The 288,358-nt window shown below is 39.5% G+C and overlaps 5 protein-coding genes across 9 annotated transcripts in view; 1 reads left to right on the top strand and 4 right to left on the bottom strand.

The window, feature by feature from the left end:
* Positions 1–3,146, top strand: part of LOC109038218 (uncharacterized) — a 6,578-nt gene extending 3,432 nt beyond the window's left edge. Inside the window, exon 1 of the mRNA XM_072306273.1 lies at positions 1–3,146. This exon is cut by the window's left edge and continues 3,432 nt beyond it. The gene's annotated coding sequence lies outside the window, so the exon portion shown is untranslated.
* Positions 3,147–44,348: 41,202 nt separating this feature from the next.
* Positions 44,349–51,278, bottom strand: LOC109043764 (uncharacterized). Its single transcript, XM_019061077.2, has 3 exons — positions 50,599–51,278; positions 49,851–49,932; positions 44,349–45,946 (listed from the first exon to the last, which is right to left on the bottom strand). Exons 1-3 carry the CDS (start codon positions 50,665–50,667, stop codon positions 44,349–44,351), a joined length of 1,749 nt encoding a protein of 582 aa, XP_018916622.2. The 5' UTR covers positions 50,668–51,278.
* A 59,570-nt stretch (positions 51,279–110,848) lies between these two features.
* Positions 110,849–118,896, bottom strand: Ccm3 (programmed cell death protein 10 Ccm3). The gene is made up of 5 exons (XM_019061503.2): positions 118,411–118,896; positions 117,479–117,656; positions 116,170–116,302; positions 114,616–114,780; positions 110,849–113,927 (listed from the first exon to the last, which is right to left on the bottom strand). Exons 1-5 carry the CDS (start codon positions 118,480–118,482, stop codon positions 113,843–113,845), a joined length of 633 nt encoding a protein of 210 aa, XP_018917048.1. The 5' UTR covers positions 118,483–118,896; the 3' UTR covers positions 110,849–113,842.
* Positions 118,897–121,608: 2,712 nt separating this feature from the next.
* Positions 121,609–149,025, bottom strand: LOC109044044 (scoloptoxin SSD14). Of its 5 annotated transcripts, none has more exons than XM_019061519.2 (11): positions 148,558–149,021; positions 145,773–145,826; positions 141,603–141,806; positions 136,670–136,890; positions 134,399–134,591; positions 132,046–132,249; positions 130,425–130,674; positions 129,218–129,408; positions 125,977–126,217; positions 123,479–123,592; positions 121,609–122,864 (listed from the first exon to the last, which is right to left on the bottom strand). In XM_019061519.2, the coding sequence occupies exons 1-11, from the start codon at positions 148,569–148,571 to the stop codon at positions 122,718–122,720; spliced, it is 1,833 nt and encodes a 610-aa protein (XP_018917064.2). In that variant the 5' UTR covers positions 148,572–149,021; the 3' UTR covers positions 121,609–122,717. The 5 variants fall into 5 exon arrangements, with proteins under 5 accessions (XP_018917064.2, XP_018917066.2, XP_018917067.2 ...); XM_019061521.2 differs by having other exon boundaries at positions 141,603–141,723; positions 148,558–149,013; XM_019061522.2 differs by lacking the exon at positions 148,558–149,021 and adding an exon at positions 148,397–148,464 and having other exon boundaries at positions 141,603–141,723.
* Positions 149,026–159,866: 10,841 nt separating this feature from the next.
* On the bottom strand, positions 159,867–274,881 carry LOC109044025 (uncharacterized). The gene is made up of 7 exons (XM_019061486.2): positions 274,787–274,881; positions 219,302–219,347; positions 206,857–206,945; positions 191,617–191,738; positions 163,696–163,944; positions 162,142–162,354; positions 159,867–161,351 (listed from the first exon to the last, which is right to left on the bottom strand). The coding sequence occupies exons 4-7, from the start codon at positions 191,716–191,718 to the stop codon at positions 160,008–160,010; spliced, it is 1,908 nt and encodes a 635-aa protein (XP_018917031.2). The 5' UTR covers positions 191,719–191,738; positions 206,857–206,945; positions 219,302–219,347; positions 274,787–274,881; the 3' UTR covers positions 159,867–160,007.
* Positions 274,882–288,358: the final 13,477 nt, after the last annotated feature.

Raw genomic sequence — 288,358 nt, 5'->3', positions numbered from 1 at the left:
TTATTTTTTCTCTATCTGCAAAGCAACGTTTTATTTTACAGTTATGCACTGAGAAAAATTACCTGTTGGACCATCAGAATTAGGTACTATTAAATATGCCGCGGCAGGAATTCTTGCCCTAACAACCGGAATTCTCATTGTTTCAAAGAGCATTCCCCTAATTTCAAAAAGACGTCTGGTCGCATAAAAAAGATTTCCGGTTGATTCTACGAGAATTCCCGCCTTGGCATATTTATCTGTAAAATTTTTCTAAGTGTAGAACAAAATATTAATTTCCTCGTTGCAAACCTTTCAGTAAAATTTCATATTATTTTTTTCACGAAAACAGAAGCTCACAAAATGCTAGGAGAATATATAATTGAAGATGAAAAAATATTTTCCACAAATTATAACTCTACTATTTTGAAACTTGAGTTGCAAGTAAAATGCACCTGTATTCATATGAAAAATTTTATTTGACGAGTGAAAATACAATTTTCACGATAAAAACTGCTGACAATGCTCAGCAAAATATTTTCGAAAGAAAACATTCAAAACTATGTTTTAAGCACAGTATTCTGAAATAAAAAGTTCAGTATTGATTATGATCCAATCAGGAAGTTCAGTTTATCTCCAAATCGTATTGTCGTAAAAATTATTGTAAACATTTGAGATACTTCCGTAATTACAGAGGGCATCCGCACTACGTCTCAAGCATTTAATGGTTACATGTTTTACATTGTTACACTGATCTTTAAAAAAAAATGAAATAATGCATAATTTCATTCGATATATTTTTTACGTAAACATTTCATCATCCAGCTCATAATTTTGCGTATGATGCAAGAAATTCAGAAAGAAAAAGAAACAAAGGAGGAAAAAAAGGAGGGGCTGATTTGATTTCAACAACAATCGGAGAAAGTACACAATAAAGTTTTATTCAATATAGGCAACTCAGAATCAATTATGAAAATGCAACAATTAATGCCGCTAACTGCTAAGTTATGTCGTCAAGTAACAAGGATGTGGTAACACAGAACATTAGTGAACATGCTCTTTGAACGAACGGATAACGTATGAAAAAGACCGGTAAGTAACTTCACTTTAACTCTACTTCTTTGAATTCTCACTAAATGATGTTTCTGTACATCACCTTTTTTGCTGTTGTAACAAAGTACCACGTAATTAATGTGATTATTAATACTTGCTGTGTGCTATACATACGCGATACAGGTGAAAGAGACCGTTTAATCTTTTCAAGTAAAAATCACCTGAAAATAACGTTGAGTACCTAAAAGAGGTTTTAAATCCATTCCTCATCGCACAATTTGCGCAGCCCCACAACATTCATTAAGCCATTCTTCTCTGAGGTTTTTTTTTTTTTTTTTTTTTTTTTTTTTTTTTGTGAAAATATAATCTTAATAAACATGCAATCCCGCGAGCTACAGTTGGCATTTCTCACGAATGATATCCATTGGCGAAAATCATTGAAAATTGTACGGCGATAAATTTCAAGTTAGAAATATAGAAATTCCAATTAATAATTTCTGGGTGAAAATTCTCTTTGAGTGAACAGGAAATCTCCTTGTTTCAAGCGGTATTTCTGTTATTTCTCTGCCCTCTGTTAAGAGACGTCCTGTCACTTCAAAGATATTTCTGGTTGACTCAGCGAGACTTCTCGTCAGTGAAATATTAACTGGAAAATTTTTCTCAGTGTAAAGTCATAACGTAACAACGCAAAAAAATGACAGAAACAACGGCTTTAATAAAGGTTTGAAATCGTAGTAAGGTAAATTGATAACAGTTTACAAGACAGCGTGCTATAGTTTATTAGTGTTGATGCACCTCACGTCCTTCTCCCGGTGGCGATACTGACGGGACGTTATGATTTTCTAAACTTATAGCTTTAATGAAAAGCACTATTGAGGTAATTACTACAATAGAGATATATTCAATAATAATTAATCCATGGAAAACATGTATTTTGGAAACTAAATAAATTATCAATATTAATATAATGGGTGTAACTATTTCCTCTAGTATCATAATTTTAATAGTTTATCAAAAATATTGATTTTGTAATTCAATGAAATCTACCTAGGATTAAAATATCAATAAAAATATAATTATTTCTCATTTCCAAGATTAGTATTTTATTTTAAATTATTTACTGATTGAAGCTACTAACCTTTTGAATTTTGTTTATGATGTTTGATTCATTGGTTCAATTTTATTCTTCATTCTGTGTCTTATTTTTTCGAGAATTTTTCTTGTATTTTTCCTTTTTTGTATGTTTTTTTTGGAACTATTTTTCCTCCTTTTAAATGTATGTGAAACAATCGATTTTTGGTTGATGAGGTGGCTTGCCTAACTTTAAATCGTCTTTTTAATATATTTAAATGCAGGGAAAACAGTGCTGCCAACTTTCAGAATCGCCGTTGCTAGTCAGTCAATCATACGGCTCTTAAAATGAAGATATCGATACTAGCTTTCTTAAGTTAGGCCTCGAGAACAAAGAGGAAAGTTGTAAGCTACGCGGCAATGACCGAACATGCAACAAAACTGGTTAGGTCACGAAATATCGCAATCGCCGCGTCCATTTTCGAGCTTCTTTGCACTCGGCATGTAGTTAAACAATTAAAACAATCGAAAGTGCGTGTGCAGACGAGCAGTCATAAATCGGTTTAAAGACTACAGCATGTCAATTAGTTTGCATACTGATTTGGCCGGCTTTGCATCATCAATTTCAGCAGGAGTGCCGGTTACGAAGCCCTGAATGTGTACATCAATTTATCTGTATGCCATTTAGACATAACGCACCTGTAACGGGTGTAAGCACATATGTATACCGAGTTTGCTGCGTTAATTTCCAGGAAAATAGACGAAAACCTTACAAAAATTAGGGTTCTCTTTCGGTCGCAACGAACCCCTAGCTCCACTGGAACACCTTAATAATCGATTCTTTATCATAGCTTTAAATGGCATAGAATCGATATATCGCAAAGCACGCCACGCCACTGAGACGGACTATGCCGCCGTGCTAAGGAAGAGCGTCGTATGAACATTCGAGAGTTGCCAAATTTCCGTCAGTGAAAAATGTTTATTTTTTCGGAAAGTTATGAATCTTTTCCCTTGCACTTTTCAGGAACTTTAGAAGAAATTGCAAACAACATTATCTGAAAAAATGGAAGAAAAGTATTTATTAGTTTACCAGGAAATTTGTGTTTTAGAATTGGAAATTTGGCAACGCGTGGAGGTCCATACGGCGTTTTCCCTTAGCCCGGGAGACTGTCCCTTCTCACGGTGTTGAGCACTGAAAAAAAAATCTCGGTGTATTTACTAAGAAAAGGGTAAAATTACCAAGAATTCAGGGTTCTATTTGATCCCAGTTTTTTCTTGGTAAAATTACCATTTATGGAATTGGTAATTTTACTGGACCTTGGTAAAAACGCCAATATTTTTTATCGACTGTGGTAGAATTACCGAGGTAAAATGGCAAAGTTACCGGGAATTGATTACCAATAAAAGTGGTATTCTTACCTGGAAAAAACAGTAAAAATACCGGGTTTTAGGTAAGCTTACCGGTCTGTCTTGGTAAAATTACCAAAAATTGGTAAAAAATGTGAGATGGTAAAGGTACCAACGGACCTTGGTAAAAACGCCGAGAATTTTTCTTTCAGCGAGACTCGCCGCATTGCGCGTGGCTTTGTCTCTTGGCGACGCAACGTCCTGCATACGAAGTGCAAAAATAATTACGCAACCGATACTACGGATCCAAAACAAAATCGAAGCAGCTATACTGCCATGCTAAGGAAAAACGCCGTATGAACATTCGAGAGTTGCCAAATTTCTTCCAATAAAATGTTCATTTTTGAGGAGAGTTATCAATATTTTTCCTTGAAATTTGTATACTATTTGGATCAAATAACGAACGAAATTCTCTGAAAAATCGAAAGAAAAATGTTCATAAATATTCCCAGAATTTCGTGATTTATCGAAGGAAATTTGACAACGCCTAAAGGCTCATGCGGCGTTTTTACTTAGCACGGCAGTATACGGAGCGCTCCCAGGCGACTCCCAGCTCCCGGTTTCTGGAGCCGAGTTTCCCAACGAGGAGCTCTCGACGAAGATCAGAGTTGGGCTATTAGCATGAAAACAAACTAGGCTTGCGTTAATTAACCAAAACCCCGGTATTGTTCCCCGATTCTCACGTCAGTATGAGCCCACGGCCCGGGGCGGGGGGGGGGGAGGGGCACCCGAAACAATAGCCGCCAAGTGACTCCGGGCTATGAATGAAATCTTGAATGGTCCGGCGGAAGTTCACACACCACTCAAGGTCCAGCTTCATTCAGTAGCAACGAGAAAAATCAAGAGGTATACACCCGAGCGCCAGGCTAGGCTCCTTCCAACCTCCTCCGCCGGATATCTCCAGAATCGCCGCTTTCCTCCCATCAAAGTTATGGAGAGTGAATCAGTTTCTCAAAATTTGACAGCCCTGGGTCTCGTATGAGCCACGAGAGCGTCTTGTCGTAAACCAATTCCCTTTGTTCCTCGGTGCATCAAACCAGTTTCCCTCGGGATTGAAAACCTCTGGATCCGAGTTGGATCAACAATACCCCCTCCAATCCGTAATAAATCTCTCCATTTTATCTTAACCCTTTCCTGCCCTATAACGAAGACACTAGGCCCGGAAGTAGCACCGTTTTGAGCATCTTCATACGTCAAGCAGCAAAAATCAACTGAAAAAAGATCCTGCATCTTAGCCCAGGAGAAACTTGAGGTTTTCTATGATCTGGATTCATAGTGCAATGCATCAAGATCATTGCGGCGCTGGCAATCTTTTTTCGTTACTGTGAGAGCTTTTATATAAAATATTCTTAAAAAACGAAATTATGACATAAGAATAAGACTCCATTTTTAATTATATGTGCCCCTCCCTCCCACGCGCAGCTGTAAAGTATGGAGTCTCAATTTGCACTCAACTTTTTATTTTTCTCCTTTTATATCCGAGCGTTTAAGTCTCTTCAGTGGAAAAAGGATTTTCTTAAATGCTGTCAAGGAATAGACTTTTCTTGAACCAAGAATAATACTGCTTAATTCTAGCCATTCCTTTGTTAGACCTGAGCTTTTTTTCTTGCTCCTAGAGAAATTCAACTTGAATCAAGATGAAAATACTCTTGGCGGGAAATTCAAGAAACATCACGTTCAAGCTTTAACATTGACTTTATGCATGGGATACAGTGAGCCCAGGAACCCATAGTCTCAATTATTAATTAGTTGAAGATCTGATTTTTGCAGCAGTATCCGGCGCAACTCCTTATTTCGGGGGATGATGGTATAAATATAAGTTCAATGACGCAAACCCACACTTTGACTGGTATACTTAAATACACTTCAACGTTTTTCGAGCCTTGACAGGTCTCTGCCCCTAAGTGTTGGCTGCGGGTCCAGCACGGGTCAAAATAATCAGATTATCCTGATCGCCTCGTGTGTTACTAACCCCTACGCATTTACATAAACTCCTCTGAACGGAAGGGGTTAATGTTCGAGCGGCAGTATTTGTGTCTCTTGTTCACACTTTAAGAGTTTTTAATTATCACGCTTACTCTTGAAACACGATATTTGGTGGGTGTTAAATATCCGCCCTCACCCTACGATTGTTGTTTTCGGCTGATTCCTGTTCTGATCGAATCATTACTGGGTTCGTGAGTTAACTACAATTATATCCTCTTAGATGGGCACCTTTTGTCACCTTCACCACGTTCCGTTCTAGGCCCAGTAATTTTCTTATCAAAAGAAAAATGTATCATTTAAAAAGTTCCGTCATCACGCAGCTATGTGTAATTATATGTTATAGTACGATTTTTTTAACTCCTCGTGTTTAAAATCCTTACATGAGTTGTTTTACCTAACCAACACGTTCCCTGAAACGTCGAGTACATTTTTTAAATGGAAAGTCTCAGTGACCACACACATTGCGTCACCTTCCGGCTGAAGTATGACGAGCGCCAATATCCGTAAGCCTAATGTAAAACGGAAAGAGTTATCTTGGTTGTTAAGAACACAACAGAGACTTGGAATTCTGAGTGCATGTTCATTATCACTCTAAGAATCTGATTTGGATAAAATTTGAAGGGAAAAAGGAAGTTAAATGCCAATTTTGGCGCTTGTGACACTCTGATTTTAGGCCTGGTGGCGCTTGTGATTCCCTGTTTTTTATCTATTTAGATTTGAATGAATCAATAAATGATACATGTTTTTCGATAGTTTAAAAAGTATTATATTTGGACGTATTTCTGCCAAACGGAACTATGTGTATTATGACGTGAGCCCCGTTATGCGTGTATTCTTATGGGTCTCAGGGCTCATGTCTTAATGCACACAGTTCCGTTCGATAGAAATACGTCCATTTAACATCTGATAATTTTAAACAGGAAAAGTCCTGAACCCCAAAAAGACACTCTGTATTACAAATTGTCAACTATGCGCTTGTGATACTTTGGCTGGAAGGTGGCGACTGATGCTACGCGCATTATAGTCCAGTACCACATGTGCATCCGTGTGCAGTTTCGTGGGTAAAATTGTTGTGATATGTCATTCTCTTCTTTAGGATGTCTAGAATCAGAATTTCGATGGTGTCAAGTTCAAAAATTGAACCGACGCCCAGAATTCAAGATGGCGTCCAAGATGGCCGCCGCCATGGTGAAAGTTTTAAATTTTGCGGATAGCGTCGAGTCAGATGTCGATTCCTATGTAAAATGACACGAGGAATCCGAATATCACATTTAAAAACACCCCCGACCCAAAGGAGGGCTCCAAATCCAAGATGGCGGCCAAAAATACCACTCAGGGGTACTAGTTTGCCTATACGGGTCCAAGTGCATAGTGAGGTATCAATTATTAGGTTTTCGGGGTCGTAGAGTCCGAAAATGAGGTCCATTTTTCGCTGCGGCCCTCCAGAGACCCTAAAATCAAATATGGCGCCCAAAATGGCCACCGGTTTTACGGCTGAAACACCAATTTAGCGCAGCTATGATAAGCAATACGTTCAAAATTTAGTTTTGTGGGGCAAAGAGTTCGAATAGGAGATCAAATGTTTATTCCTACAAAAAATTAAGCCTCCGAATCGAAAATGGCTACCGACATGGTTGCCAGTTAGAGGCGCAGGCCGGTAAATGACTATTGATATTAAGGGGATTTGCCAAAGGAGCTAGGGGTTTCGATAAGGGCCGTTTTTCGGCCCATACCCTGAAATTCTTCAATTTTACGATTTTTTTTGCTTCTTGGGAGTCTAAATTTTACGGAATGTGTCATGCTTTTGTCATTTTCGGCCTATTTAGGGGTCTAATGCTGGCCTAAACATGAGTCTGAAGGCTAATTTTTGCGGAAAATTCGGGTCTCTTGGCATTCGACGCGCTGCGCCCGCTGTTTCATAACGATCAAATATCATCGGAGGAGCAAATTTTCCTTCAAGTATGTTCATTGAGGGTGTAAGATATAGTCACTCTGGCCAACTTTCGTCGATGGCAACCCTTGCGCTCAGTGTTCGAAACTCACAGGCGCCAACGCGCCAAATGCGCCTAAAACATCGGTCATTGCTCCTAAAAAAGAAGGCTCTGCGCCAACGTGGCCCTTAAAAATTGCCCCTTTAAAATCTGAATTTTCATATTAGGTGATCATTCGAAATTTTCAGCATTACAGTTAGTGAGAGCTTTTTCTATTCTTCACGATTTCATCCTTAGTGCTTTTGTCTTCACCAAGTCACAGCTACCTACTAGTTCTGTTACGAAAACATCTAAATTTGCGTCTAATTTTTCACTAAATATGCCGTAATATATAGGCAAAAAGTCAATCTGGCCCCTAAAAAATCTTAAATGGCGCCTAACATTCAGGCTTGATGCGCCCCATGGCTTCTAAAACTCAAAGGTGAGTTTGGAACACTGCTTGCGCTCATAGTGAAAACGAAATTTTTAGACTTTACTTGTTTTTCATCATTATTTAGATGGCGTCTGATTAGATCACAAATCTTAAAAATGTGTAATCTTATTAGGCGCAGTTCGAGGCTTTCATAGCGCAAATTTATCATAAAATGCAGAAAAATGACGCATTCGTACCTTTAACACAACATACTTTCGAATTGTTGCATTTAACAAATCTGAAATTTGTTTGAAATTTTAACTCTGTTTGGACGCATTTCGAGGCTACCGTAACACAGATCTTCATGAATTTCCGCAGAAAAACTTTTTTTTTACCTTAACACGAAATACTTTCGAATTGTTGCAATCAACAAATCTGGAAATTGTTTGAAATTTAAACTCTATTTAGACGCATTTTTTGACGAAAATTTTATAAAATACTAATCAAATGAACACTGTGGTTTCATTTAAGACTCTACATCAAAAGAGATAAATATCTTCGAAGGCCTCAAACTTTTTCTTTTCTCGTCTTTCCTCATCATCTTCTGTCTCCTCTTTCCTTCACTCTTTCCCCCTGTTTTTTGCTTTCGGCGGGGGGGGGGGGGGGGGGCTTGAGCCCCGTACCTGAAAGTGACATAGATTCCTGTGGGCATGTCCGGGTGGTATTACCAACGGCAGGTGGACGGTAGAGTCGTGGACTGCCCAGCGCATATTGCATCTGTCATCTAGTACCTCGCTCATTACAGATATGAGGCTGAACTAGAAAAACTAAGCGTTTGCTAGATGAATACGCGTCATTTCTCCAAAATTCTACAATGGTAGCTCCAAATGAGTTGTCTGATGGGAGGAACCTGATGAGGAGGCAACAGATGAGGAAGCGGTAAGGAGGCTAGGCAGGAGTGAACCGGGAAAACCAGAGTTTCCAATTATTTTTGGGAAGTAGAATTCTGATCGATCGCAGGCAATAAAAGTGACGGAGGGCAGGGCATGTCAGGGTGGGTAAAAAATCAGCATTGAGAACTCGTGATTCTGACACATGGCTTACTTTTTATTCGGATCCCAGATCACGGTCAATGTTTCAAAGTTGCATCTTCGTGCGTAAATATCACGTCAAAAATTCGTAAGATAATGGGTCGCCTGCAAGCCCAAGATCATAAAAAAAAACTTTACCTGCAAAAAATATGATCTATTTGCATCCCTGAATACAGTAATTTGAGTCCTACGTATTTATTTAATGCGCATAATGCGAAATAATGGCTCAAATCTTGGGCCAACTCGGAATAATTTTCTCGATTTTTACCGATGATATGTGGCAATGCCGCGCCGCGATGGGAGTCTCTTTAGATAAATACATGTAATGAACAAAATAATAATAGATAAATGCATGTGCATATTCACTAGTCATGTGATCGTTACGTATGAAAAATCAAGGGTTTTGAACTTTGCTGAATGAGCTCGACGAAGAACAGCCTCCAAATACTGAAATAATCACAAATAGTTTTCTGTGATTTTAGGCAACAAAATATGGCAACACCGGCTTTTTCTTTGGAGGAGGGGGGGGGGGCTTTTAATTCTATAAAGTTTTTTGGAGGGCTACGTACAATTTCCGCCAAGGAATCTATTTCTGGTTTAAGATGAGTAGCCCTTTTTTATGCCATTTTAATAATAATGATGAAAAACAGGAAAATTCTAAAAAGTTCGTTTGAACACTGAGCGCAAGGGTTGCCATCGACGAAAGTTGGCCAGAGTGACTATATCTTACACCCTCAATGAACATACTTGAAGGAAAATTTGCTCCTCCGATGATATTTGATCGTTATGAAACAGCGGGCGCAGCGCGTCGAATGCCAAGAGACCCGAATTTTCCGCAAAAATTAGCCTTCAGACTCATGTTTAGGCCAGCATTAGACCCCTAAATAGGCCGAAAATGACAAAAGCATGACACATTCCGTAAAATTTAGACTCCCAAGAAGCAAAAAAAATCGTAAAATTGAAGAATTTCAGGGTATGGGCCGAAAAACGGCCCTTATCGAAACCCCTAGCTCCTTTGGCAAATCCCCTTAATATCAATAGTCATTTACCGGCCTGCGCCTCTAACTGGCAACCATGTCGGTAGCCATTTTCGATTCGGAGGCTTAATTTTTTGTAGGAATAAACATTTGATCTCCTATTCGAACTCTTTGCCCCACAAAACTAAATTTTGAACGTATTGCTTATCATAGCTGCGCTAAATTGGTGTTTCAGCCGTAAAACCGGTGGCCATTTTGGGCGCCATATTTGATTTTAGGGTCTCTGGAGGGCCGCAGCGAAAAATGGACCTCATTTTCGGACTCTACGACCCCGAAAACCTAATAATTGATACCTCACTATGCACTTGGACCCGTATAGGCAAACTAGTACCCCTGAGTGGTATTTTTGGCCGCCATCTTGGATTTGGAGCCCTCCTTTGGGTCGGGGGTGTTTTTAAATGTGATATTCGGATTCCTCGTGTCATTTTACATAGGAATCGACATCTGACTCGACGCTATCCGCAAAATTTAAAACTTTCACCATGGCGGCGGCCATCTTGGACGCCATCTTGAATTCTGGGCGTCGGTTCAATTTTTGAACTTGACACCATCGAAATTCTGATTCTAGACATCCTAAAGAAGAGAATGACATATCACAACAATTTTACCCACGAAGCTGCACACGGGACCTCTTATTTGTACATGTGGTACTGGACTATTATATACGTACGTGCTTTTATAATCTTTCGGGAATAGATGGAATGATGTTTTTCCTTCGTCCTGTAAGCAAAATCAGTTCATGAGCCTATAGCATCCAACGCAATAAATAGAAAGGAAATATGACGGGAAAAAACCATACTGAAACAGATGGAGCGGAATCGGGTCAACACTGAAAAAAAATTCTCGGCGTTTTTACCAAGGTCCGTTGTTACCTTTACCATCTCACTTTTTTTTACCAGTTATTGGTAATTTTACCAAGACAGACTGGTAAAGTTACGTAAAAACCGGTATTTTTACTGTTTTTTTCAGGTAAGAATACCACTTTTATTAGTAATCAATTCCCGGTAACTTTGCCATTTTATTTCGGTAATTCTACCATAGTCGATAAAAAATATTGGCGTTTTTACCAAGGTCCAGTAAAATTACCGTGAAAGTTCAATAATTTTACCGAGATTTCTTGGTAAAATTACCAGTTCCATAAATGGTAATTTTACCAAGAAAAAACTGGGATCAAATAGAACCCTGAATTCTTGGTAATTTTACCCTTTTCTTAGTAAATACACCGAGATTTCTTTTTCAGTGAAGTTTGGAAACAAAGAAAAGAATCTTTACACATTAAAATTGAGACTTTACTTTTCTTCCATATAATGAATCCTCTGAATCAGAGTCTACCTGAAAACGCCTATAAATAATCTCTCGAAACCATTTCACAACCTGCTTCTGCATATCAGAGTCTTTGTGACCCACATGCTGTTTGAAGTTCGTTGTACCCAATTGAAGATGGATATACTAAATTGCCTCTGCATCTAGGCGATCTCAGTGTAAAAGCGAGACTTTTGAAACCATTCGAACAAAAACTGCTGTTATTCAGCGAGATTAGCGAAATGCGAGCCCGTTCGGAAACGGCAATGAAGACAAATTGCGGTTTGCTGGGGACTAATTTTTTAGAGAGCAGTACCGCCATCCAAGAGAATGAGTCGGTGGAAACTCAGGAAGAAATTCCACTGTCATTGAACCGGCTTTTACGGCGGAATAGCAACTTTGGGATGCAATTCAACCAAATACGCACAAACTTGACATTGAAAGTCGTTGTTTTCTCGAGCTGCCGTGGCGCTTGACCACAGCCTGTGCACAATTCACTCATTCGATTATTTCGGTATTAAGGAATCCAAGCCGTGCACTTTTACGCAGTCAAGATAACGTTCCCGGGCTATTACAAATGCAGTAAAATGCCACGAGTTTTGTTTCCAGTTGAAATATTTGAAAAGATGTACAGTTTTGATACGGTTCTCTCGTATGGTTTAGGTGCAGTTTTTTGTGCGGGTATTACAGTTGAGGGGCTCAGAGGATGAATGCAGTTTTCGCTATTTCAAGAAATACGCATTTAAAGTTTCAAAGTTACATGGAGCCTCATGTCGAAAAAGAATTTCAAACTGAGGAACAATGAGGCATTACATGGAAACGGTGCGTTGCCTCCGCAGACAGTTCAAGTGAAAAATGAAGAACTAATAACGGAAATTTTGTGCGAATGGAGATGACTCCTATGGGTTGTCATAAACTATTGTATTTGTCGAAGGCAAATAGTCAAATCAGGCATTGTGTCATTTACCTGAGCAAATTGTCAATTATTCTTGCTCAGATGGAAATTTTGAATTTTTACCCTAATTTTAGACGAAATAATTCGTTGCGCCTGTAAAAAAGGATTTTCTGTAAAAGTATGCAACATACAGTAGTTTTTTAATCGATTTTAAGATCCTGAATGCACATTATCATGAAATTTTCAGCACGTCATAAAACATAGCATTTTAAAATTTTAACATTTAGATGTATCGAAGGCATGTTATTAGGATGAATCAAGGAGGTAAAGGGATTCACCATTTAATAAAAGGAGTGACAAATTAATGACGTCCCCTGTTTGATCTCTTTTTCAAGAAGCTCACCTTAAAATTCCAAAGTTCAATTAGGGGTTGCTTGATACACATTTTTGTGATTGGCACCGTGTAGACTCTTATCAAGAGACAAATATGTACGGCAACAGTGGTCAGAGTCAACTGGAATCGGGATTCGTCTTCTTTTCCAGCGGATCGACGAAAACAAGGTTACCTGATATTTTTAATCGTTTGAGCCGATCAATTTAAGGCTAGACAGTGTGGCGAGTGTTTCGGGTTTAAAAGATCCAGTGAGGGGTAGAGAGAAGGGGTTCAGGTTGGGGTTTAAGGGACGTCCACAAAAGGCCTCAGGCACGCAGGGGGGAGGGGCGGAGGACAGCATGACAAAACCCCTGAAAGAGGGCGGGGGGAGGAAGGACCTGAAATAGGAGGTTCGAGTCAAAAGTCAGGAAAAGTGCCGAACGTCATTTGAGCAACATTTTACGATAGGGAACTACTATTCCTGGTTTAATTTAGAAACAGCGTCTATGCCATTAGCCTCTTTATGTTGATAGGTGTTTTATGGATGAGTCAGAAAAAATAGTGCGTATTGCAAGGTAAGATAGTTTGCCCTCGCAACGGATGAGAAAGAATTGGAAAATTGGTTCTCTATTTTGGCGGATGGCCTCTAGTCGACAAGAAAAAGTTTAAATGGCGGACGCAAATTTTCGGTGTGACTGAGAGGTCGGGTCAAAACTTCAGCGGGCTAATTATTGAAATTGCTAGACGAAGCTGTAGACAAGGAAGACAAAAGACATATGGAGGGATCCTATTTGTGGAAGCGGGTGGTTGCAATGGACAAAGAGGGTAGGTAATAGACAAACTAACGGCAACTCACGAGGGACTCTATAGTTAGTCCATCATCGGGCTGGTTGTTGAGAGTGGTAGACAAAGTGATAGACAAAGAGGACATAGGGTGTATGGGGTAATGTTATTGGTTGAAATCGGTGGTTTATAGGAACCTTCCACTTAGTCTTTAGGAACTGTAGGAGAAAATTATGAACAAACTAGCAGGTCTCTCGCGGGCTGCCGTTAGTTTTAATCAGCAGGGCCGGATTAAGGGGGTGGCCACATGGGTCGCGGCCCATGGCGGCAAATCTAGAGGGTGGCAAATTTTGCAATTTTTTTAAATATAGGTATAAAAAAATATCGTATTTAGAAAAAAAAATTACAAACGAGAAAAGGCGACAAAATTTCTCATTTCCTGCGAGTCTAGTAATTTTTAATTTTGTCGTCTTTCAGTGATACAAGAGACTGCACCCTCGAAAAATCGAGTTCAGAGAGAAACCAAACGCGCAATTCGGCCTGGAACGGCGCGACTTAGGGAGAAATGATGACGAGGACTTGAGATGAAAAGGAGAAGCGGCAATCGGCATTTAACATATATTAGCGCCTACAAGACTGCACGAATACTTCACGCATTGCATCAAACACAAAGCGGTTATTGGGTTATTGTGGTCAGCGTGAAATGGATAGCGCCTACAAGGATGCATGAATACTTCACGCATTGCGTCCAACACGGCGCGGTCTGCGCGGCGCGGCGGTGGAAGTTAAAACCATTGAACTACATTATGTTTGTTCTTTCATAATTTTTTCGTCAATTTCTTATGAATGGAAGGCCTTGTCCACACAGAGATAGGTTCACGGAGCTTAACTTTAAAGTTAGAGCGCAAAGTTTCGTGAACTTTTGCTAGTAGTGTTGACAGAGCTTTCCCAAAAAATGTGTTCAACACAAGTAAATGCGTCTTATGCACCCCTCCTCCGCTGGCACGTTCATTTGATGGTTTTTATCAAGTTTTAAAACGAATGAGAAGGGGGCGGCAAAATATAGGCGGCCCATGGGCGGCAAGTAGGTGAATTCGGCCCTGGTAATCAGTACATAAAGTTGAAAAATGATAGACAAACTATCTACCTACCGTCTATCTATCTACCAAACTATCTATCTACCTACCCTATCTACCTACTATCTAACTATCTACCATCGCAACCACCCGCTTCCATCAACAGGACTGGATCCCTGCCCTCCATATCCATTTTTTCCTCTTTGTCTATAGCTTTGTCTATCAATTTCAACAATCAGCTAGCAGGACTCAAGAGCTAGGATCCTTCTCACACATTCGTTTTTCTTACTTCCAAGATTTGGTCTATTAAAACAGTTTTCACAGATTCGCTCGAATTCTCATTCCTGGTGCTGAGGTCTTTTTGAGAATGTTCTATCCAGCGGACCACCAGACGAGGTATAAATTTCAACATTCTGATACGTGTTTCTTAACGAAAAGTTCCCATAAAACAAGATGCGCATTGGAAATTACTGAAATCAACCCCTAACTAAGATATTAACGTCTTTATTTTACATTAGCTACGGCAAATTTTAATTGCCCGGTCACAAGAAACGCAATCCTGTACGCGAGTCCAATCGCGCACCACAACGGTTTCGGCAGGCTTATCAATCGAGCCCTTTTCATTTCCCACCCTGTTTCGTTCAAACTGTTAACAACTTGCCATAGCTGAGCCAAAGTGTCAAGCTTGAGGCTGCCAGATTCTCATATCGCGGTGACTGTCATGGTAATGTTTAATGCGCGATTTGGCTCGCGTAGACCATTGCGTTTTCATTAGCGGGAGGTTTGAATTCGCGCGTCATGAAACATTGAATATCAGCGGGGTGGCGTGCTTTCCGATATATTGATTTTTATGCCATTTAAACCTATGGAAATGGATCGATAAATAGGGTGTTCGCAGCGAAAACCTTAATAATCGATTCTTTACCATAGGTTTAAATGGAAAATTCATTCTTGTTTTTTTGTTTTGAAAAATTCGACGCATTTGTAGAAGCCATGTGCAAGCCAAACGACAAATAAAGATATACTATTATTATTATTATTATTATTATAACAATCGATATATCGCAATTCACGCCACGCCACTGTTGAATATCTTGGTTAGGAGTTGATTTCAGTATTTTTTGTTGCCGAACCGTGTTCTACGAGAAATTTTGATCAAGAAACATGTATCAGAATGCTTAAGTAGTGCTTGTCTAGTGGCCTATCATAAGTGAACAGTCTATGTGATGCTCACACCTCAACACTGACGTGCTGAGGAAAAACGCCGTATGAGCGCCCGAGTGTTGCCACAATTCCTCCTACACGGAGAAAAAATCTTCGTGCGTGGGACCTGAAGTTGAGGTCATATGGATCTCTGCAGCTTCCGGATCACGTATCTAAAAACTTGAGGTCCAGCTGCCGAAGTTCGGGTCAGACATCTGAAGTACCCCAGTTCATACCGAAGTGGCTCGATATCTGACCCGACACTGGTAAAAAAAAACCTCTTGGACCAATGCCGCGGTGCATTGACTTAAGAGTGCAGTTTCTTGTCGCCGGATTTAAGAGTCTTGAACTCTTGTTTCAAGCAGATTTTGCATTGATTCAATTCACAATCCGCTTGAAACAAGAGTCCAGACTCTTGAATCCGTCGACAAGAAACTGCACTCTTGAACCAAGAGGTTTCTTTTACCAGTGGGACTTCGGCAGCTCAACCTCAAGTTTTTGGATGCGTGATCAGAAAACTTCAGAGATCCATATGACCTCAACTTCGGGTCCCATGCACGAAGTTATTTTTCTCCGTGTATAAAATTTGCAAAATTAAGAAGAATTGTGATTACTTCCTCCTGGCATTTTCAGATAATATAGATCTGATCGCGTGTAAAATTCTCTAAAAAGTCCGGAGAAAAATATTCGCTTATTTCCCTAGAATTTCACGATTCATCAAAAGTAATTTGGAAACGTCTTAAGGCTCATACGGCGTTTTTCCTCAGCAGCACAAGTTATCAATGAAATCACTCATTGCTGTCGATCACCCCCACCTTGAATGCAGCGCCATTCAGGCATAAACGTCGCCGTTACTTCAGCTTTCTACATGGACGTATTTCTATCAAATGGAACTATGTGCATCAAGACATGAGCCCTGAGACCCATAAGGATACGCGCATAACGGGGCTCACGTCATAATGCACATAGTTCCGTTTGATAGAAATACGTCCACATGATGGGAGTGTATTCGTAAAAAGGAGACACGGGCTGGCACCAACACCAAACTGTGCGGTAATGAATGAGCTTTCCCGCGGGATCGCGCGTGATAGGACGAGGATTTTGAAGAATCCGATTCGACAGCAGCGCAGATGCCGCTGCGCGCGGCGACTTCATTTACGATCTTACAGTGTAGTGTAGCCTTTATACTCTCTTGCCTTCAAGTCGCCGCCCCGCCGCACAGTAGATTGACTCTCCGGAAGAGCTCGGATATTTTAGAATAGAGTACCGATATGGGGAGAGTATGGACATGTCGAAAATGAGGTTAGGTGATGGAGCTCTTAGACCCCAAAAGGATAGGCAATCTATGAATTCAAATTAGCAGAGTGATTTAAAATCACAACGGAGATGTTGCATGTGTGAGGGATGTGCGATTTGACCATTGATTCTTATGTAAAAGTTTTGAAATCAGAAAAAAATAAGTTTTTGAAATTTTTGAAAGTTTAAGTCTATTCGGCCGAATTTTGAGGCTTCTGTGACGCAGATTTCCATCAATTTCTGGTGAAAAATTCTGTTTCTTTTTTTACTTTCAGCCTATGATACCTTCAAATTGTTGCATTCAACACATCTGGAAAATCGTTGAACTTTTAAATCTGTTTGGACGCATTTTGAAAGTTCAAACTTCCTCTTTTCTCTCCTTCTCTTATTTTCTGTCTCTTCTTTTTTCAATTTGTTTTCTCCCTTTTTTTGCTTACGGAGGGGGCTTGAGCCCCCCCAGCCCCCCCACTGGCTACGTGCCTGGTTCCCACTGTATGCCTGACCTATTCTATTGACGTGCTGCACTGTGCGCCACGTGAAAAAAGAGGAAACGGGCCGCGCTGAACTGACCGGCAAGGCGGTCAAAATGGGCGCTTCGAGTACCTACACGTTACACTGGCTACGTTCGCTTGCGCCTTAGATGATTTATTCCACACTCCCCATTCTCTCCTCTTTCTGCTGCCTATTAATCGGTCACATCGTAAACACCGCGCACGTCGTTGTTTTTCTATTACTTACGATTTTTTTCGGGTTGTCAAGTCGAAATAGATTGCATACCGATGCGCACCACGTATCTCTATTGCGGTGCTTTAACATTTCCGCTCCTCTTTTTCTTTTCCGAACGGGAACAAGCCAACATTAAAGCTTGAAATTTATACAGAAAACCTGTCGACCGAAAGAAAAAGCACAATAGTTTTTAAAAAAATTATATTGCTGGTTTTGCAAAGAAAAAATAAAACATGGTAGGAGGTCTGCGTCGACCAGCGTTCAAAACTCACCTTTGAGTTTTAGGAGTCATTCGGCGCATCAAGCCCGATTTTTAGGCGCCATTGAGGATTTTTTAGGGGCCAAATTGACTTTTTGCCTATATGTTACGGCACACGTAGTGACAAGTTAGACGCAAGATGTTTTCGTAACAGAACTAGTAAGTAGCTGTAACTTGGGGAAGACAAAAACACTATGAATGAAATCGTGAAGAATAGAAAAAACTTTCACTTGTAGTGCTGAAAATTCTGAGTTTTTTTTTTAATTCAAATAGATTTGTTTTTCTTTCTTTATGTGACTTCCTGTTAAAATCCAGATTTTTAGGGGGCAATTTTTAGGGGCCACGTTGGCGCAGAGCCTTCATTTTTTATAGGAGACTATGGCCGATTTTTTAGGCGCATTTGGCGCGTTGGCGCCTGTGAGTTTCGAAGACTGGCGACGACGTCGCAAATGGAGATACGTGGTTTTGCACTTTGGCCATCGATACATTGGAGCATCTTAGAAGCTATAATATTAAGAAACAAAGAAACAATGACATTGAAATACAGTTATATTTATTGGGAAGACAATAAAAAAACATTGAAAAATGTGGTCCGAACTAAATGTACCTAAGAAGGTGGTAAAATCGTGTTGGATCCACACCATTTTGCGAGGACAGCAAGGCCAAAAAGTTCAAAAATTTGAGCTCCGTGTGTTCTAGTGCTCTCTTCCCTCAGTCTCTTTAGAGAGCTCAACTTTTTGACTCTAATTAAAATGTTTGAACTTTTGGCCTAGCTTTCCGCGTATAACAGTGTTTACCCAGTGCTATTTTGCCACTGTGTAAACAGGAAAGCTCACGTCTAAATTTTATCTTTCTAAGGGAGAGCCTCCTAATTTTCAAGTACATGAAAATTAAAAAAATGGGAAAAATAAAAAAAATCATCAGGTCATTCAAGTTGGAATTGTAAATGCCTCAGCCTCCTTAGCTGCAGCTTCAAAGATATCACGCGAGGCTCATCACCCCGTAGTAGAACACATTTTGTTGAAAATTTAATTGAATTATCATAGTAAACTTATTGTACCAAGATATCATGACGCGTCCATGCCTAAATAATTCACTGTCACTGCGCATCCTGACAACATCCACGCTTAAGGTAAACAATTAGGATGATTGAGAATAAACTAAGAATGATTTTCGCTGAGTCACAGTCGAACGTATTTATGCCAAAAGGAACTATGTCTCACGCATTCCCTATGCACATAATTCCTTTTAGCATAAATACGTCCGAGTAGTTTATTCTCGGGATGGTCGGCAAAAATTCCACGCGAGGAATGTGGAAGGGCCGAAGTAAAGAGTCAAAGATGCGTTTTCACTTCGGCGCAGAGATGCAGGGAATTATGAGGGCGGGGCCTTTCAATACACACGGAACTCTCACTCAAGTCCAACTTTGAAGTGAATTATTATCAGAGAGATAGATCTCAAGCGTGCGATGCCGTTTATTTCCGTGATGGAACACTGACTGAGGCCATGACCTGCCTTAAATCGTTGCCCCTCTGGCGTAACGGCGTATCTCGATAGCCGCATTAGCCCCAGAAAGCATGGTTTTACGCGTAAAACAGGGCTCACGTGAAAATTGAGGTACGTTCTTATGTCAGGGGTACGACGAAATCTGTCGGTGCACTATTAGATAGGGTACACAATTGAGCACAGCAGTTTAAGTCTTCTGATTAAAATTTTGCATGGAATACGATCAACGCAGTAAAAATTTCCAAATTCAATTCATAAGGGAGAAAATAGCTTCTTCGAGTACGTCGAATCACACTTCTCACCCACCAAAAACCAAGGTTTATTTGAATCAAATTGATTACCAAACAGAGCAAGGCACATATAAGTGAAGTTTTTGAACAAAGTATGGGCAGATCCAACCTTTTCGAACGAGGGAGGCAGAATGGGAGTCCGGGGGGCACCCTGCGGTAAATTTTCGAAATTTTGAAGCATCTGATGTACAAATTGAGTAAATTTCGTCATGATTAACTACCAAATATACGCGTCCTTCCTTCCTCTTTCGTCCGTTCCTTCCCTCCTTTTTTCTTCCCTTTTTCTTCATCCTGCTTTTTTCGGGCAAAAAGGGGGATATCCGACCCCTATGCCACCCTTGATCCACCTACGGAAAAAATTTAGATATTAATGATTTCAACTGAAACTAGTCTTAAAATATATTCTATGAAGAACGCACAGTTAGAATCCAATTTTTAAGCATCAAAAAGTGAGTTTGAACTTTTTTTACGCCATAAGGATCCATGCAATTTCGAAACTTCAAACACGTAATTCTTGAAATAGCAAAAACTGCACTTATGCGCCTTGTGCTCCAAGCAACTTAGTTATTATACTAAAAGCCCAACGAAACTCGTCGTTTTCTCTTTAAAGATTTGAATAAAACAATACGCAGGTGTAATGAAAGTCATCGCTCTCCACACATAACCTCATTGAAAATTAACGTAGAAGTCGTTGTATGTATCAAAATGCCTTAAAAGCAACAATTATCGTGGTGTATTTTTTATTTATTAAAAAGCAGGAGAATAAAAACTGATGACGTCATTATTTTCACCCGTTCATTACTAGTATAAACGTATACCTGATGATCAGGTAACCTGATCAACTAAAAGCGTTGATGATTAAGCACTGTTTACGTATTAGTTTCTAAAATGTGCATGTAAAAACTTTCAAGTAGCGATGTTATTGAAAGTCCTCTATACTGATTCAATGAACACCTCTGCGAGAAGAATAAATACAAATTCGTGGTGCTTGTTGGCATCTCTGTTTCGCGGTCGGTGCTTTTTTTCATTGGAGAGCATGAAGCCGCTTTGTAACAAAATCAAACTTGTAATTATCGGCATAATAGTGGGTTTAAATATTGGCAATAAAAGAAAGCAGCACCACTTCACCTAAAACTGTGCGCTATTGATTCGTACAAAATTGACGCTTCGGACGCAGTCTTGGTGCACTTCTATTGTTCACCGAACGAATTTAATGGTCGCTCGTAAACTAGCCGCTTTCTTTGCCTTGTTATTAAACAGTAGTTAAAATCAATTTAACCTGCCTCCATCCGAGTTAAGCCCAATATAAAAAAGTTAAAAATTGATTTTGCGGCAAAGAAGAAAAGAGCGAGAGAACGATAGATTTATACTATTTACTGAAAGAGAGCTGCAATCACATACTACAGTGTAATCTTAATTTCCTTTTTCCAAGCCTTGATTAGATAGCTCTCTGGATATACAAACTAAGACAGGGAGAATTCAATCATTATGATAAAAACTCTTAATAGTCTGCCATCATAATGTACGTTAGAAACAACATGTTTTTGAAAATTTATAATTTTCAAAGTTTTGGGGAAAATCATAATTTTCAAATTACTGAGGAAATCAATCAACCAGCCGATCTTACTCTGTAAATCGTAGCGCGCAGGCTTCTAGTACATACGTAGATATTTAATATTATTTGCCACCGCAAGACTCCTACAGTCGAACATCAGAATCAATGCACATACTTGTGTTCGACGGTAACTTGTTTAGTGATAATTGAGGGGCTTGGAGCAAAAAGCGCATGAGTGCAGTTTTTGCTACTTCAAGAGATACCTGTTTGAAGTTTCGAAATCACATAGATCCTTGTGGCGGAAAAAAAGTTCAAACTGGCTTACTCTTCATGCGTAAAAATTAGGATTTGGATGCGAATTTTTCACAGAATATGCATTAAAACTAGTTTTACTTGCAATCATTAATACCTCAATTTTTTCAAAAAATGCACTTACGCGCCTTGTCCAGGGTAAAAACGTGTGTCCCGTTTGTAGTTGCAATCGTAGAAGTAAGAAAATTGCACCAATACTGTATTATTTGGGTCGCACATGCAGAAAATGACGCCTTTAAACCAAACTGAGCTTAATTCGAATCGCCCCAAGTTCTCATTCTCAATTGGACTATTCCAAAAAGAAACCACTATTGCTTACTCACTTTAAAAACAACGCATGTGCTATTGTTTTCATCATGGGGATAAGTGCTTCTATGGATGAACCAGAAAAAAAGTTCCCTTTGGCTAACTGCAGTCCCATTCATTGTTGGCTCCAGAGTGAATGAGTGAAACCCCCGATTCCGGCACAACTTGAGGTTGTTCGAGAGATCAAAAACCAAACCGTGTTTCCAGATGGAAACAGCGAATCATCCTCCAAAATCCAACTCAGAAGTGCAAATTTCCGTTGTATTCTGGCAATCGGTAATATGCAAATGTGTTTCAAAACCACATGAATGAAAAAATACCCGCCAAGGAGCGAGGGATTTGGATCGCGAGTAAAAATTAGCGAAATCCTGACCGCCAACCCGTTCGGTAAGTATTGGTTTCATTCAGAAAAAAGACACCGGAACCTCCTCTCCCCCACCCTTCACCCCCTCTCCCCGTCGTCCGACAAGAGCAACGCCCGCTCATGCAAATTGCCTCTGCGAAAATTCAGACGTAAAGTGACAACTCGCCGCCAGTTTGGTGGAAGGGACCGATCCGAGCTCTATTAATAATTACCGCCAAAATTAGCGTTCCGCGCGCACTCAGCCGCGCAGTATTGCCGCTTTTTATAGAAACCGACCACTAAAATAGAGGGATAGTACGGACAGGTCGAAAATTTTGAAGTTAGGTCATAGAGTTCTTAGGGCCCAAAAGGCAGCCAACCTAGTGATTTGAATTATCCAGAGTGATTTATTATTTCAATTGTTGCAACCCGTCGTTTTTAAAGCACGTCTTTGACTTATTTTTTGCATAAATTAATTCATCTTTGCAGGAAAACGCTCATATTTGAATATTCTTGGCCATTTCGGCTTGGCATCTGAAGATTGCATGATTATGACAATTTTTGTGTTACAAGGTTGGCTGCCCTTTTGGGCCCTATCAGCTCCATTTTCTGACATGTCGTGCTCTCCTCATATAGGTGTTTTACATTAAACAAGGTACGAATTTAAGCCCTCTAAAGTCTCCAGGTCAAAATTTCACCTAGAACACGGTTCGTGCTAGGGAAATAACTGAAATTGCCACCTTCGATATTTTGCACTTTGCGCAATTCGAACATTTAAAGAACTAAGGGAGTAGAGGACTCATAAAAATACTTTATTAGCGATCTTTTTAGTTGCCTTTTCTAATTCTCAAAGTTTGTCTGCATGTCCAATAGTCACGATTTTTACAGTGCATGACTGAAAAGCAAAAATTAAATGTATTTACTTTTTTTACACTGCGTTGAAGTCTCCAACCGTCGTCGCTATCTTAACCAATGGACCACCAGATACGGTTTACGCATTTAAGCACTCTGATACATGATCTTTTATCAAAATTTCACCTAGAACACGATTCGCGCAATGAAAATTACTGAAAGCAAAGCTTATATTCAACGTTTTTCGACGCGTGAATTCAAACCTCCTGCTCATGAAAAAGACAAAAAGTCTACGTGAGTTAAATCGCGTACCAGAGCGTCTGTTGAATGAAAATATGGCGACCTCAATATCTGCCCTTTGGCTCAGCTGTTGCACGTTTTTTACGCTTTAAGCTTTGAGAAGGAACATTGATCGATTAAGAAGTCTGCTAATACTCCATCGATATAGTACGAGATTGGATTCAAGTAGACTATTTTTTCTACTCGTGAGCGGGGAAATCAAAATTCCAGCGTCTAAAAACGTGAATATCCTAGTTAAAAGTTGATTGCGGTAATTTTCGTTCCGTAAATTGCGCTCTATGTGAAAGTTTGGAGAGGGAATATATATTGGAATGCTTAAGTTCAGACCTTGTCTGGTGATCTATTATTCAGAATTTGGATCTTCAGACGATATGGAGATTAAATTCCGTTATCAGAGCAAGTTCCAGAGGCAAGAAACTAGTTAAATGAACCGCAATTTCTGACCACGTGTTCAGATCATTTTTGATGGCGGTTTATTGGCCGCATCGCTAGTTATTCATTAAGATAAAGAAATTCATAAAAATTAAATTTCAAGAGTTAATCTCATTTTTTTTCATCGGTACTCTCATAGTTCTTAAGTTAAATCACTACATTTCCGTTTATATGATCAACTTTTGAATTAAATATTTCACCAATCAGTGACTTCCTGATTGGTAAAATATTGGAAAAATGGTGATCTTAGAGATGACCCTCGACATGGCATCAATGTTTTGCCCTCTTCACGAGAGATGTACCTACACCCAGCACAGGCTCAAAACAGACGATGTAACCATACCGTAAGAGGCAGTGGCGGGGCGTGAATGATCGATTATCGATATATTCCCATTTGAAGCTATGGCAAATAATCGATTATTAAGTTGTTCGTTGCGAACACCCTGTTCATCGATTCTTTTCCATGGGTTTAAATGGCAGATCAATCGATGTATCGCAAAATACGCCTCGCCACTGACCAAAAGAGGCCGATGAAATTGCCACAAAGTCTGTATAATCGAGGAGTCTTTCATCCGGGCAGACATTATGGATCGGGCTTGAGTGACTGCTAAATTACCAACGTTAGGTTGGATACAGTATAATTACTCGTGGGGTTGGGTGGATAATCGGTCGAGTCATAATCGGTCTGTAGTCTAGTAATTAAAATATTCAAGTGTCAGATCCTTCAACTGTCATTGGCTGCTACTGATCCTTAAAGGTTCTGGGAGGGTGAATGAGAGCCTTCGCCCTCTGTTCGATCGATTTTGGATTCAAGCTGAACCAGATTCTAGGAATCGATCCGAAATTTTATGACTTCTTTAAAAGTCGGCACTTTTCGTGATAATTAACATGTGGCTTGAGTTCAAGACCGGACTAGTAGAGGAGGCCCTGATGGCGTGGCTCGATGGGTATGGAATAACTTCATGAAAACAGAGCTCAGGAGTCCTCCTGACTAATAATTAAAAATTTTCAACCGTAAGACGTAATTTTTGTCCGAAAATTCGAGAAACTGCAGAAAAAATAGAATAATCGTCGCAACCAGACTACCAAAACATATACTTCACTTAAATATTACCAATTATATTCCTTTATGTATATATTATTCTACCTCTCCTTCTCTGTTGCTAATGATTGATAAATATCTTCTATACTATAAGCTCCGAGACCTCCTAATTTTGCGAAACTGGTGACGCTTAGTTCCAGCGTTCTACCGGGCCGATTTTCATGATTTTTGCGGCTATTGACGGGCAATTGTCTCTAGATAAGCCAACTCTTTTCAGATTTTCAAAATATGGCCCAGGTTTTTTTATATTACGTGGTAAAGTTGCGAATTCTCCCATATAAACAATGTAAATTTATGTGTTTTGTCATAGTTCGTTTGAGCATTCTACTGGGCCGATTTCCATGATTTTTGCGTAAATCGACAGGTAATAGGCTCTAGATGAGCCCGCTCTAATCAGATTTTGGAAAAAGGACCCAGGTTTTTTTAAAATCACGTTATTAAAGTGAGTGAATTTACAGAGTGCTCCGGGACTGCTACCGCTATGCGCGGGAGGATGCGCAGTGGTCGAGGAGGTTGCGCAGTAGGTGTGTAGCCTGCGCATCAGCTCTACACTGATATACACAAGATTTCCGCCGATTATGTCAAGACGAGCGGTGGCCGAGTCGTCTACGATGTCGGAAGTGTCCACACTGATCAAGGTATGGGTTCGATCCCCGCCTCCAGAGATACGTAACAATTATCCGATTTAAAACAGGTCGTTGTTTTACTGTAATATTTCATCAAGCAGTCATTCCAAAACGCGTCCTTTTGACTTCAAAAATTTTTTTTTTTCTTTATTCATCAAAACCAAAAATTATTTCATTCTATTAAGTATACCTCATATCGAATTTTTTTAGGGGAAAAATAAAACTAATACTAATAGGAGGGTAAAAATAGGGCCGCGAAGCGGCCCATTGATGGCGCGGAGCGCCTTCGGGGGGTTGGGCCGCGTAGCGGCCAGGGGGCGTAGCCCCCTAGTATTGTTCTAACTTTCCTTCTCTATTGCTTGTAACTGTTAAATATCTTCTTTTCATCGATTAATTTAATATATTTAAGTGCTCTTTTGCGACTACCTGTGTGTGACGGCTACCTATCCTATTTTTTCCATGTAAGAGGGATTTTTTTTACAGCGTCAGGTAAAACCTTGAAAAATGCCGTGGATCAATTTTCAGCTCATTGTCGGTTTTCCTTCGGTTTTCAGTGTAGGCAACATGAGCTTCTACGTGGCCGACAGTGGTATCACTCTCAGGTGTCACAATTGCTTGGGAATGAAAGTAGGGATAATCTACTCGTGGCGCGAAGTGGAAACTTTTTATTTTCTTATTTATTTCGATATATTCCGCTACTTATCACTTTAAAATCGCAGTCTGGGGAAAGTTTTGTTCCAAAATTGCTGTGTTCGTGTACCGAGGTATTCGTGTTACTCACAAACAAGTGATACGTAGAATGAATACATTTGTAAATACTTTAATTAAACAATAAATTGATCTTAGTTGGGCCTGGGCTCCCCGTGCCAGTGGTAATTGGACTACATTTTGTAACAGAGAACTGCAATTTCTGGCTCAGTTTAAAGACGAAGTATGTGTCATTAGTCTCTCTCTAAACATACGGTATGTTTTCTCACAGATGAGCCAGAAATTGTCGTTCTTAAGTGCAAATTATGATCCAACTCAGGAATAGTGCAACAGAAATTCCAATGCCTCTTTTTGTCACTATTTTCTCCTCTGTGTTTTTTTACATTTCTTTCAACAGGTCAGATTTTAGCAAGGGTGTTTTTTTCTGGAAACGGACTCTGAATATTCATCGTAAAAGTATAGGGTGGACAAAATATTTTCAAAATCATCTTGACACAACTGCCAGCTTTTGCATCTTTCATGCTGAGCAAACCTCAACCAGCAATGCGATTTACCTGCGTTAGATACGGAGAGAGCTCTAATTACTAAGCTGGTTTTTCAGGCAGCACTAAATGTGTCATAATTTCTCACAGCTTCTATTTAATTATTTTTTTATATAAAAAAGGTCAACAAAATGAAACGCTCCTTAATATAGCATCCGTGATTTAGGAGAAGAATCAAATCTCTAGCATCTATCTTGATGAGTCCCGACTGGGAACTAGATTAATTTCAGGTTAATAGGGCGGTACTTCTTAATTTGGTGCAATCAATATTTTACTTTTAACCTGGCCGATTTAGTGCCTTGATATCAACTTGAAACGCCAACAGGTAGCTCCATTTATAAATACTTATTTTCTTTTAAAACACCATAAAATGTTTTGATATTCGGGTCAGGACAAGACATTCTTGTAGGGTTGTTGTATACTTTGTTCTCATGTAAAATTTTGTGGAAAAACCAAAAAATCAATTAAAAAGTTCAGAACTCAGATAATCAGAAAACGTCATTTCCCGCGCCTGGCCACGCCATCAGAGCCCGCCAAAAATATTGTTTCAAATAGATTCCATATTTGCCCTTTTTAAAACGGAGTTTTGGAGGGCTTAAACATTTTTTAAAAAAAATCCAAGGAGATTGATAAATCCTTACTTCCAGAAGAGGAATTAAAAATAATGGGTGCCTCTGACCCAAACTCTCTTGTATCTCCTTCTTCACCTTTAATTCCAGTGATCTAGAACGTTCGGTAAAATTTTACTCTTCAAAATTGTATGCACTAACATTAAATTGTCCCTTTAAATACCTCTGCATGTTTTTAGGGATTATGAGGAGCCATGTGGAAGAAGGATTTTACGTCTCCAGGGCCTTCTTGGATGAAAATTGATTTTCTTATTTATCTTTTAAAAATGATTTTCTCCCTTTCTCCTCGAAGTGCCGACAGCATACTTGAGCTCCTCAAAACCAGCACTCTCCTTTATCTGCTTTTAAGCTCGTATTTGTTGGGAACGAGATTATTAAATTATTTGCTCACATTCCCTCTACTCGACATATTTTGAAGTGGCAAGAGGTCCATATGTGGTTGAATTTTTCGCAAATATATTTCTCCAACTCTTCACCAAGAATTACACACACATGAGTATTATGAGCGGTGGTGTTGGCGTTGTTTGCGATATATCGATTGTCTATGCATTTAAATAACGTCTTGGATAAAGGATCGTATAATAGGGTGTGTTTGCAGGAACACCGTAATACATCGGTTTCTTTAATCACAGGTTTAAATGGCATACACAATCGATACATTCGCAATTCACGCCAACGCACTGATCTGAGGATGCACGACTCCAGCGGGAATGATTTCATTAAATATTTCTTTTCACTGGAAAAAAACCTCTTGGATCAAGAGTCAAAACTCTTGAAAAATTCGAAAAAAATAAATACTCGTGATTCAATCGGAATTTTGCTCGTACGAAAAGGAAATCTCCTTAAATTAAGAGGCTTGGCGCTGGATTCAAGCAAAAATCCGATTGAATCAAGAATAGTTTCGCTCGTGAAATTTTTCAAGGGTCTAGACTCTGGATCCTATAGATCTTTTTTTCAGGGTTTCTCCGACGCGCACGCATAAAAAAATCACAGTTAAGTTAGTTGTTATTAACTTGGAAACCTGATTTGGAAATAAAGCGCAGCTTTCGTTCGTTGCTCTCGGAAACTCCTCATACAGAGATATTAGTATCGCTCCATCAAATTAATAACACGCTAATTTGTCTCAGACTCGGGACCCGCCCGACCTGTCTCTTGAAATTCGGGAAAAAATTAAAAATTAAATCCATTACAAGTGATATCACCCCAACCGCGTATTTATTTTCCGGTTAATTAAATTAGACCGAAGGGATTACTCCTCCACGAGGGTCGGCACTGACCCAGTCTTGGTTAGGTCGGATCCGTGACCAGACGCTGCCCGATTTCCCTGCAAAATCCCTCGATCGCGTGGGCCGGGGTGGCAAAATCCGGATTTTCGGGGACGACCCACCGGGTGGGCGCTGACCTTGTTCCTCTGCGGTTTCGTTGATCTCCGCATGCGCCGAGACCTCCCCGTGCGCGTGAACCCTGGCTCACGGCCTATTCAGTGGCCTGGCGTGCTTTGCGATAAATCGATCGATCTGCCATTTAAACCTATGGAAAAGGATCGATAGGGAGGGTGTTCACAACGGACATATTAATAATCGATTCTTTACGACAGCTTCAAACGGGGAAATATCGATTATCGATAATCCACGCCTTGCCACCGAGCCAATCGCCTAGGGTTTGGCCCTCCTCAGTCCTAATTTGCCATCAAAATGCGTGTTTCTGCCTCTTTTTTTGAAGTCCCGCTTTTGCAACAATGACACGGCTCAGGTTCGGCGATGTCTTCCTCCGATCCAAAATGCGTGTCGCCGACAAAATTATCTTGCTGCATGTTGCCAGGTTCCATCCTTAAAATTACAGAAGGAATGGCCAAATTCAAAGCATGAATCGGCATAATACCTATCATTTTCGGAGGTTCTCTCTCAACAGCTCGTCGTCTTCTTCACGGAAGTACGTAGCTACATTTCATATTGCCAAAATTTCACCTTGAAAATTGCATTTTCACGAGGAGATTCTTGGGCACTTCCGATTAGAAATTTCGCGGAACTTTCTTGTGATCTCATACAAAAATCGGAAAGAGTGCCAGTAAATTAATGACACGTGATTCGTGGGAAAATGACCATGAGTAATTGGTATTTGCACATTTATCAACTGCAAATCCTACTCCTAACTGCAACTGTTCGTAAAAAATCGGAGACAAATACTGCGAAGGATAACTTCAGAGACCTCCCGTTACGATTTAGCAATTTAATCGATTGAGGTTAAGTCGGAGGTCAGTTGAACGTACTTTCGCTAAAAGAACCTATGTGCATAGGATTTGTGGGAGACGTAGTTCCTTTGATGAATACGTTTAACTCTACTTATCGGTACTTTTCATGGTCATCGATGAGCAATTCGTCGAGCATAAACTCAAATTGGGCGATAGGCGAATCTCAGTGTTGACTTTCGAACGCTGAAAAGATGGTTGAAAAACCTTTTTTTTTTAAATTTGAAACAAATTGTATGTGATTTAAAGAAATTTCATTTTATGCAATGAGATTATTTTGGGGGCCAAAGAAATTTTCTTTAGTTTAAATGATTTTTTTTATCTAAAGAAACGTTACTTTATCATCGATGACAAACTTATTTTATTTGAATTTAAAAAAAAAAACTAATTTAAATTAAAGAACATTTTTGCGATAAGCATTCAAAAAACTATTCTTTAACTTAAATAAAAGAAATTCGATTGAAATAAGAAGTTTTCCAAAAAACGTTCTCATTGAATACAACTTTAACATTGAGGGAAGATAGTAGTGCCAGTGCGGGGTTTTTAAAATATATTGTCGCCTTCACTGAAAAAATAATACAGTAGATTTTACCAAATTCGGACACAGTGAAACCAGTATGGTAAAAAATACTGGGCTGTATGGTAGTATTTACTATACTATGGTAAGTATCAACAGAATTCTGATGAAAACTACCATGATTCTGGTTATTTTCACTAAATTGTATTACTGTGTAAAAAATCAAGTAGATTTATAGTAGATGTTACCACACTTTTTTTTCAGTGCTAAGCAACATTCCTGTAATAGTTGGATGTTGAATAAAGGCGGCAACGACGAGGAGCCGGGTCTCCTTTTCCTGTCTCTTAATTGATAGCGAAAAATTGCGAGTGCAACCCCTGATTCGCCACATCAACACCCTCGGAGACCTGACGAAAACTAATCCCGGCTAATTTATCGCGGGCGTATTAAATCATTTTTTTATTGGGTTCCTTTCATCCCTCCGACTTATTTCCGCTTGGCTTTTTACAAACGCCGCCAAGAATCTTGTCGGATCTGCGCGCCGCGCCTCGGCTCAACGCATGAATGAGACTTAGAATAGTGGAAGGAAAACTAGGCCACAAACTGAGATAATCTAATAATAGTGTTATTATAGGAGGCCTTTCCCCCCTCATTTGAAGAACGTGCCAAATTAAAGGTTTTTTCGTGGCCAAAAACTCACAAGAAGGTCCTCTTGCTGCTTTCTATGAAAAATTACTTTTTATCGGTTCTCTTAATGCTCTGCTTTCACGATGCCTAGATATCACACGAAACAAGTGTGCAATAGTACAAGATTATTATTAAAAAAAAACTCAGTCATGATATGTAAAATACTGTATTCTTGGGCCTGTGCGGTTTCCAAACGTAAGGGCAACACCCTAAAAAAAAGTAATAATTGGCGTTTGAATTGAAAGCAAAATCACCATTATCAATGTAAATTTTACGAGGAATCTAAAGGTGAAAAATGGCAGAAAAGGTACAAAAAGACAAGCAATCTATACGCAGAGACATATTGAAATACTTAACATACACGCGAGAACTAAACATTTTGAATAGAAAGAGAAAAAAAGGGAGCAAATAGATAGAAATCACAAACAATGCCTTTTGGATCAAGTGTAATTTAAGCACTTCAACGCAAACCTCTAAAGTTGCTGCATGATGCACTTCTAAACAATATGCATAGGGAAAATTTTTTAAAATCGCGATTTGATTATATCACGGCTATGAATGTATTATACTATACAATCCGGGTGGATTCATATTTGCAATTTACAAAATTCGAGCATTTAGAGAGCTGGGGGAGTATGGGACTAATAAAAATGCTTTAATATTGTTCTGAAACATCACATCCAAACATCAATTTCTGTTGCTTTTCCCAACTTTCAAAGTGTTTTCGAAAGTTCAATAGTCATGACGTTTAAAATAAATTACTGAAGAGCAAAGAATAACTTCGTTAACTTTGTTTACGCTGCGTTTAAGTCTCCACCCGTCGCCGTCGTATAAACTAATCGGAAAGTCAGTATTACCAGTTATGGCTCGAAAACGTAAGCATAGAAGGTATAAGGGAGCCTACAGTCCCCACGTTCCTAATGATGATTACATCCAATTCCTCGTCAAGGAAAGGCAGGAAAAATCGAAAGGTCTTATTAATGTTCAAATCCTTCTAATCAAAATCGGCGAACGTTCTCGGCACGAAAAGTGAAAGGTTAGTGATTAGGTTACAACCCACGCAGGTGCCAAGGTTCAAACGGTGCCAATTATGCGATCTAAAGCTTATTTTTTCCGTGAAATTAAGGGAGTGAGAGCATTTGTGAGTACAATTCGACAACTCGTCCACACCTAACCGGACATCTACTGTCCTAATATTTTGATCCTTTTCCTTTCTAGGAGCGGCGGGTGGATAGGTCCTGTTAATGACTGTCTTTGCCCCAGGTTTGACGGAAAATATCACGAAAGAGCCTATTTTGCAGTCAATTTGAGTTGAAATATCATAATCGGCACGATAGGTACAACAGTTCAACGTATCTATGCCAAAAGGAACTAAGTGCATAGGGTTTGCGAGCAACATAGTTCCTTTTAGCATAAATACGTCCAGTTGAAACGGACCACTCCTGCATATCGACGAGCCGCAATGATTTTATGCAAGTTTTCATGTTAATTATAGAGAAGTTGAACGGATCATTATCAAATCAAAATGTGAATTAAATATTAAATAACGAATGGAAAGAAGGTCTGTTAATTGTTAGCGTTTTTATGGTAAAATATTTTTTAATTGCCTCTATTCGACCAGATATCTCGATTGCCTTATGAAAATAAAGAATGATCCATGGTTAAACCGCCAGACTCCTAGGGACGTGTTCTGTTAGTGAAAATAAGACTTTCTCTTCTCTCAATTTGTCTTCCTAAAGTGCGTTTTAGGGGGGCTTCTACCCCTCCCTCCTTTTTCAAACTGGGAAATAAAATCGGTTTTCCTGCATGTTTACGATATGGCAATAAACTAAATCTTTCAAAAATTGGTTTGCACCAATTTTGATAGGCTGAATACGTTAGTGGCATTTGAAAAACCTAAATCGATTACGCTTACGATGAATTTCGCACCAGGCCGATTTTTATGATTTTAACGGCCATCGATAAGAGACAGGCACTAGACGAGCCCGCTCTTTTTATATTAACAAAAGGGGGCGGGGGCTTTAGAGGGAACAAAGTGCCCTCTGAGTTTGTTTTGCCAGTGCGGCACTAGTTTTTTTTGGGGTGTCCGGCTTCATGGGAGTTAACATAATCGGTACAGTGGCGTGGCGTAAATTGCGATATATCGATTGGTATGCCATTAAAACCTATGGCAAAGAATCGATTATTAAGGAGTTCGCTGCGAACACCCTGTTTATCGATCCTTTTCCATAGGTTTAAATGACATAACGATCGATATATCGCAAAGCACGCCACGCCACTGAATCGGTAGACTACTGCCTTGCTAGGGTAAAACAGCGTATAAACCTCGAGGCAGTGCCAAATTTCCTTGGACAAGACACGAATTCTCGGACAAATTTGTGAATAATTTCTTTCCAAATTTTCGGATACTTTAGTTCGTAATTTCATCTAAGTAACTCACTGAAAGGACAAATTTCTCGAGATATTACTTCGACTAAAAGCGCCGTTTCTCGTCAGCAAAATTTGGTTTTTCTCTTTTAGCTAAATCGGCGCGGATTTTTTCGAGTTACCTACCTCAGTTTTTTGAGTTAAAGAAACGTTCTTTTGCTATGGTTTTTTTTAAACTTAAACTCAACGATATATAGCAAAACAACGTCTCTGTAGTTTTAAAAAAACTGACATCAAATAAACAGGCACTCAAATTAACCAAATTTTGTCGGCAAAAAACGACGCTTTAGGTCAAAATAATATCTCAAGAGAAACAATTTTCAGTACTGAAAATTTCAATCAAAAATATTCATAACTCTCCTGAAAAATAAGTGTTTTCTAAGGGTAAATTTGAGCACTTTCGAATTTTCATACGGCGTTTTTTCCTCAGCACGGGAGATTAGGTCCAAAGTAGGTACACTACCGTTCTAAGGAAGAACGCCGTATGAACACTCGAGAGTTGCAAATCTCCTCCGATAAAATGGATATTTATGAGGAAAATTATCCATATTTTTCCTTGAAATTTTCAGACTTTTTGGATCAAATTGCAAACAAAATTACCTGAAAAATAGGAATGATAATATTCGCAAATTTTCTTGAAAATTAGTGATTTGTAAAGGGAAATTTGGCAACGCCTTAAGGCTCATACGGCGTTTTTCCTTAGCACTAGAGTCCCTTTATACTGAGAGTCAAGACAACGTGAATCCATTTCTGATTGGTTCCTGTATTTTTAGGCCTCCTCAGTGTCACAAACGGGAATAAAGATTACATTTTCACCGATTGCAAAGATTATAATCTGGAATGGGCCAGGGAATTACGGGTTCGGCAAGGAACAAACGGAATGAGAGAAGGAACGGAGAAAGGAATTTGAGAATGGGCCAATCAAAGATTACGAAAAACGTTCAATTTCTGTAATCTTTCTTCCCGTTTGTGACTCCATGAGGGGTGTTGTCTTGACTCTCAGTATAAAGGGACTCTACTTAGCACGGCAGTACAGTGTTGGAGCTCTACGACTGCGACGTGGGCGGTTTGAAGAGGTCGGTGAAAGGGGTAGGAGCCCCGACGCGACGCTTCCCCCGGTCGGGGTTCGATGAAAAAGCTCCGGTTGGGATCGGAGAAGACATATTTTTTTGACGGAGCCGCTTGGTGACAGTCATAATCGTGGATATCATGGAGACGAGCGACGACACAACATGGAACCCAACACCGGGCCCGGGGGCCTCTGCATCTCGTCACCTTTTTCCGCTCGAGTGACACAAAAATAGGTTACGTTCCACTTAACTTTTCACCCGAGTTACCTCACCGCTATCCCTTCCTAGTTCCTCCTCGTTTGCATCCCACCGAGTGGATCCTCATATGCATCGTATTCGACGGTGGTTCGATTTATAGTTTGGTTCAAAACATTAGAACATAACCTCAAAATATTTTTACTTTTGCAGTTTAGTTGGCTTTCATTCCAGTTCAGGAACCTACAGCCCATAGAGGAAAAAAGGAGGTATTTGCATCTTGAGGTTTGTTTACCCTATGACGTAGGTCGGTACAAACTGGTCAGCGGAATTCGGAACTCGAAGTATGAAAAACGGACCATAATGTCGCATTTTTTTGCTTAAATCAACTCATGATATAATTTCAAGCACTTTTTATAGAATGACTTTTTTCCATAAATAACACCATTTCCAAGAAAATCAATGATAAACGTCGTTGTACCGACCTACGTCATCAAAAAAATTCCGAGATGCCCGAAATGCAAACACCTCTTTTTTTTTCTCTATGTCTAAGGCCACCTATGGACAAGAGTTTAACGTAGAGATTATTTTTTATTGTCAGTAGACATCAGGGGAATTCTGGCACATCTATGCTCCGGCTTTCAAATTTTCAGGGATTAGGGCCGAGTAGAATCTGTTTCTGCGGATCTACTCGTCAGTTCCGTGAAAATTTGTCGCCACCATCGGGATTCGAACCCGGGACCTGTTGGTCTAGAGTCAGACGCGCTGACCGCTAGGCCAACCTGGCCGGCTTGACCTCAAAATAAAACTTTTGAAATCTACGTTGGAAAATAAAATTTTTAAAATCTACGTTGGAAAAGCTGAAAAGGAAGAAATTCCTCACAATTTCACTCTAAATTGCCATGGAGTTCTTATAAGAATAAAAAATCAGCCACGAAAACCGGACCCATGGATTACTCCATTGACTTTTGAGAATGGTTGATATTTTTCCTCGAAACTTGCAGATATTTTAGATACATTTCCGAACAAAGTGGTCTGAAGAATGAGAAAAAAAATAGTCAGGATTATTAGAATGAAAGTCGATAACGCTTCCAGTTGCAGAGCGCAAGTCACGAGCAGAATCTAAATGATCAAAAGTGCATGCCTTTATTTCCCTTTGTGGAAGTTGTGAGAAGATTACACATACTTTATCGTCAGTATTTTTTAGTAAAATTGTCCTTGATTATTTCACAAGGTCTTGTACATTTTTTTTTGTACTGCACTATAAATATCCTTGAAATAGTAGAAGAACCGGCTCAACTTCAGACCAAGCACCGCGGATAGTTTTCTGTCGTGGAATGGAAAAACACGGAATGAGCTATCTAAAATTGCCAAATTTCCTCTTAGAAAATATTAATTTTTGAAGGAAGTTATGAATGGTATTCCCTGAAATTTTCAGACACTTTAGAGTAAATTAAGATCTTTCTCCAAAAAATTGGAAGAAACACATTCCCAAATTCTCCCGAAAATTCGTTTTTATCAAGGGAAATTTGGCAACCTGCGGAGGCTCATGCGGCGTTCCTCTTTAACACGGCAGTATTCAACGCTAATACCGCAAACGGTGAAGGTAAAATTCAAACATAGTGCCATCAGAGGGTCGCATAATTTGACCACTTCGAGAGCTGTGGGATCACTTTTTTTGAATTTGTAAATTCACCAAACATCAAAGCCTTCATTATGAATTCCTCCCATTTAGCATCAAGCCGGGTTGTTAGAAACTCAATCGTTGGGTGATTGGTCGTCTATCGCAAATCTTATATTCCTAGTCGTTAAGAACTCTATTAACTGTCAGTTTTTCTGGTTTGACCGATGACCTCGTTCTGATAACCGATAACGCACCAAATTAATAAACTCGAAAAACGTGGACTGGGTGAACAATCGAGGCACACGCCCCACGTCGGCACCGATCGCCACGCAATTAATCAAAACGTTAACGATTTGGAGCATCTCTGCCAAACTGCTCCTCATTGTCCGAACATAGACCTGCCGTGACAGCCAAGAACGCCGTAAGAGTCCTCTGACGCTGTCGTATGTCCTTTCAGAAAAAACGAATTTACTAGGGAAATTTTATATAATTTTTTTTTTCAAATTTTTCAGACAATTTTGGTTGCTATTTAATCTGAAATATCTGAAAATTTCAAGGAAAAATATGCATATCTTTCTCAAAAAATGAATGTTTTATCTGGAGAAATTTGGCAACTCTGTAATGTTCTTACAATGTTCTTATTTGGTACGGCAGGATACTACCGTGCTGAGAAAAATCTCCAAATACAAGCATTTGAGTGTTATCAAATATCCTCTCAGAAAATATTCATTTTGAAGACAATTATGCATATTTTTCTTTGAAATTTTCGAATATTTGGAATAAAATTGCGACCAAAATTGTCTGAAAATTTGAAGAAAAATATTCAAAATTTTCCCAGTAAATCCGTTTTTCTTGAAGGAAAGAGAGCAGCGTCCGAAAGGCGTTTTTCCTTAGCCAAGCAGAACAGCCTGCGTCAGCAGTAAACCTAGGTTATTAAACCCTGGTTAGCCTGCAGTAAACCTCTCTCTACACTTTCAAACTTAATTTTCAAGTAAAATATCCCTTGATACAGTAGACAGATCGATAGAATTTTAAAAATTAGATGTTTATCAGAGTTGAGCTAACTATAAAATAAAAAACACAATGGACTTAATACAAAAATGGGCCCGTTGAGAAACTTAATATTTGTTTGATTTTTCTCAAGTGGCAACACCGAGCTCATAGGGTGATTTAAACGTTGGTCAATCTAGGGTTTAATATTTGGTGGTCTCCAAATTGTTCTCCATTAACATGAAATTGTTTGAAATAGCTTCTGTTACCTGTTTTTTTTTGCCGCTTTGCAAATATATTCCAGACCTTTTGAATAAAGAATCGTTCTGTTCGAATTATTTCATCAACCTTTGTTTTCCAAATTTATCACTAAATTATGTTACACCACAGATGCAGATATTTTAAGTCACCTCTATTTTCAAAATTAATTAGTAAATTTTGTTAACTAAATTCTTAAATCTGAACGGACCTGCATTGGTCAAATATTTTGATTGCTCATTTAATTTGTATATTATGGCCAGATTATCACGCTATGAAGATGCCTCGAAAAATTTCCAAAGATATTTACATATAAACGACTCGGTTGTCTCACCGCAGCCATTAAAATTCTTCCATGAACTTATACAAGACCTACGATAAAAGAAATTACTGCTTTATTTTTACACATTATTCTTCCATAAAACTTGAATTTACAAGGTTTATGGTAAATCAAATCAGTACTTTATTTTTACGAATTATTTATACGCGTAATTGTTTATATTGTTCACTGAAACGGCACAAGTCTTTGAAGATCTGTGTCGGTACCTCTTGTTGAGATGACAGATTCTGTTCAAACGATAATAATCCACTTATTAATGAAAGACAGACAGATATCAAAAAGGCGACTAGATAAAAAAAAGTTGCCCCCACTTTAAATTTCACCCATTTTTTTCCGTCCTGTTTTTCTTTGGATTTCCTCTCAGTATTCGAGCGAGAAGAGAGTAAGATCTTAAATCAACGGAGCTACGGTTATTACGATTATATTTGCTTTTCATAATTGGAGAGGCAACCAAAAGACAACCATGACCAAAGGTATCGGCGAATGATGGAGGCAGGATTTTTAAAACTGGGTCGGGATTGCGATGATTGGCCTTGCGGTATCGGTTTAAGTGCTCAGTGGTTCCGGCAGCGGGAGTACTCCGATGTTGAACGTAAAACATCCGCGTGAAAAATTCGCATGGATACCCGGATTATGCGCACAATAGAAAAGGTAGATGTGTTGATTTTTCATTGTTTACAAAGCAAAGCTACACAGGATTTTGCTCGACACAGGCGCACTTACCGGAAATGAGCGGCGGCTTTGAGGTTACGCGTGTGACGATTCTTGTCTAAAGCATGCAGAATTCTACGTTGCCATGTTTCTACGATGAATTAATACTTTTCAAAATAACAAAAAAAGAGAGAAAGGAATATGTGGCGAAATTATTTTCTCTTTATATTCTAAACTCCAAGAAAACTCAGAAAAAAAGGATACGAGTCTTTCAATTCCATCAAGATAGAACTGTATTATTTATAACCATTCTTATTTTAAAATTCCGTGATTTGGAGACCAGAATTTAGTTTGCATAACATCATTTGAATGTTTGTGTATTTTATTTGTCTCATAACGGATAGGAGCTATCAATACTTTAAATTAAACAAGATACGACTTGAGGCATTCTGATGAATGTATTCTCTTCAAAAGTTCACGTAGAACACGATTTTCGAAAGAAAAATATGTTATACTAGCCGTTCTGGGCGCGCTTCGCGCGCCCGTCACGTCTAGCCGGGGGGCTGTGCCCCCTGGACCCCCGGTCACTCGCTACGCGAGTGACATTCGGCTCGCTTCGCGAGCCGATTTTGTAGTGGTTGCGAATTTTTTATCACTTTATTAAGAAGATTTCATAAAAAACATTATTAAATTTTCACTCCACAATTAACTTGTAGAATAATAATGACGGGGCAAGAGATAGACTGTATCTTGAAATGGACGGTTCCCACTTAGCAGAAACAGCCAACACCACGAGTAAGTGAGGAACCATCTTTAGCCACTTTTTTTTTTACTTTTCTGAAAAATATTACTGAAATTTTAGTTGCGCTTCCTTAAATGATAAGTATTAATATAAATTTCCCTTTTTTACAGTGTTGTTAAAATAATAAAAAGTTACCCAGCGGGAAATTTCATTTATATTCCCGGTGGGCCTGCTACTCAAAATTTGATTTGCCGTTATTCAATTGAGCTGGGCCTAAGAAATCCCACAAAACCCATTAAATTTACATTGACAGGTCGAAAGTTCGTCTTATGACGCACAATGTTAAACAGCGAATTTATTGTGTCGCCAGACGACACGTCCTGCAATACGTCATCATTGAAGCTGGATTCATGCTTATTTTATCAAAAATATCCTCAGAGAACAAAGGATAGGAAAAGAAATATTAGAACAGAAAGGAAAAGAAAAGACAGAAAAACGCAGAAGAGATTCAAGAAAAGCACAGTATAACAGAGAAAAATATATAGAAAAATAACAAAGAAAATGACTCCACTAGGGTAATCTGAGCTCAGCTGCGTGTGAGCATGAGCAAGATAAAAAAACACCGAGGAGATTTAAGAAAAACACAGCAGAGAACCAAGGAAAACACAGTAAAGCAGAGAAAAAGTACAGTCAAATAAATAAAGAAAATTACTATCGAAGAAATTCTAATCATTCGGAAAATAATTTGCTGGCGTAATCTATGCGTTGCGTGGGAGCATGAGCGAGATTTGTCATCAACTGACCGCTGGCCGCTAGGTATGTACCCTGGTACCTGGGTGGGCGAGCGACAATGCGTAAGCGGTGGCATGGTTCGATTGACAGAGGAAAGGGGAACGGTCAGACATAGGGGAAAGGTTCAGGCTGAACCGTTCAGCACAGCGCAGCGTCAGTCACCGGGTGGGGAAGAGAGGCGGGGAGGGGACACTTCCCCTCGAGTGAAATAGAAAAAGGCAGAATCCTTCGAAGTTTATATTAATGATGATTAACTCCGAACCTAGAAAAACATTTTTATTTTGCATCGGTTATGACAAATTGGAATTTCCCGTTTACGAGAAAAACAAGGGTCTAGTTTAATCAACTCGCCCACTTCAACAGTTTTCATGTGTTTACTTTCTTATCGCTGCGTTGAAGTCTCCAACCGTTCCTGCCGTATAAACTAGTGGACTACAAAAAAAGGTGGCACTTTGAGCATTGTGATACAAGTTTTCTGACAAAAATGTCACGTAGAACGCGATTGCGCAAATAAATTAACTGACATTAACTTCTAACTTAGATATCAACGTCTTTAGTTTTCACTAACTACGCGGGATTTGAATCCCCCCAAACATGAAAAACAATGGTCTATTTGAATCAAACCGCCCACTACAACGATTTTAGCAGGAATATCAATCGAACAGTGTTCTCTGTATTGTTCAAACTGTAAACAACGTACAAGAGCTGAGCCGAAGCACCGAGTTTGAGGTTGTCATATTATCATACCGCAGAGACTGTCACAATATAACGTTTAGTGTACGATATACAGGGTGTCCCAAAAGTCCGTATCCCCCTTCGTAACTTTTGAACGGTTAGAGATAGAAAAACGAAACTTTGGGAATGTTTCTATCTTAAAGGGGTCCATCTTCCAGGGGGTCAAAATTTTTGTCCCCCCTCAGGGGGGGCGCGGGGGCCCCCAACTTTTTTTTTTCAAATGGTAACCCCTATCTTGTGATACATCATTAGAAAGATCATAAAAAACTAAGAATTTTGGCGCAAATTGCAAATCAATATCTTAATTTTTGACCGAGTTATGATAGATCAAAGGTCAAATTTGACCTATTTTCAAAAAATCATAACTCCGGTTCAAATTATCGTAAAGAAAAAAATAAAACGGGAAAATTTACCAAATTGTAAGCACTTTCAAGTACTAATCACAGAAATTACTTCAAACTAATTTTAAGGGGGGTTTCGGACCCCCAAAAACGTCATTTTAAAGGTCATACGATATTCCCGCGAAATGAGCCAATTTATCCTTACTTTTCCTCAACATTATCTTAGTCAATTCAAAATTAGTTCAAAATTGCGTTTTCAAGTCCCCAAATTCCGGGAAAAGTTAAAAAAACGAAATTTAAACGGTCAAATTTAATCACCTTAAATTTCGTTTTTTTAACTTTTCCCGAAATTTGGGGACTTGCCAACGTAATGTTGAACTGATTTTGACCTTACTGAGATAATGTGGAAGCAATTCCAGAGGAAATTGGCTTATTTCGTGGGAAAATTGAATGACCTTTGAATTGACGTATTTGGGGGTCCGAGCCCCCCTTAAAATTAAATCGAAGTGATTTCTGAAATTTTACGTAAAAGCGAACACAATTTGGTAAATTTTCCCGTTTTTATTTTTTCTTTACGATAATTTGAACCGGAGTTATGATTTTTTGAACTTAGGTCAAATTTGACCTTTGACCTATCATGACTCGGTCAAAAATTGAGATATTGATCTGCGGTTTGCGCCAAAATTCTTAGTTTTTTATGCTCTTTCGAATGAGGTATCACAAGATAGGGGTTGCTATTTGAAAAAAAAAAGTTGGGGGCCCCCGCGCCCCCCCTGAGGGGGGGACAAAAATTTTGACCCCCCTAGAAGATGGACCCCTTTAAGATAGAAACATTCCCAAAGTTTCGTTTTTCTATCTCTAACCGTTCAAAAGTTACGAGGGGGGGTACGGACTTTTGGGACACCCTGTATAGCTCAAGTAGATTATTGTTTTTCTATGGGTGGGAAGTTTCACTCATGTACGTAAAAACGTTACAACCTTACTTAAGAATTACTTTCAGTAATTTTTGTTGTAAAAATCGTAACAAATATGGAATTTTTATGGAAAATCGTGGATTCTAATACTTCAATTAGCGTCATGTCTACTGGTAAATTCAACGACCTTCAACCAGATCGCATTTAGCAGAATGGAATTACCGGGACCACGGTATTTTCAAAATGGTGCAACTTCCTCTCCCTGCAAAAACACCAAATATTTATACAGCGATGAAATTTACATGCATGGGCTTACATTTTTACACTTTTTTCTTTCAACTGCTTCAAGCAAATACCGACATCAGGGGCCAGATTCTAAACATCAACTTTTAGTCCTACTGACGCAGCAGCTTAAGCTCATGAGCATGAAGTACAAATCGACGGCGTAAGTCCGCAATCGCGTATTTCGTTTGCGGCGTCTGAAAATCTCCGCCTGTATGTTATCTTTTTAAAGGAGAACAAATTGACGTCATTCCTCGGTGTTTTTGCAGAATTTTCTACGCACAGAGAAAAAAATTCACGGCAGTTTTAAATAATCGACGTTAAGTAGTTTTCCGTTTAAAAAATAAAGTATGATAGAAAGTCTGTGACGTCGCAAACCGAGTTATGTGATTGCCGACTTACACAGTCGAAATAAATCATCTTTAACGTCAATAATCAGTAAAAAACAAACAAAATTAGGTGTGACATCAATAATTTTTAGTAGCATTGCTGCATCGCAAATAAATAGGGATAAAAAGACATTTTTGAATTTGTAGGGTTCCTCTGCGGAAGACCATAACTTGATTTTATAATCATGAGATTAAATTTAATCTTTTGACCTAAAAGGCGAGAGTCCCTCTTTTTTCTCTGACTCTATGATTATCTCACATGAGCTACAATGTATAAGACATTAAGTTAGCTTCGTCAGACAGCTTCTTAAGATATTTATCCACCTATATACTTAACTATTGACTTAATCATACACATTTCTCAAATATGTCACCCTAAATTTTCGCTTTCTTCGTCCCTCTTGATGGGAGCAGGAGCAACCAACCAGCGAAGAAAATTTAGCATTTCCGGTTTTAGCGTGTAACAGCCTTGTTTTCTTGAGGTCTCTTGAATCAGCCGGGTCAGCTCTCGCGTGATTGACATCATCATACCCTCGGCCTGCTTCTTCACTTCCCCCTCTCTCTGGTTATTCGGCACCGTGAGGTCCTCTAGACTTTCGTGCGAACTGAGCGAAACTTGCCCCAAGCCTAAATCACTGACCAATTTCCCGTTACCATTCACCTTCGCAAAAATCGAATTGACCATTTGATTTGGTAATTTGCCACCGATAATTCCCTCGAGTTTCATATCTACGTCACTTGCCTCTTCTCCGGGTCTGACAGAGCCAGTCGTAGAGGAAATATCGACACTTTTCACCACGGTATCGAACGAAGATGTTGATCTGTTGCCCACAAACGATTTTTCGAAAGGGTGAAGTGTAAATTCTTGTTCATTCTGGAGCGAGGATGATTGTAACCCCTTCTTTTTGGACTTTTCCACTATCATTCGACGTAACTCGCTGCTTATTGCTTGAGCATCTTTAGAATCAACAATTTTACTCGGAGTTGAGAGGGAATGGTTGTTCTTTTTCTGTTTTGAATCAATCCGGAAACGATTGAATTCATTGCTGTCCGTAGTGTGAGTACTTTCAGCGTTAATTTTGTCTTGCGAATCGTGTGTTTCGTGATCTTGATTAAACATTTGCTCGAAGCGGTCATCAAAGTTCATGTTCTCTGAGTTTCTACCAAAAGTAAATGGTTTTTTTGACTTGGAAGCTAAATTTTTAAAAGACTGATTGAATGTAGAATAATTGATTGGTCTGATATTGATTTCTCCAGTTGCATGCAAGATAGTTTTATAAGAACTATCTGCATCCTCTCGTTTGACTTTATGCAACCGTCTTTTAGCGCCGTCAGATGAACCAGACGCGTTGTCTAGGTCCGCAGAACGTAGGGATCTATTCTGAACAATGACATTTGTAAGAGAGGTAGATGATAGACTTCCATTACTAGATGACGAGGTAGATCGAGGAGTATTAGTCTCCGTTGAAGAATGATTACTTGTTACGTTCTTAGTTTTGTTCACGACTGCTTCTGTTAAGATTGTAACATTAGATTTTGCTGTTTTAATCTCAGGGAGGACTGCACTCACAGTGACGAATTCTGAGTCGGTATGTCTGCAGTCTGCGGCTTTCTCCGCGACCGTAGCTGCGGTGCTCATTTTGGATCCCAAACCTACCAGTGTTTCTCCACTTAATTTACTAATTTCTGTCTGATTCATATCGGCCTTTAAAAGTAAAGACACATCGGAAAGTTCTCGTGTTGAATTGACTGGAGAATCCTTGTCCTCAGTTATGGTTTCCGCCGTTCCTTCCTCTGGTTTCCGAAACCCTCTTTATCTCTTCAGATGCAGATTTACCAGACTTACTTGCCTTCGAAGATCGATTCCACATTAAAGAATCTGCACTTTTGATCTCTCCATTCGAGACAAGAATACGCAACGCTGTTTCGCCCTGACCTGTTTTATTTTTATCCAATTCATCTATCTTAGCTGAATTCCCTTTAGTTTTTTTAACCTCGCGGAAAGGATCTGTGGCTTGCATGGCTGGGTTCACCGTCAAACTTCTTGAATTCGTTTGTAATTCTCTAATATTTGCCTCCAATGATGGTGTTTTGGAACTCTCTACAGTTGTGTTATTGATGTCTGAAACGTCTGATCCGTTGTTACTCTTTTTCATTCTTACACCAGCAAAATATTCATTTGGAGCGAGACGTTGCGGTAATTTTTCATACTTCAATCTTGATTCATGATTTTTCGACGAATTTTTGTAAGAATATTCACGCGAATCATCATAAGGTAGGCTTTCACTTTTTTCATCGCCTTCAGAATCTGAATCAACCGAAAGGGCTTGTAAGGGATCCTTGGGATCAAAATCGTGTCTATCAACTCGTTTGAACCAATAATTTTTTTTCTTCGGGACGAATCTGAGATTGCTAAAAAGCGAGTTATTGCTAATTTTCACTGAACTCTCGTACACTTTCACCGTCACCGACTCATCATCCTCCTCGTCGTTGAAAGGCGTCGAGAGATCAATCGGACCCTCGTCGATTTCAGGAACCAATAAGCTTTTCCCATCAAGCAACGTTGACATCGAGCTTTTCGTCGCAGAGATATCCCTTTTGAATACTTCCTGTCCTCCGCAGCTTTCGCTGATTGGATGCTTTTGCTTCATTTTCCGGCTGGATTTTTTGCTATTTAAGACATTCGACGGTGCTTTCATTCCGTAAAGCATTTTTATGGCATCTTCGTTTTTTCGCGCCTCCTCATACAGTGCATCGATTACAGCCTCGTTGAATTTCTTGTGCTTCCTCCGTTTGTTTCGCCTCTTATGCAGGCGCGACTCCTCGAATTCGGGTAAACTAGCGCTCGGTAAATCGTATTGCACGGCAGGAAGGTTGTCATTCAACGCGACCGTGTTGGTGTTTTCGCTACGGTGCCCTGCGAAGTTGGAATCAGGACTTGTAGTCGTAAGTCGTCGGTTTGAACTTTCGATCAAACTGAAAGAATGATCAGTGCCATTTTGGTGCGATTTGCGATGGGTCCTGGTTTGAACGACTTGCGATTTCAAGTCACTGGTGAGAGTCTCGAGGTGGGCCGGGGTCTCGAGGCTGAGGTTGGGCCTGATGGGCAGGAGCTCATCGCACTGTTTGCACCGATCGAAGGAAGTTATCTCGTCATCGACGGAGCGGCGCCTGAGGTTGGAGCTTGCGAATTCCTCGAGGTCGTATGGGTCCTCCCGAAAACTGACCCAGTCCCGAGGTCGCTCCCAGTCGTCCCTGTGGCTCGTCTCCTGGCTCGGTGGGGCCATCCCGTCGCTGCCAAACCAAACCCGCGACTCCCGCCGCATTCGCCGGGGGTGACTCAAGTTCAGTTTGCCGCTTTCGCCTTTCAACAGATTTTGACAGATTCTCATCAAATTTCAGTGAGGCGTAAAGCCCAACTCACACTATCAAACTTCATATGACATAATTGAACGGAAAGCTGGATGGAAAGTTGGACGCAAAAAAGTTTGATTCAATTACCGTTGCAGTGTGATATCGTCGCATCAGCCTGCGGTTCGCGAAGATACAGCTTCGGCTCATGTCAGTCGGAAGATTTCGTTCCAACTTTTCGTTCAACTCTCCGTTAAATTTTTCATCAAAATGTCGTTATCTCTGGTCGGTATCGCACTATCAAGATGTTCATTCGACAAGTTGCATCCAAGAGTTAGATGAAAAGTTTGATAGTGTGAATTTGGTTCAATAGTGGAGAAAAAAGAACAAAACAGGGTGTCCCAGGCTACCCGTACCAGCATAGGCGGGTCCAGGGGTGGGCGTAAAGGGCGCGCGCCCTTCCCGTTCGCCGGTAAAAAGGCGGAAGAAAAAGGGAAGGAAGAAAGAAGGTAACAGTGGGAAGGAACGGAGGAAGGAAGACGGAAGAACGCTTGCTTTTGGCAAATTCCATGACAGAATTGACTCAAACTGCATATTAGATGCTTTTCAAATTTTGAAAATTTTCGGGAGAAGTCTCCCCACAGGATGAAGGGGAAGGAAGGAGAAGTCTCCCCTCAGTCTCCCCCTACCTTCCCGTCTATCCGCTGGATCAGCTTATGCGCACCAGACTTTTTTCTCGGCAATTCTAAGTCGGATGAAGTTGGAGACTGGGCAGAAGAATACGAAATCGTAAACGATGGCATCTAATGTCGTGGTCTCGAGGCGACCCCCCCCCCCCACTCAGGTTGAAGTTCCCTTCAAAATTTTGAAATTATTCTATCAAATTCAGAAAGCGCGGAACATTTTACTCCAAGTCGAAACGAAGAAATCCAAAATAGAGCCACTCCTGTTCGAATGATTGACCCCTGAAGTTGGGGAACAGCACCCCCTCCCCCTCTTTGAAAATTCAGCAGTGCTGAACTGACGGAGAGGCTCAAGGAAAACGTGTTTCCCTCGGTAATTGACCACCAGGAATCCGAATATGACAGTCCTAAAGCCAAAAGCCCCAAAAAAGTTTTCTGAGGTAGGGGCTGTAAACTTGTAAAACTCACTAAATTCCGGAAATATTCAAATTGAAAAATAATCAAGAATAATCCTGGTGCATGTGGTTTGGAACACTATATATACGAGGAGTACTATAAGAGAAGGATGTTACAAAGAAAAGACAATATTATCAAAAACTTTTTACGAATCCTTAGACTGTCTACTTCATGGCAAAAGATTCCCAATTATAGAAGCTATTGCACTACCAGTCTAGTTTAAAATATCTTCCGCCTCGAATGACTTTATGGAACAGAATTTATTTTAGAGTTTCTGTCTTACCTCACTTCTAACAACTAGTTCTACTTTTAGTGATCTGAATGACCATAAAAAAATTACAGAGTGCCAGAAGTTTGCTCTCTCTATAACCATTAGAATAAAAAGGACATGTATTCTAAAAAGTTCCAAGTATATTGAAATTCCTCTCGGCGGCAGTATTAACCTTTCATATCATTGCAGCATGCGATCTGCTGCACACATTCCGAGTCCCAAAGATGATAATCGTAAGTCAAATCTAGCTTTCAATATTGAACCTTCAATATTCGTTCTTAGTTTGATATACTTTTTGCCTATTTTACTCTCCCGGCGTTTAAGTCTCCTTGTTTGTCATTAATATAACTCAAACTATCTTCCTATACATGTATGGATTTTCATAATCATAAGTAATGTTGACTCTTGATGTTTCATCGCGGTAAATTCTACTAACTTTCCGCGTGAAAGATACGCATGCTGCATCCTTCCCGTCAACCTTAGGAAAATTCATCCGTCTAATTTATCTCATTTTGTTTTTAGAAGAGAATTTATAAGTGGACAGGTGTGAGCGTGAGCACCCTGGTTCTAGATCTGTCACGTGGTAGTGCAAAATTTTCCGGTTCCGACCTTTGTGCGCAGTGATGCGCTGAAGATTGTACACGATAACTGCACGACAAATGGACGTATTTCTGCCAAACGGAACTATGTGCATTCAGACATGAGCCCTGAGACCCATAATAATATATGCATAACAGGGCTCACGTTATAATGCACATAGTTCCGTTCGACAGAAAAACGTCCAAATGTACGACAAGGGCGTGCAGGTAGCGAATCGAAAAGATGGGGAATGCACGTGTCTAAATAAGATAGAAATAATGACGGCCACACTTTATCAATTACTACTATGCGTTTATTCTTCACGGCAGAGTAACTAGAGGTGCTCCTAATTCTTCATGCGTGCAAGGGCTAGGTATCACGTTGGCCTCAAGTGCCGCTGCAGGTCACTGAGCACAGCCCTTCAGCCCTTGCAACTCGCTTGACGACCATAATTGATTCTTACATTTCAATCCTCCCTGCTTCGACTCGGGCCGAATGGCACAGGCTATAATAATGAGCACGCACATGATAATACGGTTAAACCCTCAACGGGAATAATGGGTCAGTTGAGCTGATCACAAAATCGCGTTTCGATGATTTAAGCTTATAAAATATAGAAAAATAACAAAATCTGTCCAAAAGTCTAGTTTCTATACGTCCAACATTAATAGAGATTTTGCCCTTTAAAAAACACGATGTGTGACGGTATCCACTGAAGTGGTACATCCCTTGGTCTCTCACACTTTATATCCACCAATGGAGAAGGTGATTCGACGGTTGACGTTTTTTGTGTCAGAGCGGCGTGCGATACAGCTACTTTTCAGCAGCTACTTATCATTTTTTTCGAATTTTGAGATCGCACTTCTCTTGTCATGAGACTAGAGAATTCATGTACCAAATTTCAAAAAGAAATTCAACGTAATAAAGGCAGGGTTTCTTTAGAGGAAAAATATCGCATTCGATACTGATATCGAAAATGCTCTCGAATGCGATATTTTTCCTCTGAAAAAACCCTGCCTTCATTACGTTGAATTTCTTTGTCAAATTTGGTACATGAATTCTTTAGTCTCATGACAAGAGAAGTGCGATCTCAAAATTCGAAAAAAATGACAAGTAGCTGAAATTGTGGAACGAATCGATGAGATATATCGCACGTCGCTCTGACACAAAATATGGCGTCCGTCCAATCACCTTACTGCTTCATCCGAGAGTTTTTGATGATCTGAGTTCGCGGTATTTCTCATGTTTTTTCTTAAATGGGAAGTTTTAGAAATATACATTGAAAAGTGAGAAAATTTGCCGCCTTGTGACATTATCTGTCGGCATTTCCCATTTGAGCACATGTATTATCGCAGATTAGGTTATTTTATCATACTGCCTCCAATAATTTTTCAATTTAGGAACCAAAGATATTCTCGTGGTCAGTGCTCTTAGTACTTCAATTTTAAATATGAAATTTACACAATTCCAGACAGTAAATTCTCCTTTAGTGATACACTTATTGGCACTGGTTGTTCGACATTGAAAACGAATAAAATGGAAGTGAAAAAAAAACCATAATATGCACCACCACGGCATGATACGTTATTTGCCGTGTTTTTAAAGGTGCGGTATCCTCGTAAATATTGGACGTATAATCTTGTTGTTTGGCAAGATCATCATATTTTATCTTATATATAATCTAAAATCATCGGAACACGATTTTGTGACTAGCACAACTGGACCATTTGAGTAATCCACGAATGAAGCTGTTACACAGTACAGAGGGGAGGGGAGTACATTAGTGTAGATTTTGGCTAAAAACTGATAAATATTGATCAAGCAAATGTAAAATAGCATGAGGTATAGATTTTCAGATATGCATACCCTTTTTCCCTATTTGGTAATTTTTTAAATTTTAATTTAAACCAACAACAATAGCAACTTACGTAAGATACTCAAATCAGCCATCTCTGAAGGCTGATTGATGCTTAAGTCATCTTTTGAACTTCCTCCAGCTGGACCGTGGAGCTGCAAAAAAGTATAAGACTTCAATATTTTCAATTGATACTGAAAGTTTGATACATCTACATTTGTATGTATGTATGAGCCGCTTTTACGGCGCACTAGGGCGCTCTGCGACGCCTATTCTCCACAGGAATCTGTCATGGTAGAGATCCTCCGGAAGCTGGCATCTCTCCATCTCTTCACGGATGCCCTCTACCCACCGTTTGGCTGGACGCCCTCTCCGTCCACATCTACATTTACAATTTGAAATGAAGCGGCCATTTCACATTACCCTCATTAGAAAATCTCTGACCAGAACGGGAATTTTAGGACATTAAGTGGCATCTAAAAATGTGCGTTTATTGAATCAGGGATCGTCTGTAGGAGACCCTTCGTTTTCCATTTAATTCTGGCTGAGTCAACTTAAAGTACCAACGCGTCTTGCATTGCATTGCGTGACCTTCTTCTTTTTTTCTTGCTTTCTTTTTATTTTCTTCGGTGAGTGACGGGTAATTTTGAAGAAAACTTGCAAATTTGGACGAATTTGGCAGATATTAGTGAAAATAAAAGAAATATTCGATGACACGACTCTTTTTTTAGTGTATATTCTTTCACTAGATCAGCCTTGCAAACTTGCCCTCGCAAGATGCCGGAGAGCTTTAATAATATTAAAGTTTGCTATTTCCTTACCGAATTGTCGCTGCGGTGAATTTGTAACAATATGAATACAAATAAAGCGCGAGTATGTGCAGTTGCCATTCCAAGGTATTCCAAGGTTGCTACTACAGTTGGAGACGTGAAGCGCTTCAATTGGGAGGGGAGGCTCGACCGCTGGGCGGTCAGGGGGCGTACCCCCTAGTAACAGAGATTCTCGACGTGAAATCGAATCAAGCTTGCGTTTGTCAGTGCCTCGCACAGGAACGACCCACTCGGAGAGGTTGGAAATGAAATGGCATTGTTTACATTCGAAAAGTTAGGTTATGAGCTCAGAGTAAGTTAATACATGCAGAAGAATCGATGTCCGTGAGAAATGGACCACTGGTGAAACCATTCAGAGCATTTAATTCAATTGATTCATCAAAATATGCGATTCTTATTAAATGTTTCCGAATATATTAAATGAACGACCACAACACATTGTTTTGCAGACTTTAAAAAAGTTCACTGCACTCGATATGGCAGTGTTACTGCTTTTTTACTTATTTTTCATGCACAAGTATAAAAAACTATAAATTAGCTTTACTCAAGGAAGGACATAAAACACCGCTACTATACAGGAGATACAATTTAACGAAACTATTTCAGCTGCCGGTGATTTTTTGGGGTGAAATTCAATTAAATCTACAAAAAACTTAAACTCACACTGTTGCTCATGAAAAAAAAGAGAAAAAAAACAGTCAACGGTGGCCAACGAATGTCAGCAAAATCATTCATCATCGTTGTAAATTTGCAATTTTCGGCGGCAGCTATAGCAACCTGCGTAATCCGCAAGTCAATTTCTCCTAACCCGGTGTTGCCAAGATTCAGATGCGAATAGCTTTCCTTTATTTTTTGGTATAAATAAATTATTTCTCATTGCGGACGCAACATAACGCTCTCAAGCGAACATTCCATGCAGCTAATTTTTCGATCAATTGCCTCTCCATAATAATAATGAGTAAATAAAAGAAGGAATAACGGTAAAAATTTAAAGAACGTACCATGATTACCCGCCTTCCTTTGGGTCTCTCATCGTGTCGAGTTCGCCTTCAATCAACGTGATGGCAATAAGAGCGGCTTTGAAACACTAATAGTTGCCCGCAGTAGCTTCATTACTTTTGCTCCATTACCAACTCTTTTTACCATGGTCATTGCCATTATACTATAATTGCTGCTATTGATTGTGAGTATCAATACTGAGGCCATAACTCACTAATGTTGGATTCCATAGAAATGAATTAGTGAAGTGAATGAAATTTGATTATTACAATTGGATGTATTTATGCTAAAAGGAACTATGTGCGTAGGGTTTGCATGAGACATAGTTCCTTTTAGTATAAATACGTTCAATTCGTATACCATCGACGGTTAGCCACGAGAGGAGCAAAACCGAGATATCGATGGCAAAAATGCGACATCACGTATACTTAATGCAATTTTTCACAATTTCCGCTGCTACATTATTTTTCTGCATAGAGACAAACTAATTCTGAGTCCTAAACTTCATACAGAATATTTTGTCAACAGGCAGGAGAAATCAAGGAAGTTTTCAAGAAATTTTACGTTGATTAGTTTTATAAGGAAAAAAGTGAAGTGTGACAGGAAGTTTGCGATGCCACAAACGGAGATACATTTTTTCGCACTTTGGTCATCGATATCATCTCTCATATTTTTGAAGAAACGGACTCGGAAAATATTGAAAAGCCACGATTTAATGCCTATTTCGTCCAGCAGTCCACCTTAAACAATTGGTCGACTTCATTAACCAATGGAGGGTGGCCAGACTCTTTACCCAATTTTCATTGGTCCAAAGTTTTTATGGTCCATTTTTAAGTTTGTCCGATAGTTTTTTTGTGCAATGTTATTTGAACCAATAGTTGCTTAGTACTTGGTAATTGACTAAAATGACTTTACTTAGTCCAGTTACGAGGGACAACGTAAGTGCTGAGATTCCGCTAAAATGATGAAATTCAACCCTTAGATGCCCAAGCCGGGTTTTACTGATCCAAGGATCGCTGAAAACACATGCCCCGCAGGTTTTATAAGGCCGGTGCATCCGAACTTGCGATGTAGGTCTACAAATACAACTTGAAAAAAGAATAAGACATCAAATTGAAAAAAATCTTATATCAACACAGCCGTAGGTAGGTAATACGTTTTTGGGTCTGGTTTTTTTAAGATTTTTGCCCGAACCAGAGCGACAGTTCATTAGCAGCCTAGAGCATCGCGAGCTCAAGCCTCATGCCCTAGCGCCTTCAATTTTGCAGATACAACACGGTCATCCATTAAGCACGAATAGTTGTATCCCTGCGCCGTCATTAACGCGCGACCTTTCCGTTGCTCCATTTCCACGTTGTGTTGGTTCTGTCTGTCCTATTTGTAGTAGTGCTTCTAGAGCTACGTTAGCAAAACAGCCGAAGATATGAGAGATGTAGTCGGGCCTTTTTTCACCGTTTCTCTCGAATTCATGCGACACTCACTGACTGCATAGAGCGGAGCATTGCGAGTTCACGCATCGCGCCTTCAAGTTTGCAGATACAACACGGATATCCATCAAGTACGAATAGTTGTATCTTTGCGCCGTCACCAAAACGAGTCCTTTCTCTTACTCTATTTCCATGATATGCGTTGGCTCCGTTGGTCTTATATTTGTAGGGGTTTAAAAGACTACTTGAGCAACACAGTCAAAGTTTAACTTGGATTGCATTTGTCGGCCAAACTAGGTTTCGGGTAAAAATAATTGGGTAAAGTGTCTAGCTACCCAATGGAGAATTTGAGGGTGTCTGGAATTTGATGAATTTTTTGTTTAAGTGAAAACTACAGATCGAACTGAGCGTAGAAATATCCTTAGTTTCTAAATATAACAACAATCGAAGGAGCCATGACCAAATGAACTTATCAGCTAAAATTCATGTGTTTAACTGGAAAATGCCACCAGATGACGTCACAGACGTCAGAGACTTCTTAATCTATATCTCCACAATATCCCAAAGTAGAAAAAACTGCGAACTCAGCTGATTGAACACTCTCGGATGAAGTAAAACAATTTTTCGTGCAAAATCTCCGATTGTCCAATAACCGAAATGGCGCTTCCCAGGTTTTGAATTTCTACTCTTCATAGGTTTAATGAAAGTAGGGATTGGAGGGGTGGGGGTGGGGGGAGTGGGTGCGGGGGCGAGGGTGGCCGTGGATCGTCGGAAGGAGCACCTTGCGGCGCGCGGGCGTCAGACGTGGCAGTAAATCAAAAGCAATTCTCATCCTGGGAGAAAGATCCAGGGGGAGGGGGCCGACGGACGATGTGGAAACGGTGTGAAACGCGAGGATGCGAGGAAGAACACAAGAAGCCGCTGGCCAACTGTCGACCTAGTCGCGTGCCCCTTGCAGGTGAATTAACGTCTAGTACCCTTCTAATCAGAAAATCCAGTGTCTCGCGCTGTAGAATAACAATACCGGCCCATTTCGTCCCCTTGGCCTAGACGTTGCATCGCTTACGCCTCACAGTGCGGCATCCTTATGGACGATGCGGACAAAAGTCCGTGAAAGACACTTGACTTTAAATAATGACGATAGTAGCACTGAAATAGGAAACTCCTTTGGCTCCTATCAAAGTAAAACACTCGAGGAATGAGAAAATGCTACATCTCAGGATTTTTTGCGTATCTCTCGAGAAAAGTTCATTTGAAGTTGGCAACCTCGAGTTAGCCCTATGTTAACAATGTAAAAGCAACGTGAAACACCCAAACTTCAACTTCAAATATCTTTGATAGTCGCAAAAATTCGCAAGATCTTTTTGGTAGGACTGAAGTTGGATGTTTGAGGATTAAGAAAATGTCAACCACCCAGAGCATTTTGCGCTTCAAGCGAGCAATCTTCATTTGAAGTTGACGTCTTTTTTCCCGTGTATTTCAGTGATTCTCGACCCATTTCCCGCCAACTTTCTAGCCAAATTTGAAGGAGTTTTGAGCGAAAAATTTGAAAATGTACCATTCTAGTGAGTCTAAAATATCTTTAAAATGACGAATTCCAAAAAAAAATATTCAGATGTCGACTTGTGAATTTTGTATTTTTGTCCGCAGAGGGCCGCACTGTGCGCCTGCCTGGCCCCTCTCACTTGCTCCTCGCCACCTCTCTTCGTCGTCCTTCTGACGTAATGCCATATCTCAATTTTTCACGTGAGCCCTATTTTATATATAAATCCATGCTTTCTGGGGCTCATATCTAAATTGAGATACGCCCTCGCGTCGGAGGCGCGACGTCTTCACCTGCGGGTGCGCTGGCTCCTTCGACCTCGGCTCCCCTCCGAAAGACTTATGAAATTCATTTCCACGATTGGCTCCGTCATTAAGCGCCTCCGTTTTCGACCAATCCCGGAGAGGCTCCCTCCCCCCTCCCCCTTTCATGCGTTCTCAAAGCCGCCAAAAATCGACCCTACCGTTTTCCGGCCTTTTTTGACGATGTCGCTGTTTATAAGTTCCCTGGGGGTGGGAAGGGGCGTGTAGTCAGTAGAATTGAGGGCGCGGTAACTAATATTTAAAACATGCACTGCTCGATTGATACGAAATGGTGCAATTAAGTTAGTCTGAAAATTTACCTACCTTAACTTTAATAATGACATCAACAGGTTTTTTTTTTACAGGTAAAAAGGTAAAATGAAAAGTGGGAAATCACCTGAGTGGCGATAAGAATTTCGAATGGCATTATTGGTCAAATCGATTGGTTTATCAATTATTACAATGATGCTTTCATTAGCTTGACCGGTCGGGTATTAATGGCACGATCAACCTCGCAGATGCGTTTGCTTTAAATGTAAGAATTAGACCGAAAACATCATACCATCGTCATGAGGAGAAACGTTACAAAAAAGTGAAATGCACAATGTCGCTCTGCGTGGACAATTAGCTGAAGCGACATTGGAAAGTTGTGTACTTGAATTGCTTTAATTTTCCTTGCATGATGATCCTTCAGCAGATGTCAGCGTCGTTGGGTCATTGGCCGTTGATGTTGAAGTATCGACGGCTAAGGTTGTGGCAGAGGAAGAGCTTGCCATCGGCATAAGTTGAAGCGGTTGTTTGAGCTGATTCGATGACCATGGCGAATGACCCTCCGTATGAAGTTCGGATCATACCCCTCGATAGCACAAGTTAAAAATTTACGCTATTACTTCTCATTATTAGTGCTTCATCAAATTCACTCTGGACTATTCATTTTATATTTTTTATTACAAGCACGTTACAAACAGACATCGATGTTTCTATCATTAGCTTTGCAGATGTTTCGTGTGCCAGTGTTACCCTTTTTTGCTCACGTACAACATATCATGCACTATTTTATGCCTTTTTGTGCAAACATTTTTTAAGCCATGTCTGTTAAATATATATTTGGGAATTCGAATCTCATAGATCAAATGATGATATTCATACAGGGAATTTCTCTCATTCCCGGCCCCCATCATTTAATACGCGGTAAAATTAGTTTTGCTATTAAAGGAGTAAGACCGACTGGATCTCAAGACTAGGTGATTATAATTCGAGCACCAATCTTGTTTGTAGGCAATTGAGGATAACAAGGTTACTTCAAAATTTCAAGAATAGTGATATAAATAGAGAGATCAGTGACACATTGACAAGATAATGAACATCATCTCAACGAAACGAGAAAGGGGTGAGATAGGGACAATGAAAAACGGAACTCGAGGGAATGAAAAATTGATATAAAAGTACCTGCTGCTCATTCATTAGAAAATCACTGTATGTATAACGGGAGAAAAACATGGCTCCAGAATCGGCGGCTTTCCAGGTTGACGGATAATTATTGACGGGAATCTACGGGAAATTTCACGCTGCTCCCGTAAATGGCCCCTTCATAAAGGCCGTAAATAGCACCTCTATAAAGGTGAATCCTGATTTAGAAGCAGCTATACCCAAGACCTGACAATGGCACTCAGGTACGGCAATGGTTAGAGGCGGGACCGGCAGCCTAACTTTCAGATTTTGGGTATTTTCAAGTATAATTTTGAGTTAGATTAGGGCAACTTCATATCGATAAATACAACTGTGGCCTCTTGATCCTCATTTTCAATCGGTAAGGCAGAGAGAGTATCTGCTAAGCCCGTAAACGGTTATTTTCAAAAAGATAGCGAAAGCGCCGGGAATGAGAATACGAGGAAAACGGTAAGAGGGATTGAAAACGCAACTTACGATTAAACACGAGATTTAAAGAAAGTATTATCCGGGGGAAAAGACAAAGCCAGGCTCAAATTTATTTAAATCCCCCGTTTTATTTCAATTGAGAATATTTCGTATCAAACAACTATGAGACTTAAATCACTGAGTATAATTTGAAAACATATAGACGGTAGTGGCGTGAGAGTCCTGGACACTGGAAGGAAGAACGCCGTATGAACATACGAGAGGTGCCGAGTTTCCTTCAATAAAATGCTCATTTTTTAGGAAAGATACGAATATTTTTCCATTGAATGGTCAGGAACTCTAGGTGTAATTGCGGGCAACACCATCTGAAAAATTGGAAGAAAAATAATCATGAGTTTGCCTGGAAATTCGTGTTTTATCAGTCGAAATTTGGCAACGCCTGAAAGTTCATACGGCGTATTTCTTTTAGCACGGCGGTAGAGGTCTGGACCCCTAACCTCATAACTGACAATGAAACCAATCTTTCGTACTTGTCAGGAATTTTTCGCCTTTGAATTCACACATAAGAAATGTTTACCATTGAGGCATGAACATTTCTGACTAAAATACTCGTGAGAAACGAAGTCTCGCATGAAATGGAGAAAATCCAGGACGAGCAGCACGAAGTGGACCACTGCAGTGCTCCCGCCGTTTCCCGGGACTAGCTCCGAATTCCGGATTTTTTCAGATTTTCCTGAATTTTTCTCGGAACTTTTGAAATTTCCGAAATGTTCCGAATATTTTGCATTTCCCGCAACTTTCTCGGAACTTTTGAAAAATCTAAAAGGAATCCCGCAACTTTTAACTATGATGAAGTGGGAGAAATTGGAAGGCAATTTCCCGAATACCGGAACTTTTGACGGACATGGAATGGAAGCACTGGCTCGGTCCCTCAGTGTCAACGGAAGAGGGTAAACATCCAACCGTGGTCGGCACCCCGACACCCCCTCGACGGGTTATTAATTACGAAAACTCATCGACTCTTGATATATATCGGCTACCACCATCCCCTAAAAGCACGTTATCAGAATATCGGTTACGGAAAAAAATCTATTTGCCACAAAATGGCGAGGGTGATGAACACGGCTGCCCATTGAGAGGTGATAATTAATTCGGTAATTAAAATGAGCGGAGAGAAGGTAGAGCTCGTCAAAGCAGATCAAGCATCGTGCTGCCGTGCTGAGTAAAAACGCCATATGCGCTTTCAGACGTTGCCACATTTCCTTCGATAGAAACCAAATTTTTTGAGTGATTCTGGTTATACTTCCTCCAATTTTTCAGACAATGGACCACTAGATAAGGTACGAATTTCAGCATTCTGATACATGTTTCTTAACCAAAATTTTACGTAAAACACGATGCACACAACGAAAATTACCGAAATTAACTCCTTCCGAAGATATTTAATGATTCTTGATGCGTGAATTCAAACCACCCGCTCATGAAAACTCAATGCTCTACGTGATTCACATCGCGCGCTAAACGTTATCATGACAGTCTCTGCGATATAAAAATCTGGCAACCTCAATCTTGACGCTTTGGCTCAGTTATAGCAAATTGCTAATAGCTTGAACAACACATGGTGGGAAATGAACATTGCTCCATTGAGAAGCTTGCTGAAACCGTTGTAGTGGGCGATTTGACTCACGTAGAGCTTTGAGTTTCTTTTGAGCGGGCAGTTCAAATTCCTCGTAACCAATGTGAAATAAAAACGTCAATATCTTCGTTAGGAGTTGGTTTCAGTAATTTTCGTTGTGTGAATCGTGTTCTATGTGAAATTCTGGTTAAGAAACATGTATCAGATCGCTTAAATTCGTACCTTGTCTAGTGGTCCATTCTGTCCACAATTTAATACGTAATATCCGAAAATTCCAAGGATAAATATACTTAACTTCCTTCGAAAGTAGATATTTTAAAGGGAGAGATTTGGCAACGTCTAAAGGCTCATACGGGGTTTTTCCTGAGGACGGGAGCGTGCCCCATGTGCACAAGATAGCTCATCCGAGTGATGATTCCGACCATGCGCATCGATTACGAAAATCGAGCGGCTCCATCGCGCGCGTGACTAATACTGCAAGGGGTTGCGCACGCTCACAAAGAGCCCCGTGCTAACTACCGAGTGACATAATAATTACTTCTACAGCTGCCCAAGGCGCGGCTCGCGCTGCCCGCTGTGCTCGGATAACGGTCTTCCAGTAAACGTTTCACCCGAGTTCCCATTCTTAGTACATTTTCCGAAGACAAATACACTAGGGTACCTTTATAGGGATGAATATGGACAACTCGAAAATTTGGAGCTTAGGTTTGATCAGGTAGTGTAGCTCTTGAACCTATGAACTCGAATGGACCACTAGACAAGGTACGAATTTAAGCATTCTGATACATGTTTCCCAGTCAGAATTTCACGTAGAGCACGATTCGCACAACGAAAATTACTTAAACCAACTCCTAACGAAGATATTAACGTTTTTATTTCACATTGGGTACGTGGAATTTGAACTGCCCGCTCACAAGAAACTCAAAGCTCTACGTGAGTTAAATCGCGCACTACAACGGTTTCAGTAAGCTTCTCAATCGAGCAATGTACATTTTCCACCATGTGTTGTTCAAACTATAAGCAATTTGCTATAGCTGAGCCAAAGCATCAAGATTGGGGTTGCCAGATTTGTATATCGTAGAGACTGTCATGATAACGTTTAGCGCGCGATGTGAATCACGTAGATCATTGAGTTTTCATGAGTGGGTGATTTGAATTCACGCATCAAGAATCATTTAATATCTTTGTAAGGAGTTAATTTCAGTAATTTTCTTAATGTGCATTGTATTTTACGTGAGATTTTGGTTAAGAAACATGTATTAGAATGCTGAAATTCGTACCTTATCTAGCGGTCCATTATCCAGTGGTACACATTTTCACTTTTCAACTATTTGCACCGATTAAAAATTATGAAAGCACGTATAAAACTTTGATTTCGCTTACATTTTCTCAGTTTCAAAGTTTTAATCCTTACAGACGCTTGTTTGTAATGCGCTGTCGGCCATATTGAGTAATCTTCCAAATGCATAGGTTGGCAGTGGCCCTTTTCTAGTGATTTTCGTTTTTCACGATGTCGCCCTTTTGGACCCTAAGAGCTACATAAATCGAGTTTTCCATACTCTTCCTATTATATGGTACTCTAAAATACGTCATTGCAATCCCCACGGAAACCAAACCTGAGCTGGAGATCTTCGAAGAAGTGCTAGTCTGATGCTGTAGATCTTAAAGCAAGGTCGATCGACTCAGGTCATACCGTAAAGGAAAATCGAGTGTGATAATCTTTGGAAAACGACGGCGAAGGTTGTCCGCGTTTCCGAGAGATTCCCTGTTTTGTTTGTCCCACTCTGCTGTTCCCTCGACCCGAATACACCAAAAAGAAAACAAAAGCAGCAATTTGAATTGCGGGCCAAGTGGCATCCCTTACTTTTACAAGTCGTCTGTGATTGGTTGATCCGCCTGTTGCCCCTTTTCTGAGGCCCTCATAGAAAATAACACGGCGTTCATTTTTCATCGAAAACATTTCGGAAACAAAGAGAAACTTATCCGTCGGAGATTTCAGGAATTAATTTTCCAGATTTTCTGAAGAGATCGATGAGTAATACGTGCCAATTTTTTCTCCAAAACACTGAAAAGTTCAACCTGGAATTTTGTTTTTTCAACTTGTAACATAACACTTGGTGCCTAAAATTTTTCCTAGCAGTTTAATCTAGTAATTTTGAAAAATTTGAAATATTATATTCATAACTTTTCCTAAAATAATAGTTCATCGAGGAAATTTGGTAAGGTCCGAATGCTCTCATCGTGTTACGAGTACTATGGCAGAGTTGTGCTTGGAATGGTGGTTTCTGCAACGAGCCGGCAACGTGGAACAGTGGCGTGGCGTGAATGATCGATTTCTCGATATTCCCCGTTTGAAGCTATGGTAAAGAATCGATTATCAAGGTGTTCGCTGCGAACACCCCATTTATCGATTCATTTCTATGGGTTTAAATGGTAGATCAATCGATACAGCAAAGCACGCCACGCCACTGATGAGGAATCATCCCCATTGAATCATGACAAGGGCAAGGCGTGAAAACCTCCCAGATGAAGTCGTCGAGATCTATCATTTGGAGAGGAGGAAAAAGTTTGCCACTGTCGAAAGTGCTGCGTCACCCTCTGAGATGTCAAACAGCTCCGACAAGAGGTTTAGCGTTAAATTTACAATTACCCACCGGATTTCATGCTAGAAATCGGTGCCGCCTCGTAAGGAATAAGACTCAGTTAAGCGGTTAATTTAGAGCTTCGGCGATTAAATTGAGTTGTCTGTCACTGGAAATCGTGAAAACGGACTTGAATTGGGTTCGTAAGATCGAGCACCGCAAAGAATCACTCCTGATCGCTGGCGAATGAGTCATTAGAAATCTGATTTCTACGGCAAAGCCTCTTCCAGGTCATGAGAAATACGTATACAAGTCATTTTGCAGCTGCGTCTCTCTTGCTTGTTCGAATAAAGCGCGCGTTACTGCTCTTCGTTTAATGAGATTTTTTCCTAAAAAACTCAACTTTATGAGAAAATTATGATGCCTATTTCGCCTTCAATTTGTTGTATAGGCCTCTTGAGCTCCCACGTGGTCGAATAGTGGTATCATCGTGAAATGGGGCAAGTCCACTTGAGACACTGACACATAAGAGCTTTATACCAAACGGGTGGATCGATATTATAACAGGTCGATAAGAATCGACAGAAACAAATAAACGTGAACAGATCGACATCGAGTCGGGTGAAGAAATGATAGAAAAACTGGTTCGTTTTTACTTTTCAATTCAAACAATGCCAGTCTATTGCCCTGTTAAATTCCATTAAATAGCTCAGTTCACCAAATGATCATGTAGACCTGTACCTGCACTCATGGATTACGCGAGTTTTTAAATAAAGAGCAACTACTATTTGTACATTGCAATGATTCGCGTAATTACGCTACAGATGATGCAAAAGGAAGGAAAACATGCATCTCGATTGCAGTGGGTTTCAATATTTTTGATACGTGTAAATGGTTTATTAAGCTTTTAATATTATGTACAAGTCTCTTATTATGAATAAAATTTTTTTGAAACCGCTCTCTAGAATTTAAAATCTTACCAATTTAAAAATCATCCGATATTCGAGTTTTTTTCGAGTGAGAGAAATATTAGTTACTTAAATAAAAATCGCAAGCAACATCGCGTAAATTCAAGATGGTTGATTTTTATGCAATAAATCAAAATTTTCGAGCGAGCTTGCAATATCTCAAACGGTGCTTTCGCCGTGTCTTGGTTTTGCGATCGGTATGCGAGACATGGAAGATGGATGAATCTTAAAGCCAGGAAAATGCATAGTGGTATTCACTAATTTGACAATGTTTTAGATATTAATTCCATAAATGGACGTATTTACGCTACACTGAAAAAAAAAGTTCGGTAAATCCAAACTAGTAAGGATCATATGGAACCAGGTTTTGTTCGGTACACACAACCGAATTATTCGGTCTGTTCAACCGAATTGTTCGGTTTGTGCGACCGAACCATAATAAATTCTTACAGTTTGGTTCAGTGGACCGAACAGTTCGGCTGAGCAGACCGAATAATTCGGTCGTGTGTACCGAACAAAATCGTGGTTCCATATGATCCTAACTAGTTCGGATTTACCGAACTTTTTTTTTCAGTGTACAAGGAACTATGTGCATATGGTTTGCGTGTGACACAGTTCCTTTTAGCATAAACAAAAAAGAGGAGACCTACCCCATTTTTGAACAGGATGAAAAGTCTTGTAATTGAAAGGTTGCACAAGCTTGAAGGTGTCTGCGATGAGCAATTAATGGTTGAGTTAAATATGTAAGTTAAATCACAAAAGCCTAATTGAGACAGCCACGAATGGCCGGCACGTCAGGTTTAGGCGTTGTTGAATATTTCATGAGCCGATTTGATTCGGAATTGCACGCTCGCATAATACATCTTCACAAACGTGCCGCACATAATCGAAAGATTTCTCTCGCTCCGATCAGTGATTTCAGAATTAGCGTTTAAATCCTCCGAATCTAACACTAATAGGGCTCGTTATTTGGATTCAGGATGCTTCTCGAGAAACATTTTTTCTAGGGCGAGAGAGATGCATACATTTTTAGACAGTCTAGTTGAAGAAGGAAATATGTTACCGAAGGCGCAATAACTCGAAAAATTTCATCTCGACAATAATTAGGTATTTTCAGTTGCTCTGATCGGATTTCAGAGGCTTTCGAAAGACCATCAAAACATTCAGTTTATGCTCGAGTAAATATTCCTATTTATTTCAGCGGTTTCCACACTCATTTTGAGTAGAGTTCCATATTTGGACGCATTTCTGTCAAACGGAACTATGGGCATTATGGCGTGAGCCCTGTTATGCACGTATTCTTCTGGATCTCAGGGCTCATGCCTTAATGAACATAGTTCCGTTTTATAGAAATACGTCCATTTTTTAGGCAGGTAAAGGTGGTTCTAGGTCTGTGTTACCTCTCCACATAGGTCAATCTTCACCGTGAAGATAATAAAAAAAATTGACCGCTAAATTTATGAAAAATCTACATGGAAACGTCTAAGATTCAAAAACCAATAACATTAACTTTTCCAATGATCATCATTTTTCAAACAATTGTTTGACTCTTCTCCGTTATGCTCCGGAGTGCATCAAAACTTACAGGAATTAAAGTTCATCAAAAATTAAACTTTCAAACTACTTATTTATTCCTTCCCTATTTCAAATATTCACGAGAGAGTATTCCTGCGCTTACAATCCTAGAGCCTCCTTACCCGTCAACATTTCTGTCGTGCTAAGGAAAAACGCCGTATGAACCTTACAGGTTTGCCAAATTTCCTTTGATAAAACGCGACTTTCCTAGTAGATTTATGAATATTTCCCTCCCAATTTTTCAGATAATTTAGTTCGCAATTTTACCTAAAGATTCTGAAAATATAATGGAAAAATATTCAGAACGTTCCTAAAAAAAAGTAGCCTTTCCATCGAAGGAAATTTGGCAACTCTCGAATGTTCATACGGCGTTCTTCCTTAGCACGGCAGCAATCCGCAGGCAATCGTTGTTCGAGACTATCAAACTCGGGTCGTCTGGCCGGGAATCGAATCAAGGACCGTCTGATCGTGAAGTCCGCAGGGCTACACTCACACTGAAAAAAAAATTCTCGGCGTTTTTACCAAGGTCCATCGGTACCTTTACAATCTCACTTTTTTTTACCAATCATTGGTAATTTTACCAAGACCGACTGGTAAGCTTACCTAAAAACCGGTATTTTTACTGTTTTTTTCAGGTAAGAATACCACTTTTATTGGTAATCAATTCCCAGTAACTTTGTCATTTTATCTCGGTAATTCTACCACAGCCGATAAAAAATATTGGCGTTTTTACCAAGGTCCAGTAAAATTACTGAGAAAGTTCAATAATTTTACCGAGATGTCTCGGTAAAATTACCAATTCCATAAATGGTAATTTTACCAAGAAAAAACCGGGATCAAATAGAGCCCTGAATTCTTGGCAATTTTACCCTTTTCTTAGTAAATACACCGAGAGTTTTTTTTCAGTGCACTTCACCACAGACGGGCGAGCTAAAATAGTAATATGCGGATTAGAATTTATGAAATTCATATAATTTGTGTCAATTCAACAGTTTTTTAATACTGAGCCAATTATGAACAAAAGCAATGCGAAGGCGCCTGTTATCTTATCGCATACCTCTGTAACGCCACAGAGTGGCGCCTCAGCTTGTAGAAGAACAGAATGGCCATTCCATAAATCTCAATAAACACTAGAAAAAATCCGGAGAGTGTGAGCCAATTAATTTGGTAGCCGCGGCGCAAATGGAGTCATAAATAAGGCGTCGAACCCGAAAAAACCGGAGAGCATTGTTACAAAACAAATATGAGTCGCCTCGCGAAAGGGCTCGAATTAGGAGTGGTCGCAACTGAATGAGGGAGGGGTCCTCCTAAACGACGTGTTAATTTGACCTGTAATCAACCCCCCCATAAAATTTATATCTTCGGAAGTGGCCTGAGGTGAACGCGCGCGCGCGAATGCAAGGCCGAATTTCATTGGGTCTTGTTCCGTATCTTTTTATGAGTTTCTCGTCTGTAGGAGATCGCACCACTGCAAATCCATTCATTAATTGATCCGGAAAAATCAACCTCTTTAATGGCTTCTGTAGGACATAAATATTACCCTTGCTGACTCGGCCGGCAGTTTTAAGGTAATCTCGTTCATTATCATAAATACTCGATGCCTTATTGACACCCCTCAGAGGCGTGTCTGGTGGATCTCTGGATCGATCAAAGGGTCGTTTGTCGATACATGTATGTATCTTAGCAATGCTATCTATCGATCTGTCGATTTAACAATCGACTCCAGTAGTTGACGACGGCTTCTTTCCGGTAAAGTACGTTTCAGATGAACGTTTACACTACGATGAAGCGTAAACATTGTTGCCTAACTGCACGCTCTCCCCTTTTTCAATTTTTTGGAAATTACTGAAACAAGAACTGTTTAGATATACCTTTGAGCAGTGAACTTCATTAAGCTTTTTAGCCTACGAACGAAAAAAAAAATATAGTGGTAACTTTACGTCTAGTAAATCTACTAGACGTTACTACTAGTTAAGACTGTCTAGTCTACTAGTTAACCCTGCCAGAAATCTAGTAATGGCCAGATAAATTCATAAAATTCTAAATATAATAAATACATCGCCTTATGCTTCCTCTTTTAAACCCTCTGTTATCTTCTTACATTGAGAGGTTACTAATCATTAAAAGTGATGTATGATTTTGTATGTTTTGATGATTTTGATTTCAAGCAACGCCAAAAACATTGAATTGGCGAGAATTGCTCGAGGAGCGTTCAGAAACGTGACAGAATTCTTCGGCATTTCGGACCGCGCCCCTTCCCTCACTTTTAAAGCTTTTTAACGCAACCACTGAGCCCCGCTCACTAATTACGTCACACTTGACGGACCACCAGAGACCCAAAGACTGAAGACCTTTTTGGGACCCTAAGATCCCAAATTGTGGGAAACTGTTGAAAATGTAGCTGAATGAATTTTGAAGTATTTTCAATGACAGTGTGACATATAACGTCGAAGAAATGAGGATGATACATGCATCTCATTGATTGGTGTAGTTGAGAATGTATGGGGCAATGAATAACACTTTTAAAGGGTGGAAAAAACAACCCAAAAATGGATATTTAACCGCGCTCGTCTGGCGACCAACGGAAGATTGTGTGAAGTCTCTGACAATTTGTGAGTTTTTTACCGATTGAGTGAGTTACGTAACGCTGGCATTTACCCTCCCTCTCCCCTTTGTAATGCAGCGTAACGCAGGCCGATAACCAGGGTGGCATGAAACGTAAGAAAGAAATGAAAGATTGGGAATTTCAGTGAAAAATTTCATGAAATTTCACGAGACTGTGAAATATTTCATATTTTTCAGGGGCTGGAGTATGCAACCCGCACTCAAACACACAAGAATAGCAGAAAGTCGAAATTTTTACATTTTGCGAGACATGAAAGAAAACCGATATTTTTCAATATCTTTCATGAATTTCTAAAAATTTATGAAATATTTCACGAGAAATTTCAAGATTTTATTTTTCATGAAATTTTGCCACCCTGCTCAATGCTCATAGCCTCTCCCTCCTCCTCGAGTGAGGACGTTACATGCTCCAGTGGAAATCCAGTTCCTTTGATCCAGACGAGAAAATGACATGTTATGAAAAAGCGGCAACGATCAGGAAGTGTAGGGCTAAAAGAAGATGTCGAGCAGTTTTACGAAGGTGGAGGAGAAGGTGTTTTATCTGAGTCTCCGATCGACAGAAGTCGGTAGGTGTCGAGGTGTCGGCGGTCTAGGCTTGAGGTCGCCCGGACCCGGACCCCGGTGTGAAAAACATCTGAGCCTCTCAGCGCAGGCGCTTAGCAGCCGCAGCCGCAGGGGGCAGATTTCTACAAAGGCAGCGGCCGCCACCGCGTCGCGGTTCCCTCGGCGGCAGCGGCGGCGCCTTCCACCCCCGCACGCCGCTCCACCGGCCGGACCGATGGAACCCCGAATTTCGTGGCCCCTGTGCAACGAAAATCCTTAATTAATTGCCTCGGCTTGCTGGCTGAATCATTGTTGATTTTGGGACTTCGTCTGACGAGGGGCCCCCGGAAAACAATTTTCGAGGCGGCGAACTCGACGCCCAAAAATTACAACGCCCCGATGATTCAAATGATCGTTGACTGCAAACTCGAAATTTAATAGCACACCGACAAATATAATGTTAAAGGAAATCTTTAAGAAACAAATTTTTGGAAAATGATTAAAAAATATAGTTAGATATATCAACTTCCCGGGCATTTTTAGTTTTGTTAAACTATTTTTCAGTGTTGAATAATTTAAGTGTTAGGTTCGGTCCCAAAAATAAGAAAAGAGACATTCTATAATTTTTTTTTTTAAAAAAAAATAACAAAGTTCTTATCTCGGAATTCCTTTTTGCCGCAACAACTTTTCTGGGCGCATTTTTTATTCAATTAGCTTAGATATTAATCGAATACTTAAAGATCATGGTCACATCAATCTCCTGACAGTTTCAATTAAAACTATAAACGGAATTAAAACTAATGGAGTTCCCGTGGGATCTAAGTGCGTGGATGACTAAACTTCTTAATTTCAATCAAAAGAGAAATATTATAGCAAATCAAACTGGAAACCCCAGTCTGAGAGAAAACACAAAATGAGAAGAACAAGGAAATATATAAAAATTCATTTTCTCCGGAAAATTTTCCCTTTCTCGAACTATTTTTTTTTTTTTTTTTTTTTTTTTTCTTTTTTTTTTTTTTTACGAAAATTTTTCTCTTTGTTCTCTTCTCTCTCTTTTTACGTTCCATAGCTTACGCTCCGTGATTCGCGAGAATGGGTCAGTTCCGGTCGTTCTGGTCACAGAATCGTGTTTTGATGTTTGATTCTTGTAGATCAGTTAAAAATGATAAGATCCATCCAAACAGCAACTTTCTACGTTCAATAATAACCTAGATTTCGCGCCTTGAAAAACTCGATTTATGACGTCATCCACCGCGGTAATTCACACCATGTTATGCAGAAGTTCGGTCGATGACGTTATATAAATCGAGTTTTTCAAGGCGCGATATCTCAGTTAATATTGACCGTAGAAACTTACTGTTTGGGTGGATCTTATTATTTTTATCAAGCATCAAAACACAATTCTGTGACCAGCGCAACTGACCCATTGTAGAATCCTTACAATGTACTGCAACTTGGACATGAGCATTGATGAGGTGCGAGATGCTGAGCTGCCGTGATAGCGAAGAGAGCTGTAAGTGCAAAAATGAAGTTTTGAGAAAACGGGCTCCAGAAGCTTCTGACAAGAACATTTTATTGAAAGAAGCCTCCGTTCTTTGTCAAATTGCCACTAATCGCCCGGAAGACTCCTAGAAATCGTATGGATGATTAAAAATCGACTGATTTTATTTCCATTACATAAAAAGGGTATTTTTCGTTTTCATGCTAGGCTATTATCAGGCAAGACAGCCGTAAGTGCTATCTTCTGCATGCTTTCGTGGTTGCGTTTTGGACGCACAACCAACACATTTTCAGGTTAGAAATTGGCAGAAGCAGAGGGCGGCACTTTACTGGAAAGCACTGTTCTCATTGGCTCTCATGCATCTACGGCTGTCTCGAAAAAAAAAAACTGTGTCATTTTTTGTGCACTTACGGCTTTTACATACGTCTCGTTTTCATTAAATTAGGATGAATTTCGCTGTTTTAGCTGTCTCAGTAATTTCATCTAAAAGAGTTTAGACGAATTTTGAAGAAAACTCGATTTCGAAAATTTTGCACTTACGGCTCTCTTCGCTATCACGGCAGGAATCTGGATCTCGGTTAAGGCGGACGATGTTGTCTAGGTCCGGGACCGAGACGGGAGACGGGTCGGGGGGTGGGAGACGGGGGGGGGGGGGGGTGCCGGGAGTCGCGTCAATGAGACGGACAGGGAGCCACAACATGACTGGCCACTTTCGGGACCTCTCAATTGCCTGACCTAATTCTCTAATCACACTCCACTTTTCACACTTTCCGAGCGCTCGGGCGGTTTCGACAAACAGCGCGCCCCCAATTTCACCATCCCTCCCAGCGTCGCGTCTTCGGATTTACCTCGCCCATGCGATCATCGCCTTATTGATTATTGATTTTCATGAGGGAAAGCCGAGCCGCTCCTGATTGATCGAGGAGCCGCACGCAAGGCTTTGATGCCCTAAAACAATCGATCGGAAACAATAAAAACTGTCCAGATCTTTTTCATTCTAAATCGTTTCCCCGGAAATGAGTTTCAATAAAGTAACATGACTCAGCTGAACCCGCGCATGTAGGCTGAAGGCGCCGCCTTTGCACGCTGCCGCCGCGCCGGGCCGCTTCAGTTCGAAATTGCAACCCGTTGGTAGAGTCCCTTTATACTGAGAGTCAAGACAATTTGAATCCATTTCTGATTGGTTCCCGTATTTTAGGCCTCCACAGTGTCACAAACGGGAATAAAGATTACATTTTCACCAATTGCAAAGATTATAATCTGGAATGGACCAGGGAATTACGGGTTCGGCAAGGAACAAACGGAATGAAAGGAGGAACGGAGAAAGGCATTTGAGAATGGGCCGATCAAAGATTACGAAAAACGTTCAATTTCTGTAATCTTTATTCCCGTTTGTGACATCCATGAGCCGAATTGTCTTGACTCTCAGTATAAAGGGACTCTACCCGTTGGGTTGTCGCGTCGTCGCTGGAAAGCGGCGTCAACACAGCTGCCGTGATAGCGAGGAGAGCAGTGAGTGCAGAAATGGAGTTTTCAGAAAACGGATTCAGGAGCTTCTGACCGGAAAATTTTACTGAGAGAAACCTCCGTTCTTTGTCAAATTACCACTAATCGTTCGAAAGACTCCTAGAAATCGTTTGGATGATTGAAAACCGACTGATTTTATTTCAATTACACGAAAATGGTATTTTTCGTTTTCACGCTAGGCTATTATCAGGCAAGACAGCCGTAAGTGCTACCCTCTGCATGCTCTCGTGGTTGCGTTTTGGACACGGAACAAACGCATTTTCAAGGTAGAAATTGGCAGAGGAAGGCGGCACTTTACTTGAAAGCATTGTTTTTATTGGCTCTCCGGAAGAATAATGCCACTTACTGCTGTCTTGTTTGAAACTACGTCATTTTTTGCGCACTTGCAGCTTTCTCATGTGTCTCGTATTTATACAATTAAGATGTATTTTGCTGTTTTAGCTATTTAAGTGATTTCATCTAAAAGAGATCGGACGAATTTCGAGGGAAACTCGATTTCGAAAGTTTGACACTTACTGCTCTCTCCGCTATCACGGCAGACAGGGTTCATTTCTGAAACAAGGGAAATCCTCCATTGGTATCTTGGCGATGGCGGAGGCTTTTACTTTTGGGACCAGCCTACTAGATGGCTGGTTAACAACGTTTCAAATATTTGGGTTTGCGAGCAATCAAAGTTTAGTAGACTTGTTTATGGCTCATTACGTCACCCAAGGCTCATCATCTACCTAAGAAGGTCAACAGCCAAAAAAAGGGTAAAGACCGTTGCTGCCTTATACTTATCCATCAGGATTTGCTGAATCTCTGAAAGTAAAAGTTTCCAACTGTCGCCACGAGGTCAGTGGAGGGTCTCTGTCTCTGATGTACTGACTGAGGTAACAGAGTACCTAAAACCAGGATTAATTGCCGGTGAATTTTGTCCCCGAGATTTTGTCAAAAATCAGTCACTGCGGATCATGACATTTTTGCTTTTTTTCGAATCGACCGAAGACGTTTTTTGGCTTTTCTTTCTTTTTTTCGACAATGTGACTTGCTACAGAAACGGCACTGAAAAAAAATCTCGGTGTATTTACTAAGTAAAGGGTAAAATTACCAAGAATTCAGGGTTCTATTTGATCCCAGTTTTTTCTTGGTAAAATTACCATTTATGGAATTGATAATTTTACCGAGAAATCTCGGTAAAATTATCGACTTTCTCGGTAATTTTACTGGACCCCTGTAAAAATGCCGATATTTTTATCGACTGTGGTAGAATTACCGTGATAAAATGGCAAAGTTACCGGGAATTGATTACCGATAAAAGTGGTATTCTTACCTGAAAAAACCAGTAGAAATACCGGTTTTTAGGTAAGCTTACGAGTCAGTCTTGGTAAAGTTACCAATAATTGGTAAAAAAAGTGAGATGGTAAAGGTACCAACGGACCTTGGTAAAAACGCCGAGAATTTTTTTTCAGTGGGGCACCTGGAGCAGCGACATATTGATCGATTTTCGTGAGGTCAATAATTTCGACGTTGCAATTTTCGCACACTTATCGTGTTGGACTTTTTCCCAGACAAAATACACATCCCAGGCAGTAGAAAGGGCGTAATTTGCGATACATCGATTGATCTGCCACTTGAACCTTCGGAAAAGGGACGATAAACACATGCTTGCAACGAACATCTTAAGAAACGATTCTTTAGCACAGCTTCAAATGGGGAGATATCGATAATCAATAATTCACGCCTCGCCACTGACCCAGAGAAATTCTGTCAAAGAAGCCGAGATGCAGCAACGCCGCATTCAATCCTGTGCGGGATAAAAAGTATTTGTTTAATTTAAAGAGGTGCCTCAACAACTTGGACAATTCACACCTCTGCAATTAGAGTACATATTTTGTTACAAACTGAATTTTTTTTTTTTTTTTTTTTTTTTTTTTTTTTTTTTTTTTTTTTGCGAAAACTCGAACAAATGTGGAAGGAAGAACGTGAAATTTTGAGTTTAGGAAAAATATATTATCAAAGACAATTGCAAGAGAATACTTATGAGTACGGGGAAAAGTCCATCACTGGATCTTCCGTGATGACTGTTGCTCCTTTATAATTTTCCATAAGGAAGTGTTGAGCCCCTGAAAGTAAACGTTTCCACCTGTCATCAAGAGACCGGTGGAGGGTTTCTATATCTCGTCACCTTCCGGGCAAAGTATCACAAGCGCCATGCGACGTTTAAAAATTTCCGCCGCCATTTTATTTCTTTATAGAGAAATTGTTCAACGAAGCTGTCCGAAAATTTTACTGAATTTTCTTTGTGCTGCAGATGATATTCGGTGAAATTCTGAAACTGACTCAACTAAGAATTTCTCTGTAAAAAAATAAAATGCCGGCGGAAATTTTTAAACGTCGCATGGCGCTTGTGATACTTTGCCCGGAAGGTGACGATCTGTGCGCAAGGGTTGGACGGAACGACTCCTCGTGCGAAATGTTCATAGGAGCCGTAGTTTCCTATTTGAAGCGAAAAGCTTGAAAAACGCATATTTCTTACGCTGATTTTGAAATTCAAAGTGCACTAGGGGGTCCGCCACCTGGCCGCTACGCGCCCCAGCCCCAGGGGCGCTGCGCGTCCTCAAAGGTCCGATTTATAGGCCGCTTCTTACTTTTCTTACTCCCCTCCTCACCCTGTCCATCGAGCGTCTTAAAAATGATTTTATTAGAATTTTCCCACTTACGGACTTTGAACTCCAGCTTATCGACCGTCTCACTCTCCTTCCTCACCCTGTCAATCGAGCGTCTTCAAAATGATCTAGGAGAATAGAGAGCATTTAAGACTTTCCCTATTTGCTCATCGTGAGTTCTTAACCATTTTCTGTGAGAAATGACCCCTCTTTTTGCTCTAGTTGAAGTTTGCAACAGGTCTATTCAAGAAAAGATAGAGAGAGAATTTTACTTGAAAAAAAGAGGAGGAAGAAGGTCATAGATATTCAGATTTGACGATTTCTAGATCTTCTTTGAAAGGCGCGACGCAACATTCATGATCCACACTAACTTCAAAGAGAATGAAGGAAGTGAAGTTGAAGGATTTTCCACGGGCGCAGATAGAGGCACACGCCGACGCTGACGGCGCGGGGCGCGGGGTGGCGGACTTGGCGAAAACGAAACAAAAGATCCAGGCTGCTCAAGCGCGGAACATTACCGGGCGAGCAGATGTATCTTTTGATTTGTGTTGGTAAAAAACGAAAACGAAGAACGGAGGGAAACAAAAAAAGCTTTGTTATTGCGAGTGCTGACGACGGGAGGAGCCAGTGGCGGCCACGAAGAGGGACAGGGACAGGGAGGACGGGGAATGGGACTCCTGCAGGAGCACGAGCCGAAGGAATAAGTTTTTTCGTATTGTGTCAGTTTGTTTGCAAGTAGTAAAACTGTCAAGTCGGGAGTCAATTAGCTGATTGAATATAAACACATGGAAGTGATTAGAAGTTGATTATGTTGGGGTCTAATCGGGTATCGGCCGGGCTGGAGGGGGTGCCATTGCCGAAGCCATTTTCTGTTCCGGGCCGAGAAACTCCCGGCTCGGCCTCGCCGGCCAACTGTCTTCCGAAAAATGGTTCCACCAACTGTTGCCTCAAGGTGCGTAGTAGCCGCGTCACGCCGCCCCCAGCCCCCCTCGACCCCCGACCGCGGTGAAGTGTGCGCGGCTCGTGCTGCGTCGCGATCCGTTGCGCCCTTGAGTTCTTGACGTCTGCCGCCGCCGCCGCCGCCACCGCGCGCCGGCTCTCGCGCCACATCCACGTGGTCCAACATCCCCCATTGGGGTCGCCGGCCAAGCAGCCCCACCTATCATGACTCCAGGGCAAAATGAAGATTTGCAGGCAAACGAACGGGGCAAGAAGAGAGGAGGAAGAAAAGGAGACAGTACAGAAAAATCAAAAAGAAGGAAGTAAAACAAGGAAGGAAAAGGAGAAAAAAGGAGGTAGAGGAAGGGGTGGGAAAGGAAAAGAAGGAGAAGGAAGGAGGAAGGAAGAGAAATGTAAAGAAAGGAGAGGAAAAGAGGAAAACAGAAAAAAGAAAGAAGTGGAGGAAGGAGGAACGAGAGAAAACTAGAAGAAAAGGAGCAAGAAGAAGAAAAAGACAAGAGAAAGAGGAATAAGACAAGGGATAGAAGAAGGATAAGAGATCGATATGAATCGATTAATTTAGAAAAACGTGAACTGATCGACATTGATTCGATCGACACGGACAAATCTAAAAAAAAAAAAAAAAAAAATTGTTTCGTTTTTATTTTTTGAGGAGAATTTGCAGGTTTCTGAAATTTGACGAATATCGTGTTTGAGTGGAGACTAGTGAGTGAACTGAGATACCGTTGGTTTTTAAATCGAAGAATTATTGGAGGATATATGAAAAAATGATCTGATCTGCTAATATACATGTGTTTTAATAGGAAATGCCGCCAAATGACGTCAATAGGCGGTGCATGTATTCACTTTTAACTCTACTTTAATGCTATTTCCGTTGTCAGAATTTTTTTTTTATAAATCCTGCGAAATTAGCCCTTTAAGCTCTTGTAGATGAAGCAGTAAAAAAATTGCGTGCAGATTCTCCAGGTCGCATGCCGATCGAAACAATCTGAGTCTAACGCCCCGGTAAATCCCGGTAAATAATATTGGTGTTACCCATTGTTAAAATCATGATATATTGCGAGATATTTCGTGCTATGTGCTAGTGGATCAATGGCTAGAGTAAGAGAAATCAAACTTCTTAAAGACATGAGGAGTGGACATTCAAAACCTGGTAAAAGCGTCATCAGGTAAGTTCTTACGTGTTGCTGACATCATGCAACTGTTTCACTAATTTATCAGAAATCAAATGCCCTGAGAATAACGATAATGTCATGAAATCAGGCAAAGTTCAGAATAAATCTCTCCCATAAAAATTTCATGAAGCGATGGCAGTAAAGTTCTTTCACAGTGAAGAGAATCATGCACAATCTTTGCAGCACCCCCAACGGCACTATCAGACTTTGAATTCCCACGCTCCTCACACCGGGGTTCTTATCATAATTTCAAGCAAAACACATTTAACTTATCGAAGACTTCGAATATTCATTCATAACTATAAAATAAATGTTTACCGTTTGCATAAAAATCAGTGAATTTAAACTTTCCACTCGCTAATAAACTAATATTTACTCAGATCGATTTTGCCTCTAGATGCAATTTCATCCATTCATCATATAGAAAGTTAGTGTCCGGTTTAGGAAAAAATTTCCCCATTCCTAATTATCAGAACTTTTGACACGCGAAGATATAAGATTTGCATATGGACAAGATTATTACGTTATAAAACATGAGAAAGTTAATTTCAAGCTTGATTAATTTGTAAACTCAAATTTTCATGTAGGAACTTCAGAAGTCTGTAGAAAATCTTACCAATGAGAGTGGCATTTTGAAATTCGTTAATTTTGTATTTGCTGTATTCTTGTACGTTAAATTTTGATGAAACAACCAGTACCTTTTGTAATTTAAATTGTGTCCATTTTACCAGCTTTGCAGCACGCTTTAAATGGCTGAATTCGGCTCCGTAAGTGGCTTGAGAACAGTAAGAGCTGCTTGAGAGTACTTTGCCAAGTTCCGTTTTAACATAATGTCTACATTAATGACTGTAATTTAAGCATTATGCAATCACTATACCTGTTCGCCTTCAATGAACAAGTTAGGCAATGTGAGCGGCTTATGAGCAGTAATAGTTGCTTGCACCAGTTTATTCTCGTTAGCTTACTGGTTAGTATAGACAGCAGGTTACAAATCCTGGGAGACTTTAACGCTGGAATAAGAAAAATTGATAATTCTTTCGGCACCGACGGCATCAATTTTTTAGTAGATTCAGGCCTTTGAGCAGGGACGGACTGGCTCGCATCTGAGGGCGTAGACCCTTGACTGGTTAAAGGGGCGTAATGTGATATTTCCTGATGGGGCATCCCCTTCGTGGAGAGGGGTTCAGTAAATTTTGGCAAAGCAGCACAAGTTTGCGCTATTTTCAGGTTCAAAGTTTATTAATCGTACAGAGTAAAAATTGTAAAATTGAACGTATTGAAGTGACCGACAGACTTCTGAAATTAAAGAAAACAAAAAAAAATTAAAGCCACTGGACGCATCCAAGCACCATTATTTCCACAAGAACCGTGTCAGTGCTGCGGTTTACACGAGCTTAAGACGTGGGTCTAAAAATCCATCCTAAAAAAGAATCAGGCAAGAACCTGAAAAAAGAAGAAAGAACGAGTATCAACACAGCCGACGACAAGAAAGACGTATTCGGCCTCCCGAATCTGAGCGACACCTCATTGGCAGCAGGGCATTGAAAACTCAACCTTCGCGTCATCGCGCCTTCAATTTTTCAGATGCAGCACGGACGTCCATCAAGTACGAATAGTTGTATCTCTGCGCCGTCGTTAACGCGCATCCTTTCCCTCGCTCTATTTCCATGTTGTGTTTGTTTCCGTTTGTCTTATTTGTAATGTTGCTTTAAACTAGAGCAGAGCATTGCGACTTCACGACTCACGCCATCGCGTCTTACATTTTTCATATGCAATGTGGACATCCATCTTGCGAGAATAGTTGTATCGCGTTTACACTTTAGATGTCTCTTACTTTTGAATTTCGAAATAAATTAAGGTTAAGTTTGCCCGAGATATGCTATGATATGTCCAAATCAATAGTCATTTTGAAAAGAAAGAAATATGTTTAAAGGTCTCTCATGAGGTCTATAAAGTGTGCGTATGTCTAAAAATCGAACCGGCTATCGCTTCTACGGGAGTTACACATAGAGAATGAAGGAGGGGGATGATAAAGCGCCTGTATGTCAACAAAAAGGTGACAATTTCACAGAAAAAAGTTTACGCTTCAGAAAGTAGTTCTTGGACCTCTGTTCACCACTATGCGTAAAAGCACCTCTCTTCACTCCTAACTCTCTCTTCCCCCGTTCATTTAAGAAATTTTCCACATATATTCTCGGTCATAATTTTTTTCTCTTCTTATTTTGCTATCTGTCAGAGGGGCGCGTTTTTGGCGCGCCAAGGGGGCGTATCTGCCAATGGCAGATTGGCCTTATGGCCAGTCCGAGCCTGCCTTTGAGACTGTTAGAGAGGCGAGATCAGTGGTGGAACTTGATCCTTGATTAATCCTTGAACTTGATTAGTCCAAGGGGATCGACGAGACTATATGCTCCCGTGCCAAGGAAAAAGCCATATAAGCCCCCAGGCGTTGTCAAATTTCCTTTGATACAACACTATTTTGTTCGGAAAGCTGTGAATATTTTCCCGCCAATTTTCTCAGGCAGATTCAAGGGGGAGCGTAGGGGGCGTACGTTCCCCCTTACTCCTCCTCCCCCCCCCCGATCCAAAAAAGAAGGAATGAAAAGGAAACAAGAAGAAGGAAGAACGCTTTTTTGGTGCTAATTCACGACAAATTGACTCAAACTGCATATTAGATGCTTTAAAATTTCGAAAAGTTTTTGGGGAATCCCCTTGAACCCCTTTCCGCCCCCTCCCGTTTGAAGCGTTTGGATCCGCCAATGCCAATTTTGCAGACAATTTTGTTCGCAAGCTAATTTGAAATATCTGAAAATTTCAAGGAAAAACATGCAGAGCTTTCTTCCAAAATAAATGTGCTTCAATTGAGGGGAAATTTGGCAACATTTGAATATTCTCATGGCGTTTTTCCTCAGCACATCAGTATGGCTCCCTGCCGAAGCACACCGCCTCCGGCTGGCGGGGGTGGACCTCATTGTCAGATCGAAATACTGATACGGCCCGGCGCACAGTGGATCGAGTCGATGAGAGAAGTTGGACATGATTTGAAAACTTTAAAAGCTTATAACTCCGTTCATACAAAACTTTGAGATTTTAAACGTGATTCCATATCGGTTTCTTCGTGAAATTTTCATTTAGAAGCACTCCACTAAATTTAGAATCTGACTAATTAAAAATCAATATTTATAGTATTCGTCAAAAATTTTATGTCCGACCTCTCTGATTAACTCGATCCACTGTGCGGCGATCCACACCTCGAGCACGTAAATATTGAGAAAAGCATCAGCTTGATTCCTGATGTAAATCGTCGCCCCTCTGACAAAAGCCCTTACCTCAGTTTCCACGTGAGCCCTGTTTTACGTATAAATCCACGCTTTCTGGGGCCCATGCAAAAATCGAGGTACGCCCCTAGATCAGAGGAGCGACGAGATCTGATTCGCTGTGTTTACGATCCTGTCCATTTAGATAATCGCCGCGACTTACTGCGGCAGACGCTTGTGCTTCCAATCAACGCCTCTCCTCACCATCAGCCTCAATCAATATCAGATCTTCGCCGGTTTCTAATTGGACGTATTTATGCTAAAAGGAACTATGTGTGTAGGGTTTGCGTGCAATATAGTTCCTTTTAACATAAATACGTCCAATTGGTACTTGGAGCAACTAATTAAGACTTCCCTCGATTTGAATCGGCTGATAATATGGATCTGTCGAGTTTGAGAGTTTATTCGTCACCGCCGCTGAAATATAATGGGATCAGTACTAAATGATGTCATTCAAGACTAAGGGGAATCAGAAAGTCATGAAAAGATGTTGCATTTTCCCTAAACACATGCCAATTTGTTAGGGAAATCCAAGGCTGAAACTACAACAACCCTGCAAATGCATCTCGATGGCGGAGGTACGAAACCACGGATGCACACCGCAACGTTTTAAACCGCTCCTATTTTATTTTTTCGAGGAGAAACAAGGCAACTTTATAACTTGAAATGAATACAGAATATTCTGCTAACAGAGAGGAAAGTTCAAAGATGTTTTCAAAAAATTACTCCGTCTAGTTTTCCGAAGAAAGCATAACATGTGACTGAAAGTCTGCAACGTCGCAAGTGGACATACGTGCACTGAAAAAAATATGGTAGATTTTACCATATTCTGACACAGTGATACGAGTATAGTAATAAACACCAGACTCCATAGTAGCATTTACCATATGATGGGAAGAATCACCAGATTTCTGGTAAATACTACTATAATTCTAACTATTTTCACCAAATAGTATCACTGTGTAAAAATCAAGTAGACTAATAGTAAATGTTACCACTTTTTTTTTCAGTGGCATTGCACTTCGGCCATCGATTTTCTCCCCGTCTGCGCATGGAGAGTTTGACTAGAGAGGTTCTTTCTCAACTTTCAGAGGCTTTTTTGGGCTTCAGAATTCATTCAAGAGAAAATGAATGGCACCATCGTGTTTCTCGCGAAATTATACTCCGGAAGAGACTACATTAATTGCAAATGTCCGACGCATGTAGAAGTGCCACTGCACAAGAATATATATCGGTAGTGAGATTGAGAAACGGTCCGGTTGTCATGTTGACCCAAAAAATCAAGGGGAGAAGAAAATAATTAAATTACACTCTGGATGCGGAGTACGAACGTCATGCCAAGACGGCGCGGAAGGGATAAGAAGGGGTGGGGTGGAGGGTCGCGTGCCTTCCTGTGGTTGGTCGCACCACCGGATACACAGCGTAGAAACCGCGCCACTTGCCTCCAACTATCTCACGTTTCACCCATTTAATATAATTTCCGTTATCTGCGATGGACGCTCGGGGGTTTAGTATGGCGCACTCTCTTACCAAGAGCAAGTATCCAGTTAAGAGATATTTCCTTACTTGGCGTGCAATTATAGGCCAATGTTTTTGGACATTCTCGATGAGAAGAGTTGCATTCTGTCAGAATGGGTCAGTTGCGCTGGTCACAGAATCGTGTTTTGATGCTTTATTCTTGCAGATCAACTAAAAATAATAAGATTCGTCCAAACAGCAACTTTAATACGTTGAATATTAACCAAGACATCGCGCCTTGAAAAAGTAGATGTATGATGTTATCCGCCGCGGTAGTGCATACCATGTTATGCACTACCGCGGTGAATAACGTCTTAAGCCCGACTTTTCAAAGGACGATATCTCAGTTAATATTGAACGTAGAAAGTTGCTGTTTGGACGGATCTAATTATTTTTATCTAATCTACAAGATTTAAGCATCAAAACACGATTCTGTTACCAGCGCAACTGGCCCATTAACGCATCACAACCCACGAAAAACTCATATGCGGAGCAGCCCTTCCCCGTTTGCCCGGAAAAAGGAGGGGAAAATAGGGAAGAAAGAAAGTGGTAGTAGTAGTAATATAAGTTCATTTTAAAGCGGTGCTTTAGCATCTAAGAACGAAAGAAAGAAAGAAAGTAGTAGTAGTAGTAGTAATAATAATTTTATTTTAAAGCGGTGCTTTAGCATCTAAGGCCATTTACACCTCTAAAGAAGGCAGTAATAGTAATAAATTTACATGGAAATTAAGGTTACATCAGTAAAAATACAAAAGGGTTGAGGGGAAAGGTTAAATTTTGAGATTAGTGGAGCGCATAAATTCAAAATGTTTTACAGGATGAGTATTCAGAAGTAAATTTTTAAGAGAGGGCAAGGGTAGGGAAAAAAACGTTTTCGGATTTCTTTATAAGTGGGCAACTTAAAGAACGTGATCTACCGTTAAGGGGAATTTGGACAAGAAGTGCAAGCAGACGGTTTGATTGGGTCATCAAATAGCTATGGGAAAAATTTGTGTGACCAATTCTCAGTCTAGTTTGGAAAGAAAGAAAGAAAGAAAGTAGAAGAAAGAAAGAAAGAAAGAAAGAAGGGAGAACGCTTTAATTTGGCAATTATTCATGACAAAATTGACTCAAACTGAATGTTACATGCTTTAAAATATCGAAAAATTTCTGAAGGGAGCCCCCGGACCTCTGTCCCCCCAACACCCCCGTCCGAAGTGCCTGAATCCGCCTATGGACCAAAATATATGACCAATTGACATATGATTCTAAAATAAAATGCTATTTTTTGTATCTCGATCTCGGAAAAAATGGAATATGTTGATGCTTGTAAACACCAAAATGGAGGATAGTATCTGAATGAGTTGTTTCTGAAAGAATGCATGCTCATTTTCGGATGGACCTTGAGTTATAATATATTCTGTCGTTCCTATCATTCTTGTTCCTGCTTTCTGAAGTTACATAAACGCATCACGTAAGCTGCACATGAGTTATTGCTAAAATATGAACCGGAAATTTGTTTGTTACCCCACCTTCCTCTTCATCGTGACTGTAAAGAAATGAAAGAGAGCGAACGGAAGTTGAGGAAATTAATTTCAACAAGTGATTTGCGTCGCATGTATTCTCGTATAGATAGTCAACAAAAATACAGAGTATATCCAAGGAAAAGGTTTGAGACAGAGACAATTCAGAAAAGAATAGCACGGTTTAACACGACGTTTAAAAAGAGTATCGTTTCCTTTCATTAGTGGATCGACCGAGCCGAAAATATTGAGGTCTAAAGCTGAGGACGAGATGGGAAAAAACTGGCAGGTCACAACAAAACGACGCGATTGTATCCGTGGACCAGGTAAAGGATCAGGGTCTTCCCCTTGGTGGGCTGTGCTAATGTCATTTCTTGAGATGCGGTGAGAAAGTGCTTTATCACTAATTAGCGAAGGCTCGACCGAAAACGCTCGGTTGCCGAGATTTGTTCCAAAAAAAACCTAGTAAATATTTTTTCCGTTTAAGGTGATTCGATGGACGCCTTATTTTGACAACAAAATAAGTATCATTCAAATAGCCCCTAGAGAATGTCAGAACGGCATGCAATATATCGCATCGATTGGTTCCATTTTTTCAGTTACTCGTCATTTTTCTCCAATTTTGAGATCGCAATTCTGTTGTCAGGAGACTAAAGGACTCACTTACCAATTTCAACGAAGAAATTCAATGTAATAAAGGCGTGGTTTTTTTAGAGGGAAAATATCGCATTCGAGTACAGTTTCGATACCAGTATCGAATGCGATGTTTTCTCTCTAAAAAAAACCACGCCTTTATTACATTGAATTTCTTTGTTACAATTGGTAAGTGGGTGCTTTAGTCTCCTGACAACAGAATTGCGATCTCAAAATTGGAGAAAAATGACGAGTAGCTGAAAAAATGGAACCAATTGATGCGATATATCGCATGCCGTTTTGACACAAAATATAGCGTCCATCGAATCACCTTCAATATAAGTTCCGAATCCAAAATATTGTGAAGCAATAAGAACGAATAAAGTACACTTGGACGTATTTATGCTAAAAGGAACTATGTGCATAGGTTTTGCATGTGACATACTTCCTTTTAGCATAAATATTTCCAATTATGGATCGCTCAAGCTGGGGGTATCATTTTAATGAGCCTATGAATAATTACTTGCAGGTTAAGGTGATTCGACGGACGCCATTTTTTTGTCAGAGCGACGTGCGATATATCGCATCGATTCATTCCATAATTTCAGCTACTTTTCATTTTTTTCGGAATTTGTGATTGCACTTCGGTTGTCATGAGACTAGAGAATATCCTGACAACAGAAATGCGATCTAAAAATTCGAGAAAAATGACGAGTGGCTGAAAAAATGGAACCTATCGATGCGATATATCGCAAGTCGCTCTGACACAAAATATAGCTTCCATCGAATTACCTTAAGTATCGCAGGTGTCTTTAATTACACCGAAAGAAAGTGAGGTTGATTTAAAATTCTGGATGTAAAAAAAGGTGTGCGAGAACTTTAAAAATGCTGAATTACCCGCAACAGATCTTCAGCAATTCCGAGATGTAAAACGAACTAACTGTGGCGAATTCAGAATTTTTTAAGTTCTCACACGCTTTTTCTCCATCCAGAATGTTAAGTCAACTTCACATTTTTTTTCGGTGTATAAATATCTCATCGAAAGTATATGTATTAAAGAAGTATTTTGATAGGATTAAATTAGATTCAGCATCATTAAAGATTCAACTTTTAATTAAGCGTTTCGTCGTATGGAGGGATATTGTGATCGATTTGGGACATCCAGCGCTTTAATTCTGCTAAATGTTTTTTTACTGTAACTTACAGTAAAGAACAGAATGAACTTATGTAGCATAAATTCTTTGACAATTTCGCTTTGATTGAACTGTTCAGAATGACACTGCAGGACAAAGGAGAGAGGATGCTGACAAATCAGTAGAGTAACGAACGCACGGACACGGTTTTGAAAGATCGGCAGGGTTGTCTGCATCAAACTCCTGACCGAGGTTCCCTTTGCTTTCACCGACAACAATCAGAAAAACGCAAAGACCGCAGACAAAAAAATTTAGAGAAATGTAGAAAGCAGGGCGCGAATAAAATAAATAAAATATTATTAGAATACCGCAGGAGGTACTTGTTCCGTTAAGATAGCGGGTTCTAGGTGGTATTTATTTACCGCTACGGACGCGCTAACATCAAAAATGTCTAACCCTTCTTGAGCCCGAGAATATTTACATCACTCTCGCGCTACTTAGGAAATGACAAAGGTAAGCAAGCTAGAGTCGGTCCGACATAGAGGTAAAGACTTATCCGCCAGGTAGACCGCTGGAAATGGCTCAATCGAAGTCTCAGAGGTTCTTAAAAAATAATAGAGCAATTGAGGTCCCAAAAAATCGTTATAACTTACCATTCAGAGTCTTGGCGGTTGATTCAGGAAAATATTAAGGGTGTAAAATGAGTATTTTTAGGGCGGAATTCAGAGCCACGTCGGGGGCATTATTTACTCATGGTGCCGGGCTCGCATTATGCAAATGTCGAAACATCTTTTGACTCCTTTCTCTCACTACAGACCCTGTCCCTCAGCCCAGTGGTGCGGCCCAAGTGTCATCCTTTGTCCCTCGCTATTTCACCTGAGATAATTGCCTTCGTATATTGGCGTTTATCCTCCCTCTATTCTTTCCCACAGTTGCATCCTTTTCTTACCGCTTTGACTTGTCATCTGTCCTTTGCGGTTCAGTCACCCGTGCCGAATTATTGTATCAACAAATTATCAAGACAACTTGTATCTGACGTCACATCATCCTCTGTTGTGCAGGAATCAGGCACGCAAAATATATATATGTTATCTTGAAGCCTGCAAATTACTGCCACTATTAGGTAGTTGTTTTACATCATTTTATAAAAGCACCACGCCTGACTCCACCAAAAATTTGATGCCATCGATGTCGAAAAAATTATCACTTTTTTCTTGATCCAGCGTTAGAGTCTCCAAGGATTTGTCACCTACGGTTAATGCAGACCAAAAATTGTGTCTTTTTTCTCGACTTTGATTTTTTGACTAAAGTAATTTACGACATTATAAATTCAAACCCACTACTAACTCATCTGGTACTGCATCAATTTGGATATAATTAATGATCACATAACTCGTCCCAAATCTCTGAATTAATACGTGAAAAATAATGACCTTAAATAATCAAAGAAGCAGTATGAGAATTCTTGTCATGCCGTGATACAGTAATTTGCCGATCAAACAATTTTTTGGAGAGGTTGTAGTTTGATTTTTTTTCTCTCTTTTTCCTTAACCGAGGGGTTTAAATTCAATGCCTCTCACTCAAGCAAAACATGCCAACTTCTTATCTATGGGTTCATTCTGGAAATTTCCAATTTTTATATATCGATGGCTATAAGTGACCATACCGCCTATATACATACTGACGATTTTACAGGACGAAAAATTTTCATTTTTATAATTTTGGAGCTAGGTGTGTAATTTTTTTTCAATATTACAACATCATTACAGTGCTCCCATGCGGAATTAGAAACAATTAAAAACATCAGCCTGTGTATTTTATACCTTAGAACGCCTCAGACCTACCGACTCATTTTGGTCAAAATTGTCAATTAGGTGGTATTGTTTTTCAGCCCTGTCTGATATATCCTATATCCTGTCTGAAATTTAAAAAAGCGGAAATGTGTCTTGTGACGCTTTAAGGCTTCGCTTGCCCGGTGGACCATTTTGGCAACGGATGAGGTTGCCCATTAATCTACCCCAGAGAAAGAGGAAAGTGCGAAAAAGGGTGGAAAGGCTTACAATTGAGACGTAAACTGTTTTTAATCTTCAACTACACACTACCTAACATGTGATTTTTCCATTGCGGTCAAATCGCTCAGTCTTGGGCGCGACGCGCGTCGGTGGTCCCGGTCTCGGGCGTGATTTGCGATATTTCGATTTATCTGCCATTTAAACCTATGGGAAAGGATCGATTTACTGGATGTTCGCAACGAACATTTTTACAATCGATTCTTTACCATAGCTTTAAATGGGAAAATATCGATAATCGACCATTCGCGCCTCGCCACTGGTGGTCTCGGTCTCGGGCGAAAAAGGAAGGGTCGTTTAATCGAGGGAAGTGCACCAGCTTCGAAGAAATTATTTCCTCCAAGCTTCCTAATGACAAGGCAGCCTCTACCCGGATGTAAACCTACACCGGATCGCCATATCCTCACTCGCGCTTCGAGGACGGGCTCGCTGGAACCCGAGTTTTTGTTTTACAGCGCAAAAAGTGTAAATTGTAGATTAAATCCTCTCCCTCTTTCAAGGATTTCATCTTACCGAGCGGACGACGTAGAAAAAAAAAATAATGTTGAACTATAGATTTAACACCGACTAAGAAAAATAATAGAATTGTTGCACCAATAACCTATTTCAAGCAGTATAAGTCTCAGCCAAAAATTATTCCAAGACTGGACACATATATGATTAATTCCAGGTGTTATTTTTCGTAAAAATTGTAACGCTGCTCAGCGATGTTGAAAACCAAGGAGCCCATGGTATGAAAGTTCATTGATTGTTTTCCCACGAAGGATTAATACCTAAATAACGTAATTGCTGACAAAAATCTTTGGAGGAAAGCTAGCTTCTGGACTTAAAGGAATTTAAATAAATTAAAATTTAATTAATTTATTTTAAATCTATTTTAATCATTTTATTTAAGACCGATCTAACAAAAACGCACTATACCGTATTTTGACAAGAAATGAATTTAGTGTAATTTTGATTTCAAATAGGCTATAATTTTCTCTGTTCCAATTCGAAAATGTTGAACGTGAAAGGATCATCACACTTTCTTCTGAGCATTGAGGTTTGTGGAGGAATACAACTTTAAACCTCTTTTTCGCGCTTCAAGCTTATGGCGACTTAGCACGTTTCTCTCAAAATCACTCCATTTAGCGTTTTCAACGTTCAGTTGTAAAACCCTCCACAGCTTATTTTGTATCAGAGTAGGTGACCCTTACTCTGGGAGATCAAAGGGGTGAGATCCATCGAGATATGAATAAGCTCTTCACGGCATCAGTTAAGCATTAACCGTAGCTGTCATTCGCTCATTGTTTCAGCTCTTTGTGAAAACTCTCCGGCCTGTTCTGCCGTGCTGAGGAAAACTGCCGTATGAACATTCGAGAGTTGCCAAATTTCCTCCGAATAAATGTTTGCTTTTGAATAAGGAAGTTATGCATATTTCTCCTTAAAATTTTCAGACTTTTTAGATAAAATTACGAAGAAAATCCTCTTAAAAATTAGAGAAAAAATATTCAAAAATGTTCCTGAAAACTCGTGATTTGTTGAAGGAAATTTGGCGGTGCCTGAAGGTTCATACGGCGTTCTTCCTGAGCACGCTCTGAATAGGCGAGGCGCTTGTAAGAGGAATCTCGACGCATGAGTGGTCGCGTGGGACAATACGACACCGATACTTCCCGTGTAAGTACTTCGAGGTTCCAGGCAACAACTAAATTGGACGTATTTATGCTAAAAGGAACTATGTGCATAGGGTCTGCGTGTAAGATAGTCCCTTTTAGCGTAAATACGTCCTGATGAGGAATGAGCGTGTGTTCGGGCGCAAGAATGGTTTCACGCATCGACTGCAATGAGCGGTCCTTTTCGAGTCGCGTGCCTCGCCGACTCCGATTAGAATCCACTTGCCTCATACGATCTTGTATGTCGACGGTGAAACTACTAAACCACGTATCTCGTTTGCGGTGTTTGAAAATCTCCGCTCACATTTTATTTTTTTGGAGAAGACCAGATCAACATCATTCCTTGAAATTTTCACAGAGTTTTCTCTACACGAAGAGGAAAAATCATGGAAGTTTTCAAGAACTGACGTTGAATGGTTTTTCATTTAAGAAGTGAAGTATGACAGGAAGTCTACAACGTCGCAAACCTAGATACGTGGTCTGGTACTTTCACCGTCGATGTGTCGCCGGAAATCAGTCAAATCAGGCATTTTATCAATTGCCCAGACGGATAGTCAAATTCTGACAGTTCATGAAATTATGTAATTTGACACACATGCTCACGAGTTTTTAATATTTTTGAAAAAAGACTCATCGAATCTACAAACTCTCCTTGGTCGTTCCTCTTCAAATGCTCCTCATATATTTAAATATTAAATTTTTAAGATTTCTCTATTTTATGACATGCTAAAAATTGTAGGATTAATGTTCATTCAGGGACTAAAGATCGTTTAACATACTTTTGTATTTGAATGAAGTATATTTTCACGGAGAATTCTTTCATACAGGATCAATGGATTATTCTGTCTAAAATTGGAAAAAGAATCAGATTTCTAATCCATGCACGGAGAAAAAAACTCGTGCGTGGGACCCGAAATTTAGGTCATATGGATCTCTGAAGTTTTCAGATTGAGCATCTGAACACTTTAGGTCTAGCTGTCGAGGTTCGGATCACACATCTGAAACTTCAGTTCTTACATCTCAAGAACTTCGGTTCTCACATCCGGAGTACTTCGTTTCTCACATCCGAAGTACTTCGGTTCTATCGTATCTTCGAAGTAGTATTAGTAAGTATTAGGTTATACTCGATGAGTGATTCAGATTTCGTCGCGATTCGTGTTCTACGGAAATTCGGTTAGACATGATCGAACCTAACTGTACTGTCAGTGCTCAATTCTGAAAACTCAGGATCATATGACCTAAACTTCGGGTCACACGCACGAGGTTTTTTTCTCCGTGTAAGAATATTTATATGACTATTTGCTCAAGCATTTGACGAAATGCCTGATTTTAGTATTTGCTTGCAACCGCGCCTGCGATCTGTTATTGTAAGAGATTCACTGAATAATTTCTTCTTGAGATATTATTTTGACTTAAAGCGTCGTTCCTTGTCAATAAAATTTGGTTTTAAAATTTGAAGTTAAAGAAACGTTGTTTTGTAATCGTAGTGTTAATTTAAATTTCACGATAGCAAAACAACGCTCCTTTAACTCAAAAAAACTGATGTAAAGTTATTTAGCTCAAAAAACGAAATTTTGTCTTCAAGAAACGACGCTTTAAGTCAAAATAATATCGAAAGAAAAAAAAAATTCAATGAATTCGACTTCGAGTTTTTGTAGACCTTTGTCGTGCCTCTCATGGAGAGTCATTTCGAAAAATTTGAAGAATTTTTAACTTTATATTTTAAAGTCTATGAGTAACTAATAAACGTGTCAGCTATATTATTTCGCCTCAGAACACACTTAAATAAAAATACTTCCAATGAGAACATTTTTTCATCTTCAGTGACAAAAGTAATGATTTTTTAGTTTTTTGCTTCACAAGGGCAAATTATTTTAAAGCCTCAAAAGCACACCATGAGGCGTATCTCGATTTTCACATGAGCCCCAGAAATCACGGCTTTATATGCAGAACGGGGTTCACGCGAACATTTAGAAACGCCTTGCGTCAGAGGAATGACGATATGTATAATCCTATCATCCGGACCAGACCTGTAAAATCCAACACTGTTTATTGAATTGGCAGACTTCAGGAGCGATACAAAAGGGGATGTCAAACAAACTAAACAAAGGGCTATTGTACCTAGCGATAGTTCATGAAATTCAGCCTCTTCAAAGGGTTGCTACACTTGAAAGTCGATAAGTGTTTCCTATAGGCTCTACGGCCCATCTCGAGTAGAGGGATGTTGATGGATAGCCCTCGATCATGGACCGGCCCTGGGGATATTCTGTAGTGGCTTCGTCATTAATTTTGCGAGGTTCTGAAAACTATTTTCTGATGTTGGTCTGAGCTTGCACAAATGTTGTGCTCAAAACATCGATGGATTTCACAAAAGAGAATCGCAATTATTGCCTGTCCTCCGCCATATTGTCCGACAACATGATTTACATTCCGTCTCATTTCAATACCAGGGTCACAAATATAGAGGGAGAAAATAAACGTATTTATAAAACAAACATATTTCTGCATGTGCTCTGAATTTCATTTATAAATTTTATTACATCAATTCCGTCTTCCTTTTTTTATTTTATTTTTTAAAATCCGTTCCCGGCTGAATGGTTGTTTTATCATGAAAAGGTTTCATAATACATGATTAGCGCCACTGACTTGTATCATTTTGTGTTTTTGTATGATTTATTCCCATATTTTTTCTTCTGCTTCTTCTTTTTATGAAAATGTCCTTATTTGCTACAGAATTATCAGCTAAATTTCTCAATAAAACGAAGGAAATCTCAAGGATAAATATATAAATCAACAACGTGATATACTAATTAATTTCGAAATACTGGATACGCAGCCAACCAAAGCCGATCAATGATTCAACAAACACTCTCAAGTCGTGGGCATTCTTTATCTCAAACAATACCAAAAAACTGTCAAAAACTTGTTTTTTATTTGAAAAGAAAATTGTATTCAATTTAAACAAAATTTGATTTACTAAATGGTTTTTTTTTTAGTATAAGAAATGTTCTTTAATTTAAGTGAAGTTCTTTTAATGCCGAGGAAAGGAATTTGACTTCAATGAATAAGTAACATTTCTCTAAATTAAGACAAATCTTTTGAATCAAAGAATATTTCTGTGACTCAAAAATTATTTAAATCAAATACAATTCGTTTTAAAATTGAAAAAAAAAAACATTTTTAACAATTTTTCTCAGCGAATATGTTTCAGGCTGTCCGTAAAGCTACCGAGAAGATATTTGTCGCTACAGGAGGGCGTTTTGCCGCGCATGCTGAAGATTCGAAGAGTTTCAGGATGATTAAATATTCACGAAGTGTCGGTGAATTACTTGGAGGACCTGTTAATCGGTAGGATGGGACCATTTGATCGGAGGCTGAAATGTTCCCGGCAAAGGAATCTTCTCCAAGTCAGTGAAAGAGGACGAGGCTGGTCGCTGTAGCTGCCTTCCCGCGCCGCGCCACCTCCTTCATACATGGGGCTTCCTTATCCTAGATCAACTCATTTTCCGACCGTATCATTAAAAATCGGACCGATACCGAAATCCCCTTCGGTCCAGACGGATGTTGCCAGGTTCTGAATATATGTTCCCTCGCCTAAATCGCCTTTGTTCCTTTACATCTCATCTATATTAAGGGAAATAAAACTCCCAGAGGCGTATAATCGTGCAGAAAAAGGAAAGAGCTCCTAGAAATATCTGAAAACCCTCTCATATTTCCTCTTCTCCTTATATTATTCTTGCTGTATCCTCTTATCTCTTTGCTCTTGCCCTTCCTTATTCGTCTCCTTCTTTTTCTCTTTCATTCTCTAATTTCTATGCTTCACCTTCCTCCTCACTCCGGAACTTGCATCACGAAATAAATTTCATAATTAGAACTTTTTGTCAACAATTTTGTGTCCGACCTCCTCTATTGACTCATTGCACTCTGCGCCGCACAGTAGATCGAGTAAATTAGGGAGGTCGGACGTGACATTTTTGACTAAAACTGCAATTTTTTATGTTTATTTCGTCACATTTTAAACTTTAAGGGGTGCTTCTTGAAGAAAATTTCGCGAGAAAACCAACGGAGCCACTTTTAGAACTTCAAAGTCTTGTATGAACGGAGATATAAGCGTTTAAAGTTTCCAAATTTTGTCCGACCTCACCTATTGATTCGATCCATTGTGCGTCGTTAGTATCCTCTCTCACAGGCTATAATAAGGGAAATCTTGGGTTGCTCGTTGTCCACATAATCATGGCAACCCTGTTTTCCGACTTTCGATTATTTTTTTGGAAATAGAGCAGCATTTGGCCCGGAAATTGAGGCAATAGGCGGAAACTATCGACGCGTCCGTTGTGCGCAACCCTTCTGAAATTGAGTGATTAACAAAATTGAGTTGTTAGGATAAGGTAAGGCGATACAGTTTTATTCATTCAATACGCATCGCGCCTACTTCGGGTACTAGGTGCGCGTAACAACGCACGTTCCTTCTTTCAGAGTGCTCTAATCGACTTCCTTAAAAAAAAAGAAAAGAAAAAAAAAACCAGAATTATGTTAATATGAAATACCAAGCGAGAAAAGGGCGTAAGATTGAACTTATTCACTACTGATTGGAACTTAGGATTTTGTTTCAGAGTACGTCTTGCAGCCAATTTGAAATTTTTGATGTGGCAAGTTCTTCAGTTCCATTATATTTTCTACGGAAGATCACTGCGTAGCCTAAAAAATCGAATTATTGTAACATTCAGTAACATTATATGTTGCCGATTGGGATTTCGGACAATGCTATAAGAAATACTATAGCAATGCAATCAATATTTTTATACAGAAAGTTCTTCAGTTCCATACTACTTTATATTATTAAAGATCCTTTACGGGTATAGCCTAATTTTTTTAAGATTAATTTTTGGAGTACAGAGGGCGTAAGAAATAGGACGATGAAGCAAGATAAAGCAAGAAAATCAATCAAACACAAACCTCTTCAGATCAAGCACGCATTCAAGGTGACCGCGTCTTTCTCTATTTTCTCACTCCTGCGTTTAAGTCTCCAAGTAATCTTGCGCTGCATGACGCGGAAATGTCATTCCCAATACCGCGGCCGGTTGGCTTACGTCAAAACCTCTGAGCCATATTAGTTGAAACTCATACTTTCTGTATTCCCCACAGACAGAAAAATGCACAATTATTATTACTAATTGATATTTTTTTTTTTAAATCCCACTTCAAAAATGAGCTCCGAGCAATACATATTCACTGAAAAAAAAGGAATCTTAAATTTGCCGCCTAGAAGTATTTTTTCTTGAATCAAAATTTTGCTGCTTAATATAAACTACTTTTTTTCTGAACCCGAGCATTTTATCTTTTATCAAGAAAAATTCAGCTTGAATCAAGATAACAAAAAAAGTCTCGGCGGCAAATTTAAGAATCAGCATGCTTGGGCTAGGGACATTTTTTGGTCAGTGAGTATTTTTTAAGAGCCAAGAATAAATTGGACGATTTTGAAAACACTGTAATCGAGTTGATTCCCTTCTTAAATTAAAATAAATTATCATAATTAAATATTAAAATAATTAAATTTGGGTTTAAATCCATTCCTAATCTCTCAAGTTTTCCATAGCTACGAACCAAGAGGCGCCTTTGCCTCTTGCCGTCAAGCGAAATGCCGGGGCGCACAGCACCCCGTCGGGCATCCTGCTGGAGCTGTTTTTCAATTATTATAAGTAATTTTATTATTATTATTTTTCTTTTGCTCCGAAGATGTTCCTATCAACTTTTTTGGGGGGCTCTTACATTCTTGAAGATCTCTGAGAATTGGAGAGGTGCTGAAACTGGGATTTTGGGGGTATCATAGGGCCCTTAAAGTTTAGAGTTAGGGACCCGACTGACTTTTTGGGAATCTATAAGACCGAAATTTCGATGGACCTCCTGAATTATGACCTGTATTGGTCCTCAAAACTAAAGCTCTTTTTACAGGGACCTGAAGGCTTCTAAATCAGTATATTTCGATCTTTCATGATCCAAAAGAGGAATGGAGGGCCCCAGTTTCGAGCCGAGCTGAGTGATGCCACCCAGAGCCAATCAGAAGCGAGGACGGGTTTTCTACGAATTCCGTCCAATTTCTCTATATTCCTCGTACATGAAAATAAAAGGAAAGTTAAAACGGTAGCTTCAGAATCAAATAATCTAATCCCATTCATGTTATGTTTGGTTAACCGGCAACAATTCCACATATGGTTTATTTTAACGAACATCAGCGGAAAATGAGAGGAGATAGCTATTTGACTGCCATAGTACGTCACTTCCATCATTTTCCCGCCATTCCGGGCTGTTTCAAATTCACCCGAATCTGTGGACCTTTTACAAGCGGGCTTGTCCGGAATTTTAGGCTCCGAAAATACGCAATAAATCACCACGTGATGATCTCACCTGTTGGTACTTTCAGAATATAAAATAGAAAACAAAATAGGTTTAGTAACCCATTTCTTAACATTTGCATTCGATTTGTGTCAATCATGACACTGGTAGCCTGCTGTCGCAGACGAGGTTCAAAGTTTCAGTCAGATACATCGTATCCCAACGTCAGGGGCGTCACTTGAGTGGCCCTTCCCCTCTACGCAAATTTTGCCTCCTCTAGGCATTTTTCGACTCCTCCCTCTAGATTTGGATGGAACGATGCATATATCCCCCGTGCAAAATTTTGAGGAGGGCAAATATAATGAAATTACGTGGATAATTCAATCTTCTGCACTGACTCATTGAAAGGGAAAATTCTCGGAGGTCCAAAACTTCTCCTTCTCCCGTTTCCTTATTTTTTTCTGCAAGGTTATATTGCGTTCCTCGAAGGATTTTTTCCTGCAAGATCTCTTGACAGGTTTGCACACAAGAATGAGTCGATCCGCGGTGGCAAAACAGGAGCTACCTCCGCGTTACGTCAAGTCGTATCGAATATCACCAGAAAATGTAGCTCTTCCTACAAAAGAGCCTAACTACACTTTGACATATTAGCTCCATTGTCCATATGTCTCTGCGTGTCCCAGGGTGTTCAAAAATATGGAGTAACGCTCTTATGTGGCTGTATAAGCGACGAAAATGGGATGATATACAGTGCACACTCACTCAAGCCCGCACAGAAGCGATTCCCTTACGGAACATGGAGGTATAATGTTTGCCCTCTGAATTTGAGTGTGTGTGAACATCTATTATGAGGGATGTCAGTTGGTTGACTCTCTTAGAAATGAGAAAGAAATGAAAATTAATTGAAATAGCCGCCGGAACGCGTCCGAATAAAAGAAGTCCTAATGGAAGCGTGAGTTTTTAATGAAATGTTTAAAGTTTCAAAAAACATCAAGACTTTCTCTCGGGTTGGGGGGGGGGGGGGGTTGGCACTTCTCTGTGGAAGGAGAAGGCAGATGGATTCGATCGGGCCTTGAGAAATGAAAGTTACACGAGTAACCCTAAAATATTCTTCAAGTGTATCGTAAAAGTAAGACAATAGTGAAACTTTGGAAGCACGTGCCCCGCGTGCGTATGTTTGCCTCGTTCTTTTTCCTCTCTTTGCCCCTTTTCATCTTTTTCCTTTTCTATTTCTCCTTCCCCCTCTTTTTCTTCTCCCTTCTGGTCTTCCTTTTTTCTTTTTCCTGTCTTTCTCTTTATCTTTTTCTCCTCTTTCTAATGGGTTTCCTCCCCTTTTCGTCTTCTTCCCGCTCTTCTTTCTCCTCTTTTGATTCTCCCTACGCAGATAAGTGATTTTATAGATAGTTCCATACTGAAAAATCTAGTTCGATTTTTTAATAGGCCGAGTGGAGTAATTTTTGTCGGGAGACTCTTTAATGGAAATGTTGTTTGTAGAGACGCTAGACGTTGCGAAAATCTGCCGCAGGGAAGAACCCAAACCCGAGCGGAGCTGACGCTGAACTTTTCAGTCGGACCTCGGTCGAGCAGAGAGCAACTTCCCGTCTGTAATTTTCAGATTGAGAAGGTTGGTGATGTTTACTTAAGAGTTATGATTATACGTTCCAACCCCTAATTTGCGACGACTCTTCATCGAGAATGAGGCGGAGTCGATCGATTTTCTGCCTAATGAGGCGCCCACCTATACCTCCGACCAGAGGACCGACCACCTCCCCCCCCCCTTCCAGTATTCCTTCCTACTGCTTCAGCTTTGTCGACACTATCTCCCTCTCCAAGCGAGGAAATGACAACTGTATCGATCACTATCTAAGAAGACTTGAGCGCCGAAAAATCGAAAATTGAGTTTTTGGTGGTTCGTTATAGCTTAGGCATTTTGCTGCATAGTGACAAGCACTAAAACAGATTTTTAAGGCCTGAACAATATCTGAGTTGTCCAGTCATTTTCAAGACGACCTAAGCGCCGAAGCGCCATGTAGAGCTCGCTGATCTTAATTTGAATCCCTCACGCAGTCATCTCGAATTTTCAGGAATGAGGGATTATGTAGATCCGTTCTTTCATGTCAAACATATCTCTGCTTATGGGTTTTTCGTTAATTTTTGCAATGAACATGTCGTCCGAACCCAAGTGGACACACGTGCCTTTGTCATTTTCTGGGAAATAATTTATGACAAATCTTCCAACCCATCAGAACTGCATGTGACCCTTTACACCGGCGCAAAAATTATGAGGATAGGCAGTAAAATTAACAGGATGGTCTGAAAGGAGAGACTTGATGGAAAAAGAGAGAAACAGTGAGACGTTTAAGATAGATTTCTCAGACTCCTAACGACTGTCCTAAAATTTTTCGATTTTTCTAACCTGTAAAGATCTTGTTATCCTACTGATTGAAATGGTTCTACTATGATGTCTTGTGCCCCAAAATTATTTTGAAACCCTTCCACTTTCCAGTAGAAAGTTGCACACTCACCACGTTACAAGTCAAAAATATGCGTCGGAATTATGTTTTTTTTTTTTTTTTTTTTTTTTTTTTTTTTTTTTTTTTTTTTTTTTTGTGGCACCGGTAAACTATTTGAACATCTGAGGAAACTCATGCAAGACTGTTTGCATGGTTCCGAAATACCAAAGGATTGGAAGGAATCTTGGATTACTCCCAGTCATAAGAAAGGTAGTAAGCAAGATTGCGACAACTACAGAGGTATATCGGTCACAGGAACCTTGAGCAAGGTCTACGGTAAAATTCTCAAGGCAAAGGTCGAAGAGGTTTGGAGCGGCCAGGAAGCCGAAGAACAGGCTGGTTTTAGAGCCGGTAGGTCTACCGTCGACCATTTGTTCACCATTACCCAGGTCATCGAGAAGAAAAGGGCGGTCAGCCAGGAGCTGCACTTGGTGTTTGTGGATCTTCAGAAAGCTTATGACAGCGTGCCGTTAGTGAAGCTTTGGGAAGCCTTGGAAAAAAGGGGTTTTAGCAAAGGACTTGTGGGGGCAATTAAATCATTTTATAACGGGACGATAGCAAAAATTAAATGTCGTGGAGAGTTGTCCGGAGGTTTTTTCGTCACAAAAGGGCTAAAACAAGGCTGTTGTTTGTCACCAACACTATTTAAGGTTTACCTAGAGCACGTGTTAAAGGAATGGAAAAATAAGGTTGCGGGAATGGGCGTTCCACTCGTTGATGGGCAGACCCTTTATACTCTATGCTTTGCCGATGACCAGATCGTTGTAGCTCAAGATGAGGAAGATGCAGATTACATGACGCGGAAGTTGGTCGAAGAATATCGGAAATGGGGCATGGACGTTAGTGTGTCCAAGACAGAGAAGCTGGTCGTGGGAGCAGCGCATCAACGGCAAAGCATAGAGCTTGAGGATGGACGGCGCATCGAAGAGTGTGACGAGTATAAGTATCTCGGTGTTTGGCTCGATCAGGATGGAAGGATGGATAGAGCAATTAAGGACAGGATCATCCAGGGCAGGAGAGCCATCGCGATGCTGAACGGGGTGCTCTGGGATCAGAGCATCTCAAAGGCAAACAAGCACCGGATATATAACGCCATCGTTAGAAGTATCGTGCTCTATGGTAGTGAAGTGTGGCCTATGACGAAAAGAACGCAAGAAATGTTGAGGGCAACTGAAATGGATTTTTGGCGGCGATCTGCCGGCATTTCGAGACGGGACCGTGTCCGTAATGAGAGAATTCGTCAGGTGATGAAGGTTGAGAAAGATATCGTGCACGACGTCATGTCCAGGCAGTTATGCTGGTATGGACATGTGCAAAGAATGTCGGAGGAGAGGTTGCCCAAGCAAGTTTTGGATTGGGTACCACCTGGGAAGAGGCGACGGGGACGTCCCGTAAAGGGTTGGCGGCAGGGCGTTGACGAAGAGATGTTGCGGTGTCAGTTGCCCGATAACCTCTGGGAAGACAGGCATATGTGGCGTTTGGGTGTCGTAGAACGCCAGAGTGCGTTATAAAGCGACTCTATATATATTATGTTTTTTTTTCAATTTTGGGGGCACCGTGAGGCTATGGAAAAACGACTAAGAGTCATATCGCTCCAAAATTGGAAAATTGTGCTACACGTAGGGACACGAGCAATCGTTTTCGTGTTTTAGCCGAAAAATCGACTTTGGGGCACTTCCCCTGCCCCCAAATTAAAAAAACCCAAACCCGTCACGCTATCAATGAGGAATTTTTTGGGGCGGACTCAGGGGGTCATAAGAACTATGCCACTATGCCACAAATCGGCTTGTTATTAATATTTTCCATCAACTATCATATAATTCCTGGACTAGAGCGTTGCGCTAACTATTTTATACAGAGAAGATACGACGATGTTCATCCCCGTTTGGCACCTCCGGTGGCGATTCTTGAAAGCCAGCAACACTGATTTTCCTCCATTTAAATCGATTTTAGGTGAGGCAAGTTGCCTCACTAAGGATCGATTGTTTTATATACATTTAAATGGAGGGAAAACAATCTTGCCAACTTGCAGAATTGCCACTGGCTCAACCCCGCTTGGCACCGCTGGCGATGGACCGAGTTTAGTATGGGACGCGGATAACCCTATTCTGGCTCGAGTTGTAACATTACACCTTGCTCTGGCAAGGATCGTATTAGTATGTTACTTTTTTGTTTTGGAAAGTCTCAATTTTCATCCTCGATTCATTTTTTCCTACCTTCACTAAGAACAATCGCAGTACTTGCATAGTTGTGAGCATGCGTTGCGAACGCAGCCTAGCTTTCATAACGGTGCGCGTAACATTCAGCTAATTAAATGAAACTGGGGAAGCGCTCCCTAAACACTTCAAGGTCCAATCCCCTCCCCCCCCCCCCTTAGAAACGCTCCAAACCTCCGGCGTCGTGCGCTACACGCTTATCTTATGATTTCATATTAAAGATTTGTATTTGATTGGGTAAACAATTAAACAAATACGATTCAGGTCGAATGTTTTGAGGGATGATTTTAGTTTGTTCTTAGTCAATGAAAAGACTGAAGTGTATCGAAACTCTTGGAAAAATCATAGCGTTTTTGTAGTATTCGAGTGCGATTCATACGTTATTGCGTTTAGCGTTTGTTTCTCCATGTTTTATTCCAAAAAAGATGAGGTTATCTCCCCTCCAATCTCGTGCTAAGAACATGAGCTTTAGTGCAATAATACCATAAGAAATAATACAATTGACTTACAGAACACACGTAGTTTAATGACAGATACTGAAATGACAAATACTGAACATAAGAGACTGAAGATATCTTGACCTCAAAGGGATGATAACGTAGAAAATGTACGAAGCAAGGACAATCAAAATCCACTCAAGCTACCACTCTGATGCACACTGGAAAGATGGTCAAAAACTGCATTTCTATGGTAACGGTGACGCAACATGCCGCCCCCTTTGAATCCTCTACGGATTCAACCAGTTACGGAATCCTGGTCACGGCACCAAAATGTTTCTCCATATTTTATTCTACAAATATGAGGTTATCTTTAGCATCAACCCAAAGCAGCAAAGAATCAATCAATGATGAATAAAAAGAAATAATACAGTTCACTTACAATGAATTTCCAGTGTGTATTGGCAAATTTTAATTATATCAAAAATCAAAGTACAATAAGTCAATTAAAGTACACAGGACACATTAAAGACAAACAGTCATCTCGAACATACTACTCAACTGTTACTCAATCCAAAACTCACTGTAACCATGGCGAACAGCGTTCATTGCGGCTAATGTGTATTTGCATTTATTTCGTATAATAAGATTCATGCGGTTTGCATTTATTTCGTTTTAAACATTGTGCATTCTATGCGTCTTTGCGTTTAGATGCGTATTAGCTTATATCGCGTTTTATGCGTATTTGCGTTTATTGCATGTAAGGAGAATTTGCGTTTATTGCGTTTATACGAACCTGCGTTTATTGCGTTTTATGCGTATTTGCGTTTCATGTGTATTTGCGTTTTCTGCGTATTTGCGTTTATTGCGTTTTCTGCGTATTTGCGTTTATTGCGTTTTCTGCGTATTTGCGTTTTGTGCGTTTCCTGCGTATTTGCGTTTTGTGCGTTTCCTGCGTATTTGCGTTTTGTGCGTTTCCTGCGTATTTGCGTTTATTGCGTTTCCTGCGTATTTGCGTTTTTTGCGTTTCCTGCGTATTTGCGTTTATTGCGTTTCCTGCGTATTTGCGTTTATTGCGTTTCCTGCGTATTTGCGTTTTTTGCGTTTCCTGCGTATTTGCGTTTATTGCGTTTCCTGCGTATTTGCGTTTATTGCGTTTCCTGCGTATTTGCGTTTTTTGCGTTTCCTGCGTATTTGCGTTTACTGCGTTTCCTGCGTATTTGCGTTTATTGCGTTTCATGCTTATTTGCGTTTTTTGCGTATCCTGCGTATTTGCGTTTACTGCGTTTCCTGCGTATTTGCGTTTATTGCGTTTATTGCGTTTCCTGCGTATTTGCGTTTATTGCGTTTCATGCTTATTTTAATTTTTTGCGTATTTGCGTTTTTTGCGTTCCTGCGTATTTGCGCTTATTGCGTTTCCTGCGTATTTGCGTTTTTGCGTTTCCTGCATATTTGCGTTTATTGCGTTTTATGCGTATTTGCGTTCATTGCGTATTTGCGTTATTGCGTTTTATGCGGATTCGCGTTTATTGCGTTTATTGCGTTTCCTGCGTATTTGCGTTTTTTGCGTTTCCTGCGTATTTGCGTTTATTGCGTTTATTGCGTTTCCTGCGTATTTGCGTTTATTGCGTTTCCTGCGTATTTGCGTTTATTGCGTTTATTGCGTTTCCTGCGTATTTGCGTTTATTGCGTTTCCTGCGTATTTGCGTTTTTTGCGTTTCCTGCGTATTTGCGTTTATTGCGTTTATTGCGTTTATTGCGTATTTGCGTTTTTTGCGTTTCCTGCGTATTTGCGTTTATTGCGTTTCCTGCGTATTTGCGTTTATTGCGTTTATTGCGTTTCCTGCGTATTTGCGTTTATTGCGTTCATTGCATTTCCTGCGTATTTGCGTTTATTGCGTTTCATGCTTATTTTAATTTTTTGCGTATTTGCGTTTTTTGCGTTTCCTGCGTAATTTCGCTTATTGCGTTTCCTACGTGTATGTGTTTTTTTGCGTTTCCTGCATATTTGCGTTTATTGCGTTTTATACGTATTTGCGTTCATTGCGTATTTGTGGTTATTGCGTTTTATGCGGATTCGCGTTTATTGCGTTTATTGCATTTCATGCGTATTTGCGTGCATTGCGTATTTGTGGTTATTTCGTTTAATGTGTATTTGCTTCCAATGTATATTTGCGTTTATTTCGTTCCACGCGTATCTGCGTTTAGGAACTGTAATTTCTGGCTAATCCTTGAAAACGCTCACATCGACGGCGTGGGTTGGCAATACTACATATCTCGTTTGCGGTGTTTAAAAATCTCCCCCTCTATGTTACTTTTTTAAATGGAGAACAATAAAGTGTCATCATTGCTCGAAGTTTTTGCAAAATTTTCTCGGCACAGAGAAGAAAAATTACGGCAGTTTTAAAGAATTGCCGTTGAGTGGTTTTCCGTTTAAAATAGAAAGTTTGACAGGAAGTCTGTGACGTCGCAAACCGACTTATGTGATTGCCGACTTACACCGTCGATATGCGTAGAGGAGCCAATGGTACACACGCTGTTTCGAAACTGAGCAAACAAGTGGAGCTCTTTTATGCAAAATGCGGTTCAAGTATAGCTTCATTACCAAAGGTTATCTTTGATTCGGACTAAAGTTTGCAATTAAGAACTACAAAATCTGTCTCATCCGTAAAAACAACAATGTGCAGAGAAAACTAATGGTATATAAATGGTAGGTACTTACATACATTTGGTTGTACCTAAATTAGGCCACAATTTTTATTTCTAATTGCAAGATGTAGTCCATTTCTTATACCACTCATGGTTATACCTTCAAGAATGGCTGAGAGGCTTTGGTGTTACTTTTGTCTAAATGAGACGGATGAACTACATACGTTGCGTTGTATAAACTCCTCCAAGTTCTTTATTGGGAGTGTGGCCCATACCTATCAATGGCAAGGCGTGAATGATCGCTTATCGACATTTCCCCATTTGAAACTACGATAAATAATCGATTATTAAGGAGTCGATCCTTTCATTCCTTAATTCCCATAGGTTTAAAGACTATTCAATCGATTTATCGCGAAGTACGCCACGCCACTGGTTCGTATGAGTGGTTCTTGATGTATTTTTCCGAACGAGAGCGGATATCGGGTAGGACACTGGAGTGATAAACCTGGAGGGCAAACGGCTGCACTTGCCTCGTTTGCGGGTTCGGGCCCCGGATCCCCACTGGATGTCAACGGTTACCTGCGATTTATTCCACCTTCGCGTGACGATTTCAATTCCATTTTTGGGCCACCCAAAACCAACCTCGCTGATTCCGCAAACGGCGCAATTCATTTTTCACCCATTACTTTCTTCCCTCTGTCTCGGTCCAAGTGCCACGATATGTTTTGATCGTTTCCTAATCTCCCCGACGACAAGATCACGACCAAAAGACTCATATTTCCTCCCTGCCTCTGACCGGTCAACTAACGTTGCCAAATCAAATTTATATTATTCCAATAACCGTCGGCCTCCTATGCACGGTGCCCCTGAACTCACTTTAAATGCGACTTTGTTGTACATCAAAAATTCAAGTTGGAGGTTGTAGTGGGGTACTCCCTGATGGGTTTTTGGGCAATTTCGAAATAGGTTGTCGGAGCTCCTCGAAAAATAATCGCATTTTTGTGGTTTTTTAGGGGTAAAATAGCAAAATTGGCCTCCGGGCGACAAATTAAACCCCCTCTCCCTCATCCTTGCCTTGACCGATCTGAATTTTTAGTATGTTTTTACCTGGTATAAGATGGGACTTTTCTGAAATTTTCATGCCCATACAAATTTTTTTGCTCCCGCGGCAGCGTTGCCAAGTTGCGGACTCCAAAATATCGAATTTAATGATAAAATGAAGGTTTCGGAGTGTGATTTCCATTCAAAATCAAAAATTCAAATTGTAAGTTGTAGTAGGGTACTGCCTGATGGGGTTTTGGCCAATTTCGAAGTAGAGTGTTTGAGATTTTTGAAAAGTAATCGAATTTTTGCGGTTTTTTAAGGGTAAAATAGCACACTGAGCACGGGGCGGCAAGTTGAACCTTTTCTCTCTCATCCTTGCCGTGACCGATCTGAACTTTTAGTATGTATTAACCTGGTATAAGATGTGACTTTTCTGAAATTTTCATGCCCATACAAAATTTTTTGCCCCCCGCGGCAGCGTTGCCAATTTGCGGACTCAAAAATATCGAATTTGATGATAAAATGAAGGTTTCGAGGTGTGATTTCCTCCAAAATTTCACGAAAAATGTGCAATCTGAGAGTTTTCGATAAGAAAAGGCATATTTGAACAATTTAGAGTTGCAGTGTTGCCAGCTTTTGATTTAAAATTCGTCAAAATGACCCAAATCGCGTTGCAACCTCGAGCGCTGGATTTTTATTTCGTTCAGAATTGGTTATTACGGTTCTTCTGTACTCTATGCATTTAGGTACCATGAAAATTATGCCATTACTTACTTGATGGGTGCAGCTAACTCAAAAAGAGAGGCCGGATAAAGCGATGATTCGGGGGAAAACGAGCGGTTCGGGTTGACAGAAAGTTCTTAAATCTACTCCATCACCAGAAAGTAAAATTTGAGAACTTTCTCCCACCCCCCAAACCTTATCCCTGTTGCAGTCAATCCTTTGAACATCTGATCTGAAATTTTGCCCCCGAATTTTTACCAAAAACATGAAAAAAAAAAACAAGTTTTTGTGCAAAAACACATCATGTTTTTGGTAAAAATTCGGGGGCAAAATTTCAGATCAGATGTTCAAAGGATTGACTGCAACAGGGATAAGGTTTGGGGGGTGGGAGAAAGTTCTCAAATTTTACTTTCTGGTGATGGAGTAGATTTAAGAACTTTCTGTCAACCCGAACCGCTCGTTTTCCCCCGAATCATCGCTTTATCCGGCCTCTCTTTTTGAGTTAGCTGCACCCATCAAGTAAGTAATGGCATAATTTTCATGGTACCTAAATGCATAGAGTACAGAAGAACCGTAATAACCAATTCTGAACGAAATAAAAATCCAGCGCTCGAGGTTGCAACGCGATTTGGGTCATTTTGACGAATTTTAAATCAAAAGCTGGCAACACTGCAACTCTAAATTGTTCAAATATGCCTTTTCTTATCGAAAACTCTCAGATTGCACATTTTTCGTGAAATTTTGGAGGAAATCACACCTCGAAACCTTCATTTTATCATCAAATTCGATATTTTTGAGTCCGCAAATTGGCAACGCTGCCGCGGGGGGCAAAAAATTTTGTATGGGCATGAAAATTTCAGAAAAGTCACATCTTATACCAGGTTAATACATACTAAAAGTTCAGATCGGTCACGGCAAGGATGAGAGAGAAAAGGTTCAACTTGCCGCCCCGTGCTCAGTGTGCTATTTTACCCTTAAAAAACCGCAAAAATTCGATTACTTTTCAAAAATCTCAAACACTCTACTTCGAAATTGGCCAAAACCCCATCAGGCAGTACCCTACTACAACTTACAATTTGAATTTTTGATTTTGAATGGAAATCACACTCCGAAACCTTCATTTTATCATTAAATTCGATATTTTGGAGTCCGCAACTTGGCAACGCTGCCGCGGGAGCAAAAAAATTTGTATGGGCATGAAAATTTCAGAAAAGTCCCATCTTATACCAGGTAAAAACATACTAAAAATTCAGATCGGTCAAGGCAAGGATGAGGGAGAGGGGGTTTAATTTGTCGCCCGGAGGCCAATTTTGCTATTTTACCCCTAAAAAACCACAAAAATGCGATTATTTTTCGAGGAGCTCCGACAACCTATTTCGAAATTGCCCAAAAACCCATCAGGGAGTACCCCACTACAACCTCCAACTTGAATTTTTGATGTACAACAAAGTCGCATTTAAAGTGAGTTCAGGGGCACCGTGTATGGTATAGTGGTTGTAGCGCCAGCTCTATGATCGGATGGTCCCGGGTTCGATTCCCGGCCAGGCGACCCGAGTTTGATTGTCTAAAACAATGGGTGCCTGGGACTGGTTGTAAGGGACGGACGGAACTGAAGTGCAGGATTAGCCTTCGTGGGCTACTTGAAGTAGTAGTAAAGAAAAAGAAAAAAAAAGAAAAACAAATTATATTTAACGCGTAGATACAAATAATTACCTATGAAGTTCAATCCAATCCCGATTCCACAACAGAAAAGAAAAGAAACTTCTTTATTCGTTCGGCCTTTTCTTTAATTGTACTGAATGTATTTCCATCAGGTACAGGTACTGTTATCAAGAACTTCCATGTTACTCAACGTTTGAACGAACTTTTTTTTCCAGCATTAAGTTTGCATCCCGGTTTACAAAACTGTAGAGCTTCAGTCTACCAGGAAGACGCAGCTGTCATTTTGATAAAAAAAATCTAACCCTTCATCAAGGTTAATATTGCTATCCGGTGTGGAGGAGAGGATAATGACTTAAAACCCTGTATGGTAGGGATTAATTTTGGATCTTGGATCCTAAGGGGGCACAAATGTTTGCTGTAGCTTTCCTAAGATATCAAGTCCCGAATATTTTCCTCAAAATTTCAAATTTTTTGTAATCATTTTTCAAAAAAGAAAATAGGAATGAAAATATTTAAAAATTATGCCGAAGAGGAAAAGTTGAATTTTTTAAAAACCAAAAAATGCGTTTTTGCGAATAGGTAACACATACCATAGAGGGTTAAGAGGATGGGGTTGAAAGTTATTTAACCTTATTCAACTGCCTATAGAAATTGATTCTACATAATCTTGATGACCAATGATCGCAATGTATAGATATTTTCGAACTTCCCTATGTTCCATTGGTCGAATGATGCATATATGGTTGTAAGCTAAGGTAATGGATGGCAGATGCACTAAATTGATACCGATTACAATTATCACTTCTCTCCTTCAAGTCTTCTTTCCCTAAGTTTGTCTCAATTTTCACCTACTGAGACAATACATTTTAAACACCTCACGCTGCTATCTTTCTTATACTGCAGAGTTAACATTTAAGGGGTTCCTAATATCGTTCTCTATGATATAAGAGCACTCGCAAAATTGCAAGTCTCGATTTCAAAGTGTGCTTAAAAATTACAGGGATGACGCCTAGTACTGGTTGTACGGGACTTTTGAATCGCCCTATAGAGTAAAAGTTCACCTGACAGTCAACAGTAGATGTTTGGCGAATTTTATTCTCAACAAGTTGCTCCTCAATATTATTGGGCAAAAAGTAGCGTTGACATTTAAACTTCAGTTTTGCCCCACCGCATCTATATATTTACATTATTAATGCAAGGTTTCTAATATCAAGTGTCGCTGATTACTTAAAATCGGAGTTTGACTAGAGCTCCTCCTTTTTTAGGATCTGCTCCACCATGAAGATCTGAACAGTGGCAGAACGTGATTTGCGATACATCGATTGGTCTGTCATTCAAACCCATGGAAAAGGATCGATAAACAAGGTGTTTGGAACGGACCTCTTAATAATCGATTCATTACCATAGCTTCAAATAGGGAAATATCGATAATCGATCATTCACGCTTTGTCATTTGATCTCCAAGATTCCTGGAACTACGTTAAAAACAATCCGGCAGCAGGGCTCTCGCTCCAAGACATATATGGACGTATTTCTGCCAAACGGAACTATGTGCATTATGACGTGAGCCCTGTTATGCATGTATTCTTATGGGTATCGGGGCTCATGGCTTAATGCACATAGTTCCGTTTGGCAAAAATACGTCCATACAATATACGTCGGATCGCGTGTTGGTGTCATAGCCCCCAAATTTTATTATATGTGTCCGTGCCAGTTCAGGACTGGACCATCCGTTTGGAGACATATCTCTAGAAAACGAAAAGCAAAAAAATTAGATTAAAAAAAAATTGATATCAACAAACTAAAGTTACGACTGATGAAGGACAGAAATATTTAGGTTTAACGACCTGCGCGACGTCTGACTCAAACGCGAATTTTAAGTATCTCCTGCTCTCCGGTTTGTCGCAGTGGCAATTTTGCAAGTTGGCAACACTGTTTTTTCTCCATTTATACCCGTTTAAAATATCGACTTTTCAGCCGGTGAGCTGCCTCACCAAGAATCGATTTTTTACATGCATATTCATGGAGGGAACACAGTGTTGCCAACATTCAGGAATCGTCACTGGTTCGTCGCCTTCGAGAGTGAAATTCGCGTTTGAACAAGCTTTCGATAAATTAACGAAAAGTCAAATATTGACTTTCTCAAAGAAATCAATTATTATGGTATGGATTTGACCAAAATTTAAATTGAAAAGCGCATGTATATGCACAGCAAGAACAAACAATACAATAACCCAACGAGGGAATTTAAAGACCGACGGTGAAACTACCCAAGGTCGGACAGGCTCACATCTCAGGGCGTATACCCTTAGCCGGCTAAAGGAGCGTAAAGTGATATTTTGCCGCCCCATCCCTCCGCCAGGGGGGGGGGGTGGAAATTTCTAGCAAATCAGCACAATTTTACGCTATTTTCAGGTTCGAAGTTTATTAAGTAATCTCACAGAGCAAAAGTTGCAAAATTGAACACTTTTAAGTAACTGGGAGACTTGTGAAATGAAAAAAAAAAAGTATAAAATCATTACTTCCAGAAGAATCGAATCAGAGCTTGCAACCTATGATACTGCTTTTAAAAACTAGAAGTCGGAAAATGATGCATCATTTTCGGGTTCATGGACCCGAGAAATATGTACGCCGAAAGATCTTTTTATCCTCATCGAATAATGAAACATTCTATCTGGGAAGCACAATGTGAAATTTTGAAGCAGAGACAAGGTATTCAGGAAGAAAAGTAAAAATAAAGAGATAGGGTAACATGTATATTAAATCCACCAGAGATCAGCTATAGAGAGATAGCTTATATCAAATTTAGTTAAATAACTTGATTTTAACTTACTTCTAAATCCTTTTTAAAAACTTCACTTATTTAGTTTATTCTATTAAATTAATTTAAATGTAATCCACCTCATTTTCAAAAAATTATGTGTTGACTTGATTTTATGAGGTTGAGCAGATTTTAAATACTATTTTTAAATTTATATTTGACAGTGATATATAAATATTATTTGTTTGAAATATTATAGATTGTGGACTGTCAATTACAGGGCAGATTCCTCTCAGGCTGCAGAAAGTCCCATTCAATAATCATTTTGTTGGCAATGACAAAGTCACGGGACGTGATCGAACAATTGGAGCCTAATTTTGCAAGAATAAACAAAACTAAATTTTATTGAAATTTACTGACTATTTCGTCGTTTCTCCCACGAAAGAACGTAACTCCATTTCAATGTTGTCAAATTTCCCCGCGAAAATTGGACTTTGACCGGGAGAATTTTGAAAATTTCCAATCGAAAATTTCACCGATTTTTCCTCCAATCTCATGCAGTGATTAGACTAATTTCTGAAAAAAAAACTGTGTAGGTACATTCGTGTATGAAATTGAATTGTTTAAGTCAATTTTGCAACATTGTAATTGAGTTACGTTCCTTCGTGCGGGGAACGACGAATTGTGGATGGCAATGATGGCATGGCTTCTTTTGGCTCCCGTCTTAAATTCTGAGTTTTTGGCGAACAAGGTGCAGTCATATTTTAATGATATTTTCATTAACCCTTAGATGCTGAAGCCCGGTCAAATTGACAGGAGACTTGTTTAAAAAACATGTCACGCGAGTTGTAAGGGACCGCGCTACATACGAGCCGTAGATGTAGGTCTGTAAATATTTGTACATTAAAATAAGAATCAGACTTCAAATTGAAAAAAGAAGAAAAAATTGAGGAACAACAGAGTCGAGACGTAATCGGGCCTAGTTTTTTAAATTTTTCTCTCGAATCTGAGCGACACCTCACTGGCAGCATAGGACGGAGCACTGCGAGTTCACGTCGAGCGCCAGCGCGCCTTCAATTTTGCAGATGCAACACGGACATCCATCATGTACGAATAGTTGTATCTCTGCGCCGTCATCAACGCGCTTCCTTTAACTTTGCTCTATTTCCATACTGTGTTTGTTTCAGTTTGTCTTATTTGTATTTGTAGCGGTGCTTTAAAGACTGTATGAGCAACACAGCCGTAAATAGGAGAGCCGTATAAATCGAGCCTCGTTTCTTAATTTCCTCACGACACTTCATTGGCAGCACAAAGCGGAGCTGCAGAACATCGCGAATTCACAGCTCGCGCCATCGCGCCTTCAGTTTTGCGGACGCAACACAGACATCCATCAAGCACGAATAATTGTATCTCTGCGCCGTATTTCCTGTGTTAGTTTCGTTTGTCTCATTTGTAGTGGTGCTTCAGGGATACGTGAGCAACACAGCCGAAATAGGATGTGCGAAATAGGATCAATTCTCATTTTGAAAAGAAAAGAATGTTAGAGGTCTCTCAAGCGATCAAGAGAGCGCACGTCTAAAAATTGACTGTGCTACCTTTTCTGAGAGAGTGACACATGGCGGACGAGGACGGGGGGTGATAAAGCGTCTCTATGTTACCAAAAAGGTGAACATTTTGAAGAAAATAATTTTTCAAAGATCTTAGAAATTGTATGTGTAGGTATTTTGACACTTGACAAAAGTTCGAGAGCTATTTTGATTTCCTCACTTAATGACGCTCATCATCCCTTTTCGAAAACTATAATCGTCAAAAAATTTTAATGCCTCAAAGCTAATTCTACGACGGAGAGTGACCAAATTTTTTGCGTAATAGCGAAAGCTAAAAGCGTAATGCGTAATAGCGGAAGTTTGCACTTTATTTAATCGGATGTCTGTTAGTGAGTGAAATAATTGTCATTCATTACAGTTTGATTAAACCACGTCCCAATTTTTCACATTATCCTCTTCAAATTATTGAGCTACAGATACAAAATCTGAATTCAGCAAGTAAAAAAAAGAAAGAAAAAAACCACCATTTTCCCAGCATTTTTGTTGGCCCAGGCGCCTGTGGGGACTTAAATCCGGTTCATATTCCCAGAACCTCCATTCACCACTATCATGCGTACGAGGACCTTTCTTTACTCTTTCTCTCTCTTCTTTCGTTCATTTATGAATTTCCCGCATTTTATCTCTCATCTCTTTTTGCTATATGTGGCAGAGAGGTGCATCTTAGATGCATCAGGGGGCCGTAGCGGTCAATGACAGATTGGCCTTATGGTCAGTCCGACTTTGAAACTACCAGTCCACGCATCTCGGTTCGCGACGTTGTAGACTTCTTGTCATACTTTATTTTCAAAATGGAAAACTACTCAACGTCAATTCTTGAAAACTACCCTGTATTATCTTCGATTAGCGAAAAAAACTCTGTCAAAATTTCAAGAGGAGATGACGATTTGCTCTTCAAAAAAATAAAACGGGAGCAAACATTTTTAAACGCCGCAAACAAGAAACGCGGTCTGGTGGTTTCACCGTCGAAAAATCTCTTACATACGACGTCGCAGGCAATTAGGAATCACAACTAATTTATTGACTGGTGAAATTGTATACAGAATAACCCTGCTGCCCTGCTAAGGAAGAAGGCCGTGTGCGCATTCGAATGTTGCCAAATTTCCTCTCAGAAAAGATTTAATTTTCAAGAAAGTTTTGAATATTTTTCCTTGCAATTTTCAGACTTTTTAGATCAAATTACGAAGGAATCCTGTGAAAAATCGGAACAGAAATATTCACCAACTGCTTTGAAAATCCACGGTTTGTCGAAGGAAATTTGGCAACGCCTGAAGGTTCATGAGGCATTCTTCCTTAGCAAGGCAGCCTGGTTAGCCGCACGCAGTGGCGATTCCAGCGAGTCGACAACGCTTTTATTACCCTCCTTTAAATCCGTTGAATATGTCAATCTAGGCGAGACATGGTGTCTCCTCAATGAAAAAGACTTTCCACTCTTCTAATGTTTAGCAATTTCATAGGGGAAGTGAAAATTTTAGTTTTCACCAATTTTTAAAATATCTCTTCCGAAAAGCAGGGCATCGTCACTCACTGAGCTTCTGTTAACTTGAATTCTTGAAAATACGCCTTTATTTCTTCCTCACATACTTGAGCCTTCAATTGTGCCGGAGACAACAAGCTATACATCTTTCAACTGAGCGATGATAACGCGGCCCGGCGCGGCGCCCGCGCTGCCGCTGTGTAAGGCTAAGATTTTCCTTCAATTCCGCGTAATACCACATACCTACTCCATAGATCGAATACTTGCTCGCTTGATTTCCGCGTGTGAAAAAGTGAGAAATTACGCGAATTTCATCTCAATACCAAGAGACGTCTGAGATATTTCCAGAGGATTTGTAAAGTCAAAAGAAATTACGCGCTTTTCATCTTGGTATCGCAGAAAAATAGAAAATGCACTATTTTCCCCGCGATTTTCTTGAGAAAAAATGAGAACTTACACGATAATCACCACAATATCGCGACAAAATACGCGATTTTTCCAGTAGTTTCGTAAAATCATCAGAAATTACGCGGATACGTGCAAATTTTCCAGCGGTTGATTGAGATCACACAATTTTCACCTCAATATCGCGATATACTTTAGCGTCTACTTAAGTTTCATGCGTCTCATAAGTCTTATTAAGAGAAGCGTAAGCAAGACCAATCCACACAGGTCAGTCATTCTGGCAAACTGGTTTTGGGATCCTACTGCGCATCGGTAGCAAGAAGTTTAGATGCACTGTATTCCTAATGGAAGAAGTCAATTCTGCCTCCTACTGCCCAAAGCCGAATTATGGCCTGGCGAGGAAGTGGATTTCAAAAAGATGCAAAGTTACCTGCAGTTTACCTGCGTGGACTGATCTTGAGCATAGATATGATTCTACCAACTCTTGTAAATTTTTACCTTTAGAAACGAACACTTTTAAATACTCTTTCTATAGACTGGAGGCTTAAAAATATTTTTTGATGATGGAATGACATTTTGGATTCATAGGAACACAGAATTATAAATATCTTACTTTTCAGTTAAAATGCGGGTAACCAGAGGTTATCTCACAACAGGGGGTAATAGAGCCGGGACTGTATGAAGAAAATATTAAAATGAACAACTAATATTATTGCAACAGTTTCTTTTATTTTAAACAGATCTGAGCACAATAAGGCACAAAGACATATCAAATTTAGATTATCAACAGTGCTTCATCTCCTTCTTTTTCAAAACTGTCGATACAATTATGTAAGTAATATTTCAAAATTTGATGAATTTTTTGTTATCTGAATAGGTGTTCCAGTAAACCTTGCTTCAATAAATCATGCATCCTAAAAATAGGGCTTTGAAACCTAATAGACCACTATTCAGTGTCTGAATTTAAGCATGAAATTACATAACATGATTTCTCATTAAAATTGTGCATAGAAAACGATTTGTGACACTGAGTTTAACCAAAAATTACGGTACATTGCAGAAAAACATTTGGGAAGAGGAGTGCGACATAAAAGATACAAATGTTCTGCACTTAGTATTGTCATGCAGTATCGTTTATGGCTGTATCTTCTATTAATGAATGACATACTAAAGAAATCGTGGCCTGTAACCATAAACTGTGAAAAAATATAGTGATGAACAATACAACGTAGAAATTTACACCAATGTAAATTGAAACCCTAGTGAATGGTTCTGAATCCTCTGAACAACTTTTCAGGAACAATTATGAATGGAGACACGAATGGAAGAAGGATTCTGAACAAGAACAGAGATAGCTTGAGTATACAGAGTATGCAGCAGAGTTACAGCAACGCTGAACGATGGGCTGCACAATATGCTCTTCAACAATCTTCACAAAGGGTAGGAGAAGACCTGTCTTACAGAGGTTAAAGAGCAGATCGGAGGTTTGGATGGGGAGCTGTTGAGAAAAGTTGCAAACTTCGAGGGCATGGGGCCTTGTCTTCATTTGGAAGAAAAAAAGAAAAAAAAAACCATGTGAGCACTCGCAACAATGAGCAACATTTTCTGACTGGCAACAAAAGTATCAAGCGAGAGATACAACTAAAAATGATATCACATGGTGAAACTGAGGACGGAATATTTGCATCTTTTATAAGGGACTTTTTCCTTCAGCTCGAGTGGTGAAAGCCATGGAAATGCTAAAAATTTCTGGCTGAATTATTCGGCTCGTTTTTACTTAAGTATATCATTTTGTGATAAGAGGAATTAGGCAAGAGATTTTTCTTGTGAATGAATATATTTTTGGATAACATCAGCAAGGTGATCTACGCTTTTTTATGGGCATAATGAATGAATGAAAAAAGCATAAAATGCACACTTAGAAACTATCTTGCAATTACTGCTTCGCACCTAAAAACAACATCACATGGTGGAAAAAGAAAAGCAGCAAATTCCTAGACAAGGGTAAAATAGACCTAATAAATGAAGTTGCAGATGGGAGAATATGAAGTTCGGCTTGGAGATATCAGATTTCTGCTACAATAAAAGCGAACAATTGAGTATTTTGAAGGCTCAAGAAAGGAGAAATCCTACTTCATAATACTTGAAATACAAGGGCAAAAGAGAAAAATTTTAATCCTGCATCACTTCAGGTTAGGTGGAGCACCACAACTGGGTTGAAAACTTTTTTTAAGCATCATGAGTTGTACTAAAGCTATACATGCACTGTTACTATACTTCCTGTTTTTGAAAGGCCAACTCTAAGAACAATGTCTTTTATCACAAATTCTACCCATTCAATTCAAATAAGTATATATAAAATAGGTGGTAACATGGAAGCAGAGCTCAGATTCAGAAGAAATTAGAGCTCAGAAGAATATGACATTTTTCTCTGGCTGTTATTTCCATTCTTGCCCAAATGGCGTTCCATTCTAACCAAGGACATACATTCATCAGCACTGGTGACCTATGCTAGGTCAACAAACTTTGATGTGTGAGTTAACGAAATTGAAATTAATATATAGAACAATTTAAGTACATATCAAGCGATAACATCTGATTTGGGTAAAGGTTTCACAACAAACGCAAATGATTAGCCCCCACAGGTCTTCAGATAGCAACTTACAACTAAAAACATACGCTGCTCTAACAACTTTAGAGCTCCTAAACCAACCTTTTCCTAATAATAGGGGTTTGGATTCAAAATAATTTATGTACATACAGTTCTTTGTACCTAATTTGAAATTCTCGAAGAGTTATACTAGAGCCTCTCTTTTTTCACACTACATAAAGCAAAGGCGAACAAAAAAAATTACTTGATAAGCAACACTGTCAAGAAATGGAATGTGAATTTCCGAAAATATACTATGCAGGGTTGCCACAGAATTTAGAAAATGAATTTCCCTGACAATTGAAGATATGTCAGACGGTTAAAAGACGTACTTTAAAATAGTTTTCAGGCATTTTTTATGCAAAACGTCAAACCCTTTCTAGGGAGAAAAAAAGGTGACTTAACAATTTGTCCTTGTCACTTTCGTTATTTTCCCTAACTTTTCAAAATTACTAGAAATTTCCCAGCTTTCCCCAACTGTGGCAACCCTAATTATAGAGCACTTTTTTGTAAGGTTCCAGTACCTTCCCATTTTTTGATACTTGTGAAAACCTTCAGACTGTTAAAACTGAAAGGATGTTTTTTCTTAAATTAATACTGATTTTTAAAACAGTGCAAACTGCATTAAGACAGAAGATGGTAGGAAATCATACTATGAAAAGTTCTTTAGTTGATCTGAAAATAAAAGAGAGAACGATGATACATACATCTAATACCATAGGCAGGAAAGAAACTAGAGATAACTTCAAGGAATTGAAAACAAGATATGAGGCTAGAAAATTCTTTGGCAGAGAGAAATGATTTTAGAATCTCACGAATACAGATGTTAAAAAACTTTCTTCTAATAAGATAAAATAGAATTGCTCTTTTCATGGCCTCCAGTGAGAGATGGACATATTTAGAGGCAGCACTTGGAAGATTTTCAATACTGTATTCCTATGGGCTGAAAAGGGATTGAAGAGCGCACAGTATCTACATGATATCATCGCTCGACTGAACATGTCCTGATGGCGTTAAGAGAAGTTCTCAATATTTCCTTCCATACAATTTACTACTCACATTTGTTCTTGACTGTTATCATAATCAGATTGGTTTGGTGTATTAAGCAAAGTGCACTTACAAACACAGCATCTGGCCTGTAAAGAAAGAGAAATAGGGAAATTAACAAGAATTAAAACTAAAGGGTAAAACCTGTTGGCATTTCCTTTCCACTTCTTGTGACCAGCTGAGCTAATCTTTTGAAAGCAAAGGTCACAGTCTTTTCCTACCACTCAGTTGATTTCAGCTGAAGTCCCTAACTGACTGACCCAGTTGTAATGTGATAAGAAATTTAAAACATTTTCGATTACTCACTTGCGGTGACCTTCTTAATCAGTTGTAGCGGTCTAATGTACGTGTCATGTCTGGGGTTTGGTATGTTGCTGCCATTATCGTGAATATTGTTTTTTTTTTTGTTATACCTTGGTTCCGTTAGCTCTTTGCAAGCACAAAAACTTCCTCTGGTAAAATATTTTTCATGAGCTCGTTAAGTCTATCAAAAAATTGCTGAGAATCGCTAAAAATTCAATGTTTTAAGATGCCATTGTGAGAATTTATGGTCAAATACAATATGTTAAAATGCTTAGAAAGCACTCGGATGGCTAAAGAAAACAAACTGGGTCCAAAAAATTATTTCACAACAAATTTTGATAAGACTTGGGGAGAAAAATGTATTAAATTGTAATTTTCGTTCAGTATACATGCTGATTGATGTGTTTTTTGACGCACTGGAGCAAACTTGATGGAAGTCATTACAAGACATGCATTAATATTAATAATACTTACTGTCCTTCTTTGAAATAATCTTTCAGAGTGTTACTAAATTTTTTAGAGAATTTGACAAACTCTCTTTTTCTTTGCTCTAATACTTGTTTGTTATTCGAGCCAGGGATGAAACCAGCAACTTCATTTACAACATCTAATAGTTTCTTTATAGCACTGGCGATTTCTCTGGAAAATGGATTACAAAGAAAGATTATTAGGACAGGAGAAATTTTTCAGAAAAAAGCAAAAGATGAAAGATAAGAACAGGGCATGATGATTTTTTAAAGATAAATGTAGTTCCTAGTTCATGCACTGCAGAAAAGTTTGAAGAATTACTTTTGATTCTGCATAAGAGGTGTACTTTATTATCTTAGTAAACTTCAAGAAATGTTGAAACTCTACTAAATAAAAGGAAAGTGGGCCGCAACTAATTACATACATACATAATTGTCGCTGTTGTATCACTCTGCGATACCTTACCCCCACCAAACTCGGTCTTCCCACAACCCGTCAGGGAGTTGGTACTCCCTCATTGCACTTAAAACCCCCTTTTGCCACCTTTTCGTCTCCTCCCTGGAGGAACCCAATCAAGCATTTTTGTTAGCAGCCTCTCTTCGGTCATCCTGCTAACATGACCATACCAGACAGGCTGTTTGGTCATAAAGCACCAATAAATCTACTCATTCTGGTCAAATATAAATCAGCAACTGGTCAACTCGCCAGGCTCATCTAGCTTGGTGCCAGTTCTGTCCCCTTAATATAGATGACTGTATTTTTCACTTGTATACCGATGTGCTGAGGAAAAACGTCGTGAGAATCTTCAGACGTTGCCAAATTTCCTTGGATAAATTATGAATTTTCACAGAAATCTTGGAATACATTTCTTCAAATATTTCAGGGCATTTTATTTTCAATTAGATCTAAATTATCTGAAAAGATCAAGAGAAAATATTCATAGCTTTCCTTGAAAATAAACATTTTGAAGGAGGAAATTTGGTGAGTCTTGAATATTCATATGGTGCCTGGCATGGCAGTACAGATAGTTTTCAAACTTTTTGGTTGTTATTAATTATGCCCCTCGGAAAAACTGCATTGGCCAAACAAAGGGGAAAACTGAATCTCACCAAACATTAGAGCTGTGCTGTTTTAAAGTGGATTGCATATTGCAAAAAGGAGCCAAGAGCATTCCAATGTTGCAAAAATTGTGCGACTTTTTTACCTTGCAAATATATACTAGTCATCTGGACAAGTTTCTTCTTTTATCCCGATATTCAAGACAAAAATTACCTTTGTATCTTTGTAATTTTCTGCACGATTTCAGTAATTTTTTTGCAAAGGATGCAAATTGTACAACCCTGGCAACATTGAAATGCTCTTGGTTCCTTTTTGCAAAATGCAATCCAAGTGATATTGTCTTGTCCAATTTGGATGATTCCTTTAATGGAGCATCCAGTGCAAGGCTGGGAGTAGTTGCTTTGCGTTCATACAAAAAAAAAAAAAAAAAAAAAAAAAAACCAAGATTCTCTTGAAAGAAGTCAATTAATAAAGTTCAGATTATAAGTTACATCAACTTACTTGATTGTTTCTAAAAATGTTTTTCTGTCCATGATTTCATCCGGGATCCTGCTTAGGATTTTCTTTAAAGAGGAAGATTTTCTGTTCAGCTCTTGAAAAGCATCTTCCGATCTGTTCAGTCTGTATTCAGCAGCTGAAAGTAGGCAAAAAAAATTAAACTTCGAATAATCAACTGAATAAACAAACCGTTTATGAATTTTTTTTTCACCTCTCACCAATTTTTTTATGAACAAATTTTCAAAAGACACACGTTTTCAGGAGTTGAAAACCTCTAGAATTTGCACGTAGTATTTTGTTTGACGCAACAACTCGGGACATCTCGTAACAATCATATTTTGTTCGGATGTTCTTTCTGTTAAGGGTCATGGCCTATTTTTATTCGTTTATTTTTTTGTACAATTTGGCAAAGTTTTCGTAAAATTGTTTCAAAACAATTGGAACGTCCTCGGAGCTTCTTACGACTGTTGTGTGCATTTGTTAACAGGATTTCTAACCTCACTTCTAGCTGCTTTGCTCTCATTGGTTGTGAAAAAGTGATGCAAATAACACAAAATTGATAACAGGAAACAATTGTTACGTCGAACAAAATACGTCTAAAATAATTTTCCTGTCTTTCCAGCCGCCCCCCCCCCCCAAAAAAAAATCAGTTTAACATGAGAGTAAGTATAAGGTCGAATTAAGCCATTTTCGCTGAAAAACCTTTATTATAAGATAGGGTGAGGGAAACTTTTCAAGCATGTTATGGATGTTTTCCTGTGTATTTTTAATTGCAAAATCCAAGCTGAGTTTATTTATCATGCGCTAATTTCCTGAGAGAAACACTAGTTTATGATTTTCCAAGGATTTGGTGGATATTGGGAAAAACCTGAGGTCATTTTTGGACTTCAAGCTAATATGTACATGAGAGGTCCCACCACTTTTTTTTGGTACAGACTTGTGATATGGATCGTATTCTATAGTGGTTTGATGTATTGTTAAGAACAATAGAACATAGCCGCAAACAAAAATTTTAGGATCTAAGTTAGAAAAGCTGAAACAGAGGAAATTCCTAAAAACTTCACTTGTCACGTAGTGATCACAAGAATAAAAATAAATTACAAAAAATCCATTCCCACAGATTACTTGATTGACTTCTGAGGCTATTTTTACATGTTGAACCAATTGATATCTATACTACATATCTCCGTGATGGAATGCCTGTTTGATGAATCAAATACGATCCATTTATTCCAGCATCTTTTCTGTTTCTTGCTTCTCTTCTTTGTCATTAAGTTTTAAGAAATAAAAATAATAATTCAAGGAAACTCACCGTCAGAGTCTGGGACAGCACCTTGCAAGCGAAGAATACTTTCATTCATATTCACACTCAGTTCCGCCTGGTTCATTATTCCTACAACTAAATCATAAGCAAATCCAGGGTAGACAGCCTCTACTTTGGTTAGAGCTGCTTTTAGAGTTTGAGAGGCTGTTGTATCCACTTTTTCAAGCTGTAAAAAAAGATCAATACGTTGTAAGAATACTTTCACTATATCTGGGTAAATTGTAACAGAACCTTTGTGGAATGTGCGAGCTGAGAGGTACTTACCCTGTGATTTTCAATTCACACATTTTTGTGCGGAACATATTGTGGTATATAACCTGTATTGAGAGTTATTGCAAATAAAATCATGTTCCATCCTACCCATCGATTGAGAAAATGTAAACCTGAGTGAAATCTGTTAATTATAGCAAAAAATGCATACTTAAACTAGGAATGTCATGATGGTGATATCACACCGTCATTTACAAAAAGTACACAATCTGATGCAGATTCCATATCAGAAATACTTTAGCTACAAATGCTGATCAGTTAAAAACATTCTTACTTAGAAATATTTTCAGGGCCATACTGCTGGGTAAACAAGCAGGAAATTTCTTGATCTAGACAGTCCAGAGGGAGCTTCTCGTTTAAGGGCTAAACTATCTTCCGAGAGGAGTATTCTGATAGGTCTTATTTTTTCCTGATATTTCGACTTGACTCTTGAATAAGAATTGCACTGAGATGCCAAGACTTGAAAATGTGTAATGGTAAAGTGGGTACATCGCAGTCAAACATATCGACAAGTTGTTTGGCTGCTTTCAAATTACTCCATGCAAACTAGCTGCGATAAATTGTTGTTTCTGAGGACGAGTAGGGAAAAATTGTATTGGTAGACTGACTATTTGATAGACGAATAAAGATAAAGAAAAACTATGCATTACCTGGGATAGAATTGGTCTAACAAGAATTGGCAGGACAAGAGAAGAGACGGGTGTTTCTTCTCCCATTGTCATTGTCGATGATCAGTGAGTAAGGAGCTCGAGATTGACAGAAACAGAATGAAACTTAACTTTAGATCGCGGCACGGAGATGAAGTTGAAAAGTCAGGAGGAAACTCGCATGGTTACATTTACGTGATGGGACAATTATAGCTCAACTAGAGATTACATAGATCATCACGAAACTTTAAAACGAGCTAAGAAAGAGGAAAATTCAACAATATGCGGACTGCGGAGTAAAGTAGGTGTATCTACACGGCTTGAACTAGACTCTAGACAGATTTGCCGAATTTGCTCTGGATTCTCTGAACAGTAAATGCAGTAAGTACCAAAACAATCAAGATCAACCAAGGCGGATAAAGAAAGATCAACATGGAATTTTATCTATCACCCTGCTATCACCACACATACAGAGGTTAGCTTTCGCAGCCATTTTGATTCGTTGGTGGAATGCATTGACGTCATACCGAGTGCAGAAATACCACTCCAGATCGCGTGCGAGATAGGCGGGAAAATCTTCAGGCGTTTAAAAATTAGGAATCCTCCTTACCCGTTGCCCTTACCAATAAAATTGCACATTTTCACAAGAAATCGCAGGATTTAACAATCAAGGATAAAAAAAAATTGGGCTTATTTTGAAAAGACATAATTTTAGTGGACTACAATCGAGCCGAACATTGCTTCAAAGTTTACAGTTTATGCGGGAAATGATCGGTATTGTGATCCCAACTTTTTGAAAATGGCTGTTCGTCCCCAAGAGGAATTAGGCCAATGTCTACTCCGCTAGGCAAGTTTGGCTAACATAACGATGGTGAAAGTGCAGAAGTGCGTATCTCGATTTTTGACAGTTTTGAGTTAGCTGCATAAACGTGTAGTTGAAGATGTCGTCTATCAGCCAGCAAGAGATAATAATCGAAAAAAATCGGGAAGTCACCTAAAACCGTAGAACTTTTTTCGCGTATCTCTGGTTTAAGTGCAGGAATGCGTATCTCGTTCAGGCCTGTTCATTTTTCGGCGCCTTACGCACAACCAATCACAGCGCGCGCTCCTCAGCAGCGTTTCTCGACAACACCGCACATCAGCTGATCAGCTGTTCTGTGTTTGTTTTCAATGGTATTCATTTATCCATCTAAAAGAAGAAGTGATGTGGATAAATGTGGATAATCAGGCAGTCCAGCATGCATAATATCAGTGAATGCTGGTGATAGGCCGATAGACGAGGGAAGGGGGGATTAGGTACTGCTACTTGTCAGTAATGTTGCATACGCTCGCAATGGAAGGCGGATTATCACTCGAGGGCCCTCCAGTATCATTTCTTCATAGGTACTACCTACTAGCAGCGAGGGGCGTTCAAGTCCATTTTTACTCTCTGGGCCAATGCAATTATGAACTGATTGAACTGACGGTTCATCACAACGGTCAGTTTTATTAGAGTCAATCCGGTCAAGCAATGCTTCATTTAGTGTATTGGATCGACTAAAGCCTCTAAATAAGTTTTAAGGTTGAATAAATTATATTTTTGATCTTAATGATCAAGAGTAGCTTCAAAACGCTAATTGCAGAAATGCGTATCTCGTAATCTATTGTCAGTTTCCAATCATACAATGCTTGATCCGGCCGTATGAGGTCAAACTAAAGCTTCTGATAAAGAATTGTAAGCATGAAACCCTTTTTTCGGTTTTCGAATGATCAAAATCCGCCAACAATAGATTTAAAACACTAATTGCAGAAATGCGTATCTCATGATAAAGTGTCAATTCTTAGTGCCGGAAACGCGAATCTCGGCATTTCGGCCGTATTTTCTAACAGCGCGAGAAATTATTCAAAATATTGATGAAGTCTGAAAAAGCATCTTATTCTTGCTATCCTCAAGAATTATTACCCTTCTATGGACAATAAGGAGGAATGTAGACAGTTTTTTTTACTCTCCTGAAAAATCGTGTTTTCCGAGATACCTACGTATGCAATTGAAGGCATTATTACTGGCCTCTCTCAACTTATATTCGTCTGTGACGATAAACAATGAGACGCGTTCGCTACGGCGCCTTGATACAACTATACAACCTCGACGGATGTCCGTATTGCGTTCAAAAAATTGAAGGCGTTTTGACTCCCTGCTCATACTACCTGTAGTTGATTCGATCGACAAACGCGTTGGTCGGCGGTGACGGGGACTTGATGCAACTTTTTAAACTTGATGGCTGCCCGTATCGCACCGACTGAAGTGCGAAACCACGTATCTCCATTGCGGTGTTTCAAAATTTCCACTCTTAATTCATCTCTTTCATGAGAAACAATCCAAATCTACGACTTTAAATTTTGAACCAAATCTTCTGCTATCGAATACGAAAAATCATGGAGAATTTAAGTTTTATGTTGACCAGCTTCTCGAAAGAAAAATAAAATTTCTAAGGATGTCTGCAACGTCGCAAATGTAGAGAAGTCGTCTCTCTTTTTTCGCATTGATGTTTGAAAGGCTGAAGTATAATTTTGAGTCTCCTCCCTCTCTATCTTGTATACGTCTGTGCTGCAGTGCTAAGGAAGAACGCCGTATGAGCCTTCAGACGTTGCCATATTTTTTGGAATAAAAGCATAATTTACTGAGAAAATTTTGAATATTTTTCTTCAATTTTTCCATACAATTAAATACGCAATTTAATCTAAAATATCTGAAAATTCCAAGAAATATTATGCATCATTTTTCTCGAAAATACATGTTTTCTTTTGGGAAATTTGGCAACTCTTAAATTTTCATACGGTATCCGTCCTCAGCATGGCAGTGTAGGGATGTGCGGTATGGGACGCGTTGAGCACAGCGCCTTGATGCAACTATTCAATCTCGGTGAATGTCCGTATTGCGTTTAATAAATTGAAGGCGTTTTTATTCTTCTGGGCACTAGCTACAATACGGCCACGCCGCTTGGGGTGCAGCAACAACGAGACCGTAACGACAGTTTCGCGCGATTTTATTTTGTATTTGTGGCTGTACGCTTTAAGATACCAGCGAAAAAGATCGTGGATGTGTAAATTAATGCCATGAGGTTTAATGACAGATGGAGTGTCATATTAGGGAAATTCGTTCACCTCTAGCATGGGGTCTGCTTTTCATAGGGGAAACACATGACATAGTATAGTAGCAAATGAATTGTTCAAATTAGGTATGTATTTTGACGAAACATTACAAAACATATTTGTGAATGCCTAGCTAGGTATTCCAAAAGTGTAGTCTGGGGTGGAGAATCCATGACGAATAATTTCTTGGGGGAGGGGGAGGAGAGATATATGAGATATGATTTGTCTCCTGTATTAAGTTTTAAATACAGCTAATCAGACTCCTTTACATTTTTAGTATAATTTTTTTCCACATCATATGGGAAAATGTTTATGCCCAAAATTGTATTTATTTTGAATGATCTCAAATGAAAGAATGAACTTTGATATGAATTTGAAATTTTACAACATATCACGGATAATTTTTACGTATTTGATCATGTGATTTTGAGGTATAAAAGTAAGAAAACAATTTACCTATAATTAGAGTATACAAAATTAGCATAAAAGAAAAATTGAAATATACGAAAGAAAAAAATCACAGCCTTTCTCAGAATATATGACACACGAAGGTAATTTTATATTATCTCCTAAGTAACTTCTGTAAACGACACTCAAGATTTTTTTTCTCATTTCCTATATTATAGGTAACACGTCAGGTTTATCGGAAAATTGAGCTTTTTTCCCTTATGCATTCCAAAGAAGAATGATTTATAATAGTTTCCCCTCCTGCACTCCTTATCCGTAGATCATCAACATATTGAGGCTCTCCTATGTTAGAGCACAACAAACAAAATATTCATCGTTTCCCTCTTGTTTATCATTCAGTGGCGTGGCGTGAATTGCGATATATCGATTTTCATGTCATTTAAATGTATGGAAAAGGATCGATAAACAGGGTGCTCGCAGCGAACACCTTATTAATCGATTCTTTACCGTAGGTTTAAATGGCATAATAATCGATATATCGCAATTCACGCCACGCCGCTGTTATCATTAACTCGTGAATCGCCAATTCTGGTACACTTTTCTCTAATCGAGCTAATTGTAAAACAGAGGGTCGCGTGTTCGCCTGTCTTTTTCGATTCAGCTGGCAGAGACACATAACACTTTTGAGAATCAACTCAAAGGGAAGAACGTGATAGCTACATTCTTCGAGTTCACTTCTCTCTAGTCCGAGAGAAAATCTGCATCATTTTTCAAGCACCCGCGGCAATGCCTTTCTTTTTGTAATCAGCATTTGCAGCAATATCGTCACCCAAACGCACGATTGCACATACGACACTACCTCGATAAGGTCTTTTTTCCATCACATGGCCAAGCGCTTCCAATCCCTTGAGAATTTCCTGAAGGACAAAAAGATACTCAAGTTACAAGATTGCACTTTTCGAAATCGCTGAGTAAGATTTAGAGAGCTTTACACTCCAGGGATTTTATGACTCCCAATAGAACCTAGAGCTATGATTATCAATAAAAAGTGAAAATCGCTCCAAACTAACCAAATTGTCACTACAGCACATTAAATTATCATTAAAATTTCACGCAGAACACGTTGAACGTATGCGTGGTAATTCGACGCTTACATGGGAATACATTTTGACGTATTTACGCTAAAAGGAACTATGTCGCACACAAAACTTATGCATACAGTTCCTTTTATCATAAATACGTCCATATAAGCAAGCATATGTAGCCTGATTCTGTAACTTACTGTAAATAGAGCGATCCCTATCGGTGGGTCAGTGGGTCACAACTTTTATCTGGCGATCAACCTATAAACTTTGAGAAACGGTGATTGAGATGGTGGTGCTGGTACCCTCTGGGTGATTGTTTTGGTTTGAGAATGAAAAAGTTTTTGGGGTCGAATGCCTGACAAAACGAGTGACCAAGCAGACCTTTTATTTGCGATATCTTACAGAATGAAGCTGCTGCTCCGAAATCACCTGAAGTGGTAACTTACCGCTGAAATACCCTCTTCATAGGTGACATTCATGGGTATTAACTGGTGATGTAATCTAGGAGCATCAATTGCTGCTTTAATGCCTAAATCCATCCATAAGTGCCTCATTATGACCTAGAACAAAGATTTGCATTCACTAGAGTGAAAAATAATATCTACCGAGTGATTTTTCATCGATAAGGTACCAAAGATTATATTCGTCAGTACGGTATCGACGAATAACATTTTAAAAATACTAGACGCAGTCAAACTTTCAAGAGGTAATAAGCAGAACATACTGTAATTATCAATAGTATATTTATCAGACTTCATTGAGCTATAGAGTTTTGCGATTGTACCTTGGAAATCATATACGTGCGGATATTTCAGCTTGTAATATTACATATCTCCTGTCGCGTTTCATTTTTTCGAGAGACGGAGTGGGCATCGTTTTTGTTCCGGATTGGAACGTTGCAATACACCTAAATGATGCATTTCTCGGAAAATTGACAATGTCGCGATAAAACTCAGTATTGGTTTACTTTTTCGGCACAAGAGGCAACGCTGGAATTAGGTATGGGTGTATGTAAGAAAAACAATCAAAGCTTCAGTCGGTGTCACATGCGATGAATATACTAAACGAATTTCATTATATCGCCTGGACGCAACTATTCGGGCTTCATGGATGTTCGTGGTGCATACACACGACAGTGAAGGCGTTTTCACTTCAGACACTGACCGGACCGCCTCACAAGCGGCACAAAAGATACTCATACCCTACGCCTGTATGCAGCTATTCGCGTAGGAGATATACAGGGTTATCCAAAAGTCACCTACCACCCCTGTAACTTTTTTCCTAATTGAGATAGAAGTTTGAAACTTTGGGAATGTTCCTCGGTTTAAGGTGGCAACATTTTGGTCACCCCAAAATTTTGGGGGGCGGGGGCTAATTTTTTTTTTCTAATGGCAACCCCCCTTTATGTGATACTTCATTCGAAAGATAATAAAAAAAGAAAATTTTTGACGCAAACCGCAGGTAAAAATATTAATTTTTGACAAAATGGCGGCCGGTCAAAGTTTAAAATGGCGGAAATTTGGCATCTCCGTTTTTTATCGGCGGATTGATCTGAAACTCAGAATCCCAGGGTTTTTCGGGACGAGAAAAACGATTCTGGCATTAGTTTTCCAGAAATGTCAGTACTTTTCAAAATGGCGGCGTTAAAAATGGCGGCTTAGAGCGGGAAGTGGATATTTAGGCTGCTTATCGTCGGATTTGTATGAGACTTGGTACCCCGGGGTATTTCGGCACGAGAAGAACGAATCTTTCATTGGATTTTTGAAATTTTTAAAAACTTTAAAATGGCGGCGACAAAAATGACGGAAAATCCATATCATGGGCTGTTTACCGATGGATTTGCACAAAAGTCAATACTCTGGTGGTTTTTGGCTCGAAAAAAATTAATCTTTCACTAGATTTTTGAAACACTGAATATCGTCAGAATGGTGACGGAAAAATAACGGAAAATCAGCATCCACCATCGCCATTCGCATTTTTGCTGCCATTTTAAAGTTTTTAAAAATTTTAAAAATTATTTTCCAGTAAAATTACCGAGAAACTTCAATAATTTTACCGAGATTTCTCGGTAAAATTACCAATTCCATAAATGGTATTTTACCAAGAAAAAACTGGGTACAAATAGAACCCTGAATTCTTGGTAAGTTTACCATTTTCCTAGTAAATACACCGAGATTTTTTTTTCAGTGCGGTGTGGTAGGACCCAAATCAGCTTACAGAAAATATATTTCTCACTTCATTCATTGCTGTAGGATCATGTAATCAGAGCATTAGTGAACTGAGTTCATAAAACGACGAATTAATGATGAAGTATTCACAGTAAGTGGCTTAAAATTTTTGCATAAAATTCTGGGTAAGGCGTTGACAAAAATCATGGGGATGTTTCTTCTCAAAGCTAAGCTTGCGGAATTCCTCCCTGGAAAAGAAGATCGGTCGAAAATGTGAAACACTTTTTGAAGCCGCAAGTGAATTTCAACCTAAATTCTTACATAACATTTTATCATTTTGCTTTCATATCTACAGGAATGATTTCCTGCTGATGTAACTTGTGATAACACATTGCTCCATTCTCATATTTATCACGGCGACACAATCTCCGATCGACCAATAAGATGCCCTCTTTTAATCATGGGGTAAGGTGACGTCATGACAGCTGTGTAAGTAACATGTAGACAACCCTGCTGTCGGGTATTTTTTCATATCTTCCAATGGGCCCCGCGGTCGCGCAGTAATTTTTAACTGCATCTTCTTTTTCACAGTTAAAATAACCCGATTTTTCGTATATTATATTTCCTAACGTTCTCCTCTCCAGATCATTTCTGGTCTAAAATGTCATTGATAGTCAGTTTTAAACGTTGTGTGTTTTAAACAGATGTGAAGAAAACTTTGGTTACGGTGCTTCTTGTCGATACGAATACTCGAAAAGAATAGTATTAAATCTTACCTGCGCTAAAGCTGTCGGAATTTTGGTTCCACCTGACGCACCGATAACCATCCTGACGTCACCATTGTCACTGACAATAATACTAGGACTAGTGGAAGAAATAGAACGTTTCCCGGGTTCAATAAAGTTAGTTGGGACAGGAGGTAATTTGAAATAGTTAATCAGCCCAGGTGTGGAAAAATCATCCATTCCACTGTTAAGAAGTATTCCTGTCTGTGATGATGTGACTTGAGCACCAAAACTGAAATAAGTGAATAATTATTTAAACAAATAAAAAAATGAGAAAAAACAAATAGCAATAGTAAATCCGAAATTAAAACTATAAGTAAATTAAGACATTAATAAATGCCTAGTTGTAATCATGGTATACGTAAAGAATTTAATGAAATCCTACAACCTAAGTAACAAAGAATACGAAGCACACCTATGCTTTTCATAGGCCAAAAGAAAATACTAGGATGCAAAAGGAAGGATTGGCCAAAATTTAAGGTTTAAGACATCATGTGAATTTTTAATAAGTCGGTTGCAAAATTCAGCTAAAAATCGCCCTTTAAGTAAAGCCTGACTCCTGAATTTCAGGTAATGTCAACATTCCAAATCCATGTATTGGAAAAATCAAGCTTCGTGAGATTTTTGAGCGTAAAAGACTGATTTTTTTCAGGTCTTCATGATAAAATCTTGGAATATTGGGGGGGGGGGGGGCTGAACGGCAACTATGGATAATTTTAAACGTAAACGCAATCTAGCCATCCTCAATACCTTCTTATGGCTCCCATAATCGATATTTTTCTTCTCTTTTCTTCGCCATTTTAGAAACAAAATTGGTCAGTAATGTAGGTAATTAATTTTAAATTACGGTGTTTAGCACTTTCACTGATTTTTCTTTCTTCCTATCCGTCCTCTTCCTTGCTTTTTTTCTACTTCTTAAAGTGCTTGTAAAAAACTAATGTAAGTACATAGTGCATTATTGATGTTAAAGGTAAATAATCAGGACCCCTCAGGTCTATTTATGTTATGTATTTATAGTGCATTATTGATGTTAAAGGTAAATAGTCAGGACCCCTCAGGTCTATTTATGTTGTGTATTTTATCTATACTAAATAATGCAGACTTCACGTGATTGACTCCACTCACTGACTGACTCTCTCACTCACGTATCAGCGGATCTCGTGAACGGGAGGTCGTGTGACCTGAAATCCGCACTGGGATCCCTCTCTACAGCAAGGCGCCGGATAAGGGAGGATTTCGCGATCCGCGTGCCCGGTTCGCGGATATCGCGGTCAGCGTGTGTCGATTTCCCGTAGGTCAACGGGTGCGAGAGAGAGTGCGAGTGAGTTGGAGAAGTTCCGCGGCTCGCGCTGGAAGACAGCTGATAAATTTTACGTGTGTTCTTCTGGTGACCGCAACGGTTAGGCGTGGAAGTTGGATGGAGTGCGGCGTCCAACGAGTGCGAGGAAGATGGAACGAGTTCGGCGTATAGCGCTGTTGGAAGGAAAACGCGACGATGATGCCATGATTTTTGCGAGCTCCGACTCGTGCATCCACGTTGCGGAGCCTACTCTCTGGGGATGTGAAATTCTGGAAAATTGTCTGTGCATGATAGACTTTTTATTCATATGCATTGGTCTCTCTGCGAAAGTATGAGATATTTTGCTCGCGGGATCCTTTTGTTTTCTTCGGTTTTTTTTTGTTGTTTTGCAAAAGAGTGGTGAAAAATGTGCTTCGCGGTAGCCTTCCATTATCTTTTTTTTTTTTCTTTCTTTTTTTTTGCGAAAATTAACTGCTCAAGTCCGAATGTAAAATAAATTGTTGTGATTTAGTCTTCACATCGCCCTTGCGGTTATTTTTTGTTACTTTTTTTATCTTTGTTTGGAAATGATTGGGCTCAAATTCTCGGAATTTTTAAATGAAGCTGTTGTTTGGCTTCAAATTAAAATATAATAAAACCAAAATGGACCCATAAAGACGATGAGTGCAACCGTTGCATTCGAGGAGAAAGGGTTTTCGCGCGATTTTCATCATTATTTGACTCCGATCGTGGGAAGGCGTTTTGATAGAATATATCCACAGGGGATGCACATTGCGCTTGTAGATTGAAGGCGTTTGTACCTGTGATGACGGTCGTCACACTGCCGGAGCCTGCAGACGCGGGTGTTGTGACAGCGGAGCAAAACTAGGAACATAGTTTCGACATGCTTTTTTTTTTTTCTTCTTCTTTTTTTATTTCCAAAAACATTAAAATCTTATATAAGGAGGAAAACAATTCCACATGGTTACATTTCATAGTTCTAGTGTAATTGAATTTGGATTCTTCCAATTCGTCACTTTAAACGAGCAGGAAATAAGACGAGCAATATTTGCACTCCGGGAGGTGGGTATTGTGTTATCATCAAAAATGAAGGAAAATCATTGCGTTTTCGCCCATCCCACGTAACATATGTTACGAGTTTTAATGCGCACATGTATTCTTAATTGAGTCAAGAAATTCGCGCTTGTTATCCCCGATTATTGATGTGAATAACGTGCATTATAATATCTTAGAAATTCGCTAGGAGCACGACGTATTTGCAGTGATATCGTGGTGATTATCGTTGTAATTTCTAATTTGTTTTACAAAATCCCTGGGAAAAATCACGTTTTCTCCGCGATGTAGATGGACAAACCCGCCTATTTCTGAGAATTAGACGAAACCGCTGGTTAATCCCGTAATTTTCGCGGATGAAAACTCACCATGCTAACTTCAATTAAAACATTGAACTGACAAAGTAACAAATCCTGATGAAAATAACAACTTTTGATTTGGTATTATTGATTATTATAATTATCACATTTCGCTTACTGCAGAACAGACCAAAATAACAGCTTTACTACTAATCTCTGCATTTTTATCAAACCAGTGCGTCTCGCCAATTTTGAAATAGTAGATAATAATTCAGAAACACAATTAGTAACTGATCACTAATCACCTTGATTGCTGATGGTGGGGTTTTCTGAGCGTAGCACGGGTTTCCTGCTAGTATTATTATAAATAATATTTTTTTGAAAAATCTATTTCCTTCAATTTCTTTTTGACAAGCAAAGGAGGTGACCGACCGTGCACGCTCTCTTCTCTATCAACTGGTACTATGGAAACTCAGTGATGGAATGAAATTATGTTGTGTTTGGACGGTGTGAGAAGCAACCGGAGGATCCGTTCGGTGAAAAGCGGTAATCTTTTCCTGCGAGACGGTCAAAGACTTACTAAAGGTTGACGGTTGACGTGACAGAGACGGCATCTCCGTTGGGTGCAAGAATACTGATGTGCGCAGTCCCTGAGTCATCTTTGCTCGCAAGCGTGGCTCCATAATGCTGAGGATCATCGAACGTCTTATCATCCCGAATTTGATGGAATGTCTCATTAGCGTATTCATCGGATTGCAGATCCGTCAGAAGCTGCAGAAGGAGATTATTTAGTTAAAAATAATTTAATTTTAATGTTTTAGTTAGACAATCTTTGGCGATTCCTCGACGTATTGTTATCGACACTTTTGAGAACTCCATCTATTTAGATTAAACTGAAGGAGAATCCCCGCGAGTGGATTCGGTCGGGTTCGGCCCAATTCACACCATCAAACTTTTCATCCAACATAATCAGACGAAAAGTTGGATGGAAAGTTGGGTAGTGTGATACTGACGCGAGATAACGAAAATTTGATGAAAAATTGAACGAAAAGTTTAATGTGACGTCACGTTCAAGTTTCCGTTCAATTTTTCATCATATTGTCGTTTTCTCGCGTCAGTATCATACTATCCAACTTTCCATCCAACTTTTCGTCCGATTATGTTGGATGAAAAGTTTGATAGTGTGAATTGGGCTTTTATCAACCAGACCGGCAGGGTTGCAAACCGAAGGAGAAAAAGGCTCGTTTGAAGTCCATAACTAAATTCAGTTGCTTGATGGTCAACGCTTGGCATCCATCCACTTTTCAACCCACGTCAGGAGAGGGGTCGAGAATTTCGGATTTGGTCGTTATTGCTGCCAGCATGCACACCAAATGTTGTAGGTGCACCCTGCACCGTCGCCAGGAGGGAATTCAGTGTTTCTATAACGGAGGTCGGCAGTAAGTTAAAAACTTAAACCAAATCCACTCGCGAAAATTTGCATTCAAAGAGGGCGTGGTGTACTCGCTATATCCAAGCTGGTGTACGTATTTGCTCGTTGGACTGACGAAACAAGCACACCCTGAACCCCTGACGAAGGGTGTCAGGAAGTGAGTGGCACTCGAATGGTCTAGCCATGAAATTGAAGGCGCTTCAACACACGATAAATTGATCTGAAAGCGTGGGTGTTTTTTGTCACTAAGTTCACATTACAGTCACAAAGTAATGTATAACTGTTGTGTGTTTTTTGGGGGAAAAAAGGGATTTCAAAATAAAGTTCCAGAAAATCAACTGCAAATCTGGCTTACCTGCGTCACGTTTATGAATTTTGGATCGCCTAATTTGGTTCGTTTTGCAAAAGCGAACTTAAAAGCTTCTATTATCCTGTGAAACGTTTTGATCCTTGCATCTCTATTTTTTAAATCTGCCGCTGAAAGCCTGTACTTGTCCATTATCTTCAAAATATGAACGAGAAGTAAACCATTTCCCGGTGGCGGAGTGCTGAAAACCGTCTCATTGTTGTGCAGTGTGACTTTGACAGGATCTCTCCATTCTACACTGAGGCAAATACAAAAATGGACTAAAATAACTGCTTTTATAATGGCAAGAATGGACGTTTTTTGCCAAATTTAAAATATGCCGGGATGTCTGAGAGGACTACTTCCATCAAATATTGTCGCGGAGGCCGAACATGACTTCAGTTTTTCGCCAGCAACTATTCCCGTTTTCCTACACTGGAAAAAAAACACATTGGATCTAGAGTCCAGACTCTTAAAAACATCGACAAGAAAAAGAACTCTCGATTCAATCAGAATCTAGCTTAAATCAAGAACCAAGTCACTTAATTTAAGCGGATTTCCTTTTGATTCAAGCAAAAATCCGATTGAATCAAGAGTATTTTTTCTTGTTAATGTTTTCAAGAGTCTGGACTCTAGATCCGATGTGTTTTTTTCCAGTGTACATGAAGCCACAGAATAAGTATCAGTCCACTTTTGGCCAAAAATTAATGGGAGAATATAGCTCCGTTAGATAATCAGGAGAATACTTTTCCCTATCCTTTCGTATACAAAATAATCGATTGAGTTTTCCAGGGTAGTGTGTGGGCGAGAGAGGGCATCTGATTGGAAATCCCCTGTTATTAGGAAAAGAGGGAAATATTTGTTAAGCCTCTGATACGAATAATGCTTCATATTTTTTGCTGTTGAAATCTGAAACCACGTTTTTCCCCCTAACTGGCATGAATTAACCAGGAAATTGAACTTTATCCCAGAAAACATTCTATTAAAAACGTAAAAACGTAGAATCTGCCCGGAATGTGCGAGATGAATTAGGGTACTTAACGAAAGAAAAAAAATTCTATTAAAAAAAGTAAAAACGTAGGTTCTGCACGGACTGCGCGAAATAAATAGCTCAACAAGAGAAAAATACGTATGATTATTTACTTATTTACACATTAATTAAAAACAATTTTTCCGGGCCGGCTTCGAGCATGTAACCTATCTCCATGGGTTACGTCTACTTGGGCTCTCTACGTGGGCTAAGGGCTCCTTCCATTCAAGATGGGCCACGTGCCCCATATACGTGCCCCATACCGGTCGGAAATAATTGTTTTTAATGAATGTACAATTGAGTCGTTGATCGATAGTATTTTCCCTTCTCTAGAAAATTAAAATTCAAGTTTTTGGGAAAATTCAGATTTTTTCGAGCAGAAACAAACTATTACAGAGAAACAGAGGTCTGCTCTTGATCCAGCCAAAATCAGTTTTTGGACTTTTTGGCATATTGAAAAAAAAAGAAGAAAACAAATTATTTATTGACTAGCGTAAGGTGGCTGCAATTTGTAAAGGTCTACGTGTTCAATCATTTCCATGATTACATCCGCATGATTGAATATGACTCAGAATGAGAGATTAATATTTAGTAACTTACGAATATTTATTCAAGTCTTCCATAGTAATAATTCCTCCCATACTTTGAACATCCTCGACGAAGGCTTGACCCAAGCGGCCGTTGTAAAATACTTTCGGCGTCTCTTCCGCCACTATTTTGAGAGTTTCGCACAGCTTTTGATTGGGAGTCACAAGCGTTCCCACTGGCTTGAATTTGTTCGTTTCAGGATCTACAAATTGATCTCTGCAAGCAAACACAAGAGTATATGCGGTAAGTTTCCATCGAAGACTCTTGATTTTAACGAAACATAATTGTATATGCTGGAGCTACATGTTCAATGTCCACCTGATCGAATTCTTATTTGAAGAAGTCTCGTTTCTGAAAATTGCGCGGCTCATTGAAGATTCTTTTAAAATTGCGGTTAAAAACGAAAATACTTCCGAAGGCACGCGCCATACACGATCAAATGGACGTATTTCTGCCAAACGGAACTATGTGAATCATGACGTGAGCCGTGTCATGCGTCTATTCTTACGGGTCTCAGGGCTCATGTCTTAATGCACATAGTTCCGTTTGGCGGAAATACGTCCACATTTAAAAAAAACTGCACGTAGATTTGTAGGATTTGTCAAAGATTCTATCAAATTCGTACACTTCATCGTTCCTCTCAAGAGTGAGCGTAACAACATTTCAATGTTACCACATTTCCCCGCGCAAATTGCGTTTTTACCAGGAGAATCTTGTGGGATTTTCAACTAAAAATTTTACTAGTTTTTCATCTGATTCGTTTAAAAATCAGAAAAAACGCTTTAAAAAAATCGTGGTTTGCGATTTATTGATTGTTATGCCCAGGGCCGGATTTACCTACTTACCGCCCATGGGCCACCTGTATTTTGCCGCCCCCTTCTCATTCGCTTTGAAACATCTATGAAACCATCAAGTGAACGCGCCGGAGGGAAAGGGGTGTATAAGACGCGTTTACCTGTATTGGACACATTTTTTGCGAAAGCCCTGTCAACACTACCAGCAAAAATTCACGGAACTTGGCGCGAAAGTTAAGTTCCGTAAACTTATCTCTGAGTGGCCAGGCCTTCCATTCATAAGATATGAACGAACAAATTATGACGGAACAAACATAAATGTGGTTTAATAATTTCAACTTCCACCGCCGCGCAGCTCTGATCACACTATATTTGGGACAATGCGTGAAGTATTTCTGCAGTCTTGTAGGCGCTATGCGTTTCACGCCGACCGCACTGTTTTTGACGCTATGCGTGAAGTATTCACGCAGTCTTGTAGGCGCTAATATGTGTTACATGCCGAGACTGCCAAGCCGAGGGCTTCTCCTTTTCATCTCAAGTCCTCGTCATCATTGCTATTATGCGCCACGCCGCTCCAGGCCAAACTGCGTGTTTGGTTTCTCTAATAACTCGACTAATTAAAGGTGCTGTCTCTTGTACCACCGCTAAACGACAAAATTAGAAATTACTATACTCTTAGGAAATGAAAGATTTTGTCGCCTCTTCTCGTATGTAATTTTTTTTATACCTGCATTTAAAAAAAGTGCAAAATTTGCCGCCCCTTTTTGCCGCCATGGGCCGCGACCCATGTGGCCACCCCCTAAATCTGGCCCTGGTTATGCCATTTAAAACTATGGAAAAGGATTGATAATCAGGGTGTTCGCAACGAACATCTTAATAATCGATTCTTTGGCATTTCTCAATTTGGTTTAAATGGCAGAGCAATCGATTTATCGCAAAGCACGCCATGCCACTGGAGATAGAGTTACGTTCCATCGTCTCTGAGACGACGGACTCGGAGTAATATTACGGAAATTTACGGATCCAAGTCACCTTAGGCATGGAAACGTTGGACTCTTTCAATATTGACTCAATACTGAGTTAATATAGTGTCTCTCAATATATAGTGCTGTTGAGAGTCAGGTTACCCTTATCTTGCATCATTAGCAGTCGTATCGATGCGCCACTTAGAAAGCTTTACTTCGATCGTGTGATACAGATTCATGCTTGTGCGTGTTGTGTAGCATGAAAACGCGATGATCATTTTAAGGAGATGAAATTTTGATTGTAACACGATTGAAAATGAAAGAAAACTCCCGAGTGAAAGAAGGTTGAATTTTAAAGTTTAATCCTCCCCTGCCTCCATTTCCTTGGAACACTGATTTCGTCCCAGCCAAAATTGAATTTGATGTATCTTCACGCTAACAGGTCAAATAGAGTCAAAAGTAAGAACCAAGATGAAGAGAGATGACCGTGAGGAAAAATTTGGAACAATATGCGATCTCTCTTTCCTTATTCATTTAGGATCTGAATCTGGCTGCACTCTTTCTAGGTGATACCATTATTTGACGTAAGCTAGAATATCAACTTACACGAGGAAAACATTTCTTCTGAATGACGTTTCATTGAAAGTGAAGGCGTCGACTTGGCTTTGAGAGATCTTGTAACCTGTTTCACACATTTCCAAAGCCGGAGCAAACAATTCGGCCCATTTCAGTTTCCCGAAACTACTCCATGCTTCCCAATAGCCGGCCATCTCTCCGGGAACTCCACTCGCAAGAGCGCCTAAAGATGCAACAGAGAGTTGTTATCACCGGAGCAATGGGTCACTAAACCTTGTTTATTTTATTAAATATTCTGAAAGTACAATGTGAGTAGATAACGTGGTGATTTTTCCGCATTTTTATGGAGCCGAAATTGCGGAGAAACCCGCTTTTGAAAAATCTAAAAACTGCAAGACATTTCAAACGCACTCGAACGGTGGGAAACTGACGGTGTTGACGCACTGCGGTAGTCGTATTGCAATCTTCTCTCATTTTCCTCTGATGTTTGTTCAAATAAAACGTGTTTCAATATGGAATTGTTGCTCGTTTATTACAGCTAACATATGAATGAGATTCAAGTCTTGAATACAAAAGATATGATTTCGACTTTAGTATTGTTTTCATATACGAAGAGTAGATAGACATTTGACGGAAGTCGTGGAAACCCGTGCCCGCTTCTGATTGGTGCCGGATGACATCATTCGGCGCGGCGCGAAACCGGGGCGTTTTAAATTTGCGTATAAGTTGAGCGATTTGAACTGCGCATTTCTCGGTTATTGAGTTACTTGTTCGCATTTTTAATGTGCGCATCGTGTTCTACGCGTCATTTTCCTTCAGAAAACTATATTTGCAAGTCAAAATTTGTTCATGGTTTATTGACCCATTGTCGGAAATTGGACTGCAAAACTAACTGTTGTAAGTGTCTTAAAAATAAACGCAAATGTATTTCGACGTGTCACTTGAAAATTTCATGTACAAATACGTAATTACTCTAAGAGGCCATCCATAAATTACGTATAATGCACTTATCCCCATTTTTAGACCCCCTCCTCCTAAGACACTACAAGATATCCCGTACCTCCCCTCCTCTAAAAATTACGTAAGGCTCGATTGACCCCTCCCTTTTCCTTCAATTATCGCAGATCAAAGTATTACGTTTTCTTTTAGACAAACAATGACATTTTTAGGCCAAAACTTTTATTAGTGAAACTTTTGAAGTAATCTCATAGGAAATATTAATGATACAACTATTTTAATAAACAAAAATACGTAGAGCAAAATTGAAGATTTTTTATGTCCTTGGAATAGTTAAAAGTATAAAGTTGACATAAGGATGAAGTCACTACTCAACACCCCCACGGAATGGAGAAATGGGAATCAAGAAAAATGACAGGAGCATGGTCCGATCGGTCAGTAATCGGCGATGTGCTGAATTCTTCTATTTCATCTTGAATTTTACTATGAACCTGACGATAACTGGATTTTTGTATTTTCTTTAAATGTAGGCTGGAAAGCTTACGTAAGGCTCAGTCCCCCCTCCTCCTCGTAAGACACCGTCAAGCTGTTAGTGACACCCCCCCCCCCCCAAGTTTTACATCATTCATGGATGGCCCCCGGCCCCCAAGTAATTTATAAATTTTGACGGGCGTTTCGGCAATTATTGCCAGAATTTTGTATAAATTTGTTTCGGAAATCGATAAATTTAAATCAATTTTTACAAGTATATTGACAAATATTCAATAGGCATCTAGTGAAATTTAAGGAAAAACCGTACTTCAGCAGAATTTTTTACATTTACCATCATTCTATTTGTAAATTTTCTCATGCCTTTATTTTTCCTTGTGTCACAAAAATGGCTTGCCCCGTTCGCGAAGTCAGAACCTTTTTCGTTATGCCCATTTCACGGGATGGCCACATTTTTGGCCCAGTTCATGAGGAAGGGTGGTGCGGCGGGGTTTCGACTGGAGATGAAACCACGTTTGGGTCCGAAATGATCATCATCAAAACAATCCAAAATATCAGGACTACAGACTAAAATGTAAGTTTATACCTAAAATTGTGATGATGTTTAGCATTAGAGTGTAAAAATGTAGATATGCATGACATAATAATACATCATGTACACGCTAATACATTGTTTTAAATACTATTGAATTCAAATCATCATTATTTATCCTTGTGTCTATGCTGAGGTGCAAGAATTTGAAAAACTCCTCCGATTCCTAAACTATAAGTGTCGTTTAAAAATATTGACAAGACCTATCAAAAGAATGTGGTCGATGAATGCTACGATTTGTTAGAGAAAACTTGTTTACATACCACTTCTAGACTTCCCGGTTTGATTTTCAAACATAGTTTTATTAGAGAGAAGAGGAGCAACCTCTCTTGCGTCGAGAATAGAGATGTTTCGTGTTTCTCTGCTGTAAACGAGCATTTGGAAACCCCCTCCGATTCCAGTGCTATGCGCGTTGTAGATCCCGTTGCATAACATTGACGCAATCGCAGCATCTACAGCAGACCCGTTCTTCTCCAGGATATCCCTGAAAAAATTTGAAAAAAAAATAAACAAATTAATTAGTTAATTAATAATGAATCAATATCAATGCAGAGATGATATATTTGCGACTTTCGAAGAAAAAAAAAAGACAAGCAGGAAAGTTCTAATACTGTCGTATTAGAAAAGCGCTCAGGTGTTAGTCAATGTATTTAATGGAGAAAGGACGTATAAACTCCGTCGACTTGGCTGGGAAATGGAAATAAAACATCAGCTGATAGCAAACGAAGGTTACCAAGGAGACCGTAAGCGCGTATTTTTGTTTCCCGAAAATGAGCTCACCGTTGAGCTCATCAGGCGTGTTTTTTTTAGGCTTCATTGGAGTTCAACGATCAATTTCGATAAGAATTACTCTACCGCTGAGAAATTTTCTTATAGACAAACGATCGAAACTACCTGCGCATTACGTTAAAAACATAAAATACAGTTTTCACAGCTTTATTTATTTTAAAAATGGAACCCCCCCCCCCCCCAAAGCCTACACATCGATGAGCTGGTGCGCCATTTAAACGCATTAGCACTAGTATACTAGTATACTCAGAGGCAAGTCGAAATCAAAAAGCGCTGCCTATCGGCTGAGCGCTTAAATGAAAGACAAAAAAATCCATCTCATTCGTGGCAGACAAAGACGGACACCGCAAGGAGCAATAAAATTTTGTTCATCATTTCGAGTGCGCCAGGGTTTGAATCTGTTGCCAACCTTAACTCGTATGTGTCTATTTTGTACGTTCATTCGAAAAGAGCAAGTGCCAAAAGATGGGAACTAACTTATTCACAGCCATGCCGAAACTACAGGTAGACGTTCAGTTTTGCTAAATTCGCTTACTTACGTGGAACACTCGAGGCCCATTAAAAATCTCCAAAATAGACTCTTACGGGAAAAATTAACGTTCTAGTACGTATCAATTATTCAAATGTCCCTTGAGCCAGAGGCGCGGATCCAACAATTTGGCAACACCGGATTTTCTCCATTTAATCCTATGTTGTATAATCGATTCTTGTCGGAGCACCTGGTCCCTCCAAGAATCGATATATTTCCATAGGTTTAAATGGAGAATAACAATGTTGCCAATTTTCTGGATTCGCGAATGCCTTGAGCACAGAGATACCACATCTACAGATGAGCCGAAACCTCCCCGGGGCTACCAGTAAGAAAATGAGTCAGTCCACCTCTTGTCGCGTGATAGCGGGGAAAATGTTATCACTGTTCGAAACCTTTTGTTGTCACGACGAACTGATGACACTCGAAATAATCGATCGCTAGCCTCACGCAACGAATATTCTTTTGATTGCAACCTGAAACCGTCAAGAAATACCTGTTTTCTTGCGATAATGAACAATAAAAGTTTTCTCTGTACTCTTCACAAATTGAAACCATCTGGGAATCGAGAAAAGTCTCTAAAACGGATGATCTTCCATGCATTCGTCCACCGATTTTCGTCACAGAAAAACGTAGAGCATATAGAGTCGTAATGTAAGTGGGAGAGCCGGCGCCACCTTTAAGCGTTTTCCAGGTCCCGAATTCCGAGACTCCTAAGCCACGTCGGGGTCACTTTTTCGATACATAATCGATTGTTTTCGATACACGGAGACCCAGCCATCCGATGTAAATAAAGGAGATAGGAATTACTATGTATTCCACACCGCCATTTTGGGTCAAACATGTATTGAAGAAGTGACCAAAGCTCGACGCACACCGGGCTCGAAACTCGTTGACCGGAACATGGGGCCAGCTCTCCCATTTACATAACGACTCTATGTATTCTATGTTGAGAAATGACAGATGTTCTGACGTTCTAAGGAAAAATGCCGTATAAATATAGACATGTTGCCAAATTTCTCCTCATGAAAATGGTATTTTTGAAGAAAATTATGCGTATTTTTCGTTGAAAATTTCAGAAATTTTAGATTACATTACGAACAAAATTTCTGAGAAATTGAAAGAAAACATATTCGCAACTTTCCCGATCAATTCGTATTTTGTAAAAGTAAATTTGGCCAATTTCTGAAGGTTCATGCGGCGTTTTTCCCTTGCGCGGCAGCTTGAGAGAGTAATGAACTAACGCTCTCCTACCATTCTCACGATCTTCCATTCTTCCCCGCGCGCGCTGCCGACTGCAGTGCAACACAAGCGTCCGATGTTTCACGACACTGTGCTGCTGTGCTGCAGAAAAACGCCTTACGAACATACGAATGTTGCCAACTTTTCCTTCATAAAACATTCATTTTTGAGGAAATATATAAATATTTCTTCCTGTAATTTTTAGATACTGCGTAGATTGAATTGCGAACTAAATTATCTGAAAAATTTGGAGAAAATGATCCACAAGTGTGTTTGAAAACCTCGTATTTTCTCAGGAGGAATTTGGCAGCGACAAATGGCTCATACAAAGTTTTTACTTGGCCGCGGCGAAGTAGGAATCGACTCGTCGCACAGTGGAACGAAGCAACGGGAGAAGTCTGGCAAAAGTTGGAAACTCTGTAAGCTCATATCTTCGTAAATATGAATCGCAGAGGTTTAAATGTGGCTCCATTGGTATTCTCGCAAATTCTCCTCTCAGAAACACCCATTAAAATTGGAATCGTGACGAGATGAACAGCAAAATTTGCAATTATAGTAAAAAATTTCATGTTTGACCTGCTCCTAATACTGTTCCTTTGTGCGCCGACTCCTCCTCGACTTTCGGTGATGCAACACTTGTAAAATGCTCGCTGGAATGGACCAACCCGTAAGTGGCATCACGTTCAGCCGCCGCACAGTGGATTAAGTCAATGAGAGAGGTCGGACAAAATTTCGAAACTTTCATCCCTTATAATTCCGTTTATTCAAAACTTCGAGATTTTAAAAGTGGTTTCATTGGTTCGCTCGTGAAATTTTCTGCCGGGCGCACCCCTTAAAACTTAAAATATGACGAAATAAACATCAAAATTCGCAATTTTAGCCAAAAATTTTAAGTTCGACCTCTCCGATTGACTCGATCCACTGTGCGCCGGCCGATATTAGTCTGATCGTCTGACAGAAGTTAATTTTATAGTTACTTGGGAAGAAATTATCGATTCTTCTATTTGCAGGTGCATATTATATTTGTTGCGGTCCGTTATATCTGTACGTTACAGTAGCTTTTAGACCCTCTTTTGTTCGAATAATTTTCGACCGTAGCATTGGGAAATCATGGATGCCAATCAGACAATCGTTATACATGTGACGAAACAACTGATATGGTATGGTCATGTTCAAGGAATGGCAGGAGACAGGTTTGCCGGTGCAGGTCCTGGATTTGATTTCTCCTGGGAGCAGGCGTAGAGGGTGCCCAGTGAGGAGGTGGGGGGTGGAATCGAAGCAGAAATGGACTACATTTCGCAATGAGGAACTACAATTTCTGTTCTATCCGTAAGAACACTCATGTCTAAAGGAAAACCAATAAGTTGTTTCTGAACTTTGTAACCAGATTTTTTAACCCGTGAATTATAGTCCTTAATTGCAAAATGAAGTCCAAATGTTAAGGTGCTCGAAGCCCGAGGCGAGGGGTTGTGGTTCCGGCGGTTAGGAGTCGTAGCGCACCAGGTAGTACTATAAAGTCACATTCTATGTAAGGGCAACTCCCAATGTAAAATAAGCTACGACACTAAATTTTGTGTGCGAACGCAGGGCTTGCTGTGGCTGTGGGATAACAGACCATAAGATTTTCAGCACCGAGACAAAAGAGTGCCATAAGAATATTAGGCGAATTTTCGCCAGTGCGTTTGGTCGACTTTATCAATGGATCGACAGGGTAGTAAAACCAAAGAAGAAAAACGCTCAACCGAACGCTTTTCTTCGTGGCCATCGTGTGTGTGTGGATTCAGAGTTGGATTTAAGCGCAAAACATACAGACAGTCTGGCATCTACACACCTCAATAACACCCTTGGCTCAAAGAGCTATTTTGGGCTTCAGAATATTGAACTTTCAGACGAGACCAATGGCACCATATTGTTACTCATAACATTAGATTAGATTGAGGAAGTGAAACTTCTCAGCTTTTGAGAGCTAACTCTCTCTTCTCGTGCTTTAGGTTCATGACTATATGATTGAATCGAATTTTTTGCATGAAGGTACATTTTGTTTTTGATAGGATGGATTAACGGGCAAATATCCTGGCGGAAAAGTGGAGAATTTTCTTTTCGAGATCAACAAAATTCAGTCAAATTTCTAAGACAAATTTCCGAGTGTTATGTTCTTCTTAATATTTTTAGGAGTGAACTGTACAAGACCATTTTGAAACGCTATAAATGAACTTATACCCCTTTGAGAAAAATCGATTTGATCACCATGCGAATTTCTTATAAGCGTACTTTACGCGTCAAAAATGAGAGCCGAAAGTGAGGATACGTGGTCGTTGCTCAACAGTAGTTCTTTCAAGTAAATTTCAACATTTTTTATCCAAATTCGCACTCAAATTATTGGAACAGTTTATATGTATAAACTGACAGCTATTGAGCCTCAACTCATCGTCGGTTGCTGAAAATTGCACGGAACGCGCAAATTTCGCGGACGGAGTCTCGCGACAGCATCCATCGATGCGTTGATGACCTCCATTTTCAGTTCCTATTTTTGGCGTATGAGGTGCGCTTAACTCTGCCTCTTTGAAGTTCCGGGTGGATTTTACCATGACACGATGTCAGTCAAACGTAAGAAACGTAATTTACTCCCAACTTACTTGCCAACTGTCGAACAGGGCGGCGCGTCCGTGCAGACGGAGAATTTTTTGAAGTTTTGCTCTACCGATGCCGAGGGGGCGATGATCTCCTCTGAACTTCCATCTGACGATTTTATCCACGCTGAGATAGCATCGAAGTAGGCAACCCCGAGATAAACGAAGAGCAAAATTAGTATGACAAATATGACAACTGCTGTTTTGATTCTAAAAAATTGTTCGTAAATAAACAAAAATAAAAGCACTATGACAAAACCATGAATTATGTAAAATGAGATAGAATAAGCAAATTTTCATTAAAAGTCAAAATTTTAATCTTCCACCATATGCCTCCACCACTCCTTACCATAGTATGCTCTTGACGTGCCAATGTTCTCATGATGGTTGTAGAGAACTCAAACAGCGAAAAATTGTATTAGACCCCCCTTCCCTTATCCTTTTTTTTCGCTATATACCTTCAGAACTTTGAGAAAATATTCCCTCCAATCATTGAAGCGGATTCAACATGGTTCGATGGTTTGTCAGTGCGAGTTCAATCCAGCTGTTGTCTGAAGGAGAGAATAGGTTGATTGATAGACGGCTGAAAAAGTTCAATCTCATGTTCATAGAGAGGTATATCAGCTGACGGGGAATTTTATCTCTAGTTCTGCTTGTAACAAAATTTTCGTTCAAGGAAAAATAAAAAATAAAATAAACTTTTTAAACGCTAATTGAATTTTCAACTGTAATCTCAAGATATTCGGGACGTAGAAGTGTCTTAATAATCAATGGTCCTTTGATGGAAACATGACAGAACTCTCGATTTTAAGCAACTTCTTAGACTTAGGTGCTCTCCACATGAGCGTGTCTAACTCGATTGCGAGCAGTTGTATATTTTTGAACTGATACTGCTGCCTTGATTTCAAAATGTATCCTACTGTTAAACATAAACAGTTTATGTATAATTTAAGTTCATAAAAAGGTTCAATTTCGCTAGATTTTTCTGGGAGCTATCTATTTAGCATCAAAATTCAAAAGTGTTCAACTCGCGCCATGTCTTTCATGAATACGAAATTCATACGCGCATGCATACAAACATTGTAATCTGCAGTATGATATTCTGATAACTGTCATCCAAACTGCCACCAAAATGCAAGTTGAAAAAATTCAATACGTGACGTTAAAGATACGAGTGCCTACGTTAATGAAACTAAGGATTCGAGCAATAACTCGATTTTAATTTTTTTATTTGTTACGATACCTGTTCCTTTAGGACTGGTCCTATTGGAGCACGGGTTTAGATTGAGGGGAATGTCATCCACATCCTATAGATAAAAATAAACCATATAATGTAACCCCATTGCAGCAAACGAGGGTCATCCATTTAGTAAGTTTTCCTCCCTTGTATCTTCCGAACGAAAAGAGATAAATTAAATCGGTAAAAAGACACATATACATACTCTAAGCTTTAAAATTAATCCAAGTTTTTGAAAATCGGTTAAGGGGTTCGCGAGAAAAGTTAATTTTACTGAGACAACCTCCTGTCGCCGCGTGCCCACCTCCCGGGTCAGGATGCGCGGAGAGTCGATTACTTCCTCGGGTATTCGCCTCTAAACATCACATCAAAAAGGAATTTTGAAGTTTTCTTTGAGTAGGTCTTACCTTTCTTTTTGACGTAGGCCTCACATCTTTTTAATGATGCACAAATCCAGTTTTACCCCTCTGTTAATTTTCTCGGCGTGATTTTTGACCGAAAGTTGAATTGGTCCGAGCACATAGTTTCCCTTAAAAATAAATGTATGTCTAGATTAAGAATCCTACAATTTTTATCACACACCTCGTGGGGCGCTGATAAATTCACTATGCTCAATCTTTATCGATCTCTGATTAGATCAAAATTAGATTATGCCTGTTTTATATATGGGACTGCCAGCCCTTCTACCCTCAAAACTTTAGATGCCATTCATAATACAGGTATTCGAATTTCAACAGGTGCTTTTAAGTCAAGTCCATCATCTAGTCTATGTATAGAAGCTCGTGAGCCTCCCCTGTATTATAGAAGGCAATTACTGCTCGCAAAACACCTCGCTAAGATGAAATCGTTTAATACTTTTCCTGAAACCTTCAAAGAATTACTTACATTCAAAAACCAATTGTATCTTTCTGTTTTCAGGTTTACTAATTTTAATGATGTGTTAAAATTTAAAAAACCTATTTTCCCTTTTTGGCAGACATTACCTACGGAAAATGTTTTAAATGTTCCGGTTATTGCAAAAGCTAATTTATCTCAAGCTGAAATGAGACAGAACTTTTTCTCAGTCATTGATTCTCATGCTGAGCATAAGCCATTCTATACAGATGGATCTAAAACTGTTAATTCTACTGCATGCGCTTTCAGTTGCGATCTGAACGAAATATACTCTTTTAAATTATCACCAGTCACATCTATTTTTACAGCTGAGGCTCTAGCTATCTCCAAAGCCTTAAATTATGTCCATGATACAGATTGTAAACAATCAATTATTTGTTCAGATTCATATAGTGTATTAAGTGCTTTAGGTAACCCCAATAATCCTCACCCAATCCTTACCCAGATCCAGAATCTAGTCTTCACCCTTATATCTAAAAATTTCTCTATCCTGTTTTGTTGGTGCCCAGGACACGTTAATATTCCGGGTAATGTTCGAGTAGATTCTGCAGCTAGGGAGTCTAGCCTTTCAATTGGCCCCTTCTCGAAGGGATCGGTTACCTCTAAAGATCTGTTTCTAGATATAAAAGGAAAAATTCTCCACCATTGGGTTACTGAGTGGCAGCATTTCACCAATGCTAAATGCCCCCCTGCATTGCCTACTTCACCTTCATCCGAAAACTTTCATTTGACTCGACTTCAACAAGTAGTCCAAACTAGACTGAGAATTGGTCACACAAATTTTTCCCATAGCTATTTGATGACCCAATCAAACCGTCCTGCTTGCACTTCTTGTCCAAATTCCCCCTTAACGGTAGATCACGTTCTTATAAGTTGCCCACTTTATAAAGATATCCGAAAACGTTTTTTTCCCTACCCCTTACCCTCTCTTAAAAATTTACTTCTGAATACTCATCCTGTGAAACTTTTTGAATTTATGCGCTCCACTAATCTCAAAATTTAACCTTTCCCCTCAACCCTTTTGTATTTTTAGTGATATCTCCATGTAAATTTATTACTGTTACTGCCCTCTTTAGAGGTGTAAATGGCCTTAGATGCTAAAGCACCGCTTTAAAATAAAATTATTTTACTACTACTACTCACATCTTTTTTGACATTTTTTGTTTCATTACAGCAGCTTTTTGATGCATTCCGCGTAGAAGCTCTCGCCTTGGCTCCGAAACCATGTCATTGACAGCGATCTGCACTTCCAAATCAGTTGCTTTGCGTCGGGAAACTTTCCCCCGATCCTCCATACTCTCATAATTTAGCCATATGTGACTTTCATCTTTTCCCGAGCGGAAAAACTTCAACGATGAAAAGCGATTGCCAACCGATTCAAAGGTACAGATCACTGTCAATGACTGGTTTTGGAGCCAAGGCGAGAGCTTCTACGCGGAAGGCATCAAAAAGCTGCTGTAATGAAACAAAATATGTCAAAAAAGATGTGGGGCCTACGTCAAAAAGAAAGGTAAGACCTACTCAACGAAAACTTCTAAATTCCTTTTTGATGTGATGTTTAGAGGCGAATACCCGAGTCTGAAGTAATCGACTCTCCACGCATCCTGACTCGGGAGGTGGGCACGCGGCGACAGGAGGCTGTCTCAGTAAAATTAACTTTTCTCGTGCCCTCAACCCCTCAACCGATTTTCAAAAACTTGGATTAATTTTAAAGCTTAGAATATGTATATGTGTCTTTTTACCGATTTAATTTATCTCTTTTCGTTCGGAAGATACAAGGTAGGGAAACTTACTTTTTGGATGACCCTCGTAGATTTATTCAAAATTTCTTTTCCCATTCAGAGGAATGTTTCACGGTTTTTGGTGGGAATTTCACTGAATTTAAATGACAATACTTTGAGAAGTCTGTGGGAATGGCACTACGTATTATTGAAGCTAAGTGCCACTTTTTCTCACATCAGTTCAAAAAATTTGCTAATGGCAGCAAACGTTTCTAATATTTTACAGCATTTCATATTTGGGCCATATTATATCACTGAACTTACCGACACATCCTTTTAGCCCTCCGCTCTGCTCGCCCCGGATCCTCTATTTCCAATCTAGAGTCAACAAAAATTAGAAAGGATAAGAAACTAAAAATTGACTTGTCGTTTTTACAGAGTCAGGAATAAAAAATTGTATCATTCAGTGAGAGTGTTAATCAGATCGTGTAATCATTGATTTGCGCCTTTTAGTCTTATGGTGTTGACATGAGTTGTAATCTTGCGCCTATAACTTACTAAAATTAAGCTGGAGAGTTATTTTTGGGGTTTAAATTTAGGAGGGTATCTGCCTCTCTTTCTTTTCCATTTTTTCTTATTTTACGTATGGAATATGGACTTGCGTTTAACCGCTTTGTTTGGTAAGCAAGGGTTTGCCATAAAAAATTAGTAAATCGAAAATCAATGCATCAATTATAATTGATAATGGAAATTCGTGTACTAGACTTATAAAATAAGTAGAGACTTGTGCTTCGGGTGTGAGAATGCTTTAAAATATGAAGAAACATTTATCTGAAACCTTTGATGACCTCGGCTGACCTCACAAGCCTTGCTCTCAAACAGTTGTAGATTTGAAACTGAGCAGTTGAGTCTTATCTGTATTAGTTACTTTTTGAGAGCTTATTTAAAACTCGCACCCCGTTTCAATCAAGAGTAGCAGCTTTTTCCCTATTAAAATAATGATACTTCTAATAACAGCTAATGCGTGACCATGATTGCATGTAACTGCCGATTAATTTTCTGGCTACATCTCAAATTATTATTATTTAAATAGAGTGGTACTTATGGGATGCATGCAGATTCTGCGAGATATTATCATGCCAGACGACCAGTGGCGTGGCGTGCTTTGCGATACATCGATTTACCTGCCATTAAAATCGATTCTCTACTACAGCTTCAAATGGAGAAATATCGATAATCGATCATTCATGCCACGCCACTGCAGACGACCCCGAAAAACGATCCGGGACTACATTTGAGGACCCCCCCCCCCCGCAAACAGGGGGGCGCGAGGGTTACTTCCTCAACCGGAAAAGATTTGGATGGCCCTCTCCCTAAATTTTGATCAAAATTGACCATATTGCACGATTCACAAAAATTGCTCCTAATTTGCGTCCATAGTAATCAGTGCTAAAATAGCTGTAATATTTGCATTTCTGTCTTGTTCAGAAAAGAATTTAAAACACAAACGATATAAGAATGATGAAACTTTGAAATGCCGACGCATGCGTCCAATCTTCAGCAATTAGTCTTGGAAGATAAAGCGCTGTACATGACTTTTAAAGTAAAGAGAGGTGAGTGTGAAGAATGGGCGTCTTCTAACGACGAATTGAAGAAAAAAGTGAAAGCGCTTGGAGTAAGACATCTGAGCGGCGGCATGAACAATGAAGGCACCTGACTGGAATCCAATTGCATAAGGCGCGCAGGGCATGGGATTAACCTATTTATGGGATGGTATGCTCCCCCTGTACTTTCATGACTCAAGTACTTAGGCAGTATAATGTAGCAAACTATTTTTTTCAATTCCACCGCACCTATTGCAAAAATATAATGTTTTGTATTTTAAATTATTAATGATGAGCGAGAAAAGATAACACTCTACTGTAGCCCGTTTATTGAAAAAAGGAGAGTAAATGTTATAATCTTGAGACAGCAATCCAAACGTCTCAAGTTTCCTTTGAGAGAATCTCTGTGGACATGAAATAATAAAAATAACATCAATTTGTAAGAGGGTTCGCCGCCAACTTTTTCGAAAAAGGCGTATCGATCCAGTTACGGTTGATGTTACGTTTGCAAACACACGGGGCAAAGAGAGTTCGCCTTCATCCTGGCGGTTATGCAAGATACACTACCTCGAAGTCGGAATAATTGTATCATAAAGATGTTTCATCTTCCATCAGAAGAAAAACGAGCATAGTGCAGAAGGAACGAGGCACGAGTAAAATATCAATTGCAACATCTTCGGAGAGATGAGAATCCACTGAAGTTTTTTCAGCATTATACTTATTTCTTTGTGAGAAAATGCAGGAAACATGCAGAATATTTTAGCCGCATTTCTTGGCAAACATTTCTCAGATGATTTGGAAGGGAAATTTTCTTATTTCAAATGCGAGTGCATTTGAAATTATTACCCTTTATTATTATACCCTTTACAATTATTCAGTATTATTTCTACAATACCTTTTTAATTATTTTAACTACAATATGTAAGTAACTATAATAATTTTAATTTAGCCACCGATAACACAATTTTTGTCGAAGGAACTGATAAGTATTTTTTGCATGCAGTTCGTATTTATTATAATGGGAGCAATTGTTACTTTCTTATGAAGAGAGCCCCCGTTTTTCCTGATTTGAAATAGCGATATTGTGCGGTTGTATTAAACACTTGTTAAATGAAGGTATAACTGAATTTAACGCTAAACTGCCTCCTCGAATATGGTTACGTCCCAAAGTATGTACAAGGAATTATGCATTGCGGATTACATTTTGCAATAAAGAACCACTATCTCTGGCTCTCCCATGAAAGCACGGATCTGCAAAGAAAAATCAATAGCATGTATGTTCCTTCTAAAAAGGGCCAGGAATAGTGGTTCCTTATTACAAAATTTAATCCTTGTGTCACTTGCCATTAGTACTCTAGTGGTCCATCTTGCATACTGTCTATCATTCGACCAACAATTATTGCAATTTTTGTCCTCATTCCCTATCATCTAATTTTATAATGGGGGTGATAAGCAACAAAGACCCAGAAATACTGAGGAATGAAGCTTGAAAGTTAGAAACTCACCTTCGTCTGACCATTTTTCACTATACAGTAGTATTTCTCGAGAGCGGTATGCTGAAAAGAACCGGCAAGTTGAGCAGAAAGTTGGAGAAGAATTCAAAATATCCAGAACACTTCACTCCTGTTGGTAAAACGGGGATTGAAAGAAACAGTTTTTTTCTTCTTTTTTTCACCTGCAGGATCGGGCACCTTCTTGTTTACACTCGGAGCACACGGGGACTAGCACATGGCACGGTGCGCGGGCTGATTGCTGATCGCCGCCGCACTGATCGACGATTGGGGCACGGCTGGCGGCAGTGTTGTAAAGTCACCGGCGCGGTGTGTGGATCTGGTAAAGTTTCGTGGTGTCCGTCTCCGGTTCTTGCTACGTCTTCGCACATGCGCATTTGGTCGAAGCTTCGTCAATTCTATGCCAAGGTCGGCAGGCCTCCAGATTGGTGCCAAATCAGACCGTGAAAAATCCCGCGCAATATTACGATGGTGCCCCACCACTGCCATCCTGTGAAAAAGCACCGCATGAAAATGCTGGTGCTGTCTCATATCCCCCGGGTCAAGATTAATTTTTCATGGACTTAATAAATATTTCTCTTCGAAATTTTCTGACACCCACTTTGAACAAGATGCTCTGAAAAATTGGGGGAAAAACTGATCTCTAACTTTCCCTGGAGATTCGCTTTTTATAAGAGAGAATTTGGCGTCGGAAAGCTCTTACGGCGGTTCCACTTGGTGCAGTAAAATGTCACACCTAAAAACAAGTTTTTTTTTAATATTTAAGAGAACGTATTAAGGACATAATAATAGGCTGTTTACAAGTAATTTTAGATAGCAATTGGGATATTCTTACAATTAGTTTTGGTGAATTTTCCATAAATGTTAAAGTATTTGTCTTTAAAACTAGGAAAAAAATAGCTTAAATAAGTTTGAGACCTCCATTTTTAAAGGGTTACAAAAATGTCCTACAATTTATTCTTTTCAGAGAAGTATATCTCTTTCTCTTTTGAAGCTTTTTTTAAAAATTATTTTAGTTTTTCCTCTAAAAAAAAACATCTGAAAAAAATCTGAAAGAAACATCTCTGAAACATTTTACTGTTTTCAGAGGTATTTTTAAAACGTAGTTCTGAGCGTTATGATGTCATTAGGAATGGCAAATAAAGTAGAATCTCAATAATGCACCGCTTAAAAAAGAACCGTATTTTAGAATTGGGTCCTTCTTTCTTCTGACTCTCCTTCCTGTAGTAAAAGATAATCTATAAAAATCTCAGGCAGTAGTAATGTAGATTTGTATTTCTTATCAAAAATAAACTTGAAGCGCGCGCATTTTTAAAAATCAAAAGTAAGCTATACGTTTTTTTCATTTTTCATCAGCGATGAGTTTAATCGTATTTTTGCATGTTCATACACACTCATTCAAGGGCAAAATACTTTATCTTTAATGAGAGGAGAAGATAACTATATTGAAAACTGTCAAAATAAACCAAAAACTAATTAAGTCCTCAACTTGTGGTGGTCAAGGGCGGGCAAACGACACGGGCATGCTATCTTTTCTTCATTTCTTGAAAGAAGATAAAGGCGATAGGCCTTGAGCACATTTTAATCATAAACGAAGCTAAAGAAAAAAGGAGTGTTACAATTTTTAGAAAAACTTTATTGATAAAAAAACTCGAAAAAAAAAAAATGAACGGATAATCATATATTTCAATGATAAACCTTGCTACAGTGTCGTCACGGTTACATTGCATCCTCGAACTTTGAACATTTGAACTGTATAAACTTTATTCGACGGTTCACTGATTTAAAATTAAATGATGATAATAATTGCGTGGCATTTCTGAAGCCATTCTTTCACGAAAAAAGGTGACGTAAAACGTAACGTAAGGAAGCGTACCGAAACGTAGTTTTGCTAATTTTGCTTCATGTAGGACAAAAGACGAATAAATTTGATAGTATCTCTAATTTATCGTTTTCATCTATTCGTTTTACTTACTGGATGACACGAGGTTCAGCATACTAAGTACACTAAACGTTTCTGATCCGAGTCTAAATGCGCTCAACCACTCACGCTCAGCTTCACTTTCCAATTTTACTTCCGCACTCGGCAAGTGCATGTGCCCCCTTCCTTTGCGCCACGCGTCTCGTCAAGACCTCTCGCGAATGGCCATTGCACCGTTGCTACATTTGTTCTATTATTCCCCTTAACCTATGGCAAATGCGTTGGAAACGTTTGCGCCGAACACCTAGTATCGAGGCAAGGGCGGGGCTGAGGTGAGGGGAGGGTAGGGGGAGGAGGGGGGAGGAGGGGAGTGCGGCGAATTTCTTTACGAGTTTTTCTTTTTCTTCTTAATGGGATTTTGGAAAATCGACACTTAATAATATAGGAGCTAAGTTGCTTATTCGATCTGATATTTTTAGGTTAATGTCTTGAGTGCTGTAACTTTATCTCCCATCAAAGTTGCCCATAGATTACTTTTTTTAGAGTTTACGCCAAATAAATGTATGCACGGGTTCGATTCCCGGCCAGGCGACCTGAGTTTGATGGTCTCAAACAATGGTTCCTTGGGACTGGTTCAGTAGGGACGGAGGGGGGATGGGACTTAAAGCGTGGGGTTAGCCCTTGTGGGCTATTTGAAGAAGTAAAAAAAAAAAAAAAAAAAAAAAAAAAAAAAAAAACTTTCAGAATGCGACAGAAGATCCGCCATCTTGCTTCTTGCATTTACTAAACATGTGAAAGTGACGTCAGACGATCTTCTGTCGCAGTTCTAGAGGACGCAGACTTATTTGGCGTGGACTCTACTAAAAAGTGACCGAAAAGTCACCTTTCCCTGACGAACAGTCAAATATAGTTCCAAGACGTAGCACGCAAATTTCTTTTAGCACCTAATAGATACCACCATCGTCAATAATTGTTCGAGAAAAAATGTTAAAAAAAAAAGAACAAAAGAACAAAAAAGTTAGAGGATTTACGTGGGAAACTATGAGGAAGGGCCCGTTTTTCTATTTACACAAGCTTCCATTCTTAAAAGGTTAGTTTTGAGAGTCTTTAGGTGCCTAGAACCTAGCGTATACCGCTGAATTTTTTTCATTTTGAGACTGCAGGGCTCCTTTCTCCCTCTTTTGAGGCCTTGGGAGTGCTTTGATAAATTTGATTATTACAGCATGAACTCTCAGGGCCCCTCCACTCTTTCCCATGACCCATTTAAATCTTTGATTACTATAATATTGAGGTTTCGGAGCATCTATGTTGCTATTAATGCCTTTAGGACCCGCTAATACCACTGAATGATTTAATTGTGAGCCCTCAAAGATCCAATTTCAAATTAGCGAGCCATGCTTTAGGTACTAGCGGCAAAGTGGGTTAATACTCCACTGGCATTGTTTCTATCTCTAATCGTTCCAGTTCGCCTTCAGTATCTCTATACGCAATGTAAGCGGCTAGGGAACAGTGATAGTTGCTCGCCACATTTCGACCACGCTCACTCGGTTTGATCAAAGTTCTAGCGACTTGAAACTCCACCTTTATTGTTTCTAACTTGGCCCCACCAATTCGCCTTCAATATCTCGTTAGGCAATGTGAACGGTAAATGTTGCTTGCAGCAGTTTCCTTTAGCGTCAGCGGACTAGTGCCACCTCCTGCTTTCAATTTTCAACACTCATTCAACACTCATACCCAATGAAGTTGCCTTTGATGCTTTGTCTGGATAATATAAGAGGCAGAGTTGCTTGAAACATGTTAGCCGAGTTTATACCTGCTTTTAATGTTACTTTCCATCATTACCTAATCGCTTACTTGTTATACTAAAATTTTCCTATTTTACCTACTACCCAAGCACCTCAGACTGCACATTTGAAACCAGGGGATCCCGTTTAATGTCTCGCAGGCTAGAGTACCTGTATAGCGAGAGTATGGACATATGTGAAACTCCGAAAATCCATCAGGCCTTCACCGATGCCTCCGCGAATAAAGTTAGGGCCCAGAAATGCAGCCAACCTATGAATTTCGAATGTCCAGAGCCATTTACAAATACAATTGTTACGAACCGCCGTTTATAAAGCATGTATTTGGCTTACTTTTAGCATAAATTTACTTACTTTTGCAAAAGAACGCTCATTTATGTACATTCTTGGCCATCTTGGTTAGAATTTAACTCTGTAGGCTGGCAGTGAAATTTTGTGTGTTAGAAGTTGCTCAGAAGGGTGGCTGCACTTCTGGGCCCTAAGCCCTCCATCAAGCGATCTGTCCATACTCTCGCTATAAAGGTACTCTATCGCAGGCCCAATGAATACCTACAAACATATTAGTAATGGTAGTATGGTAGAATACGATTCCTACAGGCCCCTGGGCCCCTCCTTCACTTTTGAAGTTCTAGGAGCCCCGCTGAATATTATAAATTTGAATCTTCTTCCATCGATATATGTTACTTAAGGTAAGTGCTGATCGTATGGAAATAAAAGGAGGGGTCCTTAGCTCCCGGTTGATTAGTTGGACACTTGAAGGGATTGTGAGTCGCTGTTCAGTAACCGTGTGAGGATCGTGAACGAGCTTTCAAAGTGTCGGCTCATTCATCTCTGAATGTAAATTAAAGCATAAGCATTTCCACCTACCAGAGACGAGCGTATAGCTGTGCGGCTGCCGTACGTCACATTCTCAATCGACGTTGTCAAGAATACACCTCTGGACCACTAGACAAGGTACGAATTTAAGCAATTTGATACATGTTTCTTAACCAGAATTTCACGTAGAACACGATTAGTGCAATGGATATTACTGAAACTAACTCCTAACGAAGATATCAACGTTTTTATTTCACATTGGGTACGAGGAATTTGAACAGACCGCTCACAAGAAACTCAAAGCTCTACGTGAGTCAAATCGCGCACTAAAACGGTTTCAGCAAGCTTCTTAATTGAGCAATGTTCATTTCCCACCATGTGTTGTTCAAACTATGAGCAATTTGCTATAGGTGAGCCAAAGCGTCAAAATTGAGGTTGCCACATTTTTAAATCGCTGATACTGTCATGATAACGTTTAGCGCGCGATGTGAATCACGTAGAGTATTGAGTTTTCATGAGCGGGTGGTTTGAATTTACGCATCAGGAATCATTAAATATCTTCGTAAGGAGTTGATTTCGGTATTTTCGTTGTGCGTATCGTGTTTTACGTGAAATTTTGGTTAAGAAACATGAATCAGAATGCTGAAATTCGTACCTTGTCTAGTGCTCCATTGTAAATGGAGGGGTATCGATAGAGGCGGAAGGGCCGTTTTTGGACCCACCCTGTATTTCCTCAACTCTACGATTTTATGTTCATTGTAGGTCTATATTTCATGGAATGAGCGATAATTGTGTCATTTTTGGGTCTAATAGTGGCCTAAGCATGTGTCTGAACGCCGATTCAGCCAAAAATCGTAGGTTTTCCGGGTTTGCGGTCGAATGCCGAAAAATCCGCGTTTTTCGCCAAAATCGGCCTTAAGACCCATGTTAATGACACCTTTGAATCAGAAAAGAGGATTGGATCGCGTAAACAATTGAGAAAATTCGGCCAGGCTTAGCCCAAAAACGGCCCTTATCGCTACCCCGAACTTTGCTAAGAGGGTAAAGGTGATTATGAATTTTTAGAGTTTACATCTAACCGTCTGAATTGTTTAAAAGTATTACACTCGTATCAAATTGTACAAGTGTTGTTTGAGAATCCAAAGTGTCCTAGATTGTGAGGATAAGTGTACGTAACCTTTTCATTGGCTTAAAAGCATTCTGCAAGGAGACTTTCTCAGACCTTTCTCCATCAAATTAAAATTAAATCTGGTTACATATCTTTACTGCAAAAGAGACTCATTTGATAAATTTAAATAATGTATTGCCCTTATGCTTGTGATATGCACGCAGCTTGTGTTTTGAGAATACTGTTGCAAAATAAAATAAAAAAAATAAAAGTTTTTTTGAAAATGCAAAACACCAGAGAATGTAACTTAACTTTTGAATCAATGTACTTTTTTATATCAGCCTCGCAACAGAAGAGACTTTACCTATTGCAAAGGAATCACAAGGTCTCTGAGTCTCTTCTTTTGTCACACCTCGTTCCGTCACGGGTCAAAAGGTGGCGCACTGGCGCACACGACCAACACAATGCAAGGCGACTGCACTGCTGTAATGACAGGTTTTAGATCTTAAATGCCTGAAACACCTTCCGATAATGATGAACGATGATTGCGACATTAATACTAAGCGGAGTCTATTGCTTCTATTCGGAAACACAGGATGCGTCACATTAGGATCATTATAAAGATGAGATTCTTTGGCGGCCACGTAAAACGATTGATAAGATTTATGAACAACATTGCTCTCGCTGTGAAAGGTACAGCCAAGTACTACGTTCTTAGATTTTCACAATTTTTTTTACCGTTTTATCCAACTGAGGAAGGCGGAGTTTTCAGCCAAAACGTTTTGGTTATATTCGTGAAAATTAGCCTCGTCACCCGCTAAGAAAACTGCTTTTTATGTAAAACCATTTCGTGGCTGAACAATTTAAAAATTTGACCCCCTCCAAATCAACGTTTTCTCCGTCATTTTTCGTCGAAATCTTATGTTCCTCTTCTTATTCCTTTGAAGAAAGGGGCCGTCCATTTACTAAATGACGCTTCGGAGGGCGGGTGGGTCTGCATGATTTTTTGACCGAGCGTGACAAGGGGAGGAAGGATGTCGAGCTCATAACGTTAGGTAACAGCATGTACTATAGTGGATTTTTTTTTATCCTTTGTGTTTTAATCATTTTTTTTTTCTTTTTGACACTCGATTATACTCTTCATCTCTATTTTCTTCATTCTTCGAGATGTATTACATTTTCATTACCGTTCATTGTCCTTAGCTTCCACTTGGGTAATTGTATTTTTCACAAAATGTCTCTAAAGCGTGAAATTCACTTCTTCGCCCCAAGTAAGCGTGACATTTCACGATGATGCCACTATTCGACCATGTGAGACGTGTAGCCTACATCGAAAATTGTAGGCAAACTGCCAGTGCGTTCATAGCTAGTGAGACATAATGAGACCATGTCTAAGTCCCTCACCCTTATTGCCTAGGATCAAAATTTGATGGCCAAGGAACAATACTTATCTATAAACTAACGCTTTCATGGGACGGAGAAAAAACTTCGCCATTTTTGTAATTTTTATGGTAGATTTGCAATTTTTTTAATTATTACAGAGCCATTACAGCACTTCCGAGCGAAATTGTAAAGGAACTGAAAACACCCGCTTGCGTAATTTATAAGTATGCAACAAAGCCTCTGATTTGTTTTTACAAAAAGTGCCAGCTAGGCGTTACTGTTCCTTAGCTCTCGAAATGCTGATAAAATACGTTCCGTCATTAAAACCACGGTGCGATTTTCTATGAAGGTATGTTGTGCTATTTGGTTCATGCAGCCGTACTCTTTTTTCAACTCAGTTTAAAAGTTAGAGGTATAAAGGTTCGGTTGCATGCCATGGACCAAAAGTTCAGCTCTTCGAACCAAACAGTACATCCGACATAACGATAGCTGAAGTGTTAAACCATGTATCTACGTTTGCGAGGTTGCAGACTTCTTGCCATAGTGTATTTTTTTACGGCCAACGTAATTTCTTTTAAAAAAAAATGCCTTGATCATCCTTCTCTGTCGGGAGAATATTCCGTATAAATTTAAAGGTATACTTTCGGCTCGTTCTCTTCGAAAAATTAAAATAGGAGCGGAAATTTTAAAACGCCCCAATGAAGATACACGATTTCACACTTTAGCCATCGATAAATACACGATATCAAAGTCATATGACCGAACTTGCTTTCTCGGTTTTCAAAACCTTTGTAACGGCTGTATCAATTGTTGAACAATGAAATAGTACTTCGGACATTTAGGTAACTTTAATTTTCAGTGTACAAGTAACAGTAAATAGAGATCATAATGACAAAAAGAAAAAAAAAGGTACAAACTAAGCATAATATTGAATGAAATTAAAGAGCTTCATTTGCATTTAAAGTCGCCTCTGAGCTTAAGTCTGTATCCCCATCAACAGAAATAAAAGGAAACACATTAATCGGTTTAATTATCAATATCAGGAAGGAAACGGCCTCCATTTCAATGATAAGATCGATGACCCGTGTAACCTTCAAAAATTAGAATGGGTGGATCCGAGACCGATCTGTACTACCTGAAAAGTACCGTGCCCACATTGAAAGAGAAGACGCCGCGGAAGTACACAACTAGTGATGTGCTTTAAAACCCACCTTTAAGCCCGAGTTTTTCCGTGCCTGTTGGTCGTTTCTGTTTCTTAAAAATCTGGGTACCTACCCTCTGTGTAATAAAGTGAGAGAACGTGTGAGATTAAGAATTAAATCAGTTTTTATTCAAATTTTCATTTTATCATTTACCCAACAGAACAATTTGATTCTCAATTTGCGTAAGGTTTGCTAACATCTTGAAATTCAAAAATACCGCGAATGGGCTTGATTGCTCGAGAAGTTTTGGTTCTCACCATACAAAAAGAAAAGTCCCCGGTCAGATGACTACAGAGAAAAAACTGAACCGAAATGGATTAGAAATAGCTCTTACTCTTCCTGTTGACGTATTTTCTATGATCCGCATGTTAAATGTAGGAAAATTTATGTTCCGAGTCGGTCAAAGAGGTGTCATGCCCATCCACTTTTTCATGGGATAAAACTGATCGAATATTTTAGACTTGAAAATTTTTAACTCTTTTACCAATGCAGCCTGGACATATTGTGGGACTTGTAAGTGAAATTCATACAGAAATGAGCACGGCACGGTGGACACGGGAATTTGATCATCAATTTAATGACACAATTAACACACTCATTATTGTATTCAGACAAAATCCCGAGGCTCCTACTTGCAAAAATAAAAATAAGCATTAATAATTAAGAATGACCCTGTGTTCAGATTTACCTAACGGTCTGCCTAGGAAACAGGTTATAGGAGGCTCAAAAAAATATTTATGTACAGGAACAGCTCTTGTGAATATACCTACACGAATCAGACTATTTACATGATTTGATGGCTGTCAACAAATTTGGAACTAATACAAAAAGAAAAGCTACTTTTAACAGCAATAGTCATTGTTCAGTTTTGTACAGGAAAATATAATCTATTTAAATTTGATGTAACAATTCGTAAATATCTATTTGTCCTTAGGGCGGAAATCTTCCTTCAACAAATAAGGAGGGGTCGATTGTAATTCAAAGAATCCTCGAGAAGATACTATTTAATTCTATAGGGTATGTGCCTAAAGTTATAGTAACCAAAAATAATTGTTTGAACACTGTGAGATCCCTGATGAAAATGACCAGTTAGGCATGGCAGAAATGCCAACTAAACAATTATATTATTTACTGCTATCAATTGATGTCAGTAAAAGAGTTCACTGATATCAGTTGAGCTCAGTACCAAAAAAAAAAATTACTGGTATTTCTACACTGTTCTAAGTACAGGTCATTTTTATCACGGGAACTTGTGGGATTTCTTGGAATCTCTTGATTTGTTTTAAAGTTACTCTGAGAAAATACGCTTATAAAATGTAAGGAGACAAGTGCCGGAAATAGATTTTTGGCAACAAAAATAAAGAGCGCAATAATTAATGTTCTTTTTTCAGATGTGTACAATCATTAAAAAGAAAATAACCATGGATTTAACGAATATTTTCTGTGGGATTCTTTCATAAAACGAAAGAAACTTAAAACTAGAAATCGAGATCAAATTCTTACCTAAAACATTCAGTTACCTTCGATTTGAACGAAGAGGGCAGGAAAAGACAACATAGCAAAATGTTGCAGAAATTATGTCTAATCTAGTAAGTAGGATGGAAAGTATTCGATTTGATGTGGGGTTTATTGGGTACCTGTAGAACGAAAGTCCAAGTTCAGATGATAGAGATGAGTTACCAAGGTCTGTTTTCACAACTGCTTGTACCTCAGTTACATTTTCCCATCTGAAGCTAGGTATGTTACAGAATCGATAGTTAAGATGTTCGTTGCGATCATCATGTTTATCTATCCTTTTCCATAGGTTTAAATGACAGATCTATCGATACATCGCAAAGAACGCCACGCCATTGGTATGGCATTCCTGGTTGGAGAAGTCCCCGTCCAGCGTCCAGGTTTTTGCTCAATGGACCAGAATACAAGGTGCGAATTCCAGCATTCTAACACATGTTTTCGTATTGAAATACGCATAACGCAATTCAGGCAACAAAAATTACTGATTTTAATTTTTCACAAAGATTGTGGACGTTTCTTGATGCGTAAAATCAAACCTCCCTCTCATGAAAAAAACCCAGAGTTATACGTGAGTCAAATTGCGCATTAAACGTAACCCTAACTATCTCTGCGGTATTAAAATATGGCAACCTTCATCTCGATGCCTCGGCTCAGATTTTGCACGCGTTAACGCTGGTGAAGTGGGACAGTCAAAATTATTGTAACCAATGTAAAATAAAGACGTTGGTATCCGTCATAGGAGCTAATTTCAGTAATTTTCGTTGCGAAAATCGTGCTTTACGCGCCGTTTTGGTGAGGAGACATGTTTAAATGTGCTTAAATTCGCATCTGGTGCAGTTAGGGTTGCTACTGAATTTATAAGATGAAATACCCTGACATTTTTCTAATTTCTCTGACACATTCTGGTAAAATTCCCTGACAACTGAAAATTAGCCAGATGGTTAAAAGGACATAATTTGAAATAGTTTTCAGGCAAAAATGTTTACTCAAAACGTCGAAACCCATTCTAAGGAGCAAATGAAGGTGACTGGACAACTTTTTCTTGGCGTTTCCATCATTCCTCCTTGAAATTTCCAGGTTTTCCCTGACTTTTTCAAATTCCCTAAATTCCCCGAGATCCATTCGAACTGGGGCGTGAAGTTGTGGTGACCTGCCGTGCCAAGGAGGAACGCCATATGAACATTCGAGAGTTGCCAAATTTCCCTCGATAAAATGTTTATTTTTGAAAAAGCTATGAATACTTTTACTAAATACTACTTGAAATTTTCAGGAAATGTAGGTGAAACTGGTAACAAAATTATCTGCAAAATCGAAAGGCGAATATTCACAAGTTTACGAGAAACTGTGCGTTTCATTGAAGGAAACTTGGCAATGCCTGAAGGTTTATGCGGCGTTTTTCCTCAGCATGGCAGTGATGTTCTTTGACGAAAGTTTACTTGGAAAATTCCATGAAACTGCAGGAGTTTCTGAGAACCTTGGTTTTGAACTCGGGGTTCTTGGACTCATTCTCGCTGCTCTCGTCGCTCTCGTCGAAGATAACCGAGTCGTCGATGTGGTGGTACTGCCGCTTGGTGCACGGCCACGACTGGAGCACCAGCTTGGAGTCGGGGCTCGCGTAGCGTTTCGGGGGCCCAGCCCCGTCCTGCGACGCCGACCGGAAGCCGAGACTCAGACTCGGCGGAATCGCCTTCCTGTCTTCACTCGGCGGAATCGCCCTCCTGTCTTCGTGGCCCTTGTCCGGCTCGGTCATGGACAGCGACTCGTAGTCCGGCGAGGACCCCGACAGCTCCACCCGCCGCGTTTGGTCCGACTCGCAGTCGTCGTCGTCGAAATCCTCGTGGATCCGCAGGTGATCCATCTCGTCCTCCTCGCTCGAGCCTGGCACCGCCTTCTGCGCCTCCCGCCGGGACTTGTCCTCCAGGAACGAGGTCGACAGCGAGTACTTGCGGTTCGTGAAGTTGTTCTCGTTGCTCCCGAAGCCGTGCATCTCCGGCTTGTCGCTCTCCTCCGAGAGGGTCCGCGTGATCAGGATCCGCGGGGAGTTGCGCTTGAGCTCCGCTTTGGACCCGAGGTCGTTGCCCAGATGGAACTTGACGCCGATTATCCTCTGGATGAGCAAGCTGCTCCCGTTCCCGTGTTTCCGGGTCTCCGGGGGCGCCCGCGCCCGGGCTCGTCGAGTTCTCCGGGAATGTGTTGAGCGGGATTTGGAGGTTGTTGCAGCTGTGCGTTCGCAGCTTCTTCAGCTTCCCGCCGGAGGGATCCGTTCTTTCGTCGGTGACGGAAGTCGTGTCGGACACGGCCACCGGGGACCACGTCGCTTCCGTCGACGAGATCCGTGGGATCTTGGACTTCCTCGAGAGGTTCTTCTGCGAGTAGGCTAGTTGGTTGTTGTGTATCGTCACGGCCTTGCTGTTGTTGTTGTTGGCCGAGTTCAAGCATATTTCTGAGAGTCTTCGTTGTAGGAATGAGCTATTGTTGGCGACCAGTTGACTGGCCACGCTCGTGAAGGAGCTTTGGTTCGGCGGCCGACTCAGGACCCCGAGAGGAGTGAGGCTGGGTCTCCGCGAGCCGCACGCCGACGGTGTCCGGGCCTGGATCTCCTGATTCAGCTCGCACTTGGTCATTTTCTTCCTGATGTAGTTCTGGAAGGATTTCCGAAGTATTTTGTTCTTGATGCCGTACAATAGGCCATTCACCGTGGGTGAGCAGGTGAGTAGAGTCGATGCTATTGTCACTAACGTTGGGTATACTTCCATCTCTCTTTTTTGACTAGAATTTTTGGCCAGATAAAGGTTATTGACAGTGTTGGTGGTTGACTCCCATATGACGATACCGTAGAATGGGTAGTAGAGGAGCATGAAAGAGCCTATGAGTTGGAGAACAGTCGAGACGGCACTCTTTCCTTTGAATTTTCCGCCTGCTCCGATTTGAGGCGGGAAGAACGGATTTCTCTGATGGGTGATGGTTACCTGCGCTGAGATGGCCACCTCGAATATTGCCGACGCGATGCGATGTCGGTGGTTCCTTGCTATCATTAGGACCTGCATCAAAGAAAAAAGTATCGTTAAGTTTCGGATTTGGACTGAAGCTTTCTGAATGGGCGTGATAAGTGTTGCGCCGCGCCGGGCAGCACAACTCCAAGAGGGAAATCATCCTCTATTTGAGATCTTTTTCCCTCTGTGGTGAAAACACTCTTCCTAGTGAAAAGTCATGGCGTCACTTTCGCTCTCATCCTATGATTATCAGCTTATACATATCGATCGGTGCGTTTCTTTTCTTCTTAAGATCTTCTCTCTTAGGTTTGCCTTCAGCAAAATATGTTAAGAAAACTAGTGGAATTGGCAATATATTTATACTTGAACATCCTTATGCACCGATAGTTACTTATACTTATCTTACATTATTATATACAATTGGACTGCATTTTGCAATTTGGAACTATAAATTCTGGCTCTTCTGGGAAAACACTTATGTGCATAGGGAAACTAATGGCACATACACGTTTTTTTAAAGCGGGCTAGAATTTATAGTTCCAAATTGCAAAATTTAGTCCAATTGTAAGAGTAACGGGTAACGTATAACGCCTGAGCTGCGAAGCGACTCATAGGGTTGGGCCGAGAAGCGGTCAGGGGCGTTACCCCTTGAATCATTACACTCTACAATACTTGACTCCAACCAATACTAATTAAAAACTTATTCATTGAACTTAGTAAATCAATTCATATGCAAGAAACGGGAACGTCACTCGATAAAAGCTCAATTTTTCTGCAATTGCTTTCCATGAGATGAGAATTTAGTTCCGTAAGGGGCCAAGGAAAATAGATCACTTACTTTTAAATTACATCCTAAGATTAGAGCTGTTGGCAATATCAGAGTGAACGCAGTGTAAGCAGTCGAGTACCAGAAAGACAGCCCCTCCCCCAGGCTGAAATGAGGCATGCAAGCACCAAGCTCTGCCCTGAAGTAATATGGAGCGATACAAAAAAGGGGTGGAAGACAAAATGCAAGTGCCAAAACCCATGCGATGCCCAGTCCAACAGCCACCTGGAAAAAAACCATTCAAGCAGCACACATATAACTGTCGCTTATCAATATACAGAATATTTTAAGAGTTTAATATACATTTATTATTTTTTTCTAACTCCCTTGTATGCTTGAAATAATAGATAACATTAGCGCAAATCAGCTATTAGAGATTTTTCTTGTACACAATTAGGACAAAATCAATAAGCAATCTTTACAAAAAAATTAACGATTTCCGAACCCGGATTAATACTTAGAGGCGGATCCAGCAATTTGGCAACACCGGATTTTCTGCATTTAAACCTATGCTAAATAATCGATCCTTTTCGGGGCACCTGGCCCCTCCAAGAATTGATACATTTCCATAGTTTTAAATGGAGGAAAGACAATGTTGCCAACTTGCTGGATCCGCCAATGGAATTATTAAATGGGCTCATACCAGGGACCCAGTATCCCACCCTTGTGGCGGGCCTGCTAAAACGATTATTCCAATAACGGAACTTGGCTGTTTTGGAAACGCCTTCAAAGCGGCGTGATACCTCACGCATTCCGGAGAGTTCAAATAGTTGTATCATTGCGCCGTAAGAATGTGACGGAAGATTTAAATGGAAATAGCCTCCATGCACGCTGGGCTTGTCGATTTCCTCTGAAATTTTTGCAGTGGTGAATGCATAGCTGAAGTGCGCTTCTGCAAGAATTGTATTTACAAATCGGTGGTTTTTCTACGAGGATTAAATATAAACAAGTGGCACGGAATATAACAAAAGAATATGAACTATGCAAAACGATAATCCGGGTATCGGAACTTGACTGTTTTGAAAACGCCTTCAAATGCGGCGTGATACCTCACGCATTCCGGAGAGTTCAAATAGTTGTATCATTGCGCCGTAAGAATGTGACGGAAGATTTAAATGGAAATAGCCTCCATGCACGCTGGGCTTGTCGATTTCCTCTGACATTTTTGCAGTGGTGAATGCATAGCTGAAGTGCGCTTCTGCAAGAATTGTATTTACAAATCGGTGGTTTTTCTACGAGGATTAAAAATAAACAAGTGGTACGGAATATAACAAAAGAATATGAACTATGCAAAACGATAATCCGGGTATCGGAACTTGACTGTTTTGAAAACGCCTTCAAATGCGGCGTGATACCTCACGCATTCCGGAGAGTTCAAATAGTTGTATCATTGCGCCGTAAGAATGGGACGGAAGATTTAAATGGAAATAACCTTCATGACTATTTACTCCAGTCATTAAAAAAAAAAAAAAAAAAAAAAAAAAAAAATCAGAAAAATGATGAATTAAATTCGAGGGCAGATCCCTTTGGGTTGGCGGCATCATTTGAGGATGATTGGCGACTCACCTTCCGCGGATTGACGAGGGCGGCATAGTGAAGAGGGGATGAGATGGCATAGTAGCGATCACAGTTGAGGCCGCAGACGGTCCACAGGGCAATAGGGTGGAGGAGGGTGAAGAGAAATCCGTGGATGTTGCACGGCATCCAGTTCGAGTCCCGCCATAGAGTCGGCGCAGAAAATATCAGGAACATCGCGCACAAAAGCACATCTACGATTCCTAGGTGGAGGAGCAAAATGTGGTTGGCTGTCTGAGCCTGTAACAGAACACGCAGTCTCTTTAAGAAATTACTATTATGATGATGCAATGATATATTCATGTTCGAAATAGTTGGCCAAAGTGAGAAACCGCGTGTCTCTGTTTGCGACGTTGCGAACTACCTGTCATACTTTATCTCCTCTCTGAGAAACTGGTACCGTATTCTCCGTGATCTTTCCGCTCTGTTAGTAGAATATTCTGTGTTAACTTAAAGCTACCGGGTTGGCTACTTATTTTACGAAAAAATAAAATAGAAACGGAAATGTTGAAACATCGCAATTGAGATTCGTGGTTTTACACTTTGACCATCGAAACGTTTCTTTGATTAAATTTTAATCGGATAAAAAATAAGGTAAGAGGGAATGCTTGTAGCGTATCTCTTGCTCTTCCTTCAAAATGCGCGTGGAACCGCATTTCACGTTGTGAATTTGATAGAGGAAGCAAGAGACAAAGAGGACCCAGGAAAATTGAACGACTCTACTGCCGTGCAACGCAAAACCGCCGTAAACGCCATTTTAATTTTTTTTGGAAATAATGTATCATAGCAGAAAAAATTGTGTACCTTGGGACGATGTTTTTACTGAAATCTTTCGTAAATACTATCAAGAATTTAACCTGAAAATTTGAGGTGCATGGATAAAACGATTTTTATTTTATAAAGTGTTAAGTTCCAAAAAACGCGGGAAAATCTTGATGAATTTCCGGCGTTCTTGCTTAGCATGACAGTCTATTGGTTGAAACGGATAGGTGCTACAGACCAAGGGGAAAATGATGGACAAACTATAGGGTCCCTTATGGGTTGCCTGCAGTTAGTCTATTACTTACTACCTTTGTCCATTGGAACCACCCGCTTCCACCGACAGGATTACTAAATTTTCTCTATGTTTTCTTTGACTAATACGTATACAGCTTTGAATATCAAATTCAATAATCAGACCCCCTATCCTCCTTTATTTTGAAATAGGAGCTGCATAAAGTTGCAATCCTAACACAGTTAGTGTGCTCAATGTCCATCCAAAAAAAAAAAAAAAAAATCCGAAAGATGCTCTGCTTTTTGAAGGCCCTCACCTTTTTAAGTATTTGTTCTTTTTTTTTTAAAAAAAAAAAAAAAAAAAAAAAAACTATAGGAAACATGAATGCGTAAAGTTGCGTTGGCATTCTTTCCAACGTAATTCACAAAAAGTTCCCGAGTGTGCAAGTGGCGCTGCTCAGTATCCCGTTAAAGAAATGCTTTATAAAATGGAATTTTGCAACAAGAAACGCAGATAGGTTGACTCCGGATGAAGATGTGCATTTGGATCATATTTAAAGGAGGAAAACGAAACGCGGCAATTTCCGACTCGGAAAGCGGTCATCAAGCAAAATAATGTGTTCACCGCCGCAACCCGCATTACTCAAGGACTTTGCATGCAGTTGTTGCTGACAAGGACAATTCGTCGTCTTGAAAATGCGGGGCAAAGCTCTTCTTTTTCAAAGGGAAGAACGAAACTCTTAGAATTCCGAAAAAATACGACCATTCTTTGGGATTGGGTCTACCACCCAGTCCCGTCAGCAATCAATGAATGAGAACTCTTGGGTATCTAAAATTTGTATGTATCAGGTAATGAGAACATCATTTCACGGGCGGATCCGGGGGGGGGGGGGGGGAGCGAAGGGCTGTGCACCCCCCCTCCCGTTCGCTCGAAAAAAAAGGAGAAAGAAAAAAAGTAAAAAGTAAGAAGGAGGGAAACAAGGGAAGAGGAAGGAGGGACGTTTGGATTTGGTAATTATTATTTATGACGAAATTTACTCGAATTGCATAGCAGATGAATATTGATTAAAATTTTGAAAATTTTCTGGAGGGAGCCGTCGCACAATCGGTCGAGTTAATTGGAGAGGTCGGACAAAATTCGGAAACTTTAAACGCTTACAACCTCGTTTATACAACACTTTGAGGTTCTGAAAGTGGTTTCATTGAGTTTCTCGTGAAATTTTCATTGAAAAGCATCCCTTAAAATATGAAATTCAACGAATGAATCATCAAAATTTGCAGTTTCAGTTGAAAATTTCCCTTCCGACTTCTCTGATTGACTCGATCTACTGTGCGTCGGACCCTTTCACGCCCCCCCCCCCCCTCCCACGTTCGAAGTGTCTGGATCCGCCTCCGCCTATATGCATCAATTACCCCTTACTTCAAGGAGTGATAGTCCAAAATTTGCATAATTTTATTACAGGCGTTTGAATACTAGGCACTTGATATTTGGACGGCCGGTGGGAAAGCAACGCAAAACGCTCAGATCCGCAAAATTGTGGAATTTCTAGAGAGCCTCAAGTTTCGTCTTCAAAAAAAAAAAAAAATTAACCCATTTCACGAGTTCCCTTTTTCCTGATACACTAACCACACTTGCTGTTCTCTTGTTACATGTTTTTATTGCACGCAGGCTGCTAGAAAATCGGCAAATCTAATCAGTATCACTTTAACTGCATTTCAAGGATGCCTAATTTTCTCTCATGTTATATATCTTTTAGACCAAAACCTCGACTAATTCTAAAATAAAACTCTCTGTAAATTGCACCTAGATTCTAAAGTACGCTGGGTCGGTTTGCTGTAGTCGCTCCTTGCTAAGGAAGAATGCTGTATGAACCTCCAGCCGTTCCCAAATTTTCTTCAATAAAATGTAAATTTTCAAGGAAATTTGTGAAAACTATTCTTCGAATTTTTCAGAGATTTATTTCACGATCGGATCTAAATTATGTGAAAATTTCAAGAGAAAATACTCAGAATACTCCGTAAAAATAAACATTATATCGGAGGTTTGGCGATTCTCGAATGTTCATTTGGCGTTTTTCCTAGGCACGGCAGTCGTGAATATAGATCGTTTCAAACGCTTGTCGTTTTTAATCCATGCTTCTCACTCTCCGGAGGAGTCTCAATTTTTAATTTGATTCTTATTTTCAATCGCTCGCTTGGAGATATGAAAGGAGTTTTCGCACTTAGTTTAAAAGTAAAACTTATCACAGGAGGTATAGTGCAGGGTATTTAAATGAGATTAAGACCCGACGATGGAATGACCAGGGGCTTGACTAAACTTTACGAGGGGCAAATAATTCGTTCCCTCGGTTCAGACGAATAAGTATAATTCAACGAAACGTACAAAGTCAAAGCCAGGGTTGTCGTTCATGCTCAACCTCTCTTGATAAAAACTTAAGACGTACGTATTAAGAAAATCCGGGCAAGCGTATGAGTTGGATTACATTTTGCAATAAGGGACCACTATCTATTGCTCTTCCGTAAAAGCACATTACTGCATAGGGAAACTAATGGTATATATGTTGTTTCTAAAATGAGCCAGGAATGGTGGTTCCTTATTGCATAATGTAATCCAGTTAGAGTCGTATTCATAGTCGTTCTTCAGTATCCTCCTTTCTCCAGGGAGACCCCAAGTAGTTAACAATCCACCACATGTTTTTCAACTCCCCATACACATTCGAATATCTGAGACTCTGAGAGTCTGCATGAGGAGGCGAACAATTGCTGAACAACTTGCAATACTCATTGCAACATTTGAAATTTATTAGTTACTAACTCTCTATATGCTCAACATCTCTGTGGGGTAGAAAAACTACTACTACTTAATCATTATATTCAGAGGCCGTTTTAAACTTCGACAAGTGGACTTATTTACGGCTGAAATTGCAGAGGTGTATGAATGTCATGGTCAAGTTCACAATCTTACCCTCACATTCTTTTGTATTAAACGCATTTTCTAAAAAAAGGAATGATTATACATTAGAATAAAATTGAAGAAAAAAAATTACTATAATTTATATTTTTCCGGAAATTTGACACAAACGCTCTTTTATATTTTAATTGATGCGAATAAATGATTATTTCATAGAAATAGGAAAACAAAGTATTTCATAAGAAAATACTTCCTACACTTCCGGTCGGAATAACTGAGAGGGATAAATTATATATCATCCTACGCATAAGGATTAATTTTATAGCTTACATTTATTCAACGAAAAGGTAAACAATTATTTCGTAACAAGATGCATCACACTCTTCTCTTCTTGTTTTTTACGCCTACACTTGCATTGTTGGATCCAGAAAATCCTTGAATTTACTTATTCAAATAATATAATTTCCCACGCAATTCGTCATCAATTTTACTAAAAATAACTACTCCTACTTATTATTTTAACACCTACAAACTCCTATAAAACAAGTAACTTTTCTCGGGAGTATTCATTCAATTTTATTGAATCTAACAGTGCGAAAAAGTGTTAAGTGAGTAAAGATTTTTTCAACTAAAAAAATAAAAAAGTGTACACATACCTTTTGATCGAACAAGAATAAAGTGAGTATGCAACATGTTAATAATTGTTAGAAATAATTGTGATTTATTCTTCCACATTAGTTCAACGAAGTGATTTTTTTTTTTTTAAAAAAATAATGAATTCATTTTCTTAATCACCAGAGCTACTAACTACATTATTATTATTTCCCAATTCTAAAATTACAGTGCTCCTATCATCTATATCTAAAAACGTAGCGTGCTCCCCGAGGTCCCCATCAGTACTAGATATTTGCGGGTTTTGGATTTCTACACCTAATAGTTGAACTTCATTATATTCTAACGCGTGGATGAAATTATCTAATTCAATAAACTCGTTTAGAGGAATTTCATCATTTTGATGTGCTTGATTAAATTCAAATGGAATCTCTTCATTTGGAAATTGATCGTTTTGAAATTCATCATTTTGAACTTCAAAATTTTCAATTTCAAAATCCTCCACCTCTAAATTTTCAATTTGATCAACCACAATTGCTGCATTTTCTAGAAGATGAAACATATGTGGAAAATACGTGTTCCTAATCACATTTAATATGTGTTCTTCGAGATTATTGTTTTTTATTAAAATTATGTGAGACATATTAATAATTAAAAAAAAAAAAAAAAAAAAAAAAAAAAAAAATTCTTTTACAGTGTCGTCGTCTCGTAAATCACGCAGGAAATGTAAATCTCCACTTCATTTAAGCCGTAAAATACTACCTTTCGATAAAACGATTCACTTCACAGGAAAAATCCCTAAGGATTCTGATAGACTACCCAGTGGATTGAACACTGCATTGGACTATTTGCCCAACAATTTTGACTTACTATCACATAAGCCGGCGGATTTGAAAACACAAGCTCGAGAAAAATCTCCTGGCGGTACAAATTGGTGTACGAAGCTTTTATTTTTCCAGATCAATTCTTTATCAATTGGGGATTGCAGAAACCATTCACTGAAGCGGAGAAGATTCAACATTGGCTCAAATATTACGTAAATCACGATTGGAGCAATTTTCACGGTGTTAAACAAAAAAATTCGATTCAAAAATGATAAAACTAGTACAAACAGCGTTTGATTCAACATACGTGTTTCTAATTATTTTGGAAAATTCGGTCACCGATATAGGCGGGTTTTTAACGAAAGCTTCGAGTGAAATAATACGGTTTTTGGAGTCAACATTCGTACGCTATCCCTCTTTTAGTTTCAAGACGTATCTTGAACTTGAATGTTATTATTTTCATCTTGTTACGGAAGATGAGATGGCCAAAAGTCATATGAGTAAAACATATAACTTAATGAATCAAATTGATGTAGAAGATGTTTACAGAAATATGATGCGAGATATTTTACACGAAGAGACGGAGTTTTTTACTCATCGTTCTCAATGGGTTTTAAAGGATTGCAATAAAGCTTTTTTATACTTAATTAAATATCAACCAATGGGAGGTTCGGGTTACTGTGATTTGGATAAAATTAAAAAATGTCGTTATGTATTAAATTTCAAAAGTAAGGATAATAATTGTTTTCGATACGCGATTTTAGCTCCGCACGTGAAAAGACCTGATTTTTTAAAATCTTACACTCCGGAAATCATTAAAATGTATGATTGGCCAGATTCTCCAATGCTTTTGGATAACTTGAGTGATTTTGAAAACAAAAATAATATTTCTGTCAACATTTACACTTTTGATTCTGAGAAAGAAATAATACATCCTATGCGTATAGCAAAACAAGAGTTGGACCGACATAGAGATTTATTGTTTGTTTCCAATCATTTCATGTTGATCAAAGATTTTTCAAAAATGATGTGTTATTTCACAAAAAAGAGAGCTTACGATTTTTGTAAAAAATGTTTTTTAGGATTTAAAAGGAACGCTGAATTAAAATCACACTCAAAGTCTTGCTCAGGTATTCAAATAATTTCTCACACTGGGGTCACTACAATTCCTGTTGCGATAAGAAAACGAGGGGATGCTATCACCTTAACAAATTGCAACTCAGATTTTTCCTTCCAAACCGCAATTCTTAACGGGTTGGATGAACAAAATTTTAATTGGGATGGAATGATAAGTAAAAGCATTTTTATTGGCGATGTGAAGCGTTTTGAAAGAAAAAATTCACAAATCAGTGTTAACATTTTTACGTGCGATCAAAACGGAAAAATATTTCCTGTTAAAGCTAGTGATACGGTTAAGAAAATTCACAAAGACTTGCTCTTAATCCGGTCTAAAGAAGGGAATTTTTACTACGAAATTAACAACTTAAGAAAATTAGTTCAATCACAAATTTCAAAACAAAATCGCGGGGACAAAATGTTTTTCTGTAAACGATGTTTAAGTCACTTTTGGTCAGAGTCTGTCCTTAACAAACACATTGAGCTTTGTCGAAACAATGCGATAGGTAGAAATATTCTTCCAACATCTGCAAATAAATGGGTTGAATTCAAAAATTACAAAGCTAAGGAATTATTGCCTGTATGTTTATTTTTGGATTTAGAGTGTAGTCTTACACCTATTCAAAAAAAAATCAGCGATATTACAACGTACATTCAAGAACATCAGGTTACGTCTTGGTGTTTATATCCCGTCTCTATTTATGAGGAGAGAAAACCAATTCTTTACAGAGGGGAAAATGCGATCGAAAATCTTTTGGATCGAATCGAAGAGGAAGTCGAGTATACTGAACTTGTTTATGACGTTTTTGAGCCGTATCATTTAACAACAAGCGAACGTTACCGTTTATGTGCGGTGGCCAAGAGTTGTTGCATTTGTGAGGGAAACTTCGCGCTTTGTGACACGAAAGTAATTCATCATAATCATTATACAGGCGAAGTAATCGGTGTCGCACATTCAACATGTAACATTCTACTTTCGCGACCGAAAATTGTACGCGTTTACTCGCACAATATGATGAATTATGACATTCAACCTGTTATCAGAGGTATCTCTAAAAATAGACGAAGGCGTGTAAAAATAATACCTACGACAGAAGAGAAGTGTATAGCTCTGACGGTCCAAGTCGGCTCATTTCAATATCAATTTATAGATACGTATAAATTTTTGCAAACATCTTTGGATAAACTATCTCAGATGATGAATGATGCAGAACTTGTGCACACCAGGAAACATTTTCCAGAACATCTCTTCGAGTTTGTCAAACGAAAACAAAGTTTTCCGTACGATTGGGTTACGGACTCAAGCAAATATGATTTACCTTTTCCAGAGAGATCTGCTTTTTACAACAATCTCACCAAAGAAAACATTTCGGAGGAACGTTACTTACACGCTATGAATTTTTATAAAGCCGCCGGATGCAGTGATATGGGAACTTTCAGCGACAAGTATTTACTTTTGGACACACTCCTACTCACGGATTGCTTTTTAGCGTTCCGGAATAAGCTTTTTTCAGAGTATAAAATTGATCCATGCCACTACTTAACTCTCCCCCACTACGCGTGGGACAGTATGTTATTTTCAACTAAAGTTAAAATCGAATTGTTGACTGAAATCGATATGGTCCACTTTTTCTTGAAAGGTTGCAGAGGCGGCATCACCAACTCCGTGAAAAAATTTAGTAAAGCTTCGAATAAATATGTAGGAGAAGAAAATGTGAAAGATGAAATTTTTTTAGCTTTATTCGATGCGGTTTCTCTGTACTCGTGGGCATTAAAACAACCTTTGCCGGCGGGTGATTTCCGTTGGATGACACAGCAGGAAATCGACGATTTTGATCTTTCGAAAATCGATGTTTTTGGAGATGTCGGTTTTGTGCTCGAAGTGGATCTAAATTATTGTCGGAAAATTCATCACGCTCATCAACAATTTCCTTTTTGTCCAGAATACATGATTCCACCCAATTCGTTTTCAAAACATCCTAAATTGTTATGCACATTATATGATAAAAAAAAATATGTCATTCATTACCGCATGCTCAAATTGGCTTTGAAACATGGATTACTTCTTGAAAAAATTCATCGTGGAATCTCATTCCGACAAGCCAGAATACTAGAGCCTTATATTGATAAAACTATTGCTCTCCGACAAGCAGCCAAGAACGATTTTGAAAAGACTATTTTCAAATTTTGTTGCAACAGCATATACGGTCGTTGTTTGATGAATACGAGGAATCGTTTGGATCTGACGCTTTGCACTGACCCTGAGCAATATCAGAAATTAGTTTGCGATAATTTCTTCAAAGATCTGTGATTTATGATGATAATTTAGCCGCTGTCCATCGACTGAAAAAATATATCAAACATAGCAGTCCAGTACAAATTGCTCAATGCATTCTGGATGTATCCAAGTGTAAAATTTACGAATTTTTGCACATCGTGCTCGTTGCGATCCCCTACATGTTCGATATTTTTCAAAGGTTTAAACGGCATAGCAATCGATACATCGCAAAGCCTGCCACGACACTGGAAACCGTATGTATGTATAAGCCGCTTTCACGGTGCATAAGGCGCTCTGCGACGCTCACTCTCCACAGCAATCTGTCATGGAAGAGATCCTGCGGGAGCTGGCATCTCTCCATCTCTTCTCGGATGCCCTCTACCCACCGTTTGGGTGGACGCCCTCTCCGTCGCCTACCTGTCAATCGATATATCGCAAAGCCCATAACCGTCTTCATTCCGCAAACAAACAGCACCATGCAGCAACATCAGATTGCCTATTCGTTCAAATCAAGGCGGTATCATCTCGAAAATAGCCCCGGGCAAGGCTTTCACGTTATAAAACCACACTTTTCAGAGGGGAGAGGGTACCCAACGAGCTAGCTATCACCTCTATTTCGTCCATTCCATACCCTCAAATATGACGTCACTAGTGAGGTGAGGTGAGGTGAGGTGTAATAATCGACTATCGATTTTGCGGTGTTCGATCTCGTGTCTTAGGTTTGAATATGATATCAATCGATACATCGCAAAGGGAACTAGTCTTTTATCGCAAACGGTATCAGATTGCCTATGAAGCTGTGATAAAGAATCGATCATTGCAGTGTTCGATCTCGTGACGTAGGTTTGAATATCATATCAATCGATATATCGCAAAGGGAACTAGTCTTTTATCGCAAACGGTATCAGATCGCCTATGAAGCTGTGATAAAGAATCGATCATTGCAGTGTTCGATCTCGTGACATAGGTTTGAATATCATATCAATCGATATATCGCAAAGGGAACCAGACTTATAACACAATCGGTATCAGATTGCCTATCCACTCAAATGAAGGCTGTCTCGTCTCGAGGATACGCCGTAACAGTTTGGTCCAATCCCCCGTACCACGGGGATTCCCCCTCTTCCTATCCTCTCGGTGGAAGGGTTCGCACATGGTCCACGAAATCATTGGAAATCGAAGCAAAATCGATCGACTTCGAGCGGGTGAGATGTCATATTCTGCGCATTCAAATCGAAGAAAAGTGATGGAAATCGTTACTGATCGAACAACCGATTCGTGATGAGACAACACAAACAACGAGAAAAGAGCAGGCGCTCAAGCATATGATGATGAAAATTGGTCATAGTCGATACCAATCGAAGCTATATCGATAGGAATCGGTGAAAAATCTATGAGCCTCTCCACTAATCGGAGGCAAGAGAGCGAAGTTCTTCGCTTAAAATACACAATCAAGCTTGGTTCCCAGCATTCACCATCATCTCATCATCTACCTTCGCGTCGTCAGAACTCAATGAGCATTAGTGAAAATCGATACCGCCCACACAAGAAATCGATACCACCCACACAAGCAATCGATTGAATTCGATCCTGGTAAGCTGCTACCAAGAATCGATTTCCATCTTTCTCACCTCTCGCTGCGAGATCCGTGCATGGTTCACGAAGACAGCATCGAGATAAATGCATGAGTATCACCGTAAATCTAGTCCTAATCGATTGAAATCGATAGAAAATCGATAAAACGCTCCCGCAATTCGGGGTGAGAGAGCTATATTATTCGCATGCAAATCGAGTTTATTCGATGAAAAATAATGTGAATCAATACCGATCGAGCAAACATCTATCATGTTCATCGTTAAGACCGGGGTGATCGCACGATTGAACGTTCGATTCTATCGATAGGAGCCGATCAGATCGGGTCAGATCATTCGATTCGCTGATCCGATCACGAAGCGCCCGATCACCCGTCTTTCCCCTTCGTTTGAGCTTCGCTCAAGACGAAGGGGAAAGACTGATCGGGCGCTTCGTGATCGGATCAGCGAATCGAATGATCTGACCCTATCTGATCGGCTCCTATCGATAGAATCGAACGTTCAATCGTGCGATCACCCCGGTCTTAACGATGAACATGATAGATGTTTGCTCGATCGGTATTGATTCACATTATTTTTCATCGAATAAACTCGATTTGCATGCGAATAATATAGCTCTCTCACCCCGAATTGCGGGAGCGTTTTATCGATTTTCTATCGATTTCAATCGATTAGGACTAGATTTACGGTGATACTCATGCATTTATCTCGATGCTGTCTTCGTGAACCATGCACGGATCTCGCAGCGAGAGGTGAGAAAGATGGAAATCGATTCTTGGTAGCAGCTTACCAGGATCGAATTCAATCGATTGCTTGTGTGGGTGGTATCGATTTCTTGTGTGGGCGGTATCGATTTTCACTAATGCTCATTGAGTTCTGACGACGCGAAGGTAGATGATGAGATGATGGTGAATGCTGGGAACCAAGCTTGATTGTGTATTTTAAGCGAAGAACTTCGCTCTCTTGCCTCCGATTAGTGGAGAGGCTCATAGATTTTTCACCGATTCCTATCGATATAGCTTCGATTGGTATCGACTATGACCAATTTTCATCATCATATGCTTGAGCGCCTGCTCTTTTCTCGTTGTTTGTGTTGTCTCATCACGAATCGGTTGTTCGATCAGTAACGATTTCCATCACTTTTCTTCGATTTGAATGCGCAGAATATGACATCTCACCCGCTCGAAGTCGATCGATTTTGCTTCGATTTCCAATGATTTCGTGGACCATGTGCGAACCCTTCCACCGAGAGGATAGGAAGAGGGGGAATCCCCGTGGTACGGGGGATTGGACCAAACTGTTACGGCGTATCCTCGAGACGAGACAGCCTTCATTTGAGTGGATAGGCAATCTGATACCGATTGTGTTATAAGTCTGGTTCCCTTTGCGATATATCGATTGATATGATATTCAAACCTATGTCACGAGATCGAACACTGCAATGATCGATTCTTTATCACAGCTTCATAGGCGATCTGATACCGTTTGCGATAAAAGACTAGTTCCCTTTGCGATATATCGATTGATATGATATTCAAACCTACGTCACGAGATCGAACACTGCAATGATCGATTCTTTATCACAGCTTCATAGGCAATCTGATACCGTTTGCGATAAAAGACTAGTTCCCTTTGCGATGTATCGATTGATATCATATTCAAACCTAAGACACGAGATCGAACACCGCAAAATCGATAGTCGATTATTACACCTCACCTCACCTCACCTCACTAGTGACGTCATATTTGAGGGTATGGAATGGACGAAATAGAGGTGATAGCTAGCTCGTTGGGTACCCTCTCCCCTCTGAAAAGTGTGGTTTTATAACGTGAAAGCCTTGCCCGGGGCTATTCTCGAGATGATACCGCCTTGATTTGAACGAATAGGCAATCTGATGTTGCTGCATGGTGCTGTTTGTTTGCGGAATGAAGACGGCTATGGGCTTTGCGATATATCGATTGACAGGTAGGCGACGGAGAGGGCGTCCACCCAAACGGTGGGTAGAGGGCATCCGAGAAGAGATGGAGAGATGCCAGCTCCCGCAGGATCTCTTCCATGACAGATTGCTGTGGAGAGTGAGCGTCGCAGAGCGCCTTATGCACCGTGAAAGCGGCTTATACATACATACGGTTTCCAGTGTCGTGGCATGCTTTGCGATGTATCGATTGCTATGCCGTTTAAACCTTTGAAAAATATCGAACATGTAGGGGATCGCAACGAGCACGATGTGCAAAAATTCGTAAATTTTACACTTGGATACATCCAGAATGCATTGAGCAATTTGTACTGGACTGCTATGTTTGATATATTTTTTCAGTCGATGGACAGCGGCTAAATTATCATCATAAATCACAGATCTTTGAAGAAATTATCGCAAACTAATTTCTGATATTGCTCAGGGTCAGTGCAAAGCGTCAGATCCAAACGATTCCTCGTATTCATCAAACAACGACCGTATATGCTGTTGCAACAAAATTTGAAAATAGTCTTTTCAAAATCGTTCTTGGCTGCTTGTCGGAGAGCAATAGTTTTATCAATATAAGGCTCTAGTATTCTGGCTTGTCGGAATGAGATTCCACGATGAATTTTTTCAAGAAGTAATCCATGTTTCAAAGCCAATTTGAGCATGCGGTAATGAATGACATATTTTTTTTTATCATATAATGTGCATAACAATTTAGGATGTTTTGAAAACGAATTGGGTGGAATCATGTATTCTGGACAAAAAGGAAATTGTTGATGAGCGTGATGAATTTTCCGACAATAATTTAGATCCACTTCGAGCACAAAACCGACATCTCCAAAAACATCGATTTTCGAAAGATCAAAATCGTCGATTTCCTGCTGTGTCATCCAACGGAAATCACCCGCCGGCAAAGGTTGTTTTAATGCCCACGAGTACAGAGAAACCGCATCGAATAAAGCTAAAAAAATTTCATCTTTCACATTTTCTTCTCCTACATATTTATTCGAAGCTTTACTAAATTTTTTCACGGAGTTCGTGATGCCGCCTCTGCAACCTTTCAAGAAAAAGTGGACCATATCGATTTCAGTCAACAATTCGATTTTAACTTTAGTTGAAAATAACATACTGTCCCACGCGTAGTGGGGGAGAGTTAAGTAGTGGCATGGATCAATTTTATACTCTGAAAAAAGCTTATTCCGGAACGCTAAAAAGCAATCCGTGAGTAGGAGTGTGTCCAAAAGTAAATACTTGTCGCTGAAAGTTCCCATATCAGTGCATCCGGTGGCTTTATAAAAATTCAAAGCGTGTAAGTAACGTTCCTCCGAAATGTTTTCTTTGGTGAGATTGTTGTAAAAAGCAGATCTCTCTGGAAACGGTAAATCATATTTGCTTGAGTCCGTAACCCAATCGTACGGAAAACTTTGTTTTCGTTTGACAAACTCGAAGAGATGTTCTGGAAAATGTTTCCTGGTGTGCACAAGTTCTGCATCATTCATCACCTGAGATAGTTTATCCAAAGATGTTTGCAAAACTGTATACGTATCTATAAATTGATATTGAAATGAGCCGACTTGGACCGTCAGAGCTATACACTTCTCTTCTGTCGTAGGTATTATTTTTACACGCCTTCGTCTATTTTTAGAGATACCTCTGATAACAGGTTGAATGTCATAATTCATCATATTGTGCGAGTAAACGCGTACAATTTTCGGTCGCGAAAGTAGAATGTTACATGTTGAATGTGCGACACCGATTACTTCGCCTGTATAATGATTATGATGAATTACTTTCGTGTCACAAAGCGCGAAGTTTCCCTCACAAATGCAACAACTCTTGGCCACCGCACATAAACGGTAACGTTCGCTTGTTGTTAAATGATGCGGCTCAAAAACGTCATAAACAAGTTCAGTATACTCGACTTCCTCTTCGATTCGATCCAAAAGATTTTCGATCGCATTTTCCCCTCTGTAAAGAATTGGTTTTCTCTCCTCATAAATAGAGACGGGATATAAACACCAAGACGTAACCTGATGTTCTTGAATGTACGTTGTAATATCGCTGATTTTTTTTTAATAGGTGTAAGACTACACTCTAAATCCAAAAATAAACATACAGGCAATAATTCCTTAGCTTTGTAATTTTTGAATTCAACCCATTTATTTGCGGATGTTGGAAGAATATTTCTACCTATCGCATTGTTTCGACAAAGCTCAATGTGTTTGTTAAGGACAGACTCATACCAAAAGTGAGTTAAACATCGTTTACAAAAAAACATTTTGTCCCCGCGATTTTGTTTTGAAATTTGTGATTGAACTAATTTTCTTAAGTTGTTAATTTCGTAGTAAAAATTCCCTTCTTTAGACCGGATTAAGAGCAAGTCTTTGTGAATTTTCTTAACCGTATCACTAGCTTTAACAGGAAATATTTTTCCGTTTTGATCGCACGTAAAAATGTTAACACTGATTTGTGAATTTTTTCTTTCAAAACGCTTCACATCGCCAATAAAAATGCTTTTACTTATCATTCCATCCCAATTAAAATTTTGTTCATCCAACCCGTTAAGAATTGCGGTTTGGAAGGAAAAATCTGAGTTGCAATTTGTTAAGGTGATAGCATCCCCTCGTTTTCTTATCGCAACAGGAATTGTAGTGACCCCAGTGTGAGAAATTATTCGAATACCTGAGCAAGACTTTGAGTAAGATTTTAATTCAGCGTTCCTTTTAAATCCTAAAAAAACATTTTTTACAAAAATCGTAAGCTCTCTTTTTTGTGAAATAACACATCATTTTTGAAAAATCTTTGATCAACATGAAATGATTGGAAACAAACAATAAATCTCTATGTCGGTCCAACTCTTGTTTTGCTATACGCATAGGATGTATTATTTCTTTCTCAGAATCAAAAGTGTAAATGTTGACAGAAATATTATTTTTGTTTTCAAAATCACTCAAGTTATCCAAAAGCATTGGAAAATCTGGCCAATCATACATTTTAATGATTTCCGGAGTGTAAGATTTTAAAAAATCAGGTCTTTTCACGTGCGGAGCCAAAATCGCGTATCGAAAACAATTATTATCCTTACTTTTGAAATTTAATACATAACGACATTTTTTTATTTTATCCAAATCACAGTAACCCGAACCTCCCATTGGTTGATATTTAATTAAGTATAAAAAAGCTTTATTGCAATCCTTTAAAACCCATTGAGAACGATGAGTAAAAAACTCCGTCTCTTCGTGTAAAATATCTCGCATCATATTTCTGTAAACATCTTCTACATCAATTTGATTCATTAAGTTATATGTTTTACTCATATGACTTTTGGCCATCTCATCTTCCGTAACAAGATGAAAATAATAACATTCAAGTTCAAGATACGTCTTGAAACTAAAAGAGGGATAGCGTACGAATGTTGACTCCAAAAACCGTATTATTTCACTCGAAGCTTTCGTTAAAAACCCGCCTATATCGGTGACCGAATTTTCCAAAATAATTAGAAACACGTATGTTGAATCAAACGCTGTTTGTACTCGTTTTATCATTTTTGAATCGAATATTTTTGTTTAACACCGTGAAAATTGCTCCAATCGTGATTTACGTAATATTTGAGCCAATGTTGAATCTTCTCCGCGTCAGTGAATGGTTTCTGCAATCCCCAATTGATAAAGAATTGATCTGGAAAAATAAAAGCTTCGTACACAAATTTGTACCGCCAGGAGATTTTTCTCGAGCTTGTGTTTTCAAATCCGCCGGCTTATGTGATAGTAAGTAAAAATTGTTGGGCAAATAGTCCAATGCAGTGTTCAATCCACTGGGTAGTCTATCAGAATCCTTAGGGATTTTTCCTGTGAAGTGAATCGTTTTATCGAAAGGTAGTATTTTACGGCTTAAATGAAGCGGAGATTTACATTTCCTGCGTGATTTACGAGACGACGACACTGTAAAAGAATTTTTTTTTTTTTTTTTAATTATTAATATGTCTCACATAATTTTAATAAAAACAATAATCTCGAAGAACACATATTAAATGTGATTAGGAACACGTATTTTCCACATATGTTTCATCTTCTAGAAAATGCAGCATTTGTGGTTGATCAAATTGAAAATGTAGAGGTGGAGGATTTTGAAATTAAAAATTTTGAAGTTCAAAATGATGAATTTCAAAACGATCAATTTCCAAATAAAGAAATTCCATTTGAATTTAATCAAGCATATCAAAATGATGAAATTCCTCTAAACGAGTTTATTGAATTAGATAATTTCATCCACGCGTTAGAATATAATGAAGTTCAACTATTAGGTGTAGAAATCCAAAACCCGCAAATATCTAGTACTGATGGGGACCTCGGGGAGCACGCTACGTTTTTAGATATAGATGATAGGAGCACTGTAATTTTAGAATTGGGAAATAATAATAATGTAGTTAGTAGCTCTGGTGATTAAGAAAATGAATTCATTATTTTTTTAAAAAAAATCACTTCGTTGAACTAATGTGGAAGAATAAATCACAATTATTTCTAACAATTATTAAAATGTTGCATACTCACTTTATTCTTGTTCGATCAAAAGGTATGTGTACACTTTTTTATTTTTTTAGTTGAAAAAATCTTTACTCACTTAACACTTTTTCGCACTGTTAGATTCAATAAAATTGAATGAATACTCCCGAGAAAAGTTACTTGTTTTATAGGAGTTTGTAGGTGTTAAAATAATAAGTAGGAGTAGTTATTTTTAGTAAAATTGATGACGAATTGCGTGGGAAATTATATTATTTGAATAAGTAAATTCAAGGATTTTCCGGATCCAACAATGCAAGTGTAGGCGTAAAAAAACAAGAAGAGAAGAGTGTGATGCATCTTGTTACGAAATAATTGTTTACCTTTTCGTTGAATAAATGTAAGCTATAAAATTAATCCTTATGCGTAGGATGATATATAATTTATCCCTCTCAGTTATTCCGACCGGAAGTGTAGGAAATATTTTCTTATGAAATACTTCGTTTTCCTATTTCTATGAAATAATCATTTATGCGCATCAATTAAAATATAAAACAGCGTTTGTGTCAAATTTCCGGAAAAATATAAATTACAGTAATTTTTTTTCCTCAATTTTATTCTAATGTATAATCATTCCTTTTTTTAGAAAATGCGTTTAATACAAAAGAATGTGAGGGTAAGATTGTGAACTTGACCATGACATTCATACACCTCTGCAATTTCAGCCGTAAATAAGTCCACTTGTCGAAGTTTAAAACGGCCTCTGAATATAATGATTAAGTAGTAGTAGTTTTTCTACCCCACAGAGATGTTGAGCATATAGAGAGTTAGTAACTAATAAATTTCAAATGTTGCAATGAGTATTGCAAGTTGTTCAGCAATTGTTCGCCTCCTCATGCAGACTCTCAGAGTCTCAGATATTCGAATGTGTATGGGGAGTTGATAAAACATGTGGTGGATTGTTAACTACTACCCCGAATGAATTTTCTTTATGATAAAATAAGGTCCATGGCGGTCTTTAACTTGGCTAATATAAAAGCTTTTTGCGAATTTCAAGTAAATGCTGACAGGATCACTTCAGAAACGAATCCTCGCAAGAGATTACGATGATTTGCCACTATCCAATTATTAAAATACAAAAAGGAATATATTGTGGGTTTTGCAAATTTTGAGTTGGGCTTGGGTTTTTCAAAATAATATAAATTAGGAGCTACAATTTCTGGGTCATATTAAAAACAGCATAAATGCCATGAGGTTTCCTTTGCAGGTGGGTGCTTTGTTATCTCTTCAAATTTTACGAGGAAAACGAATCACACAACGGATAGTCTATCAAATCCTGAATAAGATATAAGTGTTTTCTATTAATATTGGTTAAACAGTGCACTGGAAAAAAACACATTGGATCTAGATTCCAGACTCTTGAAAACATTGACAAGAAAAAGGACTCTTGATTCAATCAGATTTAAGCTTAAATCAAAAGGAAATCCGTTCAAATTAAGAGGCTTGGTTCTTGATTTAAGCTTAAATCTGATTGAATCAAGAGTATTTTTTCATGTCGATGTTTTGTAGAGTCTGGACTCTAGATCCAGTGTGTTTCTTTTTTTCCAGTGTAAAAGTACAAATGACGTCATGTGTATAATTGAACTTCTATTTGATCGGTATTTAAAGGATTTGGTCAAATCTAGTTCAGGAGTTGATTTCAAAAATTCCCGTTGTGTGAATTGTTTTCTACGTAAGATTCTGAAAACTTGCGACGTTTTCCTCTGATTCGGACCTTGTCTAGTGCGGACCATTGTAAAATGTAGTCCAACTGTCGCTTAACTTCTTCTAGCATGCTGCCCTTCACTCAACACTAAATACAAAACATTGAAGATATAAAATCCTACGAGATCCAATGAAATGCTACGAATATTCACGGATTGCTATTAGAATCAAGTCAGATTCTACTATCAAAATATATCGGAGTAATTCTGCGTGAGTACACTGTTAATGTCCGTTATACATTCAATTTTAATTTTTGCCCAATCTGATAGCGGTGAATTTCCGAATGAGCTGAGGAGAGCAGATCACAAACCCGACGATAAGTTCATTACAGAATGACTCAAGTTGCGGGCAAGTTCGTAATGCGGTCAATAAGCGAAAAGGTACGCGCCAGAACCTCAGGCGAAAATTATGATGGATGTTTCCTTCGGGACCTTTGAGATCGGACTTCAGAGTCCTTCTGCAGAATCCGTTCAACATGTTTTGCATATATATGAAAACTTACTAGATATACAACTTCAATATCACACGTTATACAACTTACCTATTTGCTAAAAATAACGACTTACAAAAAATGGTTATGATGTGTTGATGTCAGTGACGTGATGGAAAAAGTTATAAGGAATTGAAATTTGCGATTAAATTGACTCTGAGGTGTATTAGTCTTAGTCTATAATATAACGCGTTACATCTAATCTACCGTGCTAATGAAGAACGCCATATGAGCTTCCAGACGTTGCCAAGTTTCCTCCGATAAAAACCGAATTTACTGGAAAAATTGTGAATCTTATTTTCCAAAATTTTCAGACAATTTTGTACGCAATTTAATCTAAAATATCTGCAAATTGCAGGAAAAATATGCATGAATGATGTCAATAATACATGTTTTATCAAGGGAAATTTGGCAACTCTCGAATGTTCATACAGCGTTTTTCCTCAGCATGGCAGTAATGTCTGAGCATTCCAATACCGCCTCCCCTCCATAGCCTATCGATGGTGAAACTACCAGACAAGTTATCTCGTTTGAGGTGTTTAAAAATCTCCGCTTTCATTTGACTTTTTAAGAAGAGTACAGATCAACATCATTCCTTGAAGTTTACGCAGAGTTTTCTTCACTTAGGGAAGAAAAGTCACAGAAGTTTCCAAGAATCGATGTCGAGTAATTTTTCATTTCAATAAAATATGACAGGAAGTCAGTGACTTCTCAAACCAAGATATGTGGTTAAGTAGTTTCACAGTCGGTACACATTTGAAGACAATGCTCAAAATTATGCATTCTTTGGCAAATTCCACGTGAACTTTCAGGTTCCAGCGTTCGAATCTCGAGGTAAGACCCGAGAGCGGTTAATATTGTGCAGTGCAACGATTGTGGTATTTTATCTTTTTGAAGGCGCTTCTGCGATGCGCTCTAACCAAGGGAACTTAATACTGATATGTAGATCGCACTTGGCAAAAAGGAACCCTCGCGATTACTGTGTTGTAAAATTATTGCTTCTTCACAAGTATCTAAAAAACCAAATAAAAAAAATTGTAGATGTAAAAAAGGAAATAATTATGTAAATTTTAATAGTGTGCATACATCGAGTATTTTTAAAGAAAAGAAAAAGTTGCACGATTTAGAAAAGAATATAATCACGCTGATTCATGTTTGCTAAATGCGATCCATGTAATCCTATTCCTAGTACCAGTATTTGACTTGAAACATGATATCGCTGTCGTTGTGTTTGCAGAATGATCTCTTTTATGAACTTTCAAATTGAATAGGCCAATTACCAATGTCATCCAGAAAATAAGTTTACCTATTCAATGTCTCATTAACTAAGATAGATAAAGAAAATATGAAATAAAACACGTTGAAAAGCCACTATACTCTTAGCTTTCTAGCGCAGTATAGATGTTTTTATTTGGTTCAATAGAACTCTAGGAATGGGGATTTTCTGAAGCCACCTCCTGTCTGCGCGGGTTCAAAATTTAACGGGGTCATGCGCAAGTGAGGTTCTACATCTATCGCTTATCGCAAAAAAAAGGCTTGGAGATGGTTAAAAATAATGTAAAACACAAAAAGAACATCAATCAGCGAGGAAATTGCTGAGTTGACCGTGTTTATTTAAAAATCAGTTGTATCCGAACAAAAGTTAACCGAATTTTCAGCGTTAACTCTCACTTACTGACTGTATTGTTCATAGGCCTTCACATTATTCCGCCCGGTCTCGAAAAGATTTTGTCAAAGATGCATTATTTTGAAAAATATGCAGCATTGGCAACATCATTACTGTAAATTATCCTAAATTTGAGCAGCTATGGTCACCTCTCTTGGTTAAAGAAGGAATTATAGAACGCAATTCCAGAACTGAAGTCAGCGTCACGACTCCACGAGTTAACCAATTGTAGCTTAACCTTTTCACGTACTGCACTCCAGACACACTAATAATCGAATAATCCTGCAATTTTCTGAAGAGGAAATGTGCTTCTTCATGTTTTACATGATATTCAACCACCCCTAAGCCACTTTTTTGCGATAAGCGATAGACGCAACGGCTCACTTGCTGATGGTGCACCGTAAAATTTTGGACCCGCGCGGAGAGGCGGTGGGTTCAGAAAAATCCACTTTTCTAGAATTTTACAAAATTGAATTTAAAAGTCTATAGCGTGTTGAAAAGCTAGAAGTAGTGGCTTTTGGAAGTTTTTTACAGATTCTCTTTATCTATCTTACTTTAGGAGGTATTGAATGGGTAAACTTACTTTCTGGACGACACTCGTACAAAGAATACTGAAATTCTCAATGGTTATGATGACGATTTTATATCGGCGCATAGTAATGTAGCTTGAAAACGTGAAACGTTAATTTCCATTAAATTATCTCCATTCACGCACTTTTCCTATGCTATTCCTTCCGTATTTTATGACATTCTTGTGAAATTACAACAGCCTTGGACGGGGATCTAGACAAGGTAAACTCAACAAGTTTAAACTCAACACAACATGTTTTCTTTTCAATATTTCACGAGGAATACAATTGCACGACAGAAAGTCTAAAAATCAACTCATAAACAAAACATCAATGTTTACAATTAATATTGATTAATGACAAGGATAAAAATGACATCATTGGTATAATCCAATTGTCATTCAGTCTGAGTTAAAAATACATGTAAATATCTCGTTAAGAAGTAGAAATCAAAACTTATTGTAAGAATGTAAATAAGCGAAGATGTTTTACTTCCTTCTAGTTCAAAACTTGTCTAGTGGCCTATGCCAAAATATTTCCTGTCATTAGTTATTTAAAATTTCACGTTTAACATGCATTCCGTAGATCTTTAAAACAGCGTTGTTTTCGTGAAATTCTCTCGATCAATGTGTTGATACAACAAATAATGATTCTAAATTTCAAGGTATAATACCTCTAAATTTTACGTATTTACTCTAAATTGAAAAATCAGGTAAGAAAGCTGATAATTTATCGGAAATGATAATCTAAAACTCAACTAAAAACTATGTGAACTTCCATGTTATTATCATTAAGAGCTCTGACCTCCTGAATTTTAATTTTTTTTGTTTTTTTGTCACAGTCCATTTTTCCTTTCTTCTGAGCCAATTTTCATAGTTTCAGAAACAATCAAGAGGAGATAGTCCCTAACCAAGCCCGCTTTATTCAGATTGACTTTAAAGAGCTGTACGAAACGCCATCTGGGGTAACAAATGGGGCGTACCCCCTCTTTTATACTAAAAGCTTCAAAAAATGTAACATTGTGGACATGGAATGAAATGAGCAATGAAACCAATTGAGGCTCTTTGAAATTTCATCGCCAATAAAAATGTTTACTTAAAGGCTTGAGAGCCTTTGTATGGTACAGAGAAAGACAGTTGAGCTATTACAGAGGGACGGAAAATCTGCGGGGAAGATCGAAATGAATTTTCAGGTACAACAAGGAATAAAGAATTCACTTAAAGGAAAAACACCGAGTTTAACCTACCCCTTTGTTCGTTTAATCGAATCATCTCCCGCTTTGCCTACTTAGAGAGACGGTAAAAAAAAGAGGGAAGAGGAGAAACTTCTATACCTCTGAAACATTTTTCTCGGGTTTTTCACTCTCTTCAATTGTTTAGCTATTCAAAGAGACTTGAAAGTCATATAATTACTTATCCTTGGATTACTTTAGCTTGAACATTCTTACATTTAAATAAAGTCTTCTGGTAATTCTCTCCCTGCCGCTGCCGTCATTCAAATCCTCTGATCCCTTGGGATAAATTCTGTATCGCCTTTCTTTGACTAAATTTGTTAATTAGGTGCTTGAGAAACTGAATTTTTTGTCATTTAACGCCTGCAAAATTCATCTCTTTATAATGTAAAATCATAGGGTACGCGTAATATAATTAATTTCTTCTACCTCTGTTGAAAGATGAAACTTGAAGACATCTTTGACTTGGGTGGATGAATTTCTGTCCGTGGCGGGCTTTGTAAATTGCGTTATAAAAACCTTTTAATGGCAATGAAAAATACCGATCGTCGAGTAATAAAAACGCTTCATTTCAATGGAAATGATTTTGGAGATTACCGGCCTTTAGCGGGACGGAGCCTGGCTGTAGCCGGTGTTCGGCCTTGTAGCACTCCCGCGTCTAATTCGCCTGGATCGCTTAATCTGGCCTATAAATCATAGCCAGCCGGCTTTGATTCTCCGTTCAGGACGACCGTAAAAATTATTCCCGTCGTTTATATAACAGCTTTCCCCAAGACGCGTATCATTCGCTCCCGGGACTTTCCTCAAAGCTTTCTACCGTACCCGCCTGGAAAAAGCTTTCCTTGGCTTCCTATCCACATTTTCATTCCAGCGTTTTTACACAAACAGCGAGAAGAGATATTATGCCTCGCAACAAAATTAAATGTGCCTGCTGCGTAAAAAATAATTGATGCAACATGAAAAATCTTGCAAACAGCTTAAAAGTAGAACGAAATCCATTACATTACAGAAAAAAGCAAGAGCTTTGGTTAGTCTATCGAGGTGTGTTAGAATCTGCATCCTTCCGGGAAAAAGTAAAGAGGGACTCTTTGATTGACAGATAATCATGTCACGACGAGATTTGTAGGGACTGGGGAAATGAATTTTTTTAACCTTTATTAGAAAGATAATCCTCATGCAGGAGAGATACTATAATGTTGACGAAACTAGATTGAAAAATTTGATCCTTAGTTTATATGAGTCTGTGATATGTAACACTTCACTTTGAAAACGCTGCAAACGCAGTTGGAACTATTCCGGTGCACTCTTTCTCTGACAAAAACTTCCGTAATCTATCAACTTATAACTGTGTTGAAACTTTCCATTAAGAGTTTCTGAGGATTATCCCAAAGTTTCCACGAAACTGTCTGGAAATTTATTAAAACTAGAAGCACTCCTGATATCAAGTTTTCTTCGCGCATGCATAGACGCTTGAACTGAAATTTGTGACTCCTCTGACAAAAGAGCTTATCACTATTTCCACATGAACCGCGGAAAGCATAGGGTTGTACGGAGAACAGGGCTCACGCTGAGATTGAGACACGTTCTTACGTCAGAGGAGCGACGGAGTGAGCGGAATAATCAGTGCAAAGATTTGACGAGTATTCCTACACACGCTTAATTTAATTTTTGCTTTCTTCATGACTAATTAATTTATTTTGGCGATACGCTAAAAGTTTATTTTGTAACGGTGCAAAATTGTAATTATACATGAGTTTTATTTGGGCCGCGCTAAACAGAAAGGAACCAAGCCACATCAGCTATTGCCAACTTTAACAGGGAGATTTCATTTTTTACGAGAGAACGTCTGCGCAGATTCCTTTGAAAATTTTAAGGAATTTGCTTTGTATTATGGAGAAATTCACTGAAATTTGCACAAAAATTCGCACAGCCGTTTTCATGTAAAAATTAAAATGCCCGATTAAATTTGGCAATAGCTGATGTGGCTTGGTTCCTTTCTGTTTAACGCGGTCCATTTCATGTCATTAGTTGTATAGTGATATGAATTTCTGGATATTTTTCCTTCCTTTTTCTTCTTTTTTTGTGATGAAGTGCAATTATGTTATGAAAAATTTTGAGATTTAAGTCCTCCCGCCCATTAAATTTTCCCCCAAAGTGCCCGTAGAAATCGTTATTTTCAAGGTTTACAATTTGCGAAATTCTACTTTCTCTTCTACTAGCTGGGGGGGGGGGGGGAGGAGGAACATGGCGGTTACGGATTTTGGAGAAGTTAAAATAATGGTGAGCCTCGGCTGCCAAAAAATTGATGAAGCGAGAACTATGAAGGCAGCAAAGGTTAACATTAAACGACAAAAAAGTTCGAACAAAAGCAGCTGATTCAATCTCCGCGAAACGCCTTCAAAATATAGATTATTAATGACACTAGAAGGAAAGATACAGTTATATTAACGTTGAGGAACGCGTATGGGCTATCCAACGAAATGAAGGCACTTTTTCTTCTGTCAAAACCTCCGTTACAGCAAGAAGTGGAAGCGATTAAAAAAAACCCCACGTGTGTGTTCTTTGGTCACTAAACCGATAACTTTAACGTATGGTGCGTGATGAATTCATGTCTTTGATTATTTCGTATTACTAACGACACCGTGTTAATTAAATAATTAAATTATAATTTTTCAATTCAGAATTTTGATGGTGTTTTGAATGGAAGTTATAAGAATTTCACATTAAATTCAATTTCATTTTTCAATTTGTATTATAAGATAGTGTTTGAATTGTCTTAAAATGATGAAAAAAATGCTGCAAACGAACGAATTTATAAATCCTCTCTATATTTTATTCATTTTTTATTTAGTATACTTGGAAAGTACGCACAAACGCAAAAAAGCTATGGATTTCAGACGTCTTTTAATTGTGATCATCGTTTTTTTCGTGTCATTTTAATCCCAGGACGCATATTCACGCGGCTGTATCTCGTGCGAGCTGACAGATTCACTCACTGCGAACATTTTTCTTATACTTACGTAATGAGCAGGCTAAAACACGCAAGTAAATAAAAAAGAGAAAACAAAGCTAAAACGCAGGAAAAATGTTATTTTCTTCTACGTATAAAAAATACTTAAAGCAAATGGAGCCTTCAGTTATTTGAGCAAATTTACTTTCTAGGTTCGTCAGTGATTTCAGTTCCTTCTTTATTTGGAGGGACCAGATTTTACAAGATTTAAAACTTAATGAAATATCGACGGCGTAAGTCCGCAATCACATATCTAGTTTGCGGTGTCTGGAAATCTCCGCCTCTATGTTATTTTTTTTAAAGGAGACAAAATTGACATCATTCTCGAAGTTTTTGCAGAATTTTCTTCGCACAGAGACGAAAATTCACGGCAGTTTTAATGAATTGCCGTTGAGTAATTTTCCGTTTAAAAAATAAAGTATGACAGGAAGTCTGCGACGTCGCAAATCGAGTTATGTGATTGCCGACTTACACCGTCGATACACCCTCTAATCATAAATAAGAGCAATGAGGGTTTCTAAAGTTTCGGGCTACAAAAACTGAAATTTGATCTTAGACATATAAGATAGAATAAGCTGAACTTTACTAGAATCAAGATTTCACAAAGTGGGAAAGGAAAATCTCTCTATCACTAGGGATGACCTACCGAAAATGAGGGAAGGTAGGGATGGAATCTGACAACACGGGATCAAGAACTAAAATGTGAGGAGCAAGCAGCTGATGAATTACTTTTCGCACTTAGCAAGGAGAGCATCAATCTGAAAGAGTGGCGCAAGTTGAACGTAAGAACATACGAGGTGAGGGTGAGGATGCACTTCACTGTTGATTTCAGCCCCGGCCGCCTTTCGACCCCCCTCCCACCCACACCCGGCCTGTGAGGTGCAGTGCCCCCCTTCTTCGTGAGATTTTCCCCCTTCCGAGGCTCCACAGGTGTGTCTCAGTCAGACTTGACGACTCTTCGCTGAATTGAGGGAACTTTATTCTACTTCGTTTCACCGGGGCTGGATTAAAAAAAAAAAGTCGGGCTGCTATTCTCAGTTGAGCATTAAAGTTGGCCGATTCCAAGCGAACGCTCAGCGACAACTCTGCGTCTTATGCCCAGGATAAATTATCAAAAACACAGGCATGTCATGACTACATATCTTCATATAGTCATATCGTCATGACTACATAACTGTTTATAATTGACTTACGGAGAAATCGTCAGCAATACGCGGTAAAGGATTTATTTTAAATACAAAAATAGTTGCATGAGACGGGCCTCTAAACAAGGGATGAACTAAAACACGCGCAGTGTCTCATTGCATTCCACCATGCTTCATTCATGTTTTTCTTCACAAGGAAAACGCACCACACAATGGGAAACCTGGCGCTCAACTCTTAAACTAGATGCAAGTATTTACAATCGACATTGGTTAAATGGCAACAATACAAGTGACATCTTTGGTATAATCTATTCTATTTGATCTACGTGAAAAACACTTGTTAATATCTCGTTCAGGAGTTGGTTTTCTACTTAATATTTTGAGAAGAATACATGTGATCCCCCCCCCCCCCCCCGTCTAGACCTTTTCTTCGGTAGCCCATTACATTGTTGAAATTTATCACGTTTTCATTTAATACAGATTTGATTTGCATCTAGATGAAAGGTATATCAGTATTATGGTGTTGTTAGCGATATGTTTAGAGTTCAGGAATCTCGCCATCAATATATGTGAAATTTCCTCGCAATCATTGACTAACCGATACAATTTTGGAAAGTCATATTTTTTAGAAAATTTTCGACGAAAGACTAAACCTTCAGGTTCCTTCTTCAAATTGATATTGAGACTGAGATGACTTCGAACGATGCTCTCTAAAGCTTTAGAAATCGAAGAGCAAAAAGAGGAAAAGTTAAGTAAAATGAGACCCTCACAGATACTGTAATTATATCACGAAGCTCAACTCTCGGTATTTGGAGCTTTGTCTCTTGGCGTTTTGGCTACTCCTCTCGCGCTCATCAAGCACCGTAACATCCAATCCTAAGCCTTCGCTAGGAATCTTTCGAATCTACTCTATTTATATGTAGTTGCCACCTCTGCAGCGCTTTCGAGCGCTCTGCGACTCCCAATCACCACTATCGCGATCTCGCCTCATTTCTTGCTGGGTATCATAGATCCAAGAATTGGCACATCTTCTACTGATGAGAAAATTGAAAATTCCTCAATCAAATCCTGGCAATGTAGCATTCTGGTTTCTCCCAGAACGAAAGCTGTAAAATAAGATTCAATTTAAGACAAAGCCCTGACTCATGTCTTAGATCAAAGCGCGACGCCAGAAGAGAGCAGCGGCAGCGTTAAGGAATGAGGAAATAAATATAAGGTGATTTATAGGAGCTATACATAGCCACATACCTGTTTGCTGAGAAGAACGACTAGAAGGATGTAGCAATTCAAAAAGGCGCCGATCAAAGTGAGTATTGTCAAGGAGACGTTCAACAAAGCTACAGTGACCATCACAGTCCTGAACTTTCAACCTGCCAGAAACAAACTGGTGTTAAGATGACACGAAAAAAAATTCATGGGGCACGCATTTATTTTCAGTGTGAATCGGGTTTGTTGATTTTAACACAACAATTTTCTCCACTTAACACGATACGACCTTTAGTCCGAGGGTATCTATCTCCATGGTCTCTTAATATGTCCTTCCATTGTTCCATTGTAAAAATACAAAAATATATTCCATTATCTTCAAAAAAAACGCAGGGGAAAACTGATTTACGTAAACCCTCCTGGAAAAAAGTAGACAAAACTTTTCGGGCAAAAACAATTGCATGCAATCATTGCACCCTCACATTATTCGTGAAACACTCTGTACAGGTTGGAAATTGTATACACCACCCAGTCAGACTCCAAGAAATTACAAATATTCACGGATTAAAGAACGCACCGTGTTGTGGGCGCAATACGTGAAGTATTCCTACAGACTTGTAAGTGCTAATATACGTTTCATGCCGACTGCACTGTTTGGTGCAATGCATGAAGTATTCTTCCAGTCTTGTAGGCGCTAGGATACGCGCGCGCCGACTGCACTGTTTGGCGCAATGCGTGAAGTATTTCTACGGTCTCGTAGGCGCTAATATGCGTTTCTTGCCAACCGCACTGTGTTTGGCGCAATGGGTGAAGAATTCCTGCACTCTTGTAAGCGCTAATACGCGTTTCATGTCGACGGCGCTGTGTTCGGCGAGACAATTCAAACTCTCGAAGTTGAGCATTTCTCAACTTGCAACTTTGCTGTTTTGTACCGACGCTTTGAGGCCAAAGCTCTACCACAGGGCAGAAAATAAAAAATGAATAACAAATCTTGTTACTAAAATGGAGTTGCACTGCAGTGGCGTGGCGTGCTTTGCGATATATCGATTGATCTGTCATTTAAACCTATGGAAAAGTATCGATGAACAGGGTGTTCGCAGCGAACACCTTGATAATCGATTATTTACCACGGCTTCCAATGGGGAAATATCGATAGATCGAAAAGCACGCCACGCCACTGGTTGCACCCTCTTAAGTATAGATCATTGTCATTTAAAAAGTGTACATAAAATCTAACTAATTGTCTTCTCTTTATTCACATATGATCGCATTTATCAAAAAGGAACCAGCGTGATTACAGTGTTGTAAAAATGTTGCTTCTTCATAAATATCAAAAATATCTCCCAGAATAGCAAATAGTTTTTGCTTCACCGAAAAATTGTTAATTTTAAAAGAAAATAGTAGTGTGAATTTTAATACTATGCATATTTTGAGTACTTTTAAAATAAAGGAAGAAGTTGCACTATTTCGAAAACACTGTAATCGCGCTGGTTCCGTTTTGTTAAATGCGATCTGTATATTGATAGCCTTAAATAGAGATCACTGGAAGTTCATTGTTTATGATACGCTTAAGCACTTTTGGTGTAACTTACTGCGATCGCGTTTAATGCTACTCAAAATTGCTGCGAAGGCTTGTATTTTCTTTTTTTTTTTGGGGGGGGGGGGAGGAGGAGGGGGGAGACCATAATAGTGCGTGCATTGAAACTTTGGATTGCAGATTCCGGCATACACCGAAGAAGAAAATGCACCCCTGTCATTTCTCGGGGACACATACAACTACAAATCCTGGAACTATAGATGCTTCATCTTTGAATTTTCTTCCATTTGTTGATAAATAGAGCACCGGTTGTGTATCCATTAAGACCTGTAGCGCTGCATTTCCGTAGAAGCGGATTTGCGTACTTAATGAAGAGACTCGTGCCTCATTGGTTTCGACACGTTTCCACTTACGAACCGTTTCGACCCCTTTTCGTTATTGGATTAAAGGCAACTTAATTCGCACCCTTGTCAACCTTGGATGCCTAAACCTGTTATGCTAGAATAAAAAGAGGTGCTTCTTGAAAAAAAAAGAAAAAAACAAAACACCATCGTGGCGATGTTCGACTGAAAGAGTCAAGAGCCAGATACACCTGCGCGCTACACGCGCGTCTTGACCCGAAGAGTAGGATCCGATCCTACTTTGAGCGAGTTACGAGTGGCGAGCTGCGACCTGATTGGCTACGAAGATTGCCGAACACGGCCGAAGGCCTACTCGCCGCTCAAGACGCGCGTCTAGCTCGCAGGTGTATCTGCCCCTTCAGAGATCCCAACAAGTATCACGCGGTGAATCCCCGACGTGCGCACCGAATTTCAAAGAAGCCGAAACGCCTTCAATTTTCGGTACATGCACCACGCATATCCCTAAAGCAGGAATAGTTACGTTTTCAGTCGCGAATATTGGTATCGCTTGCGTTGACTCAGCTTTTAGCTTGAGGTAGCTAGTTATATTGCGTCTTTTTTTTTTAAAAAAAAAAAAAAAGAGAGAACATTTTTCTGTTCTCCTCCACCATCCGCGTCGACATCGCGTTCGTTTTGGTTTCTTAGAATTCTTTCTTGCATTTTCATTCCCAAAGAGCAGAGCAATACTTCCTGTGTTTGTTTTTCATTTTCATATTCAGCTTCGCGCCCGCGTTGATTTCCTTTTCTTTGAAGAGTTCCTTTTAAGCTTATTCACATGGCCTTTACTTCTTTGGGTAACATCAACTGTGGGTTAATAGTTTAATAGAAGTGTCCTGCGTAAAAAACTTTCATCGGGCTGTTTCCCAAAATCGTATAAGAACAACACCGCTCAGATAGAAGATTTTCAAAATATTGCACATCCAAATCAAACATTCACAGTAAAGACTGGTCGATTGAAAAACCTCTAAAAAAGGAGATTGAATACTTGTAATTTATTCAAGAAAAAACTTAATATGATTAAGAGCCTCAGATAAAATTTTATTGATAGTGTAAAGAAACCAAGCCACATAAGCTATTACCAAATTTAACCGAAAGAATGTTTGTGCTGATTGCTTTGAAAATTCTAAGGACTTTGCTTCGTAATAAGCAGAAAATTCATTGAAATTTTCACAAAAATCCGCACAACCGCTTTCAGGTAAAAATTACATTGCCCACTTAAAGGCAATAACTGATGGTTGGCGTAGTTCCTCTCTGCTTAATGCGGTTCAAATGTACTTCTGTGTCAGCTTTTTCCGATAATTTTCTGCTGCTTAGTGTTGATGAGTTGAACGCGCTGTGTTGGATTTGCTATCAGGCAGTGGCGATTTTGCAAGTTGGCAACTCAGTTTTTCCTCCATTTAAATCCATTAATAATATCGATACTGGGTGAGGCAAGCTGCAGGTCGATTGTTGAGTCGTTATCAAATGACCTTGATCGATAGATAGCATTGCCAAGATATGGATTTGTCGATCAAGCTCATTCGATAACGACTCAACGATCGACTCGCTGCCTCGTCTAGAATCGATTGTTTTACATACAAATAGATGAAGGAAGAACAGTGTTGCCAACATTCAGGTGTCGCCACTGCTATCAGATGAGTCCATCGTGAAAAACCAAAGGTTACCAAAACTCTGAATCAACATAACCACGAGAAAAATAAGATCAAATCTCGACGGTTTGATAACCAAGCCGATGCCAGAAACTGTAGCGGGACGCGATTAAAATTTAAATTTTTAATTCAGTCTTATTCGGCGGGACTAAGTTGGGGCATGGACTCGCGGGCAAAATTACGTTCATTTATCACGGTTCCCGAGGACACCTAGAGTCCCTTTATACTGAGAGTCAAGACAACGTGAATCCATTTCTGATTGGTTCCCGTATTTTAGGCCTTCACAGTGTCACAAACGGGAATAAAGATTACATTTTTGCCGATTGGAAAGATTATAATCTGGAATGGACCAGGGAATTATGGGTTCGGCAAGGAACAAACGGAATGAGAGAGGGAACGGAGAGAGGAATTTGAGAAAGAGCCGATCAAAGATTACGAAAAACGTTCAATTTCTGTAATCTTTATTCCCGTTTGTGACTCCATGGGGGGTGTTGTCTTGACTCTCAGTATAAAGGGACTCTAAGGACATACCCTCTCCTTTTGCCTGGCTTTCAATAAACCAACAAAAATTTTGCGTTGGGATGCGAATCACATGACACGACGCAAAGAAAGAAAAAAGCGAATCAATCCTGGCCACTTCGGTTGCACTGAAAGAAAAACTCCGGCCGTGGAAACCGTACCTACGGGCTATATAGAATACAGTCCGAGATCCGGGCTCAGAAGCCGAGAGTTCTGGGCGTAGCACCTGAAGCAATCGAAGCTTCAGTTCCAGTACCCGGAACTTTCAGCCTCTGAGCTTGGAACGGCAGGTATATCTGTATAGCCCGTAACTTTTTTTCAGTGTGGAGTAAAACTTTAACGAGGTATTTGTGATCTTTTAAACCCAATTCTCAAGCATTCCAATCATTGGATAAAAATATCAATACATTTTCATGGAGAATGAAAAGAATTTAGGTTAGATGTTGACTGTCCGATATAATCCATACCTGTTTCGGTTCAACCTCGTTTTATTTGAGAAATTCTCGTGTCGAAACCACAAATCAATACCGGCAGCTGTCTCCAAAATGTTAACAAGCCTCCATAATTTTAACCATCCTATATACTTTTTCCCCTATGTGAGACTGGTAAAGTCGCATAAGTGAGTTGCCAGAAAAATGATGAATTTGGATGTCCCATGGCATGCGAATACCTCTATCCATTAAAGGTTATTTTGAGATGAATCAAGTATTCATCCTTAAAATTAAGTTGTTCAGTTTTCCATTTTTCAGCGCAAAAATCCTTTGATATTTTGCTTTCGCAGTATTGAGTTTCCAAAAGTTTGACTTGATCGAAAATCCCTATAAGTATCACTGACACTTCATTATAGAGCGAGGTGGGATATAGATACATACTTAAGCAGATTTATATCCTATGCGGAGACGGTTGACACTATTTAGGCTCATTTTTGGGGGATTGTGAACTACGTGATTTAGAATTTGAATTACTACCGTACAGCCAATTGTTCAATGCCCCCACAATTGAAATTCTGAAATGTAGGCTCGTGAAAGCTTGAGAGAAAATTAGGTGAATGGGCCATGAATTTTGCCACTTCAATGTTGTCTGCAGGAAATCGAATTAGTACCTCTGGCTCACAACAAGTCTGAAAGAAATAAAACCCACATGAAAAACAGTGGGGAAAGCGGCTTATTGTCATCCTCCAAATCTCGAACGAACGGACAGAATCCGAGAGCTTGAGTTCACGCAAAGTTACACTGAGCGCGGCGCTCCTAAACCGTTGACACGACGTGGATTGGGCGATTCAGTACAAACATTGGTGCGAACGTTGCGACGTCGGCGTTATAGCTTTTTAGAGCAACCTTTAGGCTTAGTCTACTCCCTCTAAAAGGGGAATAATTCGGTGTTATCGAACACACCTTCTTCGTTAAGCAAGTGGACCTGTAACCCAATGAATATAATGTGATGGAAACGCTGCACATGTTCTCTTTTTCTGCCTTTGAGGTTTATCTACAGCTGCGTGAAGTAAGAAATTTCTCCGCGCAGGGGGCGCCACCGCTGTGTTTTGATTTTTTGGTCCATGCTATTAGAGTCCGTACAGCTTCACATGAGTCCTTGAGCTTTTATAAAAGTTGAAGGAATTTGTGTTTAAATCGGAGAGTCATGAGTTCTAGCCATAACATTCTTCTTCCTATTGACCCTAAAAACGACGTGAAAAGTCATTTCTGAAGCTCTGCAATTTGATCCCAGAAAAAAGTAGGGTTAAGCATGATGACCTTGATGCAACCAATCGCGATTGATCGCTCTCAGCAGTTGCAGATATCTCTCTCCCACCGTGAGATGTCTCTCTCGCACTTACAGATATCCCGTAAGAGAAACTGGGATCAATTTATAGCTTTTATTATTAGACTTTCAAAGCTCGCGTTTGTTTCTAAGGATTCCAGACGTATGCTGCTAGAACTTATGAGTCTTAGAATTTAAGATACCTATTGTGATATTTAAATAATCACTGATTTCGGAGTCGGATTTTAGCAGCGCGACGTGGTGGATTTTTTCGGAACTACAGCTAAAGATTAACCTTAAGATCAATCTTTTTATACAGGTTCTTTCACGTTGATTTAAAATCACTGAAGTCTAATGAACATCTCACGATATTGGTCTCCACTTAAAGCATTCTTATATTCCAACTATTAATTTTCTGAGAACATCTTATTATTATTTTAGATTTTTTTTTCTTTCTTTTTTTTTGCAGAAAAAGAACGTAACAGTCGCGGCTAATCGTAGTCGTCATTAACTCATGAGCCCTGTCTAAAACGCTCTCGTGCTATGCCCGCGGCTCATATACCCCGCATTCGGTTGGCACATAGTTCTGTTTGCTGAATTTAAAATCCCGCTTTTCCAGTTCTTCAAAAGGAATCACGCCCACTTTTACATTGTTTCTTAAGCAGCTATCTAGAGTGCACCCCATATTTCTCACCTGTGCATAGCTCTGTTTGATAGAAATACGTCCAATTACGACAAAAATCGCTAACATTTAAAAAGCTCAGAACTTTCCTCACTTCATTTTTGTCCTAAAAGTTAAGTAAGGGACAAAAATCAATTAAGGAAAGTTCTGAGGGTTTTTTTTTTTTAATTTTAGCGATTTTATTCTTAAATGAGAAAATGTTCCTCTTTGTTGGAGTGCGGGCACATACGTGATTGATTCGATAGAGCCACTATTTGGTTAACACAAATTGTTTCTGGCTCCAAAATAAACATGGCATTTAGTTAACCTTAACATTATATATATTTTCTCGAACCCTTTTTGGGTAATATTAGCTGCCCATTTTGATCCCCAATCCGAATACACTGAAAAAAAATCTCGGTGTATTTACTAAGAAAAGGGTAAAATTACCAAGAATTCAGGGTTCTATTTGATCCCAGTTTTTTCTTGGTAAAATTACCATTTATGGAATTGGTAATTTTACCGAGAAATCTCGATAAAATTGTTGAACTTTCTCGGTAATTTTACTGGACCTTGGTAAAAACGCCAATATTTTTTATCGACTGTGGTAGAATTACCGAGATAAAATGGCAAAGTTACCGGGAATTGATTACCAATAAAAGTGGTATTCTTACCTGAAAAAAACAGTAAAAATACCGGTTTTTAGGTAAGCTTACCAGTCTGTCTTGGTAAAATTACCAATAATTAGTAAAAAAAGTGAGATGGTAAAGGTACCAACGGACCTTGGTAAAAACGCCGAGAATTTTTTTTCAGTGTAAAACTGTGAGTTCACGATCCGATATTGGCGACAGGGCAACGTTCATTTCATTTATTATTCTGAAGCGATGTTTTTTTGGTCGCCGTGCGGAGCGCACCGTATTCTGCAAGTCTTCAACACAAACAAAAGACCTCAGGAGGCTTACAACTTTGCGTTGGCGCCACGCGGGGCTAGTGGTGCGTCGAATTCCCTCTCCACGCGGAAAATGGGGCGGCACAACACTGCGGCTCTGTGCGAGGATTTGGCACTGTGGGGCTGGCGTTTGCTCCGTGTTCACGTGATGAACGCATTCATGGAGAGAGCAAGGACCAGAGTTCGGGGCAGTTCAGCCCAGGGTTAAGAGGAGCTTTCACCGAGTCCGAGTGAGAATCACGTGCGGCATTGCGGTCAGCGTCCACATCTCAAATCTCATGACTCTCGGATGCGGTTAGTGCATAGTGCATTCGCCGACGCATCAAAGGGTGCATTTTCATTGCGGTACGATTAAGCGCTCTCACACCGGGCACAGACGATTTTTTCCTAGTTACACTCTCCATAATACCGCCGGCCCCGGTCACTCAATTCCCGCGCGCGGAGGGAGAAGAAAAAAAAACTGGAGATTTTCAACTGGACGAAAATATTTACGAATTTTGAAACACACTGAGAAAAAAATAAACCCACAATTTGGCTAATATTGAACGAGAAAACCCAAGGTTTTGGTTTATTCTGGGGTTTCTCCGGCGTTTTTCTATTGCTTTCCGTGCAAAGTGCATATTCTATTGAAATCAACACAAAATTTAAGTTGATATGTGTTTCACCTGTATGAACCGAGAGTAGCACAAGATCACAAATACTGTGCTCGGTGCAGAAGATGTCTTACGACCTTCAAGAAAGCGTGTCACAGAAAAAAAAAAAAAAAAAAAAAAAAAAAAAAAAACTTCCGTGCAATTTTGTCCTTTGCGACGAAAATAAATGAAAGTACAGTGACAGTGGAAGACATGAGTCGTTTCAATTTCAATACAACCAATACAATGGCGTCACTCAATCAATTTTATTGGAAAAACTGAAAGTGACCTACATTCTCTTGGCTAATGAATATTTGGAGAAAATCTGGTGGTCCCTCTTTATCAAAAGCACTTAGAAAATGTCCAAAATCAAAAATATTTGTCGGAAGAAGAAAACTTTCAAGTTCGATAGGAAGATTGGCGGAAAATGTTCAATTCTGAATACAAACGGCCCTTTCATGATGATACACTATTCGACCACGTGGAAGTTTGTGTTGCTTTACTTATGATTGAAGGCAAACTGACATGATGCTGAAGTATTCTCTTCCCATTTGATAAGAAGCTATGAAGTAAGGTTCTCTAGAGAGAGCATGCCATTTTATGACAATACAAATATTTGACCGCGTAGGAACTCATGTTGCTCATGCTGAAATTGAAGGCAAACTGACAAGACGTTAATATGATCATCTCCCGTAAAAGTTGTTTTTTTGTACGTGCTCCGTGTAAGCGTGCAATTTCGCGATAGCACTACTTAACTCTTATTTCTCCTTTCTCATATCTCCTTTTTCTTCCACTTACTTTCTCTCCCTTCTCATTTCTGCTTTCTTTTTTCTTATTTTCTTTTCTCTTTCCTCTTGTTTCTTCTTTATCTTCCTCTTCATTCTCTTTCTATTTTTTTTATTATCTTCATCTTCTTCTCTCTATTTTTTTTTATATTTTTCTTATATTCTTCCCTTTTTCACCTTCTCCATTCACTTTCCTTTCTTCTTTTCATTTTCTTCATCTTCCTCTATTTCTTTCTCTTATTTTCTTCTTACCTTTTTTATCCATCATCTTTCTTCTTTCCTCTTTTCCTCATCTTCCTCTATTTCTTTCTCTTATTTTCTTCGTACCTTTTTTATCCTCCCTCTTTCTTCTTTCCTCTTTTCTTCATCTCATTATTCTTTTACATTCTCTAGTGTCCTCTCTCTTCGCTACTTCTCTTTTCTCCCTCTTCTTTCTCTTTCCTTCCCCTTTCTCTTTTCAACTTCCGTCTCCTTTCTTCTTTCTTCTCTTTTCTTCTTCATTCTCTTTCCTTGTGTTTCTTTTTTTTAACCAATCTCTCCTTTTTCTTCTTCATATTATTCATTTTTTCTTCCCTTCCTCTATTCTTCTTTTCCTTTCTTTTTTCTTCTTATTTTGATACGATATGTACAAATGTGTCGTCAGAAACCGCCTGACTATTATATGGGGACGATACAACTATTCGACCACGTGGGAGCTCGTGTTGCCCACACTAGACATTGAAGGAAAACTGACATCACTAAAAGATGAACTATTCTCGTTGGGTAAAAACCTTTTGTTTATTTAAGGATGTCATTTCAAGATACGACCACTCTTCGACCTCGTGAGCTTGTATTGCCTACACGAAACATTGAAGGCGAACAGACATGAATTCTTCCCGTTTAGTAAATAGTTATTATATTGTGTCGAGTGAGCGGGCCATTTTATGAGGATGCCACTATTCGACCACGTAGGAGCTCAGGTTCACCGCAATAAAAATTGAAGGCAAACTGAAATAAATTGAAGGCTTAAAGTAACCTCTTCCGGGTTGATGAAAAGCTATTTTATATTGTGTATGTGCTAATTCTGTCTAAAATTTAATAATGCTTGCATGTAATCAGGGGAAAAACGGTAATATTATGAGTTAGGAATTCCTCAAAGTTTCCTCTTAAGGATACAGTGAGCGGGTGGTAGTTTCGCAAAGCTCAAATACAGAAATTACGTTTTTTAGTCTTGAAAACGACAATACGCGCAGCTCCGGGTAGAATAAATCAAAACTTTCTTCCTTCCTATTTATTTATGTTAGTTTTTGACCTGGCAATGCCGCATAAAACGTTGACCCCGATTGAAAGGGTGTTTTAGCGATCCTCCGTGTTGGGCACAAATTGGCATCAAAATCTTTGCCATATCAACTCAAGGAATCCAATTTAGTTCTTACGGGTGACGCGGGCGGGCTGCAATACCTCTCGCATAAATTAGGCAGCGATGCGGGGATGCATGTGTGCACGCCTGTACATGGTACTAGTTCGGCAGTAACAAGAAAATGAAGACGAGACAAAATGGACTGGAAAAGAGCCGAGAAAAAACTGAGGAACGGAGCGAAGCAATTCCGTCGAGAGGAGGAGGGGGGACCTGGCGAAGTGGCAAACTGTTGCATAATTGGAAAATAGGGAGTGAAAAAGAAGGGAGGTTCGAGCGAGACTGAGAAATGTGACTGTTTAAAATTATTATCAGGAGCGACGACGGAAGAAATTAGATCTCTAATGAGAAAAGGGGAGCCCGAGGATTTTCGTGTTGGTTTTTTCCTTGCTTCCTCTTTTCTTTCTCCAACGATCCGATCCGCCGCGCCGCTCCGTGAGCCTCGTCTTGTTACGCGCGCAGCTTGGTGGTTCAGTAACATGAAAACATCGAGAGCTAATCTAAATCTACGGTTAAAGTGAGGATTCACTTCCTCATTTGAAAGAAATTATTTTTAAGTGACATTACACGATGACAATTGGATTACATTTTGCAATGAGGAACCACTACATCTGGCTCTCCCATAAAAGCACACATCTACATTGGGAAATTAATGGCATGTATGTTGTTTCTAAAATGGGCCAGAAATAGTGGTCCTTTATTGCAAAATGTAATCCAATTTTAGGAAACTAATTAACAGTAAAATAGATTCACTTCTTCAAAAATTTATTTTACGCTGAGTTATGGAAAAATGAGGCGAGGAACAAAAGAAGATTACGAGTCATTGCATACAAAGATAAAAAATTAAATTCAAGGGGGTGCGAAGAGTGACATTTTTTTTATTTCTCTCTAATAATATTCATCAAATCGAGTGAAATCAGTATAATTTGTCCCCGTCATTTATTCTGTTGAGCTTGAAAGAAACGTCAAAGATGCTTGAACGAATTACTGTGAATGAAATGATCGTTCCCAAAAGAAGATACAAATATTGAAATCAATTGATAGATTAAATTCAACTGTGAATGAAAGTCTATGGGGGAATTACGGTTCAAAAAATATGCGGAGAACATGGTTTTTATGGGGATAATTCTGACAACGGATGATCATTCACACGACGTTTTCCCTCGATATGGCAATTTTTGTTGCAAATTTCTTCCTACCGAAATTGCTCATCGGTCAATGAAAATGGAATCCAAAATATATTATTTCAGTTATAATTTAAAAATGTATGGCCTTTAAACTGGTGAGATGCACGTAAAAGTGTAATGTATGCGAGCTAACCTACCACCATCCGAGCTACAGCGCTTCGGGTGATACAGTTCATTTTAGCCAGTCATCACACTATCCTTTTAGATTATGCAAAATTAATCAACGTTCAGAGCAAAAAGTGCGGAATCGATTTCGACGGTGCCACTTTAAGAGGTTCTGGGGTAAGGAACGCTCCAAGTTACCACAGCAGATAAAAGGGAGAATATTCTCCTACACCACAAAAATCCACAAAATGAAGGGACAAAATCATGACTGTAAAGCTTTGTGACCCTCTACAACTTACTGTCACAGTTCGTTCTGTGATTCTACTGAGGTCATTTCCATGATTTTTGCGGCTACATACAGACGATAGTCCCTGGATGAGCCCGTTCTATTCAGATTTTGAGAATATGAACTAGTCTCGTTATACGTGGTAACATCGTTAATTCTTTCAGTTTTAAAAAAAAAACCGTAAATTTTCATTTTTCGTCACAGTCCGTTCTAAAGAACCATCGATCCGATTTCCGTGATTTATGTGGCTACCTATAGAAAATAGTCCCTATTGTATGTATAAGAATCCGCTCTACACAGATAAATTTACGAGGCCTCGCAAAGCGAATCTTAGAGGGCGGTTTGCGTCGTCCGGGCCGATTATTGAAATTGATAGACAAAGAAGACAAAAGGGATATTGCGAGAGATTCTATTGGTGGAGACTGGTGGTTGCAGTGAACAAAGGAGGGCGGTAATAGACTAACTAACGGCAACCCACGAGAGACCCTACAGTTAGTCCATAATTTTCTCCCTTCTCTATAGGAACCACCCATTTCAACCAATAGGATCGCTCCATACTCTCTATGTATTCTTTGTCTAACGCTTTGTCTATCAGTTTCAATAATCAGCCTGCAAGGTTTAGGCCACGTGGCGGCGGCAGGGGGGGCTGCCTCAAGTCAAACATGAAACAATAAATTACCTTGGAACAGATAAATTTGCCAAAAGAGGAGATGTTACGGAGAATATTGACATTGCGAGGAGTTATCAAACCTACTGAAGATTGAGAAGTTGAGGGGGCGAGGATCGGTTACTGCTCTATGACTCGGCGCGGAATATTGGAATTCACCTTTCATCCCGCTCCTCGCTACGCACGTACGAATCGAGAATAGAGATGACTTGACCCCGAGAAAATGTCTCACGAAACGTTGCCGAACATCCAAACGTCGTTCTCACGCGGGAAAAATTCGGGCTATAAATTAAACATCAATGGTTCTCCTATCCCGTAGACAGTATATTTCAAAAACACTGCACCGTTGACACCCCTTTCGTGGCAATTAGTTCAGTCTGGAGTCCCTTTATCCTAAGAGTAAAGACGATGCGAATCCATTTCTGATTGGTTCCCTTATTTTAGGCCTTTATAGTATCACAAACGGGAATAAAGATTACATTTTCACCAAATGCAAATATTATAAACTGGAATTGACCGGGGAATTGGGGTATGGCAAGGACAAATGGAATGAGAGAGGGAACGGAGGTAAAAATTCGGGAGTGGGTTGATCAAAGATTACACAAAACGTCCGATTTGTGTAATCTTTATTCCCGGTTGTGACGTCCGTAAGCAGCGTTGACTCAACTTGTATTACAGCTGACCGGGACGGCATTTTTCCAGGAGCCAAAACAAATTGATGCCACAAAAGTAACATTCGAACGACGACTACAAAAGCAGGTGGTTATACGACATTTCGTCAACGATTTTTTGTCCGCGCACCTGTTTTTTCCAGCAGTTCACGTCCACGCGTTTTTTCGGAAGGGGAGTTTTGGTCCACTTACCACTAAAGACATAAAGTTAACTGGTCCACATGTAAATTCAAACGACAATTGCTTACGACGTTTTTGGATGAAAATGTTTATTGTCTTGGAAGAATGAGGGTTCGCTTGTTTGTTTGTTTGTTTTTTTTCTTTTTTTTTTTGTTTTTTGTTTGTTTGTTTGATTGCTCAAACGGAGAAAAATATTTAATTGAGATTTTTGGTAAAAATGAGGGAGCGTCATTTCCATGAGAGAAAATTCACTAAAACTCTCTACACCTCTTTGGTGCAACAGGACTTAATTATCTTTCAAGAAAATCCCATATTTTTATACCTGAACTGGTAAACCTTTTGATTTGCCTCATGAAGGATCTCATATTTTGCATGTGCATGATAACTTCGCTTCAGCACTGGTTTGCCGCAGTGCTTCGAGCTACTATTTCGCCACGGAGGTGTTGCACAGTACCTATCATAAGAGATCGAAGGCACCCCAACGTATCATGATTGATGCCATCTTTAAGATCGAGTTAAAAAAGAAAATAAAGTTTTCTCAAAGGAGATAAGATGCTTTTATAAAAAGGAAGTCACTTACATCAAGCAGAAACCAGCTTTTGTTCACCTATTATATTCTTGATTCAAAATAAAATCTTCTTGACGGCATACTCAAGAATGTTCCTTCATCTATCTTATCTCGACTTATTTTGCAAGAAAAGTTCCGTACTCTTAAAGGATGCCTGTCATTCTTATTGATGGTATGTTGGAGTGCCTTCAATTTTGTATAATGCTGTACAACACCTCTTTTGTGGGATAGTGAAGCGCCGTGGCACGTGACACGCTGCGGCGCGCGGCGCGGCCAGCCAGCCAGCACGGAACGCGCATTGGCGCCTACAAACCTAAGCAGATACTTCACGCATTGCGCAATGCGTGAAGTATCTGCTTAGGTTTGTAGGCGCCAGTGCGCGTTTCGTGCTGGCAGCACGTCGCATCACTCCGCTTTATGCTGGGCCTATTATTTAAATTAGCGGAGTCAGCGTTTTTCAAATCATAATTTTTATATGTTTGCACACTCTGCATGGATTACTTTAATTTAAATTGATAAAAAAAACATATTTATGAAAGGAAGATTTAATGTGTGTTTTGTAAATATTAAGGCGTTTCCTTGTCGTATTTAATGATTTTCAAAGCACATTAATTTTTTCTTTTATATTTTGTACTTTTACTGTGCTGCAGCGTGGCGTGAGGGCAACCAAACGCTCAAAATAGGACATATTTGACTCTGAAAGATCGATGTACAGATGGGCTAAAACCGAAGATTGCGTGCTTCTCGGTTTTTCCCTCTTTTATTCATTTGTGCATAGTTTCTTTCGACACAGCTACTGCTCATTGACTTTAATATCGATGCCATCGCTTGGAAAAGGTTTTACAAATATTTGCCACGTTTTAAAAATGTAAATGTTTTTAAAATAAAGTAATATTTTCATTAAAAAAAGTATTTATAAGGTTTATTTTTCATCGAAAATTTTAAGGATGGAAATAAAACCAAATATTCGCCCATAACAATTTGAAAAGATTGATCAAAAGAAGGAAATAACATTTCATTTAAAAAATGAGTTACCACAACAACTCTTCCGTCTCTCTTAATTTTCTCATTTCATTATTGTCAATATAATTTTACACACGGACTAAAATATGACACTTGGACCAAGTCACTGTTGCTTATTTCACGCGTGGACGTAAACTACTGGACAAAACAGGTGCACGGACAAAAAATCGTTGACGAAATGCCCTGAAACCAAGTGGGTAAGACCTGGAATCCACTCTAAGTATTGTAAGAGCAATGATTCTCTTTTTTCCATTAAGAGAATCTCTCCTTTTTTCTGATGACAATGGAACCATCATTAAATAACTTACTTGTTGTTGACCTCATCTTTGTGCTCAAACGTGACAAGCTGCTGGCCAAGGCCCTGGTTGGAGTGCACGATATCTGGGTCGGCGGTCATCTGGAAAAAAAGGATACTCATCTTTAAAATAAGCTCGTTTTCTACCAAAATTTTATTTAGTCATTTTTGTAACCAGAGATTCACCGCGCTGCGCTGGTTTGGCAGACGGTAGTGATTATTTTACAGATGAGTCACTTACCTTTAAATATTCAATCGATCGCGTACCTGTTGGGAAGGATATTTTCAGACGCCAAGCTTAATCACAGTTTTTTCAGCAATGCACGTTCATGATTTGATCTTTCTTGGTCTCTTTTATGGTCTAATACTGGTCTAAAGATGCCATGGGAGATTTCGGCAAAAAATGCGGCTTTTCGGGTATTTGATCGTAATCCCCCACTTGTCACCAAAACTGGCCTTCAGATCCATGTTAAAGCCAATGTCGCCAAAGTCTTCAGCGTCTTAAAATCTTTGTGGAACCATTAGTTATATTTGATTATTTCATGTTAAAAACAAATTTGTAAAGACTAGAGCAGTCTAGAAATGTGTATGCAATTTGGTCAATTGTTAATTTACAATAAAAAAAAAATAATAAAAAAAATTCGTTTAGGCCTAAAGTAGACCTAAAAAGAGACAGAGAATGACCAAATCATGATGCATTCCGAAAAAAAGATACCCTCGATGAGCAAATATTTGTCGAGGGAGGAAATTTAGTTAGGGCGGGCCAAAAAACGGATCTCATCGACGTCCCTCCTTTAAAGTTGTTTTTCGGAAGTTAATATCTATTGAGAAAATCCGGAGAAATTCACGAAAACACAAAGACGGATCCAGACACTTGGATCGCGGGGGGCGAAAGGAGGGTGCACCCCCTACGCCCTCCCCCTCTTGGATACGCCTATGCAAAAACACTTCCTTCTTTTCAAAAACGAAAATATCAAAAATCATTGAATAATCTTGTTAAGGACAGCTAGTTAATCGGTATTCTACCAAACTGTTAATCTAGACTTCATGATAAGTCTTCATTCACTCGCACAATGCTTTCTATGAAAAGTGCTGACTTTTAGACAGTATCATTATACTCAAGATCTCAAATGTCAAGGCTGTCGGTGCATAAAGCTCCAAGCGTGATCGATTCGCAGGTCATCAAGGCTGGCGTTGACACGAATCTCATAACGCTCGACACTCTTATACAGAGGAGACGTTCAATACTGAAAAATGAGGGTTCTACGAGCTTTGACCTTGGCCTTCTCATTCACTATTTTATAATAATAAACTAACGTAAATTTTGATCACTTTATCCATGACCAATTAAGGACCATGCGTAATAAAAAAGTACATTACGCATACAGAGTTCATCTTGATGTCATGCACAACTTTCCGGATAATGAAAGACTGAGAGTTATGTTGTCGGAATTCGTATATATTCAACGGAGTGCGGGCAAGTGGGATGTTTTAAAGTGTCAAAAATCATCATTTTCAACCAACTTTTTTCTTCACTCGACGAAACGATTGGAATTTTCACCCATAGCAACGCAGCTTGTTGAATTTTTTGCGGATGAATCAGAAATTTTTCAGATTTTTCAGAAAACGCATACTTTAATAAATTCGCATCCCTGTAAGTCCCTGGAGCTTTACGTTAGAGGAATGTAGACAACTGAGATCAAATCTTTTCGTAACACATTTTTCCCTCGTTGTTTGCTTTTACGCAAAGGCGGGTCCAAAGGAATGGCACGCCCCCCCCCCCCCTCACCGGTTGGCCGGTGCGGAGAGAAGGAGGAAGGAAAAGAGAAAAAAGAAGAAGAGAAACAACGGATGAACACTTATATTTTGTGATTATTCATAGCGGAAACTCAAGCTGCATTTAAGATGCTTTGAAAATTTCGAAAATGTCCTCAAATACCGCCGACGAGACAATCCCATGCTAATGGTTGAAGCCCAATTGGACGTATTTCTATCAAACGGAACTATGTGCATTATGACATGAGCCCTGTTCTACACATATTCTTATGGGTTTCAGGGGTCATGCCTTTATGCACATAGTTCCGTTTGGCAGAAATACGTCCAATTATCTCGTTGTCCTCATGTAAGAAACAGCCCCGCGAGCCTCGGGTAGCTGGTGCTTGCGACTTTCCAGGTTGGCTAACCGGGAATCGAACCGGAAACATACTGATCATAGAGCCCGCGTTACAATCACCTAACCACAGAGGCTGGGGAGAGAGTATGGACATGTCAAAATATGGAGTTCTTGGGGCCCTACAGCGCAGCCAACCCTCTAACCACTAGGAAGATGCTGCTCCCAATCTTCAGAATCCAATAACAAACCAATATGGCCAAGTATGTTTATAAATAATCGTGCTTGTGTAAAAACGAGTAAATTTACGAATATTTAAGTCAAATACGTGCTTCACAAACGAAGGGTCATAATCGAGTCCCTTTATACTGAGAGTCAAGACAATTTGAATCCATTTCTGATTGGTTCCCGTATTTTAGGCCTCCACAGTGTCACAAACGGGAATAAAGATTACATTTTCACCAATTGCAAAGATGATAATCTGGAATGGACCAGGGAATTACGGGTTCGGCAAGGAACAAACGGAATGAGAGGAGGAACGGAGAAAGGCATTTGAGAATGGGCCGATCAAAGATTACGAAAAACGTTCAATTTCTGTAATCTTTATTCCCGTTTGTGACATCCATGAGCCGAATTGTCTTGACTCTCAGTATAAAGGGACTCTAGGTCATAACAGCTGTAATAATGAATAATTCTGGATGATTAGATTTTATACGTTGGCTGCTCTTGAGGGCTCTGAAAGCTAGCTAACCTCAAAATCACCGGCATGTCCGTATTCTACTCTCCCCGTATAGGCACTCTACAGGAGGCCGACAAGGTTGGGAAAACAGGGAGCTCTTGGGGGAGATAGGATGGATTGGTGAAAGAGGAGTTGTGAGAGAGGAGGAGTACAGAGCGAGGGAGGTATGATCGAGGAGGGATTGCCGCAATGATCCACCTTAGGGAGTGAAGCGTCTTTGAGGAGAGCGAGCGAGGCGGCATCATTTCGGGGTCTCAATACATCAAAAGATTACGCAAATCTCTCATTGTGAGGTGTCCAAAGGATGCGTCAGAATCGTGACGCTATCATAAATCCTGCGCCATTTATACGCTCGCGGATTTTTCCGCGAGCAGGGCAGGAAGTTCTTATCCTCTCGCTCTGCGACCTTCGGCTGGGAGCGGTGTATTCACTATTCGGGGCGTTGTCGCTCCCTCCCCAGACCCCCTTAAAAGCTTCAAACATCAAGCGGAGAGAGATACTTAACTTTATCTTTGAATGTTTCTCGGGATAATAACATATTGAGCACATTGATCTCGAGGCACATTGTGTCGAGTGTCGGTTCAAGGGGGGAGGGGGGAGGAAAGTGGGGGGGGGGGGGGCGGGAGAAAATCAAACTCCGTGGCTCGTCGGGTCGCAGTTTTGTCGACTCTTCGAATGATTTACTATCTGTGTCACCGCGCGGCGAGCCCTCAAACCTCCGGCCTAGATTTATTCCGCAGATCACGGCGGATGTTACACGCTGTGCCAATATCAACTGTCAAGCACTCGGGTCAATAACTTGCAAAGTTCACAGGTTACGTGTTCGCATGAACATCGCACAGTGGCGATCCTTCAAAAATGCACCACTGCGTTTCTTCCGTTTAAACACATGTAAAACAATCGATTCTAGGTGAGGCAGCCCGTCTCGCTTAGACTCGATATATTCAACGGCTTTAAAGGGCGTATTAACCGTGTTGCCAACTTGTTGGAAGCGCCACAAAGCAAGCGGAAATGCCAGGCCGAGAATGTTTATAAATGAGCGTCCTGCCGTAAAAATAAATGAATATATGCAAAAACTGAGTAAAATACACGCTTTACAAACGACGAGTCGTAACAATTCTGATGATAAATAATTCTGTATAATTTGATTTTACACGTTGGCTGTACTTTTTGGCTCCAAAATCTCCATGACCCAGCTTCAAAATACCGATTGATCCATAGTCTCTCCATATAGGCTCTCTATTCTGCCATGCTAAGGAAGTGCGCCGTATGAATATTCGAGAGTCGCCAAATTTCCCCGGATAAAACACGTATTCTTGAGGAGAGTTAAGCATATTTTTCCTTAAAATTTTCAGATGTTTTAGATGAAATTGCGGACAAAATTGTCAGAAAAATTAGGAGAAAAATATTAGCAACTTTTCCAATAAATTCGAATTTAATCGAAGCAACTTTGGCAACTCCTGACGGTTCACACGGCTTTCTTCCTTGGCACGGCAGTGTTTCCGTGTAAACATAGAAACTTTCCCTTGGCGGGTGCGCCGGGCGAAAAGCGCGGTGAATTTGGCAACACCGCCGCGGAGAGCGGTGGAGCAGACCGCAAACGCCGATATCTGGGAGTTGGAAGCTCCAACTTCCGGGCAGGGCTTTTGTCAATGGTGGGACAACTTAGAACAAGATCCCACGGCGATAAGTGCGATGAGCGCACTTCCTCGGTGCAGTCGAACAGCTGGCGAGAAAATTGCATCCGACGCCACGCCCGCGACGCCGGCATCTCCAAACACGTAACGACGCCACGTTAGGATGAGCATTAAATTCGGGTGGAACACGTCCTTAACAATGTGATCAAACTTCATCCCGTATCCTCGCAGCCATCCCTTTTACGTTCATGAAACGTACAGCTTCCTTTCCGGCACGTAAAAGGTGATTCAGTACCGAGAATGAGTCTAAAGATTCCAGGAGTTGTTTCTTAGGGTCGTGTTGTTAGCCGTCCGTTTAACAGCTCTTTTTCTTAGGGGCTCCATAAGGTTAATTTACATTGTGATTAAGGAGATCTTTAACATAACATTAATTAACGATCGCAATTCGGAAGAATCTTGAGTAATATCGTTCATACCCTTTAAGTTCCTGAAACATATCGACGGTAAAACTACCGGACCACGTATCACGGTGTACGACGTTGCTGACTTCCTGTCATAATTTACTTTTGAAATTGAAAACTGCTTAACGTCAACTTCTTGAAAACTTCGTGATATTTCTTCTCTGTACGAGGCGAACTCGATGAAGACTGCAAGGAATGATATTACTCGAGGATTTGTTTAGTTGTCAATTTTAGTCCTGACAGGTTTTTGTTTTTTGGGGAATCAGCCTGTGGTTATGCGGCAGGATTTTTTTTCACGATCGCATGGTAAAAAATCCATGCTGAAGAAACCACTGGCTGTATCCTTGAAAGAATAGACCTTCTGTGGTTGAAGTTTCACCGAATACCTGGTTGCTATGGATGGGTATTCACATGAAGATCAGCAGCCTGATTGTTGAAACTTTAACTAGCTATGTCAGCAAGTTAAGACAAGACATAGCCATATCTCCACCGTGCAATATATCGATTTTCGATTCTTGTCGTGCCGCCATAAATTTCAACAATCAGGCTGCTGAAGAGGTAACGTAAGACCGCACACTAGCGGTGCGACTGCGTTCCATGACGCAAAACTGCTCGATCAGATATCCAGGGTGATAAGCCTGTTTCACACTATCAAAGCTAGCCATCAAAATATCAAGGTCAGGTGTTGTGATTGGCTATTCGATGACTTGGCCCAATCACAGTGCTTGACCTTGACATTTTGATGGAGTGTTTTGATGGTGTGACACAGTCTATACTGCAAAAATGCGTATCTCGATTGCGGTGTTTCGGAATCTCTGCTCCTATTTAAGTTTTTAAAAGGAGACTGAACCAACATCGTGACTTGAAATTTTCACAGGATAATCTTCATGAAGAGAGGGAAAATCAGTGACATTTTAAAAAAAATTACGTTTAGTAGTTTTCCATGTAGAAAATAAAGTATGACAGGAAGTTTGCAACGCCGCAAACCGAGATACGCGTTTCTGCAGTTTCACCATCGATATGCGGTCCCGCTTGATTAAGAAACACGCGTTTTTTGGCAACTAAACATGCGCCTTTATGACAATTTCGTAGTATGGACGGCAGATGAAAACAAACTGAGATCAAATTTGGCTTCAGGAGCAAACATTAAGTAGATGTAGCCCCGTTAGACATTTGCATTATACAATTTTCCCTTCCTTGCAGATGCAACTCAGACGGACCAGTTTTACATGAAGCAGACTATTCCGTCGTTTCCAATGACAACCGCTCAAAAGTAGGATCTCAGAGCTGAACTTTCCTCGAAATGAGAGGCTTCTGCTTGGAGGCTTCTGCTTGGAGGCTTCTTGCGAGGTAACTTCGTGTCAGGTTTTCTAGTCGTCATGCTTGTCACGGAAACTACTTAGCGTAAATTAGGATTCTTCATGAATGTCAAATTAGCATCAGGGTGCCTTTGCTGGTGATGTAATTGGTCGAAAGTGAGTTAACTGTTGACTCAGTGGCTCAGCGCGGTGACACGTTCCTAGCTAAATGGTTTCGACTTTTAATTTCCAAGAAGTATCAGACCAAGAAGGTGGATTTGTCATCACTTATAAGCGGGGCTGATTTTCTTAGAAATCTGAGTTTAGGCAAAGAAAATAATATGGGAAAGTCATTATAAAAATTGGACTACATTTTTAATGGAGATGTTGCATGTGTGAGGAATTTGCGATTTGACACTGAAATCTTATGTAAAAGTTCGCGAGAAACACGATGGTGCCACTGATTTTCTCTGAAATCAACTCCCAAGCTCAAAAAAAAACTTTCAACTTGAGGCCAAAATGGAGGGGATATCCCACACTACCCTGAGAGTCTACCTATCTACATCAAGACAAACTCTCCGTGCAAAGATACGGAGCAAATACATTAGCAGTGATGCCGTGTTCTATGTTTTGGAGTCCCCAAATAAAGTGGCAGCCCTGTCAATGTATTTGCTCCCTATCTTTGCATGGAGAGTTCGTCTTGATGTAGAGGTGGGGATAGCTTGGGATATCCCCTCCATTTTGGCCTCAAGTTGAGAGCTTTTTTTCGGCTTGAGAATTGATTTCAAAGAAAACTCAGTGGCACCATCGTGTTTCTCGCGAACTTTTACGTAAGAATCAATAGTCAAATCGCAAATTCCTCACACATGCAACATCTCCATTGTGCTGTGATATATAATGAGTCAAAATTGGAATGCATCACTGCAAATGTGACGAGGAACATTCTTGGGAATGGGTCAGTTGACATGTTGTCAAAGAATCATGTTCTATTTAAGCTCATCTAGTGGCAAAAAGAATAAGACTTGTCTTACCGCTTTCAACATTCAGTATTAACCCTTTGTTGCACGGTGGTATACATGTTACCACTTCGGTTTTTAATTTTTACAGCGCTGCCAATGTGATAGCGGCTCAACTACTGAATCATTGGGTCCAATATACCTCTGGTTATCATTGCTAAATGGTATGACCATTCATTTTTACAAAATGACATGGCTACAGCGTATTGTATGTCATGAAAACCCGGTATTTTAGGTTATGTCGGATCCGCATTGTTTTTCTTCGAGTCGTGTGTGAAAAATAGGTGTTATTTTTTAGATAAATGTGATTCTCTAATCTAACTAGCCGTAATTTAGTAGGTGCATTGCAGTTTTTACTTGATTTTCCATTTTGGTCGATTTTCTGAGCTGAAATAAAGTGGTATGACAGTTATACCACCGCACACACAGCATTTTGTAGATAACTCATTTTTCTGTGCATTCTCGAGGAAATCTTTCTCCCCGTTTCAAGTTTTGATCCCAATGTCACTCGAGAACCGACATTTCCTTGTCCTAAGCGTATTTCTCGGGTGAAGGATGAAGCTACTACCTCTCAAATTCAGTCGCCATCTTGGATTTGGGGCACCCTCTTTGACCGGGTTTTTTTTATGACTGCATGCTTGAAATGTGCGACTAAAGTGATATAAGAATTGAAATCTAACTTGTCTAATCACATAAAATCCAAAAAATGCTCCCTCCTACCTTTCAAAATTGGCAGCCATCTTGGATTTAGGGTACCCCCTTTGAAAAGGAGGCCTTTATGACTTCATATATGAAATTCACAACAAAAATCTTATCAGAATTGATATCTGATATTGATATCAGATGCCTGATCACGTAAGAATTTAAAAAATACACCCTCCTGCCTTTTAAATTTGACCGCCATCTTGGCTTTTGGGACACCCTCTTTGACCGGGGGGGGGGGGGGTTGGTGGGGGTGTTATGACTTTATATATAATGTGGGTGACCAAAGTGACATTGGAATTGATACCTAACTTGCCTAATCACTTATAATTTCAAAAAATGCACCCTCCTGCCTTTTAGATTGGCCGCCATCTTGGATTTAGGGTACCCCCTTCGACCAGGAGGCATTTATGACTACATATAAAATTTACGAAAAATGGTACATCAGAATTGATATTTCAGGTGCTGATCAAGTAAAAATTTAAAAAATACACCTTGCTGTCTTTCAAATTCGGCCGCCATCTTGGATTTGGGGCACTGTTGTGGATTGGAGGGCTTTTATGACTTCCTATATGAAATCGACGACCAAATTTACATCAGAATTGATACCTCACTTGCCCAATAACGTAAAATTTTTAAAAAAAAATGCACCCTTCTGCCTTTCAAATTTAGTCGCCATCTTTGATTTGGGGCTTTTTCGTTGACCGGGGGGCTATTATGACTTCTTATATGAAATTCTGAATCCTTATATGGAATTTTGGACCAAAATTTCATAAGAATTGATATCTTACTTGCCTAATCACGTAAAAATTTACAAAATGCACCCTTCTGCCTTTCGAAGTCAGATATATTGAATTCGGGGCAGTATCTTTGACTGTGGAGGGGGGGGGGTGGCTGTTCTGACTTCATACATTAAATCTACTACCAAAATGACCCAGAAAATGATACCTCACATGCCACTCTTTATTGACCACAAATATTCTTTAGTTTTTTCCTGCCCCCCCCCCCCCCCTCCCACAAAGAAATAAGTTTCCCCTGGAACTTCAAGTATACACCCCTTTTTCTTTTTCTTCTTTTCCCCCATTCCTTCCACCCTAATTCTGTGTAGTCACAAAGTTTTTGGATTTTGACCTTTTTCATATTCATTTAAAAAAAATTTTGCTTATGTTTGAAATTTAAATTTTGACTTTTTTTTATTTATATTTATTTTCATCTTGACTGCCGTTCTCCACTCGCTGGAAACCCCCCCCCCCCTCCTAAACCTGACCCAAAAATGATATATGTGATAATCGATATTACTAAAATTAGAAAGTTGAAATCATACATACATACAAATGTACTCTATGTACTAAAATCCAATGTGGTCAGCAAAGTGGTATGACAGTTATACCACCGCACAATGACAAACCTGGAACGTCAGTGTGCGGTGGTATGACAGTTCTACCACTTTTCCTACCCCTACAGAATTTTTCAGAAGGGATGAAAAAAAATTTTGAAGCGTTTTTTGTGCTTATCTTTATCATTAAATTTGAACCATAACATTTTTTTTAAAAAAATGAAATTTTTTTTTTCCGTGCAACAAAGGGTTAACAGAGATTCATTCCACCAGACAAACACCACGGCATAAGACACCATCCACCGCGTGATAGTGTATACTGCGGTCTCTTTCTTCCTCTTTGTTTTCATTCAAAAGGTACAACTAACGAGGCTAAGCCCCCCCCCCCCCCCTTGTCAATAGTACCTTTTTTTACTTTCTGAGGGCAGATATAAAATATGATCAGGGACGTACACAAAATCATTTAAATTTACCGTCACGTTTTTTAATGGACCCTGCAAAGAATTCCCAGCTACGCCACTGAGCCGAGCCACCAGAGTAAATGTGTGTATCACTGATTGGTTAGACCTTGTTGTGAGATATCGCGGTACACGCGGAGCAAAAACTTCGTGCATAGGATTCGAAGTTGAGGTCATATGGATCTCTGAAGTTTTCGGATCTCGCATCCGAAAACTTGAGGTCCAACTGCCGAAGTTCGGGTCAGACATCTGAAGTACCTATGTACGTGCCGAAAGGTTCGAGTCACACATCTGAGTACTCCGGTACTTACCGAAGTAATTCGGATGGCTGACCCGAACTTCGGCAGCTAGACCTCAACTTTTTGGATGCGTGATCCGAAAACTTCAGAGATCCATATGACCTCAACTTCGAATCCTATGCACGAAGTTTTTTCTCCGTGTACGCATTACTATGATTGACGCCATACGCTGTGTTTCGCGATGAGCAATTTACCTGTCAATATTGGACGTTAAAACTTGTCAACTGAACAGCACTTATTTTTTTGCTAATCCTTTGGCTTAAATCATCAAAACACGATGCTGTGACCGGCGCGATTATTGTCGGTAACGAGGAATGAATAATCGACTTACGATATTCACCCATTTGAAACTATGATAAAGGATCGATTTTGAGCGCGTTCGTTAGGAACACCCTGTTCATTAAACCTTTCCCTTAGGTTTAAATGACAGATAAATCAACATATCGCAACGCACACTACGTCACTGATTCCTGTTCCGGGCGCTTAGCTTTCCTGGAGAATTGACATCGATTTTCTGATGCAAAAATGGATCCGCAATCGGGGATTATTAGGTTTGAGTCGGCTTTCAACGTGCCACACTGCGGCGGGCAAAACACGGGTAAACTTCCGTTGCCGGACCAAAGGGAGCATCTGTGAACGGACGATTCATGCAAGTTCCATGAATTTTCTACCGATAATTCGGCATCCATGCTAATAAGAGGTTTGCCTCCCTTTACAGAGCTTTTGAAGTGCATCCAGAAGTTTATAACAATATTAGATGTGTTATTAGCTCCAGGCTGATATCATTAATTGGAGCGAGTCACATCAAAAACCGCAGATTTTACCTACTTCCACACGAGATTTTCAGGTGAGTGAAATTTCGATATTGACGTTTCGGAAAGCAGGTCACGGGAGTAAACGATAGAGCATTCGATTAGGAACGTTCTTTCACTCATCGCGAAAACGAAAGCTGAGAAAAACCAGTGGAACCTAATCAAAACCAGAGCTCCTTCGAGTTCGGCTCATGCGTTACGCACATCCATCGAGCACGAATAGTCGCATCCTGGTACCCTGATCAACGGTGGTGAGGTGTGGATGATCGATAATCGCTATTTCCCCATTTGAAGCTATAGTAAGAATCGATTATTAAGGTGTTCATTGCGAACATCCTGTCTATCGATCCTTTTCCATAGGTTTGAATGGCAGATCAATCAATATATCATCACCAGTGGCGAGGCGTGAATGATCGATTCATCGCTGTTTCCCGATGTGAGGCTATAGTAAAGAATCGATTATTAAGGTGTTCGTCGTGAACACCCTGTATATCGATCCTTTTCCATAGGTTTAAATGACAGATCAATAGATCTGCAAAGCACGCCAGGCCGCGCCACTGGTGATCAATAACGACGTCGATTTCCGCTGAATCATATGCCTTGTTATTAATCTAGAAAAACAAATGCAGTGAGGTGCCTTGTTCTATTAGGCTTCATATACAGGGCCGAGCAAGCACGTAGCAGGCTTGGGAAAAACTTAAAATTTACGGATGAGACAGGAAATATGAGATAGATGGCGGTTGCCTTAAATCTTAGGCTTGTGCAAAAGCGCCCTGTCAGAGCGCAACGCACGGAGCAGCGCCGACTCGACACCACTTCTTTATTAGCCGTCGTGAGTAAACGGTTGGCATGAATCGCCTTCAAACCGTCGGTTATGCACTATGCACCACTCAAGAGTTAAAATAGTTATCTCACAAGCGCCGTGCTCCAAACACCGATTCTGCGTTGATTAAACGACTTAATCCATTTTCTTGACACGCATTATGTGTATTCTTATGCTATTTCCTTAAACCGTAATGTTTCTAGCAGATTTAACAGTGCATAATCACACTGATATCGAATAATCGTCAAGAGTAACCTGGAACAAGCTGTGCGCCTGAGTTTTCTTGTGTAATCGTCATGATCGAGTCCTTCTACACAACACACACATATCCTCACCCTCCCTGCTTCACACACTCTAAAGTCTTGAGGACTGACAAGATTTTCAAAATTTATTACCTTGTTTTTAAACTTTACTTCTCAAGAATTTGCAAGCACAAGTGTAATGCTGCTATCACAAAATACCCCGAAAATTTTAAAGCTTTGACTCCTAGCGAAGTTCATTTCAGGATAAGTTTCGAAAATCGGGAGGTAAGTTTTCAATGCAAGATTGAGACATAAAAGTGAGGTATACTTATTTTAAGACGTTAAATGATTCTTGGCTGAATAATTGCGTGAGAAACAACTGCGGGAAAAGTTTTTATTTTTAAATGATTAAATATTTACGAAGGAAACTCATAGAGTAAAATTGTTTTATTCTTTCATGTTAGATGAAGTAAGTTTGGGTCGAAATGTCTCTGAGAAGAAAGGGTAATAAGACATGGTACTTACTCATCGTAGGAAATAGTTTGCGTTGCTTGGCCAGCCACCACGGGGCCTGCAAGAAAACAAAACGAAAATTAGTCAGATATTATAGTGTAACATGATTTACAAGTTTTCAGCTCGTGAATGATTAACATACTTGTGATTTCCGAAATCATCACGTATCAAGTGCACTTAATTTGTGTCCTTTTCCCAGCTAATAGAATTTTCATTGCCCTGAAGACAATAACATAAAAAATGAGTCAAAGGATAAAAGAAGAAATAAACAGTGCCTACACCAGAATACGAATGTATAATAATGTTCCTTCCGAAAGGAATTCTGGATATTCTGGAATTCTAGATATTAAGTATTCTAATGAAAATTAATATTTTCTTTCCATAAAAAAGGTACCTCTTTCGTGATCCGTGCAGGGGCAATTACATCAAGATGTCCCAGGAATGCAGCGCAACTTCATATTTTCTTCACATGAATTTAGCGAGTTTTCAAAATAAATTATACGTCGAAACAAATAGTTACTTAGTTAATTCAGTACGACGATCTGTAACTATGGTTTTTACTTTGGGGCCCAGGAAGAAGAAACATTAAATTTTGACAGAGAAACAACTTAAAACGGGACTAAGGCCGCAAATAATAAAAAGAAACACGAAAAATAAAATAAGAAACCCGGGACGTTTTGCAGGGATCACACCCGCATTTTCAACCGGTAAAACAAGAAAAATTAAAAGAAAGGACACTATGAGCCTCACCGTTGTAATTGTGAGACAACGTCTCACAAAGTCAACAAAGTCAAAGTCAAAGTCTCACAATAACAACGGTGAGGCTCGTGGTGTCCTTTCTTTTAATTTTTCTTGTTTTGCCGGTTGAAAATGCGGTTGTGTGAAATGCGGTTCTTATTTTATTTTATGTGTTTCTTTTTATTATTTGCGGCCTTAGTCTCGTTTTAAGTTGTTTCTCTGTTAATGTTTCGGGCCGATTAAGTTGTTTTTTCTATTAAATTTTGAGAAAGTTGATTCAATATCTGTTTTAAAATATATTTCAAATTTCGAGTAATTACTGTCCTCTCTGCTTCTTGTGTTAAAGAAGATGTCTCACGTGATGTTAGCAGTATTTCAATGGACTATGTAGCCTCGTGAAAAATACCGTCGGAAATGCATTCTTGTGCAAGTGGCGTGGCAATCGTGGCATGCTTTGCGATATCGATTGGTCTATAATTTAAGCTTGCAAAAAGGGTGTTAGCAACGAACTTTTTAACAATCGATTCTTTAACACAGTTTTAAATGGGAGAAATATCAATAATCGATCATTAACGCCTCGCCACTGTACTTGTACCGCCAGGGCGCAATGCGCAGCGCAACACCAACGCAAACGATTTCTTCTCTATTCACCATGAATGCGATTGGCACAAGTTGCCTTCAAACCGTTAGGTATGCACTTTGCATCACACAGGAGTTAAAATAGTTATCTCACGAGCGCCGTGCTCTAAAAACCAAGTCTGCGTTAATTAAACGTCTCATTCTTCTTCTGCACCCACAATAACAACGCACATCATGCATTTTGTTATAGTTCAAATGAAATAGCCACCTTTTTCAATAATTTAAAATAATTTCCATTATCTGAGTTTTAAAATACATTTAACAACGACAAATGGATTACAAAATTTAAATTGTGCAATTCAATTATGATCTCATCTTCAGTGGTTTGATGGATGTTCTTATAAAGTTGTTTTAACCTTTACGTTTGAGAGTAGAGTAGGGACAAAAGGGACTCAATGAGCCGTTGATGCGATCATTTTTCCTCCGGAAAATTGAAGGCGGCTGCCTCGGTCACTTTTCAGTTTATAAACTTTGGACTTGGCGGCTGACTTTAACTAATGAAACTTGTGAACTAAGTTTGGTTCCGGCTCAATCACGGATCAGTGAAGAAGCGCTAGTCACATATGATCAATTTTCTTCATGCATTTTTAAGCCGTCATTGGGAGTAGAAAGTTTAAAAAACCCAAGAGAAGATACCTCCCGTATACAATATTATCGTGCCAAAAATAACTACAAAAGTTATTTCCCCTAAGTTCACGGGATGAAAAAGCGGGAAATTGCTCCGAAAAAGAATATTACGAACAGTATGTTTCAAGATTTCAGCTAATTTCAAATAATGAAGAGCCGTAGTCCGATAATCAGATAAGAGAGATTGATAATAGGTCATCTCGAAGAAAAATCAATACCTGTGATGTGAGAATGGGGTAGTGCTAATTAACGTGCTTGCATCGCAACCTCTACCCTTGTGATACATTCAAATATTTATTTGCAGAAAAAAACCTAGAGAAGAAAATTAATACATTAAAAAAATTAAGTTAAAATTTTGAGCCATCAGCGTCGAAATTATAGTATTTTTGAAATTTTACCACCAATAATCGATCTTACGCGTCGTAAAATTGATTTAATTTAAAAGTTAGAAACCATGAGATCAGCTTTCATCAAAGCACATCCTAATCTACGGAATGTTAATTTCCACCATTGAGTACTTCAAATGTATAAGAGACGTCAAATTGAAATCACTGGCATAGATATAGGTTTCTCTTCTTACGAAAGCAGAGTGTCTACTAAAATAGGCTGGCCAAAAAATCAGTACTTTTACAGTGCTTTCTCAGTATATTCCCAAGAAATTTAGTACCTCCTCAACAGAAAAATTCAGCACTTTTCCAATACCTCCATCTGAGAAAATTAGAAAAAGTTCGAAAATTTGAAATTCCCGCTCGAATTGCGACAAAAATAACGTGACCACAAAATTTCATTGTTGGCTTGACGATTAACTGCCTGCACAATCGCAATCTTGTACGCAAATACTACTCTAAGACTCTACGCGCAGGGGATGACACGCTTTCCAGGCTGTATTGAAAAATGAAGTCAATCAATGAAAAGGCCATTTCGAGCCCTTGTTCGCCGATAATGAAAAACCAAGTGTGAAGCGAACGGTCTATAGCGGCTGATGAAAGAATCGCAAGCTGCAAGTGGTTTTCGGAATTTATTAATTTAAATCTATAATTTTTTCGCAAATTTTGGCACGTTATGTTGACCGAAGACATAAAAATTAAAGCATGTGCGAATCTCCCGGTTTCTATGAAATGAATGGTATACCTGTATTTTCTGAGCGAAGCCTGGAGACAAAACAGCCTCAAAAATGACTGCATCGGCGCTTCAGTACATTGCGACTCTTGTACTCTATGAAAGGTTGTTAGGTGCAAAGACAAGAAATTGCAGAATTTCTGCTCTTTGTTAGTATTCTCAGACCGCCCATAAAAAATCACAACTACTTTAGGACTCTCCGAAAATTCCAGACCAGTAGACACCGCAACGTGGAGAGCAATCTATCCTAAAGTGAAAGTAGACACTTGTGCGGGGTGCCCGTATTTTAAGGGCGTTTTAAATCACCCATGCGTGATTGATCGCGCCAGGTACCAAAAACAATGTAATTATTTCCCTTAATAATTGGAAATCCGACACTGCGCACCCGAATACGTATTTAACCGTGGTTCGGGACAAAGTGCTTAAATGTCACAGGAGTGCGGAGTTTTTGGATATTGCGTCGGGCAAGTGGTCCCGTACTCCCGTAACTTGAGCGGTGAATCGCTGCGAAACAACCATGGTCAGTGCTACTTGAGAAGCTTGCAGTCGATGTACAGATATATATTTCCAAAGGTGAAATTAGAGGCACCACCGTGCCCTCTCATTAACACCTTCCAACCTGTAAATTTTGTGCAAATATTGAATTCAACGGATTTCAATCTAATTTGGCTGCGGACCATTTTCTTGCCGAGAGAAAAGTCCACGGGCCAGAGGCAAAATCTGAGCGAATTTTTTATTTATCTCCATCCCTCCTCTTCCTCCCCCGCCCCTTCCTCCTCTCTCTCCCTCCCTTATTTTTCATTTTCATTCTACAGCGTATTACAGTTTGAACAGATTTCAAAGATCAAATAAGAAACCCACTAACTGATCAGTGATTTGCCAGAACTGGTAAACGTTGTTTCTTTCCGCAAAGAATGGACGTCGCTTTTTGTTTCGGACCAAATTCGAGAAACGTTTGATAATTTCTTGCGGACTCGTTTAAATCGCTCGGTTATAGTAAAATCGGCGCGGTATTTGACGAAAAAAGGTCTCTGTAGAAGATTTTATTTCGATTTCTGGAATTCCCAGGTTCCGCTCACGTTTATAAAAAAATGTACCTACCATTTCAAGTGATGTCTGGGATTATCTTCAAGAATATTACTAGAAATTTGTGTAGGAAATTGATGGAAAATATCCTTGAAAAAAAAAAGATTGGATTTCCTTATAACGTCCCAATTCTTGAGCTTTCCCTGAAGAATCGCTGTTTTCGTAAGATGTCTTCATTTACGAAATCCTGAGATAACTGTATAAATAACGCCAAAATGAGCGGAATAATTGAAAATAAATAAAAAGAAGAAAAAAAACAAGCATGACAATACAGTATCTACGGAAATTTCCCGATCGATAGCCCGTCTACACACTATTAAATTGGTAAATGTGATTCAATAGCAAAAAGGTTGAATCGACGTTTTTTAAAATAATAAGTGGCTTTGGCTTTTGGGAGGGACCATGAATAGAATGTAATATTTTTAGGGGAAATCAGTAATTCGCCGCTTGGATTCCCAGATTGTGAGTTTTTCTAGTTTTCCAATAGGATGTTCATTCCCTGAGTTTCCAGGTTCTTCCAGAGGGAGGAAACTTGAAAGCAGGCAAAACTCACGCGAAATTAATTAGATGCGGTAAAGATGATGAGTCATTCTCGATCAAAGTAAAATGTGCCAAAAACCTAAAACGCGACGTCACGGGCCAAAATTCACGCTTTCACGGTATACTACCCTTGTGCATTGCCACAGTCAAACATTTTTTTTTAGAAACTAACGCTGCATGGTGATTATTGAAATCTCCTCATAGGCTTAGCGGCAACGCTTAAAAAGGTGTGGTCGATTGATCATGAACTCTGAGCATGACCCTTCTCGTCCTTGACGTTCGGTCTCTGGTCCCTACGGAACTTATTACTCCCCAATTTAATTTGTACTTTTTCTGTGTTACGAAGCTCATGAACGGCGGAGAAAATACGTCTATAACAGCTCGTTTTTTCCTCACACCGTTAGGATGATGAAAGAACGAGGAAGTGTCCGTTTTTATAAACTTCAAAAACTTTCATTCAAAAATCAAAAAAATTAGAACCTCAAATGAGCTGGTTCGTAGACTAAGTTCGAATCTTTTTCTAAAATGCCACGAGGGTAGAAAAATAGTCAAGAGAGTCTAGTCCTTCCCCTCCATGTTTTAGAATTCTTCCCTTGGAAATATTATTTTCATATTTCAACAACAATTTATTATTATTTTCATTTTTTTATTATTAGAAAATACTATATAGATGCTTGAGAGGGTGGCATTTATGTTGTAAGAAGGAATTGGTACGGTAGCTGAGAGCTCGGTGAAGAAAAATGCTGAGTTTCATGAAAACTTCATCAAATTCATGGCAGATTTTCATAAAACTTCATTTTTCCTTCCTTTGATCACTACGCGCACACCTATCACTTCGCGATCTCCTTCTACACTAACGCTTCTTGCTGATCTCTTATTTGTTAAACGTGTTGTTTAAGTGGACCTCCTTTCTTTGAGGAGGGGTTTTGGCTACATCTAAATCAATCAATGATCCCCCCCCCCCAAAAAAAAAAAAAAAAAAAAATCAACGGAACCAACTTTTGATGAAAACAGATGGAATTGGTTTTATAAAAAATATTGGCGAAAAAAGATATGCTCTGAAACTAAGGATTTAGATGATATCCCTCTAGTTTAAGTATTGGTGTGGACCTAGCACCATTTTCTCCACCTTGTTACATACAGTATTGATAAATATAGATGGCTTTTATCATAGAATTCAACAGCAGGAGCAGAGGCAATGCCTCCTTGACAGGGAATAATTGGTTATGTTTTTGAAGTCATCAAACATATTATGGTTGCAGGATTACACGGACTCAAATGAAAAAATGTTAAATCTATTACTTTTGACACTTAAAAGTGAAATTTGAAAGAGGAAAAAAAATTGTTAAGCCTTCCTAAATGCAAAAATTTCACTGTTAAACGTCAAAATTCACATTTTAACTTAATCTCATAAGAGCCTGAGAGAGAAATAATACCTGCACACCAGTTCGGCTTCCGTAAAAGACATTCTACAGTGGAACAAGTCCACAAAATTACAAATTTAATCGAGAACTGTTTCGAACATAAAATGATCTGTTCAGTCACTCTCCTCGATCTAGCACAAGCCTTCGATAGGGTTTGGCTGGCCGGGCTAGCACTTAAAATTTATAAATTACTTCCTACAAATTATTTCCTACTATTAAATTCGTATCTTCATGGCAGAACATTTCGTGTTCGACATGAAGACGCATTTTCAAAATTTATGCCTATACTCGCCTCAGTCCCCCAAGGATCATGTCTAGGCCCAGTTCTATTTCTAATCTACATGTATGATTTCCCTAAAACCAGAGGAACTCGTGTCTCGACCTTCGCCGATGATACGGGTATTTCATCCTTTGGCTCTAATGCTAGAACGGTCGGTCAAACCCTCCAGAGAGGACTGGACAGATCATCAAAATTCTGCAAACGCTGGAGAACTTTGGTAAACAGCACCAAGTCGCAGCATATTGCACCTTCAGCAAAATAAAACACCCCGAAATCAAAGTTAAGCTAAACGGCGAAACTATCCCTGCCGTCAAAACTGCCAACTATCTGGGTGTGAGGCTCGATACGAACCTAACGTTCGGCCCCCACATCCAGGCCAAGAGGAGGCAAATCTTAACAAAATATAAATCCATGTGGTGGCTTTTCAAACCAAACAGCGGATTATCTCTCAGAAATAAAATTTTATTGTATAACATGATTTTAAAGCCGATCTGGACCTATGGATGTCAACTGTGGGGGTGTGCCGCAAAGACAAACATTCAAAGGATCCAATCCGTACAAAGTAACATCCTCCGGGGGCTCACGGGGATCCACTGGGATGACTACGTCAGAAATGACGTAATTCACCGGATCCTCGGCGTTCCCTCGGTGGTTGAAACTATAAAAAAATTGTCTTTGCGGTACGCCCAAAGATTGTCTATGCACCCTAACAATGAAGCTAATCCGCAGATACAGCATTGGACTCAGACGCCTCAAACGGCGCAAACCGTTTGATTGCGTTGCGGACCAATTAGACTCATTCATAGACTAAAACCTTAAAGATAACCTCGCCTCCCGGACTTTCCAGGGAGATGCCTCAACTTTTCTCAAAAGACAAATTACTTTATTCGCGGTGTACATCTCTTTTCATTTTTTGTGTAACATGTGTCTCTGCGAAGCACTCGCGGGGCGGCGCCACGGAGGGTCAGGGACTCACACACGCATAACGTGGTGAGTTTCCTGTCCACCCGGGGCGCCGGGTCGCGGGGAGCGACGCAGAACGACTTTATTACAGCCGCCTTCCGCATCGCCGCCCGCATTCCGCCCGAACATCTGAGGTAATTTTGTCAAAATTGTGTTGATGCCAAATCTCTTATTGAGTATTTGTTACTTTGAAGAAAAGACATTAAGAATAATTTTAACCCTTATTTTGTGTACCTTCTGTATATTCACCCCCAAAAGACAGTCGTTATATCACCTTATTTTTACTTTCATCTAGTCACTTTCATAGAATTTTTTAGTAAAAGACTTTTGTAATTCCCCAAATAATTCCATCATTTGGCACACTTCGAATACCTTGCGCTCTAACACCGAGCACTTCTTATCTCAATGTCTTTTATTGCTATTGATTGTGTCTGACGACTGTCGCTCGTGCATTACCTATCTCTTATTTTCTTTTGTTTTTAGCGGGGTAGGGGGGCATAATAATTAAGATCCAAACACATTTGTAAATATATATATTTAATCAACTCTTTATACACATATTCAATACTTATACTAATCCTTATGCACAGTCACTGTACATAATGTAATCTAGTTAGGGCTGGTACTCCAGCCCACCCATTATTATAAAGTAGTCTTAGTTCTTAATTATAAGAAATATAGTTAATACTCTGTAGTCCTATATATATTGAATAAAGAAAAAAAAAAAAAAAAAAAATAAGAGCCTGTGGTATATGGCGAAAAACTTTAACACCCTCTCACAATATGAGTCGAGCAATAACCAGGTATTGTCTGTCAAAAAAGTATTGGCAAAGTCGGGAGCATTGGCGCCGAGCGAGTCGTGTGACTGGATGCATGCTCGACATGTGTTTGACTCCCATTAAACAATCTATGTCAGAGAACGAAAGTGCAGAATGAGCCGTGTCACGCATGAGAAACCGAGGTATATCGATTCAGTGAAGAAACACAACCTCGCGCGCTTCCCCAAAAGATCCCACGTCTGATAACAAACGGGGGAACAAGTTGGCAACACTGGTTTTCCTCGATTTAAATCCGTTAAAAATATCGATTTTAGGTGAGGCAAGCTGCCTCATAAAGAATCGATTGTTTCACATACATTTAAATGGAGGAAGAACGGTGTTTCCAACTTTCGGAATCGCCACTGATGAGGTATTTTTGTGCCTTGGTCTCAAGTTTGATACGGCGGTGACAGCGCGTGACACACTAACTCGCTTTTCTCGGCGGGGAATAGAAGGATAGCAAAATCTGACCTAACCTAACGTTCTTTTTTAATAGAAATGGATTTCACCTGTTCCGAGTGGGAAAGTAAAATGGTTAAAAAAGGGACCGTGACATCGTTATTTAGTGGCAAAAAACTGAAAAGAGTTGTAAACATTCACCAAAAGAGGCCATAATTTCTAAGAATCTAACGGACAAAAATACCAGAAATCCTGGTTCGTTATAGTACACAAATGGAACAATGGAGGTCTCCTTTAGTAAATGAAAGTATTTTTTCCAATATATTAAAACATAAATGCATTCTTAACTGTTAGCTGTAAACATCTTATCCTACAAATAATTTTCTTGTCATGATGCACTATCATACGATACTTTCCGCACTATTTTACGATAAGCTCATTGGTACTACGTAAGTACGTGAGTAATGGTATTGATCGTGATCAGACATAATATTCAGAGAAACACAGCGAAAAGAAATTCGTTGTTCCTCGATGAAATAGCAGTTTGGGTTTAATCTGTTGCATTTTGTGTTGCATTTTGACCGTTCCTGAGGGAACTTTGATAAAGCGGGCAAATACGTAGAATGAAATTATGGAATGGTCGAATGGATTTGCATTCGGTGCGCTGCTCTCAAGCGCATTTTAAACTTGACTCAGGGTTGAAGTAATTGCATTCTGAATATAAACATTCTTTATTTAGTTTGATTGATCGACGTTGATTAGGACGTTGTGGCCTGAGCAGCGTTCAGAAAACAAGTAAAAAATCACTTTAACCATTATCATTCTCCAAGTATACTGCACGTCGATAGTTGAATCGTTATCGAATGAGTCTGATCGATAAACCCTACCTTAGCAATGCTTTATATCGATCAAGGCCATTCGATATCGATTCAACAATCGATCGTTATTGAATGAGCCTGATCGATATATCCCTATCTTAGCAATGCTTTATATCGATCCAGGCCACATTCGATGTCAATTCAACAATCGAGCTGCTGGTGCTTTAACGAGTTGGACCGTGACGATGGCCTACCATTTCTTTCACTGTTCCACCAACTGTCTATTGAAAAATAACAAGATAAAATGTACTGCTTCTTGTTTCTACGTTGTATTTTTACATGTCGATAATGAAACTGCAAAAATGCGTACCTCGGTTTGCGGAGCAGACTCCCAATCATACGTTATTTCTATATAGATAACTACTGAACGTCTAAAAACAAAATGAAATGTACTTAATCTAATATCAAACAGTGCGAAATGCAAATTAAAAGATAATTAAAATATTCATACTTCTGACTGTATCATTCTATATTCTTGGCTTTGTGATCACATCACAGTTGTTCCGTCTTCTCTACGATTCAAATCGATACAAAGAAGATGCGATCAAGTCTTCACTGAGATATGAAGCATGAGCTTTATTTGCATACTTTAGCTTAAAATTAATTTACAATATTTAAATAGCGTGATTCAGGAGTTTCAATTGATCTATTATGGATTTGATTGAACTTAGATTTAAATGGGATTCAAGATTTATAAACCAGATTTATGATTCAGTACCTTTTAAATAAACTATGTTCAGGATCAAAATGGTTAAAAGATTTGTAGGACTTACGTAATATTTACCTTACAAGTTGGCGTGCAATTTTGCAGCTTCCTAGGTAAGGAGGGCTAATTTTAATGATGATTTTTTCTTCGAATGAGTATTAAAAATCCTCTCTAAATTAAGTAAATATTTAATTGTTGTTGCTTTTAGAATGTTCGGCATTTGGGTTCAAATTTACATTTTTCTCAGCGCGCTTGATACTTCAAGAAAACAGATTAAATACAATTGACGGAAGGAAATTATGTGAAAATGCAGGGTGGTTCGATTAAAAAAATCAGTAAGATTGAATTTTTCTTTGACAAAACTGAGACAATTTTTTTACGAAGCAAGCGGCCAAGCATCAAGACTTACAGGGAAGAAAATGACGATGTTAACATCTTAGACTTGCACTCGCAAATTGATCTCGATCTGTGCCGATTGGCATGAATCGCCTTCAAATCGTTAGTTATCCACATTGCATTACTCAAGAGTTAAAATAGTTATCTCACGAGCGCCGTGCTATGAAAACGGATTTTGCGTTGACTAAAGAAATCTTATCCTATTTCCTCAAAGTGAATCAAATATACATATTCTTTTACTATTTCTATGTACCTGCAAGTTTCAAGCGCAAGTTTAACGTTAGAAAATCACACTGATATAAAATGGACCGTGTTAAGCAGAAAGGAACCAAGCCACAACAGCTATTGCCAAATTTAATGGAGCCCATTAATGTATTACATGAAAACAGTTATGCGGATTTGTCTGCAAATTTGAATGAATTTTCTACATAGTGCGAAGCAATTTCCTTAAAATTTTCATAATTTTCCGCACAAACGTTCTATAGTAAAAAATTCAAATGCTTAGATTAAATTGATAGTCGACTTTTCCAAGCAGCGAGCGACCAAGCATTAACAACTCTTATACTGAGAAGAAAATGAAGATGGTAGCATCGCAGACTTGCATACGAGAATTAATTTTTAAACGCCTTTTATAATTTTTATTATATTTTATTTATATGCCTTTTATAGAAATTTAAATTCCTAAATTAAATTGATAGTCGACTTTTCCATACACTGCCGTGCTAAGGAAGAACGTATTATGAACATTCGAGAGTTGCAAAATTTTCTTCAATAAAATGTTTAATTTTGAGGAAAGTAATGGATATTTTCCCTTGAAATTGTCAGGAACTTCAGGTGAGATTGCGAACTAAATTGTTTAAAAATTGGATGAAAAATATTTACAAATTGTCGCAAAAGTTCGTGATTTACCAAAGGGAATTTGGCAACGCCTGAAGGTTCTTACGGCGTTTTTCCTTAGCACGATAGCACAGCATCAAGCGACCAAGCATTAGCAACTCTTATACTGAGCAGAGGAAACTCATAGAGAAAAAAAAAGGAGGTGTTTGCATTTCGGGCATCTTGGAATTTTTTTGATGACGTAGGTCTCGGTACAGCGACGTTTATCATCGATTTTTTGGAAATGGTATGTAATTTATGGAAAAAAGTCATTCTATAAAAAGTACTTGAAATTATATCATGAGTTGATTCAAGTAAAGAAAATGGGACATTGTGGTCCGTTTTTCTTACTTCGAATTCCGGATTCCGCTGGCCAGCTTGTACCGACCTACGTCATAGGGTAAACAAACCTCAAGATGCAAACACCTCATTTTTTTACTCTATGGAGGAAACTGAGGATGGTAACACCTCAGACTTGCATACGAGAATTAATCTCTGGCGAAAGTCTCCGCCGAGCGGTGGGGAGGGGCGGGGGGGGGGGGGGGTGGCGGCAGCAGGAGTGCTCCCAAGTTGGACGGCAAAGAAGTTGGTAAACAGGATCGGAACGCAGGCAAAAACAAATACGTGACGGACACGACGGCTGCGAGGGGCCGAAATGCGCCGACATGCCGACCGACTCGAAAATGTGATTCAAATTAATTAACGAGTTTAGCTGCGCCCAGGTTCCTTTGTCACGGCACACGTCCGCCGGGGAACCCCACGCCCCACTTCCTAAGACGCAAGGGCGTATCTCTATTTCCACGTCATCCATGTTTCCCGCACAACTTCACCAGTGGCGTGGCGTGCTTTTCGATCTATCGATATTTCCCCATTTGAAGCTATCGTGAAGAATCGATTATTAAGGTGTTCGCTGCGAACACCCTGTTTATCGATACTTTCCCATAGGTTTAAATGGCAGATCAATCGATACATCGCAAAGCACGCCACGCCAGTGAACTTCGCGCCTTCCGGGGCTCATGTGGGGATACAGATACGTCCTTGCGTCGGAGGAGCGACGACTTCAGCATTCAGACGTGACGCCTGTTTCAAGACAGCGGACCGATTATTGAAACTGATAGATAAAGCGATAGACAAAGACGACAAAAGGGGTTTGGAGGGATCCTATTGGTGGAAACGGGTTGTTGCAATGGACAAAGGAGGTAGGTAATCGACTAGGTAACGGCAACCCACGAGAAACCAAACAGTTAGTCTATCATTTTCCCCCTTAGTCGATGAGAACCACCCATTTCAACCAATAGAATTGCTTTATACCCCCTGTGTCATCTTTGTCTATCGCTTTGTCTATCAGTTTCAATAATCGCCCCGCAGGCGTAGAACGCTTAGCCCTTCGCGCCCCCCCCCCCCTACCCCTCCCCCCACAGAGATGGAACTTGAGGCAAAACTAACCTCTCTTCCGCGATACGTAGCACGCTTTTAGTGAGCCTCGCTCTAGAGCAAACATAAATTAGATTTTCTTGAATAGGTGTAACAGGAAATTAGGGATCTAACACCGAAACTGCGTTTTACTGCCGCTGGCTCATATGGACGTATTTCTACAAAACGGAACTATGTGCATTAAGACATGAGCCCTGAGACCCATAAGCGTATGTACATGACAGGGCTCACGTCATAATGCACATAGTTCCGCGTGTGATAGAAATGCGTCCATATACCGAGTGATCCAAAAGTCCTGCGTCACCCCGTTTAACCAGTGGCGTGGCGAGCTTCGCGATACATCGAGTGATATACCATTCAAACCTATGGGAAGGATCGATAAACACGGTGTTCGCAACGAACACTTTAATAATCGATTCTGTGCCACTGCCACAACTTTAAATGGGGAAATACCGATAATAGATTATTTACGCCTGGAAACATCATACTTGTGAATTCATATCTACTTAAATATCGCCATTGCCTATAACCCATAAGGTATCCTTACCTCTTTTTCAGGGTAGTCCCTTTAACATTTTGAGCGTTCCTAAAAGTCGTTACCTTTGACCTAGGACCACTCGAAAAATTTCGAGTCTCCGTCTCAATTAGTTCAGAAGTCACAGGATGATATCTGAGGCTTGTGGTGCGGGACCCTGTATGCTGCCATAGTATGCAGGAAAACAGTGCGAAACAAAAAATAGACTTTCCAAATTCTCCAGAGGAACGAGACAAATTTATGTTCATCGCATGGCTCACGATACGCAGGTCACAACTTAATCCCCTTTTACCCACGGGAATATGAAAAGGTCAATGGGCCTGTTGCAACCTTTTGCTGGAGCAAATATAAGACTTGTTCCTTGTAAATAATGTCTGAAGTTGTCAAAATCACGATGAGCGAACCGGCAAAATCTGAAATGCACTCCTAACTTCACAATCTGCATAAAAAATTTGCGTTTTTTCAAGATTCCCGCTTCTAAAAGGATACCATAGCACAGGTGAGCATTTCGTTAGATGAGTCGTTCCATTCAATCCCTGCTCAACATGGCCGACGCTTCGACGCACAAGTTGAGGAGAGCACGAAGTCAATCTAGGCGGATATCTATAAACACGAGAAAAATGTGTAAGTAAACACGCCGATTTTTATCAGGTGGTCAGAATCATCGTCCTGTCACATGTATATTTTGGCGGATTGGCGTCAATGGGACGCGTTCGCTACGGCGCCTTGATACAACTATACAACCTCGACGGATGTCCGTATTGCGTTCAAAAAATTGAAGGCGTTTTGACTCCCTGCACATACTACCTGTAGTTGATTCGATCGACAAACGCGTTGGTCGGCGGTGACGGGGACTTGATGCAACTTTTTAAACTTGATGGCTGTCCGTATCGCACCGACTGAAGTGGGAAACCACGTATCTCCATTGCGGTGTTTCAAAATTGCCGTTCTTAATTCATCTCTTCGATGAGAAACAATCCGAATTTACGACTTTAAATTTTGAACCAAATCTCCTGCTATCGAATACGAAAAATCATGGAGAATTTAAGTTTTACGTTGACCAGCTTCTCGAAAGAAAAATAAAATTTCCAAGGAAGTCTGCAACGTCGCAAATGGAGAAACGTCGTCTCTCATTTTGCCCAAAAATATGTATATATAAAATTGAAGGCATTATGACTTTCCTCTCTCAACTTATATTTTTCTGTAACGATTAACAATGGGACGCGTTCGCTACGACGCCTTGATACAACTATACAACCTCGACGGATGTCCGTATTGAGTTCAAAAAATTGAAGGCGTTTTGATTCCCTCGTCGGCTATGTAGAATATTGCGTAGTATCCTTGTAAGAAGGGGTTGGATGGAATGACTACTCTAACGAAATGTTCATCTGTGCCGTGGTATCGTTTTTGAAGCGGGAAGCTCGTAAAAACGCAGATTTCTTATACAAATTGTGAAGTAAGGAGTGCATTTGACACTTTGCCGATGCGCTCATCGTGATTTTTGAGACACTTTATAAGAGTAGCAACTCTTATTTTTGCTCCGGCAAAAGTTTTCAACAGGCCCATTTTTTTTTTTTTTTTTTTTTTTTTTTTTTTTTTTTTTTTTTACTCGTGGAAGTATCAAAAAAATCCCGGCATCAAATTTTACTTCTTTATAAGATAAAGAACAAACGTTATTTTAAAAAAAAGTCGTGTGCTCATTCTTGCTTTCTTAAGAATATTCTCTGAAAACGACGAGAGGAATGTACAGCAACTTTCTTTGCTAGAAATAATTTAGAATCTGAACTTTTGGAACACCATAATCGAGATTTGTATTTCGTGGGTTTACCGTTGATATGCATTTCATCTACCACTGTACAAAGATGTTTACTGCATAAAAGTGAACCTTTTTAACATTTGAACATATTGATACAAGATTTTCCTTAAAATCTATCAAGATTTCATCAAAGTAAGGTCGGCTTTTAAAGTGCATAATGGTGCACATGTTTTTTACCCGTTTTAAATAAAAAGAGCAAATATTTACTTTAAATTGGACGTATTTCTGTCAAATGGAACTAAGCGCTAATTTCAGTTCCTTTTGAGGAATTCAGAATGCCGGGTAGCGCGTTCTGTCAGACGGAACTAAGCGCCATGGAAAAGCATTGCGAGTATAGGACGGAATGAGTCCGACGCCCGATTCCGCCGCCAATCCAAGCCCCCCTCTACCTTCCTCTTCCTATGGCGCTTAGTTCCGTTCGACAGAAATACGTCCAATTATAACTTGGCTGAGTGTCCGTTCGCAATACATACTAGAGATGACAAAAAAAAACAAAAAATCTGGATTTATTATTTATGATTTGTTTACTTCGTTACGATCAAATTAGTTGGCAAGTTTCAAAACTGCAAATTAATATTTTTTATTCAGTTCACTACCATGTAAGCACATACCGTGTCATATGTTCCTCTAACAAGTCTATAGAATCTTGGCCTGCAACTGCTACAAGCATATTCCACTGTCCTAGTTTAGATGTTGTGATTGGACGGGAGAAAATGCTTTGGCTGAAGGCACGTCGTAGCATGCATTATTTCCAGATAGTGGTGGAAAATCAATACTTTCCTCATATAAACCCATGTAAAACAGTTCATCTCAAAATCTGGCAACCTTGCGCTGACAGCACCCCATGATAAGCTGTGTATGGCCGCGGTGTAAGGCGGGCGTATGGAGGCCAGGACGGGGGAGATTTCGGCCGAAGAACCCTGTGAGTGCCGATACGCGAAGCGCCCAGTTTGAACGAACAAATGATTTATTTACTCCAGCACGTGTCGTGTTTAGGAAAAGAGCAGAAAGATAGAGGAAGCAGCGGTGATAGAAAGGAAACTGTGGTATTTTTTAAGTCATGAAAAAGCAACTGGGATCATTTACACCGTCTGGAATTAAGAGTCTATAAGGATTATAACAAACATTTATACAAATCAAACAGGAGGAATTGGGCCGCGTTTCGTAGATAGGAACCAAGCCTCATCAGCTATTGCCAAATTTGATTCAGTAATTTAATTTTTTATATGAAAACATGTCGTGCGGATTTTTTTTGCAAATTTCAGTGAATTTTCTGTATGGCACGGAGAAATTTTTTTTAAATTTTCAAAGGAATCCGTACAACCATTCTCTTGTAAAAAGTTAAATTGTCCAGTTGAATTTGGCATTTTTGTTTATTGGTTGGTTAAAAGTTGACAGTATTAACGAGATGTGAACGATCGATTGTCAAATTTTCCTCTTTTGAAGCTTTCGTAAAGAATCGATTATGAAGACGTTCGTTGCTAACACCAAGTGTAAGGGGTTGTCCCCTAAAATTGTGCTACTACCCCGATTTGATGGATGATATGGACATTTCCAATTAATTTAGTAGTACCACAACTCAAGTTGAGGTTGTACCGCAACATTTGGGTTAGTAACCTAATTTATTGGGGTACTACCACAATCAATTGGGGTACTACCGCAAGTAATAGAGGCTCTACCATAATTAATTGGAAATGTCCATATCCTCTAACAACCTTGTGCTTTTTTTTAACCGCGCTTGTTTATCGATCATTTTCCATAGGTTTAAACGGCAGATAAATTGATACATCGCAAAGCATGCCACGCTACTCGTCATTACCATTGGCACAATAGAACATATTTATGCTAAAAGGAACTATGTCTCGCGCAAACCCTATGCACATAGTTCCTTTTAACATAAATACGTCCAATAGGCCTCTGGGTCCCTCCACGTTCTATGTTTTCCCTTCGAAATTTAACGCAGAAAAAGATAAGAGCGACGCAACAGAAAGTTTAGAAATCAAATCGCTAGCAAGACATTGACGATTTGACATGTATCTGATCACTGACCGAATGGAACATAGATCATACACATGAGGTCATTTAAACTTCTGCCATTTGACTAATGTTTACTAAAAAAACGATATTCTTCCGGAGTTCTGAAAGCTCCCCGCTTTCAGAACCATTTTCCACGTGTTTTGAGGTCAACACACAGAACGGAGTGCTGAAGTTCGTACCCAATCTAGTTCCTAATGGGATTTTTTTGTGATAATTTTAAAATTAGTGGTCGATTCTACTTAGGGTTGAATCGAAAAGCATCCGCGCTCGGTAAAACTCCTACAATTTTCACAACGAAAGTATTTGCCCATTTTTGGCGACACGGCAGCAATGAAAAGACGATCAATCAATGGTAATAGCGCAGTATCAATGTGGTCTCGCGAATATGATATCGCGTGCCTCCGACGATACAATGGGTCATGATGAGTATGGATAGACGTATTCTCTGCTTTGAGCCTCACTATGAACATTCATTGCACCCATCTTTCAAACCATGAACCGGTAGGCGAACTGGTGAGCCTTCACCTGAGTATGTTGGGATTTTTCCCACGAGAACTGCTCCTTCCTCCTATCAGTCCCAACGAGAAACGGAAAAAAATAATTTTCAAAAATCGAATAAAGTCATTCCTTCGCCATAACCGAAAATTTCTCGAGCAAAGCACATAAACATCATCATCACCACCATTACTATAATAATGGCGAGGCGTGAATGATCAATTATCGATATTTTCCCATTTGAAGCTGGAGTGAAGAATCGATTACTAAGGTGTTCGTTGTAAATCTTCTGTTCATCGCTCCATTTCTACAGGTTAAAATGGGAGATCAATCGATATATCGCAAAGCGCGCCACGCCACTGTACTGAGCCCCAAAATATTCATTTTTCTAACGCTCCGCTTGACCGATTTCCATGGTTTTTGCGGCTATATACATATGACAGTACCAACGTAATACCACTTTTTTTAGATTATGGAACTTTTTCCCAGGTTTTCTTGTGTTACGAGAAACAATTGTGAATTCTTCCAAATAAACAATACACATTTTTTATTTGTCACACTTTGTTCTAAAGATCTACCAAGCTGAATTTCATAATTTTTACGGATATCGACATGAGATGGTCCTTTAAATGACCCCGCTTTATTTAGATCAATGTATGCATGGGGGCTTGCGAAGCGCTCTCTGGAGCTTGGACTGCATACCATTCAGGGGGTGTAGTTTTGAACAAATTTCAAGCTATATATAGCTGGCTTGTTTCTCTTCGAAAGACAAAAGTAGACATTATGAAGCACCTCAATGGAGAAACGTGGTTTCGCACTTTTGACAACGTAATGTAAACTAATCCTGGCATACGTGGCCTAGTTTTGCATTTTTCAAAAACACTCAGAGAAAATAGAAGAATTTTGAGCCATACAGCGCTACGAGCCATGGCTGAATGAACAAATACCGTTGCGTATACTGTCATGCTAAGAATAAACGCCGTATGAGCATTAGAATGTTGCCAAATTTCCTCTCAGAAAATATCCAGTTTCAAGAAAACTATTAATATTTGTCCTTAAAATTTGCAGACTTTTTATATCAAATTTCGAAAAAAGTTCTTTTAAAAATCAGAAGAGAAATATTCACACATTTTCATGAAAATTAGTTTTTTTTCGAAGAAAATTGGCAACGCCTGATGGCTCATACGGCGTTCTTCCTTAGCACGGCAGTACAGTGCCAGTGCACAATTCGAAACTTTGTTCAACTTCAACAGTTTAACAGCTTCTCGGCGGTTCTAAAACTGTTGCGCGAATTTAAAAGCATTGTTGTAGCGAGGCTCATTTTCGCGCAATCTGATTTACTCGGGTGGAGAAATTTTGACTGAGCAAAACGCAGTTACTCGTCCTAATACACAGGGTTTTATCTGCTAAAGTAAACAAAGCGGGGAGCGGAACGTTGAAATTCCACAATTTTTGAGCTTAGCCGTGGCTGGCAGGATGTTGCGCAGAGGGCGATAACAGCGGTAAAAAGCTGAATTAAAATAGAGTCGACGATAAAAGGACGCCAAAGGATCCGCGCTCGTACAGCAGCTTTTCCACGACGGTGCCAAGTTGGGCAAATTATCATGCATAATTCCCACGGCCCCGACGGTGAATGGGTTTTAATTTCAAAATTATTGAGGTGTCGTTGGCGGCCGTTCCTATCATTAAATTACCATAAGCTCGCTCTGACTCCTTGAATTTTCATTTATTGTCACAGTTCGTTTTGCAGTTCTACGGGGCATATTTCCATGATATCTGCAGCTATCGTCAGGTGATGGTTCGTAAATGAGCTTGCTCTATTTAAATTTTAAAATATCACCCAATTTTTTTATATTACTTGATGAAAATGTTAATTCTCCCAATTAAACAAGGTGTCTGATCATTTTTTGTCACAGTTCACCCTAAAGATCTATCAGGCCAATATTGGGGATTTTTGCGGCTATCTATAAGAGATAGTATAGTAACTGGATTAGCCCACTCCTTTTAATTTATTTATTTCGGGAGTCCCGCGAAGATCCCTCTGGGGATCGGATCGCGTAGCGCCAAGGATGTGTGTGTACCCTGTGACCTCTAGTATTACATGACACTCATTTAAGGGTTTCATTTTCAAAGGGGTCAAAATTTCTCATGAAGGCATTTTTTTCATACATTTCAGTGGCTTTTTGCCTCTCTGTTTAGAAAAAATGAAATGAAAAAAGCGAATAAAAGAGTCACAAGTTCTCTCCCTTATTTGGTCATCGAAGATTATATCTACACATACTTACATTTCATTGATCGACATGAAAATAATTAATACTCCAATGCTTTTGAAATAATATTCATTGTACTTGCTCCCAACGATTAAACCAACTTGTTCATCAGAATAACTCTATGAAGGCAACAAATAAAATTCAAGTAAAAGCTACCGACTTAACTTTTCAAATCCGCAATTCACGTCAGCTGCGATTCTTTCAGACTGCGCAATTTTACTAGTTTGAGCGATAAAACATTATAGTAATCAGTTTGAAATGGAACTTCAAAGAGGATGCTTGATGCCACAGAAAAGGTGAGTAAGGCACGGTACTAAGAATATACTTTATCAATAATATCTTTCAAAAGGTTCACAGGGTCGTTTATCGTTTTCACCAAGCAGAGAGATATAATTATAAGTTTTTCGAATAGATAATTATTCGTGTTCCTTGGTATTTTTGTTCCCAGTAGCGTGGAGTCCTTTGCGATTTATCGGTTGATCTGACATTAAATCTATGAAAAAGGATCGATAAACAGGGTATTCGCAACGAACACCTTTAATCATCCATCTTGTGCCATGGCTTCAAATTGGGAAATACCGATAGTCGAGCATTGATACCTCGCCACCTTTTGTTCCATATGCGCTGAAACTGAAGGCGAAAATGGCGACGACTGATGTAGTTCGACTGATTTCGATTAGGACTACATTTTGAAATTGGGAACTAGAATGGAGATGATGCATGTGTGAGGAATTTGCGATTTGACTGTTGATTCTAATGTAAAAGTTCGCGAGAAACACGATGGTGCCCTCTGGTTTTCTCTGAAATCAACTAGCAAGCTCAAAAAAAGCTCTTAAGTTGAGGCAAAAATGGAGGGGATATCCCACCATGCCATTCTCCATGCAAAGATAAGGAGCAAATACATTGACAGGGCTGCCACTTTATTTGGGGACTCCAAAACTGAAAACACGGCAACCCTGCTAATGTATTTGCTCCCTATCTTTGCATAGAGAGTTATTGTCTTGATGTAGACGTGGACTCTCAGGTAGGGTGGGATATCCCCTCCATTTTGGCCTCAACTTGAGAGCTTCTTTTGAGCTCGGGAGTTGATTTCAGAGAAAACCAGTGGCACCATCGTGTTTCTCGCGAACTTTTATATGAGAATCAACAGTCAAATCGCAAATTCCTCACACATGCAACATCTCCATTCCTCGCTCTTCCATAAAAACACTCACGAGTATAAGGAAAAAAATGGTATACGTTGTTTCTGACCCGGACCGGAAATCGCAGTTCCTAATTGCAAAATGCAGTCTGACTGATAGTTATTTTTTTTTAAATTGGGCAGCATTGTTAGGAGTGGATGCTGACTGCAAAAGCAGAAATCCACAAATGCGATTAATACCGATAAGGATTACAGTAAAGGCTGCCGAGGGAAAAGCCAATTGTTCATAAGTCCCTTTTTAAGCGCTTGACGTTGAAACGTTGAACTCGAACGTAGGAAGGTCATCTCAAGTTGGAGGATCCTCTCGGAGGAGTATATCTCTTCCGCTTTGAAACAGTGCTGCCGCAGTGGACAGGGACAATGCATTTTAGAGAGCCTGCACTGACAACCTAAACAACGCAATCGAGTGAGGCACAAGTTAAGTTTGGTGGTCAACGCTGTTTTTCGTCTATCGGTGCTAGATAAAAAAGACATTTACCATCGATAATTTTCAAAATTGTTTATTAGATTCTAAAAATAGTTGGTTTAAAGTTTGTACATACATATAAGTCGCTTTACAGCACTCCCTAAAGTTTGTACATACATAAAAACAGTCCTTAGCAACAAAAAAGAAATGATAGACAAGCAAATCTATACCGATGCATGCCAACAGGCGGATTCCGGTGTCGCGAATCTAAACCCCCGCTGATTTTCCAGTAACTTTTCTTACTGTCTCCAATTTTCAGCTAAAATTAGTTCTTAAATTATATTATAGTCCTAAATTTTATTGTTCTCTAAATCCTTATTTATTCACTTTCATTGTAAGTGAAATTTGTAATTTTCTTTGTAACCATTCTCAAGCGACAAAAAAAAAAAAAAAAAAAAAAAAAAAAAAAAAAAAAAAAAAAAAAAAAATTGGTGCTAGATAAGCGACTGGTCAAACATAAAATCCGTTTGATGAGTGTACAAGGGTGAGCACTTTGGAAGGGAATTTTTTGCGAATGAAGTTAGGATTTCTGAACAAATTGTTAACGTTACTTGAAATTGGCATAGTTAAATAAAAAGGAACTATGTCCATTCTAGAGAGTCCTGAGATCCGTAAGATTACATGCATGACAAGGCTCATGTCACAATGGATATAGTTCATTCGGATTTAAATGCGTCCGAATTATGACCGAGCAGTTCAGAAACTGCCGAGGAGGAAATGACGATACCAAACGGAGCAGTGGAGAAGCGTGAATGATCGATTTATCGATCTCTCCTTTTGAGGCTAAGGTGAAGAATCGATTATGATGGTGTTCGTTGCGAACACCCTATGTATCGATCCTTTTTCAAAGATTTAAATGGTTGACCAATGGATAAATCGAAAAGTACGCCACGCCACTGAAACGATAATTTGATGAGATTTACAGTGGACTCTCGATAATTCGAAATTGAAGGGAATCGGCTTTTTCTTCGAATTAGCGAGGTTTCGAAATAAAGAGGGTTCCAATTAAAGAGATTCATGTGCGGAAATATGGAATTAGAGAGGTTCGAATGTAGAGAGGCAAATGGACGGATTTACGTCAAAAGGAACTAAAAATACGAGGGGCGTTCAATAAGTAAGTATCCCCCCTCTCTAAAATCGATTAGAATGGACCAATTTTAAAAAACTTGGGCTCAAAATCTTCCTTAGGATATTTTGAGTTCAACAAAACAAACCGCAACAAAATCGGACTATGTGCGGCCGAACGGGAGCCGTTTGAACGCGCCGAGGTGCTCGACGTTCCCGCCGAATCCGCGAGGATTTGAAGTCCGCTACGGGAGAAGAGCTTCTCTGCCAAAGCCTCAGTCGTTCATCACTGACGAAAAATCAAAGAAATTTTTGTAGAATAAGGGGCTTACCTCACTTCTCCACATAAGCAGCTCGATCCAAGCAAGTCTGATACTGAGACTAAGACTAAGAGAACAGCTTTTGGATGCCTCGTGCGTGGAAGTCTTTCAGCTGACCGCGGATGAAAGAGTGGACGGCTTGTTTTGACCTCTTCCACTGATTCAAAATTAACTCCTCCGAGTTCAGATTTCAGGAACGGGAATAAATGGTGGTCTGGTTTGCCATTTATTATTTGAGCCCAAGTTTTTTTAAAATTGGTCCATTCTAATCGATTTTAGAGAGGGGGGATACTTACTTATTGAACGCCCCTCGTATCAATTTATTTCTTCACTGAGGTAAAAAAAATTACACTAAGTTATTATTAAGTATTAATTATTTATATTTAATTTTGAAATTATTAATTACATGTTTATATTTTGACAATCCTATCAGCTCTTTCAGACACCCAGGAACATAAACAGTTGACTTCGAATTGTAGAGGGAATGTACCGTCTTATTTCGAATTATAGAGGAAGGACCATATTTACTTCCCACACTTCGAATTACAGAGAGAATTTTCGTCGCAATTTCGAATTATAGAGGGCCGCGCCAGCTTAAAAATTTCGAAATAACGAGGGGAGAGAAATAAATTGATTTTCTTCGAATTATCGAGAGATTTTCAAGGGAAACGGACTTTCCTTCGAATAAACGAGGTTTTCGAATTATCGAGGTTCGAATTATCGAGAGTCCACTGTAGTAGCGTTCAACTCATCTCCAGCCATGTTCTCATATCACATCGATTGATTTTTCAGCCCTCTCTTTGGCAGAGGGTACCATTTTGGACTCTTATGGACTATATGTCCAAATTCAATTCTGATCACGAAAAACGTGTTCTTACTGCATTTGCTGTTAGTTTGGATTGGATTTGGGTATGAAAATCGTGAAGCCATTTTGAGTATCGACAACGCGACTAGAGGAGGGGGTTCGTGGTCAGTCAAAATATTTGCTTTTACGTTTTCTGGCCAAAGCCCTCAAATTGGCGAATGCATATGATCACTCCTACCTCCGAGGCTCGTTAAATGCAAATTAGATGCACCGCCGTTAGCATGGATTTTCGGCTGTGTTCCTCAGTAACGGGCTTTGGAGAGAGGGAATGTTCCCAGGGAAGTGATTAAAGCAACGCAACGCAATGCTCTTCTGCTTTTCCAAATGGATACTCGGATTCTAAAATACTGGTATTTTGTGATGGAGGACAGATGAATCTGTTTCTTGTAGGAGTCTTCCAAAATGTTCAAATTATTTTCCCTCTCCCCCTTCCCTGAATCATTTTTGACCTACTAAAGAGTGCTTACACATTTTAAATTTTTTTTCCCCCAGATAAAAGAGAACAATGTCTCTAAATTCCTGTCTTTAACGGAAGGCAATACTTTCACGATTTACTTTAATGACAAAAATGAGTGATAAAACTTTCAAAACTGAGTTTAGACCTTCGTTTTCACAAAAAAAAAAGTCTCGTATTCCATAATTTTCTTGAGAGATGGCGATGTTCCTTTTCGAATTGATCTAAAAGAATGCTAAGCATTTTCCCATCCCAAACTTTGAGACATTAAGAAGATACAATAAAGTTACGTGTTTATCGACTTTAACCATTCATATGCTCCTTCAGGATACTGATTTCACTTCTTATTCCTAGTTACAACCTGTATTTTGGCAGTGTGTTCTAGTGTACGATATTTGTTCATTTCTGGTATAGATTTACCTCATATCATTCTTAAAGGAAAGGAAAATAAGCTTTGGCCCTCGCAGGCTGCCTTGGCTAATACACAGCCTGGCTGTGTTTCTAAAATGAGGTGAAGAACAAAATCCATTACTTCATTCAAAGTTTCCGGTTCGCGCAGTTGGATAGAATTTCTCACGCAATAATGTAAACAAATGTGTATATTCGGCATGAGCAAAACGTATTGCATTCTTATTTGAGAATATTTCCAAAATTATAGCAGACACAAAGATAAGACCGTGAGTTACAACCTAACCCTGCGGATCGATTATTGAAATTGATAAACAAAGCTATAGACAAAGAAGACAAAAGGGGTATGGAGGGATTTTCTTGGTGGAAGCGGGTGCTTGCAATGGACAAAGGAGCTAGGTAATAGACTAACTAACGGCAACCCACGAGACACCGTATTCTGAATCCATCATTTTCTCCCAAAGTCTATAGGAACTACCCATTTTAACCAATAGGATTGCTCTATACTCCCTAAGTCTTCTTTGTCTATAGCTTTGTCTATCCATTTCAATAATTAGCCCGCTGGTCGTTTCAATACGCACATTTCTCGGCTCTCGCCTCGCTCATCTAACCCTATTGTTGGCGAACTTCAGCTGCCTAATGAGACGGAGCTTTCAGAGAGGTCTGCCACTCCGAGCCCTCTTAAAGTTCTTAAAAAACAACAATGGCTCAAAATCCTCCACGTTAAGACTATTATTGCCCCATTTCAATTTGAGTTGATTTCGCAGCTTTTCAGGGTCCTCAGGTATAGGGTATTTTCTTAATGATTCCCTAATAAACCAAATTTGATCGTTGTTGATAAGAAACTTGTTTATAAGAGGATATTTTTATGTTGTCATTTTCTTTTCAACCCGTTATTGGATCATTATGAGCAGGATCATAAAGTTAAAAAGCGCTGCAAGAAACTTAAGGGTAGGAATCCACCATAAGGATTATCTATCTAAAGTAAAAAAGCAATTTTCATGCAGACACGTAAATAAGTTTAGAATATTTTACCATACAACTATTCATAATCCAATATTTCTCAAATTGAGTTGATTTACATTGAAAAAGCTCTGGATTCCGGCTAACACGAATCAATTAGCAGCACAAGCTATTTTCCTCTCTCAATGAGGTAGTATCCTGCAGTCTCAAAGTATAAATCCCTTCCCTTAAATAAATGCCTTTCATCATTCTCGTTAATTGGTTGGCAAGAGAAATTCAGTTTGAAGCTTTAAAACATTAATTTCATCAGAATTATCACAAACCTCAAACATACTTCGTTGCAATTCATGTTTGAGGTAATGATGGATTCATCGATTTAAAAATAATCGCAATGCCCTTAAACGATACTTTACCAATTAAATGTATTGAATCCGGCAGGTGTCATCTCCAGTGTTGACTATTCTATAAAATAACAAGAATGCACGGGCCAGTGGCGTGGCGTGCTTTGCGATGTATCGATTGTTATGCAATTTAAACCTATGGAGAAGGATCGATAAACAGGGTGTTCGTAGCGATCACCTTAATAATCGATCCTTTACCATAGGTTTAAATCACAGAACAATCGATACATCGCAATTCACCCTGATAAAAATTGGCGATAGGAGCTGCGTTTCAAAATACCATGGAAGTTCTTATAGCCGAATGAGGAAGGCGATAGAAAATCATATAGCTGGCTGTAGAAAGTGGAAAAAATCATACGGCCGGGCTACACGAAGCGATAAAAAATCATACAGCCGGGCTATAGTTCCTATCTCCGGGCTTTACACTTAAACGCCTGACTGTTGCTTTTTCGCCATCAGCCATAAAAGGCTGTAAGAAATTGTATAGAAATTCGTGTGCATTGTAAATCCTTAAGTTTGTACGGAATCACCTCAATATTCACAAAACGCACATTATATTTCCCTTTACTAGATATTTTTTTTCATCAATTAAAATGAGAATAATCCATACTGAGTGTGAAAACATTTCAAAGTCATGAGTTGAAAAACGCTGACTCCGCGAGATTAAATATTAGAGCCTAAAACAAAGCGGAGCGGCGGCGCACTAGCGCCTACAAACCTAACAGGGATACTTCACGCATTGCGCAATACGTGAAGTATCCCTGTTAGGTTTGCAGGCGCCAATGCACGCGCTGGCTGTCCGCCGCGCCGCAGCGTACCACGGCGCTTGAAGCAACTATTCCACACCAGAGGTATTGCACAGTATCATACGAAATTGAAGGCGCTCCAGCATATTAGGAATGGCAAGCATCTATCAAAAGTACGGAGCTTTTCTCGCAAAATAAATCAAGATACTACGGCCCAAAAAGAAAGAGGTAGTCCAAAAACTCACTAAGTCCTAGCATCCGTAATTAGTAACGTTTAGCATACACTTTATCGCCAGGCTGTTGCTTAATCGCCATCGGCTATAAAAGGCTGTAAGAAATTGTGTTGCCGGCTATAGAAGCTATTGGAAATCTTACAGCCGGCTGTAGGTCTGTGGTATTTTGGAACACAGATTCTACTGCTAATTTTTACCAGGGCACGCCACGCCACTAGTACGGGCGGGGCTAAGAACGTTTATGCAGTATGAGCATTCAAATTTTGCCTGATTTCCCCGACGAAATATTTGTTTCGAAGGAAAGTTATGAATATTTTTCCTAGATATTCTCAAATATTTTGTATTGAATTGCGAACAAAATTTTGGAAAAAATTGGAGGGAAAATGTTCAGAATTTTCTCGGTAAATTCGTTTCATATCAAAGGAGATGAAGGGTCATACGAGGATATTCTTTAGCACGGCAGAAGAGGTCATCAGCTCCGAAACGGAGAACAATGGAACGAGTCAATGGGAGAGGTCGGACAAAATTTTGAAACATTTTAAGCTCATAACTCCATCCATACAAAACTTTGAGGTCCTTAAAGTGGTTTCATTGGTTTCCTCGGGAAATTCTCTTCTGGGAGCACCCCTTACAGTTTAAAATGTGACGAAATAAACATCAAAATTTGCAGTTTTAGTCAAAAATGTCACGTCCTACCTTTCTGATTGGCCCAGGGGGCAAACGTTGGATAAAAATCAGTCGTCTCAAGAGCAATTCTGACCGGAGAATGATCAACGCTCACACGTTTTGCTGCTTGATGATTGAAATCGATAGACAAGAAAGAAACAAGGATAATGGAGCGATTTTATTCTTTGAGACGGACGTCTCCAATCAGCGGGCTGATTATTGAAAACTAGCGAAATGCCCGTGACTGGAATCACGGGTCTAGAGGAAGCTAAAATATCTATAACCCCGAAAAAATTATGGTAGGGGAGCAAGACATGGCATAAAAAAATGATAAAATCGATAGAAAAATGAGTTGAGGGGAGAGGGTGATGGAGCTAGAAAAATGAGCTGGAGGGGAGGTAGAATAAATGCTGGCAAAAAAATTAGAACTAACCTAGTAAGGATTTATTTAAAAAAAAAATGAAAAAAATGAAAAAAAAATAAAAAAGAAATTGAAATAAAACATCAGCTGATAGCAAACAAAGGTTACCAAGGAAACCAAGGAATGGAATTTTCATAAAAACAGATTAGTGGAAAACAGCGTAAGTGGGGCACTTACGTTAATTACCGTTTATAAGCAAACGGTAAGTGCGATTTAACAAAAAATCTATATAGTTCTTCATAAGACCAAAATGGACAAAATTACCAAATTTAAGTAGGGTAACGTAAATCTAACGATAGTTATCGTGAACGAAAGAATTGATGACATAGGTCGGGTAACTATTATAGGTGGGATGGGATGGGATGGGATGGGATGGGATAGGATGATAGACAAAGCTATGGACAAAGAAGACATAGGAGGTATGGAGCGCTCCTATATTGGTTGAGATGCCTGGTTCCTACGGACTAAGGGAAATATTATGGACTAACTATAGGGTCTCTAGTCAATTGCCGTTAGCTAGTCTGTTACTTACTTCCCTTTTCCATTGCAACCACCCGCTTCCACCAATTAGATCCCTCCATATCGACGTTGTAAGTCGGCAATCATATAACCCGGTTTGCGACGTCACAGACTTCCTGTCATACTTTATTTTTTAAACAGATAACTATTGAAAGGCAATTCTTTAAAACTGCCGTGATTTTTCTTCTCTGTGCGAAGAAAATCCTGCAAAAACTTCAATGAATGATGCGTCAATTTGTTCTCCTTTAAAAAAATAACACAGAGGCAGAGATTTTCAGACACCGCAAACGAGATATGTGATTGCGGTCTTACGCCGTCGATATGTAAATGAAATGAAGAGAATTAGTTGGGTTTTATGTAATGTTTTACCACTTAAAATGACAATAATTCCAACAAACTTTACAAAAACTTCAAAATCATAAGTTGAAAACCACTGACGCTAAAAATTTGGAAATTTCCAACACAATTTCAACAATGGGCGCGCACGGCGCGGCGCAAAACGCATAGTAGCGCCTTACAAGACCGCAGGATACTTCATGCATTGCGCGTATAGCACAGTGCAAGCTCAAATCGTTGAAAAGTCGTGTTTTCTTGGTGTCGAACCTATCCCGGTGTGCACAATTTCCAAACAGTGCACACCGCAAACTATTACTAAGCCCAATTAATACTATCAAACTTCTCATCCGACATTGCGAACTTACGCAGTCGATATCTTCTTTGTCTTCTTTGTCTATCAATTCCAACAATCAGCCCGCAGCAGGGGAGCTAAGTCGATTTCTGGGGGAGGGGGGCGGGCAGACCCTCCTTCCTACTTCCCTCGCTATTTATACAGTGATAAAACAGGAAAAAGTAAAGTGAATAAAATTCTCGCCCGAGCCTTTTTCTCGATAGTAAAATGAGGCACGAGTAAAATTAGCTCAAGTGGACAATGGCCTTGGATTCTTGGTGTGTGTACTCAGTGCAGTATTCGAGTCAAGGATCAAGGACAAGCATGAAGGACAGGAATCAAGAGCTCTTCACTCCATCCGGACGGCGTCGCGGGCGCGGCGGCCGCGGCTGGAAAAGCAAGTCCCCAATGCAACTACTCCATCAATTATGCATGTGTTCCGTCCCTGTTTACAAACCACTTAACGTGGAACATAATTAATGACCGATCGTTAAGCCTCGGTCACTATCCAGTTCCCGTATTGAAGATCCTTCCCCCGTCTTCGCCGAATAAGGTGGATTCCTTTTCTATATTTTGGGGAAATATCACCTCACACAACTTAGCTTCTTGATGGTGTAACCACAGGAAAAAAGGTCGCTTGGGTCTAGAATCCAGACTCTTAATGACATTGACAACAAAATATACTTTTGATTCAATTCGATTTTTCCTTGAATCGAAGAGCCGAACCTCTTGGTGTAGGCGGATTTCTTTTTGATTCAATCAGAAAATCCGATTGAATCAAGAGTATTTTTTCTGGTCAATGTTTTCAAGAGTCTGGACTCCAGATTCAAGCTGCTTTTTTCCAGTGGTACTGATGCAAAAATGCGAATCTTGTTTGCAATGTTTCAATATCTCCGCTCCCATTTTATATCAAGAGAGAACGAACCGACGCGACATTACGACGAGAAATTTTCACTGAAAAGTTTTCATACGGAGTATGAATAAAAATAAAAATAATTTTATGGGACCGTTGGAAACATCAGCTAAAGCAAATAGAAAAGTTGTCCTTTACAGAAAATTGCTCACAAATTACGATGAGCGCATCGGGAAGTTCAAAATTCGCGGAAGAAATATGCGTTTTTTTAAGCTTCCCGCTTCAAAAACTATAATACGGCACAGATGAATATTTTGTAGGAGGAGTTGCTTGGACCAACCCTTGCGCACTAAGATACTACACAATATTCAACATGACCCACGCTTCCGCGCGCAAGTCGTGATGGACTACCATGGTCCTTAACGCAAGGAAAATGCAAATATAAACACGCCGGTTGATAAAATACCGCCTCGTCTCATGTTGTTTAGGTAGATTGTCGTCGACCATGTTGAAAATTTGCTTGCATCCTGGTGCGCAAGGGTTGGATAGTATGACTTTCGAAATGTTAACCTGTGCCGGAGTATCGTTTTTGAAGTGGAAGCTTAAAAACGTATTTCCTACACAGATGGTGAAGTAAAGAGTGTATTTTAGACTTTCTCAATGCGCTCATCGTAATTTTCAAGCCATTTTCTACAAGAAAATCTCATCTCATCTTTACGCTCTTATTAAAGATCGAACAGGCCTATATTGATAAGGTAGATGTACTAGGGGTACATTCAGCCAATTACAATATCAAACACCAATTACCGGAAATAGAATTACGAAATTTTCATCTGTGCCGCGGTATCGTTCTTGAAACGGAACACTTATAAACGCATATTTTTGAAGAAGATTGTGAAGTTAGAAGTGTACTTTAGACTCTACCGATGGGCTCATCGTGATTTTTAAAAAAAAATAACTCTTCTTTTTGCTCTAACTGATGTTTGCAACAGGTCCAATAAAATGACTAAAATAGCCGGGGATAAGCCATATTTCTCCATTGCTTCTTAAAGTGGTTATAAGTCTTAACTTTATTACCTAGTTGTCTAAACGTTATTATCAAGTTCTACGTGGAATTTTGATGCAGAAATGTGAATTAAGCAGCTTTAACTCGTACTTAAGGGGTAGTTCATCGTTTATTTTGCCAGGGAAAATCGTGAGACGTGGCAACGCTGTTGAACCGATCGCTCCGGATAATCTGCAGTGAGGGTGAAGTTGAAAATGTTGGAAAATGTTGAACCACTCGCATAAATTATGAAGCTAAACATTTCATAAAAATATTATCCGATTATAAAACTCGCTTCATCAGTTTTCCTCCGGACCGGGCTGCTGGTATATTTTTCTTTAATTAGAACCATGAATCACAAATTAAAATTGAAAAAAAGATCTTAAAAATGTCCTCCTGTCAACGCTGTACGGACAGCTAAGATTTTGAGTGAGAATACAGCGGATCCCTCTGGTTTTATTCTGCTTAGAACGGTGGTGATTATTTTTTTACCAATTTTTTCAGGATTCTCAGAAGATTTGTCCCGGCATCTAAAGTACAAAGGGTAAAAACACATAAAAGACCCTAAAACTTATAGGCAATGTATAATTTTTTTATTTTTATTTTTTTTTTTTTTTTATTTTATTTTTTTTTTATTGATATACAAAATCACTACTTAATTATCTCCGATTTCCATTATTTTTCATTAAATTTGTTACGTCCGATATCTTATATGAATACTTGAAGGGACCCGAAAAGAGTCAAACTACATAACAGGCGCCATCTGATTTTCTATCGGTATTTAAAGGACAAGGGGTAAAGACACCTAAAAAAAGCCCTATAGACTAATTAGCAATGTAAAAAAAAAAATTTATACAAAAGCACTACTTATTTATCTCCGAGTTCCATTACTTCTCATTGAATTTGTTAGGTCCGACATTTTATATGAATCCTTGAAGGGAACCAAAAACAGTCTAACTACAACAGACGTCATCTGATTTTTCTATCTCTTTTTAAGCGTAAAACTGAGTAACATTCTGACTTTAAATTTGGTTAGTGAATTCAAGGTATTTCACAACAAGTTTCAAGTCGTTGTGTTCCTCAGTTTCTCGTTGACGGAATGAAAAATGAGAGAAAATTAGGCAAAAAGGAATTTGGTTAGGCTAATTATGATCGAACCCATCCGGCTGGACTCCGTTCTCTTTTTTCTTTTTAATTTCAACATCCGTTCAATTCTTTTTTAGAAGTAAAATGCATGTTTGAGTGACTGAAATGAGGCTTATCTGGGATTACTGAGTACGAGAGATTAAAACCGTTATGGGCTCATAAAAGAAACGGAGTGAAAGCTAAATGACAAACACAGTTGAGCTTTCAATTACTGGGATTTATCCTGGCGCGTTCTCACATTGGGCCCTTGTAAAAGGCAATAAATCAAAATTGACGGGAGAGGCTCGCGTCCTTGCACTCAATGACGGCGGTGAAGGCAATTCCGGGAGGATTTATCATGACTACCAGCGTGTCTTGTTCACACTCACCCATGAATACTGCCGTGACGAGGAAAAACGCCGTATGAACCTTCAGGCGTTGCCAAATTTCCATTGATAAAAAACGAATTTCCTGGTAAATTTATGGAAAATTTTTCTTCCAATTTTTCAGATAATTTTGTTTGCAATTCCACCAAAAGTTCCTGAAAATTTCACGGAAAAATATTCACAACTTTCCTCAAAAATAAACATTTTATTGAAGGAAATTTGGAAACTCTCGAATGTTCATGCGGCGTTCTTCCTTATTACGACAGAATATCCCTTCGATACCGATGGCACGCCTGCCGGCGTAGGGGTATCGATAAAGCTCAAAACCGACCAAAACTGAGAGACCTGGGATTTTCGAAAGGAAGAGACATTTTAAACGGGTCAGTGGCGAGGTTGTAATGTTTTTTTTTTTTTTTTTTTTTTTTTTTTTTTTTTTTTTTTTTAAATCAAAATTCGACAGTCATATTGATGTAGCAAGGCGATGCCTGAATAATATGAGTTCAGCCGATCAACAAACGCTATTCCTCCGCCTGGCTACCTCATCAACGCCCGCCAAAAATATCTTTTCAAACGGATCCCATTTTGGATTTTTTAAAATGGGATTTATGTGCCATTTAAGGTTTGAAAAATAAAATAAAAAAAATCCTAGGTGCTTAGCTCAGTCCGCATTTTCAGAACATGGATTATAAAGATTGATGCCGCTGACTCGCCTAAGCTGAGGTTATCAAAACCTCTAACTTTCTCTCTCTACCGGTTCTCAAATGGAAGGAGCTGAGTACGTAACTATTTTAACTCTGTGGTAATGCTGAGAGCATAACCAATTGATTGAAGGCGCTCATGACTACTCGTTTTTTGTATCCTTTTTCGTTGCGAAAAAATAATACATTTAGTGTCAGTTTAACACATTAATATGAGGATTACATTGCAGACATAAGCTCAAAGCATGCCGCGAGGTTGCACTTTTTCCTTAATTATCTGCCCGTAACCACATTGGATCGAATCTTTGGTGCTTCTTGTCTTAATTGCCCGCACTTTGAATTTACATAACTCCAAACAACTCTGGGTGAGATTGTTGCTGACGCAGAATCGAGTGCCTCTTACTGAAATTTACGATAGAATACTTCCTTCTGAGAGGGCAACTCACAGATTTTTAATAAAATTACGTCTCTCAATACTGAAAAATTGATACCTGGTCTGGTAGTTTCACCACCAAGACCAAAATATTTTTGATCCGGATGCAAATCAAGGTCTTCGTTATAAAACGCTGATGTACGAGTAGTAATTCGAAAATCACTGTCTGGCAGGATTTCATCAATCCTCGCTACAAAACTAGCTCGATTGGACGGAACATTAGTGGGAATGACGTCATGACCTGTGCAATACAAGGTTTATACACACAGGGAAATTAACAGCGAATTAGAAAAGCTTCGAATCTCAAACAGAACGAACAAACTTTGTGGGCGTTGCATCATCAGCGAAGCACCGGTGAGAGTGGGGGGTGGGAGAGGGGTAAAGTAGTTTGGTAGGAGTCGATCATGGGCAATTATGAGGGTTGGAAACTGGAGCGGTGCTGTAATGACAGGCGGTAAATACTCGAGTCCACTGGTTGCCGCCGTTTGGCTCGAAAAAATAGAATTACACCGTCTCGGAACGCAGAAGTGCCGAGGGATTTTCGGTTGAAAGTACAACTGTGTCCTTAGGTGACCCACACGACAAATGACTGGTCATTTTCAAAATCCTCCCCACCCGCCTGGATTGGACTTCACCTTGAAAGGAATCTTCTCGAAAACTTGTCTCACGTCCTATCGTCCACCTAGAATTCCTTACCCGACTACCATAACCCTTTCCTCATCAATGGAGATGTTGCATGTGTGAGGAATTTGCGATTTGACTGTTGATTCTTTGGTAAAAGTTCGCGAGAAACACGATGGTGCCTCTGGTTTTCTCTGAAATCAACTCCCAAGCTCAAAAAAAGCTCTTAAGTTGAGGCCAAAAAGGAGGGGTATCCCACGCTATCCTGCGAGTCCACCTGTACACCAAGACAAACTATCCATGCAAAGATAGGGAGCAAATACATTAGCAGGGTTGCCGTGATTTCAGTTTTAGAGTCCCCAAATAAAGTGGCAGCCCTGCCAATGTACATATATTTGCTCACTATCTTTGCATGGAAAGCTTGTTTTGATGTAGAGGTGGACTCTCAGGATAGCGTGGGATATCCCCTCCATTTTGGCCTCAACTTGAGAGCTTTTTTTGAGCTTGGGAGTTGATTTCAGAGAAATCCAGAGGCACCATCATGTTTCTTACGAACTTTTACACATGAATCAACAGTCAAATCGCAAATTCCTCACACATGCAACATCTCCATTACTGAAAATTTCATTTGCAAACTGGACTTGCGGCAAAATATCTCTATCGTCGAATATTAAAACGTAGAGAGACTGCATCGTTTTTTGTAGGTAGATGAACTGCGGAGACTTTTAGCGAATTTTGAGAAAGATTTAGCGTTACAGCTAAAAAAATAAATTATAGAGAAACGATTATCGTTCTCCGTGCTTTGACATCAAAGGAATTAAACAAGGTATCATAGATTAATCTATTTCAAATATGTAAGGCCCCTTGCTTTGCTGATGCGCAATTTGAAGGCATTACCACTAGTGTACTAGAATTCTAGAGGCAGGTTGAAATCAAAAAGCGCTTCCTATCGGCTGAGCGCTTAAAAAAGAGAGAACTTTTCACCCCTTGTTTACTTAACAGGAGTGCAGGTGAAGCTACGCGCGGTTCGCATTCAAGCAAATCGTCGGACAAAGACCTTCATCAAATCACTGCGAGAATTGGAGTAGAAAGGGGATTGTTTTAAGTTTTGCACAAATAGTTGAGCGTACTCGAATTGCGGAGAATGAATAATCATATGTGAATTTCAAAGAGAGTACTCACCATGTTGCGCGCACATCGAAGAGGAATTCTCTCCACGGCGCTTCCCTGAGAACAAAAGAAGAACCACGGTTTTATGAGCACCATCTAGATATAAGTTGCATAATAGCGTGTGCAATTGAATGAACTTTGAAAATCGGCACCCTCTGTGTTCCTTGTCTCCTTCAAATCCTCCATCTTACATTTCACGTTTATAGCACGGAGTATACCCCGGGTGGAATTTCTCATTCCATCTGTTGTTTGGAGCATATCGGGAGGCATTCCAAAGGAGTCTATCTGCATACGGGACCTATTAATTGTAGATACATTTCTTTTGCGCGAATAAATTCATTTAATCACGGGTCAAAATGATAGAGGATGGCTGCTTCTTCCTGGTTAAATCAAGAGTCTATTTACACATATCAAATCTGAAATCTAACGTATGAAAAAGGTATCTACATTAATGGGGAAAGGCTTTCTTTGCGTGAACACATCAATTTATCCTTCGGTAAAAATGATGGCAGATGGATGCATCTCACCTTAAATTAGGAGTCTATTTACACATTAACTCTAAAATCTAACATACAAAAATAGAAGCCTATCTATATGGGGAACATTCTTTTACGTAAATACATTCTTTATCCGCGTATAAAAATGACAGCAGATGAATGTTTTCTCTTTCTTCAATAAATGTCTAATAAAATGGTGCATTTTATTGTACATTGACCAGTCATTAAGTGAGAGCTTATTGGAAATGAAATGTGATTAAGAGCGGTTACTGGGTTGTTCATATTTTGAAAGCAAATAAGTATTTTACGAACGGAAAACTGTGCTACAATTTTCCAGCTACAGAAAAACTTGAAGGAAGGGTAATTAGGTTAAGTCGACGTTCTATAGCATTCCAATTCTCGGATAAAACGTGGTCGTGAAATAATGTCCAGGCTGTTTTCTAGTATTGATTTTGCATAGCTTTTGATTTGTGGAGTTGTCAGCTTACACTGAAAAAAAAACACATTGGATCTAGAGTCCAGACTCTTGAAAACATTGACATGAAAAAGAACTCTTGATTCAATCAGATTTAAGCTTAAATCAAAAGGAAATCCGCTCAAATTAAGAGGCTTGGTTCTTGATTTAAGCTTACATCTGATTGAATCAAGAGTATTTTTTCTTGTCGATGTTTTTAAGAGTCTGGACTCTAGATCCAATGTGTTTTTTTCCAGTGTACACTGTATGTGACTTACGTTTATAATAGGATATCCGCTGCTCTCTCCACAACAAATTAGAAGAAAAAGGTAAAAAGCCCTGTCTGGTAACGCAAAAGACCGTTATCTGTATTTCGATTTGGGTCTGGCAGGCGCTGTGCAGTAACACAATAACGGAGTAATGACAGTATGTATATTACTTTGTTCCACGTGACGCTGTCCAATCGAGTTCTGACACCAGTGTCCCTTACTTATTTATGAGAGAAGTAATGCATGAGCAACACGCGCTCGCTGTGAAAAAGCGGAAGGGGCTTTAACCATCCATAAAAGGCTTTTAACGTTGAGTCGTATCTAAGAGTCCAATTTCCCCGTGTTCTTGCATACACCCCGTCTCTGCGACAAAGCATGCGTTTTACAGGGATTAGCAGCAATTTGCGGGGGATAATGGCCAGTACAGTCTAAAAGGTTTTCATGGATCGCCGTTGAACAGGAATAAATAAAATCCCTCCGACAGCTTCATCGTGCACGCGTGAAAATTTTGACAGCCTACAATCTAGATGTCTCGCGAATGAGCTGGAGCACTATATTTATTGAGAATTAAGGATATTCTTGGGAATCGAACTGATTGTTGAGTATAACGGTAGCTCAGATAAGATCGCTGAGGTAGGTAAACTCACTGAATTTTAATTTTCTCTCCCTACGCGGTGAGACAAAGTTACCAGCTTTTTAGGATAATGGGGGTAACGGAACACAAAGCAACTTATACTTGCGGAAATCATTATTTGGTTAGTTTTTATTCGTGTTATTACACTGACCAAATCTTTAGGTTAAAAATTTTCAGCCGCGTTAAAAATCAGGCCTAAGTCGCCTAGCTATACGTCGCATTGGTAATAGTCCAATGCGCTGGCTCTCGCAAGTCGCAAACCTCTAAGTGACATCGAGAGAACTAAAGTGCATGTATATAGGACATCTCACTCACCTAAAAATTTTCATCGGGCTCAACACATATGAACTTTATGCTTTATGCCGTTCTTACTCTGTCTAATTATCTGTTTCCTTTTACCCTTTTTTCATTCCGTTAACCTTTTTTCATTCCGTACTCATCTGGGATCAAATTCGGCGTTTGAAAGTACAAACACATCACTGGAAAAATGTGAATGGATGCATACGGGAATTGGATAGTCGTTAGCATTGTTGAACGGAGGGGGGGGGGGGGAGAGGCAACTATCGAAATTACCGACGAGTGTTGCAGGTGCATGTTAATTAAACCACCATTGGAGGGCCGTAATTTTGCACTTGTGAGTCACCCACGGATGCAAGGAAAGTGGAGTGTTCGATTAAATGCCCGCTGTACACAGAACTTCCACAAAGCGCCGCTTCGCGTATGATCGAGGATAATAATGTTGCGCGGGCGCGGATATTAAAGGGCCCCGATCGGTTAATTAAAATTCCAGGTGTTCGAGCGACCGAAAAAAACCCGTCGAAGAGTTCAACTTAATTTTAGCTGGAAACAATCGGTGAAAGGCTAACAAATGCGTCGGTAAAAGCTACTGTCATTAATCGGACTTCTATTGAACTCCCAGGTCTAGAGGTGACTCAAAGTTTGGAATATATTGACAGTAGAGCTCGGTACACACTAGTTTGAGGGGAAACTGAAGCCAAAAAAATCAAAAGTTAAAATCTGAGTTGCAAAATGAAATCTACAGAGTTTCATTGCAAGACTGGATTCCATGATTGAGTCATTAGAGTTCGATTTTTTCATTTTCATTCTAACTTTTCGTTTTTCTCGACTTCGATTTACCCTCAAAATAGTGTGGACGCAGCACGAGTAAAAAATATGGTAGATTTTACCATGCTCAAGTGATACGAGTATGGTAATGAACACCAAACTCTATGATGGTACTTGGTTATAGAACATTTCGTCAACGATTTTTTGTCCACGCACCTGTTTTTTCCAGTAATTTACGTCCACGCGTTTTTTCGGCACGGGAGTTTTGGTCCACGTGCCAGTTGAGACCCAAAGTTAATTGGCCCACATGTATATACAAACGACAATTGCTCGCGATGTTTTTGGACGAAAATATATAATGTCTTGGAAGAATGAGGGTTTGCTTGCTTTTTTGTTTTGTCTGTTTGGTCCAACGGAGAATAATATATAGTTGAGAGTTTTGGTAAAAATGAGGGAGCGTCAATTCCATGAGACGAAATTCACTAAAACTCTCTACACCTCTTTGGTGTAACAGGACTTAATTATCTTTCAAGAAATTCCCACCTTGTTATACCTGAACCGGATGAACCTCTATATTTGTCTCAGCTGAAGGCTCTTAGATTTTTCTTGTGTACGATAAGTATCTTGATTTATTTTGCGAGGAAACATCTGTACTGTTAAAGGATGACTGTCATTCTTAATACGTTAAATTTCGTATAATACTGTGAAACACCTCTGTTGTGAGATAGTTGCTTCTGGCGCCGCCGCACAGCGGGCGTGCTGCCAGCGCGAGAGGCTCACCGGCGCCTACAAACCTAAGTGGATACTTCAAGCATTGTGCAATGCGTGAAGTATCCACTTAGGTTTGTAAGCGTCAGTGAGCCTCTCGCGCTGGCAGCACGCCGCTCCGCTCTGTTAGGCTTTAATATTTAGCGTTTTTTAACTCATGATTTTGAAATGTTTGCACACTCTGCATTGATTATTCTCATTTAAATTGATGGTAAAAAAATATGTATCAATCAAAGGAGAATAATAATATAATGTGTGTTTTTTAAATATTGGTGGTTCCGTGTAAAAGTTAATGATTTCCAAAGCACTTTAATTTTTTTCTTTTACATTTTGTGCTTTTATTGTGCTGCAACGAGGTGTAAGCGCAACGACACGCTCAAAATTTGACGTAGGTGACTCTAAAAGGACGATGTACAAATGGGTTGAAACTAAAGATTGCGTGCTTCTTGGTTTTTTTCCTCTTTTATTAATTTTTGCAGTTTTTGTCGGCACAGCTGCGGCTTATTGAGATTAATGTCGCTTGGAGAAGGTTTTACAAATATTTGTTACGTTTTAAATAAATAAATGTTTCCAAAATGAAGTAATAATTTCGTAAAGAAAAAATAAAAAAATAAAAAAAAGTACCTACACATATATAAGGTATAATGTACATTCAACATTTTAAGGATAGAAATCTAACCAAGTATTCACCAATGACAATTTAAAAATGATGATTCAAAAGGGGAAAGCAATAACATTTCATTTAGATAATGAGCAACCATAACAACACCTCCTTCTCTCTCAATTTCTCATTTCCATATATTGTCAATATAATTTTACATACCGACTAAAATATAGCGCTTGAACCACGTCACTGTTGCTTATTTTACGTGTGGGCGTAACTACTGGACAAAAAAGGTGCGCGGACAAAACATCGTTGACAAAATGTCCTGAAACCTGGTACTTACCTTGCTATGGTACGAATCACCAGAGTTCTGGTGGATACTACTATAATTCTAGTTATTTTCACTACATAGTACCACCGTGTAAAAAATCAAGTAGACTAATAGTAAATGTTACCATACTTTTTTTTTCATTTTTTGGTAGACAGAGAGAACGACTCGCAGATATTTCGAACCCACCCATGATTAGCAACCAGATAAATCTGGCCTTGAACTGCGTCGAACATCGCGTCCCTGCATCCCTAAAATGAGGTCACGGACCAGGGACCAGGCAGGGACGCGTTAAGATTTCCAATTGAAAACAGATGCGGACGTCAAAATTAATAAACCGAAATATCGTCCCTCGTCGCGTGCGCGTCCCTCTTTCCGCGCTTCGCGCAATTTCACGAGAGCGAGCCTTGATCCCTGCTGTGCAGAGTTCCCTGATATAATTCGGACTGGGGCATTCGGTACGAGACAAATCACTCTGGATACATTCGGGTCTGCTTCTTCGAACCTTATTAAAAACTGAAAATAGTTTTCAGCCCGTTAAAAAGAGATTGAAACAAGACCCCTAGTAGTACAAGACACATTAAACGGGTGGTTTTACAATAACTGGAATAGTTTTGTCGCCGTAACAGAGAACACATTTTTCGGTCATATTTTTAGTAGAAATGATAAACACTCGAATTTTTTCGCATTAATCTTCAAAGGGTTACGTATTATAACGCTTTCTAATAATTCATTGCTCTACTCTCAATTAATATCATGTAAATTTCGAAAATGTGCTGTCTGTTACGCGGTAAAAAGTCAGAGTAACAGACGGCACATTTTAGGCCATTCATATATTAAAATTGAAATGTAGAGCGATACATATTTGAACAGCGTTATACGTAACCCTGTGTAGATTAATGCAAAAAAAATTCGAGTGACTATCATCACTACTAAAAATATGATCGAAAAATGTGTTGTCTGTTACGGCGACATAACTATTCCAGATATCGTGAAACCACCCAAACATGTTTTTTTTAGGGTTTCCGAAAGGGGCCGGCCCTAAATTACGGAATGCTCTAGAGGGGGGAGGGCAAGCGTCGAAAAAAGCGTTGCACCACTTTGTTTTTACGTGTTAAGGGATAAGGACCAACGTCACAAAAGCGTAAAAGAGAGAGGAGGGTTAGGGGTGTCAAAAATGCACAAAAAAAAGCGTTACGTAATTCAGGGAGGGCCTCTTAAAAGTTTGTAAGAACAATGAGATGCCTTACGAACATTTATTTACAGCTTGGAAAGACTGATACACCTCAAAAACTGTTTTGAAATGTTAGAGTATAAGTTTTCGGGACGTTCATATGAGTGTTGGAAATATTACACAGACATGCTTAATTATTTTTAAAAGAAATATTCATGAAGCGTTAAAAACTATTAAAATAATTTCAAAGTTTTAACACTATTTTTTAATTTTTTGAAAAAAAAATTGAAAAGGTTTTATTACATCACTTTTGAAACGTTTATACAAGTAATGATTATTGAAAAATTTTCTATGGAAATGGAAGTTTAAACATTTTTTACACCTGTTCATTTTTTGTCTTTAAAATCGAAAACAGAAAAAAAAATGTTTGTTTCTGATGCCATTTAATTTTCGGTGCAAGCGTATCAATAAAAATCAGGCCCTGCGGAGTAACATGGGTGCAATAGCGAGGCGTGTATGGTCAATTATTGAATATAGATATCTTCCCATTTGAAGCTGTGGTGAAGAATCGATTATTAAGATGTACGTTGCAAACACGCTGTTTATCGATCATTTTCCATAGGTTTAAATTGCGGATCAATCGATATATATCGCCACGCCACTGACATAGTGATCCGGGCACATTCCTCGGGATGGTGAGCTATCAAAATCCAGCTTTGAACTTGCAAAGGCATACTTTTTTGCAATCATAGTTCATAGTTGCCTTTTCTTCATGAAAACAAAAGCACATTAAATTTATCACAAGCTATTGAAGGTGATGCGCGGTGACATGGCTAAACATCCTCTATTTTACTTATACGATGTTGTTGGTTGTTGTTGATGTTGTCTGGTCTTTGATCTCTCTCGAGAGAGATTACGTCCAATTAAATTCCGGTTAACCACTTCTCCTCCTGCCCTTCTCTCGCTACTTTGATGGGAACTCTTGTTTCCAGGCCCGTTCATTGTCATTTCACCGCCCACTAATGGGTGGACGGAGACGCACTATAAATACTTATGTTCAAAAGCGTCATCAAAACGGAAGACCGTAGTACCCAAACCGCAAAGCTCCGTCTACTTCCTCCAATAATACGGCCGAAAATAAAAGATGCATTCCTTAATTGGGCGTATTTCTACCAAACAGAACTATGTGCGGGTTATGAGGTGTGTTTGTTAGTTCTCGGGCGGTAAGAATGAATGGAAATTATAAAGCACCATTGGCGTCAGCGGAGACGACGACGGGAGTGACAATGAGAGTTGATTTTTGGACAGATATTATTTGTAGCTAGCCTGTATGAATGAAGCATCAAAACATGATTCTATGACGAGCGCAACAGACCTATTTGGAGTGATCACTAGATCGGGTAATTTTACCGTCTTCTGCTAATTTTATTTTACGAGTTCCTAGTGCTTGGGTCGGTTTTCTGTTTTACCAATTCCGTTAAAATTACCAGAAGATTACAGTGTTACGGGAAAATCCAATTGATTAGTGTCTATTGGGATGGTAGGTAATTTTTAAAGGTGGCTGTACTATCAAGAGCATCAGGAAGATTCCAGAGTTGATTTTCGTTAGGCGATCCCATTTAAAGCGGTTACTCTTCTCTCAATCGAGCCTTCGCTGAAACTTTTCATATTCGCGAGTTTGAAAAATGGAGTGTCGCGAAAATTTGTTCTCGTGTAAAAAAAGTTTTGCCTTCCAGATTAAACTTCGATACAAGAATCTTCACATCAACTTCAAAACTTTTCAGGGCAAAATCCGACACATCTTATCCCAGCTTATCAACCCTGCAAAAGTTTTTAGTTTACCTTTTATTTTACGTATTTACTTTTATTCATTGTCTCTTTTAAAAGGAAAAAGTATTTTTCGGTAACGGCGGGATTGCGCAAAGGTGAATTTTATCCCCCTTCCCCGCCTTTGTAAAGGTTCTGTAAGAAGAGCTCAGGGGCCCTTCCCCTCCTTTTTTTGTCTAATATGATACCGTGCTAAGAAAAAATGCAGTATGAGCATTCGAATGTTGCCAAATTTTTTCTTAGAAAATATTTATTCTTGAATGAAGTCGTGATTATGTTTCCTCAAAATTTTCAGATACTTGGGTTCAAGTTACGAACGAAATTCTCTGAGCAGCTAGCATCTGCATAGGCGGATCCAGACACCTCGAAGGAGGAAGGCGTAGGGGGGTCGGGGGGCTCTCCCAGAAAATTTTCAAAATTTTAAAGGACCTAATATGCAGTTTGTGTCAATTTTGTCATGAGTAATTACCAACAGTGGCATAGCTAGGAATTTTTTAAGGGGGGGGGGGGGGTGTCCATTCAAAAACGTGCCGTTAATTGACATATCTTGTATACGTCCCTGATAATATTTTATGTCTGCCCTCCAAAAGTAAAAAAAAGGAACAATTAACGAAGCTAAGGGGGGGGGGGGGTCCAGACCCCCTGGAACCCCGTACGCCCCCACCCATCCGCTTATGACAACTGGAGGAAAAATATTTAGAATCGCTTTATTAATATATTTTTATCGAAAATTTATGACTTGTGGAAGGAAGCTTGGCAATGTCATAAGGCTCATACGGCGTTCTTCCTTAGGGCGACAGTATGGCACTCGGACGGAAGTCGTTGACTGTCTAGAGGGAGTTTCATTTTATAACTCTTACTTGCAAAGTGCGTGTTTGCTTAAATCTCTCCAATTTGGCAATGATCAAAGCACTGGGACATAAAATTATAATGAGCTGGGCGGTGGGAGGGGGGGGGGCGAGAGCCGATTCGAGATCCGCTTCATTTGCCCTTATCTAATCAACCACTCAGTTCAACACGCTCGAATAAGCTTCCAGTAAGCTTTTGGCGGTCTCCGCTCAAGCTAATAGAAAAGCTCTGTAACCGCCCAGAAGCTGCCGGGCTGCCAGGTTGCTCGAGATAAAACAACTTCCGCTCTTTGCGCCGGGTCAAGCGGGCAGGTGACCTGGCAAGACTGTTGCTTCGTGTCGGCTGACCTGAGACCAGGACCTCTGTCGACGGGACGAGATCGCCGGAGGTTTCTGGATCTGAGTCAAGAACACGGACAGCGAACACGATTTTTTATATCGTGTACTGGATGCACTTATTAAGATTCCTCCCGGATACTGGCGTGCGATATACCGCATCCATTCGGTAGAAAATCTCGACGGACTTTAAATTTTTAGCCCGAAAAAGGACGATATCCCCTGCGCATAAGCCGTAAGAATCATTCTTAAACAAAAACATTCAGAATAGTACTACCGTATTAAAGAAGAACGCCGTATCAACCTTCAGGTGTTGCCAAATTTCCTTCAATAAAATACAAATTTCCGGTGAACTTATAAATATTTTCCTGCAAATTTTTCAGATAATTTTGCTCGCAATTCCACCGAAAAGTCCTGAAAATTTCCAGGAAAATAATCATACTGTAGGGGTTGCGGGAGCACTGGAGCTTTCCACCAAAGTTGGTTGGAGGGTGTTTGATGGGGTTTCCAGAATCTTTCGCTGAAAGATCCTGGAAATCACCACAATACATTGCCTCCAAAATGAGCATTTTATCGACGGAAATTTAGCAACTCTCGAATATTCCTTAGCACGGCAGAGTAAAGACAAGATTCTTCATGGGAGAAAAGTCCTCGCACTCGATACAGAAGTCGATTGTTGCATCGAATGCAATACCTATTTCCACAAAAAAATATCCTGCTTTAAATTCTTTGAAATTTTCCAATTTTCGTGTTGAGATAATTCTTCAGGCTCATGCGCAGGAACTACCGTCCTTTTTTTTTTGGCTAAAAATTGAAAATCTGCCGAGATTTTTTACTCAATTGATGCAATGTATCGTACGCCAGTTCGAATCCGGGATGGATCAACGGATCGCACCATCCAAAAATTACTTGGATTTGCTCGAAGGTCCCGCACATCCAATCCGAGTCATGTAATCATATAAGGATAAATAAGGTGCATTATTTTGCTGTAATGATGAATGATTAATGTCGGGTGGAGCAATTTAGAAGACAAGTTTGATAAACTTGATCCTGTTTGCTGAAATATTTCTCCAAGCCATTGATAATCAGCCATTTTGATTCTCCTCGCTCTCGAGAAATGTTCTCATTTTCAGCTTTTCCAACTTAAATCCTATAATTCTTGTTTCAGGTTAGCCGGCAGGTTGGCCCAGCGGTCAGCGCGACGAACTCTAGACCAATAGGTCCCGGGTTCGAATCCCGGTGGTGGCGACAAATTTTCACGGAACTGACGAGTGGATCTGCAAAAACATTCTACTCGTCCTTATTCCCTGAAAATTTAAAAGCATAGATGTGCAAAAGTCCCCCTGATGCCTATACTGACAATAAAAAATGATCCTACGTTAAACTCTATTCAATAGATGACAGTAGATTCCTAAACTGGAATAGGAGCCGAATAACCTGCAAAAATAAAAATAAATTGTCGGAGGTTATGTTCTATTGTTTTGAACCGAAGGATACATCGAACCACTATCGAATACGGTCGATACGACCTTTACGCACTTTGCGCAATCCTCGAGTGGCTCCTTATAATAACGAAGACCTTCGTACCACAATCCTTGACTCTAAGGAGCCTGAGAGAGGGCACTGGGTGAAGGGCTTTTACGCACGTATCAGGGCTTGACTACTGGCGGCTCCCACGTTGGTTTCAAGATAAGCATTTGACTTTGGTGCGAGTAAATACTCTCTCACTCACGCCTCACGTTTGCCCTTCCAGCGCAACCCCCCCCCCCCCCCTCATAGGTATCGACCCAGCATCACCGTCAGTTCAAGACTTAGTCGTCTGCTTATGAATGCATCTACATCTCGACCGTAACTTCGGTGGCTCTCACCACACATGACAAAACAATACAGTGGCGAGGCGTGAATGATCGATTATCGATATTTTCCCATTTTAAGTTGTGGTAAAGAATCGATTATTAAGGTGTTCGTTGCGAACACCGTGTTTATTGATCCTTCCCATAGGTTTAAGTGGCATATTGTCGATATATCGCAAAGCACGCCATGCCACTGGACAAATCGTCGCTCCTCTAACGTAAGGGCGTACCTCGATTTCCACGTGAGCCCCGGAAAGCATAGAATTATATGGAGAACAGGGCTCACGTTCAATTGGAGATACGCCCTTACGTCAAAGAAGCGACGAAATAGCACAATCCCGATCAATCGCCTGAGAGGACTCAAAAACCATGTCTTCATTCGATTGATCAATTCGTAGTTTACCGGACGATGAAATGCAACTCTGCCCCGAGGTTGCAAAATTAATTTAATCAATTGGATATTTTACTAGAATGTACCTATGCCATTTTAGTCCAAAATTTTTCTGATTTTTGCAAGAGATCCGGAAAAAACCAGTGAAATTTTCAGTTAGGGGTGCTCAAGATTTTTCTGGTAAAAATGCAATAAGTGAGGGGAAATTTGGCAACACTGAAATTTAGTTACGTTTTTTCGTATGGGGAACAACAAATTATCGTAGAAGGCTTGGAATGATACATGAAATTGGTTAATGGCGTCTCAGCCTCGAGTTATGTACGCACGGTCAAGTTTCCATCGTAAGGAGTGCAAATTACGGGAGAAACATTAAAACCCTTATATGCCCGAACCGGGTCAAATATACTCGAGGCTTGTAGAAAATATGTGCCCCGCGGACTGTGAGGCGCCGATACATACGAGCTTCAGGTATACGTCTACAAATACATCGTGAAAAAGAATCAGACATGAATTAGAATAGATAGGAAAAATCGAGTGTCTGCACGGCCGAAGGCAGAAGAGATGTATTCGGGTCTCATTTTTTAACAATTCCCCAGAATCTAAGCGACACCTCATTGGCAGCATCGAGCGGAGGATTCCGAGTTCACGCCTCGCGCCAAGGCGCCTTCAATTCTGCAGATACAACACGGACATCCATCAAGTACGAATAGTTGTATCTCTGCGCCGTCATTAAAGCGCGTAACCTATTTGCTATGTTCCTACATTGTGTTTGTTTCCATGGGTCGATCTTATTTGTGTTAAGCTTCAAAACCTACTTGAGCAATACGAAATTTGGAGTTTTTTTAACGACATATTGACGTCTATGGAAATTTTTAGCACGAATAGTTTTACCTCTGCGCCGTCATGAACGTGTGTCCTGCCCCTGCTCTATTTTCGTATTGTGTTCGTTTCCGTTTGTCTTATTTGTAAGGAAGCTTCGAAGGCTATGTGAGAGACAGCTGATACGGATAGTCGTAATTGGGCCTCGTTTTTTAACTATTCTCCCGAATCTTGGCGATATCGCGTTGGAAACAGTGAGCGGAGCATTGCAAGTTCACGCCACGCGCCATCGTGCCTTCAGTTTCGCAAATGACACACGGATATCCATCAAACACGAAAAGTTGTATCTCTGCGCCGTAACCAACGCGCATTGAGCTGTCTTTATTATTGAAATCTGAGAAAAGTTAAGGTTAAGTTTGCTCAATATATGCTATAATGTGCTAAAATCAGTGATCTTTATGAAAAAAAACAAATCCCGCAATATAGTTTGTTTCTGGACTTTGTATTTTTCTTGAGCAGCAAATCATTGAAATTGAACCTTGCAGAATACGGACGATTGATGGATGGATACAGTTCCATTTTCCATGAAATTTGTTGAAATCGTCCGTATTATGATGCTATGAGAAGGATCTCCTGAAACCTCACTTAACCAAATTGCACATCATACCGACGGTGAAATTGCAGAAATGTGTATCTTGGATTGCGGCGTTGCAGACTTGATGTCATCTCATTTTCTACACGGAAAACTACTAAATTTAATCTTTTCTAAAAACTCCAAACAGCTCAAGTACTCGCCTAGAGCTGCACGGACTCTAATAGACTGATTTAGTGGCTGAGTCATTCAATATAATATCAAACCTTTGGTTCAAATGTAAACAAACACAGAACATTGTTTTTGATTCGCGCCATTTCGCACTCATTCGCGCCCTGTGCACCATGGTGGTAAAATGCGTCCAAGTGTCTCTTACAATCGAAAGTTCTCGTTATTAATGAATCTTTAGTTAATTTATGACCGGTCAATGACTAAATTTTGATAAATTAGCACAATCAACTTATGAATAATTAACACATGAGGTTATGTTAGTTCTTTTTTGGTTTGATCCAAGAGTTCGATATTATATTGAATGACGTGGTCACTAAATCAGTCTATGGCGTGAACCAAAAAATCTAAACACAGCGGTGGCGCCCCCTGGGCGGAATAATTTCCCACTGCGCACCACTGAAGATTCACCTCAGGAGGCGAATATAAATGCGGTCTTAAGGAGGGTCAAAATGGCATATGGGTGAATATGAAACGAAAAGATATAAGCGGGTGACAAGGGCGGAAATCTGGGCGCTACGCTCTTGGCGGGCATCGGACAGGGCGATGGCGGAGGAGCGGTGACTGTCAGCCGAGAAATAACGAGGCTCCTCTACTCCAGGTTTTTTCCATCGTCGTGAAGCATCGAGGAATATGGAAATGACGGCTTTGGCGCGAATAAATGACAGCCATGAAATGCCGCCTGGACGCCGCCCTCCACCCCGCACCCCCCCCCCCCCCGACCGCACCGCAAAAAATGAGGCTGAAACCGAGACCCGAAGTCTATTGAAACTGGAATTGCAATGAAACAACCGCCAACCGACGCCTAATGAATATAATTAGCGGTAACGAGGCATGGGTAGTCGATTATTGATACTGCTCCATTTGAAACTATGGTAAAGAATCGATTATTAAGGTTTTCATTACGAACAGCCTGTTTATCGATTATTTTTCATAGCGTGATAGTTGTCATTTTTATCGAGGTACAATGGTAGACAGATGTGGTAGCTTACCCTCGATCACCACTCGCCACTTAGTAGTGGGCTTACTTCGAATTACCTATAGTCCTACCTGGGGCTTGTCTTTTTCATAGCCTTGAATGGCTGATCACTCGAATAATTGTACAGCAAGCCACGCCACTGATAATTAGCCGGGGCGTGGAGTGGATCGAGTCAATGAGAGAGGTCAAACAAAATGAAAGACTTTAAAAGCTTCTCCGTTCATACGAAACTTTGAGCTTTTATAAGTGGTTCCATTGTTTTCCTCGAGAATTTTCCTTATAAAATCATCCCTTGAAACTTAAAATGTGACGGAATAAACATGAAAATCTACAGTTTTAGTCAAAAAATGTATGCCCGCGCGACCTCTCTGATTGACTCAACCTGACATCTCTAATTGACTCAATCTAACAACTCTAATTGACTCAATCTACTATGTGGCGTATCGTCGCGGTGAGGCCGCGCAGACGTGTGCGCCGGAAAACTCAACTTCGTCATTTCCCAGACGAAACAACGTAAGTCCATTCCAAGATTGCAAAATTGACTCAGACACTTGAATTTTTCACAAAAATGTACCTACCTGCGTAATATTCGTTGAAAATGTTTCTGATGTATGATCACAAGAAAAATCAGCGTAATTTTCAGTTGGAACTTCCCAAGATTCTTCTAGTGAAACAGCGACTAGCGCAAGGAAATTTGGCAACATTGAAAAGTAGTTACGTTCCTTTGTTCGAGTAACGACGTCTTGTCGCGGTCGATGCGAAGGAGTGATAACGCCACGATTGCTTCCTTGAAAACTCAACAACCCTCGATGACGAGCAAACCATCATCGTTGTTTTCTCCGTGAGCACCATCATTATTAAATGCACCGGGGGGTGAAGATGCAAATCGCCTTCATTTCTCCGTGCGGTCAAAGCCACAGCGGGGAGGTTCAAATGGACTGCATTTTGCAATTTGGAACTATGCATTCTGGCTCATCTGAAAAAAACACTTCTGCGCATGGGGAAACGAATGGCACATACGTTGTTTTTAAACCGTGCCAGAATTTATAGTTCCAAATTGCAAAATGCAGTCCAATTAGTACTCTATTCGCACAATTCCCGAACGCGACACTTGGCCATGTTGTGCGTTTGTTACGTGGGACTAGAGTATCTCAATGGACCACTGGACAAGGTACGAATTTAAGCAATCTGATACATGTTTCTTAACTAGAATTTCACGTAGAACTCGATTCACACTACGAAAATTACCGAAATCAACTCCTAACGAAGATATTAACGTTTTTATTTCACATTGGTTACGAGGAATTTGAACTGCCCGCTGGCAAGAAACTCAAAGCTCTACGTGAGTCAAATCGCGCACTACAACGGTTTCAGCAAGCTTCTCAATCGAGCAATGTTCATTTTCCACCATGTGTTGTTCAAACTATTAGTAATTTGCTGTAGCTGAGCCAAATAGTCAAGATTGAAGTTGAGGATTTTTACATCGCAGAGACTGTCATGATAAACATTTAGCGCGCGATGTGAATCACGTAGAGCATTGAGTTTTCATGAGCGGGTGGTTTGAATTCACGCATCAAGAATCATTAAATATCTTCGTCAGGAGTTGATTTTGATAATTTTCGTTGTGAGTGTCGTGTTCTACGTGCAATTTCGATAAAGAAACATGTATCAGAATTCTGAAATTCGTACCTTGTCTAGTGGTCCATTTGAAGTTCCTTTATAGAAGGAGAATTGCCATTGGTGGATCCACTTCTGATTATGGCTCGGATTGGATCGGCCATCGTTGGCTTCGTGGAGCTCCAGTGGCGTGGCGTGCTTTGCGATACATCGATTGATCTGCCATTTAAACCTATAAAAGGAGATCGACAGATAGGGTGTTCGCAACGAACACCTTAATAATCGATTCTTTACCACAGCTTCAAATGGGAAAAAATCGATTCACGCCGCACCACTATGTAGAGCTCTTAACCCTCTACGGCTCAATTTTACCCATTCGTAATAACGCATGTTTTTATTTACTTTTTCTCCCTTTTTTTAAAAAAAATATTATTCGGTAGAATGATGTGACAGATTATTAATGTTCTCTTTTTTGGAAACATTACCATCGAGATTTTGACATTTTAAGGGAACCATTGGGGACTCTGTGTTTTTATGAAATCTGCGGCAAAAATTTGCTTTCCCAAAATCCGAAGTCCAAAATTAATTCATGCCATAGAGGAGTAAGGTGATGATTTAAAAAAAAATATCGAACGTTGCATGCAGATTATTCAAGATTGCAAATAATGCAATTTTATTTGCTTCCATCACCGCGAATTTAAACTATACAGTAAGATGTAGTCTATTTTCAAAATTTCTTTTAGCCTACTATTTTCAAAACCAGTTTCGTGCGATAGTTTTGATAATAAATGTAACCAGAACCTCTAATTCGGCCCGGTTGACAACAGGAGCGGGAGGAGACACATTTCTGAGGTTGGCAACATCCCTTTCTCACCCCTTCCCACTTCGAGTCGCCGCCATTATTTTCTTCATCCTAAGGATCTCCACACGACCCAACTCTGCAATCATACTCATTCTAAATTGGTACCCTACTTAGATAGGAAGAGTATGGAAAACTCTTAATCCTAAAAATCCATTGGGAGTTCACCGGCACCTCTGCGAATAAAGCTGGGGCCCGAACGGGCGGCCAACCTCATTTTAAAATCGACAGCTGTTTTTGAGCATAAATCGACGTGTTAATTTAATCAAAATAAGGTCATATAATCCATTTTTCACAGCATTTACACATGTTTCGATGGTATCAAGAAACACATTGTTATCTGTTATCTCCAACTGCAAGGGTGTACAACGACGGCAATCTTCTGAGTTTTCAATGTGAATATTAAGTTGACAAATATGATTTTTTTCATTCCGAGTGAGATGATTCGCTGCTATTTTTGGCACTAGAAGCCTCATGAAATGACATGCCCATACACGAATTTTCTAGCTAGGTAATCTGGTTGAGACTCATACATCTGCGTTTACAAGAAAGAAACCAAGTCACATTCTCACATACGAAAATTGAGCAACGGGTGATTTTGGGCTCGGCGAATGGCTAATGTCAATACATTCTTGTTCATATGAAAGATGAACGGGCAAAAATTATAATTTAAGTCATTGAACCATTTTTCTACATTAGATGATCAATCAATGATTGAACACATTGATCGGGTCAAGTTTCCTCCGTCGTTCATAATAATCTGAGTTTTAATCTTTCAAACTCACGCTTTTATGAAAGTCATGCCAGCTTGATTAGAAAAAACATTCATTCGAAAGTTCGTTGAAGCTTAAAGATCGGATGAAGCGTTATCTATTCCCAACGTTGCAATACGGCAACATAAAACTATCTGAAGCACTGCCGAGCTAAGCAAGAACGCCGTATGAACCTTTAGACGTTGCCAAATTTGCTTCGATTAAATACGATTTTATTTAAAAGAGAGTTATTAATATTTTTCCTCAAATTTTTCATACAATTTTTCCCGCAATTTCATCTAGAACATCTAGAAATTTCAAGGAAAATATGCTGAACTTTCCTCAAAAATACGTGTTTGATCTGGGGAAAGTTGGCAACTATCGAATGTTCATATAACGTTCTTCTTCAGCATGGCAGAGTAGGTCTATGTGGAATCAAATACTGGCGACGCCGTAAGGATAATTTATTCATTTACACCGTTCGTGAAAATTGTTCTAGCATCAATGACAAAAACACAAAATATTAGGCTAAAGTATCGTATCCTATCGTTTAGGGAATACAGATTTGAGATGATGGACCTATTACAAACTTCAGCTGGAGTCAAAAGATGAGGAGTTGTTTCTTACAAAAACTGCTCAAAAATCACGATAAGTGCATCGGGAAAGTCTAAAATACACTCTTAATTTCACAATCTACAAACGAAATATGCGTTTTCCCAGCCTCCCGCTTCAAAAACGATACTAGGGCAACGAAGAACATGTTTTAAAAGGAGTCCTTCCATTCAATCCTTGCGCACTAGGATGCTGCGCAATATCCAATATGATCGACGCTTTCGCGGGCAAATCGTGAGGTTGCACCATGGTGCTTATCAACGCAAGAAAAATTTGGAAACAAACAGGCCGATTGATAAAATCCCATCCCATCGCGTGTATTTTAGAGGGTTGGCGAAGGCTATGTAGAATAGTGTGTAGCATCTCAATACGCAAGGATTGGACAGAACAAGTTCTCTTACGAAATGTTCAGTTCACTTGTGTCATAATATCATGTTTGAAGCCGAAAGCTTAAGAAATGCACATTAGCTGCGTAGACTGTGAAGTTAGAATTGCATTTCTGACTATCCCTGTGCGCTAATCGTGATTTTTTTATAAGAAAAAACTCTTTCTATAACTCTGGCTGAAGTTTGCAACAGGCTCATTGATTATTTTAAAAAAACATTCACTAAACTTGGAATGGCTAATGCATGTAGCGGTTGCTTTCGCATTGGGTTTTCTGAAGTCGAGCAAAATTTTAATCCGTTCGGAGGTTTTCATTTGGTTACTCGCTATAAACAATTTTATTCTTATTTTTATTTCCATTTTTTCATAACACTTGGAGGTTTGCCATCTCTCATCGGCAAAGGAGCGGAAGATGAGAAATCCCGACAAAAGATTCCCCGCTTGAGAGCGATTTGAAATTATGCAAAGTTTAAGATACACAACAATGAGAAAATCGCGGGATATTTTCACGGAGAGAAGTTCCCAGTTTAGAAGTATGAAAGTACACTTCCTCGTTTAGGTTCCCGTGGTGTATGATTAATGTCGGGTTTTTGTCTGGTGTTGAGTCATTCACTCCGGTGAAGTCGTTTAGTTTAGAGACTAGACGACAGTCGCTTGAGAGGGTTTTACCAAATTACATTCGGTTCAGATGACCAATTTTGTGCGGACAAATTCACCAGGAAATTTGGAAAAGGAAAACTTTGACAGATATTCGTCAATAAAGTTTGCATCTCGAAAGTTTCATAGTCATCCAAATTATGTGAAGAAATGTTATTTTTCCTTACACCTTAGTACATAGGCTATAGTTTAGGAATGAATCCCTCATCTAGAGTTAAAAAAAAAAGATTGGTAAGAGTAAGAAGCTTTATTTAGAGTATTATCAAGTGCTTAGAAAGAAATGACGCTCAAAACTATTTTTAAGGTTACAAGAAAAAATTAATTTTCAAAATAGAAAAAAATAATTCATTGATCAGGGGTAACTATATAATTTCTAGTTCTAAATATAATCCAAGTTGCTAAAGGCAGTCCATATTTAAATACAGCTTTCCTTTAAATAGACTCATTTTTTGCGATATCTTCTGAGCATTCTTTACGATTGATTTAAACGAGCGAGATTTTTATATCACTGCACTTCTGTTTATTTTTCTATGCCCTCCAAGTTACATGACACGATAATTTGAGATTTTGAACCCATAAAAGATATTAGTTGATTTTTTAAATAAAACCAAATAGAAAAGTATCACTGTCTTCGAATATTTTTGTTTTATATAAACCATAGACGCAAATTCAATTCTTTGGTGTTCACGTAAAGACGTTAAAGGTAATTTGCTTTGCATTGCGTTTTAAATTAGGAAGAAAATGTAGACAAATTCGGTATTTTTTCCCCTCACCGCGGGATAAGTGAAAGTTTTCTCATTCTTCATGGACAGACTTGAAAAAGTGGGCTGCCGCTACAGCATCGATGTAAAGAGGAAAGAACCAGGGTTCCTTTTAAAACACTCTATGATGTACATTGTCGATCTATTTATAAGAAACATGGAATGCCGATAGTTGAATCTCCGCAGGACGCCCTGAGAATTAAGACTTATAAGCCGTGAAATTAGCTTTTCTAAATATGTTTCAATGACAGCTTCTCATAGCTTTTTATTAAACCTATACCATCGCCTCAAGACGATACGTAGCAGTTCACCATCGTCTAAGTCCACAAAAGGTCGGGTTTAAAAAACAAAATGGAAAACTACGTGGAGTTCAAGGTAAAAACTCACATAAAAAGACGGAGTTGCCACATTCTCACTTTCACTTCCTGTCATCATTGGATTCACAATCCAGGTGCTCCATTGTGGAATTCACTTCGGCACTTCTGTAACATTAAAATACAAACAGGTTACTTAGATGAGTTGAAAATTAGTAGACACTCAAGCAGAACAACTAAGGTAATAGTATAAGAATCGCTCAACTCGCGCATTCATTTGGACAATGATACAAATGGCATTAGGGCAGTGTAGAAGACTCCGCGCGCAGAAAAATTTTCATAAACATTTTGATTGGTTATCTCATCTATTATTAACGTAAAAAGGAAAGGAAATTACGCAACGCTGGATGTAGTTAGGTTGACTATGGTTGATAACGTCCATTTGTAAGTCCTAAAATGACGCCAGGGTGTGATGAATGTGGACGTTAGGTGATAATCTGTTTACATACGACTTTGATAAAATGCGTTGCCGTTATAAAAATCAAATCTTGAAAACAATGTTATCTGTTCACACCCCGCAAGCACGTAATAAACGCCGTAATGCTCGTAAAGTGTTAAGCAGCATTATATACAGGGGGCCATTAATTTTTTTATCTCTTGAAATAGCTTCGAGAGCAGCACGAGGACTTTAATATGATAATTCATAGCTCGTCAACAAACCATGAAGGGTGTGCATTAACAACTTTCCATGGTTGCCGTTGCGCGAAATATGAGTGACGATCCAGATTTGATTTGGACTCCGAGTGTGACACGACTTTAATTCACGCGTTGGCAACTGAGCCTATTTCACGTCAGTCAACCATTAGCAACGAGGACTTTTACTCGAGAAAGTTAAGGCTCGAATGGAGTTCCATTTAAGATCTCCTTTAAACCTAACTATGGCTAGAACTGACAGATTTACACATAGAATCCTCGAAGAAAAGACTTATCGTTTTTTCTGTGGATACTCGATAAAATATAGAGGCTGAAAGTAGCTAAAGTCATTTAAAAAATTTAATAGGCGGAATAGAACGGGGAGAAAAATTCGACGTCATGGCCGAGCATGTTCACAGAATGACGAAAGAAAGACTGACAGAGATGAAACTTGATTGGGACTCTCCTTTGGGGAGCCGAAGGGGACGCGGAAGCCCTTTGAAAGGGTGGCAACATGGGGTTTTATAAATTAGAGGAGACTTACAAATCCCTAAGGGCTTCGGGAGGATAGGGAATTTTGGGGCATTGCAAAGCGCCCTTACGTATGCGTGTATGAAAAAAAAAAAATATTGGTTGCATTGAACATCATTAATTATCTAGTGATATCAATATGAAATATTTCGTTTTGTAGGTTAAGTCACGTGCACTCAGGCACGTAGCCGCAGGAGGGCGCTTGGGGGCCCAAGTCAAATAAGGGTCTTTTTTCAAAAAAAATTCCAGGGGACCCCCGAAGTCCCTTGAGGGGAAGGGGGGGGGAGACACCCCCTCACCCGGCCAACCCCTTCCCCGAAACGAAGTCTTGGCTGCATGCCTACTTTACTTCCAGAGTAATTTAAACCAAACCGTGCGTAGACACGACGCTTTCTGTATGAGATCAAAAAAAAAAAAAAAATTGAAGGGGGGGAGAGCAGGGTGAACCCCATCGTGTTCTGTCTTCCGTCACGATAAATAGATATCCGTAGGGGTGCTCTACGTGTGATTAAGTTCAGAGTACGCAAGCTTCGATGATTCCGACGATAACTCTGTGTCAAAAATGTACATTCACCGGCGAACATGTATTAACATGGACCACAAATTTAATGCATTCTTTCCTTGCCCTATCTTTCAATTTTGTGTACGACCCTTTCGTGACCCCTACTTTTTAAATGTTTAAATTCTGTACTACACTATTTTGATCTCTCCTTTAAGGTGTGAATGACTCAAATGTTAAAAGCACCAAATAAATGTATCTACCAACCAACCATACTGCCGTGTAAGCAAATCAAGATTTTCCTGCGTTTTTGGGAACTTAACACTTTATAAAATACAAAATATTTTACCCACGCACCTCAAGTTCTTGATAGTATTTGCGAATGAATTCTGTAAAAACATTGGCCCGCGGTACACAACTTTTTCTGCTGTGATACATAGTTTCCAAACAATTTAAAATGGCGTTTTTGCGTTACATGGCAGCATAAGGGGCAAAAATTTCCAAGTGCGTGTGAGGGTTTCTCAGATTTTTGGTGTCGTCGGGGGATCTGAAGTGCCAGGAAACGGCAACGCGTCTTGTTATGTTTGATCTAGATTTTGGATCCGCGCTCGCGGTCGAGGAGTCTGGCGATGGGATAATGGGGGCTAAAAGGATGATGGAATAACAGGACACCGCACAGTCCTGCGCAGCGCAGCTGCTTCGCGTCAAAAATCCCTGTTTGCGCTCCTGTCTCTAACGAGAGCCGCATCCAGCGCCCTGTTGTTTCTTCTTTCTCTCATCATTATCTCCGAGGGTCCTTTGCCCCCTCGCTAACAGTTGAGCACTCCCTCTCTGTAATTCGACCACGCAGAATTGGATTTCCTCCTGGAATTTTCGCCAATGGGTAGCCCTGGAAGGGTCGAGGACCGGCTCTAAGAACCGGACCGACAAATCCATCTTGGACCTGCCCTAAGGAAATTTCGAACTGCCCCCCTCTTCATGCGTAATTTTTCCAACTTTTTTATCATTAAAAGAGAAATTTTCAAGCGATCTCCTGTGAAAGACATCACTTGGCATTTAAGCTCTTGCTTCCTGCATTAAGGGTTGAGACTGTCATTTATATTCGGAATTTGTTTAAACAAACTCTACCTATGGCCTAGCTGACGGTCCATGCCCCCCAGCCACCTACATTTTTTTTTTATCTCCAGGTAAAATTCGAGTATCTTACGTGACCTAGTCTATTGATTTTGCTAACCGAAGAGCGATTTTAATTGAAACTTGCGCAGATTTTCAACGCGTAATTTGAGCTTTAATTTACAATTCAGACAATTTGAGCTCAATTTGAGTTTTTTATTTACTAACGGTGCACTAATAAATTTACAGCATATCCATCCATTTTACGTACCCCTTTTCCCGTAAAGATTTCTTGATAAGCTAATATTTTAGCAGGATCTAAACGAACTTCATTCAAAAAAAAACTGCGACCTACTTAAAAATTAGTCATCAGCCTCCAGAATCAAAAGTGGATCACATCGATGGAAATCCATTGCGCCAGCTCTCACAAATTGAGACCTCTGAGCACGGAGAAAAAAACTTCGTTTATAGGACCCGAAGTTGAGGTCATGTGGATCTCTGAAGTTTTCTGATCACGCATCCGAAAACTTGAGGTCCAGCTGCCGAAGTTCGAGTCTGACATCGAGGCACCACAGCATGTACCGGAGTACTTCAGATGTAAGACCCAAACCCTTCGGTATATATCGAAGCACTTCAGATGTCCGACCCGAAATTCGACAGCTGGACCTCAAGTTTTTAGATACGTGATCCGAAAACTTCAGAGATCCATATGACCCCAACTTCGGGTCCCACGCACGAAGATTTTTCTCCGTGAGGATGGAGAGGAAAACAAGAATACACAAGTTCGGCAGGAAACTTTCTCTATGATGCGATGTCTCGGAGTAGCCTGCAATTTCGGTCGATTTAACACAAAACTGTGTTGAGCAACCAAGCCCTTTGGGTGGATCTGACACAAAAAAGTGACACAAAGTAACACAGAGTGACATCAAACCCGGAAATTTTTACCTGTGTAAGAGTGCGTAAATACGAGTTGCTTTGGGGCGGCAACAGGCGGATGTGCTTTTCCTGAGCGTGCGTTTCATGATAAAATCATGGGACTGGAGTTTCAACGGCACAGCTCGGCGCGCGGTTTCATTCCGAGAGAGGGAGTCGTAAAGGGCTCGAGGGTCGGGGATCTTGTCGCTGTATTTTTGGATCTTGTTTTGAGAGCATCCGCGTTAGCGCCCGGCCCGTCCCATCCGACGCGCCATTCGCGCGCACATAATTACAAAGTTGCTAATTATTTTAAAGTCGGAAACTTGTTGAATGCTCAGTGAAAGTATCCACCTTGCGTTAATTTGTAAAGTTGAAAGTTTACTCCGCAAAAAGCTCTTGTAAAACCGACCCCTCGGCGCGCGATACATGGGAAACTTTCAGATGAGCTGATATGGTACTGTGTCTTTTCCGTGGAAATCACCGCGGTGAATCACGAGCAGTTGCCAACTGGGTTCAACTTTGACCTCCAGTCAACTCACACTCGAGTCGTCCGTTTACATCGCTTATATACCTGAATTGGACGTATTTCTATCAAACGGAACTATGTGCACTAAGACATGAGCCCTGAGATCCATAAGAATATGCACATAACAGGGCTCACGTCATAATGCACATAGTTCCATTTGACAGAAATACGTCCAATTCTACAAGGCAGATAACTTAGGCAGTTCACGGTTAAAAATTTTCGGGTTCGGTGTTACTATGTGTTACTTTTGCTGTGTCAGATCATCCCAATGAACTTGGTTGCTCAATACAATTTTGTGTTAAATGGACCCAACCCGGAGGTTACTCTGTGACAGCGAATCATGAAAAAAGTGTCCTGCCGAACTTACGTACTCCAGTTTTGTTCCTCATACTCAAAGTCGCCACTTGCGAGTGGCTAGCGCAATGGATTTCCATCAATATGAAGCACGTTTGATCCTGGAGGCTAATGACTGATTTTAGACTAATCAGATGACATAATATGACGACAAAAAAAAGTCAAAATTGTTCGAACAGTCTGTCATTGTTTTGAGGAGTTTTTGGAGGATGCCTACTAAACCCCTGTTAATACATAATTTTTGCAACTATCACGTGAGCGGGCCTGTGTAACTTGCCTCGGGCGGTAAAAATTCAAATACGGTCATAGCACCACGCAACCGGAATGAAAATAATAGCTAAACTAGAGACTCGCTCACCCTTGGGCGATGGGCACTCCACGCGACCTGCATTCCCGAATTAATATTTCATGTACCAATCGAATTGTGTCATCAATTTTTCCAACCTTACGTTTTTTGTGTTTATAATGCTTTTCAAGAGCCGATACAATCATGAAAAAGGTGCAAAAACTCGTTTTGGGATCACGATAACCCTGAATCGAGAATCAATGTCACTTTCCTGGTTGCATCTAACTCTGAAACTTATTATCAACACACATAATCAGCCGACTGAGAAAACTGACAATAATTAGCGGTTTTTGGCTTATACAATGGGTCTGTTGTAAGCAAGAGATACAGCCAACTGAATATACTTCTTAAGGGTGCATTCGCTCAAGATTCACGTTGGGCACAGCATTAAAAAAGTCTGAAATCCACTCCTTAATGCGCAATCTGCGCACTTTGTAACATGCTGTTCAAGTTTCCTAAGTCTGCGGACAGTCATTTTTGGTGGTCAGTAGTCAGGTTTGCCCTGAGAAAGACCTAATTAACAAACAAAAAATCTTGGAAACTGTTATAAAAACTCTCCTTTCAGAGGATTTCAATTGATTCAAAGCTTTCGTTTTTGCAAAATAAAAAAAGAAAAAGGAAAGAAACGCTTGAAAGCAAATGAAATCATGCAATACAGAAAGTTAGTTAATCGTTTGTTTACAACCTGACTGCCGGCCACCAAGAAAAAGTGACTGAAAAACTTGGAAAGGCGTGTTACAAACTACGCGCAGAAACTGCTACGCGCGCTGAGGAGTGGATTTCAGACTTTATTGGTGTGCCCAACGCTATTTTCGAGCAAATTTACTCTTAAAAGTTCACTGGAAAAAAAATTCGCCTGGATGTAGAGTCCAGACTCTAAATAACATTTATAAGAAAAATACTCTTGATTCAATCCGATTTTTCCTTGAATCGAAGAGACAAAGCCTCTTGATTTGGGCGGATTTCCTTTTCACTCAAGCAAAAAGTCCGATTAAATCAAGAGAACTTTTTCTTGTCAATGTTTTTAAAGAGTCTGGACTCTAGATCCAAGCGACTTTTTTTTCCAGTGTTCATTCAGTTGACTTTATCTCTTACGTGCAACAGATCCATTCAATAAAGTATATTTCAGTAAAAAATCGGGAATATTTAAGTGATATTAAAACGACGAAATATCCCAACAAAACACGATTGTTTACGCGCATTTTGACATTAATTTTTCCGAGAAGCCATCGTTTCATCCCCTCGAGACTGGGAAATATTCGCGGCGATTCGTTCGGTCATTAAACATATCCATCAATCAAGGAAACTTCGCAGAAATGCCACTTAAAGCTTGCGGCGCGGTGGCCATTAAAGCTCCAAAGTCGGGGCGCGATGAAAAGAAACCGAAAATTGAAGGGTTGTCCGAAGATGACAATAAAGTAGTTGAAGGGATAGGAACGTGTACCCAATACATCGGGGGAGGGAAGGGGTAACTAAATTGGATGTTACGGCGTCCTACCATACTTGAAAAGAGTGTTTCTCTCCCTCAAGACTTCGACGCTGCCAAACCAATACCTTCTGATGCCATTTTATCAATAAGGCCAATTCGTATATCGACGGAAAGTCCGGAATCACATATCTCGTTTGCGGTCTCTCAGAATCTTCGCCTCTTTTTATTTTTTTGAAGGAGAACAAATTGACAACATTCCTTAAATGTTTTGCATTTTTTCGCACAGTGAAAAAAAATTTAGGGCACTTTAAAGAATTGCCGTAGAGTAGTTTTTTGTTGAAATAATAAAGTATGACAGGAAGTCTGCGACGTCGCAAACCGAGTTATGCATGTGGTTGCCGACTTACGCCATCGATATGTAATAATAAACAATCACAGGGCTTTCCGCCTTGGACGCGTAATATAATGGAAGGAACTGAGTACGTAACTATTTCAACTCTGCGGTAATGCTGAAAGCATAACCAATTGATTGAAGGCACTCGTGAATACTCGTATTTTGTATACTTTTTGTCGCGTAAAAATGATGAATTTATTCTCAGTTATGCACATCCCTATGAGGATTATATTGCAGACATAAGCTCAAAGCATGCCGCGAGGTTGCACTTTTTCCTTCGTTATTCGTCCATAACCACATTCGGTCAAATCTTTGGTTCCTTTCGTCTCTCTGTTGCCCGAACTTTGAATTTACATAACTCCAAACAACTCCGGGTGAGATTGTTGCTGACGCAGAGTCGATTGCCTCTCAATGAAACTCTAAATAGAATGCTTCTTAAAGGGCAACTCACAAATTTTTTATGGTTCAGTTTTTAATAACCTTTGCGTCTAGCAACACTGACAAAATCTGCCTCACAAAATAAAAAGAAGAAAAGTCAGAAATATCATCGGAAGTTAATATTTCGGTATTTTTCAAAAATATATAAGAAACGGAGACTTGTGACCTTGCAAATGGGAATGCATGTTTTTGGTCCTGAGCTCGAAAGGAGCTTAAGGCATACAGTGTTGCTTGCACGAAATATAATTTACCGCATTTTTCAAAACGGTCCTTACTTTTTTGTGTCCTTTATTTTATAAAAGAGTTCAAGACATGATTTTTGTTAAATTAGATAATCCTTCCTCTCGATCCATTGAAGGGTGTACAAGGGACGGAAAATAATTAATTTTACTGCAAAAAAGACGTAAACGACATAAATAACGTTGGGAAAGTTATATTACTTTTTCGTTTTTTCCCATAAACTCGTCTGTAACAATGCCGAAAGCACAGCCGAGACAGTCGAAAAGCCCGTGATGATATCGCAGTATCACACCATATTCACGTGGCATTTGGAGATGCAGAATATTCAGTTGCATACCATTAATCATTTTCTCAGCCGACACGGCGAGTGCGAAAACAGCGGTCTTTGTTTCCACCCGCTTGCACGATTCTGATTCGGTTTATTTTTTCCCCTTCGTGTTCATTCATTTATTTTTATTGCTTTTTTCCCTTTCCCGTAGCCACTCAAACTTTTATCGCTTGGTACGACTCGATGTTGCGTTGACAGAGCCAGGCGGCGGAAGTTCAAAACTTTTGAATGACACTCAACAGGTAGATTTAAATAAATGCTTAAAGAGTGATAAATGGCTGGAGGTTGCTTCCAGCTCAGGCGGTGTTGTCGATCACAGTTGATGATTTAAATCATTTTTGTGACAAATGGCTAACCAATATTGCACCCCTTTAACCACCACACAGCACCAACACCAAGAATAAGGGTCGTTTGTAGTGTTATTCCTTAAACAGCTCCGTTCCTTCCATGGGCGAAGCGTTCGATTGCTAATATTTCCCATTTAAAGCTGTGGTTAAGAATCGATTATTATTCGGATTCGTTGCGAACACCCTGGTAATCGATCCTTTTCCACAGGTTTAAACGGCATATTAATTACTTTGGTTTACCCTGTGATTAAGGGAGATCTTAAATAGAGCTTAATAAAAAATTATTTTATTTGCTAACTTGGAGTAAAATTCAACAATATGGCTTTGCTGATAGATCCCTGCAAGGGATCAAAATAATTTTCAACTGTAAAAAATACAAAACAACGAGACACAATTGCGATGATTTTGATAAACTCTAAGAAGGTGCAAACAGACTTTAAAATTTGCGGAACTCATGTTACATTTACTTTCTTATTTTGTATTTTTTATGATGGTAAATTATTGTTATCTCTTTCGAGGATCCATTATCAAAGTTATACTGCTGAATTTTACTGGATATTGGAAAAATTATCCTTTTTATAAAGTTATGTTAAGGGTCTCCTTAAATCTCCCTTCATCACAGTGTAAACCATATGGGACTACATAAAGAAAACTGTTATAGGAGTGACTATGAATACAACCCTAAATGGTTCCTCGCCGGGCGTTATTTATAGCACAGCACTGCATGAATATTAAATATATATCGACGGTAAAATTGCAAGAACACGCATCTAGATTTGCGATATTGCACACTTCCCGTCATTTTTCATCCCTTAAGCGAATAAATACTCAACGCCATTTCCGAAAAACTTACTTAACTTTTCCTCTCGGAGTGAATACAATTCTGTAAAAATGCCGACCAATATTGCTGGTTTTTGCTGGTAATATCTTGAGAATTTCAAGAGCAATACATCACGGTGTAGCACATCATGTATTAGTACACTAAATTTAACGGAGAAACATTTTGAAATAGCTTTCAAAGTACGTTCCGAGCAACGGCGAGGCGTGAATGATCGATTGTCGTTATTTTCCCATTGGAAGCTACGGTAAAGGATCGATTATTCAGGTTGTTGAACACAGTGTTTATCGATCTTTTTCCACAGCTTTAGATGACAGTTCAATCAATATATCGCAAAGCACGCCACGCCGCCTGGAAAATCTCGCATGGAAAGTCAAAAATATTCACGGACGTACTATTGGAGTTATTTCGATGTGAGTCTTGGTCAAACTTTGTGAAAATATCTAACAAACGACACTGTGATTTACTGGCCAGAAATTTTGAAAAAAGCAACATGCAATCCAGAAATAACCAATCGACCGATCGATCAACTGTTGAATCGTTTTCCAAAGCGCTGAACTGCCGTACTAAGGAAGAACGTCGTATGAACCTTTAGGCGTTGCCAAATTTCCTTCAATAAAACACGAATTTCCTGGCAAACTTATGAATATTTTCCTTTCGATTTGGCAGATAATTTTGTCGCAAATTCACTTAAAGTTCCTGAAAATTTAAAGGAAAAATATTCAAAACTTTCCTCAAAAATGCACATTTTATTGAGGGAAATCTGACAACTCTCGAATGTTCGTACGGCGTTCTTCTTTCGGCAGTGAAGAACCGCTGCAACTCCCTCTTCATTGCGCCAGGGATTAATTGGAGATTTTCCGACAAAATGTGGCATCTTGATGAACAATTGAAAGATTGAAGCGCCTCATTGGCCCTGTCCTCGACGACGCGGCGCGCGGCATTGGTGTGCACTTGCTGGATGACTGAGCCCTTTCAATGAAATACTGTTTAATCGGGTCAATTCTGTATCTGAAGGATTTTGACGGGATCACACCCTTGGGAGCGGAAGTGTTGAGCTCACGCTTCCAACCTCCTCCACTATCTTAACTAATCTTTTGACTCTCCCGGGAGGATATTTTTCATCTTACGATTCGATTCCGTCGCACCCGAACGCTACCGTGCTAAGGAAGAACGCCGTATGAACATTCGGGAGTTACCCATACCTGTAACCCATTTATACATCGATCTTTTAGAGTCACATACGTCAAATTTTGAGCGTTTCGTTGCGCGTACACCTCGTTGCAGTACAATAAAAGCACAAAATGTAAAAGAAAAAATTCAAGTGCTTTGGAAATCATTAAACTTGACGCGGAGCCACCAATATTTAAAAACACACATTATATTATTATTCTCCTTTGATAAATTGATACATATTTTTTTACCATCAATTTAAATGAGAATAATCAATGCAGAGTGTGCTAACATTTCAGAATCATGAGTTAAAAAACGCTAAAGATTAAAGCCTAACAGAGCGGAGCGGCCAGCGCGAGAGGCTCACTGGCGCCTACAAACCTAAGTGGATACTTCTCGCATTACACAATGCTTGAAGTATCCACTTAGGTTTGTAGGCGCCAATGCGCGTTAGCCGCCCGCCCGCCGTGCGGCGGCGCACGGTGGGTCGAGTCAATGGTACAGGTCGGTCATGGGCGATTCGGGCGAATCGCATTTTTTAAGGGTCAAAAGTGTTCCTCAAGAGTTATATTTTAAGGATCTGACATTGATTTGGAACGAAACATGTTCATTTTTGTGACCGAAGGCATCAAAGAGGGGCTTTGCGTAACTATTTATTTTAGCGAAAAATCGTCCGAGTCTTTCTATTCCATTTAACTTGCTTCTGTTTAAATTAATGCTAATTTCATTGACATATTCTTGTTCTTCAGAGTCTGGAGAACACATTGCACTAGTCATTTTTTGTATTCGGCCCATTTTTTCAATGATTATGTTTGCGCTAATGTGCTCATCTCTAAAAGCGAAAAAAAAAAGTTTAGGTAAACTTTTAACTACCCATCCGCCACCATCCGCCAGAAAAATTTGTATAGGCATGTTCGTAGGAGTCCTGAGAATACGATCCCGCAAAATTTGGGTGCCACTTTGCGCCACTTTGGCCGTGACGTCACTTTTTCTGTTGCGTTCCGAGATTGTGCGCGAGCCTTATCTCGAAAATCAAGCGACCGGTGAGCTGCCGCGGCACTTAGCTTGCTTCTGTTTAAATTAATGCTAGTTTCATTGACATATTCTTATTTTCCAGAGTCTAGAGAACACATTGCACTAGTAATTTTTTGTATTTGGCCCATTTTTTCAATGATTATGTTTGCACTAATGTGCTTATATCAAAATGCAGAAAAAAAAAGTTACGGTAAACTTTTAACTAACCATCCTCCACCATCCGCCAGAAAAATTTGTATAGGCATGTTCGTAGGAGTCCTGAGAATACGATCCCGCAAAATTTGGGTGCCACTTTGCGCCACTTTGGCCGTGACATCACTTTTTCTGTTGCATTCCGAGATTGCGCGCGAGCTTTATCTCGAAAATCAAGCGACCAGTGAACTCTCGTAACTGCTAAATGACCCAGGTAGGTATGATTCCTGTTTATCAGAAACTGAAAAACAAGTTTCACCATCAAGACGTGCTCTTTGGCCCGTTTTTCGTATTTTCATTATTTCCTAAACTACATATCTGTAGGAGAACTAAAAAAAAAATCGGGCATATTTTCACTCGGACATCCCTTTATATTCCTTATAGAAAGCTTTTTTGGGACGTATGCGTAGATAGCTAGCTTGAGGAAACTTTTAGCAAGTAACCCCCCCCCCCCCTTTACTTGCCTGGCCCATGACTATGATGCCATTTTATCTGTTGGCCTCCGCGATCGCGCGCGACCGGTCACTGGTGAACTCTGATAACTGATGCTTCTTTCAAATACGTACATATTTTTTAATTTTTCACCTATTTCGATGTAAACAGAGTGCAGTTAGTGCGAAACTAATTACACTGCGAGTACGTTTTAACGTTACAAGTCCGGGAAATTTTGGAATTTTTGCGGTTTTTTGCGTTGCTTGTTTTTTTAAGTTTGATGCGGTTTGAGAGCGGAAGACGAGGATGAGAGTGATGGGGAACTGAATATGAAGAAGAAGAATAAGGAGAAGCAGATGACTGTTACATGTTTAAATTGTTTTTTCTTTTCTTTTTTTTTTCTAGCCATCTCGTGTTTTTCCTACTCTAAGTCCCTGTTCCGTCATCTGAATGTAAATATGAATTTAAAGTAAAAGTGATCTTGAATATTTTCAAAGAATTCATGAATGTATTTCATTTGTTTTCTCACCGATCTTTATGCATAAGAATGATATCTTATGACAAAGTTTCGAAATTAACTTTGCAGTGAAGGGAATGATTTATCTGATGCAGCAGCTCATAACTGGGGAGGTATTTTTGCGTATTTGTGACACTTATTAGTAAGTTTTCATAATTTTATTCATAATTTATCCTCTTCCATCATGAAAAATTAAAAACTCCGTCCTACGAAGTAAAACACAGACGCCTAAACTTTGCACCTGTATAGTTTTCCCGAACAAAATGCACAAATACGGGTCTTCAGGTACGTTGTTCACCAAAAATAACATCAAAAATGAATTCTACGCGAAAAATTACATGAGATATGTCGTACATAAACGATCAAATGACCAGGAATATTCGTTATCCTCGTAACATTGGAAGCACAACGCTCCATGACCGACCTCTCCCATTGACTCGATCCACCGTGCGGCGCCTGAAGCAACTATTTCACAACAGAGGTGTTGCACAGTATTATACGAAATTGAACGTATTAAGAATGACAGGCATCCTTTAAAAGTACAGATCTTTCCTCGCAAAATAAATCAAGATACTTATCGTACACAAGAAAAATCTAGGAGCATTTAACTGAGGCAATTATAGAGGTTTATCCGGTTCAGCTATAACAAGGTGGGAATTTCTTGAAAGATAATTAAGTCCTGTTACACCAAAGAGGTGTAGAGAGTTTTAGTGAATTTCGTCTCATGGAATTGACGCTCCCCCATCTTTACCAAAACTCTCAACTATATATTATTCTCCGTTGGACCAAACAGACAAAACAAAAAAACAAGCAAACCCTCATTCTTCCAAGACATTATATATTTCATCCAAAAACGTCGTGAGCAATTGTCGTTTGTATTTACATGTGGGCCAACTAACTTTGGGTCTCAACTGGCACGTGGACCAAAACTCCCGTGCCGAAAAAACGCGTGGACGTAAATTACTGGAAAAAACAGGTGCGCGGACAAAAAATAGTTGACGAAATGTCAACGACCCGCGCTAATGTCTATAACCGCGCACTCTCAGATACAGCGACAAAGATTCTTGTGCAAATTCTCCATTATCAAAGAACGAATATTTTGTCATTTCCCCGTATCATGCACCTTCCACGTGCTTTTCACAAATTGAATACGTATCTTACTAAATCTATACGTATCTTATTTAATTACTCCCCCTCCTCTCAGAAGCTTCAAGGGTACAAGTTTCTTGGAGGGGAGACTTCGGTTCAGTAGCGTGGCGTACTTCACGATTTATCGATTGATCTGCCATATCCTATCCTTATCCT

Source organism: Bemisia tabaci, chromosome 1 (genome assembly GCF_918797505.1).
Source record: "Bemisia tabaci chromosome 1, PGI_BMITA_v3".
Lineage (NCBI taxonomy): Eukaryota > Metazoa > Arthropoda > Insecta > Hemiptera > Aleyrodidae > Bemisia > Bemisia tabaci.
Note: the sequence above shows the minus strand (reverse complement) of the source record. Positions and strands in the feature narration are given on the sequence as shown.

What these genes read in the sequence shown, in the direction of transcription:
- LOC109043764 (XM_019061077.2), bottom strand. Translation starts at nt 50,667, where the DNA reads ATGGCAACTGCACATACTCGCGCTTTATTTGTATTCATATTGTTACAA. An exon ending in TTCACCGCAGCGACAATTCG is followed by an intron (nt 49,933 to 50,598) that starts GTAAGGAAATAG and finishes ACTTTTTTGCAG; the next exon opens with CTCCACGGTCCAGCTGGAGG. An exon ending in GGCTGATTTGAGTATCTTAC is followed by an intron (nt 45,947 to 49,850) that starts GTAAGTTGCTAT and finishes ATCTGTTGAAAG; the next exon opens with GCGAAAGCGGCAAACTGAAC.
- Ccm3 (XM_019061503.2), bottom strand. Translation starts at nt 118,482, where the DNA reads ATGACAATGGGAGAAGAAACACCCGTCTCTTCTCTTGTCCTGCCAATT. An exon ending in TTAGACCAATTCTATCCCAG is followed by an intron (nt 117,657 to 118,410) that starts GTAATGCATAGT and finishes CTTTTTTTACAG; the next exon opens with CTTGAAAAAGTGGATACAAC. An exon ending in TGCTGTCCCAGACTCTGACG is followed by an intron (nt 116,303 to 117,478) that starts GTGAGTTTCCTT and finishes GCCTACTTTCAG; the next exon opens with CTGCTGAATACAGACTGAAC.
- LOC109044025 (XM_019061486.2), bottom strand. Translation starts at nt 191,718, where the DNA reads ATGGTCACTGTAGCTTTGTTGAACGTCTCCTTGACAATACTCACTTTG. An exon ending in CCCTCGTCAATCCGCGGAAG is followed by an intron (nt 162,355 to 163,695) that starts GTGAGTCGCCAA and finishes GTTTTTTTCCAG; the next exon opens with GTGGCTGTTGGACTGGGCAT. An exon ending in TCTTAGGATGTAATTTAAAA is followed by an intron (nt 161,352 to 162,141) that starts GTAAGTGATCTA and finishes TCTTTGATGCAG; the next exon opens with GTCCTAATGATAGCAAGGAA.
- LOC109044044 (XM_019061519.2), bottom strand. An exon ending in CCCTGTTCGACAGTTGGCAA is followed by an intron (nt 136,891 to 141,602) that starts GTAAGTTGGGAG and finishes AAATTTTTTCAG; the next exon opens with GGATATCCTGGAGAAGAACG. An exon ending in TTCCGACAGCTTTAGCGCAG is followed by an intron (nt 123,593 to 125,976) that starts GTAAGATTTAAT and finishes TCTTTGTTCTAG; the next exon opens with GTCATAATGAGGCACTTATG.